The 264,776-nt window shown below is 39.9% G+C and overlaps 5 protein-coding genes across 9 annotated transcripts in view; 4 read left to right on the plus strand and 1 right to left on the minus strand.

Moving 5' to 3' along the window:
- Positions 1–76,499: 76,499 nt before the first annotated feature.
- Positions 76,500–201,227, plus strand: inpp4b (inositol polyphosphate-4-phosphatase type II B). 4 transcript variants are annotated; one of them, XM_044028724.1, is made up of 22 exons: positions 76,500–76,816; positions 83,629–83,673; positions 94,632–94,750; positions 101,953–102,069; positions 125,223–125,302; positions 147,277–147,382; positions 151,250–151,319; positions 154,104–154,251; positions 159,071–159,201; positions 166,965–167,069; positions 170,107–170,215; positions 178,767–178,950; positions 186,096–186,431; positions 187,205–187,346; positions 190,453–190,625; positions 191,363–191,486; positions 192,173–192,299; positions 195,193–195,333; positions 195,715–195,812; positions 195,910–196,022; positions 196,820–196,974; positions 199,072–199,272. In XM_044028724.1, exons 1-22 carry the CDS (start codon positions 76,732–76,734, stop codon positions 199,244–199,246), a joined length of 2,883 nt encoding a protein of 960 aa, XP_043884659.1. In that variant the 5' UTR covers positions 76,500–76,731; the 3' UTR covers positions 199,247–199,272. The 4 variants fall into 4 exon arrangements, with proteins under 4 accessions (XP_043884659.1, XP_043884660.1, XP_043884661.1 ...); XM_044028725.1 differs by lacking the exons at positions 76,500–76,816; positions 199,072–199,272 and adding an exon at positions 200,171–201,227; XM_044028726.1 differs by lacking the exons at positions 76,500–76,816; positions 94,632–94,750 and having other exon boundaries at positions 83,657–83,673.
- A 13,405-nt stretch (positions 201,228–214,632) lies between these two features.
- znf330 (zinc finger protein 330) lies at positions 214,633–219,768 on the minus strand. Its single transcript, XM_044027944.1, has 10 exons — positions 219,683–219,768; positions 219,156–219,300; positions 219,038–219,057; positions 218,391–218,461; positions 217,988–218,064; positions 217,404–217,530; positions 217,207–217,311; positions 216,998–217,044; positions 215,728–215,845; positions 214,633–215,040 (listed from the first exon to the last, which is right to left on the minus strand). Exons 2-10 carry the CDS (start codon positions 219,273–219,275, stop codon positions 214,772–214,774), a joined length of 954 nt encoding a protein of 317 aa, XP_043883879.1. The 5' UTR covers positions 219,276–219,300; positions 219,683–219,768; the 3' UTR covers positions 214,633–214,771.
- Positions 219,769–220,751: 983 nt separating this feature from the next.
- rnf150a (ring finger protein 150a) lies at positions 220,752–233,236 on the plus strand. 2 transcript variants are annotated; one of them, XM_044027941.1, is made up of 7 exons: positions 220,752–221,396; positions 225,753–226,003; positions 226,658–226,729; positions 226,885–226,967; positions 227,115–227,211; positions 227,971–228,181; positions 229,502–233,236. In XM_044027941.1, the coding sequence occupies exons 1-7, from the start codon at positions 220,940–220,942 to the stop codon at positions 229,618–229,620; spliced, it is 1,290 nt and encodes a 429-aa protein (XP_043883876.1). In that variant the 5' UTR covers positions 220,752–220,939; the 3' UTR covers positions 229,621–233,236. The 2 variants fall into 2 exon arrangements, with proteins under 2 accessions (XP_043883876.1, XP_043883877.1); XM_044027942.1 differs by lacking the exons at positions 226,885–226,967; positions 227,115–227,211.
- Positions 233,237–234,130: 894 nt separating this feature from the next.
- Positions 234,131–240,368, plus strand: LOC122770813 (aminoacyl tRNA synthase complex-interacting multifunctional protein 1-like). Its single transcript, XM_044027945.1, has 4 exons — positions 234,131–234,824; positions 235,919–236,124; positions 238,021–238,189; positions 238,776–240,368. Exons 1-4 carry the CDS (start codon positions 234,419–234,421, stop codon positions 238,928–238,930), a joined length of 936 nt encoding a protein of 311 aa, XP_043883880.1. The 5' UTR covers positions 234,131–234,418; the 3' UTR covers positions 238,931–240,368.
- Positions 240,369–242,253: 1,885 nt separating this feature from the next.
- The window catches only part of tbc1d9 (TBC1 domain family, member 9 (with GRAM domain)), a 27,837-nt gene continuing 5,314 nt past the window's right edge, over positions 242,254–264,776 (plus strand). Inside the window, exons 1-16 of the mRNA XM_044028339.1 lie at positions 242,254–242,990; positions 252,605–252,715; positions 254,997–255,115; positions 255,656–255,884; positions 256,545–256,806; positions 256,999–257,206; positions 257,534–257,740; positions 257,855–258,019; positions 258,199–258,349; positions 259,971–260,185; positions 260,268–260,385; positions 260,569–260,854; positions 261,562–261,691; positions 261,935–262,033; positions 262,275–262,343; positions 264,516–264,756. Of these exons, the coding sequence (XP_043884274.1) occupies positions 242,870–242,990; positions 252,605–252,715; positions 254,997–255,115; positions 255,656–255,884; positions 256,545–256,806; positions 256,999–257,206; positions 257,534–257,740; positions 257,855–258,019; positions 258,199–258,349; positions 259,971–260,185; positions 260,268–260,385; positions 260,569–260,854; positions 261,562–261,691; positions 261,935–262,033; positions 262,275–262,343; positions 264,516–264,756 (2,731 nt within the window). The 5' untranslated portion in view covers positions 242,254–242,869. The remainder of the gene's footprint in view (positions 242,991–252,604; positions 252,716–254,996; positions 255,116–255,655; positions 255,885–256,544; positions 256,807–256,998; positions 257,207–257,533; positions 257,741–257,854; positions 258,020–258,198; positions 258,350–259,970; positions 260,186–260,267; positions 260,386–260,568; positions 260,855–261,561; positions 261,692–261,934; positions 262,034–262,274; positions 262,344–264,515; positions 264,757–264,776) is intronic.

A 264,776-nucleotide genomic window follows, 5' to 3' on the forward strand; every position in this document is an offset into this window, starting at 1 on the left:
GTAGATTCTGTACAGGCTTCCAGTTACTTGAAAATCAACATGTGGGCTGACTGATCTCACATTGGCATCTAATCCAATAAATCTGTAGTACTTCACAACATGAGATATACTCCTTCCTACATAAGTCTGTCTTTCACTTCAGTGGCTGTATGTCACCTTTAATCACTGTGCAGATAACCTAATTAAACCAAATGTCATTGTCATTGGGATAGGATTATAATTGCTACTATGACATGCAGCAGATTGTAAAATGTTGCCATCGGGTGGCTTCATGCCTGGAATTGTTAAACTTTTCATGTCTCACAGATGTTGCTGATAAGCCGTTTCCAGTGTTCATATCAGTGACTGGGTTTTATGAGAATAATGAGTGCAGGGACTTTCACCAGTGCATAATGACAGACACTGACTGTTACAACCCTAACTCGTTGGGGAAGGGGAAATAACATAAATAACCAGATGGAATTGGTTTAGCAAAAAAACCAATAGGATCACAATCACAATAAACCAAGATATTCCCAAAATCAAAATACCAAAAACACATCAAAATCAAAACACCAAACTGGGAATAGCACCCCTAAGTCCGATGTAACAAGGACAGGATTTAGCACTAAACAAAACACAGGCTCAGGGCCGTCAACTTAGAGCACACACACTTAAAACCAAAAGGAATATTTTAACTCAAAATCTGGCGCGCAGGCCGAGCCAAAGTGGCTAACAAACAAACTAGTATTCACAATAGTCAAAACTCACAAATATCAACGCGAATACTCAAGAGCGGCTACAAAAACAGCGCGACAAAGGGGTCAACTGTTCACATGAAAGCACAGTGCCCACGAGGGACTCTCTGTTGCTGGTTCTTAACAGGTGTGATGGTAAACGAGCTGAGGCGAGTGACCCAATCACAGTGCAGGAGAACAGGCAGGCCGAGGCAGGCAGGTGAATTGGTGGAGGAAGACCAGGCAGAGCCACCAATCAGGAGCAAGGGCTGGCACACGTCTTCTGCATACTAACACATGACAAACACTGGTGGCAGGGCGTCACAGCCAAGGGCCGTGACACTGACACTGACTGGTTTAGTTTAAGGTTAGGATTTGTATAGTGGTTATTATTGGTTATTGTTCGGGAGCTCTTTGTCCTCAGAGTGTCTCCAGCTCTCCAGAACAAACAGACCTGATTGATAATTACTATATGGTACTCCTAAATGAAGAAAGAAATAGTAAGAAATAGTGACATCTGATGTAGGGCTGCAACGATTATTTGATTCACCAACTATTCTGATAATCGATTATTCTTTTTTTTAGAGTTTTTCACAAACATTCTTATTTTTCAGTTTCTTATTTGATTTGTTGACAAATCAGGATGTCTGAGAACATCAGAGATCATTTTGAGATTTGGGAAACACCAATCAACACTTTCTGACATTGTATGGACCAAACAAATACTTCATGAAGCGAGAAAATAATGATCAGATGAATCGAGTATGAAAATAATCGTTAGTTGCAGCTCTAATCTAGTGCTGAAACTCCAATATGACTCAAAATGTGGATGGTGGAAGACGGGTCTTTTTGATGAAAATGTTAGTGATCACAGAAGTTCAAATCCGTGAATATCTTTCTAACTTTACTTAAGTGATTCATTGCCATGCCAGGCTTTTGAGAATATCTTTGTAACTCATTTCCAACCTAAAGTAAAACTCAATTACACTATCTCTGTCCATTGTGCATCTTTAGCCCTCTTGCGTCCATTTTTGCTTATGCGGCTCTCACGTGTCATGTCTGGGGGTCTGTAGGATTGTCCTTTCAGGCTGCCTTAGAGACTTAGACAGCCTCTGTGAAACAAGGCTCTTGCCTAAAGTACATTTGAAGAGCTATGAAGAACGCTAAAAAACACACCGGTTTTCATTTTAAAGTGATTATACACTTATATACACATACTTGTGGGCATTATATTAAATTTCTGCCAATAAACCCTCCCATATGTTACACACTGAGCCTTTAAACGGTAAAAATCTGTTTTACTACTGCTCTTTGGCAGACACATGATGTTAGCTGAGCTGGTGCTGATGTTAAGGATGTTTTCAGTTTAGGATTCCCGCAGAATTCATCATTGAGGAGGTTTTTACCTCGAGGTCCAATACTTTCCAAAACAAACAGACCAGGTAATTAAAACCAATAAAACAACAGAATAAAAGAAGATTCACATTTTTCCTGATATTGGGTACTTTCTGATGACTAAAATCCTGCAGGTAGAGGCAATACAGTAGTTATATGCTTGTATAATAAGTGGCTTGATTTGAAATGTCTGTCACACAGTTGGTTCTTATAGAAAATTGTGTGGGAACTGGAATGATGATAATGTCATCATGCAAGACCCATGCCAGAGTTATTTTCAGCATTTCATGGGGACTTACACAACACCCTCCCATCTGTCGGCATGTTTTCAAGACTGCTGCAAACATGTAAACAGCTACTTATATAAAATGCTGCCGTTTCAATTGTTTCACTGCCATTTACAATGTAAGTGATGGAAAAGTAGATAATGGGAAGCACATCTGCCAAAATATAGTGAACTTTTTCACCTGCTAATGGCCATATTTCCTGTAAACAGTATACTGTGTGTAGTATAAGTGGACGCCATAAATTGAGCTCTTGTATTTTGATCTTGTTAAACAAATGCAAATGTATCACTCTTTCAGTCAAGTTTATTTTGTGTTTGTTTTTGAGGATAGCATCTTAGTCACAGTGAGGTAAAGTGTGACACTGAAATATGACTTGAGCCTGCTCTATTTGTTTACACATGAGCATCTACCTACACAGTCGTGTGAAGCTGCAGCCTCTGCAGTATCTTGGGCAGTGTGTGTGCGTGTGTGTGTGTGTGTGTGTGTGTGAGTAATGGGGCAGGCAGAGAGTCTCTGGCTTCTTAACAGGGCCAACAGAATAATTATGAGTTGAGCTGAGCGGCTGTTCCTCAGCAGCAGACGGCTTGTGAGCTTTATTGAGCCTAGTCTGTGTTTTTGGACTTCTGCCTGGACTGATGGGAGCAGTCTGCAACATGGCCTGAGGATTCTGTCTTGTTGGGCCAGTTTCAGAGTTATACCTGTCACGGGACAACTTTTAGGTCATAATGTGGTTGGGGACAGTGAAAGAGGGTATGGAGTGTGATATTTCCAAAAACTTTTATGAAAGAGCTGTGTACTAGATGATCTAAATATAGTAGGGATGGGGATTTGAATGAGAATTTGCAGTGGTGCTCATTTCAACAAAATCACACTAACAACATGTCTGGGTAATTAACACCATTAAATTAATTAACAACTCAGCTACATTGGCTTCAAATTATGGAGATGCGTGTTATGTTAATAAGGAAATCACTGCAAGTGTTGATCATAAACAGTCCTCAAGAGACATGCTTGCCCTAGTACGGCATATTTGCTCTTGATTGATGGGGTAGTTACAGCTGCATGTGCCTGAGCTTAATACATTAAATGATGGAGCATAACCCATAAAATATCAGTTTTGAGATGTTTAACAGTCATTGTTGCTAAGACCGCTTGTTTTGGGCTTGATTTTCTGTAAAGTTGCTTACAAATATTGGTAGTTGTGGGCTGCATGTTTTTTTTTTTTTGTTTCTTTGCTAAAGTGTAGTTGTGTATCTGGGTTTGTTTCCAGTTCCAGGAGTTGTCAAGCAGATATTTTCGATATGTTATTTAAACGCAGGACAGTTTGTCCGCTTGCTGGATCTGTCCACAACCCTGTTCCCTCCACCTTCCTTTCCCCATACACACAGGTGACAGCAGAGTGCTTCTGATTGGCTCTGATCCTGATGGCAACGAGTAGAATAGCCAATCAAAGGTAGAATAGGTTGTTTTTTTTTTTGGTTGGAAACTCGGGAAAACTGGAGTGATAGTCTGATGAATGAGAGTTTTTTTTGACAAACAATGTCCTGACTAAAGTCACTTGTTTTATACATACTCTATAACATACTGTTTTTCTTCATTGGTAAGAGAGATATTTAAAGGGAAAGAGGGAACATCTGAGTTTGGTTCTATTTTATGACATATGGTTTGAAGTCCTGGAACTAAGAGAAAAAAGGAAGATGAGCATATAAAAAGCAAGAATACATTTGTGGATTCAGGAAGATATTTACGTGTGTGTGCAAAGTTTAATTATCAGAGGTTTACTGTACTGAAGAGTCTAAAATTAATTTGCAAATGTTCACGTCCCATCTGTTATATAATGTTAAATAAATGTTAAGTCCCTCTTGTGGTCATGTTTTTTGTTTTTATTTTTCCAGTCGCTTGTTTTCATCGGCCCTGTTGCTGGTTTCTCTCGCAAGATCTGGCAACACTAATCACAGTCCAGGTAGTGAACCATCTCAAAGATGATTAATGTGAGCCACTGCAGCTGCATTTTAATATAACTTTTTTTTAAATCAATTTGCCAACCTACGTATTTTGTTTTTGCTTGTATTTATGGGAAATTGGTGAATGTTGATGAGTTGCTTATTTTTAGATTCTATCATAAGGCTGCAACATAAGAACATGGCAAGTGAGGGAGTATATTCTGAATACTTTTACTGAATTTTCCTGCATTTTATTTTTCCAGTATACTCCATATACACTATATTCCAGAGACCTCTTTTCCCAAATGAAGTTTTGGATGCATTTTTGATCCTGTGCATCTCATTACAGTCCTGTACTGAATCATCTGATTACTGAATCTGTCGCTCTCCTGGCAGCCTGTCTGTCATTCTCTTAACCCTCAACCAACACAGTCAACCTATCATCTCACCCATATGCCATCTATCTGTCAAGCTCTCTTTCTCCGACTGTCTGTCTAACTTTTCCTCTTTCCGCCCATTTCAAAACCTGTAATCATATTAGGACTGAACCAGACTGAATCTAAAATGACTCATAACATGCCATCTGTGAGTCCAAATACACTCTGCTTTCTTTTTCTGTCCTGACAAAATCAATATCTCCACCTCATTTAACTCAGTAGTCAGTCAGCCCTCTAGACAGTCTCTTCCCAGAGCATCTTTGTAGCACTGATAGAGGTAGATAGGCACCAAAAAGAAAAAAAAGAAACCTGCTACAGTGTAGGAAGCAAGATAAATTTATGTGCATGATTTTATACAAAGGTTATTTTTGGTTTACTGCTTAAATATTCAATATCAAATCTTCCATCACTTGTCAGTCTGGATCAGGGATGTTTTTTCTATATTTCTTGTTCAATTTAACCCTCCTCTCCCTTTTGAAATCCCTATCACTCAGCCACAGCCCGGCCTTAGTGGCCTGCTTATGTCCTCTCTTTGACATTATACTGTGGATCCAGGTTTCTGGCGATAGGTCAGAGAAGGAAAAATGTGATTCCACAAAGTCTCTCTCGTTCCCTCTGTTGCTTTACTCACCAATGATGTTCCATGGGCTAAGGTTTTTGTGTTTGCAATGTCATCAGTCGAGATTTGGACCAGTAAAACCTTTACTGTATTGTTAAGTGCGGTAACTGCATTTAGAAAGTAGGATTCAATGGGCAATTTAAATTCCGCTTATGATTTGTGTCATTTTCCACTCCATAGTTTCACTGCATTTATTGCACACTGGCACAGGTCCATTAACTACAGTGATGATTATTATATTACCAGGGATATAACTGCACATTTCTATCGCCGCAGACACTGGCTTTACACTTCATAACGAGGTACCATTAATTTTTAATGGCTTGAGGAATTTGCCTGAAGACAATGCTAAAGTTATCTCTCCTGATATTGCGCCATTCCATGCACAAAAAGAGAAAATGTTGCTCAACATTTCAGTGTTTTAATAATAGGGTTTGATAATTGTCAGCATTGTAAATTATCTGCTTCATAGATTAGAAGTTAATGTTGGTGTAGTATTAATTGCTGGGGAGGAGCAGATCCCATGTAAGATAACAATCTTTAATTATGCAGCAGCCTGAAGATGGCATTATACTTTCCGTTTCCTTAGCGCTCAGTGAAGAAATCCCTTGACTCCACTTTAGATTGGTTCCTTGAGTCTGGTTTCGGCTTTATCATGTTTCTGCCTCCACTTTGTTTTGTGGCTTGTCTGCTTTTCATTTGTTATGCAGGATGTTTTACTCAGTAGCTTAGAGTTGTCCAGTTTGACAAATGGCCTGCGGAGCTATTGCCACATTACTGTCAGGCAAAATTACGCTCGTTGACTTTAAACAAACGTGAAGAAAAAATGCTAAACCTTCAACTTTAATGTGACCCACTTGTCTCCTGGTAGCACAGTGACATTAATTATCATCGCAAACTCAGGGAAAATTCATTATATTGATAATCTAGATGCTATTTATGCAGCTTACAGAAAATATCAATTCCTGTGACTCATATAGTTACACCACTAATGTTCATGCAATGTAATACACATCATTAGTGCAGTGGATCCCTGTGGGAAAGCAGAGATTCAAATGGGATTAAAAATGATTGAAATGCTTGATCGTTTTGACTGATTTACTTTGATTAGATTTCAGCGGTACAAGATCAGTTCACCTGCTTTATTTGTTTTATTTGGCAGATAAATTATGTTTTAAAGCAGTGTTTCTCAAACCTTTTTCAGACCAAGGTCCATTTAACCCATAAAAACACTCACAGACCACCTATCTCAAAATAGCCCCAAAACGGTTGCGGTAAGCGGTGTCGCAAACTGGTCCACTGCACTGCTCAAGCCAGACAATGCCACAAGACAAATGTCTTTTGATTTTACATAGGCCACTAGTTTTTTTTTATTTTATTTATATGTTTATTTCGGTCATGACATTTAGATCACTCATGTTTTTTTTAATGACATTTGACAAAGCAAACATCAGGTAGCACTCAGATATATAGTCTAGCTCTTGACAGTCAAATCAGACTCCATGTGTTTCTGTACATGTGTCCATGATATTCCGTCGCACATCTCGACTAGTTGCCTGGCATATTCAACTTCCCAAAAGTCACAAAATGATCTAATCAATAGATGTCAATGCATCATTTTTAATGATTCATCTCATCTGTAGGATTTGCCTCGCTTTGCTTCTCCATTCTTTTCACGTGCCCAAGGGTTGTGGAGACGTCGGAGCGCAGCCCAACCATGACTCTCTTTGTTATTGCGCTTTCCACCTTCACATCTGTCATTGGTCATCTCACTGCCGATCTTTCTCAGTTCCCGGTATTGTAGGAACATTCCCCATCCCAGGGAGAGCAATCCGATCATCATGAATGTGAATATGTACACATCCTCGACATCCTCTACATCCATTGCGGCAAGGCACACGACTTTCCACTTATCCCATCCGTCCCGAATGTAGCCAGCCATGAAGGTCCCATCTGGGCGACTAGGTTCACCAGAACCTGCACTTCTTGTTGAGAACACTCTGTCGATCGCATTCAGTGACCAGCTTAGCAGTTCCATCTTGGATCAATTCATTCTCCGTAGTGACTTATTTCACAGTGGCAGCTAAATACTTCTCATGTGTTTACATTTGTCTCAGTGTCAGCTGTTGTTTGGTCACATTTGCTTCCATTGCCATTCCCCACAGTGTCTACAGATTTCTGTCCCTGACCTTTGTCATACTTTCCTCCTGGGTTATTCTGTATTGTTTAATAGTCATATCTACATACTTCTTTTTAAATACACGCTGATTTTTTCATCTCCTCATCCAGATTATTCCACTGTCTGACCCCCGTGATCGATACGGTAAAGGATTTTAATGTAGTTCTTACCCTTCTCTGCCTAAACCTCATGTTCCCTCTTAGATTGTGTCCCTCCCCTCTGTTCAGGAATAGTGTCTGTAGATTGTTAAGGAGGTTTAAAACTTGTTATGTTACTTGCTTGTCACCTCACGGACCACACAGGCTGTTCCAAAGAGAACAGAAATCTGGTTTTAAGTGGGACTTCTGTATCTTTCCAGGTGTGTTCATGGAATCACAGACTTTGACACAACACCAGGACGGAGTTATTTGGTCAAGTTAGATTATTATGAGTTATTCAAAAGTACTGCACAGCACTGAGCATCAAGCCCCATCGCTGACCCACCTACCTTTCTGTCTGAATGGTTTTTGTTCTTTAATCCGTGAGACACCTCATCATATATGAGTTGCCTGAAGTGTCTGTAACAGGGACTTGCCGGTGAGGTGAGGGACAGACACTTGAGAGGAAACATGGCTCAGTCTGGCTGGTCTGTGTTTTCCCAGTGAAAACAGCTATCCATCTGTGTAATAGGCCTTGTCAAGGGTTCACTGAGAATCAGTAATTCACTTTGAGACCAGGCTGCATTTGCCTTCAAAGGAGACTTCGATAAACTAAGAGCCAAGCAGTCAGTGATGCATAGTATCTTGACAGTTGCTGTCCCTTTTTTTCATTCTGGTTCCATTGTCAATACGGCTAAACTTTTTGATGTATTGTGTCTCCACACTTTTAACCTGCTGGATGCCTTATTGAATATTTACAAGTCAAAAAATGCGTGCAGATATAACGCAATCATGAACTTGCTGCCTCATCTCTTACGTTTTGTATACTCCAGCAGTGTCTGTTTATTATTTGTCTTTTTAAATTCAGTTAAGGATTACGTTATAAAACCTGGTTACAGTGTGGCTACAGTTTCTAGAAATAAACCAGACTGACTGAGATTCAACATCAAATTATTACTTATGTACTTTATGTACTCTGTTGTTTGTTTTATATTGTATGTACAATAAAGTCTCACATTTGAAAATCTTAATATTTGGCATTAACTACGAGTAAATTATCAGAACATTTGGTTCAAACTGTGTCTAGAAATAACTGCCTGGTGGCAGTTTAACAGATGTAATTATTAAGACAATTGTTTTTAGTATAAAATCATCTGCTAAATTGTTTTCCACACTGACACTGGTAAATGAAACCTCTTTTATTTTTATTTTTATTTTTTACAAACTTTGGCAGTTGTGTGGGATAAATAATTTGATATTAGTTACAGCAAATGGTCTGGTAACTGGTTTAATGGTCTATTTTTACTTTTTTCAATTATTGCAAACTTTAGTTGATGGCATACCATCATTTATTCTGCGCCATCTTTGTTAATGCTTATTTATATTGACACGCAGCTCCATTTACAGCAACATTTTACTCACACTCGTCTCTGCTGTAGTAACCAGCTTTTTTATCTAACGTGCCAATACATTTTGTGCCATATTGTAAATTCTTGTTATTGGTTCCCTTAACTAAAGCCGTTTTACACTTGGCCAATATGAATAGCAGTGAAGCAGCAAGACAGGGTTATGTTTAGGGAAACAGTTTATGTGTCTCTGGCTTGGCGTAGTGAAATGCCTTTTAACACTGGACTCTGTCCAGTTGCCAGTGACAATGATGCTGATTTATAGGAGCAGAGGAAAGAGCGGCAGGACAGAGGCTATGTTTCCCTCTTAAGCATTCCATTTGGTAAATGATGCTTAGGTGTTCACTTTTGTTTGTTGACATGGGCCTGAAGCCCAGCATCATCTGCACTAATGCTGAGTAGATATAATATCACACTAATAATATGACACCATTTGTGGTATTTAATGAATGATCATGCTCTAATGGTGTTTGTACTCAGCAGATGGATGGATAGAGATGAGCTGATATGACCCCCTGGTTAAAATGTTTTGGTTGCGGAATTTCAGCAGCGAAATGAAGGCATTAGCATTTAAAGGCATGTTTACTCATACAAATTATGTCTCAGTAAAAGTGCAATTGTAATCTTTTCCTAATTGTGTTTTATGAATTCATTTGCCATTATACTCATGTGTAAAATCCTCCATTGAGGAAAAATGTCACAGTCCTTTGTTTTAGTTCAGTGCTCTGTAGCAGTCACAAAATACAAAACTTTACAAGGCTAATTGCTTTTTCATCTGCACATTATTATAATATATAAAAAACTCCACTGCTTATCATAAGGATGTGTATCTTGTTTAAATCATTGTTCCTCATAGGTTGCAGTGAGGAGGGTAAATTCACACTACAACATGTGGCCATGACCACATTAAAAGAGAAATAAGCCTTCTCTTGAAATACAGGCTTCCTTTAAAACTGTAGGTAGAAATTGAAGATGGAAGAAGAAACACATGTGGAATTAAGATTGGAGGAAAGGAGATGTAAAGGTTAAAGGAAGCAGTAATGCAACATTACTGATGACAGCTGTCGTAAAACACCACCAACCAAACAATCTCCATATTTTCTGATGTTATTTGTGATATCACTTTGCTTTGACGCTGTTGGCGTCTGTTCAAAGCCATGTTTTCCTGTTGTCATGGACAATTAATCATAATTAAGACTTAAGTCACTGCAGTGGTGTGACGATAGTGATGGTTCAGGCACTCTGTGTGCTCAAATTTTCCCTTTAGAAAAACTCTGTCTTTCTCACCCACAGATTCATTGCACAGAATTATTTAGTATTATTATGTAGTCATTTGTTGTTTCTTTTTACGCAGTGGTGTACTTTAGGCAGCTTTTAATATTTTAAACCTAAGATTTCACATTAATCCATATCCACATCGGACACAAAATACACAATAATGGGATAATAAAAACACAGAATAACACCAGGATAGTTGGTATAATATGGAATATGGAATTAATTGTGAAATTAGAGTTTTACGTATACATGAGGCATTAGCATTTTACTCAAAGCTAGATCTCCCAATAGATAATAGCAAAACAATAAAATGTAAAACAAACATCTATATTCCCTCACACGCATGGTCTACTGCTTTATTCTCCACATAAGGGTTACAGGGGAGGTGGAGCCAATTCCAGCTGACATAGTGCAAAAGGCAGGGTACACTCTGGACACATCACCAGTCCATCACAGAGACGAACAATCAATCACTCTCACAGTCACACCTACGGTTTTGAGTGTCCAATTAACCTCTGGATGTTTTTGTACTGTGGGAGTTCTCCCATGCACATGGGGAGAACAGGCAAACTGGGATTAGAACTGGTGACCCTCTTGCTGTGAGGCTCTGTGTGGCCACAAGTATATTCTGTCATAGGGGTGTGCGATATTGATGAAAATCAGTATCTCGATATTTTTTGTGATTTTGCCGATAACAATAATTGGCGATATTTTGCAATCCTCAAAAATGTGTTTGTAAAAGCATGGAAGGCCTGTTGTACCAGCTTGCTCTTGTTAATAGTATATTAGATTTTAATGGGTGGAGTGGCTCAGTGGTTAAGACTGGTGCCCTGTGTGCAAAAGACATCATGGTCGGAAGTTCAACTCCACCCCTGGCTGATTGTACTTAAGTCGCTTTGGATGAAAGCGTCTGCTAAATGACATGTAAAAATGTAATGTAATGATAATATTGACAAAATACAATTTGTTCAAGAAAAACTGGTACGATTTATTAACTTAAACGTACTTTATAAAGTATTGCACAACGACCAACAAAAACTATCATGAGAGCATTTTGAACTGACACTGTCTTTGACGGCAACTGCTTTTCGATTCTGAAGCTGGTAGAGTTTGTGTTTTGTCTCCTGGTGCTTTTTGTTAACTCATGTTTAACTTCAGTCATACATGCAGCTACGTTAGCTTAGTTTGGTGTTGTGAAGTGTGGACACGGGCCGCGGTATTAAACATAAATCTGTTTTTTGATAGACTTAAGCCCATTCGGTTTAGTTTGTCACTGTTAGTAACCTTGAGAGTCCCTTTCCATCAGCCAGTCTTAGATAAAGAGAGCTGTCCAACACGACAACAGTGGAAACATTCAGTGTAAACAAGCACCCAAGTGCCCATTTCTTGATATTTTGGATTTAACTTGAATGCCCCCAAACTAACAGCGTGCCGTTTCTCAAAAACTAAATGCTGGGTTTAAATGGAATTTTCCTAGATTTAGTTTTACTAAAGCAGTGGATTATAAGATTTTATCTTCACAGCCAGCCTGCTCAACGCAAGATTTGACCCACAGATCAATCCATCTTGGCTTTATGTTTCAATGACAATAACACATAAAACACCAATATTACTTAACCTTGGCTGTTTGCCTGGTCTGGAAGAGACTTGTTGTGAAAATGAATCTCCGAGAAATAAAAAAAAACATATTTAGGCTTAATTAAGACAGGATAACTGGAAAATCTAGGCTACATCTGCTACCTAGGTTTTGCATGATACATCTGGAGGAAACAGTCATAATCCACACACCTGTAACCCCAGAGTGATACGATGCAAATCTAATGTCAAACATAGTCCTCCCTCACGATATTTAGTCAATGCATGTCTTTTTTTGGAAAACACTCTGCGTTACCTGGTGTCACAAGCCTTATCACCTGGTTGTAAAATGTTCCACACTGTGGCAGAGGAAAATACATGCTCATGTCAAGTTTGTTTACAAGGAAGTGAAATTCTAGTTTTTCTTGTTGTCCGGAGGTGGTAAGCATTTCAGAGCTTGTTATATTTCTTGTCATGTCAAGTTTGCTTCATAGCTACAACCCTAAACAACACAGTCCATGTTGCTTACTCTGTCATGAATGTTTTTTGTTTTTTTTAAATGCTGCAGCATTTGTCAGTGCTGTCTGGTCCTCACACTGGCCACTGGGACCAAGTGTTTTACAGCCTGCCGGGCCTGACCTGACCACTGAGTCCATTTAACATTGCCTCCTTTGCTGCCTCTTGCTGTCCAACCTTATTCCCTACCTTCACCCTTTTCTACACTGACCCTTTTTTTTTTTTTGGGAGTGTTTTTGTTCTCAAGATGCTGGGCAGGGAGGGTTGTTACGGCTGCTGCACTGTGGCTGCTGCAGTCATTCCCAGGTTCTTTTGATGAAACTCCAGCGAAGAAAACAGAGATGCGGGGAAGTTTTTTCTCAGCAGTTAGGGCTGTACTGTGGCACTGCTGTCTCCTCACATCTGTCGTCTTTTGTGCCTTATGTTTACATACAAAACAGAGGATGAATAAGCCTCCATAAGCTCCCTGTATGTAATTGCAGCTTTTGTCTGCACGTACTGTGAAAAAGTTGTATTATCCATAGATGCATACAAATGTAAGCTCATTATCATAATAATTTAAAGTGTTCGATGACAGCTATGGATATATTGATGAGAAGATTTTTCTGTTTTAAAAAATAATGCCACGAATACCACACTGTAAGAAATCAAACATGCATGCTCGTATATGCAAATGAAGTGTGTAATCCTTGTGTGTATTTAGCACACACTAGATAGGTTTATGAAGGGTGTCTTGGCTCATCCCATTGTCTGGTACACAAGGCAACGACACACAAGCATATGCAGTCTGTAAAGAATATTCACGCTTTCATACTGTACAGATGTACAAAATTAAGTTCCGTCATTTAAAGTAAATGGTGTCATGTGACTTTGAAGCAGTCCATGCAGCCGAGGTGAAGGTCAGCACCGGTGTGAGGTGAGCATTTGTACAGTTGCACAATTCCTATCTAGTTTATAGTCTCTGCTTTTCGAGTCTACTGCATGCAAACGGCTGTCTGGCGGAGATAAACTGCTCCTTCCAGATGAGATAAAGCACACTCGCTGTTTCCCAGTAAGATAGATGGGCACATTTGCATGCTGGGCTGTCAGTTTCACCACTGCCAGGCCTCCCTCTACTCTTATTTCTTCTTAGGCTGTCTTTCTCTCTGCATTTTCCAATGTCTGGCTCTCAAAAGGGAGTACTACATAAATTACTGGTAGTTAGGGTATGCCATGATGGCTAATGTATTATTCACAGTTGACTGACAGCGGTCCTTAAATTTTTCTGCTTTAAATGTGACTGTGGCGGGTCAAGGGGGCAAGTAGTCCATGCAAATAAAAATGGATTGTGGTTAATTAATAGACTGTGGTATTAGGATTTCCAGGCAGTTATGCTGGAAGTTACTCAGTATTTTAATGTGAGTACTGTATCTTCATCATGTTCCAGCCTAATTACTGAGTGTCAGACTAACGGAGGTTATATTAGGAATGTCTAATTTGTTGTGGGCCACATGGTTGGTGTAGTGGTATGTACTCTTGCGTTTGCAGCATGAATATTCTCCATCCAGTCAGAACAAGGGCCTTTCTGCATGGTGTTTGTATTTTCTCCCAGTGCGTCCCACATAATTTTTTTTTATTATGTTGTCACTTGAGGAATTTAAAGTTGTAGGTGCCAAATAACATATAGAGTATATTCACTCAGTACATCATGTTGTACAAAAGATGAATGAAGAAATGTTTAAAGCTCATTAACACAAAGGCCAGACAAGCAGCAGTGCCAGTGTCTTGTTAACTTGAGGAGCATAAACAAGGAACCACCAGGAGTTTTCCTAGAATTGCTCGACTGATCAAGTTGAGTAATGATCCTTGGTCAGTTAGATTGACCAAAAACATAATTGGGACACTAACAGAGCTTTAAAAGACCTCTGCAGTAATGGGAGACTATCAGAAGGATGACCGTCTCTGCAGCAGTCCATCAGCCAGGGCCTTATGGTGGAATGCTACATGGAGGCCACTTTGGGTAAAAGGCATATGACATCCTGCATGAAGAAATAACATTTAACTGACTGAGAGCATGAGGAAAAGGATTATCTGGTCTGATGAGACAAAAATGGATCCCTTTGACAAAAAAATAAATCAGTATGTGTACATCGTAACACTTTTATAGTGCACTGTTGCTGTTGCCTCCATCTGTTTAAACTTCTAAACACCACTCTACTGAAATATATGTATGTCTATATATATATATATATATATATATGTATAGAGAGAGAGAGAGAGAGTTGTATGGATCTGCTAGATTATGTCAGCATTTTGTGAACTCATTTGACAATTGTTTGAAAGTAACAGACATTTGTTAATGATTAACACTTTTAAACAAATATATAATAATATTTCATGCTCTTCACAGTATTTTATTTGTTGTTTTAATAATTTTAATGTTTCATTCATTCAGTGTGTCCAATAAATAGAGTTTGCAGTCACATATGAGTTTGTGAGCCAAAGGGAAATATTTATGATGGAATTAGATTCCTTTTTTTTCCCCCTTCAGAAACTTGAAGACTGAAGATACTGCATGAAATTGTTGGAGATGAAATGACAATTGACTTTCAGCATCTGTGACCACCATCTGTGGTATTCCAGAGGTAGTAGCCTTTTCTGTTTGTTCTCCATATGCTCTGGCTCATATGAGATATGAGATGAGTTGTTGGAGTCTGAAAGCAACGCGTGTCTCGTATCGGAAAGCTAACAATGTCCCCTGAGCTCTTGCTTACATTGACAATGACTGACAGGAGGATTCTGTTAATCACAGACTCAATCCCATTGGAGAATGTCGGCCTTCTCCTCCTTGTGAATACTTATTCTACTAATAATTTGCCTTTCTTTCTGTCTTTTTGTCTATTTATTTTCTCTCAAAAACTGCTCATTCAATCAACATCAAATTTGAGGACTCAGGGCAGTGAGACCTGACATGTTTTGGGCAATTAGTTAACCCAAACGGCTATCTCTTACCTCTCATTTAGAATAAGCAATGCACTGTTGGCTCAAAGCAACATCCTGTGCTGCCACCGCTGTCAACTCACCATCAAAGGGTTTCAAAATAAATGGAGGGTTCTTGGGAGAGATGGGGCATGTGAAAATGTTTGAGAGATTAGCCCTACGTTGAAAGAACCGCAAAAATGATCATTATTCATTCTTCCTCCTGTCAATGTGAAGTATTGCTGTCTCTTCCATTCTTGACACGCTCTTTCCAAATCCACAAGGGGCCTTTCGTTTAACTGCTGTTCCCTTCACAGCGCTGTTAAATGGCTCATTAGTAAGACTGAGGTGTCATGTGCTGAAGGACAAATGTATTGGCTCTGCAGCCTCACCTGCGCTGTCATATACATGAAGAATGGAGAGCAGAGATTAGTGGTGTCTGTCTGTGTAGCTCTAGAAGAGAACCAGCTCTGAAACCACTGTGATGCGAGGAGGATATTTTAATTATGTTTTGACATTAATTAAGTTGTTATATTTGAACAATATGTCAATGTTATCTTGCATGATGCCGTTGTGAAATAGCAGAGCTTTGATCAATGTGTGAAAATGTTAAACCATTACCATTTTAGGTTTATCGGGCTATTAAATGGCACCTAAAGGCAAGGTGTACCTTTAGATGACCTTCATTATGTGTGTGTGTATGTACGCATGTCCCTCATTTTTACATGTGACAATATGATGTTCAATGTATGAGCCTACAGCGTGAATACAACTTGAATAAAGAATTACATTACAGTATATCTAACACTATACAGACCCAACAGAAAACACAATTTGTGTCAGGAACATTCATCAGGATTAAACCATTTAAACCAACAAATTGAAATACTGTTAGACTTGGTGCTGATGCCAAGCCAAACAGGGAGTGCAAGGCAGGAAACCCTTGTACAAGAGAGAACCAAGCAGAGACATTGAAAAAACCCAAAAGCTTTTCAACCTTTGAGCCTGCTAAACTCTGCTCTGGTGGCAGCGGTGTGAGGCAGCGCTGGTGTAGCAATAAAATGATCCACCATTGGATTGGAACTTTGGAATGAAAGGCCTTAGTAACACTGCGTTCCAAATTGTAAATTGTTTTATCTGTTTAGATTAGATTAGTCTTTGGAGTGAATTCAATATTCCAGTCAATTTTTCGTGAAATCACTTGACAAAGAGATATTCTCTAGATTGCTGGAATCTTTTGAATTATGTTTGAGTATGATAACTTACTCCTGCCTTCTATTAATGTTTATGAGGTAGAATTATTTGTGTTTATTGAGATGTCTTGTAAATGCAATCATAACATTGTGGGTGGACCTGGCTTTTATTTGTGCTGTCATGTAAGCCAGTTGAGGATTATGTGTGACTTATGAAATAAACTCATTAAATAAACCTATAAATCTATAAAATGTCACTTCACTAACACTAAGGATAAGAATAAATGAAAAAAAGCCTTAGCCCTCTATATCTCTAAACACAGTTGTGTGTGCTTTGTATTCAGTGCTGCCAAAAGGGCAAGTTAATACAGTGTTCTCAAAGTAAAATAAAATAAATAGATGAAAAATAAGTGCGTAACAAGTGTACGCCATACCTGTAGAGCTTCAGTAGCTGACGTCACACAACCAAGGCAATGCCCTCTGGCAGGACACTACGCTGTTCACCTCTATAGACATGTATACTAGACAACTCATAAATCAGGAAATATGTCAGGCAACTTGTCTCTTTACCGGCTGTTTTCATCATAAAAGTGAAGAGGACAGATGTTGATGCCAAAAGACGAAGAGCTAATAGGAGAACATTTTACTGGATCTCCACAGACCCAGAGAGACGGCGTAGGTGAATCGCTGCGATGAAACTTGCTCACAGCGAGCAGAAGAAGACGGAGCGATTTCACATTCACATTCTGTTGTTCTCTGCTATCAGTATAGTGGAAGAAATAGATTGTTTCCTTGCACTCCCAATCAATTAATGTCACTTTGTCAGGCTTCTATCTGCGGGGAGAAGACTTGGTATTCCCAAAATGAAATAATGGGCCACCATAAATTCTGTAGAGAACTGCTGTCTGTTTCACTTATGAGGGCGATCTCCACTAGATAACTTTTGATAGCATTTGTGTGACCTCCCTTCTTTTGCACCTCCATTTCCAATCCATTTATGTCTCTGATGATGACAATAAACTCTGCACATTTTACTTTACATACAATACAGAGTTTCCCTAAGGCATTGGGGTTATTTAAAAAATATTCAATTACTATAATTACTATTAATCAATTACTAGCCGAGGTTCTGTGATATTCTGGCATTTTACCAGTGACCTACCTTTGATTAAACTGCCAACACAACTCCCTCAACGTCTTATGATATCCCTTTTTAAACAAACTACTACCCTATGCTATGATATCTTTGAGAAGTCTAAATAAAGTAGTTTTGCATTTTTCACTCTCAGGCAAAAGCAGTTAAACACATAGCTGTACATTCATTTATTCATTGAAATTCATGAGGAAAGGGATGAAAAACAAGGCTAATTTTTCAAGAGCAGGTTCACAAGCACCAGGCCATTTGTAAAACCTGTTCAGATGAATACACGTGAAATAAATGTTAACTCTGTTGACAGGCGATTAATGAAAGGCCTTGGTTTTTGATTTAGAGGCAAGGCTAAGGTACAGTATGTGCACGGGGATATAGTGTTTCTATAAATGGGCACAGTGAGGAGAGAAGTCTTATCTTGGTGGTAATGGGTGTCTCCTGGGCTTTTTGAGTCCCTCAGGTCAATCTGGACTTGTCTTAATCATGAGTGTTACACATCAGGAGGATTAGCCTGCCATCCCTGGATCAGTGAAACAACGGTTTATAGGTGACACGTGGATCGATTATCCTCTGATAACTTATTAAGATCTACCAGATCTGGCTGGTTGGAAACTAAATTAGATTTACTGTGAGCGTGAAGACGGTTTCCAGATGAGCTGAGGGAGTTGATCTTGTCCTCACAATCCTTGTGACGTGTGTTTGAAGTGGTGCATCTTTGGATGATTACATATCACAGAAGAACCACTCTGGTTATTTTAGGAAAAGCACTGATGTAACTAAATGAAGCTCTAACTGTGGTGCATTTCAATATTTTTTGAAATTCAACATTCAAATCTGGTGCGGTTTGAGAGATGTGAATAATCGAATTAGAATACAACAGCAGCACAGGGGTGGGTGGGGGCAAGAAGCATTTACCCCATCAGGTTTTTTGAGAATTAATTTCTGAAACTTTTTGTGGGTGATTCAGTCACTCTCCACATTATGTGCTGCCATTTCAATTTACTAGCTAATTGTCACTGTTGCCTTTGTCTTTCCTGACAAAAGATGTTCCACATTCTGTATGTATCTTGGGAATGTTGCCGGGCAACACAAGATCCAAACACCCCTTTACTGAGCAACACAAAGAGAGTCGTGTGGAGCTGATAGGCTCAATAAGCATTGTGTGAACTCAAATTGTTTGAATTTAATATATATTCTATTAAAAGTAATGCACTTTAGGCTCAATAAGCATTGTGTGAACTCAAATTGTTTGAATTTAATATATATTCTATTAAAATGCACTTTAGCTTTAATTTCATGCCTTAGTCATACTAATATGCCCTATTAAATACTAGTTTTTATTTCCAATGGTAGGTTTACATAGTCAGCACTTCTGAGGTCTGACAGCAAAACTAATCAAGGAGAATAAATATTATCCAACATAAAAAGAGCCTGTGGTGGCACCTGCAATAGAAGGTCTCAAACATTGGCACTGTTGATGCTTGGAGCTGTTAGTTTGCTAAGTGGGATAAAGACTGATGTTTTCCTCTTGCTGCCCATCCAACACTGATCTACGTAACCTGCTGTGCCTACTGTTTCCCCATTGACCTAAAATTGCAGTGTGCAGAATTACCCATCTGCTCATCTGCTGGGACAGTGTGTGAGATTAAGGAGATCAAGGGAGGGCATGTATTTCCTCACTTTCACCCCAAGCTGAGGTTATATGTGCATGCTGTGTGTGTGTTAGATCCACATGATAACAAGGGATTTTATACAGTTCTAGCACTTGTCTTGACTCTACTCGTTTTTTTTTTTGCTTTTCCATTAGGGATCGTACCTGGTACTTTTTAGTACCTGCTCTGGTGAGGTTCCAAGTGAGCTGAGCCAATACTAAAATGTGACGTCAACAGACTGCTGGCCACTGATTGGTCAGTGTCGTCACTGGAAGAGTCATGAGCGTGACGTCCGACACAAGAATCAAACAGAACAATGTCGAAATGCAGAACAGTTAAAAAGACTTGTGTGTTAGTCTCCAAAATGTTGCAAGTAAATGTCTAAAATGTCAATATTTAACAGAGGAGTCTGGCGTATTTAGCAACAGCACTGCCGAAAACTGGTGAACGTGAGCAGAATCACAACCCGTTCAAACATATTTCAGTTCAGTTGATGCTGGAATACTGATGTTAATTGACTCTAATTCTAATGATTCAGTACACTGAAAACAACTGCTTTGCTCGTCACTAGTTTGTGTGTTTGTGTTGCGTGAACACGTTCACCACAGTTTCGCACAGCCGTGCGATGGCGACCCCACCCGTGTTGAGGAGCTACTATGAAGTAATGGAAAATGACCTGCCTGAAACCAAACTGAGTAGAGTGGAGACAAGAAGAGTCAAGTAGTGCTAGTAATGTGTAATGGAAAAGCGCCATTAGACTTTATGGGAAGGGATAATGAAGATATGTTAAAAGCCGTGTACAATATGCATATCGATGCATTACACTGTAATGGTAGGAAAATAGATTTCAGGCCAATTGTCACCAGGGATATACACCAATTATTAGATAATGTTCAGAGCAAGCAGTTTTTTCAAGAACCAATAACTTTTGAACTTGCTGATCTCCTGAGTTCGGTGTACAAGAAGTGTGTTTTCATTTTAGAAGTACAACCAATACAATAACAGCCTGATTTTGAAATTGATGAGAATAAGTGCAGCATTAGTCTGGTAAATGTTGGTTTGTGATCTCTTTTATTTTAATTTCAGTTACTCATTAAGTCGTTCAGAAAGGATAAATGGCAAACAATAGCTGCTTCTCATCAGGGCTTGTTGCTTTTCTTTAAATTATTTCAGACATACTAAAATATCTTAAGGTTGTAAATGCATGATTCAGTTCAGCTTGGATTGAAGTGGTGCATTTTATTCCATTAACAATTATTTCTGATAATCAATTTGACAAGTTTTACTATAACTGAAACATTCTTTTGATCTGCACTCCATGCCGTTTAAAAATCACATGAATTTCAGTCAATAAGCAAGTGTAAAAGATATGTCATGAATAGAGAAAATCTGTAAATTTTACACGTAACACTTGTCTGTTTAAATATTGTATCACAGCTTTTTTTTTTATTTCCAAAGGGTTAAACCAAGCTCTTCATAATGCATTATTTGGATATTTTCATTAATATTATGTTCATACTGAAACCCTCTTAATGGATGGGCAGTGATATGAAAGGCTTCCCTTTTTTTTGTTTGCAGAAAAGCACAAAAAAGTGTACGAGGAAAAACAGCCGGCATTGTTTTGACCCGAAATCTCTTTTCCTGTGAAGTTCAAGGCCTCTTCTATTTTTTAAATGTTTCATCATCACCTCAAATAGGCAAACATCATCTGACACTTACATCAACACTTGATTTCATCATCTAAGACATTTGCTCATAGTTTTACTCTTTTGCTTTGGAAAAAATAACAATTTGTTATTGCAGTGAAAGGACACGCTCTGAAAATAACCTTCTGTGTGAGTTTGACTTTTTTCTTTTGGGTTATATTGGAAACAAAAGCAAGCTATTGTGAACTCCTGACCTGCAATTTCTCTGCACACTACAGTTCATCAATGGTGGTTGCTGGTCCTGTTGCTACGAGGTCTGTCCTTTCACCACAATATTGTCAGGCTCCCATAAAAATCCCATTCGACTAAATGAGATGCATTAGCCTTGTGGGGAACATACTCTTCATCAGCTCCCTTTAAACAGGAGTGATTAACACATCTCCTTTAATAGTGCTTAGAGGAGAAGCTGCTTTCAGTTTGGCCCGCAGTCAGTGAGTCTCTTGGAAACAATCCATCATTATCTTAAGTAGTAAACTGAGGCCTTAATGACAGTGATATTTCACAATTCTTAAAAATTTGATGGGGAATCAAAAGTGTGATATTATATTACATGCGTTCTAAAATGCTGTCATAACAAGAAATGATTGCCCTTTCACCATTTAACAAGACAGTCATCCTCTGTACTCGCGAATGTCTGTGCCAAATGTGAATCTATCCAATAATAGTCAAGACATTCACTAAAAAAAACAAATGTCAACCTCACTCTAGCGTTTCAGACAGGGGAGCAGGCTGGAGATCATTAATGTCCGTCAGAATTGTAACAGTCCAGTGCTTAGATAATTCAGTCAGGAGCAATGTGGTGGAAGTAGAAATTCTATACTAGAGCTTTAAAGGCACAGGCTACATGACTTTTTGGCACAAGCAACAATTCTGTAATAACATTTCAGCATCATCAATCATGTGATGTGAGGGAGAACAACACTTCTGGACCTCCTTTGGTGTCTCTTTACAAGCCTGCTACATCTGTAGCATGACAGGAGACTTTGACCAATCACAAGGCAGTTCAGAGAGAGTGGATGTTCCTATTGGTTGCTCCACTACCCTTATTCTGTGTATGGGTTTTTTTCTGTTGCATCAAATGAATTTATGTAATTTTCTGACTTCAAAAGACGTCTATTGTGTCCCATATTTTTATTATGATACACATTTTTTCTCTTGCTTACTTTGTGTGGTGTTATCTTGTTTTGATGGTTATTTTGCTTTTATTTATTTTGACATTTGGTGTTTTGTTTTTGTGATTTTTGCTGTCTTGTTAATACCACTGGGTATCCAGGCTTTCTCTGCTTTTTGGAAATTTGTCTTTTCAAAAGTGATCGTCTTTTCTCTACTGCTTTATCCTCCACATGGGGGTCGCGGGGGTTGCAGGTGCCAATCTCAGCTGACATAGGGCGATAGGCTAGGTACACCCTGGACAGTTCGCCAGTCCATCGCAGGGCCAGACAAACAACCACTCACTCTCACATTCACACCTCATGGTCAACATAGTATACAATTTCATGTTTTTGGACTGTGGGAGGAAGCCGGAGAAAACCCAACATGCAAACTCCATGCAGAAAGGCCCTTGTTCCGCGAAGGCAAGAGAGCGAACCACTACACCAACGGTGTTGTTTTTGAAAGTGCTGTATAAATGAAAAACCACTGTGTTTATTATTATATTGACTCACTAAATTTGTAATTTGTGTTTGTATTATAATATCCATTATTTCAAATTGACAGAAGTGTTATCTGTTATCAGTAACATTGAGGATGATATAAGCCAGGAGTTCAACTTACTTATCTTTAATAAAATGTGACACTGTAGTATTCATATTATTGTTGAACCAAGTGGACACTATAATCTCCACTACAATCTATTACTTATGTGATATTAAGATTTATAAAGCATACTGAAAGCATAATGACATTTTTATTTGTGGCTTTTAGTTGGTTTTTTTTCCCAGTTTTCTCAGTTTGTTTTGTTCATTTCCTGTTTTATTTTGTAGTTTTCCTGGTATGTACCTGTTTTATTTCCTGTCTATACAATTTGATTGTCTGACTCACCCTGATGTGTTTCACCTGTATCACTGCCTCCCTAATGTGTTTAGACTCTATGCTCCCATTTTATCTGCTCTCATCCATAATGTTTGGTTCCCTGATATGAAATAACTTTTTTTTTTTAAATAGGTTTACTTTGTCTTTGAAAATGGATTAAATTGTAAGCAGAATTTTTGATTCACCATTAGATGGCGGCGGTTTTGGACCAAAAGCTGGATATCAACCAACAAAAATACAAGGAGGAGGACGAGAAGGAGAAGTTTGGTTTCCTGTTCCTGCTCATCGTGGTTCCTCAGGTATTTGTGATTTGTTTGCTTTACACTCTGATCCTCACCTGTCTTCTTCTCCCTCTGCATTTTGTTGAACCATGACAAAAACTCTGAGCCCTGTTTTCTAGCAAAAATTAATATTAAGTCCCATGATTATATAATAAATGTTTTCTAGTGGGTTTCATGACCCAGATTGTTGCAGCCTAAGGCCTGGTTCTGGTCTTGCGGCCTGAGGGATGGGAACCTCTGATTTATTAACCTCTGAAGTATATAGGAGTGACTCATTGTGCATCAGCAGTGTACTGCGGAGGGGGATATGAGAAGTATGTTGACAGTGTTACTGAGTTTAATTATTATTTTAATTTAATAGGTAATCAAATAATCTGATATAAAGATTCTTGGTTTGCTTCCACCAGTTTCTTCACTATTTTTAATACTCAAAAAAAAACTCAGAAGTGTCAAAGTACATGGATATTGAGTTGATGGAAAAAAGAGAGTCCCATGCTGCAGAGAAGCCAGAGAAAAAAGGAGAGGGAATTGTCTGATTTGTGATTTGTTTGGTTGCACAGTTTCTCTGATATAGAAGACAGTTCACAGAGAAAAGCTGACACATTGACACATTGTCTTCTCTCTTCAAAATCAGTCAGGCAGCAGGAGTCGACCACTGCTACCTTGTAAAACTTCACCCAACTTGGTACAATACAGGCAATACTGTAGTGTTTCTGAAAGAACCTTGTGGTTTTGATCTTTTCAATCAATTGATTTGAAAGCAAAGTTCACAGACAAAGTCACCTCAGATGCAGTTACTTCCAGTCTTACAAAAACAAAGGACTTTTTATAACCTAACTCTGTTGAGCTCATATAACAGTTGCCTTGATTAAATGTGTTATAAAAATCACATTTATTATATATATATTTATATTATTTTTAAGATTATTTGCTAAACTGTTATTTTACTGTGTTGTGTACAAATCAGCATGTGCCTATATTATTATTATTATTATTATTATTGTTATTGTTATGAATTATGTGCTTGTCTTCATGTGCTATCATTAATACCTCTGCCCTGGTAAACATGGTCAGCGTGCCCTCATGTACACAGAGGAGTACACAAAGGGTTGGGAAAGGAAGTGACAGTACAATGTTAATGGATTTTTGACAGTCCGTAAAATGTTCCTAATGGAAACAGCAGTGTTTTCTTTTTAAGAGACTTATTGTTTGTAGCCTTTATGCAGAAGAGCTGCTTTTCCCATGTCCGTGTTGTGATGGAACAATCTCAAAATGACAAAGCAAATCCAAACAAACCACAGTTTCATAAATGAAGTGATTCATTTATTTAGTGTTTCATGCAATGTGTCAATATAATTAGAGAAACTAGTAATTAGGAATAAATGTGTGAATTGCAATTGGAAAAAGTGATAGAATTTAACATCATATTTGTTGAAACCCAATTTCAAACCCAGCCTGTTGCCTGTGCTCAGAACGTTGTACTCACATTTCTGTTGTCCATGATGTTCTCCCATGGGATGTTTGTTATGATTTAAAGTGACTTAGAGAGAACTACACCCACACACCAGTTTGACGCTGACAATAGGTTTATTTAAATAAGGAGTATCAGTAGAAAAAACAAATACTCAAGGGTGAGAATTTTTAGCATCAGTACCTTAATCCCCATATTGTCAGATGTGGTACTGTATTAGTGTGTGCACTGAGTCAGAGAAAAGAAATGAAATGAAGTACGGCAGCAGATTTAAAGAGAACAATAAGAGCGAGTGAAATACAAAGACTGCAATTAGTCACTGTCAAGGTCTTCATAGCACATTATTTAATCACAAAATATCTAAAAAAAATTATTTTCTGTTTGTGTGATCATGGTTGAGACTAGTACAGAGATCATTATTGGGACTGGATTTGAGCAATTCCTGACCTGCAGCTTGTTCAACGTCATACTCAAGCCAAGTAAGACCCCTTTATATTCTAGTGGATTACATGCAAGCACTTGCCAATTGAGTTCACATAGTGCTGGTTATGACTGTCAGACTCCAGGTAAATCTCTCTGTATTTTGCAGTCTGTGGTAACATTTCTTGTGCTGTCCTGTGGTAACAATGGTAACACTTTAGATTAGGGAACACATGTTCACCATTAATTATTTGCCATTATTATTAAGTACTTATTAATGCCTTATTCTGCAGGGCCTTATTATACATCCAGTAAGCCATTAACTAAGAGTTTTCCCTCAATAACCTTTAGAAGTATTGCTTATTTGTATTAAGTAAGGAAGTTGTTGTATATTAATTATGATCTCAATATGCTTTAGTATGGACTTTATAAGGTGGTAGTATTACGAGAATAGTTATTCTCCCTATATTATAACACATAATGAATATGGACTGTTTTCACATAACAAAACACAAAACTACAAGTGATAATAGTGTCCAAATAACTCTAAATAAAGTCTTTGTTACTTAGAATATTTTCCCTATACTAAAGTGGCATCTTGACTACATCTAGTTGTTGAACACTTATTAACCAACACATGTTCTCTAATCTAAAGCTGCCTCCTTTTCCTATTCTTGTGATACTACCACCTTATAAAGTCCATACTAAGGAAAGCATCACAATTCATATGCAACAACTTCCTTACTACTAATAAGCAATAATTCTGAAGTTATTGAAGGAAAACTCTTAATAATTACTTACTGGTTGTATTATCAGGCCATGTAGAATAAGGCATTAATAAGTACTTAATAATGACTAATTGGGAGCCAATATGTTACTAATTTGTGTGCTTATTAGCAACTAATTAATGGTGAATATGTGTTCTCTAATCTAAAGTGTTACCTTAACAATATTTTTTATGTCATCTGTTTTAGTTTAGGTCTTCCAGGGCAGTAATTGCCCCAGAAAAGGCTACAGCAGAGTAGAGTGGGAACATTTCTGACCCCCTAGTTGAAATATGTAATGACTGAATACCAAAGGCCCCCGGGCATTATGAGAGGACTGCAGTCAAAATAAAGAGACTGACATCAAGGAAAAAGTAAGATTAGCACTTGCTTTACCTTGTGGGTGAGTAGTTTGTGCAGTTACACCATGTCAAAGGGAGGGAGACCACACATGAAAGTAGTGAAATCCAATACTGGGTGTTAAAACTACAACAACAATCAAAAATGACTCGCAGTCGTCCAATCATCAGTCAATTTGACTTGACATCTAAAGTAACTTAAAATCGAGTTGTTACAACATGCAGTTAAAAGGGGACTGGGGGTGGTTTGGCAGACTGGCTTCCTCCGAGCGTATTAAAGAGATATTAACTCTAGTAATGAGACGTGAAGTAGTGGAAGTGGACTGAGCTCTTCTGTTGACTTAATACAGTCTGTTCCTTTGCAGGGAGCTAATGCTAACAGCTGGCGACCATAAACACTACAGATGACCGTGCAGAATCTTAGTTGCTACTGTCTGTGCTGAAATAACTGAAGTTGATCTCTGAACTTGATGAGGCATTTTAAAAGTCTGGCCAATAAAATGATTTATCACGTTATTTCTTGAATAGTGTTGTAACAAATGTTAAATAAGATAAGATATAACTCCTTTAATGTTTTTTGAGAGTGTGGCTGTGTTGCAGTGGTAGAGTGGGTTGTCTTCCAACTGTAAAGTTTAGATTTGATTCCCAGCTCCTTTTTTAGATTATGCATAAGCAGTGTATGAATGCATATAGCAGTGTGTGCATGGTGTATGAATGGGTGAATGGCAAAGCTGAAGTGTATATAGCACATTGAGTGGTCATTAAGACAAGACCAGTGCTTTGTACATTTTACTCTGTAACTAATATCATCTGGTTTAAAGGTTTTTATCACAGTAACCAAATACATCCTCGAGCTTCCTGGGTGAAAATGCTTGATTACAACTTAAGATACACTATGCTTTGCACATTTAGTTTTTTTATTTCAAGGAACAGTGTTGAATATTCCCGTAATAAATCTCAAGAGCCTCATGCAACAGCAGTGTTTTCCTGATGTGACTGAAACATCAAGAATCAAATTTAAATGAATTGATTCTTGACTGAGAGTAGACATTTAGAAAAATCAAATTAAGAGACCAGATCATGTATCCAGCGTAATGGGAAAGTATACTTAAATTATATTTCCACAAATGTGTGAAATTCTTTTAGATGAGACGTAATTTGTGCAGCTGTGGAGCGGTCTAATCCCTTTTCTTGTTACACTCTCAGTAATGGTACGCTTTTTGTGACACATTTTGGGATAATGTTTTCCAAGCAACAGCCGAACATCATAAGGATTTTATTTCTGCTCGATTATTTTACAAAAAAACCCGGCAGTATCAGTATTAGAAATCAAGCAGGACACTTTGTTTTGCATTGGTCTTTATTATTTTTATGTTTCTCCACATATTCCTTTTCTTTTATTTGCAGTAGCTAAAATGTGGGCTAGACAAGAAATGTGAGTCACTCTGTGTCATGTTGTCACTTCTCTGTCCTCTTTTTCCTCCCTCTTTCTCTCGCTTTGATGTCTCGGGCACATGAGCCTCAACACTGATCTGCCCCTCCATCACCATTTCAAACATGTTGCTTTTACACAGTTGGACTTTTCTTGCAAATATTAATGAATTTGATCCTTTTATACTGGTCCAGGCCTTCCCCCTTTTTAATGGCCACACCGAATCCTACAGTCTGCGTTTTTGTACATCAATCACTGGAAATAAAGGCCGGTTTCCAGCGTATGTGCGATGGTTTGTCACAGTTGCCTCACCACGCCTTCATGCATGGTACCCAATGGGTTTGTCCTCTGTCCTCTTCAACTCACCAGGTGGTCTGCAGCACTGACATGTCTAACTCAGTGGAAATGACTCTTCAAGGCCTGAAAAAGCCCTTTGAGATGATGCTGTTTTCTTTCAAGATATTTCCTCTTGTCAGTGTCACTGTTAGCTGTCGCCTTCAGAGGAGGGGTTCTTAAGGGTATCAACCACAACTATACCAACCACCTTGACATGCAGTGAATAAAACCCTGGGACCTAGGTTATGAATATTTCTACCGTGTCAGTGTTAACATTTTTTACATTTTTCCCCCAAGTGTGACAGTTTTGTATTATCTTGAAGTACAAAGAAATCTCATGGTTTTGTCTTTGAACGGAAAAGACAGTTAAAATAGAAGTTATTTTCTGTCTCTCTCTTTCACACTTTCTCTTGATCTGCGAAACACCTGTACTTTAACGTCTTGCATTTTAAGGCAGATTTAAGGTTCTCATTCTTTGGTTGGCTAATTTAATTTATGTGACAGTTCTTGGTACATTTTATGGTGCGTGACCATGTTCATCCTAAAGCCATGTAGTTCATTTAGGGCCCTGATGATGTATTTACTAGTGTTAGGAGGATATTACAGACAGTCAGTGCAGAGATGCGAATGGAAACACATTTTGTCACTCGTTGTGTGACTCAACTTCCTCAGAAATGACACTAGATTAAATGCACCATGACAATGCGTGCGTTTTGTGCCATTCTTATTAAAAGTACTTATTGTAAGTCGCTTTGGATAAAAGTGTCTGCTAAATGACATGTAATGTAATGTAACTACCGATTGATGCGGTCTATGAAAACCAGATCATGCATGCGAATAACATGTATTAAACATTTTGCCCAAGAAGTGCTGTGATATTAAGATTAATACAATAATAATGATGACACCTTCCCAATGCTGTAACAGTGACTTTCCTTTGAAAATAAACGTAATTGTACATAGACCACCTTCAGGTAATTTGTTCCAATGTGCTTCATAAACTAATTTGGACTCTTACAAACTTGCTTGATGTTTTTATTCAAAGCTCAAGATCTCTGTAAATCATCGTTGGATATTGAATTGTGGTATTACGATGGGGTGAGAAACCATTATCGAGCTAGTCAACAGTGAACATTAGTCAAATGTGAAGTAGAGCAATATTTGACTAAACGTCTGACTTTCCCGTTAAAGCTGCACTCTACAGTTCACACTGCAAATTTAAATGTAGCAGCTGGCGCCTTGCAACAAACAACAATAAGATGTGGCCAGTAAAGTGTGGCTCATTATTCTTAATACATAGCACAATAATCCTTTATTACCTTGCAGCATTCATATCCCCACTTCCCCAAGTGCTCTCGCAGTAATAGTTCTGTAAATGTTGTCGATATGGTTTCCTATCTGCTATCGACTGAGGTGTAATATAAGCAGATACAGCAGACATTTTGAAATATGCACAAATATTGGTATGGTATTTATTAGCATGCCGAGTATACTTTATGTAGTGGGGAAAGAATGTGTGGGTCAATTCCCAGTCCCGTCTGGTCTCTTTGTAATTATCAATTAGACTTTATTTCCCAGGAGACCAATAACTCACTCTCTCTGTGTGTGGTGGAAGAACCTTATGCAGCTGCTCTGTATGAGCAAAGCACAATCTCAGCACTATTGTTTGCAGTGTGACTCTCAATGAGCAGGAAAAATGAGCAACTTTTGTATGAAATGAAATACATGTAAAGTTTGCACTCGTATCAGTCCACATTCTACAGTGTGAAAGGTAATGGGTACCTAATGAAGTCCTCCGATAACGGCATGTGTACTGTACACTCTGCTTGTACAACTAGATTCAGACAGCTAAGGTTAATTAAATGACATTTGATCAATGGTTTTGCACAGACATCACTACAGTTTCTCATTCTTTGTCCCATTATTCATGTTTTTCATAGAACCTGAACCCCCATTAAGATGACCGACACCCCCTTCACTGCTTTGAAGGGCTCCCTCAGGCACCCTGAATACTGATGCATTATCTCTGAAACAGCAAAACCCATTGTCAACGGTTGACAGAGTGTAGTGGACAGGTATTTTTTTCCACAAATCAAAACTTCGGGGTTACTTAGGTTCAGGCACCTATGTGGAGAAATGTTAGGCTAACTAGAAATTAGGGGTAGGAGGCTTTGGCTGACTTTGGTCAGGTCAGTGAAGGTTAAGTATTGTGACTGGCCAGTGAATTCACATGCAGTGCACTGTTGTGGACAGTGATGGTTGCATTGAGAAACTGCACAACAGCTGTTGTGTTATGTTTCGACCGCCTCCTGAGGATGGTGCAAACTTTATGGAGGGAGGCTAAAAAACACAGGTGCATATTTCCAAATACCCGCTGGGATTATATACTGTAGTTGAGTAAGTGTTACTACCTCTTATTAAAAGGTACAGTCTATATTGGTGGTTTGAATTATTAACGCAAAAAAATTACAATTTAAAGGGACGCGTTTTTCTTTACACAGTCTACACGGTGAGCTGCAGCTTAGAAACAGAAATGTAAAATGTTGACAAAATTAAAAAGCCTTTAAAATGTCTCTACCAGAGAAGAAAAATGAGCGTCTTCAGTGGAGATGTGTTAAAAAAAAACCCACTGAAAGCAGAGAGGTAGTTGAAGACAGACTTTTCAGTGTGTGTACTTATTTTTCCCGGACAAGGAAGTAAAACAGAAATCTTCAGCCAAGGTTAGGTAAAGTTCTGTCTGTCCCACTCTCATACATTATTTTCACCTTGTTAACTCCTCATGTGATGGAGTTATTTGCTGCTGCAGTCACTTCCTCTTCCATTGTTCACCAGTTGCTGACTCACAAAATGTAATTTAATAGGTTCAATGTGTATTAAAATAAAACAGACGGTGATACGGTTAGGTATGTGCAGAAACAGTTTAAGTGCAGCTCTCTGTTCCGGAAACTTTGGTAACATCCACTCTGAATAGGGATTTTGAATGCTAAAGGTGGCTGTTGTGGCTCCCCTTCATTGCTCTTGTTTGGAGCACATGTGACATTAGCCTCCAGACGTCACTGATAAAGTGCGCAGTTACACTGACGTACGATTCGGTGGCAACAGATGTCCAAGCATGTCCAACATGTCATTTCTATCCTACCATCTTTCACACGTGAGGCCATGAGTTCTGTTTTGGTTTTGTTGTTGAGTGCTGGGATCACAGTGTCTGCGGATTAGCGCCGCTGTATCTCGGCTCCATGCTTCTTTGTTAAGTGTCCAGATAATGGCGCGCCACACTTTGATATTTTGAGAATCGATTCAGCCATGTCTTGATCACGAAGCATCTAAGAATCTATGTTTTTCCCCACCCCTAGTCCACATATTGACATAATAAAAGGCTGGCCAAACTTTTAACGTATTGTAATTGTTCATCAAACACATTTTTGTCATATGTAAGTTTGGTTTTCATGCACTCTTTAATCGTCTGCCTCTGTTCATGACCGACTGACTGATTGATTCACATGTCATGGCTGCAGGCTCTCTGCAGTAGGGCTGTAAAGTCCCGGTCGACTGGTCGATTAATCAGTTGATACATTCTGGTTCCACTTAAATTCTGATAAGTCGATTTTTTTGCCATGTTAATTTCATACAGTCTATGGTTAATTTGATTTCATCTGGAGGAATGTACCAAGTGCTAATGGGGGTGTTTTCAGAGCACCCCTGTTCCACAGATGACAGCGTGTCTTCAGAGAACAACCCCCCTTGTTTTCAGTATTTTGGATTAGCCCAACCCACAGGAGACAGAAAGACTACAGAACGTAGGTGGTTTTATTTAATGTTGAGCTACAGTCAGTCGTCCTCTAACATCCATGTCAAAGACATCGACAGTGTGGCAGCATTTTACAAAAATAGATGGCGATAAAAAAAGTCAAATGCAAAGTTTGCCAGCAACAGTTTGCATATCACAGCTGGACTACAAACATATCACATAAAAACGGTAAGCTAACTTAGCAGCTAACCGTTTTGAGTACATGATCATATCAGAATTGGCATATTTCAATGTTTTAGTCTAATAATCATTGATTTGATTTTATAACAGCAGGCGCACTCAGCCGCAACAACGACAGTGATCTATTTGTGTCTCAGCCACAAAGCTAAAAAAAAGAAGTAAACAGCCGGACTACTTGGGACTAAAGTTTTTAAAGTTAAAGTTAGTTTTTATTAATCCCCTTAGGGAAAGTATTCCTCTGCATTTTGACCCATCCTAGAATTAGGAGCAGTGCCACACTGAGTGGCGCCCGGGGAGCATTGGGGGTTGGGTACCTTGCTCAGGGGTACCCCAGCCCTTTTTTTGGCCGGGTGGGGATTTGAACCGGCGACCCTCCGGTTACAAGTCAAGTTCCCTTTCCCCTTGGCCACAGGCTGGCCAAGGGGAAAAGCATTGTGCCTTTACCCCCCAGAATGCATTGCGTGTTGGTCACGTGCTCTGGCGAACTCTATTTGTGTCTCAGCCGCGAAGCTGAGCTGCTATGTTTAGTGTTGCTCTGTGCGAGGACATGCACAGAGACAAATCATCTTAATATTCTTCAACAGTTGATATCGTGCTGATATCAACGTAGTATAGTATAGTATAGTATAGTATATATCCCCACGAGTCGTTTTTTTGAGTCGAAATTTTAGGGCTTCAGTTGACCATGAATTTCTTTGGTTGATTACAGCCCTACTCTGCAGAGATGTGCAGTGTTCAGAGTCCAGCAACAAACAAAAACCCTTGATTTCTGTTGTCAACCACTGCACCACTGTTAACCGTCAGTGGCTCAATCTCCTGCTGTCTCAGCTGGCGAACGTTACGGTCCAGTGATTGCTGTAGCAGACAGAGCCACTGCTTCATCTTGATGCCAGTGGCTCACTCAAAGCACACTTGGACAATGCAATTATGCCGAGACACTCTGCAATGTCGTTTGTTTGCTTTAAGCAAGTTAAAGTTTGATCATCAATACTAATATGACACCAAACTGCGTAGACAGTTGAGAATAAATGATCTTTGATTCCATCAGTGAGCCTCTATGTGGCTGATTGCTTTTACAACAAAATGTTAAACAAATGTGTGTGTGTGTGTGTTGTATCTCATATCTCGAATGGCTTGACTGCAGTGTGCATAACATAGTGGGATTATGTCTAAGAGGTAAATTTCATCAGACTTGATACTCTGACAACTCTGAGATGGTGTATATGTAAAAAATGAGTTTCTACCTAAACCTGAAGAAGTATCCCAGATTTATTGCATTCATTCATAAAATAACCACTTCTTTCATTCTTTCTCTACTGCTTAATCCTCCACCTGAGGGGGAAACCCGTTACATCTGACAGGATGAAAGGTGGGGTGCACTGTACGTTGGCCCAGTCCATCACAGAGCCAAAATACAGAGACGGATGAGCATTCACTCTCACACCTGCGGCCAATTTAGAGTGTTCCAATTAACCAATTAATTAATCACCAATTGGGAAAAAGCCAGAGAAACCACATGCACACAGGGAGAACAAGCAAACTCCTCACAGAAAGGCCCTAAATAAACAGAAGTGCAGGAATACATGGTTATTTCACAGTGTAGAAAAGCAGTGAATTTAAATCCAGTTATTTCCAGGTCTGCATGAGTTTGGTAAAAAAAGAATAGAGCATAGGAAACCATTTGTTTCCAGATGGTTGCCCCACTCTCTTTTTCAAAAACAAAATCAAATAAAATCAGAATTTAAAAACACAAATTGATCAGAATATTTTTCATGGTGTTTGGAGCAGACAGCCAGCAGCACAAACTTACTACCGTGTGAAAAAGCACAGTCCCCAGTGAGCTTGATGCATTTTGCAGAACCAATAAATATGAGATTGGAATTTAGTTCTCATTCCCAGTTTTCTCTTGATTAATACATGAACATCATTCGGTTACTGTATCGGCTGAAGGTGTAGCTTTTAGTGTGTTTTTTAATTCATACCATACTTTTTATTACATTTCTAAATTTCACAGTCCACTGGTTTAGCATTGCAGCTTGAATAAATATGATGCACTAAACTTGTCTCTTATTACATTATGTACAATTACAGTGGAAGCAAATTGGAGTTTGTGTATCAAACAATACTGAGAAGGAACTCTTTGGCAGTGGTGCACGCATCAGTTAACTATTTAATTGGTAAAATAATTTAAGGCGTGTGTATTTGCAGTATGTGGTTTCTAAATCATTTAAACTAACAGAGAGGAAATGAATAAAGCAAGCTTGTTACTGGTCTCCACTGGGAAAAGACCACCAACCATGCAACGTCCTTAAACAGATCTTTCAGGATTCAATAAATGCAACAATTGCCATTCTGTGTCCTGTTGCCTGACTGATGCTCATGGAGATTGCCTACACAGAGACAGTTTCTCACAAAGTGCAGGAACTAAAGAAGTATTGACAAAATGTTGGAGAGACTCGGATGGAAACACAAATGCTATTGAATAAGAAAGGCTTCCTTGGGGCAATCGTGATTCTCGATCAATGTTATAGTATAGGATGCAATGAATGGGACTGGAATGCAGCCTGAACCTTATCATGGTTAGTAAAGGGAGCGAGAAAAAGATAGGGAGAGTTAAAAAGTGTATAAAACATCCAATACAAGAAAAAGCATCTTTAACCTAGAGTATCTTTTAGATTCAATATCCAGATGCCCTCAAAGTGCCTGCACCATTTAGTTTTTTTGGAGCTCTTCCACTTGATGGAATAAAAACAACTCTATCCCACTGTCAGTCACACACCCTTTTAAAGGTGCTTCCTCTCCACTTCTCCCTTCTCATCTTTTCTCCTCTCAAGTCTGCCTTTGGTGAATTGGGTCATTTGGAAGTGACCAGATGCACTTTGGTGAGGTGGCCATACTGTCCCCTGCTGCCCTTCAGGCTGAGTCGGGTCTGCACAGTGCTGCTGAATTTGAGGTAAATAAGTAGTGCCAGGTATTGGTATGAAGGAAAAACATGTGAGTAACAGACAATTAGATTTGAGAAGTGCAAACGATTACGCTCTTGTCTTTTAATTTGATGAGAATGGTTTTCTCTGCATCAATTACATACCGCTACAGATAACCCTTACCTTTAATTCAAAAATAATTATCTCACTCTTTTTTTATCTGCGATGTCCTTCAGAGAAATTAAATTAAGTCTGCTTTTACTCTGATTACACAATTATGACAGCGATACTTTTTCAACATCCCGTTGAATCTAAGTTGTAATAGATATTGACTAACAATAAAATCAGGCTTTCTTTGTCTGAAATATTCAAACATTAGTGATATGTTCTACTCTCTGAAGCACTTTGGAAGAAGCTTTAAAATGCGTAATAGAATTGGGAGTAATGAGGAAATGTGGCCCACAGCCTCGGAGAGAAATTGTCAACCACACATACAGTAGCATGACTATCTGCCTCGGCGTCAGTGCCACTTGTCAGAGCAATCAGGCACCCAGCTGCACTATCATTTGGTGCCACAGAGGTGGCTTCAAAAGTAATAAGATTTTTTTTGCCCTGCAGAAATAGACTAGTCCTCCTGTGTGTATTTGACCAAGAAGAATCAGGAGCCATAAGGAAAGAAGGTCCGGGACAACGCTGTACTTTTCTTTCTGATTGAAAACAAACTCATTGTTTCCCCTCGGGTAGATCCTCCAAAACCATGTTTTATTGCCTTTTCCTTCTCTTGTATCGATATGAAGGGTTCGAAAAACCAGATCAATAGCAGAGCAGGTGTTACATTGTTGCAACTTGACCATTATAAAACATCAAAACATCAGTTCAGTGTACAGTATAATGTAAACATCCCGAGAGAAGATGTCGTGGTTAATATCACCTGCATGTGATACACAGTGGTGCAGTGTAGAGTCATATGTGAGCACACGACTCTTCCAATCTGAGAAATATGGTTTTAAATAATTTTTTAAAAGAAAATTGGAGTTTCCAGTGTTGCTACAGGAGACCATGATGGGATGGTGACAAAATATACTCTGTTTCTGTGTGATTTTGAATCCAGCTGATGATTTGGTTTCCAATTGATAAATGCTGTGTTGGTTCATCACATTTTTGTGTGATTTAGGTCAAAGATATATACACATCACCAGTGATGACTGCAGTCTTTTAACCACAGACTTGTCATCATTCTCTCTATGAACCTGGCAGTGTTGAACTTCACTGACCGAATGACAAACCTTTGGTGATTTCTACTCGACTCTCATTACAGTTTATTCATTTGGTTTTGTAAATTCTTCTCCTCCTTTAGTTCAGGATGGTGAGATAAAAAAATAAATAATCATCAATCGGAGCTTTTCACACCGTGCGAAAGGCTGCAAACGTGAGAGGAACCACATTTTCTCACCAACACTGAATGATCTCCACGATGCTGCCAATCCCTACCAACTGTTTCATGCCTCAGCAGGTTTATGATCCATTAGGAAAGACTGACCTGTAAACAACACAAGCACCTTTGTGCACCAGTCTTATTTTTATGAGTGTACTCTACTGCTCTCTTGGATTCATAGCCCACCTGTCTTTTGAAAACAATAATGAATAAGTGGATTGTGAAATTTGATGAGTGTTGCTCCTGTAATTCCACATGTCATACACTGAAATTAGGCTTCCTCTCCTACACCATATTTCCACTGGTGGTGTCAATTTACATTGAAAACAATAATGAATAAGTGGATTGTGAAATTTGATGAGTGTTGCTCCTGTAATTCCACATGTCATACACTGAAATTAGGCTTCCTCTCCTACACCATATTTCCACTGGTGGTGTCAATTTACATTCACTACTGTGAGTTCAGTCTCTAACCCGTTTCATTGCCATATTTATGAAGCAGGGGCTGAAGTAGAGCGAAAAGACATTGCTATCAAAAATTCAATGTCTGTTTTGTATGTTCCTTGCTGACACACAGATATTAGAATGGTAAAATTACCCACGAAATGCAGGTTTATTGGCAAAGTATTGTTGCACAATAAATTCCCCTAAGCAGTGTTGCTATTGATATCCTTGTATAATGAAACCTCAGTGGCTTCCTTCAGGTAAAAACAAAACAGCAGCAGGATTAAAATTATTATTAAAAACAATTAACATTAAACACAATTGATATAGTGTAAATTGTGCATGTTGTATGAGCATATTTATAGGTGTCTGTGTCAGTATTTCCTTCTTACTATTGTGTCTGGATAGGAAGAGGTGTGATGGAGTCCACATCTCAGACATTGAAGCTGTTTTTCAGTCTGTTGATGCTGGATCTGATTGACCCAAACCACTTCCCCAGCGGCAGCAGTTAAAACAGTAAATGATCGCAGTGTGTACAGATTTTTTCCTCGGCCGGCTGGCATGTACAATATCTAGGTTTTGGACCTCCGTCCCATTGATCCACTTGGCTGCCCTTAGTACCTGAAAAAGCTCTTTTGCTGTGGGACTTTTGGACTTTTGAAATTCAGACAAAATTCCAACAGATGGGCACATAATGTGCTTTGAGAGCCACTGTTTGTTTCATTCTGCCCTGCACTGTATATATGTGATATTGCAGAGATATTTTTCTTCATGTTTTAGGAAGCCAGTGTCTCCTGTCTTGGCACGGTGTTTGAAATAAATATAGCTGCTCTGCTTTCTGCAATCAATTCAGCAGCTCAGCAATGATTTCCTCTAGTAGAAGATGGACCTCTCTTCTTTCCTGTATTAATTCTGCAAATAGCCAGAGGCCCACTGCTTCAGAAATTGTAGTAACTCAAACTAATGTGGATGGTCTGGCTTCACCCTGTCCCCTCAGAGCCACTTTTACCCTCCTTTTGACTGCAGCTTGTGGAGATACACCTGGTCTTGTAGGTCGTCCAGTGCACATGTGTGCTGTGTGTGTGTGTGTGTGTGTGTTCACGGGACAGCTATAAAATGCATAAATAAATATTTTGGTGTCACATGCATGTCTTGCATGTGGGTTGCTCACACATCATTATGCTAATTTGTCTCAAACATAATAAAACACTGATCTACAGGAAGCTTTAAATTCCTGGGACTAAATTATGCTCCAGTGGCCTCCTCACGTCCTCCTTTAGTGGTAAATCACTCATCTCAACTGCACTAAACCAATAATTTAACTCTCCATCCATAATTCCATATAATCCAAACTAAAATCTAAAACTCTAACTCAGTAACCTGGGGTCTTAAATACTGGAGACTCTATCATTAGGTTTGTAAAAGTCCCTTTGTGTTTTCTGTTAATATTTATAGTACAGCTAATATCATTCAGGATTAAATTATGATCAACAATGTTTTGTTTTTTTGTTTTATTTAAGCCTGGGATTAACCTGACCACATCACTATGTTCATTTGTTTCAGGCTTTTAATGCAGTTCCATGAACACCAAGAGAAGTCGATATTTAATATGTTCTGCACAAATATTTTTAATTCTAGAACTCCTTTCATGCAAAAGGTCAAAATCCTCTTCTCATGTTAAATGGAGGGGAAAAAAAACCTCTAAAAAGACGATGCTGGAAGGCAGATTGAAAAAGGATGAAGGGTAAATGAACTGATTCTCTTGCTTCTTGTAACATCTTATATCAACTTTTCAAGGGACTTTTATTTCTCACAGTTGAATACTAAAACTGTGCCATAATCCCAGAATTCTCCTTATAATCATAAACTCTGATCGGTCACCCGCTCTGCCAGACTGTTAAATTCTCCACAAGGAGAAGTGATGCATATCTCTTTTTTTTTTAGTTCTGCAACAACAAATGGGAGATTTGGCACCACATTAACAGGGACTTCAGAGAGCGTTATGTTGACTCCTGCCCTACTTTAGCACCAACAAACCCAGGCAGACTCATGCCGTATGTGGTTCTTTCAAAATCATCCACTTTAGAAAGAGTGATAATAATTGTGTTTGTCCGAGTGAAGAAAAACACAGATCAATCACTGAGACAGGAAGTAAATGACTGTATGTCCTTCAATATGTCCAGTTCAATTTAAATGAAAAACTGAAAGAATAACTTTTTTTTTATTATTGTAGATATACAGTGTATACACATACAGTGGAATGAATGATTACCAGCCAACACAAAGCCATCAGTATTCAGTGCGCTGTGCAGAGCAAAAACTGTGGAAGCAGGTCGCATCTTTCATAGATGTCGAGGACTGGCTGCCAAATTGTCCCAGTGGTCCACTGCTCTGGTTGTGTGAAGCTCTTCACCTAATATCACGGAACCATTACTTACATAAGACAATAGTTCTCCCTGGCTCACAGTAACATTGTAAGAGTAGGTGTTCTCTCCAAAGTTCATTTAATCTGAGGTGTCATATATTCACTTGTGATTCTGCACCACCACCAAAAGGTCATTAGTTTTCTCTGGGGGAGAGGCTTTTGTGGTCGTTCAGCTCTGGACTGTTCCAATATCAAAACATTTGTCACCGCATCCTCCTTTTGAATGGACGCATAGGAGATGCATATAAAAAAAAACCCAACATACTGTGTTACACAGCTGTGCTTCAGTAGTCACTATAGTGACTGTAGTTGCAAATTTCATTGCTTTCTTTAATGGGGTTTTAAAAGGGTTAATAAGCAATAGTTGGTCAAAGGTCCGGCGTAACATTTAGTTACCATGTTTGTACAGTGGACCACAGAGACTGATCTGCTGCAGACAAAATAATATTCACTATCTTTATTTAGACCTATGCACTAAGAAACTTGCCGTTTCATATCTCCGAGGTGATCAACGGGAAAACCTGCCTTAGCATTTCAAAGTGCCTCCAGTCAGCGGCAAATTTAGATATGGTAAAATCATAAATATGTGCCTTTTTAAAACGTTTTAGATTTGCTCAGAGAGACGCATGCACCAACACTGGCTCGTGTAAACCCATACTGTCACACGGACTACACGTGTGTGCCGTCCCTCTGGCTGTACTCTCCATCAGTCAGGGTTATGGAAGCTATGCTGCAGCTACAGACTCATCCCCACGGACCTGTCGTACATGGTTCACTGCCTCATTTTCAATTGTTCTTTAGACTGTCATAAATCACCCTTGAATGTGGTGTGTGTGTGTGTGTGCGTGTGTGTGTGGGTCTGCGCACATGTTATGAGCTTTACCTGGCTGTCTAGCTCTTCACATATTAGCAGTGTGGACTTGGATAACTTGAACCCCAGGCATGCGCCTGTCGTGTTCCTCTCCATTTACACGTCTCAGCTCGACTGTTAAAGACTGACTTATGTGAACTTTTCGCACATTTTCCTCGCATGGTGAATTATGCAATATGTCTTTAACATATTATGTTTCCAGGCGCCTACATTTTTCACCCTCTGCCAAGTCTGCTTCCTCAATCTGTTGCCACATATGTTCATGTCAACATGTCTCACCTATCTGTCTGGTTCTGTCATTTGTTCTTTAATTATGTGTTTATTTGCCACTCAGCCTGAGAACAGGCAGTGGATCGTGAAATCTCCCTGAGAGCATCACCCATGGCACACTATTTTGAGTGTCAAATTAATCCTGTGCGTAGCTGCATCTCTCATTGCTAGATAAAATCCAGCTCATAGTCTGTATACATCGTAGTTCCAAGATTCCCCTCGTGGTTGGTTCCAGTGTTGCTGAGCTCTTCTTTTATTCCCCCTAAAATAATGTCTTAAATGGCATCTTTGCCCTCAGCAGAACTTGGAACACTTGGTGAGGATATATGCAGTGAATACTAACCCTGTTTCTCAAACAACTGTGCTGCGGGTCAGTCTCTGCATATTCCATGTCTTCGCCGTGAATCTGCTGCCAGTCTAAACTAAAATATTAAACCAACGGGTTAATAAATCTGCACATAGTTGTTGGTGGTATTTTTTTCATGAGCACTCTATTTTTAAAATAAAGTAACTGCGCTGGGTCTGGAACCGTCATTTGAAGCTGAACTGTTGTCTCTGTTGGCCTCCAACGACCCTTTGGCCTTTTTATACAAGCCAGGATTATCCACACTGTTCAGTCTCTCCTCGCTTCTCTTTATCTGCCCTCCACTTGTGTGGGAACCAAAGTAGATTCTCTCACATGTACTTTCATACCTTCGCTTGTGTCCTGCAATAGTGGGCTACTCACTTCTCCTATGGTGCTGTCACCATGGTAACAGCAGGTGCTGTTTAGCATTTAAAATAAAGGGTAGGATTTGTCGATTTTGTTGCTGCTACTTACTCTTAATTCAAAAAAGAAAAAAAACCTTGACACTGCACTTTGTTGGGTCCTCGGGCAACACACCTAAGTTTGAAGTGGATTAGATAAGCAGTTTAAGTGCAGACAGACAGCAAGAGATTCTCACTTTTGTTATCAGGACCTCAGAGTTGTAATAAAGGGGAGATGAGCACTTAGTTCTCCTAATCCTCCCTGATTTAGTCTGGGTTAGGTTAGGTCACTTTTCTTTAGTTCAGGATACCACTGCAAACAACAGAGAGAAGATCTGTCATAGTCCTATCTGATTTCAGCTAAGAAAATGTAATTTGGAAAGAGCATTTACAATTATGTTACGTGAAAGTCTTGCAGTATCAGTCGGTTCCACTGGGGAGTTGTGTAATCTGTATTCACCTTTTTATCCCCTTGAGGAGCAACAGTTGCCGAATCATCACACAGGATGAAATTAGATATTATAATATTATTATTTTATGTAAATTAGGGTTTTACCACTCCTGGATGATCACTGTTCTATTTGTAAATACTGTATTACAATTTCATCTCTTTCATTGCTGTAACTTGCCTGGGGTGCACCAGTAAATACAGTATAGTCGTTCAGTGTAACACGAATATGGAAGCACCTTTTACTCTGTGAAATGTGGTGGAACACTGATGTGCATTATCAGGTAATTGAAGTAGAGGAAGCTGTCAACGTGAACGTGTCTCTGCTGCAACTTCATGTGTTCTCTTAACACAGGCTAGTGTAAGCCGTAGCCAACGCCAAACGATAAAGAACTGCCTTATAGTTCACTCGCTTTCTCATCTCCTCACAACTGTTTACACCTCAAGAACACACACGCACAGACATTCAGTAGCACACCACACGCAAAACAGACTTTTAACAGTTTTAAATCGACATCATGTTTTTTGTTAAAGACTTATTTTCACCCATGTCACTTTAAAAGGCCACATTTAACTTTGATTGAGTTTGTATTTTTGATTCAGCATGAAAGGCTTGTCTGATTCTTTTATGTTTCTCCAAGTACATTTTGACAGAGAAATATGAAAAAAATACGGTAGATTTTTGAAGCCACAAATCCTCTGTTATGGATGTCAGAGCTGCACATAGCAATACTTGCTCTGGTTTAGTTGAATACCAACTACGCATGTACATTTCACTCATTAAAGGCCTAAGTGCGATGTTGCGTCTTTGATCTATAAATTGCTCTAATCTCTTCAACATTTAGTGCCCTATTTTGATTTAAGCAAACATATTTTAGGTTTTTGTGGAAATCGAGACGATGGCAGCCTACAGAGGTACACTGACTATCCAGGGATAATCCTTTTGCCTCCTTTAATATGGAGATGATTTGCAACAATTCCTGTCAGAGGAGAAAGAAAGGCAGTGAAAATGATGTATGGTCAGGTGATTTGGTTGCAGCTGCTTCTGTCTATCTTCCAGTTGTGGAGGGATAATAACAAGAGAGACTGCTGCCAGAAGGCAGAGCTCCTTGTAGGGAATCTGCTTACTTTGTGGCAGTGATGATATACGGTGTATGTTGTCTTCCTGCTGTGGCATGATGAGAAATAATGCACATGCTTTTGGCAATTGTTGTCACAGAATGCTGTGTTTTCAGTGAGCCCAGTAATTCAAGTCATGAAGGATTCTCCCACCCAGGAAGAGAGTATAGGTTTTCATGTGGAGCAGTGAAAGGCACAGTGGAGCAATATCAAACTGGTTGTGTTGACCAACTCTGCAGGAAAGGTCACAGACGGGGCAAGCTTAAGGCAGTGCTGCACCTAATTCCCTCAGACTCTGTTTTCCCAGGTCTTAGACAACAAAAAATATGGTGGCTTTACCTGGTTAAGACTGAGTGAGGTGGTTGGTTGTCAGGTTGTCCAACATTTATTATGTGGAACCTTTTATATTTTAAAGATGACACAGTTTACAATAAAAATAGTGACGAGAGTAGTGATTTTTTTTTACCGCTATTTTGTACGACCTAATACTTTATCAATAGCCATTTCCAAGTGACATGTTCGATAAATACATTGCAACTTCATCTTATGCATGTTGAGGGAATCTGTGGGAGTGGCTGCTGTAGACAATCACATGTATGACCACAAACACTCCCTCTTTTTCTGCCCTGAGCTATAACGTCCACTTCATACACACATGCATATGTCACATATGTGTAAGTCATCGTCGTTAGCACCTTCTGTCTTTGTGATTCTTTGCCATGTGCTTTTGCTTTTTGTTGCAATGTCTGAGTCTTCTTCTTCTTCTTCTTCTAGTAATTTCCATCTTGCTATACACTGATAGGTGTAACACTGCCCTCCACAGTTTGAAGTTCTTTATCAGAGTCTTCTTCTTCTTCTTCTTCTAGTAATTTCCATCTTGCTATACACTGATAGGTGTAACACTGCCCTCCACAGTTTGAAGTTCTTTATCAGACCTTCTCATCCTCTCATCACCTCAGTGTCATCCTCTTCCCATCCTTCTTCACTACAGTTCAAAGCTCTTAAACACAGTTCCTTCTTCACCCAACTGTCTCCTCAGTCTCTTCATCAGAGTTCAAAGTTGTCCTTCATTCTCGTCCTCACCCTCATTCCATATTACTTCTGGAGTCTTCGTCTCTCTAAAAGCGCCTTTCTTCTCTGGGGTGTTTTTTTTTTTTAGGCACTCAGCTGAACTTTCTTGGCTTTCATGTGGAGTCTCTGTACTGTTTGACATCATTCTTGCATGTTGGAAAAAGATGCTCGCGGTGTTTTGAATCTGTCTTAAGGACCAGTCCGTGGCGTGATTTCAAAAGTGCAGTTTTGTGGTCTTTTTTCAGACTATTTATATCCGAAACTAAGAAGAAGCTTCTCAATTTGACTTGGCTGGTTCCAGTCCTATTCAGAGTTACCCCCATTTATGATGTTTACTATACTCCATGTTTGTATACCTAGTCTTAAAGCACATTTCCGGCCTGCATTCATACCATATGAAAGAACTCAAAGCGTCATTCAAATTAGAAAATATTTTGCAGCAAAGAGAGTGATGTGAAATAACTGTTGAGTGCATAATAAGAAAAGCAAGACATTTTTTTTTCCTATCATCATAGCACTACATTTACACAACAGTTAGTTCCGACCAGTTGTGAACCAGTGATTTGATTAGACGAGAGACATTCAATGAGTGCTGATATTGAGTAGAACAGCACGTTTATCACTCTGCTTCACAGGTGTTCATTAAAATCATGATCACATCACTATCAATCTACGCTGGAAAGACATCTTTCCAAGAATAATATTTGAATTAAATTATAAATGTGATCAGGAGAGGACGAGGAGAAGGAAGGAAGATACTTCCGTGTAAAGCTCCTGGTGTGTTTGTCACATCATCAACTAATGACTACTAATGTGTAGTGAACCCAAAATTACATTACATTACATTACATGTCATTTAGCAGACGCTTTTAACCAAAGCGACTTACAATAAATGCATTTAAACATTTTGGTACAAATAAGAGCAAGAAGTAAGTAAAAGCTTCAAGTAAGCCAAACTATGAAGTGCTAGTCTTGCAAGTAGTGCAAGTTTTTTTTTTTTTTTGTCGTCTTAGTCGAGGTAGAGTCGGAAGAAATGTGTTTTTAGTTGGCGGCGGAAGATGTGGAGGCTTTCCACTGTCCGGATGTCGATGGGGAGTTTGTTTCACCACTTGGGAGCTAGGACAGTGAACAGTCTTGAGTTCTGCAATGCCTCTGCGATCCTCTCAGTGAGGGGGCAGCAAGCCGGTTTGCCGATGCAGAGTGGAGTGGGCGGGCTGGGGTGTAGGTTTTGATCATGTCCTGGATGTAGGCTGGACCGGATCCGTTTGTAGCATGGAACACAAGCACTAGAGTCTTGAAGCGGATGCGAGCAGTTACAGGAAGCCAATGAAGGGAGCGGAGGAGCGTTGTAGTATGGGAGAATTTGGGTAAGTTGAAGACCAATCGAGCTGCTGCATTCTGGATGAGTTGCAGAGGTCGTATGGCACACGCAGGGAGTTCAGACAGGAGGGAGTTGCAGTAATCCAAGCGTGAGATGACAAGAGCCTGGACCAGAACCTGTGCCGCCTTCCAGGTTACTCTGTATGTTCGGTTTTGAAGATAGGACGAGAGTAGTGTAAGTGCAGAGCCTGAGACAGTAAGGATCTGGTGGTTAACTGTGTCAAACGCTGCAGAAAGGTCCAAGAGGATGGGCACAGAGGAGAGAGAGGCAGCCCTGGCAGTGCGGAGTTGCTCAGTGACAGCAAGAAGTGCAGTTTCGGTTGAGTGACCAGCTTTAAAACCAGACTGAAGAGGATCGAGAAGGTTGTTCCGGTGAAGGTAGGAGGAGAGTTGATTAAAGACAGCATGCTCCAAAGTTTTGGAGAGAAAAGGAAGAAGAGAGACAGGTCTGTAGTTATTTATTTCAGACGGGTCAAGGGTGGGTTTTTTAAGGAGGGGGGGTCACTCTGGCCTCTTTAAGAGAGTCTGGAAGGCAACCAGATGATAGAGATGTGTTAATGAGATGGGTCAGGAAAGGAAGAAGTTCAGAAGCAATTGACTGAAGAAGGTGAGAAGGGATAGGGTCAAGGGGGCAGGAGGTGGGGCGGGCAGAGGTTATTAGGGAAAGAACTTGATCATGAGATAGAGGGGTGAAAGGGGATAGAGAAGGAACTGAATTTGTGGTTGGTAGAGTGGTGAGATCAGGAGGTGGGGTTGAGAAAGAGAGCGAATGTCATCTACTTTTTTTGAAGTTGACAAAGTGAATTGGTAGGAGGGAGGAGGGAGGAGGGGGAGCGGGGGGGTCAAGGAGGTTAGAGAAGATCGAGAAAAGTTTTTTTGGGGTTAGAGAAAGAGGATGGAATTTTAGTCTGATAGAAAGATTGTTTGGCTGCAGAGATAGAGGCAGTGAAAGTGGAGAGAAGAGAATGATAGGAAAGCAGGTCGTCAGGGTGTTTTGATGTCCTCCATTTCCTTTCTGCTGCCCGTATCGTGGCTCTCTCAGCACGCACTGAGTCCGACAACCACATGGCCGGGGAGGACTTACGAACCCGCCGTGAAGTAAGAGGGGTCAGAGAGAGTCAAGAGAGGAGGACAGAGTAGAGAGGAAGGTACCTGTGGCAGAGTTGGTTGATGCATGAGGGAGAAGGAGTCAGCTGAAGGAAGTGCTGATAGAACAGTTGAGGACAGAGAGGAGGGAGAGAGAGAGCGAATGTTGGTCAGAGGTGGAGCAGTTTCTGGTGAAGATGAGGTCAAGGTGGATGCCAGCTTTGTGAGTTGGTGGAGAAGGAGCAAGTGAGAGAGAAAGAGAGGAAAGTAGAAGAAGTAGATCGGATGACTTCTCTGACTGGATGTTGAAGTCACCAAGTAGAACAAGTGGTGGGCCATTTTCTGGGATGTTTGAAAGGAGGACATCTAGTTCCTCCAAGAAGTGTCCCAATGGGCCTGGTGAACGGCAGATGACAACAATGATTAGTTTTACTGGGTGAATTACAGTTACAGCATGAAATTCAAACTACTGTGAAGAGAAATGTGGCTGTGGTTAAAGAGTGAATGTCCAGTTGGGGTTGATGAGCAGACCTGTCCTGCCACCTCTTCCAGTGGATCTGGGTATGTGGGAGGAGTGGGCGGAGGAGAGAGCCACAGGGGTTGGTTGGATGGTGTTATTCAAGTCTCAGTGAGAGCAAGGAAGTCCAGGCATTGCTCAGTAGCAAAGCCAGAGATGAACTCAGTCTTGCGGGTAACTGACTGGCAGTTCCACAGGCCCCCTGCAACAAGGTGTTGGATGTGTGTGGAGTGGGTGGGATAGATAAGTGAGGACAGATTACGGTGATGCTGTGAGTGAATGTGAGGTTTGTAATATCTATGAGAAGAAACATGAACAGGAATCGAAAAAGTGCACCTATGTGAAAGATAGAAAACAATAGCAGACAGGTACTTAGCCTCATTAGCCTCCTTGTTAGACTCCGGTTTAGACTCCTTTGTCTTTGTCTTCCTGAGTCTCATTGAAGAGTCTTTGTTGCTGGAAGCTGCCGCCACTCCCTGTAGCCAAGAAACTTAAGTGAAGCTTTTTAAGACACCTGATTAGGGGCTTATTGGTTACAGCAGTGTTGGCCACTCCCCTGTAGCCAATGAAACTTCACACCTGGTGATGACTCAATAGAAACAGCAACAATAACCACTTTCTCTTTGACCTAGCAGACGAAATATCAACAACAAACTTTCACGTTAACTAAACAGACAAGTCAAAAGTCAAGCAACCCAGCTAGATACAATAGCAATTAATGAAATAGCAACCAAATAAGAAAGACCTACAGAAGTGATACTAAGTTTAATTCCAGTGGTCCTATGAGATACCCAGAAAGTCCAAATGCATTTATAAAAGATATAAATCAAATGCAGATTCTCGCAGATCTTCATTAGAGTTCATTAAAAAGTTATTGTAGACCATCTACTGAGAGCAGGAAATGATGATGATAATCAAACTGTTTGATCACCAGATTTTTACAAACCAGCAAAATCTCTGGTTACACAATTAATGGAAACAAACAAATAAATGTACATGAATCAAAGTAGTGAACATAACGTGTGTCGCATGCAGGAGATGCTCATTGTTTGTGTTGCTAGGCAACAGTTAAGTCATTCCAGTTGTAGCTTGTAAGTTTCAACTATCAAACAGTGTCTGTAGAACTGTTGTATACCACCAATATCACATTCAACATCAGGCATTCGACACGGCTGCGATATCTGTGGTCTCGTACCCACGACTACGTTACAGCCATGCTGATATTCAGTATAACGCCCTCTCGTGTGATATCTCTTATATAACACAGGCATGGCTGGGCGAGTACAACATTTTGATTCAACAGCTTCAGAGTCTCAGCAGATTCTCCAGCAGATTCACACACTTAAAAATTCAGTATATCTCGTGGCAGAAAACACTGAACACAGCAAATACAGAAATGATTTAGGGCCCTGTATGTGTGAGCACCCCCAGATTTTTTATTATGCCACTATAGTTCCTTATTGATTAAATAACATTTATTTGAGCTACGGTGTAATGTGCTCTAAATCCTTGTGAAATTATTCAGAGCGTTGCATCTACTGTTGACATTAAGTCAATTCTCAAACAGAGAAAAGAACTGCTGGAGTTAATCGTATAATTTTGTCTTTAATATAGGTGATAAATCCATTATGTACATTTACAACCTTTATTAGCATCCAACCTTTTTGGATAATGAAATAGATTGCTGTTTTATGCAACAGAAAATATATCAAGTTGTGTCTAAATCATGTTAAACACATTTCCATGCGTATCCCACATTGGAATCCTTCTTCAAAGACAAGGGGGATATTTCTGGAGCCCCTAGCTGTGTGTTGCTGACCGGCAACAGTGCATTTTTGTACTTCTGCAATTGTGTGTTTACAATATTTAAGCAGTCTTTTAAATAATTAAAACCAGTAAATGGGGAAACTAACAGCGTCTGCTGTTTATTATAATGAGGAGACAACAAACATTGATAGTATTCATCGTACTGCTCTCATGGCTGTTTGCTTTCATGGTGAGTGATGCAAATAATTCTGAATGCATGACATTTATTCAGAAAATGAGATTTGTACACCAGCCCCGATATTGTCCGAATCAAAAGAGTCCTCTTGCATTTTTGATGAAAGCAGCTTTCTTGCTAAACCTCATCTTCTCTACAACAACACTGGCCATAATCAGATTTCACCAGTTACATTCGGGTTTTCTTGGATCCAGTGGTTTCGCTCTCTGAGCTGGTCAGACTGAATTTGTTATTGGACCTCTGGCTACACATTTATAATCACTATCAGCTTTACACACATGTGCAATTGCATTATTGACTTGCCCTGAGCAATGATAACCATCTCCACTTAATCCACAGCCTCCTAGTCTGAGAGAAGGCTTTGGTGTATGAAGAGGAGATGCTGACACATTGTGTCCACCTCATATTATAGCTTTAATTTTTCTGGGCTACATTATTAGTCTCTAAACATGGTTGGTTTAGCTAAATTCAGAATCAGTTAAGATATTGGAAGCTACTATATGTCTACAGTGTGTCTTTGGAAGATTTGGTTTTGTAAAACTTTAACTTTAACTATTAACAGCTATATTTCTTTGATTCATAACCATGAATCAGCAAGAATATAATCCACAATTTTTACATTGTAATCCATTGAAATACATTATAGTATATTTAGACAGTTGGCTGATGCTTTTATCCAAAGTGACTTAGAAGTGATCAACATGGGTCATAGGAAACATTTGGTGTTAATATAAAACATACATTTAAACCACAATACAATCAGAGACATTCATTATAGGGAACCATCAGGAGGAAATAAATAAGTGCAAGTTAATATCAAGAACATGATAGTTAGTGGTGGTAAGGGATTTTGGAGAGAACATATTGAGAGAGATGAGTTTCTTGAAACTAAAGCGAGAGACTCCAGTGTTCTGATAGCATTAGAGAGCTTGTTCTACACAAATTAAAACAATCTGGACTGAGATTGCCTTCTGTGCAGGGAGGGCAGAGCCAAGACCGTGTTAATTTGAGGAATGCAGTAGTTGAGAATGAGCATAAGCCTGAATCGTAGTGTTAAGTACATGGGTGCAGACCCAGGAGTCATTCTGTCGGCAAAGGTCAGAGACTTGATTTTAATGGAGGTTGATGAGCAGCTAAGTGACATGTGCCTTTTAGGTTGGTTAAAGAGTAGTTGGGCAGCTGCATTTTACAGTGTTTTTTCTTTATAGAAAAGGTGGCCCACTGGAAGGGCGTAAAGGCAGGAAATAACCATGGCCTGTACAAAGAGTTGTATAGCATACTGAATCAAGTAAGGCCGGATTTTTCTGATGCTGTAGTGTGAATCAACATGAGTGGGGACAGACGCAGAGAACCATGCTTAGACTGTGCAATCGTCTGGCTTAAACAAGAGATAAAGTTAGCCATCATCAGCACAGTGGTGGTATTAGAAACCTTGCATGTGGATGATTGGACCCAAGGAGGTAGCAAAGAGAATAGGTCCCAGTACTGAACCTTGGGGGACTCCAGTGGGAAGGGGGGTGGTACAAGGAAGTATGCCCTTGTCATGCAAGGTTAAAGAAAGCAAATATATGGAGACATAAAAATGTTATCACTATAGATGCTTTTTGCTTTGGCTAAAAACAGCACACAATTCACATTTATTAATTTTGTTAGTAATTCTTTTTACATTATAGCGTAATTTGATGTCTTTAATATGAAACACATTCTCAACATGCTGTGGGATAATGTTGTAGTATACAGTAAGCATAATAATGTTATTATTGTTATTGCAGTGGATTGAATGTGAAATTGCTTTTTTGCTTTCAAAATAGATTTGTTTGTCAGAGTCAGTTTGTCAGAGTTGCTATGGCGTGCCGAACTGACAACACCAGCTTATTTGTGAAAGCAAATGCCACAATGAGCCCTGATGACTCCCACATTTATGTCTAATGCACATTGTAGTTGGGCTGTTTTGTGATATCTGTCCCAATATTGTGTCTCTACTCCATTTGAATATAAATCCAAGCAATTCACATTTTTCCAAGACAAGGATGAAAAACTCTGCTGTTGTTGGCTGCGCAACTAAACAGGACCTCTTTCACATGCCATTGTCTCTGGGAGTTTCATGAATAATTCAGAAAGCGTAAGATTGGTGGAGAGGTGGGGAGAGGATGCCAGTTTGAGCTTTAAACATAGAGTATTTGACATCAGAGTGGACATGGAGTGACTGTAGATCTTTGCTTTGACAAACACATCCCTCTCTTGACTCTGCTTGTCAGCCTGGCAGGGAGCCAGTAGACTTAATTTTTACCTGCCTGTGTGTTTATGTGTGTACTACTGTACTTTTGTTACATTTAATGACGGTTGTACGGTATTAACACTGGTGTTTTCAGGACCAGTAATTATTCATGGGGCCAAAGCCTGGTCTTAATGAGACAGAAATAAAATAATTTCTGGTTAAAGTTAGAGGTAAGGTGTGAATTGTGGTCAGGTTATGGTTATGGCTGTCTCTGAGTGATGTTTAGATTTAATGTTATACAATATCTGAGAGCTTTTTAATAACTTGCTAATTTAATCTTGCTAATTAAATCAACTTTTACCACCAGTGTGATCAACAGAGGGATCATGATCAGACCAAAATAATTGTGCCGCATGCAGTTTGAAAATTATAAAATGGGTGTAATGTGTAATGTTTCTAAACTATATGCCAACATTTTATTTTAATTATGTTGTTGTTGTGTCCTTTATGAAATTACAAATTAGTTTTTTCATTAGTGAAGTAATGAGGGTTTAATAAGCTGCCATTTAAATTCCGGTGACAAAGAATTTAGAGAGACCATAACTGTAGAACTACGTACAACAGCATGCTGTTCTATTCTTGCACAACTCAATTGCCTTTAATATGCTTACTGTATTTATATACATGGTATTTTTAATATTTTCATTTACATTTTGATACCAAGAATTGTGTCTGTTTTTTTAGGTTTTTTTGTGGTTGGGACATGTTAGCAAATAACCAGCCGGTCGATGGACAACTGTACTTGTACATAACGTACTTATTAAATAAAGATGGGACTAGGTTTGGGCCGTAGTTAGTAGTAGTTAGGGTCGCATTGTTAAAACCAATGTTCATAAATGTTGTGATGTTTGACTTGTTTAATACATTTGAGACAGCTTGCACCTCTAAAAGATCTATTTTGTTTTGATTGCATTTTTTTTATTTATCCATGAAACGTTTTACAACCTGTAACAGAGCAACTGTGAACACTATCATCTGTTAGAAAAGAGGGAACCTTAAAACAATATAGAGCGGTAATAGGTAAATAAACAAAGTTGGATCAGATTTTGTGTGTGTCATATAGCTCCAACAACCACAACATGTCTTCCACCCCATGCTTCAGTCTGAGGTTGGAAGGTGTCCAAAGTTGGATAGATGAGTTTGTATCTAAAAAGTATACAGCTTAGATCTACATCTACACAATCCAGAACTACTGTAAATTTCTGCACATATAAGTACATTCAATTGCTAACGCTAGAGCTGACACAATAGTTGCATTGCTCTGGAGAATATATCATTTTGCAGTCAACATGCACACAGCACATGTCTGTGGGACATACACACCAAGCACAAACTACTGCAGAGTGCTGCTTGTCTGCTGAGGAGAGTAAAAATTTAATGGATGTTTTTAATAGCCGACTGGTCCTTGGACAGAGCAGGATTTTCCCCAGTCCAGCCGATGAAGAGTTTGGCCATGACAGATGGGCCAGTGTGTGTGTGTGTGTCTGTGTGCGTGTGTGTGTGTGCCATTACAATGAAGCTTTATCAAAGATGCAAAATGTTGTTATGACAACAACAATACCGTATGTTGTGTGTTTTATTTAGTCAGATCGGCTTGGACTTTGGACCTGTTGGTGTTCTTTTTTTGTAAATAATGATGGTTCGTAACACATAAGGTAGCAGCTTTGTATACACAGACGGTATGTGAGGATCAACTTATTGTTTTTGCCTTTATATGGGATTTGTCGACAGCACGTAACATAAAATGTATCCCCATACTTATCCCTTCCATATGTCAGGGTAATAAAATGGTATTATGGGTCATTATATGAGTTGTAATTAGCGGTGTTTACGTTAGATGGATGGGCAAATTATCTGCTTTGCGATTTTTGAGAAGAGATATTAGTTCTTGGATTTAATTCCCCACATACTAAATTAAATGTGCATTGTACGTGTTAATTTTTCTTCAAAAGGCGGAGTCTGGGGAAATGAGGTATAAAAAAGTACCAGGCCCTTTATTGTACCAGTGGTTGTTATAACAATAATTGTATTCTTAAATTTGTTGTTAAACAAGTTTATCCCTCTCCTGCTGTGAGTTACTGTTAACATTACCTGCTTTCTAAAACGGCATTCTAAGAATTGTGATGCACAAAGGCATGTCATCCATGCGCCATTGTAGTTATGACTGTTTGAGTTGCTTGTTCTTCACATGATTTGATGCCTTCAGGCAGCTTTTTCCTCCTTCAAACTCTTTCATCTGCTTTTCTCTTCTGCGAGGTTGGCACGCAATAAAGATAGGACAGCTCCAAAAACCACTACAGCTCACAGCATGTATTGTATATGCTCTATAGTCACACAGATATCATCTCTATGTATTTAAATGATCACACACAGTCATTGCCTCCAGACATCATCAATAGAGTCTACCGCAGCAGGATTTGTGGGTTGGAAGATCAAGGAGAAGGAAACTAAGGCGATAGAGGTTTCACATTAAAGCTGTTTAAAAAAAAAGGACAGAAATGTCAACAGCCCTCTTGTGTACATGTTATAATACTGGTGGTCCATGTTACCATTCGTGTTCTGGTGTTGAAGAATCTTAGTTCACTCGTTAATCTTATAAACACAGATAGAAGCTGGTTCACATTGTTGTTTTAAAGCCTGGACACACTCACCAGCTGCTGTTGATCATCAGTATATTGATTTAGATGGAGGAAATCTCCACAGCACAAATAAAACTTGGAATGAACACGGCAATATCCTCGAGGAAAGGGTCCTCCCTCCCAAGTGCTTCATCAATTATGGAGGTAGCTGGTGTAGTTTGCAGTGCGGCATGCAGTGAAGCAGGAAGAGCTTCAGGAGACAGCTTTCCCACTGTCCCACAACCCACTGCTTCCATTATCAGAAACCACAAAGGTTAACAACACCACAACAACGACATGCGCTATTTTATTCAATAAATGCAGTCTACTGTCACCACTGTTCGCTGTAATGCTTGTTTAAAGCTGCTAAAGGAAATCACTGAAAATCGGTTAGGTGCGTTGTGAAGAGCAATGAGTAAGAGTAGATGCCTTTTCAATTTTCTTCCTGTCCGTCATTGTCTAGACACATTCATAGTCAGAAGGGAAAGTACGTTTATTAATTCAAGAACATATCCTTGTGATGTCAAAGTTATTGAGCCTCTAAATTTCAACTGCATATATATATATATATATACACAAAATATATATATATATATATATATATATATATATATATATACATATATAATTCTGGTATATTATTCAAGACAAAGTCTATTGGTTGTGATGTAGTGCTGAAAACTTTAGCCATTTAATTTAATTTCCTAAAATCCCCAGTTGTTGCTTAGAATTTTAGCTTTACATGAGCAGTAAACACACCATCACCTTATAATTTTGTATGTCAAACCAGCATTCATTTCATGTGTGACATGTCTTCCTCACAAGCTGTTGAATGCTCCACTTTGGCTGCATTCACATAACTAGCTATATTGTCCAAATCCAAATTACTGATCATATTTGACAGTTCACATTCATAACTATGAGAGTCTGCCCTCTTCAACTAGCATGAGACCACTCAGTTCGGACCTCAGACGTACCTTTACTGATTTCAAATGGGGGGATATTTAGAAATAGAAGCTGTCACAATAAATATGTTGGCGAGACTTAAAGGATGTCCTCCAATGTTGGCTGATTTTGCCATGAAGCATGCACAAAAAGGTAATTGTGTCCATGCATACTCAGTCCCATTCAGTTGAAAGACACTTGGGCTTTGTTAAGACTGTAGCCAAAATTGGACTTGTAAGCATATCCAATCAGAATCTCATCTTCCTGACCAACTTTTCACATTTTAAATTGCAAAGTGACCAGATCCAAGCTGCTTGTGTCCATATTGACATTGTCTAGTCTAAAAAAAAAAAAGAACACTGTGTGTCCTGTCGTGACAGAGATGCTACGCGACGCATACACATTCAGTAGAATGCTGGGGGAAGACACTTTGAAATCATATCTGAGCGACCAAACTGCCAAAAATAAAAAATCTAGCGAGGCCTTAAAATCTGATCCATAATCTAATCTGATTTGGATTTGAACATTGTGGCTGGTAATCTGAACATAGATTGCCTAAGAAGTGAATCAAAACTGGATTGGATTACAGACAGAAAAATCTAAGAAATGAGATGAAATACACTACTGGTCAAAAGTTTTAGAACACCCCAATTTTTCCAGTTTTTTATTGAAATTTAAGCCATTCAAGTCCAATGAATAGCTTGAAATGGTACAAAGGTAAGTAGGCACCCCTTGTGAACTGCTAGGTTTAAAAAAAAAAAAAAAGGTAAGGTTAACCAAAAAATGAAAAATAATATACATTTCAGAATGGCCTTTTTCAGGGAACAAGAAATGGGTTAACAACTTAAAGCTGTTCTGCAGCAATGGAGGTTGATCAAGCCTTGAAAGTTGGTTCTACCAATTCCTACAGATGTTTTTCTTTATGACTTACAACCCCCTCTGTCTGCATAAAAGTATTGCACTGCAGAAAGTAGTGTGTTACCATAACAATGGCAAGAAAAGGCAATTAACAATAGAAGAGATACAGACCATCATAACACTTAAAAATGTAGGGTTTTCCTACAGAGAAATTGCGAAGAAAGTCAAGGTGTCAGTCAGTACAGTTTCCTTCACCATCAAAACGCACTCAGAAACTGTGAGAAACTCTGACAGGAAGAGGTCTGGCAGACCCAAAGCCACAACAGAATCAAAAGACAAGTTTCTGTGAGTCAACAGCTTGCGTGATAGGCGGCTCACAGGACAACAGCTTCATTGTAAGCAAGTCTCAGTTTCAACTGTGAAGAGAAGACTTAGAGTTGCAGGTTTGAACGGTGGAGTTGCAGCAAGAAAGCTATTGCTAAGACGTCAGAGTACGAAGAAGAGGCTTGCCTGGGCCATGAAACACCGCCAATGAACTAGTGAAGACTGGAAGAAGGTGTTATGGACTGATGAATCAAAGTTTGAAATCCTCAGTACATCACACCGGAGTTTTGTACGCCGTCGAGTAGGAAAAAGGATGGTTCCTCAGTGTGTGACATCAACTGTCAAACATGGAGGAGGAAGCGTGATGGTCTGGGGCTGTTTTTCTGGATCCAGGGTTGGTAAATTGTACAGAGTGAGACGCACCCTGAACCAAAACGGCTACCACAGCATTCTGCATCGCCATGCAGTACCCTCTGATATGCACCTAGTTGGTCAGGGGTTCATCCTACAGCAAGATAATGACCCAAAACATACGTCCAAGCTATGCCAGAACTACCTCAGGAAAAAAGAACAAGATGGTAAGCTTGAAAACATGGAGTGGCCAGCACAGTCTCCAGACTTAAACCCCATTGAGCTGGTTTGGGATGAGCTGGACAGAAGAGTGAAAGCAAAGCAACCTACAAGTCCCACACATTTATGGGAACTTCTGCAACAGAGTTGGGAAGAACTTTCAGCAGAATATTTGATTTCCATTGTAGAAAGAATGCCAAGAATGTCAAAATATAGAATACATTTTGGTTTGTAAATTGATTCCATGATTTCTTTTTTTACCTCAATTGTTTATTTATTTTATTCATTTTATTCATTTATTCATATTCTTTCATTTCAGAGTACAATGAGACATTAAAATGCATCATTTTCAATGAAAAACTGGAAAAATTGCAGTGTTCTAAAACTTATGACCGGTAGTGTACATTCCAAACCTATGTAACAGAGGGAAATTACACAATTCAGTGATCATTCTCTGTGGCTTCATCATTAAAAGCATATACAATTATGTGCACTTTGTGATGTACTGCTTGATGAGGCGTTCATTGTTGTGATTGTGCAGCGAGCATACAATTTCATGCAGGTGTTGAGAAGAGAGAGAGGGGGTTACAAGCAGGAGGCACGGTGAGGCAAAGAAGTCTGTGCACAGCTTTTCAATGACACAATGGCACAAAACACTAAATTAGACACCTTTTTAATGTGATGAAAAAATTCATTATGAAGCTGTGGGGAAGACAAATTAGGCTATGGACAGGTTGCCACAATGTGGGGTTAATTTTAAAATGCTTATTATTGCCACTTGAGGTGTGCTCATTATATGACTTAATTTGCCTCAATATAGAACAACTGTGTTAAATGGCCATAACAGATATAAATATCAGGTTTGCTCTGTCAGACAACATTGGCTACACAAACATCCAGGGAGAGAGACACACAAGGTACTGCTGTTCTTCTTAAATTGCAGAGTTTTCTTGCCATGAAAAGTCCCTGCACCATTCCCCACCCACTGTGCGAGCACTGCAGCACTTCAGCACTTCCCCTGTTAGGTGGTATATTCTGTCGCCTGTGTGAAGCTCCTGATCAAAGCTTCAGCAGAATAAGGCTCAACACAGCAGTGCCAGATCCTCTCCCCACAGCTTAAACAAGGCCGAACATTTGAGGATGGTTATTCTCCAAAAACATGGTTAAATAAAACACACAGAGCTAACATTTACTGTTACACACAGTACATGTGCTTTCTGCAAGTGCTTGGTATTTGTGTCTTCAGTAATGCTTGATAACACTGTTGCAAGTCTAATCTATTTTGATGTCGGCACATCCTGCCCTTCTTGTTACTGGACATCAACGGTCTCAACAAACATACTGCCTAATATCACAGAGTTGACTGAACCCAGAGATTTGTAAATCTTTGATGATGGATTCTTTATCGGAAGCAGAATTACCTCTTGTGCATGTTGGTACTGTTTGAGCTTTGAGTCCCAAAGCTCAATGCTGAATTCAGTTGGATGCAGCAGATTCAATTTCACACAAATAAAGACAATAGACAGGGAAAGCTCATTAAAAAGGGTTCTTAATAGGTCTGATAAATGAGAATTGTTTGAACATCACAAACACTTGTGTTGTCTGACAGCTTCATAATTCAATGTAGCTAATTAAATCAGGCTTATAAGCGTTGTGCCGTTAGACCGAGTTGCAAAAACTCCCTTGAGAAATGGCTCTTATTTGTAAAACTGATTGCAGGATGGATGATTTTTTTTTCAATAGCATCAGCTGTTCTAGAAAGATAATTTCTACAGTTTACTGGTGATGGATTTGTTTCCATGAAGTAGAAGATTTCCCTCCACAGTTTGACCCTGAGAAAAATATAAAGCACATACCAAGTGATGGGTCTGTTTTAGAAAGAATGCTTTTACCCACAGTGATTAGCCACTGTCAGCTCCCTCTATAGTCTTTCTGTGACACCCTTTTTGGGTTGTTTTTTTAATCACCCATTTATAGCTTTTCATTCTGGATGCTGGGAGAATAATCATCACGAGCTCCCACCTTATCTACTCTTTTATTTTACCCCTGTGATGAGCCTTGTCACTGGGATTTGGCTGATAATGATTGGTGCAGCAGTGTAAGCCTAATGGCTTCTCTTTATCTTCGAAGGCTTTGATTCCTCATTGTTGTTGCTTAGCTGACAATTAAAGGGTGAAGGCCTTATTGGTGATGGGTTTCAGTTAGTGTGTTTTTTTTTAAGTACATTGCTGAGCTGAGTGCACTATATAGTGTGAGTGAACATACCTGGTTTATTCATCACAGTATGGTGCATGTTGACTTGTTTTCAATAGAGTTGTTCTGATTCCGATACCAGTATGCCTCCGATACTGCCGAAAATGTGGGCATCGGTATCGGCGAGTACTGGAGTCCATGCACCGATCCGATACCACGTAATTTATTAGAGCTCCGTCAGCTCTGACACGGTTCTTCTTCGCAGCTCTTGAAACAGTTGCGCTGTGCTGTTTTAGAGGTGTGAAGAAGAACTGATCACCCGACACCTGTAGACAAGGAGCTAACGTTAGCTCATCATGTTGGCGGTTTGGCAGTATTTACCAGTTAGCGTTGTTAGCTGCGCTAGCTCCGTTAGCGTGCCTACAGTCAAACTGGAGCGGCCCGTTTATTAAACGAAAAGAGCAGCACTACAACTAACCAGCGTACCTGTGTCCTGCGTATGTATGCCTCTGTTTTTAAAGTTTAGCGTTACTTCAGAGACTCATTTCAACAATCTGGAGTCATGTAAAAATGATGTCTTTCCCGGTCAGTCGTCATGGAAACATGTGTTTGGACCAGAGTCAAAACAAACGTACAAGCTGAAAAACAAAATAACATATCACTGGTAAAAATAAATGGTGTCCCTTTGCTGTATTTGTTCATGTTTTACCACCAATGATAATCGTATCACAGTCATGCAGGCATAGTATGATATATATTTATTTATAACACACTGGTATCGGTCTCGATACTCTGTATCGGCCGATACCCACAGCACAAGTATCGGAATCGGTATCGGGAGGGAAAAATGGTATCGGAACATCTCTAGTTTTCAAGTTGTCAGTTGACAACTTGTATGCTGTTTCTGCTCATCCATCATAACATGAACACAAGAAGACTTACAGCACTTTGCAAAAGTCTCCATTCTTGTTTTTATGGCTGTCAAATTCAGTGACATTTGGATTGGAATGATGTGACTGAGCGTTGGTCCTATATTAACAAATTGTCAGTGACACTGTGTTGGTTGTGGTTAAATAAATGCAGTAAAATGGAAATATTTGTGAAAGAGAGGCTGATATGTGTGTTTACTTGTGTGTTATTTAAAATGATACTTCAGTGTGTTAAAATAGCTTATGTCCCCAAACTAATTACAGACCTAATTAAGAGGAATAGGTATCTTAATTGTCTCCGGTACATGTCGTGCCTTAACAGATGCTGATTTACTTTGATATCTTGAGCAAACAACAGCTTGTGCTTGTAAAATGTGCGTAAATTATTCTTTTTCAGTTCACAGTTTAGTATGTTTTCAAGGACTTAATAGTTAATAGATGCCAAATTTAAAAAGAACAGTCACAATATGCTTCATTAGTTCCCAGCCACTCTAAATGTTCTGTGCAACAGTTTGGATGACACAGTCAGATCTGTGCACAATTATTTTATTATTTTAAATTCATAAATGATTCCAGCACCTTAGCTTTAAGAACTGGTTGGACAGAGCTGTGATAGTTCTGCAATATTTTCCAAATTTGTAAAAGATGGGTTTACCTTTGTTTTTGGCCAGCTGTGGAGCACCTGGGTCTATACTAAAATAAGATGATATCTTCATGTTTGCCAATAAATTGTCAGAACAGTTTAGACCTGTTCTTACATCTGAATAGCCCGACTGATTTTGCATCAGTGCATATGCCTACAGAGATTACCTGGTGCTGTAAACTGTAGTGTTTTAGTTTTACAAAGCATATACTGTATATACTGAATGTACCATGCCTTACAAAAGGTAATGGAAGGTAATGGTACATTGGAAGACTCAATTCACTTCCAACTGACTTATTTAACTCAAAAAGGCAATGTCACCAAAGAGAAGCAGCTCCGTCCATCACAATATAGTTGTTAGAGTAATGTGTGTTTTACAGTAATTAAATAAGCCGATGGCCCTAAAGGGATGTAAAAATCCTAATTTAGATTTAAATAAAGTGTCATTTGTAAACGATTCACTGTTTTACATTCACTCTACATGAAGCTCATTTTTGGCAGGTAAGAATAAAAAGCACATGAATATTTAAATATTATGTTTATTTATTTCTCGATCCCAGAGTTCCACAGTTGGAATATTCAAGCCCCAGTACACCAGGGCTTGAACTGTGGCTACAATATTTTTTCACTTTCTGTTATTGCATGGCACAAAATATGAACATTGTTTCCATGACTGAAATGGATTATATCTGAGTCAGATGTCTTGTAAAAATGAATCTAACTTGACAAAAACCCATATGGACTGGGTTCTTATTATTTGGGCTGACAGCAGTAGATTAAAACATATCAGAAAGTTTTGGCACTGCGCCTCTGAGAAGGAGCACACCAATTAAACAGCACACCCAGGCTGCTCCGTCTCTACAAATGTTCACTGTGCACATAACTGTCATAGCTGAAAACACTCACTGAGTGAAATTAAATCCTGCATGTAATCAAATACATAAAAAAAAGGCTGCAATGGAAATGATGAGCCCTGCAAGTGAACTAGAGTGAATACATTTGTCTGCATAAGTGTGATCTATGTTCTACATGGACAACTGATGGTGACTGTGATGATGGTGAAGCTGACGATGACGCATTAACGTGAATTACAGTGTTTGGTACACACAAACACGTGTTTGTGTCAAGGACACTTGCATGCATTGCTTCACTTCTGTGAGCCATGCAAATAATTGTGTCCCAGACCGATGTCACATGAAATTTTTATACCAGAGATGGTCTGAGTGAGAATGAGTGAGAACTTTTCCCCCACATTCGTCCAGTTCTCCTCCTCCTCACCACCATACTGTATGTTTCACCTCCTCACACCCTTTACCTCATGCTCAACCCTCCACATCACATTCCCAGCTTCTATCATTGAAATCAATGGAATTGATTCTCCTGGGGTTAATGGATTTTGCTGCCAAGGTGAGGAGGATGCACTTTAATCATGGCAGATCTTAAATATTTTATCAGGAAGAGCAAGAGGTTCAGAGCTGGGTCTGGCTATGTAGAGCAAGAAATGATGGGATACACTGTATCTCAGCATGCTGGTCTGTGGACCAAAAAGATGCTCTCTTTAGTAACAGCTGCCAAATTGTAAGAGGATAGCATCGTTCCTATATAATTCCTATATGAGATCAATTTAGGATAAATAAGTGAGAGCATTAAGAAGAAATCTGGGCAAAGTTCAAAGACTCAGAGAAGCAACATATCTAGTAACCCTCATTTTTGCTTAATCTTGACATATTTCGATTTAAATTTGTTTGCTGATATTTTTAACCGTATTGTGATAGTTTCACTCTTAGGCATCATCTCATCAGAGTTTTCTTTCGTGTCCAAAATTTCCACACTCTGCCCCCAATGTTGATGGAGATGCCACCGCAGTGAAATAGAATTAGAATTACCATTAGAGTAGTTGTATAGAATATTTTGTTACTGTTATTTTTCTGCTGCCTAGTTTTGTGGAATATTGATATATACAAATAATGGGATATATGAATATTCCCACTCTCCCACAAGTTTTTTTTAACCTTGATTCATTTTTTTTACACAAGATTATAAGAGATTCAAATAAGACGAATGGAACACACACTATGTTTGATCACACAGTTACACCTGCCTGACTGGACACAAGTCTCTATGGTCTCTCTGAATTCCACTGCAAAAGTTCACATATTTCAAACCAGAAATTTCACACACTGAAGATCACAGAGGTTGAACAAACACTTTTCATACAGACAGAGCTATGAGCCAGTGGAGTAACAGAAAACCTTCAACTAGTCTCTCACTTCTGGATATTGGATTGCATTTTATTCAATTTTAGCCCAAGGATTAGCACCACCAGTTTACAGGGTTGAGATTACTGTGGCTAGATTAAGGTGTTATAATCTTTTTTTTGCACACCCTTTATTATTGCGTAGGTGTTTTTTTTTTTTTCTCCTCTGGCAGCGATCCATGTGCTTTTGTGATACACTGAGCAGGTCACACTTTTCTAAAAGTTCACTCCTACTATCACATTGCAAACACTGCCTGTGGCTACTGCAGCATGTGTTCCACGTTAAGAACTTTTTCTGAGATGGCTGAACCAAAAAGTATAAATCATGACTGAGGCCTGGTTCGCACGGCTTGCTCGCACATGTGTGAGTACACATGGGAATATGCACACCAGAAATATGATTATGACTTCATCTTCTGATTTATCTCTGACAGAAAACATCACATGGTCTTTGGAGAGAGTGAGAGAGAGAGAGTAAAATATGTTTTTCATGTATTGAGATTGAGACTAGACTCTAACACTACAGTGACAGGTGTCAGTAATGTAATCTTGCTGGTAGAGTGTTAATATCATTATCACCACATCTTCTCTCTGTCTATATTTGCTAGGAGCTGTGGGCATCGCACGGGTTAAACGGGCAAAGACACCAAAACTCTAAAGTAGATGCACCTTAGAGTGTTTGTGGTTGATTATGTTTTTTTTTTTCATGGATTGCTTAATGAATTGGGAGAGATTTTATGTGTGTAAGGCCTTATAAGTGTTCTCTTAATCACTGCTTATTCCTTAACCATTTAAAGGTCATATCCTTGTTTCTTGAACCTGCATGAGCAAATTGCATTACTCTGGAACTAAGTTGGATGCTTGACATATAAGCGAACAATTTACTCCAGCACTGTTGGGTTAATCCCTCGTCTCATGCCTGTAACACACTCTACCTGCATCAGTGCCCTTCCGGGTCATTTCTTCAAACTTACTTAAAACATTTTCTTTTATTGAATTAGCAGTCTTCATGGAAATATAATAAACAAATAATAAACTGACACTGTGTTATTTATCACACACTTAACTGTTAAACCTTTTTTTTTTTTTACAATGATCTTCTTCTTCGCAATACAAATGTTTAATTTCAGTGAGTGCTGATGTGCTGATGCCTCAGCCAGGGCACCTTTCCTCGTGTGGTCCATGTTTATTTCTGTCCCAGTATCTTCAGTCACCTCTACAGTAACCTCAGAACATGGAGGTGTTTCAGTTGGTACTGTAAGTGCTCTCAACAGATGACATTGCTTTCTCGTGTACTCTCCACCTTGAGCTGTATCCAAGACGTAACATCTCGGAGTAGATGTAGCTCCACAAACTGCTGGTGTTGTCCTTTGTTTTTCATTGTCCAATTTCCTGAGAACACTGTCTCTTGGGTTCAGCTGAGGTAGACCCCCTTAACCCCTTCCTGAGGTTGTGGTGGTGAGCTTGCCTGGCTTAACTGCTGCCTCCACTTGTCTGATTCTGTCCTTATTAGGCCAGCTGGGGTTCTATACAGAGTGGGTTACATAGTCTGAATCCTCTGTAAACCATCAGCGCCAGGAGGGTTTTTTTAATCATACACAGGAAAAGTGTATTCTTTGCCACTGTAGATAGTTTTAGCTTTGAACCATTTGAGTTCACTGCCTGGCCCTACACATGGTGTCTCAGCAGGCTCAGTCTATAGCTTTTGGGAAGTGCCTGATATGTCTTTTCACTTATGACAGCTACATCTGCCCCCCTTATCTATTGTAAAGGTTAAGGGTTCATATCCAACATTAAGAGTAACAGTCCATTTAAGTGTGCTAGCTGCTTCACTAATCCTCCCAGAAAATGAGTCTGTTTTCTGACAGCATTCACTGTCTTTGTCCGACACACTCATGCCCGGGCTCCTCTCTTGTAGCATTTTTTACGGGTACTTTTTATACAAGCAGGACACTTCCTTTTATCTTGGTGGGGTAGCGGGTGCAGCACCGACTGCAGTTCTGCATCTTTGGGCTGTGCTTTTCCTTTGCTTCACACGCCGCCACTTGTTTATGTTGCCAGTAGCCACCTGTAGCTCCAGTGAGTTGTTCTGAAAGGTATGATGTTTAGCAACCCACTGTGGCAGACTTGGTGGTTTACTTGTGCTAGTGTCAAGTCTGAGCTGGAATTTCATAGACAAATCCTGATCAGGTGTGCAGTTGTGTTGGCTGGAGAATCAGCAGTCTGGGGGTCATGCTCAGCCAGGCACACACACACATTGTCAGGCTCAACATTTGAAATGAAACACAGTGAACACACATGAGCAGGCTTGGTATATATTAGAGCTGCAACTAACGATTATTTTCATAATCGATTAATCTGTTGACTATTTTCTCGATTCATCGATTAATCGTTTGGTGTTCAGAATATCAGAAAACCTTAAAAAATGTTGATCGGTGTTCGTCAAACCTGGAAATTATGATGTTCTCAAATGTCTTGTTTTGTCCACAAAACAAAATCATTGACTTTTCATGATTTCTTTGTTATCCAGAGCAAAGAAATTAAAGAAAGTAGAAGAAAATATTCACATTTAATCTTGTTTTAATCATGAAAAAAGCTTCAAACCGATTATCAGATTATCAAAATAGTTGTCGATTAACTTAATAATCGATTAATCGATAATTGTTTCAGCTCTAGTATATATATGTATTATGGATGTATATAAACTTCATCTTCAACATCACAAAAAGTAAGGACATTTGTGTTTGGTTGACTTTTTCTTTGTTGTTACAGTGTTTCTTGGCAATAAATCTTATACCGTTGGACAGCCTGTTTATTTCCCTTTTTAAATGGTGCCACATTTGTAAAGAATTATGCATTTGTGGGTTGGCACCTCCTCCGCATGCTGCTCACCGGCTTAGTCACACACTGCTGTGGGATGGCATCCCATTCTTCAACCAGCATTTGTCGCAAGTCAGCCAATGTGGTTGTGTTGGTCACTCTGGCACGAACAGCACGCCCGCGCTGATCCCACAAGTGTTCAGTGGGGTTGAGGTCAGGACTGCAGGCAGGCCAGTCCATCCTCTCCACTCCCAAATTCTGGAGGTACTAAGACAACACAATTGTCTTACTTTTTCTGCAAAGGTTTATATATAGTGTAATATAATATATACCAATCCAGAGCAAACATAGAAAGTATTTTACATCCACACAGCAGAGTTATTGTAGATTGTGCAGAGGACTGGCAGTCAAAGAAATAAAAACGGATGAGGTAGGTGGTGGTACAGTTACAGATATTTTGCATGCCCGACAGTAACTGTAATGCATTGGAATAACTGAGTTTATAAAGGCTATCTGTATATACATATATACATATATAATTATATCTTTAATATTGGCAAGGCCAGAGTAAGAATCAAACCTTATAATCATGTGCATATCATTGCTCATTGATTCATAGCCCTGCCATCCAACAAGATAATAAGAGGTCTAGTCTCCTATCTCTACTGGAGACCTCTTATATTGTTGTTGTTGTCTTTTGTGAGTATATTTATGAACCCACAATGACTGACTGTGAAGAGGGCGCTACACAGGCTTGCAAAAGCAATTTAAGATCCAGCATTCTTCCACTTTGTTTTTTTTAAGAAAAACAAAGGGAGCTTTAAGGAGTCGGCAGTTAATGAAACGCAAGGGACAATTTTCTTTGCATAAGATTCAAAAAATTGAGCAAGTAATTAGTTTGGTCAACTCCCTATGATTTGCATTTTAATATGAATTGTTTTAATGACAATTAAGCTGACCAAGCATGTCTACCACGGGCTAATGCAGACACACAGGAGTTAATTGCCATACTCCAGCCTTAGCACTGAAGGCATAAGGCACACTCCACAAACTTGGTGAGTCTTTGTTTACACTGAGGGTTCATGTGTGTCCTTTTTTTGTGAGCTCAGCTTAATAATTGTGGGGCAACCTGTTCAACACAACATTCGTCTTCATAAATTTCAAACTGTCTCTGTGTGGCTTTACATTATTCTTAATCAAGTCTGAGGGAAACGCAGAACCTCTGATACTAGGACTTGGCAAATTAGGTACTGTGGGTATATGTCCATCTTGGGACAGTCATATTTTTTCCTGCATTTAGTCCAGGTCCCAACACCAAAGATAGTTCTTCACCAAAGAGGAAACAGCTCTAAATTCTACAGACACCAGAAACCTAATAAATCACAGACATCTACACTGCAGACGTCCACGGTCTCTGCTGAATTTTGTACTGAACAAATTAAGATGCTTTTTTCAAGGTTTCTGTATTGTCATTTGCATGTCTGTGCATGTAAACAAGATTAACTGTGTGTGTGAGTGTGTGTGTATGTACATATATATCTATATGTACATATATATTTATATGAAAAAGGAAATTTGTTCTATATTTCTTTGTTGTAACAATGCTTCTTGGCAATAAATCTAATAGTGGAGAGACTGTTTATTTCCCTTTTAAGTGGTGCCACATTTGTAAAGAAATTGCATTTGCGGGATGAGTAGTAGAGTATGTGGGTTGCGCCCATGAAAAACTTCCAAATCTTTTCTGCCAATGCCAAAAACAGAGTCAAATTGCAGGTAATTCCTGTCTTTTAGTGGTTCTTAATGGATTTATTATGCAAAGAGGTGTTTTTATCATTGATTGCTTGTGAAGCATTTATTTTTAGCCTCTTGAGATGTAAGGCATTTAAGTGCTTTACCCTCAACAGGTCTCCAGTCGAGACACTCCACAATGTAGGTTCTCCATCAGATCAGAGGACTCTAACTGCTCTCTGTGTGCTCCCAACTTTATACAAGTCTGCAACAACTTAAAGCCTGGTTTACTGTATAATTGTTGCATTCTAGCCCAGCATGAGGCTGGGCATGCACCAGGAATCACTGTTGGCGCAATTGGCAATCTCATTTTTTGTGAGTTGTGAATGCATCCAAGGAAAAGCTGGCCAAGCAGATTTGTCTTTATAAGCAGCTCTAGAGACCGGAGAGAAGAGCACATGGTTCTGAAGTCTTGGAGATGAAGTTTTTAATGTAATAGTTAAAATAACAACACATGGAGGATGCTACATGTAAGCTGCATCAAACACAGTGTTCATGGCTTTAATGTAGTTTATTAGATGTGTGAGGTATGTAAAAAATAACCAGCGGATACAGTAATTGGAAAAAAGTGATTCACTGAAACTATTTTAATGTACTGTAAACACTATGTACGTCAGCAGCAATCGGCAGGTGTTATCTCGTTGACTCCTTGTTTATCCAGTTCATGGTACAGAGCATACTGACGTGCGTCCTGTACCAACCAGAAACACCTCTTTGTAGTAGTGTTGTGTCGTTCACGAATGTGTCGTTCGAACGAACGGATCTTTTGAGTGAACAAACTGAATGGAATCACTTCTGTGAATCTCACACTGGCGAACGACACAGCCAGCATGCGCCACACACAGAGAGGGGAGTCTGTCGGGGCAGGGGAGTGATTCACGACTGCCGTTCAGCGCTCTGTCACTCCCTCGCCTGCACACTGTCGTGATTCGCGAACCTACTGCACACAGATTTGACGCCGAGGACGTGATTCACGTTCACATACTGTGCTGAAAGTGGCGCTGTGTCACTCACTCGCGTACTGCACGAATGAACTGTGGCGGATTTGGCAGGGCACTGGGGCTACTGCTAAGCACGGAACGATTCATTTTAATGAATGTTTTCTAGGGATTCAGTACAGTCAAAAGAACTGCTGTTCCCATGCGCACTCTGCGCAAGTATATATTAAGCTTAAGACAAATGAAACCTGAAAAGGTTTCACAGAAACCTGTGCATCAGGGAGAAAAGGAGAGAAGAGGAAAAAGAGAAATAGAACACCCTGGAACATGACAAAGATCACACGCAGCACTGATAGAGTAAAGGTTCACCAGTCAGCATGAAACCATGCTAAATTTAGCCTGGTGCTTTTTTGACCACATGCATTTTGCACCAATATGGTATTAAGCACTGGCCAACACCAGCAACCCATCTGTAGTCATTCAGAACTTGCAATACCAAGGAATCCAGAAGTATGAATTTATAAATGCGTCCTCATGTAGCGTAGTGGGTGCGAACCTGTCTGTCTGCTGCCAACGTGTGAGATTAACCATCAGTGGCTTCACCAGACTAAGTTATATGTGTTATGCTTCTGTGAGCGATGGTTGCAGTGAGAGATGGCCCTACTCTTAAGAATGGGCCACACAAACAGGAGCACTTGGAGCCGCGTATGGCTGCTGTCAGAGAATGACAGCAGCCATACGCGGCTGACAGACTGCAGGATCAGGAGGCTACTCCTCTCAGCTGTCGCAGTGACCTAGCCTCAGCACCAGCCTGATATAAGCCAAGAATTCTCTCAACCCAAGTGAATCAGAACAAGCATGGAAATATAAATCATTTAAAACAAAATGTAAAGAAAAATGTCTGTGCTGACATGTGTGAATTTATACTGCATTTGTTTTGAAGGTTTGGAAAATATCCCACTGGCTTTGCATGAGGCTCTTACACTGCAGCATCACCACTGGGCCTCAGATGCTGAATGACAGCTCTGAACTGAAATAAATCCATGTATATCTGCATCCCCCTTCCTGTCCTGCAGGAGGCCTGACCTTTCCATATAAGACTCATCCCTCTGCCCGTCCCTTTCCATTAAGCTCTTTAATTCTCCTTCTTGTTTTGACACACAAAATCAAAGGCTGTTAACTTCTGTATTGGATACATCTTTTGTTGATGGATCAGTGTACTAATCTCATTCAAATCTAACCTAAAAACAGACGTTTGTTTAAACATGCAGTAGCGTCTTGTGTGTCTTGTCATGTGTAGAACAAGAAATAGTAGAAGACTTTAGGGAGTAGTGTGAGATTTATGGATTGTCACCAGAAAATGGGCTGTGCACATTTCCTGATGACAGCATGTTGTTCAACACATGACTTATGTTGCAGTGTCCAGAGGGAGATCTGATATTGAGTTACATTGCTCTTTTAGATTTAATTTGATCCTGCATCCTTTCCTTGACCACTTGAACTCCAGATAGTGAGTATGTATGAACAGCATATTTAGCTTTTAAAAGATGCAGCTTTGGGAGCAGAGAGAGCACATTAACAACTGAATGACTGAGAAATCCAGGCATATGCACTAGAAAATGGGTGTTCTTTGTATCTAAAGATAGTTCATAAAACTAAAGAAGGAAAAGCCTTTTCACACTTTGGGTGTGGTATAGAAGTGCTGGTTGGTTGTTATTTAAGTCCCATCTTCAATTTGTCAGTGAGCCTTAGTCTACAGTGAAATGATCCAATTATTGAATGCATTTGAATAGCCATACTTAACAATATACAGACATACAGACATTAATTAATCTTGTTCAAGCACAAAATTATCTAACATCTATAGAGAGAGAGAGGGGGAGAACTGCTACTTTATTGTCACTTATAGACTGCTGTCGTGCTGAATTTGTCATCAACTGTTGAACACAAAGCTACAGTATTCGTTAATACAGTAAGTGGTAAAGTATGACATGTTATATAGATATATAACAGGTTTGCAATGTTGCTGTATTCAGCTGAAAGTACTTCACAGTCCATCAGATCTAGACAAATTACAGTTTAGACAGATGATGATAGATCATGGGCCAAGGCCAGTCAAATCCTGATCTTGACATGCTCACTCACAACAAATTACCACTGTACATGACGATCATTCCTGAAGCATTAAAATAAAAATACTAGGCAAGGTTTCGTCTTGATACAGTATGTACGTGTTTTCCGAGAAAAGCACTGGAACACTGTTTTAGCTTGGTGTTTGACAGGAGATCAATTTATAATGTAGGTTACTGACATAACGTCAGTCAGGAGTTGCATGTTCTGGAACACAGGTTTTCCTCTTATATGACTGTGTATGGTAAATGTGATCCGTACACAGGTCGACAGAATACATTTAGTGTTGAATCCAACAGTCTACAAGATGTTGAACCGGGAAAAACTAATCTAACCATAGGAACAAATGTGTACATATTAGTTTTTCTAAAGATACACTTGGATCAACAATGACTAAGGTAGTGGGCATCACTGAGAACACTTCTGAGATAAATTCTAACTTCTTTGTCTTCATCTGACAAGGTAAAGGGAAATATTGCTTCCTTGCTGTCTTCAATGTTATCTTCTCTGACTGACCTGTGAAGTCATAAAAATGTCATCGTTATGTCTCTGTTATGGCTTGTCTTCAATCTAGGCTTGGCCTGGCATGTATGTGTCCCAACAATGATATTGAATATTTCCTCAAAGTTAAAGCTTTAGTGCGTAATGTTCACCTAATATTCGCACACTGCACACAGGATGTGATTTGTTTTTTCGGCAAGACTGACAAAGGAAAGGAACAGGTTGGTGTATGGCTGAAAACGCCAACCGAAAAGCTTCAGAGGTGGATTCTACAGCTGAAAAAAAACATATACGTCTAGCTATTTGACAAATGCAATTGTAGAAACACAGGCAGGCTCAGAAGTCCTCAGCCCAGTTTTAATAGAATTGTCTTTATGTTGGTTTGCCCATGTAACAAGGGATTTCAGGCCACGTTACTGTGCTGGTTATATTAAAGAAACAAGACATCAAACCACAATTTTTTTTTATGGATTCCTTTGTTCAAGAATATCAGTTTTTGATAAAGAAATACACAGAGGATCAACCTAAAGTAATGAAAATACTCCTCCAGTAAGAATGATACATAGATGTTGGCACAGTGGTGTGTGTCCCTGGCAGTATTTCAGAAATATAGGAGAATCAGCTAATCTATACCTTTCCTCTACTTTAAACATTGCTGGTCCTCTTGGGGAGATTGAGTGGCCAAAGTCATTCAGTGTTCACTGGTGTCGGTGCCACTGATAACTCTCGCTCTCCTTTTTTGTCACGGACACAGTTGTTACGAAGGAAAAGGGATTGCCGTACAAACCTCTACTGCAGCACGTCCGCGACATTTGGAGGAGCATATTTTGTCAAAGCACAACCAGTGATTAACACTTATTTTGATGCTCATTCTAAGACAAATGAATCACCTGTCTCTACGTCAATTTCCACATGCTTTCCATGGCGTGTTGAACGAGTGGTTGCAATTACAATTCCTCCCAGTAGATTTCACCATATTTTCAAAGCACAACTTCAATATCAAGGATGGGAAACAAGTCCACTAATGCTTTGAGGAAACACAGAAAGGGAAGTTTGTTTTCAGAGAACTGGATGATGTAGTATACCCACTCAAACTGAGAGATTCATCTGAAGTCTGCCCCCCTTCATTTGCTCTGGACTTGTAGGAATAGTTTCTTTCACAGCCAGTATAGACAAAAAGCATCTTTTATTATATTCTACATATTAACTATTTGTCCATTGACTTTGTGTGACTTGTCATATCCACACATACCAGCAGTGACGTAGTAAAAGAGATGCTGAAACCTGACATGACAACCCGCGATGAGAAATCAATAGCTTCATCTGCCCACATTCTTTGACAGGAAGAGTGAAAGGAAGGGTTTGGGAGAAGGGTGTTCATTTTTAATGTGAGGAGTGCTCATGTAGACCTTGACAGACCGATTGTTGTTGCATTTAGATCAGATGATGCAGAGGAATACAGATGAAGGGAAGTTTACAATCCTTGTTTTTATGAATTAGATCAAAAATGTATGCCATAATGTTAAGGCAAGTCTTTAAGTCTTTAGTACCAAAACCATAGGATTCTCTTGTAGTAGGCTTGTGCAGCCATCGCGACTCAACAGAAGACAGAAAATAGATGGATTGATTCTTTGTGGCCAGCATGAACAATTGCAGCAACAACAAAAAAACACCCATTCAATATACTGTACACATGGGATTTTCAGTGTTGTTTAAAGACCGACTTGAAAAAAAAATGCCAATTTCTTGTGAATCCATGTGAAAATTGGACCTGATCTCCAAGGGATGTTCAGTGTTTCCACTTATACTCATCATTAGTTGTGTTTGATGATTAAAGTGGATACCAAACTGACTGTTTCCAATAAAATGCAATATACACTGATCAGCCCTACCTGGTTTTATTGTTGTGGCACAGGAGTTTATTTTCTGCATAAGCCATGTTAAATAATAGCTTAAAAATCATATCACCAGACTTTTCAGACTAAACTCTTCAGGCCAAAGGTATCCACCAATGAGCCACAACATTAAAGCCATTTACCGGTTTTAATGTTGGAGCTGATGAAACTCACAGCACGCTGGAGCTGCATTTAAAAGCTATAACTACGAAGAACAACTGTAAACGCTTCTCTTTTTCATGCTGCCATCTTTACTCATTGATTTTAAACCAACATCTTTCATAATGTCATTCATTATTCAGCTCCTGCTGTTTGCGTTTGCCGTCAACAGATGCGTTCGTTGGCCTCTTTCTTTGCCGTTTCCTAAATCTGTGGCACAAACATTTAAAATCAAAGAAAGGGCACCCAGCAGGGGTAGCTGAAGATGAGTGCTTTGATGCTGTTGTTATTGTTCTTGTGTTTGACACATGCAACATTTGGATTTCTGAAACAACCAGTAAAGCATTAACACCCAGTATATTATCTCACACAAATGCAACAAAACATGCTGCAAGCGCATGCGGTAGTACATTTTTAAATCAATTAATGTGAAAGTTCTTGTGCAGGGAGAAAGACATTCATTGAGTTAAGGTTAGAGTGCGCTCTGAGCACTGATCTGCCTTGTTCATTCTGACCACAGTGTGTATTTACACCATGACAATAGGATGTCTCCTACTGTGGCCTTTACTGCTGTACAGCTGTGTAACCCTAGTGGAGGCTATGTGTGCACACGTAGACACTGCTCTGAATCAAGGCATTGGCTTTCCTCAGGTTAATACTGTGGAGGAGTGTATCACAAATTCTAATGAGCCTCAAGTGCTACTGGAATGGGTAAATGTGAGAATCTTTTATCCGGACTTTGTGGCTGAATAGCTAAAAAGGGCATGTTTATTTTCTTCTCCTCTCCTCGGTATACTTGTACTACTCTCCATCTCTAGTGCATTGTCTATTGATTTTCTCCATTCCCCTCCATCTGTCAGGCTTTAATAAGACAACACATGTCGCCTTTAAAAGAAATGTATTAGAATGTTAATGGATCTCACCACCGACCTGTTTGCCTCTTTGTGCGCACATGGGCTCATATGTGTGCGTGTGTGTGTGTGTGTACCACCACATTTTCATTAGTGCAGAAGAAGACAGCATTCATCTTGATGGTTGTAAGGAGTAAAGGGGGTGGAAAACAAGGAGAATGTGGCGATAGAGGGATGAAGGGATAAGGATGAAGGGAGTGGGGGGAAGTGAAGAAGAAACCTCCTTGTGCAGAGTGGATTCATCTTCTGTCTTATTGCTCCTGCAGGGACCAATTTATCTTCATTTAGGTTTTTGGCACCTACCCCAACCCAGACCAGTCGCCTCAAGAAAACACGTGAACTCAACATGGCTCTTTAGCCCATGTGGCCTGTGTCTAGGGTTTTACCAGTCAGCATTGTGAAAGCCTAATTACGTTGTTATGTTGGAGCAAAAAAAAAAAAGAAGAAATCTAAACACTTTCTCAAAATTAAATCACAAACAGAAGTGTTTGTTGGTCCCTAATTGTATTTCAAAACAAATGAAAGAAAGCCAATTTGGGGTTGTATTGAATTTGTGAAATTTTTGTAAAGGCTAATTGTGTTGCTTGAGCAGGAAAAATCACAAAGAACTTATTGGTCCCAAATGTGAATTGAAGGGCTTTACAAGTATTATAAAACCCTATATGTCCTACAATAATTTACAGTACCTATCCCTGGGTAAAAGCAGCAATTCAACCAATGTAATTCATTGTCTTGGTTATGTTTAAACAGTTTGGTAGTTAGGCAAAAAAATACTTTTGTTATTGGTATAGACTACAGTTAAAGTATCCATCAGTGCACACAGAACCAACATTTTTCTACCAGATAAACCAATTCAGCTGAACAACAATGAGTCATAATGAGTTGCTTCGTCAGAAGACCTCTTCAGTAGCTCAGTCAAGAGCATTCTCTGGCATTAGGTGGTGCCAGGTAATTGCTTCACACACGAGGGTCAGACACCACTGCTGAACATCCTTGATTGTGTTCATTGTCATTAGTTAGGTCATCCTGGCTAAACACGTGCTATTTAGTGCACATGTCAAACCAGAGTGTCGTCATGAAAGGCCATGCAACGTATTAAAATAAATCAAAATCAAAGATCATGGTCAGGTGATCTGCTGTGTTGACCCCAAATGGAGGCAGCCAAAAGAGAACAATAATACACACTCACTGTTTTAATGATAGTTTCAAGGTTGTGTTTCTAGACTATGAGTCCAGATATAAATGAAGAGACCTTTGGTTTACCTATGTTTCTTTGCGTATTTGTATTGAATCTAAGTGGGTATGAGTCAGTATAAAGTTTGGGGTTGTTAAACATAACCTTAACTGTTTTTTTTTCTCAGTATTTGAAAAAAAGAAAAAAAAGATGACAGTTGATGGTTACATCATTAATCTCTTTTTTAACTCATAAAGCAAAGGAATCCAAAGGCATAGTTTCAATATGATTTCTAACCTTAGCCGTGTCTCCTCTAGGAGTCTAAGGCTTCTGCCTTCTGTTTCTTCACTGAGCTCTAGCTCTGACCACAACTCCCCCTCCATTCAGCAGGGTATAAATTAACATTGATTTTAGATATGATCTCGCTGCATCATCATGGCCTTGGTGGCCAAATAACTAACAGTAACCTTCACATTATAAGTGGGTGGGCAGTGCAACAAATGAAGGCATGAGGGAAGAGAGATGCATTATTTTGTCACTGTCCCTGTTTATTACAAAGCCTTTGTTTCATCTTATTCTTAGTAGTTACACATGTGTAGTCTAAGTGAACACAATCAACCAGAGACAATGTAATTTGCCAACATTTAGAAAGTGGAGAAAAGGATTATAACAATGTCAATAGTCTGGATTACATTTGTAGCATCATGCCATGATCAAAAATGTTGGACTTCAGACATATTCCTGCAACAAAATGATAATGATTCAACTACTGTATGTGATTGTCACTCCAATTGTTATGAGTCAAGGTTTCAGATTTAACCACCGTCAGCTTTAAAACACACATTCCAGAATAAATTTGGCAGATAAAATAAAAGCAGAGAGATTACACCAATTATTTTTTTTTCATTCTGAAAGACATGCCACTAGTTTTTGATGCATACAGCTGTGTATCATCAGCAAAGTGATGTGATTTCCTTTGGTTTAAAAATGTATATTACTTATGTAACCATCTCATTTGAACTTGTTAATTAAATATTGGTGTATACTTGGCAATTATGGTACAGATGAAATGTTTTTATTTCCCCGTCCACCCCCGTTCTTGTGTCTTGCATTTGTAAGCACCAGAATAACAGGCTGTGTGGCGTTATATCTTCACCATATGGAGATGAGCAGTTGGATCGCTTGTTAATTGTTTTGCTGCTTGCAGAGGAAATGGGAATGGGTGGCAGAGTGGCAAAAGGGAGGCTGGTGAAGCAGTGGGAAACGGATGTCAGAAATCAGAGGGACCCCTGCTGCCATGTCTGGATGCAGCAGTGACTGCGCAGTGAGAAGAGAAAAGGAGGGAGAGAGTGGGCAGAGTTTTAGTCTCTCTGGCTGTGTTGCACTGTGCAGGCTGGTCTAGGTGCCCCACTGACAGCACAAGATTGATGGATAGAGCTGTGTATCGCACATAGCATCAATTCTGTCCTGCTTTCTCTTTCATTCCAAGTCTCACTCCCTCATCAGTCCTCCCTTTCCCCACTTCTCCTCAACTGCTCTCTCTCTCTCTCTCTCTCACACACTCTCCCCTTCCCTCCCTCCCTCTCTCTCTGCTCCAGGTCTCTCGTGGTCCCCCCCTCTCTCATATTAGTTTCCAAAAGGCATCTTTAATGCTGCAAGAGAGCGAGCCGTGAGGCAGCAAGAATCCAAGCTTGAGCGGATTGCTATCTCTGTGACAGCTTTTCTGCCTGGCAGACTGTGTGTGAGCCGTGGAACTGGACTGGACTGTGGCATTTCGAGGAGGAGGTGGGAGAGGAGGTGCAGGGGGGAGAAGTGTGAGGCAAATTGGACAGATGGAGGACGGCAACCAGCACCTGGGACACTGCATGGTTGACATGAAGGAACTGAGTGCCAACCCTGAAGGACTGACTGCTGCTGGTGAGCTGACTGTGCCGAGTCCTCTGTCTCTCAATCTGTATCATCTCTCCTTTATAACTCTAAAACTGAGTCTGTCAGGATGCCATTGTTTGTGATTATTCCAGTGATTAGTTCTTAGTTCATATTTTCCCTCAATTTGCTTTTGCAGAATCTCTCTCTCTCGCTCTGTTCCTCCCAACTCACTGTGTGCCTGCGTGTGTGTGTGTGTGTGTTAGAAGGGTGGACATACCTGCAAGCGTAAGAGAGGCAAATAAGTTGAAATGTATGACGATCAATGATCAATTGATTGAATTCACGGCAGTTGTATTGTTCTATGTGGAAACTAATGCCTCAGGCTCCTAATGTTGTAATTATTAGAAAAAGAACAATAATTATAACAGAGAATAAGAAAATGTACCCAAGTAAGGTTTAAAATTAGAATAAAAATACATCCTAACCAACTGACATTTGAGTCCTAATGTTCATATCTCAGGTGTCCCAAGGAAATGAATTGATTTAAAAAAAACGTCCTGACTTTTTCCAGGAGTCCAATTATGTGTAATTATGTAATAAAAGTTATAAATGGTGGGTCTCACAAGGTGGTGAATTATATCAGAAATTCCGCCTAATGAGGTGATTAGTGCTGAATTTGATTTAGAATCTCAGCACAGAACGTTTTGTAAAACAGTGTTAGTCAAAATATAATGTCTATGAAATTATCACTATTTGTGTCCCTGTCTGTGCTTTGCTTTTTTATTGCAGTTGTATTCCATATGGCCTGAATCTATTGTCACTAATGAGCACTGGTGGAGGCAAACTAGATGTCTCAGTGCCCATCACAACAGGAGAATGCTAAAGAGATTAGCCATATCAGTGATGCCTCAAAGCCTGTTCTTATACCTTTGCTTACCAAGAGCACTCACTATGCATGCACCACCACTCAGCATTTACATTGGCATGCAAGCTCAACACCATCATCTTCCCCATGGGGACAAATAAATGGAACCTTAGCAACAGGAATGAGAGTGTTTTCATTATGTCTTTTCCCCCAAAACTGTATAGATACATGCTGATCCAACGTATATGCAAACCTTATGTGTTACATAAGGTAACATGTACACACACATACATGCACACATTAGAATGCTCACCCGCTCCACAGTTATCACCTGATTGGGAACCATTAAAATCGTAGTCACATTTTAGATATTTCATCTGACAGGTGTGGGAGTGTAGCAGCAATGACAAACACCTCACTTTACCTCTGTTTTGTTTCCCTAAGCATCCTGGGAGACAAAAGGAAAGAGCAAAGCACATAATTACCATGTTTGGCACGAAAGACAAGTTGACAACCCCACATTATCAGTCGCAAGGTGAAATAGTTTGTCTCCTCCTCCGTGATGGGAGAGAAAAGTGGGAACCAACTGGTTGCTTCTCAGTACTTATTAAGGTGGGACTGAATTGGCATTTTACAAACATAAGGGGTAAAAATGTCTCCTTTTTTTTTAAACTGTTAATCATTCATTGCAGCATCTGCATAGACGTGTCACTTTTCAATAAGATTGCGTCATGTTCGATTTCTATTGCACGCTGCTTATCATCACAAAACTATTATGAAGCAAACTGTATGTACCCTTGTTAACTCTCCATCCCCCATGATGCAACAGTCAAAGATCTCCTCAGTTCATCCAACTGATTCACAACACTTCATTAAACGCCAGCAAGAGCACCATCTGCCCCCCCTCAATCTCCCAGGGCATTAATGTGACGATAACTCACTCTCCCATTCACCACCACTTGTCCTAATGGGATGCCTATGTTTTGTTTTTTTTCAAACATCCATCGAGTTAGAGGTAGTATGTTAGCCTGGCTGATGTCTGAACCTTCAGAGAGGATGTGCAGGTGTTAACTCCAGCAAAGAGAGGAAATGAGAAGAGTGAGATGTGACAAAAGGAGGTGTTGGAAGAAAGACGGCAATTAGTGTGTGGCTGTGCATCTGTGGAGAGGATGAACACAGTTGGTGGTCGTGTTTGTATTTGGGTTGTTTTCTCTGAGTTTTTTTTTTTAATTCCTTAGCCCGTCATGTATAAGTGAATTACTGATATTTCCAGAGTAAATAATATTCCAAATTATGAACAGGATTTGTTCTTTTGGCATAGGTGTTTGCATGTAATATCTATTCATGATGTGGATAAGCTGCCGTGATAGGAAATGTGTACTGTGTGCTTTGTGAGAGGGTTTATCAAAGCTGTCTTTGGAAACGGCTTGATTTTCTTAGTCAAGATGGAAAGCATATGATGGGACCGGAGCAGCGACAGGCTGTATTTGAGAGCCTTTACTCAATTATTTTGTGTGGAGTCAGGGATAAGCAGCAATCCCGTGTGAAATCTGTTTGCGTTATCCCCCCCCTCCCCACATTTCTTCATTACACAGTATCTACAAGAAGCTAGTGAGTGGTTATCACACTGTACTGTGGGTGAGAAAGCAGGGCTATGAGAAGAGGAAGAGGGTTAAATGATCATCTGCGAGATGGACAATTTAAGTCCCTGTACATTAATTAACTTTGTCATTCCAGAGAAATCACCCAGTCTGCCTACATCCTTACAAATTACCCTTTTGCTCCCTACAGCATGCCTTTTCCCCACTGATGCCACCCGCAGACAGGGAGGTGATAGATTGGAGGTACAGTGGGGCTCTGCTGTTATTTCTAGAGCCAGAAGAAACTGCAGCTTCCGCGGGCACACCTCATTTGCTTTGGGCCCCTCCGGGAGTTACATCTGCATGTGCCGCCCGCATCCCTGCATGCTGCCTGCCGCCATGCTGAGCATATTACCATATTCATAATGCCAGCAGATATTGATTATAAATACCACACCTGTGCCACTTTTCTCCACATACTTATCCACACACATTGGTGCTGGGGCACTGGTGAGCTTTTAGGAGATGGAATTCAAATGTTCAAGTACAGATGGTTGACCTCTCCCCGTGTAATGGGTAATGAGTGCAATTAGTATTTTTTTGTTTGTATTTGTTTTGGCCAGCTTGATTCTCACCAAGGGTTAATGACACAAATGTGTTCAGTGCTCAAATACAAAACTGGAGTCACTGTGTGACTAACAGGTGTTCTGTCCTCAGGTTCTGCATGCATAATTAGTACATGATTTTAATAAGCGGGGGAAAGTGTCTCACTGAACAACGGAGCAACCTTTCCACACCTGAACTGGAACACCGCTAAAATAATATCAAGCCAGTTTTCAGGCTCAAAGATGCATAATGTTCATCCGGTACATTTAGAAAAAAACCCTCAACCTGACCTCTGACCTGAAAATGAAAAAAAGCTGGTACACGGAAGATGAAGAAGAAAACAACAACACGAAGGAATGTGGGGAATGTGACGAGGAGACTTAATCTCTGTCAGCTTAAAGAATGAAACATTTTCTGAGTGTCTCTCCCCATCGTACTAACCAGAGGTGGCAAAAGTACTCATATTCTGTACTTAAGTAGAAGTACAGATACATGTGTAAAAAAATACTCTGGTTAAAGTAGAAGTACTGATTCAACTCCTTTACTCAAGTAAAAGTAATAAAGTGCAGGCTCTGAAATGTACTTTCAAAGTAAAAGTAAAAAGTAAAAATTTGTTTTTTGCCATTAATGAACCAAAATACATCCTAATTTTTTTGATAATTTTGTTAAACAAAAAGTTCAGACAGAATAATAAAGATTGAACTGACCAGAGGTACTGCATGAGCATCTGGGCATCCCCCCCCGTCTCCCTCTTTCCTTCTTTTACCCATGCTTTTACGTCATGTCGTCATCTGTGGATCATGTAAGGAGTAGAAAGTACATATTTTTGTGTATTAATGTAGGGAGTAATATTAAAAAGTCATCAGAAAAATAAATACTCAAGTAAACCTCTGGTACTAAGCCACCAGCTAAAGTTGTTTTGCTCTGTGACATAACAGACCAACCTAATATTGATCCCCCTGGTGCACGTTTATGTCATTCAATGTATTCCATTAAGTGTGCATGGAAACATACAGATTGTCAATGAAACTTCCATTAACACTTGACACTCTACTTAAAAAGTCACACTGTACATTTCTGTCATCTTTTAGCTTCAATCACCCTTTCATAGGTGATGTGTAGCACAGATGGAATCCTCTAGAACTAGACTCAAGTGACAGTCCCTTGTGATGATGTGGCATCAGGGATGGGACCCAACATCTGGCACTGTTTCAGGCCCACCTAGTTAAAGAGTCCTTTGTTGCCAACACATAACATGTCGTCCTAGCTTATTAAAGTTTCATCAGCACTCGCAAGGAAGCCTTGGTGGTGACAACATGACACATGACCCCTAAGGAATGAAATGAAAGGAATGTTAAAAAAAACCCCGATAGTGATGCAGACAGTTTATTTACATGTATAATTGGCCTATTTGTGTAACTGTATGTGTTTACTTGCCCGTGTTCTTCAGCTGTTTGTGCAACTGATTTATTAGATGAGATTTACTGTACTGTGTATGCACACCGCACACTGCACCACATTTGCATACGCTTATTTATTCAAATGTAGCCCATCTTGATTAAAGAAGAAAACTCTGGTGATTTGAAATTTTATTCAACACATTTACTGAATATCAAAAATGCACTATGTTTTTTTTATGTTGTTAATTAAGAGATAAGTGTATATGAAGAGGGCACACGCTTTCTATTATGTCTCGTTATTAATTACACCCATCGTTCAATTGATACAAATTTGAATGCTTTAAACAATACATTACAAAGAATAAAATAACAAATAATGTATTTAAATGTATGAAGTCATAGTCTTATACTGTCATAGACTCCATGGAGCTCCTGGCCTGTGCTTTTCTACCGATTCCATATTATGGAAACCAGAGATATATATAATATTCATGGGGCAGTCTCACATTTAGATCCAAACGTTAGAGAACTCGGAAAAAAAAAGTACATGTACTTGTGAGGCTGTAAAAAATAGAACAGAAACACCTTTTATATATTTGCTGACAGTTGAGGGAAACTACCATACTGTGACATTAGACAGTGGGAGACATCAGGTTTTATGCATGTATCAGAAAAAAGTATTAATGTGCAAAATATTCCTTTATCGATGGAAGAATCCAAGAAGCCCCTTTTACCCGTTAATTACAGGATTACTTTGATTAATTGTTTGTTTTTTCTTTCCTGCCTGAAGATTTCCTAAATACTTTGTTAATTGATGTTTTGTTGGCAGGTGTATCTCGTCTTCACAGATGGTTAGGACCTGGTGGTTAAAGCTTAGGATCAGTTGTGGGCTTTTAATGTATTTATCTATATGCACTTTTGCCTTTCCTTAATAGTGCATCATTTAGTTTTTTTTAGACTATTGCTTAGTCTGACTCGTCTCTGTGACATGTGTGAAAACATTTTATAATGAAAGGCTTTTCAGGTACTCCACGCTAACTTATTCCACATATACTAACCTTGACTGAGCATAAAAGCTGCTTCAAATCCGTGGAGATGGAAATAATTGTAAAACACAAGTAAATAATTCTAAGTCTCTGTGAAGTATTACCACAAAATGTGTGGTACACATCAGCAAGCATCGACTACCCATGGCCCATTAGCGAGGCTGATGAGCCTTAGAGAGGCCAATTGTGTCCAAGCACCCCAGCAAAAAGCCATTTAGTTGGTTAGAGACCTACATGTTGGACCTTCACGCAGGTGTTTCATCTGTTCGGTGTTTGAATGGTTGAGTGATGAATGACGGACAGTGCTGAAGCAGTCTATCCATTATTATGGCACAACCCCCCAAGGACAAAAGTTTCCATGCTTTTTTTTTTTTCTTTACAAACATTGCAGTCATGAGTTTGCATAATGCAAAATGAACAGTCACCGACGTGGCTTTTCTGGTTATAGCTGTTAACTCTTTAGACATAGTCAAGTTTTTTCTGATCCCATACATAACTAAACACACTGAAAAAAGTATTTTTTATTTTGATCCCTAACAATGAAGGTGTTTGTAAGTCTGTCTACATAATTAACTGATTTGATATGAACTCGAGTTAATTAACATATGTATTACTCTGTTAGTGTTCTGCGGAACTGGAGAAACGTTCAGTTCACCTGTGTTAAACAGTGATGTTGCATCACTTCTCTCACAAACACCGACAGGGGCACGCAGAGAGCACACAGAGCAACACAAACCGGCAACAGCCATCTTTAATTTAGACTTGTCATCCGGTTAATTTGTCACAGCTCAGCAGGCAACACTTGAACACATGATTTTATAGCAGCAGGATTTGTTATCCACTAAGGATAATTATGTGTGCAAATGATTATTGGGGTCAGGAGAACATTGCACCATGTTATCATACTTCAGGAAGTTTCACTGAAGACATCATCATATGCCAGATTGGTAAACGTTGCCCAACCCTAGTTCAGACTATATGATTGTCACCTGTTTTTGGCTAAAGTCATTTGTTGATCAAATTAAGGTGACAATTCTGGAGAAAAACGATCACTGCTGTTCAGAAGCTAGTGTTGAATATTAACAATTTCCTATGAAGATTTTCAGCCCTTTTATTTAGAGCATTCTCAACAAAGTATCCTTGTTTTTGCTCCATCGCTCACACCCCAGCAAACAACAATTGTAGATGTCATTCTGGGCTCTGGGAAATTGTTGTGGGATACAAGAGCTTAAGCTTTAGACTGTGGGTAATGTGTGTTATTTGCTTTGTCTCTTCCATTGTTATGATGTTTTCCTTTTCTTTCCTTTTATCTCCCTCTACTTTTATCTTACCTACCCTCTATTTTTCTTTCTCTGTCTCGCAGGTGCCATTCTAGCACCCAAGTTGTCTCAAGTGGAATTCAGCCTTGGTAAGTCCTGGGTTTATTTCTATGATTCCAAAGTATTCTTTACTTCAGAGGGAAGTACTATAAGTGCAGCCATCCCAGTCATTGTTAGCATCTTTGCAGGCACTTACACTGAAGTCCTATGGCCTTGATTGGACAATTGCACACTTTGAGTAATGTCAGTTCCTTCTTTCATTGGCCCAGAAACACAGTAAAGCTTTATGGCCTATGAATGGTTTGCATTTATGGCCTATGAGCCCTCATGGCTAACATTATTCCATAGGTACCACATGTTACTGCAGACTAAAGATACAGTAATGCAGAGATCACTCAGGATTAATGGCATATCTGTAGACATTCTTTATGCAACTAAGCTGTTTTATTTCTGGAAAATGTAATATTACTCAGGGCAATGCACTGAATGCTGAAATATTTCTTATCTCTGAGAGTCAAAACAGACAGGATATATATAAATATATATGTTGGACTTTTATCAAGCCCCCCCACTGTTTAGAGACTGAATCCGGGGACAGTAAAGTTTCTATCCATGAGTAGATTTGGTTTCTAAAGTTTCATTTCATGTTGTGAGGATCATTTTATAAAGGTATCCTCCTGAGAATCACTTGATGACCTGCTGGGTTTTCTCTGTGCCTGCTGTCAACAGCATCTTCTTTCATAATCGAGTGTTTCCATTCCAGTAAGATTTCAGTGTTGTTTTTACAAAGATGACTCCCACTGAACCCCACACACTCTCTATGACCTGTCTGATGCCCTTAGGGCTCATTGTAATTCTGACCTCAATGCAAAGACAATGGGACCACCAGGACTGTTAATTGTCAGGAATAAACATACATCTGTGGTTTAAACACTTTAAAAGCGATTTAGCTGGTCAGGTGGTACGCTGCTTCTTTACATTAACTGCCTTGGTTGAACATTTGCCCATTGTACAGTGCCTCTGTAAAACTATCACATTTGCTAAATCCACATAGAGGTGTTTTAGTTAGATTTCTTTTTCTTGTGAGAGGTGACATGATATATATGTATATATATATATGTATATGTATGTATATGTATATATATATGTATATGTATGTATATATATATGTATGTATATATATATGTATATATATATATATATATGTATATATATACATATATATACATATATATGTGTGTCTATATATATATATACATATATATGTATATATATATACATATATACATATATGTGTGTGTATATATGTATATGTAATGGATTATTTTTAAATTGTTTTAAACTCATTATTAACAATACAAAAAGAATTACCATTGACTCATAACGCAGCCTGTGACATGTTAAGAAGCCCCTTTAACTATCCTACTAACTCCTGGTTAAAAACAATAATATTTAGTGAAAAACAAGTGTTAAACTTTCCTGCTCGGCTCCCCGACCGCAGTTAGAGAGCGTAGGGGAGGACACACTGTTGTTCTCCAGCGATGAAGAAGTTTCACTTCTCTTCAGGTTCAGTTACCCAATTAACTCCACACGGCAGGTAAACACATGGACGACCACCTCTTGCCTTCTTCTTTTGAGTGTTTATTACAACAAGCATCCCAGAACTTCTTCCGGTACAGTTATAAGCTTTTGTCGGCTAATCTATCTCGTCTCTCTCACTGTAGCTCACACACACAAACACATCACACTGACATCATCACACATCACGCACCTCCTGCTCTCTTAAAGGAATACACTCTTAACTCTCAGCTGCTCCCACACAACACAAAGCTAGTTAAGCTCAAGGCCCTATCCACATGGAATCCAAACAAAAGGAAAGAGAACATTACATCATAATGATGACAATACTACTTCTACTTGTAATAACAATAGCCTCGCAACTGGATCTGGATCCTGTAGCCCAGGGGTCACCTGATAGATGAGGACAGAGAGAGAGGGACAGAGGACAGGGAGCAAAGGCACAAACTAGGGGAGAGAAGGAACAAGATTAATGTCATGTAATAATGTCATATTCATACCCTGAGTGTGAGTGAGTAAGTGAGTGCACCACTGCAGTCTCGGTCTACAGCAGCATAACTAAGGGATGGTTCAGGTTTGCCTCAGCCAGCTCTATACGTGCTCTATCAAAAAGGATGGTGTTACATCCAACTTTAGATACAGAGTCCTCTGACATGCCAGTGACATCCCAGGCCAGCTTGAGTCTGTCTTCATTCAGACTGAACATATACATGCAGTAGTGGCTTGACTTGAATTTGATATAGCACAATCAGTCTATTGTGTCTGATTTTCTAATGCCACGTGAATGGAGTGACTGAAGAGCCCCAGTGGTCCGCGTTAAAGTCTCCTGAGGTCACATGGCAAGCCTGTGGTCATGTGACATTTTTTGTTTAGTCTCCAGGGAAGAGATGACAGAACAGCATCGTAAACGGGAGATAGGTGGTTTTGTCGACCCCTTCCTCTGCTGAGAGATGGTTTCTCAATTTTGACATAGATGGCTTCTTTCACTCCCCTTTCAAACCATCTGTCCTCTGTCCAAAATGTGCACTTCTATATCCTCAGCGGGTCACAGTGAGCACCACTCAGACTTTCGCCCAGATATTTAATTTCTGTCTTTCACCACAAACTGCAGTAGCCTCTTCAGTCGCAACTTCAAGAAGTCCAGTTGCTACTGATTCAATGACTTTGGATGACTTGGACCTGGAATGAGAATCGACACAGAAGCCAGTGCAATTTGTGGTGTGACTGACTTCCTGTCAGTTTTGTGAATTGATTGCTGCTGCTCCACACTCCACAGGGTTGAAAAAAGTATACAAATATTTATGAGTAACTGTTGGTGTTTATTTGTGTGCACACACTCATAAGATAAGATAAGATAAGATAAGATAGTCCTTTATTTGTCCCATAGTGGGGAAATGTACATTGTTACAGAAGCAACATAGTAAAGATAAATATAATAAATAATAAACATGCATTACCAGAAAAGAAAATCACAATATAAGAAGATATTCACAATTAGACTATAAACAATTAGTTAATGTAGAATGTACATTATAGAGAGCAGAATATACACAGTATGGACTTGATATTTACAGCATAAATAGCATATTGCACTTGTGTACAGTATTGCATGTGTTTGTGTTTAAATTGTGACCACAAAGTGTCCAGCCTTTGCAAATAATGCTGCTGCTGCTAATTAGCATTTAATTATATAATTGAAGACACATTTGGCATTCAGGAGATTATGGTTGTCCTTAGATGGTAAAGATTAAAGGGGAGGTCTCTTTAACACATGAAGTTCTTTACTCATCACGACGAGTGCCACACAGCCGAGGTAAGACAGCTATTCACTGGTTTCTGAAGATCCTCAGGCAGCTCTTTGAATATTGACAAAATGACACTGGTGATGTTTTATCTTGGGTCATTATCTTGACCAACATGTAAAAACAAGCCTTTTTTTCTTCAAGAACTAAAATTAAACTTCAAAATACTAAATGTATAGCGTACTGCTGTCCACATAAAGCCCCATATATAAAGTCAGAAAAAACAAAGAGATAGGATTTACTCCTCAGTTTTGTGTAGACCCATGGTTCTCAAACTGTGGTACGTGTACCACCAGAGGTGAGTGAGCTTCCTCTGGTGGTAAATCACAAATACTGTTCCACTATATATGCAAGGGTATGTGTTCGGAGTAGAGCTGAGGAATATTGTGCATAGAAAATTAAACGAATAACAAAAAATTTACTAATAAATGAATAAATAATAAATAAAGTCACTTTTCAGTTTTGCTATACCAGTGTGTGGATTATATGTGAGGAAGAGGAGGATGATGAGAGAGCAAATGATCTTACTAGCAATAAATCTGCCTCCTGTCCATAGCTGACTATGCCCGGTCTATTTACACCACTGCATTTTAATGTAACGCTGTTTCTTCAAGAACTGAATATTTCCTCGGGTTTACTTGGTATAAAGCGTTTAAGAACCACTGGTGTAAACCCTGTAGAATACAATGCTCAGCTGTTTCTCGCGCTCATCCCTTTGTAAATTTGACACCTTCAAATTTATTTTTCAAACCCAACCATAAAGAGTTTTAGGATTATTTATGAGAACTTGTGTTTTTTCTGTCATGACACCAATTTCTGTCTTTAATGAGACAGTTCACAAGACAGTTATTATATACAGTATGTGTGACGGGGCGCTAATTGAATTGGATTTCTCGGTGGGAAGAAATATTGATAAATGTAATTGTTGTTATAATAATGACTACCACCCATCACCATTCTTCAAAAAAGTAAACAGGTCATTTTAAAATGCCGATAAGATGACACGTGGTTGTGAAATCAGCCATGTTGTCCTTTGTCTAATTAGTGCAATTAAGTACTTAGCATGCAAAGTAACAACAGTGGCATATTGGTGTTGATGTACATGTATAAAGAGGCATGGCTACACAGATAAGAACTATTTCTAGAAGGTTTGCCTTTAACAAACATCTCACGTGGTAGAAAGTTTCAAGTCATGCTGTTTTTCACTTGAACTGAAAACCAGCCATTATTATAAATGATTCAGTTCTGAATTATAGTTAATGGATGATATCCACTACCTACAGTAAGAGCGCTTTTGTCCAGGCGTAGAGCATATTTCTGTATATGCTGTGTTCCATTCCCGTTGTCCCAGCTGCCCAATCATCCATCTCCCTGGTGTCCCAAATAGTTTCATCTTCTGCAACCACACATGCTCACCTGGTTAGTCCTGACGCACATTAACACTCTACCAGTTCAACCTGAGGAGAGAGAAGAGAGAAGAAAAAGAAGTCGTCCAGTAAAAGAAGAGAAAAAAGCTTGAGGAAGGGTCACTGGGCCTCACCACTTCTCCATTGCTGCTGCATTTCAGTGTACCTTTAATCACCTCGACATTGCAGATGTGCCACAGGTTAAGTTCCACACAGAATGCGGCCAATTTTATCCCAAATTTGACCATCTGTCCCACTACATTTGTGGGCTGTAATCGTATATGATTGACCTGGTCGTGCATTGCTCAGGAAACAGCCAATCAGAACAGGGGGCATTTTGTATGTATACCATTTATTTGTGATAGTATCTTGAAAATGTTTTTTTTTTTAATTATATGCAATTAATACAAGCTTGAGGCTGCATTCACACATGAAACAGCAAAAACAGGAAGCGTTTTACTAGTTTGATGTAATATGTTTGTCAGTAGCTTATGAATTTACATGACTCATAAGCAGCACAACAGTTGAAGGGCGTATTTATCTCAACTCGACAGCCCTTATTTTCTTCCCTTTTTCCCCAGACCCACTGGCAAACAGGTGTGCCAAATGGCGGTACATGCAAATAATGTTGTCAAACTAATTGAAGCGTTGAAATAATTATCATGATGAATAATCGTCTTCTGGAGATGAGCATATATTTGTCTCCTGTGGCAACTCCCATGACTCCCCTCTCAATTAAATGGAATTTAGATTCATTGTGCGGTCACAGAGGCCCACTGCATTAAAACTAATTTCCAGAAAATTCATTGTGAAAGAGCTCGGCACATTCCAATCATACAAAGCAAATACAGCATTGTGATTGAAGTCTGCAGCGATGGTAGAAACATTATTACTCCAATTGCTCAATGGTTATGGCCCTTGAGGAATCTGCTTTAGTATGCTATGTCACTCAAGCCAGCCTTTGGTCATTGCAACAACGATTTCTCACATCTGCTTGGTTTGTACAAGTGTTAGTCTGTGGTTAACATTGTTGATTTCTGACTGCCTCTGCCAACCAGCTATGCCTTTAGTTACTAGCTCTTGTCGAAACTTGGATCGAACCACAAAACAGTGCTACATGGACTTTGCTGTCCACTAACTATAAATTAGTAGAGAGTGGGTCTCAGATTTTCTCACAGCTGCTTTGCCAAGAAACCCAGGCATCACAATATATTCCCTCTCAACCTTTCCCTTGGAAAAAAGTTGGCTTGAAACTATTGACCAGCTATCTCTCTCCAGTCATGTTGTGTCTGGGTAATGGCTGGGCCACTTTGCCTTATGCACAATGAGAACAGATGACTGCTTTTAGATCAACCCAAAAGGACACTCTGCTGCTCATTGAACTGACGACCCATGGCGGCAAAAATCATTACCTGAGGTTCCTGCATTAAATATCTCTCTATACATTGCCAGTGATACATTTAGAACACATTGATCACCCCATTGTGTTGTAGTGTAATTCAGCATGATTCAATGCCAAACAAAGCCACCCCCACCTCCCCTGGCTATCTGACACATTGAAATAACAATGCCGTTATTTTCACACACTGTATTATATTTGATTATTTTTCCAAATAATTCAAAAACATAAATTCTCTATCCTTAACCTATGGATATGACACAAACAACAACATACAGGTTTGATTTAGGCCTGTCATCAAGTAAACAACTTACAGCTAACAAACCACTGCCAAGTTTGTTACAATAATCAGTAAATATTACTTCTCTTGTTTGCAGCCATGTAGTCTTTTTTTTATATCGATTTAGTACATAAAGCTTCTGCTATAATTCATCTTGAGGGTTTTGCAATTTGCCAAATGAATACATGCTTAATAAGTTTCTTGTATTCAACACTAGGTAGATAATGCACAAATAAATACCCTGCAAATATATTGTTCTTTATTTTAAATTCCTCTGTTTCTCTTGTGTACGAGCCATTATGATAACCTCTCTCCCAGGCCACAGTTTCCTCCCTCCCTCCATGTCAGTCTATCATTATCCTCGCTCTCACTCTTCCTTCCTTAAACTCTAAATGTCTCTCTAAGGGTCCCTGTTGCCCTTTCGCACTCACCCTCTCTCTTTCCCTTTCCTGCCACCTTCTCCCATCATCATAATATCCGTGACCTTAGAGAGGGAGACTAAGTGTTGTATCCCCTATAAGGGATGTTGCATGAAAATCTGCTGCTGCGTGGTTCAGCACCCCGTCTGATTTCAGTGCTGTACAGGATGGCTGTAGTAGCGAGGTCATGAAGACACATAAAGCAACACACTGAAAGGGAAAACAAAGATACACTATGTGTCTATGGCAACCAATATGGCCTATAGCTGGCCTATGCAGCCTCTGCCTTTAATTGTATGTAGCACATACTTACATACGTCAGTGTGGGTCCATTTACAGTTAGAAAGCCTCGGCTTATGACCCACATATCACAGTCACATAGACTTTTATTTTATGAAAATCAGTGCATGTGACCATGCTATTGTTTTTCTTAAAAATTGATGTTTTTTGGCTGCACATTATTTATTATTATTCCCCTCTTTTAATCCTTCTCTCCAGACTCGCCCTCATCCATTCTTGACTCTCGTCCCTTGGCGTCGCCTGTAAGAAACATTAACATTTCAATGTCGCTGTGAGCATCAAGCTGGTACTAAGCAGCCACTGACAAGGAAAATAATTACAATTTATTTATAATCATTGATGATTCAGTGTTATTCATGGAAATGTTAATATTGATCAAATAAAAGTCAGAGTGTGAGCCAGCAGTGGATATCCACCAAGTCTAACCTGGATATCTATCCTAACCCTGTGTCAATGTGCCAACAGTGGGTTTACATTGGAGTCAATTGAAAGGCCAGTGTGTCTCTTTTGTCGGTAAGGCGACGCTGAGGGATGTCCAAGTAGCCTCACACTCAGATCTGACAGAAAGGGAATGTGAAATCAAAAAAATCACTCAACAAGACATGCTACAGACGCAGAGGCTCTTGATGTCCTTATTTACTCAAGTCAGTCAATCACGATGCACACACAGAATGGATTAAATCCCATTTTAACTGGAATGATTCACCCTAAAATTTCGGAAATGTGCAAAATCTTCAACAAATATGCTTTCAGTTGAGAGGGTCAGAATGCCCAATGGGACAATTGGCAGGATTTGATAATGGAATCTCCCACACGACCGCGGTCATAAAAAGTAAACACACTGCACTGAGCTGGATTGAATATTATTGGATGTTTTACATGATGTGGTTAACTAGACATTGTTAAGACTTTGCTTTTTTCTCTGTCCCTGTTTTCTATTCTAGTCAAGAAACATGCAGTTTGAGAATTAAACATTTTGTTCTGTACTGAAGAGATTTAAGAACTTGTAGTGAGATAATAGTCCACCCAGCGTTATGTCGTGTAAGAGTATGGGTTGCTTCCTTGTTCAGTGATGCATATGTGATGCACACACTCACACTCACACATTTTTTCTTTTATTTATTATCTCCTTTGGGAAACTATAGCCGGGAATAGATCAGTGGTCCATGAGCTCAGTGATTTCTGAGGGTCCAGATGGATTTTAGTTCTTCCAAATTAGTAGTCCAGAATAATGGCTGCTATTAAAATTTCTGAACCCCTTATGCACTTCACATGTCAGATCTATTCAGATTTAAATGTGCTGATGACATTCATTCACGTGAACTTCAATCAGCAGTGTGATTCACAAAAGGGTTTTCTTTCTTTCAAACAGTATTTGAGTCTTTTATGTATTACACGTCTCTCGGTTTGCTATGTAATGACCGTATTCACTGACTTTTTCATGATTTACTTAATGCTCCTCTGCTGTGGCTTTACCTCTACTCGCTCTGACGGTGGAAACCATATAAATACCAAAAGAATCAGAACGGGCTCTGTAAGAATTGGATTGTACGTATTGATTCAATGAAGTTATTTCAGTGCATATTAGATAATAATTCATTTCACTCTGAGCTGAACCTTTCATTCATTAAGTCATTAAAGGTTTAGAGTAAATGTTGAGAAGCAGTGTTACATTTGACATTTAAATTTTAAGTACATTGTAATTGAGCTTTGATGCAGTCCTTTTGAGTGTGTGAGAGTGAATGTACTTGGTTACCATTCGCCACTGCTACCAGACTCACACTAATCCTCCACCTCAGTCAGAATAATTGTGTCATATCAAGGATGTATAGAGACAGAATTGTTGATAATTTGGTAACTGATTGTCCATCCATCCATCCATCCATCTTCTACCACTTTATCCTCCACATGAGGGTCACAGGGCGGCATATCAATAGCGAGTCATATGACGTAGGATTGGAGGAATGAGCGAATGCAATCAAAGGTCTTTGTCAAAAAGTTTGCGACATCATTTAAATGTAACTGATGGAAAAAGAAATGTCTTCATTATTCACATCAGTATTCATTGATCTGTCTTTTAGGCCCCAATATCAAACTTACAGCATGGGTCATATACAATTGGGAATTTTGTACAAGAGATCAAAACAAAACAAAAGTCAAGTTCAGGTTTCCAATTTTGCAAATTTGTGGCGTGTAATTTATATTCCAAGCTTTACCTTTAAAACCATTCACTAGTAACTCACCTTAAATCAGCCTCTGGGATGTAGTAATAAGGCAGTTAGAGAGCTTTGCTAATTACTTAATGTAAAATGCAGCCCCTAATTTGTGTCCAAATGGTAATTTACATCGACTCTTAGGTCTTTTCAGCAGCCTCCACGGTGTTCTCAGTGCCTCGTCTGCACTGCAGTCCTTACTTTATGTAGTTTAAAGGTTTGCTGTAAGGAATGACTAGCAAAGCCGTGACAACTTTGAGTGGCTCACAATGAGCTCCCCAGTCATTTGTCTAGTACTCCCTAACGAGATCTGTGTATTCAGCCAGTCTCTCCAGCCGATATGTGTGGTCTCCAATGTTAACGGTATTTTCTGTATTTTGTTGAATGTGTACGGTTCTACTTTTAATAGGTCAAAAATTGAAATGACAAATAATAGAAACGTTTTGACATGCTCAAAGTGTTTATTCTTTTACTCATAAAAATACTAATTAAATCAGTGTTTTGTATTGAAAAAAGCCAACAACAGTCACCATGGCAGTGTTCCTGCATTGTTAGAAATGTTATTCCTCCCTGAACTCTTTTTTTTTCTTTATTTTTTTTCCCCTCAAGTAAATTTTTGATCGTCACGCTGCTAAAATTCTCTGGCATGATCGCATTTATCTCCACTTGCTGTTCAGTTACTTTAAAGAACATTAAAATCAAACGCAGTGCGATGGAACATGACAAGTCAAGTCAAGCCAATCAAGCCAATTTCACTCACAGAGCGACATTATCATTGTAAATTAAAACCCTAGTAATGTGTTAAATCGAATTTAAGAAATGCGCTGTGTTCCTTGATTCAATGCTGTAATTTTTATCAAGGTATGTGTTTTTAAATTTCTATCATATGAAAATGATGTCCACTGAACTTCCACTGTAACCACATAAATTAGCCTCTTCCTTTGATAAAGGTTGTACATGACAGTAACTTTATGTTTGTTTTTTTTATTATTCATGGTAAAAAAACAACAACAACATTTTCTTCAGTATGTCTAATGTACCCAGATAAAGAGGAAGTCTTAGCTAAGTGTCATAGATAGACTCATCAGCTTTCACGATGAATCAGCGAGTGTTATGAGTTTCGTGAAAGATTTCCTATAATGGAATTGTGGGATGTGTCATGCATACTCTCCTTGTCCTTTTGGAGTCAGCAAAGCCGGGTGATTCTGTCATCAGAAAGGAATAAAACTGATATCTCTCTCCCAGAGGGACTCCTGCTTGTCTGGCTGCCATTTTAATATAATGTTCAGACAATTCAGAGCAATTGCATCTGTCAGTGTGCTGTATATATATTTTATTTCCCCAATCTTTGTTTTCTCCGTGAGGAAAGGCAATAGTTTTAGCTCCTTAAAACACTTCTCTGGCTTGTGCTCTAATCTGACAGGAGATATTTTATAAATCCTCAGTTTATTTCCTGTTGCTCCCCTGCCATTGTGTTATTCATTTTAGTCACAGCTCTGTCTGATTTGTGTCACTTTGTGTCTCTTGTAAATATTCATTCTCCCTCTCATTTGTGATTTTCTCCCCTTGCCTTCTGTCCATCCACTCCGCTCTCTTCCTTCCACTCGGCTCTTCCTCTCTTCCTCTTTCCCTCTCTTTCCTTTGCTGTAGCCTGTAATGATCTGGTGGCCACAGGCAGAGACAGGAAACCCAATGCTTTGGTCCAGGTGGCTGTCATAGATCCTCACAAGCAGCACCTCGTCACTCAGGCCTGCACAGAGATAGTGGAGGTACGGCAACATACACCATCCCCTTTCTGTCTCTCTCTGATCTCTGATGTTTGTTTCTTGCTGTGTCTCTGGGTCACTGGGTCTAGGTTGATGTCCTCTCCATCTCTGTCTGCCGTTCTTTTCCCCTCGTCTTTTTTCCCCCCAGTCTGACTCACTGAACTGGAAAAGACAAAGAGCATTAACCTTCAATTTCCAGACATCTATGCGGGTGTGTGAGAGCCAGTATCATCTCTCAGTACGTATAGTTTGTGGGTTTAGGGGATTCTTACGGCGAGGACATTTCGCGTTTCTTGACCTCCTCAAGTTCTCATTTTATTCCCCCCACTGTCACACTGCTATTGCTACTAGCAACAGCTGCACAAGTGTTTAAACGGCAACAACTGGCCCTTGCTCCACTCTGGAACACCCACTTGCACACTGTTTTCTTTTTTTCTTTCCTTGTATGAGGGCAGAGTTTCCTGACACATAAAAATGAGACAGTTTTATTTTCCATCTAATGCAGTAAAGCTGAATTAGCATTACTTTTCCTTTCAAAGACTGCATTTCAACTGCTTTTCCCCCCTCAGTCTCATCAAGGGAATCACAGTGTGTGTGAGAGGGAGAGGGGAGAGGGGAGAGAGAGAGACGGGCAGAGAGAGTGAGAGTGGAAACACAGGATGTGGTAGGATACTGTATGCTGATCTCAGGCTGCTCAGAGTTCCGCTGAGTTTTGATTTCATGGCAGTAACGTTTAGGACATGGAGTAGAATCTGAAGACATGGACTGCTTTCGACTTCAGAAAAACAGGGTATGTGCACATTCTACATGATTACGTTTGTCTGTTTTGAATGAGAGGTTTGCAACTGTATGAGAGATGTTTATGTCTATGCCATTTATCATTGTCTGTCTGGACGGTGTTTGTCCTGTGTGCCCCATTGTATACACACTGCATTTCACACAGTGAAAGACAAATGATATCAGTAATGCCAATGTCATTCTCACTGAGAAGTAGCACAACGCTCAGTGTTACTTTCCTGCAATCCTGTGAAATCCTCTTTTGACGCATATGTTTGTGTGTTAAGAGTAACAGAAGCCACTTGTCAGGACAATAGGGTTTCCACTCATGTGTTTGTGTAATCGTGTGTGCTGCATGGGCAGCCCCACTGTGTGTCTGGTATGAATTTGAGGACGGCCCAACTGCCACTTGTGTTTAGCCGGTTTGTCACATTCCCGGGATGCCTCCTCCCAACAGCTGTAGCCAGATTTCCTGGACACTGACTGAAGACTTGGCTGCATGAATACATGGTTATTAGTCCCCCTCATGTCATAGACATATTATTAGGAATCAAACTGGAAAAAAAAATCCTAATTTTACAGTATATGACTATTTTTTTATAGTAGTTTTTCTGTTCTTTGCAAGTAGTGTATAAAACTTTAAAATTACAGACTATTATCTGCAAATCAACAACCTGCCTGTTATTTGAAGTATTATGACAGTAATGACAATTTACATTCATTTCTCGCAGAACTCTTAGCATTGTCACTTAATTAAAAGTGTGATTGTAATAATTTAGGAAAAATATAATCATTTCATTTAATGAAAATTTCAGTAAAAGTAATGTTTTTGGACTTTATTTGAATTAGGATATTTTACTTTACTTTACTTAATATTAGAGCTTTTGTTTGGCAGCCAGTAATTTATCGATTTTTTAAACAGTTTTTTTTTTTTTTTTACAGTGTATGATATAGGAGTTTCATTTAGAAGAAAAATGATGGAACGTTCCAGCTGCTACAGACTTCTAAAATCTTAAACATGAATCACAAGACAAAAGTTAGATTAAAAAAAGAGGCAGATGGCATTTAATGACGTTGGAGCTCGACTTTAGTACTCTTGAACAGTATTTTTATAGTAGTTTTGCAAATAGCACACTGTTAGAATGAGTACTTGGCCCACACACAGTAGTATTAATATACTATGTGCAATGGAACTGTGACACTGTGCCATATTTCCACCATAAACGGACCCCTTTTATCTCTAATAACTACATGTTTCAGTGTGAATACAGTGTTCACTGCATTTTTATCTGCTCATAAAAAGAACCAGTGGCAATTTAAATAGAAAATCTTAACCCCACTATAATTCTCTGTAAAATAGAACAGACAACATCTTGGAGAGATTGTACAAAAAAAATACCTGTCTGGTATTTTTTATTTAGTGCTGAATGAAAATAGGTTGTTTCTGTTTTCCTTATTTGGTGAAAATAGTTTTGTTTTGCACATGTACTTGCTTTTGCAGTGTGTTTAGCATGACACAAAAAAACAAGCAAATGCAATGGAAAGAGGGGCATTTCCTGCCAAAACTCTGCGTGTTGGGAAAATCCCAATCCTAAAACATGGGCAATGGGTCCGGGAGTGGGGGATAAAATGCTGTTTGATGTCATGCTCGTTGGGCAAAGAACCCCCTCCCTGGACCAAGTCCAAAAAGTCTAGTCTCTGTGTGTGTAATTATGAGTGGTCAAGGAAACAGTTATGTGTAGAGAAACTCTAGCTGGAATTATCCAACTCCCCCAGCTTAATCACACACACACACACACACGGGTTTGTGCAGCTATCCTTGTTAGGACTCTGCACTGATTTCCTATTCACTTGGATGGCCTTCACAAACCTTAACCATAACCAGTTAATGTCTAATCTTAACCTTTAACCTAATCACAATTCATATTGTATTGTTAAACTTTAATCAGTGAATCTAAAGTCTTTGGTGTCCACACAAGGAATGCAAGTCCTGAGATGGTCAGAGTTTGCTCCAGTGAAGCTCCTAGAGGTAGCAAAAACAAAAACAAATAAACACACACCCTCTCTAATGGCCTAAAATTGGCTATTCCATGGAGGTTTGGAACCCAAACAGACAAAAAGACAAGAGAGGGGAGGGGAGGGGCAGCTGTCTGGCATATGTTGACCACTTGTATGATGGATTTGCTCACTTCTCTCTGTAAATTGAGCCTGGCTTACGACTGTAGCACATCTCAGCCCATCAGTAGCAGTGCAAATATCCAGCCACAGCTGAGGCTGCCAAACATGCTGGTAAGTCTGAATGAGGCCTATTCAGTGTGCAAGAGAGGGAGGTGCAAGGGGTTATGTGTGTGTGTGTGTGTATGTACCTGTGTGTTCGAGTGTATAATGGCCCTGTCTGTCTTTTTGCCAGTATACACTCCTGATGTATTTCCAGATTTACACTGAGCTGAAAGTTGTGCACTGGTTCCGCTGTGTTTTAACCCGGTGCTCTGAATATGATGTTGGTGTACACACAAACCACAATGATTTATGGTGGGGCGGCAAAATAGCACTGGTATCAAGACGGGAATTACCATGTCTCCAAGGGCTGAGACAAAAAGCAAAAGACTTGTTTCATTTCTGCTCTGTCGATTTGTGAGGGCTCAGTGGGTTCGTGGTAGGGTTAGGAGGTGTGTGTGTGTGTGTGTGTGTGTGTGTAGTTTCTCCATATGTACTGTATGTGTGCGGTCAAACACAAAATTGTCTTTTTATGTGTGTGCAAGTACAACGCTGCTTTAAGGAGAGTCCCGTGCTTTTGGTGCTCGGTGCTCCAAACACCTGTTATCCTAGGATTAGTTTGTATTATTCTTTCATTTATTTATTAGTTATCCCTGTGAATGTCAATGTTTAGGCTTTTTAAGGCACTTATCAGTCATTGTCCTGGCTTGTTATCTTTAAAGACTGTGTAAAGCAAATACAGAGTTTCTCCTATTCACACATTGTGTACGTTAGAAAAAAGTGGCTGAAAATATTTGAAAAAAAAAACCAAAAAACTGTGAGTACAGAATTGTGGATTTCATAATTCCTTCTTAGCTAAGATGTCTTTGTCCTGAAAATGTGACTTACTTTGATGTAAAAACACACAGAAAAGCTGACACTTTATCTAAAATTCCTACAGATGAGGAAATGAAGTAGAGAAGAACAGAAAGAGGAGCAGACTCCTGCTGTGAGGCTGTAGGTGCTGCTGATAAAGAGGAAGAGGGAGAGAGAGAGAATGAGAAATGACCTCTGTTTATGTGCAATATGTCGTTAAACTACCACCAAAGGGGTGAAAATGATGTGTCTCTACATTTAATCCGCGTCATTTGTGGATTCAGTATATTGTGTGAAAGTGTACAGTGGCTGTAGCGGCCACGCCCCCCGCCGTCTCGCTGCAGAGAATGCATGAATTTTACATGATTTAAAACCTAATATTTAAACACTGCGCAACTTTTTTTAATCACTCAGATTTGGTAAGATGGTTTCTTTTTTGTATTAATTTCTTTATTGAGGATATTACAGGTATTAAGAACACACATAATATACTATATATAGTATATTATGTGTGTTCTTATATACATAGTATATTATGTGTATGTATATGTATATGTATATGTATATGTATACATATACATACATATACATACATAGACACACATAATAATACAGTACCTCTCCTTATTTTCTTGTTCTACCAGTAAGATGGTTTCTAACACATTTTCCGGCGATGAAGAGATATTTTTATCACTTTACAGGAACATAAAGGTCAGCGATCAGTCAAAAAGCATATCACCTCTACACTGACCGTAACCCACACATTAATGTAAATATAGTAGAGTCAGGAAGAGTTTTAACAAAGATCTGATTATTGGTCAAAATATTTATTTTATTATTCATTTATTTTGTATGCAGTTTCTCGCTGCAGTATGTCAGTATCAGAGACACTAGATATGTGAAAACAGAAACAATGTGTTGCTTCTTCGTGGTATTTTGCCTAAATTTGAAAGTCAAAGTCATTGTTACAACAAACAACAAAAGATAAAGCTATATTTCCATTTTGGAAACGTTCACCACAATATTTATCAAGATGCTGATGTCAACTACACATGCTTTTATAACTCAAGGGTGCGACCACATTCACACATGACTGCCAGTCTGTCTGTACCAGTCTCATTACCTCTTCCCAGACTGTCCCCACACAGTCCCAAAGGGTTGCATTCTAGAGACGCCCATCAGAGAGGAGCAGAGGAAGAGGAAGCTCCCAGTGTAATCACACAAGTGCCTTTAAGTGACACAACAAATGGCTAAAAAATGTCTTAGTCACTGATAGAATTCCCTGTGCACATAGTACAATAAAATTCAAATTTATCTACAGCGCACGTATTTTTTTTTTTTAAAGGAATGGATTCTGCAATGAACCAATCATTTATTTGAGGTTCATATCACCTATGAGTGAGTACACCTAATGGAAATAACGATAGTGAGGGAGATGTGTGTGTGTGTGTTTATGAGCTGCATATTTTACACACATTCACACTCACACATTCCATCAGTGTTATCATTTTTATTATATATTGATCATTGTATTTATAGTTTGTCAAATAGTTCTGTGTGTATTTGAAGGCGTTGTTTTTCTTCCCCTTTAAGCTGTGCACCTGAGCTAGCACAGCCTCAATAATGACCACAACATACTGTATGTGTGCTCAAAAGTGCAGCAATCTTGTCAGCTCTCCAAATGATCAAGTTGTTTTATTACTTTACAAAGAGTTTTATTACTTTACATGTCTTTAAACAGGTCTCTCAATCTATGTTTCTTGTGCCGGTATCTCAACAAGCCTGTTCTTCATGAAACAAGTGGCAATATCTAGTTACTGACAAAGAAAGTTTCCTTCTTTCACGATGCTCTCTCCCCTGAAGAAAATACCTCCAAATGGGTGAAAGTTTCCTCACCTTGCAGGCACTGCAGTGGTGTTAGAGAGGATTTTAAATGTGAAGTAAATGCACTCTTGTTACTGTGAACATTTAACTGTGCTACGAAATGGAGATTTCTTTGTGATAAAATCACTGGTTCAGTTCAAAAGGCATGAGAGTTAATGGTGGCAGCTGTAAGTTTGAGGAGTTTGAGAGTAATGGCACTTTTCCATTACACAGTAACACTGCTCTACTCTAACTTGGTTTGGTATCAGGCACGTTGTTTTCCATCACTATCGTACCTCCTCAGCATGGACAGGGTCGTCATAGTGCGGCTGCACGAAACTGCCACAACTTTGTTTCATACGCAACACACACAGACTTGTGATGAGCGATTCTGATGATTTCAGTTTACGGAATCATAAGAATCATCCATCCATCCATCCATCCATTTTCTGCCGCTTTATCCTCCACAGAAGGGGTGCCAATCTCAGCTGACATAGGGCAGTAGGCGGGGTACACCCTGGACAGTTCGCCAGTCCATCACAGGGCCACATATAGAGACAAAAAACCCTTCAACCATTTACTTTCACATTCACACCTACAGTCAATTTAGAGTGACCAGTTTTCCTAATCCCCACATTGCATGTTTTTGGACTGTCGGAGAAAACCGGAGAACCCGGAGACACACACACAGGGAGAACATGCAAACTCCATGCAGAAGGGCTCTTGTTCCAACCTGGGGCTCAAACCAAACTTCAAACTTCTAACCACTACCAGCCGTGTGGCCCACATTAGAGTTAACTAAAAATATTAGTTGAGTACTTCCTCCATGACTGCAGCGCAGACCCATAAGACGCAGTCACAGGACTGAAATGCAGCTGAACGGCTTGTGATTCGGCTCACGATCGCCAGCTTTCAGCAGTGCTGTCGCTAAATACACCAGATTTAAGGAGATTAACGGTTTTTAACTGAGTACCAGGTACTATCCCAAATGGAAAAGCAAAAAAAAGAGTCTAGTCGAGCCACGCCATGCTGGAATTGTGTGGTGAAAAAGCACCATAAATGTTATTTAATGCTATGCTGCCCTTTGGTGTTTGAAAACTCAACATTGGCTGCTGTAGCTGGTTTATCTTGTCAACATTTGTTGCTTGTGACCTGCAGTGACCTGAGACTGTAATTATGCCAGAGCTCCAGGTAGACCCACCGGGGAAACTCTTTCTTCTCCTTTTTTGTACCCAGGAGGAGCAGCAGGAAAGGCAAGGGGCATGGGGGGGGCAGGAGGAGGTGTTGGACAGTCTGAGCCCAGCTTTCGGCTCATTCACACACTGAAGCTCTCTCCCCTTCTTCTTCTTCTTCTTCTTCTCCCTTTGGCTTTCTGTATTTCATGAACATTTGTGTTGTAGAATCAATGTGTATGAAGATTTAGACACACACACACACACACACACACATGCAGTGTTTCACCTCTTTTTCTGTGTTGTCTCTCTTTCTGACAGGCGAACAAAGACCCACTATTTCTGACGGGGGTGACCTTCCCTTCAGAGTATCCTGCTAGCCCAGAGACACTAGTGAAGCTAACAGTGTATGATGCAAAGGACAAGAGCCAGGAATCGGTGAGGAAATCGTTGTTGTTTTGCTTTGTGTGTGTGTGTGTGTTTGTGTTGAACATCCAGCATGTTGGAGAGCAACAATGATGAGAGATGGTGTGAAGCAGTTATTTTGTGCAGCACCGAGCCTTAAACTTAACTTGGGATGAGCATTAAAAGCTGTGAGAAATCTGCTGTAAAATATCATTATGTTTACATTTATTCCACAGATTTGGAGGTGCAAAATGTTACATGCTGAATTACAGCAATCAGTGTATTCTCGCAGTGTCTTAGTAATCATTTGAATCCTTCTCAGACCTGCCTTTAGTTTTGAAGGAATTGGGTGTGTAGCCTTTGATGAGCATCTGTGCATGTCATTTGGCAACGATCCCGTGGGAAAACCAGCCGGCACATCAGTGAGAATGAGAAAGGGAGCCAGACAGAATCCTGAGTGGGCCGGGCCCTCTGATTCAGACATCTATAAACAGACTTTAGAAGGCTCTTCAGTGTGGAAAGTTGCATGATCTTAAAGGGAGAGTCATGTACAGGGTTAGTTTGTTACATCAAGTACATATTCAGTGTGCTGCCTGTTTGGAGAGGGAGACAGGAGAACCAGAACCTGATTCAAGCATCGTTTTGATGTGAACAGGAACAGAAGAAGAATTGTTTAGAAGTGGAAATATCACTTACAGTCTTTCCGTTTGATATGTTTGTATATTAGGCACTTCATTTTTATACTATACTCATATGGCCAACAGCATAGAAGCTGTGTTACGATGCAGCAGCTCAACTGTCTGGCTTATACATTTTAAAGGGCTGTCAGAGAGCATGGTGAACTATTAAAAGCAACAATGCCTAAACGCTGTATTGGTTTTTCCACCTCCCAATCCAAACAAGCAGAACATTGACTCTGCATATGCACCTTATACACCACACACTTGACACTGTTCCTTTAATTAAACACACCATTTAACCCCTTTTCTGGGGTGATTTTCTCTTAACAACTGTGGATTTTACTGTCTAAGCAATTACAAGCTTTACTGACACATAGATCAGCTTCTGTGTATTACCTGCTTATGGAGAGAATTCATGTGGGACACTGAGATTGTCCTCTTGATCTCCATCAAACTCGTTGGTACACTTGGAAATGAAATACTTAAATTTGTGACTGTGCAAGGGAGCAGTCGGTTCATGCAGTCACGTTGACGGCTTTTCAAATGCCCCTGTATTTACTTCTGCATCAAAATTCTCTCTGTTGTTGGATATAGGGAAACTATGGGCCACCACTTTATTAAGAGCATTTGGGTGATTTTGAAAAATAACCTGGCAAATCCACCAAGATCAGGAAAAAAAAACCACTTTGGGTGTGAGAGGAGACCTGTCGCAGTTATCAGGAGGAGCTGTGTGTATTTCAGTGTGCACACACACCTGCAGCGTCTCCCTCATCATGTTTTCCACTTTCCAGACAGGTGTTTAAGCTTCTGTTCCCCATCATGGTCCACAAATGTGTAGATGCTGAGACTTTGAAAGTACACTAAAAGGCATAATTTACACCCCATCCAGCTACCCAGCTCTGGTTGGCATAACAAAAGCGGCAGAAGACTCGAGTGATTGACAGCTGGAATGGGAAGACGTGTTTTTTTTGAAAGCTGAATCATAAACAATCCTGGTTTGATGATGATAAAAGAAGGAGAGTCCAGGATGTTATTTTCTTTGCCCCAGGCCTATTCTTGATGCGGTCAATGAAAACGCAGCCTCAGGTCACCTGCTGTCCACAGGTCTGAGGAGTGACAATTGCCACATTGCCCTCTATTGACTAGCCACCACTGCAATAGACTAAACATATATTATCCTCTAAAACATGCACTGTTATGCAATTTTTTTTTTTTTACTCCTGAGAGAATCCTCAGGTCTTGCATGCCGATTGATGTGTGCCATATTATAAGAAGTAGAAGAGTTTGTGTTTGTGCCACGAAACTCTGCAACTCCTGCAGACAGCGTCTGCCTCAGAGAAGGGAGCTTCAACCCAGTAAAATAAAGGCAGGGAGAGCTGATTTACAGACGCCACCTGCTTAGAGCTGCAACTAACGATTATTTTCATACTCCATTCATCTGTCGATTATTTTCTCGATTAATCGTTCGGTCCATAAAATATCAGAAAACCTAAAAAATGTTGCTCTGTGTTCATATTTAAGACGCTTAAACAATCGGAAATCTTGTTTTAATCATGAAAAAAAGCTCCAAACTGATTCATCGATTATCAAAATAGACTCTAAATTAATAATCGATTCATCGTTTCAGTTCTACACCTGCTAGTAATGTATTCTTCCTGCTCCAGCTTATTTCCATTTGTCAGTAAATGTTCACTTTCGTTGGTCCTGAGTATGGTCCCCAGGTCTGCTTTTATGCCTGTACCCAGTTTCAACAAATTACAGGCCTGAATGGTAAAATTGTTCACTAATAGTTTCAAATTGATGACATTTGAATCGTTACAGGTTGAGGTACAGTGTGTGCACTGTAATGACATTAAACTGTGTGTCTAAATTGCTTTTTTTAAATTTGGCCTATAATAACCCCAGGAGAAATTTGAATGACAACACAGTGCTTTATTCAGAGGTACAGTATGTACCGAGTACGTTACCCATGAAAGCTCATAAACTTCTTATCCGTATTTGTTAAATATTTTTTTTGTTCTGCGTTGTGTTCCAATCACTTCACAGAACTGAACATGAAGCCAGTCGAGTTGATAGCTGAATGTAATTTAATAATGTCAGGTAATGTCCTCTAAACTATCTAAATTTGAACGTGCAAGAACTACAGTATTCTTTGTTTGATTAAAGAAAACAGGACATTTTCCTGAGGTGCTTCTCTGTGCAGGTCAATTAGTGTCAATTAATTAAGAGTGCCATAGTGAAGAAAAGAAAAACACCAAGGACAACACATAGCAGCTGAGGCAACCAGGCAAGTGCCACAACATTACAACTAAATGGAAAGACCTCACCTTTCTCCTTCCAAGCTTGTACAGAGGAACCTACAGTGGCCTTCAAGTAACAAGCCAGTGATTGTTTTGTTACTGTAGAAAACCTACACAGATCCATGGCGGACCAGTGGAAGTGAAGCTGCTGCTGATGTTTCTAAAAGGCTCATTATAAGGTTACACAAGCACAGGGGTTGTTATTTTGAGGTGAACGTACACTATTGATAACACAGCTATGAAATGAACATTTAAATTCCTTGTCTGCTCATAGATCCACATAAATCCTACACACTCGACCTTCCATCTACATGCAGTTGACAATGTGTTTTATAATCTCCTATTTGAATGTGGGGTTTTAAATGTCTGTAGTAATGGACACAACTGACATCTTTCTACATTATGCCAACTGCTGTGGAAGAGCCAATAGGGTGTAATAATCAGATAAATACATACACACGTTTACATAATACAACTAACATTTGAATTCTCCACATTGCTTTTTCTGATATCCCAAAATCATAAAATGCTGTATATTTGTTTCAAACGGGTACATATGGAAATGCCGCTGTTCATGTAAACATGAATGTCACTGTCTGAGAGTTTGATGTCTCAGTCCGTCACCAATATCACCCAATTACGACACAATGTTTCACTCCAGCTCAGCTTTTATAGCCTAAGACTGAACTGAAAGACTTTTTTTAACAATTTTAATTTCCCTGAAAAAAATTCTCGCTTTGAGTGACCAATAGTGACCTAAGAATACTAACTTTTTACTTTCATCTTTTCATCCTGTGGCTTTTAAATGCTCTCAGTTAAGTGCTGTGCTGTTGTCTGTATCTCACTGGATTTAACATGACACATGCATGACCTTGGACATGAGCTGGCACAGTGTGTCAGTCTCCATCTGCTTAAGTGGCGGATGAGGAATCACTCATTCAAGAACTTGAACATAATTTTTTTTGTCCTGTGTGTCTTTTTGTTTTTAAGAGAGAGCAAATGTGAACAATTTGCTGTGTTTGACACAAACATATACACACTTAGTACTTTTGTCTTTACTTGCAGATCTGATTTACCACAATGGAAAGTGGATGCCACACATGATAACTGCTAAATATCCCAGGGGCGATTGCTCTGACAGCAAGGGAGGCTCACCTTCCAGTACATATGTGTTGTATTTCTATATACATTTCTATGTACATACATGCACCAGAGCCTGATAGGAACGCGTCAGTAATTCATTCAGAATCAGCTGTTTTCGTATTCCCGTAGCAGCCTCTGCATTAAAACCACTTGTAACTCAGCTTCAACTGTTGGGAAGACACAGAATAGGTTTTTATCACTGCGGTGAGCTCAGCGCTGATTGGACAATACATTGTCGTGTATGTGCCTCAGTCCTGTGTGGATGTTGCGAGTGAAGTCTGTGGACAAGTAGCTGCTCGTTGTGTGTTATTTGCTCTGTGATGTAGCCCATTTTCATACATAATAAATTCAATTATAGTGTTTCCTCTTCACATAATGATTGCGTTATCTTGTTCTAGTTGTTTGGGTGCAGAAGTTATGCAGGAATTCATGTATAAATGACCTGAAAGCCTGAAATGAGCTTCTCCTGTTTCAAAAACCAGCAAGCAGCCACTGAAACATGCATACAATCAATTTGCAAAAACTGATCAAATTTGGCATTTTATTTGATATACTGTCTATTCACCATAAAGGTTTTGGAGTGGAAATAAGAAGGGATGAAATTGAAACACTGTGGAGGAGGAAAGTGATGGAGCGAGGTTTAGAGCCGACTGCTTTAACATTCGTAGAGGACTGGGGAATTTCATAGTTGAATGATTTCTCTCTGCCGAGGGCTTCCCATTTAGATATTCTAAGATGACACTGGCTGCATGGTCATGAATATTTGAGAACATGTGCCGGGCTGAGCGATGCGATAAGTGAGGGAGTGGAGGTGTGAAAAGGAGTACGACTGGGTGAGATATCTCTCAGGTGTAAGTGACACCACCCTCCCCTGCTCCCCCAATCTCCAGTTGTCAAAGGAGCGACAGGCCAGCCTTACTTTGTCACTGATGTCTTACCTGTAACTGCACTTTGAATGGATCAGATGGGCAATAAATCTCTTTTTCATTCTGATCACTTAATCAAGACATACTCACCGTGGATGAACCGGGCTTTGTTTGAAACGGTACAGGCTAAACGTAGGAGGTTCACATTGTAACGTGCTGCTTAATGTCTTTCATGTTTTTCAAATCATAGAAGGAAGTAAACAATTTCTAAAACATATTTAGATTCTGAGTGCAGAAAAGAGTGGAGCACATTGATATGAGGGAGTCTCAAGTATAAAACGGCTTTTAGCAGCAGTGAAGATCAGAGGAGGTGGTCAGATAAATCATTTAAGGCTCATGGATTAAACCTTAGCTGCCGTTCATTATCTTCAAAGTTTATCCTGAATCAGAGCAAGGCTCGTCTTAAAGAGGTAAGATAAATAGACCTGGAGTTGAAAGCATGTGGACGAGGCACATGTGATTATTTTGTGTGTTTACTTACCTCTGTGAAGAGGTTTGAAGACACACGGCTAATGACAGACCTTTTGTTTGTTGTGTCAGTGCGGAGTGTTCTTGTGGTTCAAAGAAATAAGATAGCTGCCTCTGTAAGAAGTCTCTTCTCTAACCACAGCCTCATTTATCCAGCCTTCGCTTGGTGCAGTCTGAAATGAACGCGTTGTTCTCACTATGCGTTCCTATTACTATTAGCGGTGATGAATTTTCCGCGACATGCATGACAGTGTGACAAACAAAAGGCTTTGTGAGTAAAACAGGGAAGTGGAGCATCTCCAGTCATTTCTGTGTCGGTGCCATAAAATGTATTCAGTCAATTTGCACTCGGGGGGGATAGAGCAACATTTCTTTGATTCAGAAAGTGGCAGAGAAAGATGTGATCCAGCTTCCATCTCACATTGCCTGTATGAAACACATGCATTCACACACACAAAAAACACAGGGGCTGAGAAAACTGTATAGAAGCGATGAGAGAAGTCCCAAGCGTGGAACATATGTGGCATTGTTGCAAATATGGGAATTTTCACTGAAGTTCAAATTTGATTTTGAAAGATTTTCATGATGTTAAATGACATGCTGTTTTGTTGAAACCAAATTCCCACTTAATTTCCCTACACTGAGATCGAATTGTACATGGATAGGTATTTATTTCAGAAAATACCTATCTTTTTTATTTGTTTTACTTTTTGAGTTGTAAAGCTCTACATATTATATAAGTAATATAGATATACATAATATAGATGCATTATTTCATCATCCCATTTCCTTTACGTCTTACATGTGAACCTACAATGACATCGTAGCGTGTCATTATTTAAATAAATAGGTTTGTTTGTTTTTTTAAAGGATGAAATTGGCACTCATTAACTCCAGATGAAGTGAAAACTTATATGTACAACGTTTTGAAAAGGTTTGTTAAATGTATGCAAATCAGAAGCTGAAACCTTTGATTCAGTATTCTGTAGAAGTCCTACAAAACGTTTCAGAGGTTTCTACAAAATCTACACCACTAGAGTTGGACAGTTGATCCCATTCACTCTGGCCTCACGCGCCATCAAATTGGATGGGACAGTACCATCTTTAATTGCCATCGTCAGGTCTCCACAGGTTTCAGTCTTGTCCTTGGCTGGGGACATTCAGGGACAAGGACACTCATTTCGAAGTCACTCCAATTTTCTTTGGCTGCATGATTCAGGTTTGGTTTTTTTTTCAAGCTAAAAGGTGAAACTTCTCCCCAATCTTAGGCTGCGTGCACTGTAGAGCAGGTTTTCTTCAAGGACGTATTTATTTTCAAGGTCTTATTTCCATACATTTATAACCAGATGTATCATCACTGGTTTGAAGTACCAGATTGTAATCAAAGTCTAAATAAACAAAGTCTAGATGTAATACAAAAAACCCATTTGCTTTTCACAAAAATAGGTTACTATAAAATAAAATGATACAACTCTTATAGAATATGTCTAACGAAACAGGAGGCAGCCGGACCAGTGCAGCATCTGCTTACATGAGAGAAATATAGAAAACAATGTTCCATTACTGCTCATAACATTGTGTGGCTGTGATCTTATTCTATATGTTCCTGATTTGAGGAGTGTTTGGCTGATATTAGCCACCTCTCAGGAGGCAGTTTGAGCAGTCACTGTGCCGTGGTGAATTGTCACTCCAATTATGAACTGCTGAAGTATGGAGAATCCCGCCCTCAGTTAATCCTGCCCTGTCAATAATCATGATGTGTAAAAAGCGGTGACTTGACATATTTTTGGCATAGCCAGTTGCTTTTAGCTGGAAGAGTGTCAATGTGGTGGGAATTTTCTGTAAGTGCATGAGTTTACTGCCAAAAAAGAGAAAAGCGGAAGAGAAATGGAAGCAGACAGAGAGACAGAGAGATCTTAGTAGGACAAACACACCCCCCATACCCACACACACACATACACACATTTTTACAAGAACCAATCTTGGTGGAGATATCCAAGAAAGGGCTTGGTAGTGATTGGGCGGACAGCTGAACAGTGATAACCTACAAGAGTAACAGTCCTCAGATAAGGACTGTCTCTTGTCTCATGGCCACTTTGCTCCCATCACCATCATTTTGCCAATGTCAGCCAATGTCACAAGTGGTGAAGAGTACTCCTGTTCACATCAGCAATACCAAAATGACTCAAACTTGTGTCCACTCTTTCTCTCGTTCACTTTCTCACTCAGACAAATACTAATAGTCTAATAGTAATGTTATTTTGGCTATAAAACGGTATTATTTTATTTGTGTGTGCTATTTTGATGGATCTGTCATGATAATGGATGCTTGCCCTGCCTTATTAAATAAGGTATTCCTGTTTTACTGAGTCATGTGCCTCCTTCAGTATTATATCATTGTGTCGTGTTATCATGGAGAAATATTAATCCTTCTGACATAAATATTTGACACCATACTTGCATCATAACTGTGTTTCATGAAATAAAACATGCATTGTTTGTTTTTAACCATTATTCAGGGTTGGTAAGGGTGGTAATATGAAAACAGTTATTTTTTTTCCCAGTAATGTCCTCTGTTATCATTATAAACTACAGTAAATAGACTGAAGTTTTATAATGCTTTTCTAACCCAACTGTTCTGGATATGGAGCTAGTAAGCTGTCGTGTGTGAGGCAGGAACATGGGCGTTTGCCAGCCTGTGGCTCTGTCACAGAGACATCACCAAGCAGCTTGAAGTCTGAGTCTAAGAAAAGTTAGAGACCAGGAACATGTTTGCATATTGTTTTGACAATCATGCGCTCCCATCACTGACTTTGGCCTTCTGTAAATGGGCAGAAGACATTCAGAGCAGAATGTTTTAACACTGCTGCCACTGAGCCTTGTCTCTGGAGTTTTTTTCCAACCTGCCCTTCATATTCTTATTGCTAATAAGTGGTTTGCATCTTCTAGTGTAGCCTCTGTAATGTAGTAGCTGAAGTCTTCTGTGAATGGCTGATTGTGTTACCTTCACTCCTGTCCTCTGGAAGCTTTTGCTGATGTCACTGAGCGTTATTTTGGTGGTTTTCTTTACAGTTTTTGTCTGCAACTGCTGATGTTTTGCTTTGGTCTGGCAGTTTGACGTTTGGTGCTCAGTGCAACACTAATTTCATTCCTCTTCAGGACATTCCTAATAGTTGCAGTGGCTATGGTAAATGTTTGTGCAATGACTCTGATTGATTTTCCATCTTCTCTCCGCTTCAGACTTGCTTGTTTTTCTCCCATAGACAGCTCTCTGTTCTTCATGTTGAAATGGTGATCTCTTGTCTTATATTCATCTGTTGATGTCAAACCCAAATGTTTTCAGTATACAGAAACAATGAAGGATTGGTCTCACCATATTGATATATATATATATATATATATATATATATATATATATACAGTATATATACAGTATATGTAGTTGAGAAATTTTTAGTGTACAGCTACAATGTATTACCTAATTTGTACCAGCGGAAATTGCTGTATAGTTTCACTGATTATGATATGATATACTGTACACTGAAGTTCCACTTTAGCCAGTCCCAGATTCTGCCCATTCCAGCTGGCCATAAATTATGCCCATTTATGTGCATTTCATTTCACATTCAACCCAGGCAGACAACAAAGAGTGCATTTGATGGATTGCACAATTACATCCCTGTGAACTTCTTCTTGCCTCTCTAAATCCATGAAGTGCCTTTCTTTTATCTGCCCAATAGCCATCAAACATCACAGGCTTTTCTTCGGAAATAAATTCTCTATAATTTCAACTAGTTTCTCCATGTTAAAATGACACTACTCTGGCAGCCTTGCAAATTATTCACATGGTTATTAAGGCTCTGATTTGGGTTTAACACTGCTCCCACGACCGTTGCCAATGGCCTCGGCATTGCATGGTCCATTACAGGCAAAAGTGAGAAGATAAAACACCACACACGCCTTATATGAAAACTGGTAATACTTTCACTTTGGCAGAAGTAAACCACCTCTGTAAGAGTATTTTGCTTAATAATCTTGATCTACATTAAAGAAATTGGAAAGGCCACATGCATAGAAAATGAGTCATATTAGTGGGTTTTACCTGCAAATCAAGCTCATCATCTGTGGCAGCTTTTAATATCATGAATGCACTAAATATACTTTATGGCATGCCTCCAAATCCTGAATGGGATTTGCCTTTCATAAGTAATGGAATGAAGTGCTTTTTCACCATGTACTGTTCTGATAGTGTGAGATTGTCCTCAAAGCACTGTGTTCCCCGTCCGTTCTTATTAAAAAGCAAAAGCCAGTTAACTTTAGCGTAAGAGCTGGAGCCAGACAAATGATGATTGTGGAGGGATACATATTAGTCTGTGACTCCAGAGAATTGAAGGTTTAAACACTCCAAAGCATTTTTATTGACAATTAAGCACTCACTCTGCCATGTGGGGTTAACACTCCATATGTCTCACGTGGCATCTGAAAAGCCCAGTGGACTGGCAGAGGCACACGTCACACTGGAGTGATGTGTTTGTAAACATGTCATGCTCTTTCCAAATCCTGTCCGTCTGAAGTGTTTTCTCACTGTAATGATATCATTTTCATTGGCTGACAATACTTCAAACCACTGTTTACTGTGTTTAGGAAGGCACCAGATAATTACTTCATTTTCCCACATGGCTCACCCCCACTGTGTTGACATGTGCTTCAATAAAGTGCCTCACAGTGCCAATGAATATTTACAATTGTTTGAAATTAAGTGCACTCTAGGTTTTGTTCCGAGCATTCATTCATGAAAACAGTTGCTGGTTTCGTGCACACTCATTAAAAGCAACCATCCAAGTCTAAGCAGAGAAGCTAATTACTTATAAAAACTGCTGAGCAGATGTCTGATGCTGTTGCCACAAGGAGACGCCCTTTCCTCCCTGGGCAGAGCTGCAAATTAACACATCTGATCTGGTCTATTTATACACAAGTATTAAGAGGAAGCTTCACTGGAGATATTGACTTCAGAACCAACCCATTAAATGTGTTTTTTTATTTACAGATAGTGTTAAACAACAGATGGGAAAATAAGGGAATTCAACGTAAATGTGCAAACATGACACACCTGAATATATGAGGTCGGTATAAAAAAAGGTAAAAAAGGTATATACATACTTACAGTAGATGTGTCTGGAAAACAAAAACACCATATGATATATTAATATCCATATGCACAGTAGAGACAGTGGAGAGCAAAGAGTAAGACATCAATTTTTTTTTCTACAATATGTGGATATGTGCTCAGGTTATAGCTTTTTTGCTCGATTACTTTAGATAAGACGACTGATCCCAACGTCACAAGGTAAAAATGACCTCTTCTATCAAAAGCATAGATTGAGAATATCAGCAACTCTGAAGACATTTAGCATATTATGCTATGCATTTGCTGTGCCATATATATACACATTTATTTGACCACCTTAAAAAACTTTTTTAAAACTAAAAATATTACTGTATTTATTGGACAAATTACTGAAACTGAATTGCCTGTTTATTCCCAAATTTGAGCCTGCTCTCCACTTCTCTGTGAAATTATTCAAGCATTATATTCAGCCACTGAAATTAATGTCTCTGTTCAGGGATACAATTATAATATGACATATTAATGAAGAAATGTGCTTTACTATATGTTTCTCTTTTGCTTTGTAAAACATGAATATTCATGAATAACAATAATTGTTATATTTTAGCATTAAAAATATCATTTCGGTATAAAAAGCTTCTACATACTGGTGTATTTACCATTGCAGAAACAGGGTTTTGATCATTACCAATGTTGTTAATTTAGGGCAGCAGTGGCCTTGGTTGGTTTTATATAAATATACACTATACCAGTCAAACGTTTGGATGTTTCCATCTGTATGTGTATATATATATATATATATGTGTGTGTACATACACACATGCACACATTGTACCTGGAAGAAGAGAAAATCTTATGGACATATGCAACATCCTGTTGGGGTGATATCCAATATAATCTGATATGCATACAAGTCCCAGTATGTTCTGTTTGCATGCAGCTGACATGCATTTAAATGAAGTGTTCCAAATCGCCTGATCGAGCACCAGGTGACCACTTGATGTCGAGATGTACCTTCCCTGGAAGCCACGTCCTCCCCGTAACCTCTTGCAAACCCTCACATGTATCATCCCACTCCAATCTCCTCAATGTGGGATTTGTCTGGATCAATCTCATAATGCATTATTCATTTGAGAATTTAATCAAATATCTCTTTCACCAATCACCCCAACGTAAACCTCCCCTAACCCTCCCTCACCTTTTTACCAGTCATATTGTTGATTGTTTGTGTCACCTGCAACAGCAGATTATCACCCAAATGAATTACTGGGTCACAGGTGAATTAAACGCTCGGCTGGCTTTAATCTTTTTTCCCCCTGGGAAAAGTAGATTGATGTAAGTTACTTTTTTTTCTAATTTCTGAGTGGTGGGTTCTCTGGGGGGTGAGGGGGTGGCAGAAGACGGTGAGAGAGGAAGCACTTGAGAAAATCCCCTTTCTGTGCTTGGCTTCCTGTAGGTTTCTGCGGTGTAATGGCTTCCTTTGAGAGAGACACTGGTGGAAAGTGCTGATACTTGTTCTCTCTCTCTCTCTCTCTGAATGTGTCCGTAGATGCATGTGCTAGCAGGCATTGTCACGCAGTGTGGGTGCAATTAAACCCCTGTAGATGGTCAGTTGAGACAGCTGTAATACAGCATTTTATGACAGTGGATGCTTTTGTTTTGTTACACATTGTTTTAACGCTTGATGGGTAGGTCTGACCTTGGAGGTAGATATCAGGGGTTAACAATAGTAATAGTGATGTGACTTGTGCCTTTTCTACCATTGTTGGGTTTTGTTGCACTTTGTCCAACAAAAAAATATCTGGAACAAGGAAAATAACCAGAACAACCTTGACTGAGAACTCTGTTTGGGCTGTGTAATGTGCCAGCTAAACCCATAAAATAGATTTGATTGGCTGACGTTCGTGCTGATGCTTAGAAAGTTGGACATTTCTCAACATCTGATGCACGCAACGAAAAGCAACAGAACCACAACGGAGTTTGGCAATACTTGATGCCGCTCCATTCAAGGTGAATGAGAAGTATTTAAGTTGACACCTCCACTGTGTATATGTGTCAGTCATGTGGTTAGAGTTGCTTTCTAGACTCGCCCATGCAGACTAAGACAGCAATGCATCACGCAACAAAACAACAGTGGTCGTTCAAATTTGGACTAACATTGGTAAAAGACTTAGACTTGACTTCAGGCCTGTACATTGCAAGAATTATTTTCTTGCAACCCTCGTTTGGAAGTTCTTTTTTCTTGTGTGGTGTCAGACAACTATTGTGTGATTGGTTAGAAAATTTGAAGTGGGTGTGGTTAATGAAGACTTCGAAATGTCCTGGCTAGAATTAACTTTGTTCTTGTTCTTGCCACCTCGAGGACATGAACAAATTTCTTGTTCTCTTGAGTAAAATGATTCCAAATGACTTCACATATGTGCCTGCTTCTGCAGCCTTGCGTACAAACTTGGCAACCGAGCATCACCAACACCACTACGTGAAATTTTGATTACACATAAGCTCATGCTATATATATATATATATATATATATATATATATATATATATATACAGTGTTCCTGTTACTGATAAAAGTCCAGCAGTTCAAAATGACAGTTGTTTTTTAAGCATATTAAAATTTGGAATATCTGGGAAATCCTCTTCATCTCCTATATTCATACAGCTAAAGGGTTGAACATGACCATGCCAATTATATGCCCAAGCACAACTGTGCACAACATGCATTATTGCAGCAGTCTGTCTTCTGACTTAGCTGATGAAAATAATAACATGTCGCTTGTTTCCACCTCCCCTCACCCAGGAGGACTGAAAAGTAAAAGGTTTTTATGTTTTTGTTGCTGCTTTGTGGTTCTGTTAGCATAGATGGAATTATGTGATAATCGGCCAACCTTGTTTTCCCTTTGCACACCCAAAGAGGGAGGGAAGCCATTAACCATTTCAAAGAGCCATTTTCCCTCCCCGGGATATACAAACATATTGTTCTGATCTATTAGCTTTCATAAAATGTACATGTATGTGCTATTCATAAGTGTACACAACAACAACAACAACAACAACAACAACACGAAAATACAGTTTCTGAATCTTTTCAGCTGTTATTTCAAAGACACCAAGGACAAATCTAGTTTTAAATGGGCAAAACACTTACTTCAAAAGGCTTTTTATTGGCATTCCGCATCAACATTCAAATATGTCAGTTAGGCAACTAATATGGCTGTAGTGTGCCAAGGAACAAAAAGAGTTAGCAGCTGCTGAAAGTCTCCCACTCTTTCCTGCATCTATTTGTTTAATAAGTCAAGGTGGTGCAAAAAGACTGAAACTATAGCTTCTATAGAGATTAAGCTTTATGTTATCCCACGGAAAAATGAAAGGGCAGGAAAACTTGCTCTGGAACTCCTACACAGCAAGAACAAGTGTGCTGCCAAAGCTTTTAAGCTATAGTTGTAGCTCACCTCTTGCACCATGAGTTAGTGTGACACACAAACAAGTTGTACATTGTTCAAATGAAGTCAAAGATGAAAAAAGTAACATGCAACTAGAAATGTGCAGTCTTACATAAACCAGGTTTTATTATCCTTTAATTATTAAAGCTTACTTCTCCACTATGTTAAAATAATAACATTAACAATGACAATGTCACGTTGCTGTGTATGCTGTGTGCTTCAGCTGAAAATAGGATGTTGTCAAGCAATACTATCAGACCTGACTAAGGGAGTGTTTGACAGGCCGTGCAGGAACAGGTGGAGGCAACAAGCATTTATTCAGTCAAACTTTTTTAAGCACTAGAATTCACTTCTGAAACTTCTCATGTTTTTTGTTTGTTTTCTGTCATGTTCTACTCGACTAGCGATGTTGCCTCTGACTCGACATGAAACAAATCGCTTCCCCTTGTGCAGCGTGGGAATATCACGGGGTGACACATGGATCTAAACTCCACCATACGCAAAAATGCAGAGCGAGTGGTGTGGAGCTGATGAACTGAAATCAGCATTGTGTGAACTCGGTCATCAAGGGAGTACATGCGTGTAACAGACATGTGTTTGTTGTTCACTGTTTTCTTTTTTGACTGCACAATGAAGTCATTGAGGAGCAGCCTGTGTGGATCTTGCAGGACATCAATCCCTGTCTGTCTGGCTGTCTAGGCTGTTAACCTCCTCTGGGTTGCACCATTGATCCCCATAATTGTCTCTAACTTTTTCAAAGAGAGCTGAGAGTTGGTTTGATCCGAGCTGTTTACTTTCACGACCCCTGTAGCCCTGCTCTGTGAAGAAGAGAGCTATCAACCACTTCAGGCATGAGCTAGCATATTATCGTAATATTACTGTGCATCCGTGTCTGTCTGTGTGTGTGTGTGTGTGTGTGTATGTGTTGGTGTGTCTTTTCAACCAAAATAAAAAAAAAGAGGCAGAGAGAAAGTGAGAGCAACCCAGCATAGCCTGCAGGCTAACAGCCCTGAGGGTGAGCTAGCAGCTTCTTCCTGTCCACAAAGGCAGGGAATGGCAGCCTTCATTCAACTCATAATTCCATGGGTGTGTTAAGAGATGAAGACACAAAAAGTCTCTGTTACTCTCTACTGCTGTGCCCAAATTACAGGTTTATTCAGCATTTTGTCAGAACCAAGATAACAGGTGTTATGACAAACAGGATGTAGAGCTGAGCAACATGCGTGTGTCTTGAAATGATAAGAGTGTCATTTCTTCTCCCTGCTTGCATCTTCTTTCCATTGCCGCATTTGTTGGCCTCAACTTGAACCACTTAAGTCAGAGAGGATGAAAGCTGCTAACCACAGCCGTGATAGCAGCTCTCAGTAAGTAGCTGTTAATCACTTGCATATTATTTTTGTATGTTGATGTGGGATGGTCTCATCTGCTAACGACGACCAAAATAAGGGTCTGTTAAAATGCAACTCCATCAATATTGCGTACATTTGCTGTGGTGTCATTTAAATATAGTGCTTAAAGCATTGGAGGGGATTGGCACAGGGCTGTGGATTCTTTGGACCTGCTACCAAGTCATGTTTACAGACTGTGAGTGAAGGGAGCCTTGATTTTTATCACCTAGTCTGCAGCGGGGTTAGCTATTAAACTTTATGAACCAAAGCTGAGTGTGTGGGAGATAGAGGGTGGTAGTGTGTTTCCAGTATACCAAGGGCAGGCTCTGCTTGCAACAACTCGAGTCTCTTCTTCTCTTACGTAAACAAAGTTAGGCAAACGCACACATGATGATCTGATTTTCTGTTTATTGCTGGAGGCTTCTGTCAGGAAACCTAAGGTTGCTCGATGTTTACCAGGCACCAAAATGATTAAGTAAGCCCACACAACATATAGAAGAAGAGAAATGCAAAAAAAACTATAACATGGTGTTTGAAATGGCCTCTTGTTTGGGGGGCAAGCATCAACAAGCCGAAGAATGTGTGTGTGTGTGTGTGTGAGAGCAGGCGTTATGGCTCGCTTTTTTTCTTCTTCTCGTCTCATCTGTGAGAGAGAATCTCATATCCAATGGAACTTTAAAGTGTTTGAGACAAAGAGGGATAATAACACGTATGTCGCTCTGCAGCATTTATCATACATGACTCTATAGCTACAGTAACTGCTGAAGAAGGCATCTTTGTCAGGAGTTTCCCCCTGGAGGAAACCACAGTCTCTGCAGTCAGCTTGCAGTGAGTATTCACCTTTCAGACTGAAAAAGTCCAGCCTCCTGTGTGTTTATAGAGTCTGAGTCAGATGCAGAAAATATCCTCTTTGATCCTGTGGTTAAAGTGCAGAAAATGTGCTAAAACCAATGTCTATATGTGTTTTTGAGAAGCAGGAGGTCTGTTGCATCACAGGAATACAGAAGTATACTAACCACATAAACATCATAACTTTTGTATAACGTGGGTGATGGTGATGGCTCTCTTTGTTATCTCTAACTGCAAACTCAAATTGTGACATAGGAATGAAATGAGAATCTCACAGTTAATGCGATATCCTTGACTTTGTTTTTTTGTTATTGTTATTGTAGCCCAAATTTTAGCACAGCATGCAGCTGCAGTTTCCCTGAATAGCTGGCGAATTAAACTACCACATACATTTAACATTCCCACACTGGAGCTACAGTCCAAACATCCCTCGGACAACAATAATAATAATAATGATAATAATAATGATATATATGATACCTAATAATAATTACAGTAATGTAATGTAGCTGTTCTACATCGTGTATTTCATGATCTAGTTCCAATATGGATTTTCTTAAAAACCTCTTTGCTCTCATGGTAAGTGACAGTTGTCTGGCTCTAAAGTGAGATAAGAAACTAAATTATGTGAGCGCAGACATTAATAACTCAAAGAGTTATTGCCAATTACGAGGCCACTTTCATGATGTTACACTCAGTAATTTTACTACAGTTGAAAAGGATTAAAGATTTGGTTACTTTTTTTTTCTTTTTTTTTTAATCAAAACCAGCCCCACAGGGCATTTGCATGTTCTGTTTCAACTTCAGGTTTGCACACAGACACAGAGACTTTGCTTCACACTAGGTGCATTTTGTGCCTTTGATTAATTTCAAAAGTTATTCATAAAGCAGGCAAAAATAGTACAAGTGATTAATAAGGTGTGTCGTGAAAACAGAAAAAAAAAAACCTTGAGGAGAACACATCAAAGTGTTTTGTATCTATATACAAATCAGTGTATTAAGACAGTGTGTGTGTCTGAGTGTGTGTGTGTGTGTGTGCGCGCTACACTGCTGTAGATTAATAGATCAGGTTATACACAGCACCTTTATCCTGGTATAGATTTGCAGCGCAGGTAACACTGAACAAGCGATAACATCCTGATGATAACTGCATCAAACATCTAAAGCAAACATGCTGTATTGACTTTTAATACGAGACAACTTTTTATTATAAAATGAACCCATTTTTGTAAGGAAGGAGGTGGACTTATAACGGAGAAGAAACATTAAGCCCCCAATGACACTCCATTGATAATGTAACACTCTTTCTTTCTTTTAAACATAGTTACTAGATAAATATTTTGCTCCACTCAACTCAGTATCAATATGGCAATATTGTGGGGTTTTTTTACAAAATGGAGGGACATTGTTGCCGTTGTTTGGTTGTTGTGTTCCTGCAGAGTGTTGGTAATACAATGAGGAATCACTTAGGTCTGTCTGTCTGTCTGCAGACTTCTCTTTTTGTCCTTGTGAAGAGATCAAAGACAAGGGAATGAGGTCAAGGTCAGGAACCATGAAAAGAATAAGTCGGGGAGAATGTTGAAGGACTTGGAACTGTGATCGCACACTTCACACTGTAATTAAGAACTTTGACCTGTGGAGGGCAGCATTACACGTCTCAGTGTAAATCCTGCTCCAAATTATTAGAAGATGAAGCGGAATATGACACATAATTTAGTTTCTTATCTCACTTTAGAGCCAGACAACTGTCACTTACCATGAGAGCAAAGAGGTTTTTAAGAAAATCCATATCGGAACTAGATCATGAAATACACGATGTAGAATATGACAAGAGACAGCAAGGAATGAGAACATCAGCTCATCTGAGGAAACCATCTGCTTTTGTCTGCACTCGTCTGGGTTTGTGCTTGACTGAATTTGTCTAAAATTCCTTTGTTTCCACCCAAATAGAAAACGTAACACAACTCACAGCGGTATTTATTCTGTGATATTAGCATGGAGTAGCACTGCCTACTGATTCACATATAGACCATGAATAATGTGTGTGTGTGTGTGCATGTGAAGCTGTGATAGTGTTAAGCCAGGCGTTAGTGTTTGTTGTAACATGTCGAAGGCTTTTCCTTTTTGCAGCCACACATTTTCCCTGAGCTCCCCTGCTGACTGCAAGATCCAGTCAGTCTCAGCGTGCTGTTCAGTAGCTCAGTTTGAATGCTCTGTCTATACATATGTCAAACATTTTGATCTTCAAAGTGGAGGATAGAGGGGGAAAAAAAGCCTTTTTTCAGTTGCTTGATTCATGTTTCGAATAACCTTTGATCTAGAATTCTCCATGCAACTCATTATTCAACGTACAATTATCTTCCTGTAAGATTTAAAGGATCTATATGTAAGAAATGTAATATATTAAATCATAAAATCACTGTATGTCGTCAGCGATTAAGGAAACTTGAAAAAAAAAATACAACATTCTCCCATATTTGAATTAGGATTGCAAAAATAAAACCTTTTTACATGTATCCCCTTTAAATTAGGATGTTAATAAGACCACAAATGCTCTGGCCACATTGAGAATGCACATAAAAACTCTTGCTCCATTAGAGTAAGCAGTTTATTGGCAAAATATTTAGCCATCTGGGAAGAATCTTGATTTTTTTGTTTGCACGTAATGAGTTCAAAAACAATCATTGTGGCTGCTACTTGATACCCAGGTCAGAAATCCTCATAGTAAACCAGTGTTCACACCTAGGAAAGGTTAACACCTCATCACCATGCATGACCTCCATGTGCACTTACAACTCTAAGATGTCAGGATGAGTGTGGATGTCCATGTGTCTCATTGTGTTTGGTTGTGTACCTGCAGAGGGTGATAAGGCCCAGCGCAGAGTGTGTCCTTTGTTCTGCTGGAATTACTCATCCGCTGTTTCAGCATGGGTAAATTAAACCCTGCTAAATCCATGGTTCTAGCCCAGATAGTTAAAACCCAAGCGGAGCCACCCTTTTTTAACATGAAGGTTTGTTCATGATTGTCTGTTTGTTTGTTTGTTTGTTTCTATCCGTGCATGAACCTGCATGTGTTAAAAAAAAATGTTGGTGTTATTTAGAAATGAGTCGAGAGTGTGAGTGCACTGGAAAACCCCTTCTGCGATGCTCAAGCATATTCCTGTGAATTTTAAGTGTTTATCTGTGTTTGTTTTATGCAAAAACACACACTCCACCACACGCACTTTGCACAGTGTGATCATGATTCATGTTAATTCAAGCAGCCACAACAAGAGTTCCTTTTCCTGTTGGCCATCTGAGTCACAGGCTGCAACTGAAGTGTGTGTGACACACACTCTGTCTCTGCCTCTCTCTTTTTTCCCCTATATCCTTCTATATCTCCCTCTCTCTCCTCTTTTCTGTGCTGCTATCTTGGTTCTCTGAGCATTAATTGTCTTCCTTCCTTTCTGTCGCTTCCCCTTCTGTGTTTTTCTGCTGTCCTCTTTCTTTCCCCCTCTCTGCTTCAACTCCCGCCCATCTTGAGGCTTCCTCCCTCCCTCCCTCCCGCTCTCTCTCTCGCTCTCTCTCTCAAACACACACTGGTCTCACTTACTGTCAAACCAGCCACAGCAGCAGCAACATCGGTGCCAATAGCTCTCTCCAGCCAGTTCTCAGTCAAAGTGTAGGCTGCGGTGTGTGTGTGTGTGTGTGTACGTGTGTGTGTGTGTGTACATGTGTGTTTTAAGTGTTCACTTGATTACAGTGTGTCAGCCAGTGTTGCCTACAGCACTCGGAAGGAGCAAATGTACATGGAGTAACTCTAACTGAGGACTGAAAGGAAGATCTATAGGAGGAAGAAGACATAGCATCTCTTTTTTTCCTCTGTGTCACTACTTTAAGTCACTCGGTCTTTTCTCTCGGCCCCTTTCATGTTTCCGAAGCTCTTTTTCTCTCCGGGTTTAATCGTTTTCTGCTGCTTGGACTGTATGCAGCATAACTGTAAGTGGACTTCTCTGTGTGCGAGTGTGTGTTGTCATAAACTGTATGTGGTCTCACTCTTTGTCCCTTTTTAACCATCATTTGTATGCCAGAGTGCACACGTGTGTGTGTTTGTGTAAATGGCATGTCATGACATCTCTAATGACTTAATTAGGGCAATATGTAAAGCCCTATTTGTCAAGGAGAAGCAGTGTAGACACCACTGACCTCACGACTACACTGTACTGTCTATCTGGTCATATTCATAAACCTTTCCCAGGTACATATTATTCAGTGAGTGCAAGAGCTGTCACCAATGCTGTTTATATCAAATATGTCATTTGTTGGCACGGCATCAGAATGAATGTCCTCTCCTCCAGGTCCTCTCTGCAGTCAGTGTGTGTGAGAGTGAGAGATAGATAGGGAGAGAGGGAATGATGGAGGGAGAGTTAGTGTGTGTCTGTGTGTGTCACTCTGTCACCCAAGGCATTAGGAAAAAGAAAAATCAATAGATCTACAGCTCGAGTTGAACCGTTTACCTCTGCCAAGTGATGGGCAGCCACTGTGGCCTTCAGAGGTCCACAGACAAGCTGCCTGCAGACATTCCTTGTGCCAACTCTGCATGCCCCTGCAAAAGTGCCTTTCATTTTTGATTCATGCGTATTTGGCTCATGTAAAATCATCTTGCCAACAGAAAAGTGTCACTTTTTTTTTCTTTTTTTTTTTAAACTAGCGAGGGACATCATAGATCAAAAGTTTCCTGAAGCTTGCAATGGGCAATAGAACCAGTCAGACAAAAAAAAAAGGACAGCCGCAGCATGTGAGTAGGGAACAGAGCAAGACCGTCATAATCAATCCTCCATGATCCTGAAGGAACATCATTTATCTTCTTTTCTAACTCCGCTCCTCCTCTTGCTTCCATCTTTCTTTCATTTTCACTGCTACAGCCACTTTGATCTTCTGTAAGAAGTCGGTCTCTCGAGCTTCATTACTTTTAAAGCCTTCATTGTGAGGGGCCATAAAAAAGATGCTAAGGAATGGATTTTTAAAACCATTTACCAGTCATTCTGTAGCAGTTCACGAGTAATAGCTACATAGGTATAAAATGTTCCTCCACAGTGTGTAATGCCCTTCTGTGCCTTGTGCTCTGGGTTATCAGGGCAAACTGGGATTGGTCATAATATGTCAGTACCAAACAATAATATGACGTTCTACATCGTGGGGTATCCTGGCTCTGTTTACATAAGGTTTCTGAATGGGCTTCTTTTTTAAAACTTTTTTTAAACAATATTATTATACATTATATATATATTTTTTTTTTTACACCAAACGCTTGACTAACCTTGCGTTTTCGCCACTTCCTCTTTCTTTTACTGCGTCAGTGCGTACATGTGGGCCTCAGTGTTGGGGCAGCAGAACGAGTGTTATGCCCCAAGCATGTAGGGTTTTGTACGGGGTAGCAGGGAGAAAATTATTGAGAGAAAAGGTCAGTAGACAGGATGGCCTTTACTTGTCTACAGGAGATTGCAGAGAGCAAAAAAATAAATGGAGAGAAAATGGCAGTACAGCAGAAGGAAAAGGGAGGAAGTGAGATTAAAGATTGAAGTGAAGCCAAGTAGTCAAGCAGTGGAAAAAAGAAATGGTTATTATAACTGACTTAAAACGTTAATGTGCTCATATTTTCCACCAGCGACCAAATCTAATCTTATGAGAGTCATGTCTGTCAGTAACTCATAAGAAGTGCAACAGTTCTGTGGCCTGTATCGCGTCCACTTAACCTGTCACATGACCCCCAGTTCTGTGACTCTGTCTGTCTGTGCAGTTGTTATCATCTTTTGTTTAGCACCTTAGTGCATTACACTGTGGAACTGATATGAATAGCATTAAATCAGGGACTGAGATAAAAGGAGTTATTGAGCCTCTGTGTGGGAATAATAGTAAATAATGAGTTATTTTGTGTAGCTTTTTTATTTAGTGACTGTAGCTGGCTCAATTAGTTGACTAATAAATGAATAGTATAACAAATGAATTGTCATCTGTTTTGTGTGTGGTCTTATTAGTCATTTGATGATGCTCTTTTGTCTTTAAGGTGGAAAACTTTGCACATGGAAGCTTGACCTAAAAGATCATCTCACAGCTTGAGAGGGAAGGACAGACTGGCGATTGATAAAAAGTGTCATTGTATTGTCACTTAAAAAAAACATCAGTGGCACGGCTGTAACTAACAAAGTTGTTGAGCAATGATCTTGCAGAATCTCACTGTCTGAAGGGAGATTGTGTTCAGATAGTGTGTATCTGCAGATTCTTTAATTAAGATCCTTTTCCCCAGTGTGATGAAATACACGGGATCACCTTTGTGCCTGTAGTTAATTACCTGCATTTTGTTTTACCTTGTGAGTTGAGCGGCTCGTGTCCTTGGCATAGTCTCAGCCCTCCCCTCCTCCAGCAGGTAGCATGTTGATGATGTTACTTGCAGGTGCAGGTGTGTGCGTGTGTGTTGTATAAATGTGGATCGTCTCTCTTCTTCACTGATGGGCTCGCCCCCTACCTCGTTCTGTCTGTGACCCACTTCTGGCGCGCTGACACCCCCCGTTCACATCACGCCTGCAGCAAACATGTTGTCAGAGCAGAGGCAGAGAGTGAAAAGAGAAGGAAAGATGGAGTCGGTTGCACTGTGTGTCCGCGTCCCTCGTTGTCAACAAGATTTTTCCTTTTGAGATTACAGGAGCACAAACACACAGGAGTTAAAGGGACGCACAGTGCTTCTCTTTCCTGTAACACCTCTATGGTATAATCACAATAAGAAAATACTTGTCCAGTTGTCAACTTTCCTTTGTAACTGTTTACAAGGTGCTGTAATAACTCGACTCCTATCGGCTTTTGTCTTGTCTGTTCCTACAGAATAACTTCCTGGGCAGTGCCACATTTTCAATAGCCGATCTGCTGAGGGCTAAAGATGAACGACTGACCTTGCGCCTTAGGTAAGTATGTTGCTTCCATCACACTCTCTTCATTTCTCTTTGTGTTCCTTCAAGCTAAATACAAGTAAAGACCTTTGTGTCCAGAGATGAGTTTTCACATAAGAACTGACAGACATCAAACTGAGATGGACTGGGAAAAGAAACCCATCCACTGTAGTTGCAACAGCAGACTCAAGATTGTTGCACTACCTGCCAAGGTTGTTTGTATCAAGGATGCTGGGTTAGTTTGTGGGAATATAATTCTCTCATCTGGTTTTGGAGGAGTTTTCTGGTGTATTTGTTTGAGAGGAGATTAAATTAAAGGAACACCTGTCTTGTTCTGGGGGGAAAATAAAGGATTGGACTGATGATGTGCGAAATGTGAGAATTTAGAGGTGGGGTAAATGTGCACATCACAAACAACTGGTAAGTTGTTTTTTGCACATTATTGCTGTGAATTGTTTTAGTGTTTGACATAGTTGCTTAGAAGTATGATGCTGCTCAGACAGTGAAATGAAATTGTATTTTTTCTGGTAGGTTTAGTAGCAGAAGTAAACTTAAAAGCTCTTAGTGTGTCTGCCTCTCGGCTCAGTGCAGTGCACATCTTTAATTGACATTGATTTCTGATTCACTCTTCACTGTAAGTTCAGCTAAAGGTGAAAAGCTCTGGTTTAACCTCTCACATTGCTGCTGTGATGTTCAGGTTAACTTTACCTGAGTGTGGTTACAGGTGAATATTTTTGATGTCAGATGTGCTCGGGACGGGAAACTGTCTAACTAGAGAAACACTGTCTTTCAACAGTGTGTCAGTTTCATGTATATGTTTGTGCTATTACTACTCACAGTTACTGATTTTAAAATTCACGGAAACAGGTGCATTTTAAGCATTTAATGCAACGCTGATGGGAAAGTATCAGGCGAAATACACCACCTTTTCTAGATTTTCTTTTAACACAAATAATCCCACACTTTGTGAGTGAAACTGTGCAAAAAAAACAAACTAATCATTTTGTATCAACACCCCCTTTCTCAACTAATCCTCAATTATTTCACACCTTCCAATTTAATCTACGAAGCATGTGAAAGCATATTTTAAGTTTAAGAGTTATTTCAGGATCAGTACTCACATCACATGTTGACTGAAGAGCTGTGTTGCAGAGGCTTTACCACGGGGACCAGAGACTAGATTAGTGAATCTGCTGGATCGTAGACCATCTTGCACTCTGTGTGTGAGTGTGTGTACATACGTATTGTACCAAGACATGTCTTTGTTCTTGGATTGTTCTTTGTCTTCAAACCTCTCTCCAAGTCTGTGGATAAACCTTCTGAAATTGCCTCTGCAGTCAGACTAACATTAAATATCCATAAGGCGTTTTGGTTTTGCATTGTGTGTGTGTGTGTGTGTGTGTTATCCAATGGTCAGGATATTCTTCTTTCACCTCTGAACTGTTGAGATGAATTTTTTTTCGTGTGTCCCGATTGTACTGTCGGACTGAATTTCCTTTTCGCTTCCCACTCATAGTTGTGTCTGGAAACATGTTGCGTTGGCACTCCTCCCTCTCGTCTCCCCCCTCCTTTTTTGTTCTCTTTTGTTATGCTTTTCATTTCCTTCTGTTGATCCAAGGTCACTGGGTATAATTGTGTCTTGCACAATTGACTATATGAGCTGCAATGAGAATAGTTTACTCCCACCCCTGCCTGTGTGTTTGTAGTTTCTTGTACGTGCATGCGCAGGTGTTATGCAGGTGTTGAATTGCTCAGAATTGTATTGATATTTCCCTGAAGTCACATTGACTGCACTGTTGTGTTCATGATCGTTTGTGCTTTTTTGGGAAGGAATTTGTTATTCCTCAAGTTCTTGACTGATATTTAAAGTGTGCCCACATTGAGATTTAATAAGAGAAAGTGTCCATCTGTTGCCTTCATCAATATTACTATATTGTGTCTTTTTCCACCTTGACATAGATGTTCATCTCTGTTTTAGCAGCCAACCCTGGGTCCACAACTCTGTAAAGGAGTTGTTAAATTACTTATAAAGTAGGCTCCTTTCTGCAGAATCGTTGTTTGTCTTTCCTCTCCAGTCTCATAAATAATGTCCATATACAGTACATCAAGGACAAAAAGAATGTGTGGTTTAACTTTCTGTAAATTGTGTCGAGCTGTTGCGCGATGACATAGTTCAAATTTTGTATTGAATGAATGTATTGAAGGTCTTTGAGGTCTTTGAAGTGCAGCACATCATTTCTCAGCCCAATGACTTCATTTAATCTGTTTACAATAGTAGATTAAGCATAAAGAACCACAAATAATGACAGGATGGCTGATGAGCTGTTGCTTCTTGGATGTTTTACTCAGAATGTCAGTGATGCATGCATAACGCATATAGACGCACGGAGGAGACGCTGCTGCCTCGACATGTGCTGTTTGCTTGTTGGTTCAACCAGTGAGCAAACATTGCAAAGACGAGTATTTTTCGTGAGCATGTATGATTCATTCCGGACTGTTTGACCCGCGAATCAGCTTATTAGTCACAATTCAAATTAGTTCTGCAGACCAAGCAGCTCGGATGCTGCAGCACTAACACATTACAACTCATTCAGCCCCTCTTAGGAAAACATGCATATTTCAGTACAGTTTTCTCATCCCTGCACAGCCAGATCATTTGAGTGGACTTTGTCTCGTGGAGGGAACGTGGGACTACTTTGTCTCCATGAAGCATGGATTGATTCCCTTCAGTTAATCTCAAAGCCAATCTCACTTTGACTAAATTCTCATCATATGCTCCAGATTAGCTCCAGATTGGTGCTGAGCAAATGTAAAGAGGAAATTGGCGTTTGACCAGCACCTGTTTGTGTGTGTGTGTGTCTGTGTACGTGCATGTGTGTGTGTGACTTTTGCTTTCACTTTGGCCCCATTTGAAAACTTAATTCTGTCACACTACACCTCAAAGCTCATTCCTTATCCTCCCTAAATTCATGCTGCATTACAGCTCCCTGATCTTGTCTCTTGCCCACTTTCATGTGCTGCTGGTTAAGATGTTTGTCACAGATTGTTTTTGTTTCCTGTCAGGCACAGCGGGTTTGATTTCGATCACCTTTTCTTTTCTTTTCTTTTTTTTGAAAGGTTTCTGACAGTGTCATCCTGAATGAGTGGGAGTGGCAGATAATGCAGACTCAATTTCTTTGCTGATGCTGAGAAATTCTTTCTTGCGTGCAGCTCTAACACCAGACACTCTCTCCAGCATTAAGACACAAGTAACCCAGAATATAACACAGACACAAACTTATAACAGAAAAAAACATTCTTCTTAATCGAATGTTCTAAATAAAAGAAAAGTCACCTGAATGCATGTTTCATCAGTGCACAGTTCAGTAATCCACCTGTAAAACATAAAAACTCAATTTGAGTTCTCAGAATTCAATTGCTGGAAGCTGCATTGAAGGAATTTATCATTACTTGTGCTTTGACTGAGGCGGAAAACCCTGAAGGGAAATGCACTTAGAGCTGAAGTTATCTGTAAAGTATTTTAGTTGACAGCAAGGCAAATTTCCTGCCGTGATAGTGAGGCTGTGTGCAGATATATGTGCAGATATGTGAAGCAGCCTGCATGCATTTGTGTGCATTTGTGTTTTGAAGATAAGCATGTCAGTGCCGTAGCGTTCTTTTGTTTGAGATTACACCTCTGTGAGTGCGCTGCCCTTTTTTATGGGCACTGCAGAACAAGCTGTAAACACAATGTTGACATTTTAATCACCACATAGTTGGTTTCCTTTTTGTACGCATCCAGCATATGCAGCAGCAATGTCCCGTTGAATGGTCTTTACCCGATCCTGAGCAAAATAACAAAACAATAAGCTGACACAAACACTACAGTGCCCCACAGAGCTGTCACTATGAGTGAGCCACTGCCCCATTAATTATTGATCAAGGATTATTTGCAGCATTAACTTAATCCTATTTTGTTCCTTAAAATGAAAAATATGTTCCTGCAATCACTTTTACATCTCATCCATACTTTGTGCTGTCACAGCCAGTGAATGGTGACCTCCATGCTGCTTTGCCCTGGTACCTGCACAGAGTTTGTCGTAAATCTCCCCCTGGTTTTGTGTTGTATAGACTCCTTTTCCCCCCCGTGACCATCATTTACATGGAATGAAGGTGCTGCTGTATCTTTGCTGAGTAATGCATCACACACAGCTACACTAAGACAGACAAGTTTGTTAACCGGGAAATAAGTAATCACTATAACAACAGGGCTCTTAATTGTCTGCTGGTTGCATTGATCTATAAGCCTCATGATGCTGTTCAGGGTGTACCCCACCTTTCATCTTATATCAGCTGGGACCCTCATGTGGTGGATAAAGAATGAAGACTCTGATAGCCATGTAAATATGAATCATATAAAGAGCTGATTTTCTTTGGTTTATTAATTAAATGGCATTTTATTTCAAATTCAAGCGAGAAATTGTTCATCCCGTCGTCCTGTGACCTCTGGTGATTTATTAATAGTTTTCGAGGGGTAGTACCTGTTTCTGTCTGAAGTACAGATATGGATAGACTTGCTTAACACACACACCCATCCTAAATGTAGCATGTGATAAAGGAATGTTTTAAGGAAGGCCAAAATTAGCAACTTATCCGGTGTGCTGCAGAGATTGCTGCAGATGTTACGTGTACGCACGTGAGGAAGGAATGTTATCTTTAATAAGAAAAGTGACAAAGCTGCTGCCACTTACAAACATAGAATATATATGTGCATGTTTGTCAGATTGCTGCCATACTCGTAGTGTTTTCACTGTGTTATTCCAGGCCTGCTTTGTCCCCTGCACTCGTGCTTCTGCACTCTCAGGCGCTAACACTGTAGTTCCCCTTTCCTCTTCTTGTTATCTCTTAAACTTTATACACTCAGCGGGAGAGGCACTCTACGACTCACTTCTACGTCGCAGTCTGAGATTTCATTTTGATATGAATTCGTATGCTTGTGTTGATTTGAGTGTGGGACCGCATGTGCATGTATGTGCGTCAGACATTTGCCACATGTGGCTGTACAGCAAGGGCAAATGATCACAGGCTAGTGCCTCTGGTGCCTGGTTTCATGGTTTATTTATCCTTTCCTACGGGTTAGAGCCTCACTTTACTGTCCCACCTGTAAAGGTTTAGCTGGCCATCATCATAACACTGTTACGCCACCCCAGAGCCTGCACTATTGCTCCATGTCTCCTGGTTATCTGCTTAGAGACATTTCTCCTTTACACTGATTTTATGGGAGCCTGACCTGAAAGCTTTTAGATCAAAGGTGTGCGTGCGTGCGTGCGTGAGTGAGTGCATCCATGTTTGTGTGTGTGTGTGTGCCTTGGTCGGGGTTAGTTTTGATTAGGTCATCATTAGATTGATAATATGATAAGGGTGGTGGTTAATCAAGTGGTTTACATGACATTTAGCTTTATGGTGTCTATATAATGATTACAAAAACAGCATCGTTAGGAGTAGCTATCATCCATTTTTATTGAATGTTTAAACACTCAGTTTATCTTAACAGGTCCTCTCACTGTTTAATATTAAAGCTGAAATAGATATCTTGTTGGCTTAAACCCGTCATTATGATGTTCTAACTAATTGCACACATTCTTGGAGGTTACCAGCGCACGTCTTTTTCTTAGACGGAAGGATGAGTTGATTTACAGCACAGAGACACTGCATTTTTCCGTATCTAAAACAATGAAAGACAAAGACAGCGGCTTCCACTCTGTGCTTTTCATGTGAGTGTGCTTACTGTGAAACAACAGCTCTCAGTTACCTTTGTCCTCACTGGCCTCTCGCTACTGCTGTGCCCACATTGAGTCACAAGTGTGCACAGGAAAGTGGGTGCGGGCACACTCACACATAGTTATTATCTTCTCACATCATTATGTCACATTCATTCATTCATCCATCTTCTACCACTTCATCCTGCCAATCCTAGAGCAAAAGGCGGGTACATCCTGGACAGGTCGCCAGTCCATTGCAGCAACCATCCACTCTCACACTCACAGCTACAGTCCAATTTGCCTAATCCCCAAATCTGCATGTCTTTGGACTGTGGGAGGAAACACACGGGGGAGAAGATGCAAACTCCATGCAGAAAGGGCCCTTCATTATGTCACATTCATATTTATTTTCAAAGATTCAAGCCGTTACTAACAACAAGCTCGGTAGAGTCTGTAAATGCTAGAACCCTTCTGGCACATTTTGAAAGTCGATCAGCCCCAACCATGACATAGAAATATGCATTAATCAACCACCTGAGCTGATCAGACCCACAACCCTCTTCTGCTTTCACACGCGACAGAGTGCCACATCATGTGCATACATGCGCGCAGACTCACAGGCGAACTTTTAGAATATAGCTTTGTATAATCTTGACGGACACTTTTCAAGGCCACTGACACTGTCATCTTCTGGCTCTTGTTATTAACTAGGAAGCTGTTTTCTTTTTAAACCTGGCCTTGTCAGCTTTTCCAGTTTGTCTCCTTTTTCTTGCGTTAGTTGCCAGCATTGCAGCTCGACAACGAGCCAAATCCACCAGCGATCTGCAGCCAACAAAACGCAGTTTCTTTAACTGTGTTTATTGTTCATAACAAATTAAACATTCAAAATGAATCAATTGGTTCATTAACACATTAATTGAGACACCACTATGATGTCATGATTATTGTTTATTATGTTGTCTAATGATCATATATGTTTATTTATTGGCTCCTTATCTCACAGGGGAATTGTAAATTAATGTTAGCTGTATTGTGGATGACATAACACAAAAATGTCAGTAATAAATATAAATTGCATGCATGTGCTCCATATGTAAAGTAGTATCACTAATTACACTACTCAGAGGAATGATTCTTGTCTCCCTTGTGGCGGTCTCACACACACACTCACACACACACACACACTCACACATGTCACCATTTTTCACTGTGAAGTCATTAACTGCTAATTTTCTTGAGGAAAAAAAAGGGAAAATGAACTGAAAATAAGAAATAAGGGTCATAATTATTAAACATATGAATGCCTTTATTTATGGTGCCCTAATCTTTTATCAGTGTAGCAGTGAAAAGAGGGACATATGTACCGAGGCAGTGGTGGTGGGGAAAGTTAAATGGACACTTAAGGCCACAGCAGTTGAGCTCATGGTTGTTGGGCAATGTTTTATCTGTAGCTTGCACATGGAGGGCAATTTTGGAAGAGTGTGTGTGTGCGTGTGAATTTGTCAAATAATTGCATTCATTGCAAGTGGAACGACCTTACTTTTGCATTACCTTGCATGCGCTAAAGCACACACACAACATGCCTACGCCGTGCAGTAAACTGCACACTGTAATTCACATGCACAACCGCACATCTGCACTCTGTGTAAAAGAGTGAAGTTCCACTTACAGCTGAGCTGAAATAAATGTACATATGGCCTCCTCATTTTCATCCTTCAGTACTAAAAATGTTTCCTTTTTTTCCGCACACATCTCTTCTGCATAATCTGTAAGATCCCTTAGGCATAAAGGCTCATGGGCAGAATGTGAAAATAATGAATTTAGCAAATGCTGCACCATGGCATCAAAATGCAACTTAGACAGAAAAACTGGCGGGGAAAAGGAATATATGCCTCTGACAAGCTGTCACAATTACCAGCCATGAATATCTGCTATTACAATAGACTGAGCAGAAACATCAGGATAAGACAATCATGTGGAGCTAATAAATATAACATTGATATGGAGGAAGATGATTGTGCTCTGGTTAGTGCAGGTCAATCATTCATCAGACTCTGTCTGTCTATACATCATGTCTTTGCAACAAAACACATTTACGTCTGAAAGATGAGAAAATGGGATGTTGTGGTTGACGCCAAAGACGGAGGAGAGAGATTTAATAAATGTGGCCTGACATGATGCTGAGGCATGCTAGGGGCATAGCTCATCATACCAAATCCTTGTCCAAATAATGAGAGGATGGTAATGGGGACATAATCGAGCCAGGGAGAGACACACACACACACACACACACACAGAGCGAGAGAATGTGCATACAATCATATCTCACAGGTTTGTATTTGTTTTTTGTCGCCATTCTCATTTTTGGCTCTCAAATTGAATTGTGGTTTTCCATCACTGAAGCAGGGCCAATGTACCAGAGCAATGCAATCTCTCCTTTTGTACTTACTGTATGTGACATGTGCACCAGAGAAGGTGAGGGTCATGCAAAATATTCTCAACTGCAATGCAATGCAGTAGAAAGTTTTAATATTAAAACGTTTGTATTTCTTGTGCAGTGTGTTGTGCAAGATGTTATTATAATTAATTAATTAATGAATTGTAATTATGAATTATTAATTTTAAGTAACCTAATTCATTAGGAGCTGTAGATGGAGGTGTACATTTGTTTAAAAATAGAAGTTTCAGTAAAAGAACATTACATTTCACACACATACACATTCAGACACATCGATATATGCTTGTACTTCTGTGTGTGCGTGAGACCAGTAATGTATTTCTTCAGTGGTAGAGCGAGTTGTCTTTCAACTTGAAGGTTGTGGGTTTGATTCCCAGCTTTGCTAGTCTGCCGATGTGTCCTTGGGCAAGACACTTAACCCCACGTTGCTTCATGAAAGATGACGGATACAGCACATGGATGTGTGGAATGTGCCATATAAATACAAACCATGTAATTACCATTTGTAGTGACCTTGACGACCCAGTTCCCTGATCATTTTTGCTGCTTCAAGTATTAAATGTTTCACCAGGTGCAATTGTCTCCTGTGTGTGTGTGAGAGCGTTGCTGAAAAGGACCAGGTTTGTTTCAAGGACTTAAATACAGTTGTAGGAAGGAGAAGAAATGCATGTAATTAAGTTACGTTTCCAGATCTTTTAGGAACTTTGAGGATGATAATAATGTCTTTTCTCCCACAAAGTTTAAAGAGTGAGGGAGATGTCAGTGTGCAGTTTAATCAGCCAAACACATTCACATGTAAATGTAACAGCTGTACAAGGCCCACTAAGTTTCAGGGTTTGTAATAGCATGATTTTACAAGTAGCAGTTTTCCGTACAAGATTCAAATAACTTTTTATTGAATTTTTAAACTTCATCACCCGTCTTCTCACTGTTGTGAGAGCTTTATTGCCTTTAATATAAACGTATAACATTGTTGCCTAAACTTAATTCACTGCAGTTACATTACACCCAGTGCAATTCTATATTGATTATGAACCAAGCTGAGAGACTTGTGTTGGAAAGATGTATTTGCTGTTTTTGTTTTGATTCTGCCAAATCTCAAGAGTAACCAGCTCATTGTTGTTTTGGAGCATCTCAGCAAACAAGAACGACTATGTTTGTTTGTCCAATCATGCATGCTGCATATCCAATGTGACATGTATCTGTCATTAGCATAACAAGAAGCTGATATCGACTCAAAGTGTTGACACTGTTTGGAGTAAACTGTGAGTCAGGCTGCACTGAGAGGATGTACTGCTCTTTTCTCATTTCTCTTATTTTGTTCAACCAAATTTGCATAAATGGTCAGTTGGATCTGGTCCTTCAGTGTGTGTGTGTGTGTGTGTGTGTGTGTGTGGAGTTTGTGGATGTTTGTGGATGCGTTGCCAAATCCTCCATTAAATAGCTGTCTCATGTTTTAGTAATTAGGACTTACTGTGTCTGTGCAAAGTCCAAACCGAAACTGCTACCTTCATTTTAGGTCAAGGTCAAATATTTATCTTCCAGTATTGGCGTACTGCACCATGAACGTGTGTCTGGGCTGGACTTTGGAGAGGAAGTGAGAGGAGAAGTGGTATAACTACAGTAAAGGGAAATATAAAGGATATACCTTGCCTGAGGATTTGACTATTTCATTTCACCTAAAAGGAGGAGAGAAGGAAGCACAGAGTTTCTTTCATAAATCCACTATTCCTCTTCTTGCACAAAGGTCACATTCCTGTGCTGTCCCATGTTAGTCTTTTCCAGGGAGAAGTTTACATAATTCCAGTCCCTTTTAACACCCTGAGAGGGAGCGCATGCAGAATGATAACCAACTGCTTTGTCTATATCAATGACCTACATCAACACAGCCTTGAATCTTGAGCTGCCTCACATTACCTCATTTCAAAGGAGTGTTTTGATACCAGAGGTGGCGCTGACCGTTCTTACTCTTTCTGAAAGTGACTTTGGCTTTTTAAGGGAGATGCAGCCTTAGACCACACTAGAGCAAAATGACCCCCACAAATCAATGAGAAGCAGCATTATATGAACATAAGGTTGTGCTGCCACATGTGCTACTAATGGCACATATGGACATATGATGAGATCCATATTGGATCTGCAGCATGTAACCTATGGTGATTTTGTTGTTGTTGTTGTTAATGATGTATTTATTCTGCCTCTGTTTGGTTTTTCATTAACAGAAACAGTGTAATGTCACTTGTACATTGTGTATGTTTTTGCCTGGTGACACAGGTACACTGAGAAACACTGAGAGTGGACTTCATCACAGTGTTTCTCTGACTGACATTTGTTTATATTGAAAAGTTTTGATGAAACACAGCTTGGCTTTTATTTTAAAATGTAATGTCTCTGTGAGTTGCGACAAAAAAAAACTGTCCACCACTACTGCGTATTTTGCAGCACACATGGCTTTGTTTCATGGAGCTATTTTTACATCTCTTTGATGTATTGTCATAATTCACTGTGCGGCCCTTTGCTTCCTTCATCAATGAGCCTCTGGAGAAAAATGTTTTTGTAATGATCTCAATCTGCACAGTGTACGTGTTTTTATAAAAGATAATTCTACTGTTTTTAAACTTGACCCACATTTTTCCATCTTCCTGCATGTAAATAATTAATATGCACAAAGATGTTTTGAAAAGGTCAAATATTTAGTAAATTGTAATCCACCTGCATGGGCATTTTGTTTTTTTGTTATTATCTGAACCCATGCTTACAGAGACTTATGTCCAATACAAATATTATCATACGCTGCATTATATAGATTCTATAATGTTGTGGTTCAAGCCACCAGATAAAACTGTCATTTTAGCTCAGGAAACAGGAGTGATGCAGATCAGGTGGGAAATATTCTGTGAAATTAAATTAAATTTTAAATTAAAAATGAAGCTAAAAATTAATACATTGCATTGACTACAGTTAGGGTGGCCACACAGTACGCCCGGATTTAGGCCGGACAGTCTGATTGTCAGATTTTAAATACCCTGTCCAGCCGGACACTCCGTTGTCTTCCCTTTTGGAGTTGCACTAGAACGCAGCATAACATCCAATGCCCTAAGATCTATGGTCTAACAAGTAATTGTCTGAAAGCAGTGTTAATCAAATACGTCTGATATATCGTTGGTTAAAAACATAGACAGAAATGTGCACAGACTGTGGCTAACAAATGGTCAAAAGAGCATGCCGGTACCTCTCCCATAAATGTTTTTTCGAGAAGCTTGTACATGTACCAGGAGTTCATTAGCAACAAAAAAAACTCCTGGATGATGCCAGGAAAGAGCAGACATTCAAATAAGCATACTTTGATTGAAAAGATTCAAGAGAAGCATAGATTGTTGCCTCATTTTCAAGTCCTTGACATGTGTGCAAGTCAAGACTGCATTTTTCAAGGTGTTGTTCTCAGTTCTCAGATCTCAGTTTTTGAAACAGATGTCTTGTTGTGAATAAATACAAATCCTGTGAAGAAATACTTTTTTCCTCGTGATACAAATAGAGAATCATCGTTATCATGGACAAAATTGTGTAGTAGTGCGTCCTCCGTTTTGGTGATATGGAAATGGCCACCCTAACTTTAATGGACCCACAAACCAGCAGAGATAGTAGATTTTTCTGAACTCCTTCCTTGCCTACAAGAGCCTTACTCAGCCTAAAACATCTGTTCCATCAGCTGGATCCTGAGCTGAGCAACCCTTCTTGACAGTTGCTTCGTCCCAAGGAGCGTTGTGTCATTTGGGAGCTGCCAGTAGAATCTTCTCTAAACCACTTTGGATCCAACAAAGTGGAACCATGACCTGACACCTCCAAGTAGGCTAAATGTCACATCTGCTTACTATGATAGGAGCTTATGTTGGAAAGTGCTCTGGATTACTAATTTATTAGTTCCTCAAAAATTATTCATCCCCATAGTATTCCATTTTCTGGTAATCCCAATTCACAGTGACCACTTGTACTCATGAACTCGATTCTGTTATGTTAGGCATTGTGTAGTTGTTTGTGTTTTATTAAAACACACCTGAGAGATGAACTACTTCAGACAAGTATATCATTTTCTAATTAAATATAAGGCTGTCCAATGTAGCAATGCTTTTTAATTACCATAACTACGCAATTTAGTGTGTAGGGGGTGTAATTCGTGTTTGATATTTTTTAAATTAAAGCTGAAGTAAAAAAAAAGAGAGAGAGAGAAGAGAGTATAAATTCTGTGGCATGTTGATGTTGGATCATATATTAAAAGCTTGCCAAGAAGTGAAGAGGCAAATGCCAAGTAAAGGTTTCCCTTTGCATTCACTTCTTAATCATTCTCATGTATTGTCTGTTGGCCCTTTTCCACTATGGTCCCAGATCGCCTCGTCTCACCTCGGCACGGTTTAGGTTGTGTTTCCACTACAACTGTACTGTACCTACTCAACTTGGGTGGAGTCATCACTGCACGGCTGACTGAAACTGCGGTGACTTTGTTTTACACACGACACACAAACGAGTGACTAGTGACTTGTAGAAGAAGAAGTTGTTTTCAGTACTTTCTCCACGACCGGAGCACAGACTCCATCTGACACAGCCACTGAACTGAAATACAGCGGCAGGGTTTGTGATTGTAAAGTCTTTTTAACCGATCTATAGTTCGGCACGCACACTGATTCTTGTGGGACGTCTCTGCCTGTGACGGCACTCTGACCAATCAATGGCCGACAGTCTGGCGACGTCATGCATAGTTCCGACTCAGCACGCCTGGAACCTTGCTAGAGCAGATACTAAAAAAAGTACCCGGTACCATGTGCTCGTGGAAATGCAACTTTGAGCTGATACCTAGAAACTCCCCATGGATTATGGGTTGCTGCTAAGTGAGTTAACCAACGTCCGTGACTGATTCTCCATAGACATGCAGGCATTTCTTTTACACATCTTAGTCTCTTTTAGGTGCCCACAACATACTTCCACTCCTTTATTTTTTAAAATTATTACATTTTAAGGTTAAGACCTATTGTTTGGTTCGGATGAGTTTAGAGTTAGGCCAGTAGTAGTTATTTTTAAGGTTATAGTAAGTCTCCAGGAAAAAGATGTTTTTCAATTGAATGTCCTCTGAAGTCATGGAAACCAGACTGCGTGTGTGTGTGTGAGTGTGCTGTTATATTACCACCCAGCTCAGCTGGTCCATGGCCCTCCTCCCTTCCTACAATTCAATTCCTTACAGTAAGAGTTCACCTGTCATTTACTGCTTACCGATGTTAACAAACCCATCCCACCACAAACAAACTCTCCATCTACTTCCTCTCTCTCTCGCTCTCTCTCTTTTTGTCTCTCGCAGACACACACATACACACACACACACACTGCATTTTATTTTTTCTTCCTCCCTTACACAACTACTTGCCCATTGTGTCATGTGCATGCACCTGCTTCAATCAAAGCTGTATATGGACTCTGGTAAAGCTAGTGCTTCCTCCCCAGGTGTCATTCATGAAAGTGCTTTTCCTCATGGCTCACTTTCCAGGTAACACTTCAGTAATGATGCAGCATGAAACAATCACATGTCACTTAGACTAAGGAATTGCTCTCATGATTTCTCCCTGTGTGTCATTTTAATGAGGCAGGTCCGGCCTCTGGCTTCCTTTTTTTCGCACATAAAACACAAGTTTTGTAGGTTGTAAATTATATGTTGTTTTTTGTGAATCATCGCTGTTCACGTATGGTGAAGAGTAAATCTGGAGAGGGGCAGACCTGATGCCGCTGCATGTGTAACCCCCCGACACTTTGGGCATGTTAGTGTCATTTCTGGAGCCCTTTATGATTCTCAGCGTGAACTGGAGGTGGACATATATCCCACTCTGCATCTTGTGCTGCTATGGGCAGAACGAATCAGACATCACTGCCAGCAAAATGGGGTTGGGGTGCCGGTTTCGGGCCGGGTTCAGGCTTAAAGACCCAAGGGCCGGGTCGGGTTGTAATTTCCAGGCCCGTTGAGAACTCTAGATGGTAGTTATACTACTGAAGTTCTGGAGCATTTACATTAATATTCTGTACTTCGTTCGTGGACTCTGGCTCTGACTTGAGTGAGTAGTGGACCAGAATATGGTCCACCATCTCAGAATGAAGCTGATTTAAAACCTAATTTTCAAACACTAAGCCAGCCTTTTTCAAACTGTGGGGCAGGCCCCCCTGGGGGGGGGCGTGGAGACTTTCCAGGTGGGGCACGAGTTCTGTTTTTTTTTAAGTCCTAACTAAAGTTTAGCAGGTGGAACTTTTGGTCTCGCTGTAACCCGGACTAATTTAAGTGACGTACCACAACAAAATCTACACCGGAGACAAGGTTTGGTTAATGGAGAAGTTTCTGACAGAGGCGAAAAGAAACAAGCCAACGTCAGCCGAACGGAACAATGATTCACGACAAAATGCCACCAAAGTCTCAAAACGGGGACAACATTTGTATTGCTAATACAAAAAAATGTTATTTGCACAGCACATTATTGATATTGGTAAAGTATTCTTTGTTATCCAAATGTATTTATTGTTTAAAAAATGACACTATTATAGTTATAATTGCACATTTCATATTTTTGTTTGAAAATTGCTTTCTCACAAAGCAATATTGAGGTTATTTGTTTTACTAAAGCAAAAATGTTATTTGCACTACAAATTATTGAAAGAAAAGTGAAACATGTGTTCTAATATTGATTCAATAAATGTTATAATTGACACATTGTTATAATTTCGGGGGAGTCGGGGGGGGATTTCTTCTCCTTCTTCAAACAAAAACAAGTTTGAGAACCACTGCACTAAGCAACTCACATTTGGTAAGGTGGTTACTAACACTTTCTCCTGTGGGGAGACACGGGGACTTTAAATTTGTCTTCCAGGTCACACATGGTAAGACACATTGATCTGACCCAACATAATCTATTTATCAAGCCACAAGGTGTTGTTTGCAAGGGCTTTTTGGTTGCATGAGGACAACGTCTTGACAGATCCTTGTCTAGACAGTTACAAGACAAACGATATAGGAAAGAGTTTAGATGTATAATGTCAGGATATAGTCTAACTGTATTGCACCATTTGTTACTATGTAGGAGCAGGAAAGCAGCGTAATAAGTATGATCAAGTTTCTTGGTTGGATTAGACTTCAATAGACTCAATGGGAGGAACATCAAATGTGAGGTTTTGAGTAGTGACTACTCTGCCTTGAAAATAATTGTGCAATTTTTTTGAGGTTCAAACGGCAGCTGCACAAAATCTGACATCGAGGCTCTAATGGGTTGGAGCTGGGGACAGTAACAGTTTGGGGCTATGGATTTTTGGGGGGCATAAATAAATGTGCCTACATAAAAATTCTACTTGATATTTTGACATTTGAGAAGTGAAATCTGAGAAGATCAGTCAGATTTTTATTTGGAACTAGTGTAAATGTGAATTCATGGCTCGCAGCCCGGAACCAATCCTTCCCCAGTTTATACAAGCATGTTCAGGAATGGTCACGGGATATGAGGATGTTTTGTGCAAATATGGACCAAGACTACTTCAACATTTGTCTGCGTGGAGATAGTTTTTTAAAACTTTCCAGAATTATACTTTCTCATCAAGTTATTGTTCACAAAACGTACCTCGTATCCTCCTCATCCAGTCAAGTGCATGCTTGTCAGAAGTATGCTGGCGACTGCTGCTGTTGGCTGGCTTCTGTTTAAAGAACAGCACAAAAACCATCTGTTTGACAGAGATGAAGAGATTTATCCTTTCTTACAGATTGTTTAAAAATAATTATGATCCCTAATGGAGCCATTTGCTGCATCTGTCTGGTTCAGACTTAAGAAGAAGACTGTTTGACTTTCTTTTTTTCACAATCTGATGTGTGAGAATTATTTTTAGTTTTTGTTTGTTTAGTCTTTGCAGTGAGGTGTGCTCGAGTGCTTTGACCCCACTGAAGTATTGATGATGAAGTGTTTATTGAGTTAGCGATGATGAAAGTCGTCATCCGGGTGTACAGTACACTTCGTGTCACTGCACCACCTGCCCTCTCCCACTCAACCATTACTTCCGCCCACCCTTATTCAATTGTCATCGATCTGCATTCAGCCTTTCAAGCACTTTACACTGCTGTATGCCAGCAACTCTCATTGTCAGAAATCTTAAAAAAAGTACTGTGCATGTGTCCTCAATGTAAATGTGACGCTACACACACACGCACAGGGTAAGAAAGATTGAACTGAAACCTGCTGCAATTATAATTAGAGCTATTGTGTGAAGCATGTTTTGGTTAGATGAGGTGAGGAATGAGGGACTGTACAGTAAAAGTGTATTTATATTACAGTGACACGTCATCAAACATTAGCAATGCTAGTGGAAAGCATGTACTGTATATACAATATAGCTGCAATAAAAACATACACATTGCTACCTGTAAAGAGTAAAAACATAAATCAGTTTATTTATTCAAAAATACACATTTTGGATGAATATAAGGATGAAGAACAGCAGTGAAATCCAGGACGGTAATGGAAATGGCCGTGTTTAAAGCCAGGCGTATTCTTGTGTTGTACAGAGAACATCCATCCATCCATCCATCCATCCATCCATCCATCCATCCATCTCCCATATCCACTTAATACAACATATCCAAGTATTTTAGCACTGTCCTGCATATTTAAAAACGATGGACAGTCATTTTTAAGTTGATTTCTCACATGCCTTGCATGTATGCCACACCACGATTTAAGTGATGAGGACATGAGTTTTGCATATAAAGCAAATGTGAGTCAGTATGTCAGGCATCATTCGCCTCTGTTTCTTTGTGTGTCCATGGACGCACAAACAGAATATTATTAAAAATGTCCACGCTGTCTGTGTGTACGTATGATGTTTCACGAATGCTGTGAGTGAATTTCCTCTCAAATGACAAAAAAATATTTACTTGAATGCAAGGGCTAACGGAACTCGAGTTTGGTGCTCAAAGATCAAGGTCACTGAGGTGCCACATAATTCTAAAATTTGTACATCAATCATAACAAACCTTCACACAAATATCTCGTACAAACGTCACAAAGGAACACACTGTTGCTGGAAAGGGAAGGACCAACAAGAGCAAGCTCTGTTTCTGAAGGTCATCCTGCAACATTACATCTAATAAATAAAACACACATTCACACTGGCCCAGGACTGTTGAAAACGAGTTTGATTTGAGAGAATCTATCCATTTATTTCTGATTGTCTATGTTTCTGCCGTACATATTAAAAAAAGAAAAGAAAAAGTTTCCAAGTGTTTTCAAGTGTCAGATGACTTTGTGACCTGGTACAGTGTGAAATTGAATCTTTAGCTTCAGGGACATGAGAGATAGTCTAAAGAAGTGCTTTGTACATGAGTTGAATGCACTGAATACAATGTGTTTGTAAAGGGTTCAACCATGTGTCTTGAAATTGTCTCCGGTGATAAATCTACAGACAGAGTGATCAAAATGGAGACTGAGGAATGTAAAACTGATTACATCACCGTAGTCGTGACTGAACAATTTGTTTTCTGTTATTTGAAGGGAGTCATGTTTCGTTTTTGTTGGAGATAGATTTTGGTTCAAAGACTGCGTGACTTTATTGATATTGTTTTGAAAGCATAGCTTGTCATCAAGTCAAGTCAGAAACCAAGTTATTTATAAGACAATACAACTTCAATGTGTTTCCCATTGAGAATGTAACATAAAGAAGAACAGCCAGAGTTTATTGCATTACACAACTTTTGTAAAACTCTAATACTTCATACACAGGTTGATATGCATTCAGTTAAGGTTCTGAATGTATGTTTTTTCATTAAGAGAAAACCAGGGCAGATTTTTCAGTACTACAGACTAGTGTAGAGTGCTCCCCTGCTGATTCTATGAAAAATGCTACACACTGGAACTCTTATTGATTGAGTCAGTCCTCAAGTTGCAATATATGCACTTACTGCTGAGTCACCTGATGATGCCATCCATCCCCAATAAAAATCTGGACCAGCAGTTTCATTTCAGACAGCTGGCCTTCCCCATTATTACAGTCCCGTGTCCGAACATCTGTCCTCGGTGAATAGTAGCCAGCTCTATATTTAGCTCACCGGTCCAGCTTTATATATAGGTCAAGAATTCCATCTACACTTTCAGTGCTATACTTCAAGGCTGTCGCATTCTTGTTGTCTGAGTAGAAACATGGCAACTGTTTTCCCCTTACCACTCCGTTCCTCACACAGTGTAGAGAAGCCATGATAATATTATCAATCAACAGCCAAATATTATGTGGACAAAGGCAGAGACAAAACAAAATCGCTTTTCCAGGTCGTGCTGTGTATTTTTAGTTTGAAGAGGAAATTCCAGTGGCATTTTACATGTTTTCTGCAGCTGTCAAGTGTCCTCCTCTGTGAGTTTCCATGCAGAGAAAAGCACTTGATGGCCCCAGAAGTATTGTTGCTTTGAACATTTTTGATTTTGAACTTTCGCCACCCACAGGCTTTGGATTTGAGACCTCCTGGAAACATCTCAATTGTCGTATGTTTGGCATCACTCTGAAAAATGTTCCTTCCTGCCTTTGGCTGGCAGCAAAACAAATAATGTTGTTATTGTTATTATTATTCTACAACATAAGCATTATTATGTAAACGCACATTTGCTTTTCTTGCCCTGATAGCACGTCACTGATTTGCTTTACTCACGTCCTGTTTATCCAGCTCAGCTGTGAAGGATATGTTTACAAAAAAAATCTGTCAGGTTATGTTGCAGCCGCCATTGTGCTGATTTCAAATACAACACTTGTGCTAAAATTGCCATAATCCCTAGTGTCTTTCTTTTACGTTTTAAGACACACTGTGAAAATGTGTGACGTCCCAGTGGACATGTTTCCCTTTTAAGTACCACTGTAGATACATTCATCCTCATTGTAAGGGTTGTCATATTTCTTTGGATCACTAACTGCAACCTGACAGACTGTTAAATCCATAAGGTGCTGCTGAATGTCACTGCACTTAATGCTTCTAACAGTTAGTGCAGTCAACATTTTGTTGTACAAAGCATGTCTGTTTTCCCCAGAATTAACTTGTTTTACATTGAGTCATGAGTATAGAACAGCGTCTGCAGCAAAAACTAAGGCCAGTTAAAGAGCATGTGTGCGGCTGCCTCCACACAGAGTCTTTGAAAGTCATAAAATATACTTTTAAAGGCTCTAACTATTCCTCTGTTTTCAACTAAAACCCAGGTCACTACATTGTGGAGCTGCAAATATGTTTTCTTGTTTTTTTTTTTTGTTGTTTTTAAGCAAATTGAACTGCATGTCCAAATGTTGGGAAATGTGTTTATAAATAAGAAATTATCCAGATAAAGAAATGTCAAGGCGTTTTATAAATAATTATAAAATAATATGTAAATAGTTATTTATGCATTGCACCAAATTGCACAGCAGACATTTTAGCACATTATTTTTGTCACTTTAACAAAGCCACCCGATTAGGTGCTGTCATAAACGAGATGCCTGGCCAATTAAATTAAACAAAAAAAAAAGGGCTTGCAGGCAAAGAATAATCTGCAGGTTTGCTTCCTTGCCAACTCTCACAGACAGAGAGAGGGAGAAAGAGAGAAAGAAAGAGAGAGAGAGAGCAATGGAAGAGGAACACAAGCTTCATTTTTATCTACAGCTCCCGCAAAGTTTGTATGCAGCCTAAAATGCTCAAAACACACAAAGAATCCGTCCATCTTCTACGGCTTTATCCTCCACATGACGGTTGCGGTGATTTTAAAATATATGTATAAAGAAATAAACTGAATAGCCATCATGTGGTGACTCCATTAGAAGAAGAACTCCATTTGAGTGGAAGTCTTGGAGAAAATGAGTCCACTTGTCATTTGATTTTAAATGTCAGTAAACATTTTTTCTGAAGAGCGAATGGTCTCAATCATTAGTTTCAGCTCTTCCTCAATAGAACATGTAAATGATGTTCCTGTTTAAAAGAAAATAAGCGATAAAGTACAGCAAATATGAGTGGACCCTAGTGTGATTGATAGCTGGTGTCGTGGTTGTCACAAGCTGGCTCTTAGCCCATGACGACAATGACGGACACATGTAAGGCATGGGCCAAACTAATAGTATAACCAAATAAACAATGATCAAGAATGGGGTGTGAGTGTGTCAAAAGTGGAAATGTGTGCAGATCAGTGTATGATAACCTGTGTATGTGCAAATATGTGTGAATGCAGAGCAGAGAGAGCGAGGATAGTGTGTGACAGAATCATAATGATCCTCCCCTGACAGGCAAGGGAGGGGCCGTGACATGGTTGCAGGTGAAGCCTCTGAACTCCCTGTTTCGAAAACTTCCATTCTGGAGGCATTAAAACAGGAGTTCAACATTCTTATGGGTGACGTCACAACCGTTTGCCCCATGGTGGTAAACAAGGCTGCAGGGATAGTCATCCCTGCCTCTTGGAAGGAGCTTCAGAGAAGTTGTTTTCTTCGATTATTAAACAGGGTCTGAGTTTAGCTTTTGCCACAAATACAAAAAGAAAAGTATTTCTCAAAGGAATGAATCAATTATCGTGAAACTGTCTTTGAAAAAGCCTCTTTGGTGTGTTTACCTGGAGATGGGGCGGAACAGAGTCTACTGCAGAGTACACGGCCACTGTAACCCCTAACGTTTGCTGTGCGAGGACTTTCACTGAATGTGATGCATGTTTATCTCCATTCCCTCGATTATTTTTGGGACACACTCAGTACAAACTGATTTTTCAAAGTCAGGGTGACTTTCTTTCAGCGCGCTTCAATCCGGAGAAGGGCGGGGGGAGGGGATGGGGGAGTAAACACTCAGACAGGTGTCTGGCAAGGGACAATAATTAGATTTAAACACCAACTCGTGTTATTTTCTCTGCTTGGGGACTACTGTAAGACATTAAGCACTAACTGAAGCTCTCTGTGTCCCACTACAGACACTTTTCCTTCTCTCTAAATCTTTGCACTTTCATTCTCATTCATCTTCCCTCTCATTCTTCCCCTACCTCTCTGCAACACGTCTCCTTCTCTCTCCTCTTTTCCCTTGGGTAGAGTTTCTTCCTTATATCCGACCAAGATGGATTGGTCTTGAAAGCGTCCTTTCTGCTTCCTTCACCATCATTGCTTTTTTTTTTTTTTTCCTCCTCAGGCAGGGGTGTGTAATCTGTGCCCCACCCCCCGTCCTTACACCATTAGCTGGCACACACCATCCAATATTTTCTTCAACTGGAGTGGAACTGAGCACATTAGGGATGGGTCTGTTAAGGTGATCAGACTTGGTCGTGCGTTGCCCAGGAGCCATTTTTCTTCATTTGAGACTGTCTGTCTTGCTGCCAATACTATAGATTTTCTATCAGCTCCTTAATCATCTCTCCATGATTTGGAAAGTGATTGGTCTGGCCTCCTGATATGAAAACTCTAGTATACATTTTGTGTCTGCCAGGGAGACACAGTCTTGCTTATTAGATGGCCGTTTGGACGGTGAAATGAAACATTCCTTCCTTCACCATCAACTACTCACCGGAGTGTAGGCTTCTTTCATTTAGTCTGCATGCAGAACTCTTCTGTCAGAAAAAGAAAATCGCCATAGTGCAAGCATTTATATCCCAATTTCATTTGTTAAGTCAACCAAGTTTATTATTCCACAACCTGAAAATAGAGATATGAGGTTTAGGCAGTTGTGTGTGTATGGGGGGAGGGGGATATTATTCAATTTAACTGATGTTTAATTCAACAGATAAAAGAGTTAATTTTTTGTCTCCTTTCAGGTCATCTGATGGTGTGTGTGCAGCTGGAACTGTGGTGGTGAGTCGTCTGAAGATGGGGGAGATGGAGGAGGTTGACCACATCGCCACTGACGTTCCATCACACAAGGTAAAACAAACAGGGTGAAGCACAAGCCTCCATGCTTCAGATACCTTGTGCTAATGCTGGGATTAGACGAGCCCTGCTCAAGTCCACCAATCAGATTAAATAAACTTCAGGAAAGCCCAATGAGGATTTGTGTGTGTGTGTGCTTTGTACATTTGTGTTGTCTCTCTGTGGCATGTCAAAGGGATTAATTAAAGAGAGAAACTACCAAATTACCATTCTTATACACTTAACTGTGTTCAAGTTGGATTTCCGTTGCCAAACCTGATTTTTGCCGGATGCCTCTCTCGCAGCTGCTGCCTTACCCCTCCTCCTCTCTAATCTCATACAATACTACAGCTTAACTCGGCTCTTTAGCAACTCACATAATCAGGGGAGAGAAAGAGGCAGAAAGAATATTCCCTGTCAGAATTTAACAGTATCCTGAAGATTATTTCCTCCAAATGGGGTGCCACCAAACCAGAAATGAAGTTGTATGTACTCTTGATTTTCTATCCATTCCTAGCGGACGCAGATTTGTTTTGAGTGCGAGTGTGTGCTGTAGAGCCAGCAGTGGAGTATTAAAGACTACGACTGTTTTTGATCTGTTAAGAAGGAACATTTAGATGTATTGTTTTTTTCGTCAGGCAACATGGAGACTTGCAGTCCTTCTCGTCTCCTGTTGATTTGTGATGATGCGTGTGCGTGTGTGCGTGTGCGTGTGAGTGAATCACTCTCTTACATAATTGACCAACAGTTTCTACATGGCTGACTGGCTTTCATCTCTGGCATCTCTGGTGCAGGAAGGGTCCCTGCTAGGCTCCAGAGTGTCACTGACAATCTGCCCATGCGGCCATGATGAATATGTTGCCGTGTGTGCGTGTGCGTGTGTTGTCACAGCACATATCCCCTTGTGTTTCTTGGAATATGATAAAATCTAGGGAGGGTTGACTTGGGACACTAGACTCACTTATGGGGGAGTTCAGTTTACCACAGTCGTGTGTGTGTGTGTGTGTGTGTGTGAGTCTGAATCATGTACTGTATGTGTTTGTGTGGGCGTTGTTTCATCATTCCCTCTCATTGTTTGGGTGGATGCTGCTCATGAATATCCCACTGACCCCACAAAAACAGTGAGCCCAAACAATAAAGAGACTCCGGTCACCTTTGATCTAATCTCTTTACATATTTTAGTCATCAAAGAGTCATTGAACATATGCTGTCTACTGCCTACAATTAAAACAGGGCTCCTTTCACAGCTGTGGTCTTTGGCTCATTGTTAGTACTTTCTTTTATTATCATAGACTTGCCTTTTACTCTGACTGAATTTTCCAAATGCTCTTGGTTCCTCTCTGAGCTTTTGTGGGAGTTTGTCTGTTTTATTCAGCATCAGTGTCTGCATGAACAGATGCAAGGGATTGTTACTTTAGTTAGTTTAGGTCATTTCTGAGGACACGTACTTGACTAAGTACTGCACTATCAGACTAATGTCCAGCTGTTTATTTATGACTATAGGTCTTGTACATAGATAATCTATTTCTGAGAATGCTTCAGATTTTTCTTCATACAGTGTTAGCCCCAAAGTTTAAGCATAGTATCATATATGTAGCTATTAAGTGAATATTTAAGGCCCCTTTACATCAATGGCCTTTAAAAACGCCCACTTCATATATTAAAAAAGTCAAACTAGGGCTTATATTACCATTCTAAATTGACTGCTGCTGATAAAATCAGCTATTTAAAGTTACTTCAGATGGCAAAGTCAATGGATGCTGTTGTCGAAATAAGAATTCTGCTTTTCTTTACCTTTATCTTAAATCAAGGATCCATTTTTTTATTAATAATTATCAATTGTAAACTGCATGTGAACATTTAAATATAATTTTACAAGATTTAACACATACTTAATACAATCAGTTGAAGAGTGAACTCAAAATTAATGGCGTAACGAAGTTACAAAACAGCGAAAACAAGAAACGAGAGGTCAAGAAGGCAAAAAATGAAGAAATTATGAAAAACAACTATCCAACTCCAAGGCAAAGGACATTTATAATTTGGACACTTGATTAAGAAACATACTCATATATTGCTTAAACCTCAGACTCACCTCATTAACTTACGAATTAGAACAAATATTCGTAAAGCTGCGGTTTTATACCAGTTTATAAAGCAGAAGACCTGAAAAATAAATACCAGCTCATTTCTCTGTTTCTCGTCTTGTCAAAGGTGCTTGAGAAGGTGGTGGCACTGGCAACCCATCTGCTTTACTTAGAGGCAAATCAACTTCTTCATCAAAAAACTATTTGGCTTTACACCAAAATATAGTTCATTGAAAAAGCCGAGTCCTCTTTGTATGTGGTTATTGTCGTAGAGAGCTGAAAAAGGTATTTGACACACTGAATGCGACAAAAAAAAATCTCTTTGTGTTTCTCTAATAGAAAATGTCCCCATGCAAAAAAAGGAAATACAGGAGGTCTGTGATTTCAAAGTCCTACGATGGATTGTGGATAATCATCGCTAATTTGAGAAACGTTTAAAACAAACAGTACTAACTATTGTAATTGATGAGGCACTACATACGCCCTCAGGCTGCTCTGCTATTTATTCATTCTTTGATTTTCTCACATTTTTCCTATTGTATAACAGTTTGAGCTCAAACATCCCAAACCCCAAATCAGACATCTAGCCTCCCTATATAATTAACCACTAACAATAATGGACATTTTCATACATTGGAAAGATAACATGTTCTAGGGTTTGACAGCTGCTTTCTTAAATATGTCACTTATCTTGCCCCTGAATCCCTCTTCTTCAGTTTTATCAAAAGACCCAACAGTGAGAGAGCAACTAGTGAATCGTAGCGGCTGTCAATTATGGAATTCACTAGCAAATGAAATTCAAATCAATTTCAGGTGTGAAATAAAAGCTTTGACTTTAAAGGTTGAACTCATTGTTGTTATAATTGTTGTATATGTGCTTGTGTGATGTTTCATCAGCTCTCTTGGAACTATGTTAAAATTATTTGTCAATCAAAATTGATGATAACCATATTGTTAAAAATGTCTCCTCTCCTATTTTCCATTGTTGTTATCAATTATTACTTGGTAATAACACTAGAAATAAAATGGTACCACCATAATATCACTTCCCTATTACAGAAATATCACTATACTATTACATTTAATTACGTCATTTGTTTGATGTATTAGAATCATTCTGTCGTGTCTGTCAGTGCATAGTGATTTAACATTACCCATCAGGGGAGGAAGGTACAGCATGGTAAATTAATGAAGACTGAAATGCAGTTTAGATGGCAAATTACTAACCCACCACCCAATCAGTGCTGTCACAGCGGGTGTTTTCCTCCAGCTGTCACCTGCTGTGACATCAGTGATTGCTGTGAAATGAAACATGCGTCCACATCTGAAGAGAAAAGAAGGACATCACGACGACACATCTCTGCTGGTTTCCTGTGGGCCTCGTCTTTAATTGTGGCTACAGTTTGTATCCCTGTAACGGCAGTGGTGTTAAAATTAAATTACCTTATTGCAGCAAGTGCAAATCAAACAGCAATTAAAATATTGATTCAGGCTTTGTATCTGTGCTTAATTTGAAAAGCGTTGTGTTAAATAGCACTGGTGTGAACACGCTCAATATACGATGTTTCATTTAAGTTTAATTTGAATAGAATCATGGATTTTGTTTGAGAGCCACCTTGGATCAGTGCAGCTGAATGTCACACATTACTAAAGGAGCTACTGACTACAGTTTGGTCTTTGTCTATATTTCATCTGATAGACACTACTTTTATTTCAGCTTTGTCTGGCTGCACTTTTGTGCTCTTTAGCATTTCTGCTGTTAGTAACTCTCTCTCTCTGTTCTTATCCTTTCCAGTGTCCCTTGGTCTGTGAGTCTGCGTCACATGTCTGCTTTGACAGAGAAAATAACCCAGCAACAGGGCCAGGTATGATTCATTCCACCTGGAATGACACCTTTTGTTCGCTGAATAACACAACAATCAAAGGTTTAAGAGAGTGTTTCAACAATTTATGCCTGACTTCTGTCTTCTTTGTATTTTTTATCTAACATTTTTAACGAAGAAGAGTCAGGATCTCAGTTGCAGTGCAGAACAACTTCCCTTCATCCAAAAGAAACTTGATGTGGATTTGCATATCATAAACATTGAAATGTCCTTCAATAAACCGTCCCACTAACAGGTTTAACATATCCCTGATATATCCCTCTTGTAGAAATGATGTATTTTTTCCTCATTTGATTAAGTTTAAGTCCTTTCACGCTGTGAGAAGGAGCAGTGGGAGGTATTTCATGATGTGGTGAACTGAATCTTTTCTTTATGGACTAACCAAAGTAAAGCAAAGGTATAAAGCTGCATGAGACTAATTTACCGCAGCTCAGAATTGTAGCCCTTTCACTGGTAAGTGAGACGGAAAAACACTTAGAAGACCAGGAAAGGACATAACTCCGGCTGTGTGACCAGTCTGTGATCGGAGGTGACTTGGGGCTGGTTTCCTTATTTCATCCCATGCATTCATTTGTTCCACACATCCCGTTCCTCTTTTAGCCCCAAGTCCCCCCACGCCTGTTGTCATGGTGTCAGCGACGCTTACTGTTTCATCTGTGATCAGCTCATGAGCTGCATCCATGTTTGCAGGTGCACATCTGCAGCCCCGTCAAAACAATACCCTCCCTGCAGACCCCATCAGACTGAGTAATGTAATTTAGTCTTCCACTTTTATTAGCTTTCAAAATGAGCGCACGGAGAGCAGAGATGTAGCGGAGCCCACGCACGGCATATCTCGGGAAGTCATTTTCTTAAGAGGTGTCAAGAAGGCAAACAGAAGCGTCTGCTTGGTAGTCAGATCAGTTTGGTGGTGGAGAGTCAGAGGTTAATCCTCTGATGGGGATGGAAGTCAGCAAATGTTGTTCGTCCCGCCGAAGTTGGAGTCTTCACCTCCTCCTCTTCATCCTCATATTTGGAAAACAAATCAAGCTTTTTATGAAGATAAAGTACCCACAGAATATTTATGCTGCTTAAGTGCTAAACACATAGTATTCCTTATTGAATCAAATTGTGTGGATAGTTACCCGAAACACAAACACCATCATTCCATGTGTCAATTTTTTGATGTGTACTTTCAACAACCTGGGGTGACAAATGTATTATGTGTCTATGTTCAGCTACAATATGCTCCTAGCAGTCAAGTTAAAGCAAAAATACTGTTATTAAGTTCACGGTAATAAAGGACGTTTGCATTGTTCCCATCCCATAATGCTCTTGCATCAATGCATTTAGGATGAAACTGTCAGGCGTTGGATGTGCATGAAATCGTATTAGTTCATAGATATGGTCATTCACTCAGATTCTCTTGCAGACAGACATGTCATGATAAGAGCTGATGTTAGTGAAACGCCTCACGCTGTCTTAGATATGTTGTTTGAACACATCCAGGAAACATACATGCAGCTGAAAAACAGCTTCTACAGGTTAGTGTCAAATATTTAGCAACTTTAGCGTGTTAATGTCACAACATATTTGCTGTGAAAAAGGTCTATTATACCAGGTTTATTAAAGGGCATTACATACACACTGTTGTATGAGTTACTTATTGACAACTTGTTAATAACATTCAGTCACAGCATTGTAATCCAAATACCAATGATTACAGAATTAGACAGACATAAAAACAACAAAGCTGGTCCAGATGTACAGGATTAACATCCAAACATCAGTACATTCATTTCGACACCTGACTGTTTTGTTAACTGTTTGCACAATGTTATCATCTTACTACATAAGAACTTAACACTTAAGTGAGCCTCCTTAAACGCACTTATATTGGCAGCAATCATCTAACTTAAACACTCAAGGACAAATGTGTAAAGTTGCTGCTTAAGACAAGATGACTTGGAAATAATGCTGGAAAAGCTGGGGCCAGGAGACAGAAACAGTGCCAAGCAGTCACCAAAGTGAGCATTGTCTGTACTTTTGCTTTTGATTGCAACCAAAAATATTTTAATGGTGCCACGCTTGTTTGAATGCCTAAAGCGAGATTGTCAGCATTCTGCCCGGGTTGCTTCAGCTCTTACTTATTGAGTGACTTCTTTTCAGACTGTGGCAGAGAAAAGGAAGAACGAGTAATAAACACTGTTCAAGACCCACAGCTTTCTTGCCCTCTGCTGCCAGCATGCAGATAAGAGCATTAGAGCTGTTTTTCATTTCCAGACTGCGATTGCTGTTATTAGCCACTCTCTGCAAAAATGAAGAAGACTAGGCTGTATTTGAAATGAGACTAATAGAAGAGTTTGGTGGTAAGTTTTAGAATGATAAAACTTTCTGTGTCGCACTCTCATACAATAAACAAACAATTAAAATAAAAATAGGGAAATAATAAGACAAATAACAGGACAATGGTTGAGCATTTCTGGCTGCTTGGCTCCTGTGTTGCCGCTGATGTTGAAAGAGAGCGGGAAGGCGTCAAAAGATGACAAATACCTTATCTATGGCAGACACAGTTATTGATTATAGAATTTAATTTGTGTTTCATACCTTGTGTGGCTTTTGAAGAGTTGCTGTCTGTGGTGTCCTTGAGGCTGCCATTTGTCAAAGGTGTTCTGGATCAAAATGTTTTTCTCAGGCATAGAGTATTTTAGAGAACGTGACGTTTTTTTCAACTGTGTCAGATCATTCACTTTACCTTTCTTTCCTTCCCTTTCCTGCCTTTCTCAGTGTTCAAGAACCCAGTATGCAAGGTGTACAGATTTCAAACAGTGGACAACAAGTGGATGCTAGTACGGGAACAAATGGAAGAGTGCACATTGTCCTTTAGCGTCCCCAAACAGCTGCTCTCTCTCTACATTCAGGAGGACATGAATAGGTGAGCATCTGTGGAGTCACACTGTTAATCCTAATGTCATTGCCGCATTTCACATTACACCATCTCGCGTCTTTCCTTTGTGTGCAATGGAGGACTGTTGAAAATTCAAAGTAGCACCCCCATCCAAGATGGGACCTCATTTGTGTTCAGTTTGTACATCAGTGGCGGTTGCTGGTCTTTGAAACAGGGGACGCTCGTTTCAGGTCCAGTTATTTATACATAAATGGACATAAAAAACAACTAGAACAAGGAAACGATAATTATGTAAAACTGAAATGCTACAATGCTAGAGTTTTTATTTACAGTGTGTTCGTACAAACGAATATTGTCTATTTCGAGCAGCTATTTGTCTCAAATCCACACAGGACTGAGGCAGAAAAGGCTCCGCTGTTGCGTATGTTTCTGCAACGCTGTCAATCAAAAACTGGTCACGCCTTTTAGACAGTTCCTCCAATCATCAGAAGCCCAGTGTCTGCACCCACCCATTGATTCCAAGAGAAGCTAAGCTTCCGTGGAAGTGACATTTTTGACACATTCCCCGTCGATCTCACTGCAGCAAAAAAAAACGATTCGAGGCTGCTACAGGAATACGAAAATCACGTAGGACGATCCGTCATCCGCGATAAACAGCTGATTCTGAACAAACTAGTGACTCGTTCTAATCGTGTTCTAGTGCCCGTTTAGTATTGAAATGGAGATACAACACAATACTTTTTGTCTTCAAGCAATCCCCACTATTCTATTATAGTTAGCCATTACCTGCATAGCTTTCAAACCCATGTAAAGGATTGTTTCAAAGTTCTGCCTGTATTGAACACTTTAAAAGAAGCCTCTATGCCCATGGGTCCAGAAAACGACAAGCATTGCTACTCCTTCACACAAACACACACTCATAAACCCACATGTACATCAACTCCCAGTCCTCTCATGAATCCTTGAACATTAACGCACGTTAACTGGTAATAACTGCAACTAAGTGGGTCCCTGAGTTCTGGGGGGCAATAAACACTCCATAAGCAGCTCTTTTGTCCAAAATGCAGCAGAACAGTTGTCCTTCAGACAAACTCACTTTAGTCATTAGCTGAGCATTTTTGCCATCAATGCCACAAGTAACAATGTGCTTAGTTGGAATCCGTCCCCTGTCTGTATTGAATAAACTGTGACATTTAGAAGTTGAGAAGTTATTTAATGTTTCGAACATTACTTACAAAAACATAGAGCAACTGTGGGGAAAAGTAGAAAATTATAAAAAGCGTCCACATCACTGCAATTAAAGTCCAGTCTAATAAATACTGTTTGTGATAGGTTAAAGTCAGTGCAGGTCACACAAACTCCCTCAAAAAAAATGACTCATAACAAAACAACCGCATCAGTAAATATGAGCAGATTCATGTTGCGCTGCTGTTAAGAGACGAGCTCGAGAAACAAAGCAAAGTCAAAGCTTATGAAATGTTGGACTTTTAACGAGGAGACTTGACACGCCGCTGCAGAGACTGAGACTGGTCAGCTGAAATAAAACACTGAAGCACAACCAGGTACGCTCAGCGCTGCATTAATGACCATGTTTGGTTTGCTGCTTTAGGTTTTTAAAACTGGCAAATGAAATGAAATGCTGAAATGCTGCACGGTCCAGCCTAATGGTTCCTAACTACATGAAAGTGTTACCTCCCAAGCAGCCAGGGCCATTTTGGGGGACAAAAGAAGGCCTGGAATGTCTGTTTAGTTGGTCCTGTGCCTGGTACTAGTTCCTGCACCTTTTGATTTGTAATCACCATGTACCGTGAGTTTAAGGACACGCTCATGTGCACAAGACACACACCATTACCCCACCACACACATACACACAGGAACAATCACAGAATCATTACTGATGTCTCTAACCTTACCTTCTGTTTAAATAAAAGACGATCAGCTCTGCAAACTGAACATTTAAATCACAGCTAAATTTAGAAGACAATTATACAATGTTTATTAAAAGTCTTATCTGTATTATGCAGCTCATGAGCACTCAGCAGGCTCCAAACCATGACTACATTACACGTTTGTTTATTAACAGGCATGTGAACCATATATCCAGCTTGGTCGCTTAAGCACCTCTCCTATAATCCGCTTTAAATGTTGTCTTTCTCCACGGTGCCTCTCTATTTAGCGGATCCTGTCAGCCAGCTTCACACTGGTGCTAACTGTGTGTTTTTAATGATTCAGTTAGTGCAGCAAAGTTTTGAGCGCAGCGGTGGATGGTGGGTGGGTGGATGGGTGTACAGTAGGTGTGGGTGGCTTAGTTTGCTTTCGCGGTGATAAACCTCAGATGTTTCCTCCCTCTGTTTGTTCACATCAGCGTCCAAAGTCGTGTTCCATTGTGCACACAGAGGTGGTCCGTTCCTCCAGCGAATGTGTGTGTGTGTGTGTGTGTGTGTGTAATGATAACAAATGCATGTGTGACTTGTCGACGTGTGGTTTTGAATAAATTGCTCCCTTCATATTTCCTAAACGCGTGCTGTGACTGTGTGTCAAAATCCTGTGAGAGACGTTTTAACATCAGTCCTCACTGTTTCCATTTGTTCTGTACATTAGGGATCAAATTAATGACAGTGGTTGCTGGAAAGAGCTGCATCTATTGTGAAGGAGACATTTGCTCTTCAGTCATCTCACGCAGCTTTTATTGACACCTCACACAAAGCCCTCTGTGATTAAATTGAAGAGGCACTATAATGCACCGTGAAATAAAGGTGCCCACGAGACAGGTCTTTCCCCCTTTGTGTTCTCAGTCATCAGTCCAAATACATTTCAACACATTGGTTAGTGTCTCTCCTTGGTTTTCTTTTTCTAATAGCTGCCTTAAATGTTAGTAAGAAAACTGTGCTGTTGTGCAGCTGTATGTCTTGTATTCTTCTTCTCTTTGTCCTTTCATTCTTGATATATTTATAGTTTTCCATTTCACTTGTCTTCAATTTCCTCCGTGTTTCTGTCTCTTGTTCTTATCAACGGGAAGCAGCAAAAGTGTACCAAGCAGTTTATCACATCTAATAATCACCTATAAACACCCACATCAAAGTAAAAAGGGATAAACTCTTATTGCTACTGTACATCACTTGGATGGTTGGCCTTTCACTGTGCAGAATAGTAAACGTGGGGGGTTTGACATTCATCTGACGATATCTACATAAATCTGAGTCTTTATGTGCATACAAGCATAATCTTCGGGCGTCAAGTGACATCTTGTATACTCAGATTTGGGATTGTAAACATAAAGGTAATATGGACGGAGTAAGATCCAGAATTTCAGCATCTACACATACATAAAATCAGGTACTTTCAAGTTAATTAAACAATTTGATCATGTCTGTCTTCTGTTTGATGTCAAGCCAAAGACCTGGTTGACACTGTGACCCAAGCTGTAATCAAGCATATATGTACTTAATCAGCCTGTACTTAGTCTTATCCCATTTTACCAGATAATAGAACTCTGATGAAGCAGGTGATATTACATCTCTATATGTGCCGTCCCACTGCCTCATCACGCTCATTCAGCAAGCAGACGTCTTTTATCCGTTATTGTATCCAGTCTCGATGACTTACAAGAGGTTCACCCGCCCTGACGTCCGTCCAGACATTTGGACACTGTATGTGCACAAAATAGCAGTAGATTGTTGTGAATTGCTTCCCTTTTTAAGAGCACTACATCAACGCAGTAACATATAACATTTCTGATACAAATCTGAAAATCAGAGAACATAACCCCACGATTGGTTAAAATTGCCCATTTGCATTACCAGGGGCCACTTCATCCTAAGTGGTTAGCAACAATATGTTTGATTGAAACCAGGGAGAAATGTGCAGCAACTCTACTTATACTTCAAAAGCTGGATAATCTCCGTTAATGCCGTCATCTTCAGAAACAAGGGTCCTAACCATTAAATTATTCTGCTCAAGGCTTTTATTAGAATGCATCATTAAAAGTGTAGTGATTACAGTGTTTGTGTCTTAGTATTTTTTTTAGTCCTTTCGACACACTAAGGCTAGATTTTTTTTTTTTTTTTCTTGTAAATATTGAAGCTTTCTGGTGTTCATTTGCAAAAACGAGGTTGTCTAATTGCAGTGAACATTGCACCCAACATATTTTCCATAAATAAACAATGCTTTGTTGTATTTCAGTGACTAAAACAATCCATTTCATTTATATATATATATATATATATACACATGTGTGTATATATACATATATATAAAGATAGAAATAAATGTACATATGTGTAATGTATTGTTTTAGTAGTTAAACTACAACAAAGAAATAACTACTACATTATGTATTCAGACAATTATGCCCGATCTGAACAATAACCAACAAGCATTTGTACATGCAGCGTTTCATTTAAAGACGCATTGGCGCATACAAAATGCATGATGTGTAATCACCGAAAATTGGTCTCGTTATCATGAAACTAATGCAGGTGACCTCGTGTTTGTTGTCTTCAATACCACTGCCTGCTAAACCTCCTTCAACCATGAATTTCTAAATCATCGGCACAATTTTCTTTCTCTGCTTGAGGGCTGGTTACTGAATAATATCTGTCCATCTGATGTCGCCTTTCAGATGCAAATATTGAGCCACTGAATGAGGCTGTACTTCCTAGCAGAAAATCAGCCGCTACCCAAACAAACACTCTTGATTGGCCACTGGTATTGTCTAACGATCGTTAAGATCATTTGAAAGGAGTTCGGAAGCAGCCATGCAAGTTGCAGTAATCTATTGATTATCTAGTGAATAAAGTTTCATGGAAAACCACAAAGGTCCTCATTAATCCATGTTTATTTTTAGGTTGCGGGATCTGAGGGATTTGGGGGAGCTTTCTCCTCACTGGGACAACTTAAGGAAGGAGGTGATAACACGATATGGAGGAATCATCAGCTCCTACCAGGAGACTTTGGCTGAACTGGACAAGATTACCGGTATGACTGCACCCAGTTCTTAATTTTGTATTTTCTTCAACAGCGCTGCGTAAATTGGAATATTTGCACATGTGACATCAAAGTGTTGCTTCTTGCTTCAGTGCAAATGTGGTTACCATGGAAACAGCAAGCACACTTAAAAATAAAAGGAGGAACCCCTTTGTCAGTTTTCTTGAGTGCTGTTCATCCCCCACCTAGTTTGACACTGAGACAGACAGAAGTGTCCTCGGTTGTATTTGTTCATTAATCTCATATTATGAGCCTTGTGATTGGATCCAGTTTCTCTTACAGGAAAACTTTGTCTGTTTACCTCAGAAAGGGAACTGCACTGTGCATACAGCTGTATTTTATAAGAAAGCACAGCATGGAGCCGCAAACTGTGTATAAAAATTGACTTACCACGATATTAGCGGTTTTTGAAACCCGAACACAGGTTGATGTCACCCGTCCCACTGTGTCCACTCATATGTGTCATGACTCATCATCTAGTTTCCTCTAAATGTGAGGTTAATTTAAAAAAAATCGAAACGACGTAGCATTGAAGAAGAGCTGAAATTAGCGATTGAGACCGCTTAACTTTAGAGTTAGTTTTGTAATAAATGGAGTCACCCTTTATTGTGTGTGTGTGTTAAAACACACACTAACAAAGTCACCACAGTTTCACCCAGCTGTGCAGCGATGTCTCCGCCAACGTTAAGTAGGCACTTTTTTGTAGTGGAGATGCAACCTAAACCGTGCCGTGCCGAGGCGAGTAGAGCCAGTGGAAATACGCCATAAGTAGAACGACTGGCAGAGGTTGGCGTATGTCACTGTACAAATGTCTTCTTTACACTTTTATCCTCAGCGCTGGTGCCAATCCCAGCTGACATAGAGTGAAAGGCGGGGTTTACCCTGGACAGGTCGCCAGTCTACGTAGTGAAACATTATTTTTAATTAAAACATAAATGGTGGTAGAAGTGTCTCGCTTGTGGTTTCTAAGTATAAAGTCATTATTACATTGTGGGGGAAATTAAAGAAGTACAGTGTGTCATGTCTGCGAACTCGCCTGCAGCACAACCTGGGCCCATGTTGATTCTGTAATAATTTGATCATAGCTGAAAATAATTTTCTGCCCCAACCCTGTCAAGTTAATTCTAGACAGAGAGGACAGCTTTGACTTGAGGGGCAGATTCTGGGAGATGTGTGTCAAAGGAAAGCTAACTCAGGGGATCATCATTTGTCTACTTTGTGTCAGAGTTTCCATAGCAACGCAGGTTTGCAGCACATATACAAACTGGTTTAAAACCAAAACATGATGACTGCGTCTCATTTACAAATACTCGGTGTTCTACTTAATATTCAAATATCATGTAATTAATCTATGCAGCTTGAATGTGAACATAGAAAGTAATTGGGCTGTTTCATATTTTGCCACTGACGTTCAACAATAACACGTTGAACATGTGGCACGGATAGTTCATTTGATTGTATTTGTTCTGTTCATGATTGTAGATTAAAACGGTGGTGTGTAACTTTTAAATATATACATTTAAATCCTTATGAAAAGAGGCCGCATAATGCTGATGAAGCCGCTCAGCTCCATGTAGCTTCTGTACTTTTCAGTATAGCTGTGTTCAGCTCTCACAACATTCCCGCAGTGCGCACAGGAAGTGCTTTGTTCTAGGTCAAGACCGATGGAGCCAACAACAACATTCTGCTAATAAAGCCAAACGCCTGCAAACAGGATGGGATGCAAAAATGACAAAAATGAATTCTTGTCTGCACAGTCGCTATATGCAAACAATCGCTCCCTCGGTCAGGTCTGATAGTGTTGGTTGACAGAGCCCATTTTCAGGTGAAGGATGCGGCGTACAATAATATTACATTGTGCTCCTTTACAAAGACAGAGAGGCAGAATAATTAAAATCACCCAATAACACAGGATTTAAGTGTAATATGTACATTTATAATTATTGTACAGTTATAAAATAGCTGATAGGTGTTTGTAATACACAGGAAACGCAGAATGGTCATGGATGATATTTGTATTATCTCCTCCTACATTTGCCTGCTATGGATAAACAAACGTTATGGGAGTTGATTTTACTCTGATTTACTTTTATCCCCGTAATGAGACATTAATTATGTTTGTGTGCATTCTGCTTCACCCACTTGATAATAGATGACGGTGGTTAAGCCTGTGCACTGCCAGTGGGTCTCTGAGGGAGCGGACAGAGGGCAGCGGACAATAGATAATATTGTGTTGGTTATAATGGTTCCTTACAAGATCCTTGTGTGGCGTAGATGTTGCAGTAAATGGAGGAGCTCTCAGCCAACTCACCTCTTTAATCCACTCTTGCATTACCTCAGAAGGATGACGGAGGAAAAACAAGGCGGGTGCATAAGCTGGCGCGGATGAATTATTGATAGCTGGTATGATTACAAAAGGTGGAGAGCTGAGTGTGAAGATCAGGGGATAAGTGAAGACCGAGAAACAAGGATTTAAAAGATAATTACCGCAGCTAAACAAATGGCCAATATGAGGATTGGCTTCAGTGTTTCATTAGCTGTATGTACGTTCTGTGTGCACCGAAATGTTCACATAGCAAGAGTCTGGATGTCTTTTAATCTGCTGTAAGAGAGCCTGGAGCCTACATTTAAGAATCTGTGATCTGTACACACTTTATAGCTTTTGCATTTGTTTGATTTATTTACTTTCAATATGTAAAATGGGAAAACAAGTTCCAAGACACAGCAGGTAGGAAGAAGAGAGAAGCAGAGAATTGTCCTCATGTTCACGTTCCATATCCATTTTTAATGATGAGCTGACCTCAGCGAATACTTCAGATGCTCTAATAACGGTTCTCCATTCATGAATTAATCATCCTTTACAGCTATTGTTTACAAGACACCAAATTCAAGGCACACAAATAATCCTGTCAACATGGTCTTTGTTGGACCTGCAGTGTCTCCTGCACTTCTCTGCACACATCTGACACCTGTGGGAAAACTGCAGCTTAAGGCCCAGAGCTAAACATTGTAGATGAAGGCAGTGTACAGATAACAAGAACGATTGGACATGATAGCTCGTGTCTTACTCTGTGTGTAATTGTGTGTGTCAGTATTCTCTTCAGTCTGTTGCCTCCAGGTAAAGATGTTCTGCTGTGCACATGCTAAGGCCTATTCTTTAGGTGACAGCAGTTAAGATTAAAAACTTTAAACTTTTATTTGACATTCATTTTTTTTACAAGGAAGTCACATTAAACCCAAAATCTTGCTGACAAGGTGAGGTCAGTTAGCAGCGTTATACAATACGTGCAGCTGGACAACTACGTTAACAAGAAATAAACACGAAATACAAATATTACAGATGAGGAACAAAGCAAAAGACAGCAGGCATTCATTTATCAGTTCATAAAAGTAGCCGGCAGTAACTTCCTATTATAACATTTAAAAGGGAAAGTGTGAGTTTGGACTGAATTGATTTGTCTGTTTTTGTTCTAAAAGGGGACACTACAAAGTATTACACCAACTTTTAACAGGAATAAATTGGACATCTATATACATGACTGACGTGTCTAGTTCACACACTCTCACACTGATTCCACGGTTAGCGCAGCATGTGTCTACTTTGTGGATTGATTCAAAGAGGCTTTTGTGCTCTCAGCATCACAGGAACATGAAGATAAAATCCCTACGTTGATTTGACAGGCTTGACACTTACAGGACTATGTTTTTCCACTGGTGGTGGTTGCAGTCTGCGATTTAGTTGGGTTATTGTTTTTTTCTTCTTCTTTTCAGCGTGTTCGCAGGCACCCCAGGCAGATGCCTTTGAAAGCTAAGGATATTGGTTGTTTGTCGTGTGAAGAAATGAAAGGAGTACAGGGATGTGGCCAAGAGCAAAGAAATGACAGGAACGATAAAAAGAGGAGATACTGACCAGATGTTGGTCAGTTCTGCTGGCATCCAGCCCTTCTGTCACAAAGCCAGCCCACCTGGGCAGACAGATGGGGATCTGATATGGCTAATTCATCTAACCTACAACAGTCACTTGCTCGATTAGTCAGGTCCCCAGAGCTGCGCAGCCTTCAGTGAGACACTACTGAGCAGGAATGACAGCTGAGCCACTGACTGGAATATTAACCTTTAGAAATAGCTCGTCCTAGCACAGAAATATGATGAGGTGCACTAAAGAGACCAGTTTGACTCCAACTGCATGAACAAATCTGCACTAACATTATACGCTGAGAGTTTTCCTTTTTTTTTTCTGTCCCACTGAACATTAGCGTGGTAGCATTGAGCTTAATGTGTCAGCAGACTGATAATAGCATTGAACTCTATCTCCCTGTGCCTGAGTGCAGCCTCACAGAGCTGCTAACATGGCTGCTGACTCCTGTCCTTGCTGAGAACATGTTCACGTCACTTAACCAGCGGGACCTCTCACAGTTTGCATGTCTTGGCAATAAAGCTGTCAACATCTAGTGGACATCAGATATGCGAGTAACAGAAAGGCAAACTTAGTACGGTGTGAATTATTAAATGCCTCATGTTTGTCTGTACCAAACACACAGACACATGCTACCATGACAGTCATTAATGGTGTCAGTCCAATACTGGGCAAAATTACTGGAGGGAAAAAACATACAATCCAAAATATCACATAAATATCTTTATTAAGTACAGGCTAAAGAGAGGAGTGCACCACTAATGTCAATTTACAGTATACATATGCCACGCTGCAGTGATAGTGCATTTTTTACAGATTTCTTTGAAAAGAAAAAAATAGTTTGTAAAAAGACTATTTTATGTTTGAATGTACAATCCATACAAATAATATCATTACTCTCAAATGTTCAGTGCTCACCTGTAAGAGCAAGAACCTGTTTTCGCTCACGTATTTTCCATTGTTGTAACAGCTTCCTCAAAAAAATGGTATTCAATTGATTTCTCTCAGTTCATTCATCTCAACCTTATTAAATTGGTAACGGTGTTTACTATCCAGCTAGTCAAATGATTAGTTTGCTTCGGGCTTATATGCTTCATTATCTACCATGAACAGGTTGCCAGTCCATCACAGGGCCACAGGTCCAGTTTGCCTATCTGTATGTTTTTGGACTGTAGGAGGAAACTTGAGAACCTGGAGAAAACCCACACACACACGGGGAGAACATGCAAACTCCATGCAGAAAGGCCCTTGTTATGACCAGGTCGCAAAGGAAAGAGTTGCAACAAAGTTCATTTTGTAAAAATAACAAAACAAATAACAGTCCATTAATTGTCCAGAGACATTAGATTGCTAGTGGTTTTAAGTGGCATCTGTTTACATTTTGCAGCAAATCTGACGACATCACAGTGCGAACACATGATTGATTTCCAGTGCTTTAAAATAAAAAAAAAAGTCATGCGTGTTATCTGTTTCTGTTTCGTCACGTTATGGAGATGCTGTGGATTTATTTTATTATTTATTTCATGCAGATAACATTGTTTCCCTATCTATACTGAGTGTGAGTGGAGCCTCTGTAATACTGGGGTTCTGACCAGAATTGCCAAGTCCACTTATTATGTATAAGCGAGTTTGGGCTTGTTTTTCTGTAAAGTTGCTTACAAATACTGGTACTTGTGCGTTGAGGTTTTTTTGGACTTGTTGCTAAAATGTAGTTTTGTTATTTGGGCTTGTTTGTATAGCTCCACGAGTTGTTAAGCAGACTGCACAATACAAGGTACACACACACACAAATAAAGGAAAACGACATCATTAAAAACCAATACCATCCAATAGGAAATAAATAAGGGACTAAGAAAGAGCAGTCAACCTTAATGCAGTCTCTGTGTGATTTTCACAGCCTCTTTTAGCCTGAGTTGTGATGAAGATTGGGACAAATAAGCTCACATTGACAGTCAGAACCTGAGAGATCGGAATGATCTCTCTGACGAGGATTCATATTGCAGTTTGAACCCACTTCGTTAGATTGGATTTGGAAGATAAAGAAAGGATAGTCATAATACCAAGAAACATTTGCAGTTTAGTCTAAATTACAGATGGATGGTGCTGTAAATATCTATAAAACTAAAAGAAGAAAGAAATTCATGTTAGATTTAATAATGTGCTTTTATTTCTCTGGCCATGAATGTTTTCAAAATGGTGTATAAATAAAAGTTATTGAAATTGACACACACACTACATATTGAACCAAAAGGCTGTCATAATCTCTTTTTCTCTTTTTGTTATAGTTGTTCATTACAAAGAAGAAGCTCTTTTGCTGATTTTCGGCCGCATAGTACAGCCATTTGATAACAGATTTCCAATGCTTCTCCAAGAAGGATTGCTATGTAACAATAATAGAGGAGGTCTTTGCAAATCTTTTTTAATCACAGGCAGGTATCCAAACAAAGACGCCATCGTAGCATGGCAGGCTGAGCGTGACATTCAGAGAAGCAAGTAATAATGAGCGGAGATGAAAAGCAGTTATTAGCAAAATGACACAAGGAGAGGCAGAGTACTTAACTTCAAAGTCAGACAACAGAGAACCAGCCAAGTACAAACTAACAACACACACGAGAGAAGAGGTGAGAGGCAGGAAACAAAAGTATTATCCAACATGATGGCAAATAATTAATATACTGCACATACAATCAGTGTTTTCTATAACTCATCACCCATGAGCTGGAAAACAGGCACGAAAGCTGTTTTTATTGGTTATTGGCAGTTTTGTTGTGTCTTTGTCGTGATTCAATCAAAGGTTTTACATCGGATGAGATTTTGTAATATGATGGACCAGTTCTGAATATTCTCATTGTAAGTGAATTACAGATACAACAACATTCCTCTGTTGCTTGAGTGTTCTTAAAAGCTTAGCCTTGTCTCAAAGAGGCTCATCAACCCTTTTTACATATTTTAGGTTTGAGCAGTAAGCATGCATGCAGCGCCAGAGAGTGATTTTGAGCTTAACTCTAAGCCACAAATACCTATCATCTGGCAGGAAATTTCTAATTGGACATTTTGAGCATAGCAGTGGTTGATAGGGGCATACAATCCTGTGCTTAAAGGCCTATTAGTGGATGTTTCAAGCCACTGATTGAAAGCGAGCTACGTCTGAGATGCCTGTTAATCTCTAATTGACACATTCTCTACCTGATCTATGTAGATATGTTAAATGATTTAGCTTGATAAGTATATGAAGTATAACCATAACCTGAATAGTGGTTTGCAGTTTACCATTTCCAAAATGTTATTATTTTTTTGCTGCTACAGGTTTGGTTTCTTTGAGGGAGCTGGATAAAATTGTTCTTAATGATCTGAAACGTTGCACAGGTTCTCTTAAAGCATGTACTTATTACGCAGTCACTCGCTGAGTTTTTATATTGTTTTCAACCATTTTACTTTGAATATTGGAGCAATTAAGTTGTGAAAATGTCCACACCAGTACAATTGAATCTGCACTGCAGCTATACTTCTACAACCTCTAAGTTAAGTGGAACGTAATTAGCTGGTGTTTTATTTGATGGATTCCCACGTGTCGATGAATTGGTCATTAAAGCTCTCAAGTCATTCAGTTGCACAAAGATTATCTTTTCGTGGGAAAATCAAAGACCTACTGCTTGTGTCTCGTTCCTCTCTTCAAAAACACATGAACAGGACAATGAGGAGGAAGTCATGGAAAGGTGATGGTGAGGGCTTGCAGTAATACACGATGCTGTCACAGGGACGTGTCTCCCTTCAATTATTTCCCAACACATTTATGATTTATTGCAAAATGACAAACTCTGTTTCTCTGTTGTTCCAGGTCGGTCATTCAAGCCAAGCTGCTGCAAAGCCCAGAAATCTCTGGAGTTCATCCCAATAAACTTGCACACCCAGAGGATGCGGGTGACGTGCCCCAGGAAAACAGGTATTACACTAACTGCCATAAACCTGGTCTTAGACTTATTATTATTTCACATGTGCTACTGACAATAACACGTGAACTGAGGTGAATTGGTTGTCCACCAGAAACCTAAAATCCTCCACAACATACCAGACAAATGTGGTTATAATTCCATGCCTGACATCTCCATCTGTCAGGGGCGCTCGGCGGACTCCGACAGGTTGGTTCATCGTCACCTAGGCTGAAAGGTGAGATATCTCTTGGCCTAGGAAAGTCAGACAATACACTAATGAATCCCCTAGCGTTTCTTTCAACCGAGAGGAAGACTGGGCTGTCTCCTCCACTGCTGGCTGATCTCTGGCAGGCCGAGTCTGTTACTGCCCTGGACTCGTCCCAGTGTGTTAAAACAACTAACTGCGGTCTCAGAATATCTGTGATATCTGTTAGAGGAAAAGTGAACGACCATCGAACCTTGACAAAATCTATATAAATTTAGTGCTGTACAAAGGTCTTAGTACACCACCAGCTTTGTTGTTTTTATGTCATTGCCATTTGGATTAATGTGACTAAGACTGGAGCTGTCAGTGAGTTTAATTCATACAACATGCGATTGTAATGATCGCGCATGTATTGAATAAACTTGGCCTTTTTCACAGGAGATATTTTTCACCCAGAAATGTTGTTGTCAGGATGCATTAGAGACTGACGTCTCCTAACTCACTGTACTTTTACAGTCTTTTTTACATGCTGACATCCTCTGAGCCGCTTCAGTGACACAATGATCCAAACGTGTTTTTGTTTTCACAGATAGAAGTGACGACATGACTAGTATGTGTTAGTGTGCTGAGCAGGAAAGTGAGATGTGAGAGCGTGTGGTCACAGGAGGTGATTGAGTATTGACCTATACTGTAGATGTGAAATGAAGAAGTCTGAACAGGCCCTCTGTGAGTAAACTCCATACTGCAGAAGTAGCTGAAGTTACACACTGTTTGGTGACCCACAACCATGTACGCACAACATCCCCTTTGTTGTACGTCATTTACCCCTTTTTTTCTGCATATAATATACTGTCTACATCTCACCTGTTGTTCACTATATCCATAGAATAAAAATTAAATCTACTTCTTTTATTTGCCTTTATAAATGAATTAATAAAGGCAGGTTCTATTTTTGTTATGAATTGTCCAAAAATCGACCTGGGCAGTATTATCATGTCATGAAATGACATGAGGAACAGAAGCTTTTTACCCGTTTGCACAATAACACGTGCAGGTAGCAGTATATTGGGTACACCTTGCTTTTTCAATTTCAGATCGGTTGATTTTGGCTGCAGTCTGTGGTGCTTCATGATGAATTTTTTTTTATTATTTATTTTATGATTTTCCTCCAACCAACAAACATGTCATTGTGAATAATAAAGAGTAACAGAGTAGTTGCACCAAAGTGGCCATTCAGTCTGCATAACACATTGTGCGATTTGAAAAATGGAAAAACACATAAATGATTGCAATCAGTCGGGGAAAAAAACATGAACCAGCTCTTTAATAAAGCTGAATTTCACTTTCCAACTATTTGATTTTCTGAAGTGATGCATTTCCTTGAGTTTGGTAACCCACTCAACAACACTAAACCATTCATTTTCTTTTTTTCCCCATTGATCATACAGCAAATAATGGGAAAGTAGGGGGAGAAAACACTTAGAGCTCAAAAAGTATTAATTTATTTTGCTGGTAATGGCTTTATTGTCTCTCATCTCCAAATTATTTTCAGCCCAAAAAGCTCAGCTTGCCAGAGTTGAACTGAAAGCATCGTTTAGCACTCATCTGGGTCAAGTAAAAATATACATTGTCAGTGTAAGGCAGGATTATGAAATGGGTTAAATATGAATTATAGCTCAGTCTTGTTCTGGCTGCCACAATCAGTTTTTCCTTTAAGAGTGAACGTCCTTAAAAAGCTTGTTGAGTCGGTGATTTACCGAGAAAAAGATGGTGCCTGTGAGAGGAATAGCAGGCAAATCAAGCACAAATTGGTCATTGTGCTTGATGTCCTGAAACTCACCATTATATTTGCGGTGTACTTATGCTGTGGGTGAAGCAATTAGAAGGGCTTGGACTCCAGGGGCCAAACATGTGGTGGACAAGGAGCCTCATGACAAAACATAGGGATCATTAATGGAAACAGTGGGCACAAGCAAATGTCCAACTTTTAACCACCGTTGGTCTATCGTGGTGGTGTTCAGAGGTTTGGAGTTGCTGGTCACATCATTCACATCTCCGTGGTAACACACTGGAGCTGTGTTGTTTGAAAAGTGGTTGAGTGTTTTCTTACACTGTGCTTTGGTGTTCATTAACCGACCTGGCAATAAATCCCCCCCCGACATATGCACCCCCATATTCCCCTGTCCACCCACTTTACCTCTTCGCTGTCTTACTGATTCAGCTGTCAGCCTCATTCATTAGCCATTCAAAAACAAGGCCTGTTTTAGTCACCGCTGTGTTCACCTAGCCTTCTGCGAAATGTCTATTTACTTTTGGCGCCAGTGTGACATTGGCCGTCCTTCTGGTTTAAAATGCTTCCACTGCTATATTAAAACCAAGAGGTGGCTGGAGAAAGCAAATACACCAGTTCAGTGCAGAATAATGCAGTGCTGTTTTTCTGTGAGCATTCATATGGCATAGCTGCCATTTATGTATATATGAAATATATTGTATGAAATAGGAGCACCTCTTCACAACGTCCTGTGTCTGTGTGCATAACTTCCTTGTGTCATGCATAGCTCAGGGTACGTGAGCTTCTCGTCACAGTCCAAAGACATGTTGAGACTTTAAATTGCTTATTGTATAAATATCAGCGTGAACGGTGGTTTGTTTCTGTTTCTTGACTGGCAACGTGTCCACGGTTCACTCTCTGCCTCTTGTCCAATCTGAGCGCCTCACTTATCCTCAAAGGACAAGTAAAGAGACAGGGGGGGCTCATGGGAGTTGAAAAACTTTACTTTGATAGTATTTTTTCTTTAATTACATCTTTTTCTCTTTCTCTTTTTTTTTGTCTCATTATACAGATGCTTTCTATGACATCATCACTGTCGGTGCCCCCGCAGCCCATTTTCAGGGCTTCAAGTGTGGCGGTCTGCAGCGTCTCCTCAGCAGATACGAAGCCGAGAAAAAGAGGTAGGGAAGACAAACCTGTACAGCATGCAGACGTGTTGTGGAGCAGGAATGGGGGATTTAATACAAGACACATGCTGAGGTGGAAACAGGCTTATATTGACAAAAGAATTTAACTTGGGCATAATTGTAAGTGACAGACAAATTTGTCACTGGCCTGTGGACTTGATTTTCCAAGCCCCATGCAGTTACTTACAGCCAAGCCGTGCTGAATTTAGAAAGGAGCTCCACTTCATCTGACAGCTCAGTTTGACTGGAGGCAACGGGCAAGATGGAAAAGGTTTGATGAGTTCTCCTGCACTGTTTTTCTTTCCTCTGGCAAGCTGTTTCGAGTTGCGTTGTATGGTAACATTTTTCTAGCACTTCCCAGCTGCTTGCCGGAGCTCATACTTCAATGCAAGGTTTTAAGAATGACAAAAAAAACAGCACATTTTTGCTCACTTAATGGTTGGTGGTAACATTTTTAACACAAAGCATTCAAATGTATGAGCACCTGGATAACTATTATAATACAATAAGCATTGGGTGGGGTGGTCCTGAGCAATCCCCCCCATTCCTCCCCGGGCACAGATGTGTAATAAGGATGGGTTTAATGCAGGGGACAAATTCACTGTCACTAATTGGTGTATGTGTGTAAAAAAAAAGTCCTTGACCTGAAAAACAACAATTTTTTGACGGCAAATGTACTAGAAATTGAGGATTTATTAATACACACATGCAATGATTAAAGGTGCCCTCTATCCCTTCTTCAAATCTGAGATTTTCCTTTTTGCTTTAGAATGGAGGTACGCGTCCCTGGAATTCAGTATGTGGTCACTTGAGTGATGCCAGAAAAAATGAAGGGTGATTTTTCCCAAAGCTCCCCATGGAGTGCAAAGTCATTACAGACCATGCCAGATCCAATTAGTTACAGAGTTTGCAGTTCAGAAAAGAGGGGGAGATGGAGAGTAAGAGTAAGGTGAGAGTATAAAATGGATAACTTGATAGGAAAATAGTTGAAGTGCTGTGCTGATAGTGAGGAGCAAAGAAAGGACTTCTTTACGCTAAAGTGCACAAATGCATTTGCAGATGACGGTCAGTTAGAATATTTTTTGAAGAATCCACTGAAGTGAAATCATTTTCTTTGAATAAAAGATTAGACTTCAGAAAGAATTCACTGGGGAGACGGAGCTTTTTGTCTCATATTTGACTAAGCTAATCACTCACTGTAGCTTAAATTTTCCAATTTTCCGCCTCGCTAACTGACTACGGCCCGTGCTGAGCCTTATCCATGTTTGACCTGGAATGTAGTCATTTGTCAGTCATCGTCAGAAATGGAAATAAACTCTGTGAATTGTAATGAAGGTGTGCGTTTACTTTATATTAAGCACATTTGCGATTTAATGGTTTGATTTGATTTTGCATGCACCAAACGTCTGATCTAATATTTAGCCTGGAAGGTTTTGGTTCAGTGTGAATATACAGTAGTTCTGTGCTGTAGTCTGGGTTAAAAGCATTTAATTGCACTGCAAGTTGACACGCACACACTCACACACTCACACACAGTATTTGTGCATGCACGTCAGACGCAGCCTTTGTAATCACATCTGATTAAAAAGGGAACTATCGGCAAAATGTGAGACTGGGCTATTCAATGTGATATTAATTCATCAAAGAGAAGACGGAAAAGGATTGAGGAAAGGGGAGAAAACCTGAGCTCAGAGGTGTTACCAGGAGGGCAATAAAAGAACCATTTGTCTTTGTTCCCTGGACACTGGGAGAGGGTGAGGAGGGTTCTTTCCAGATCCATTAAAAACCTGCATTGGCCAAACTTGGCAATGACCAGAGTATGCAATGTAGTTTGTCTCTCAGGATGGGCCAGCAAAGAGTTTAATCAATAGCTACACTTAGTATTCCTTCAGAAACCCTGCACATGTACACACAGGGCAAGAGCATTTATCTTTCATTAATGTGTACAGTCCCACATAAATGGCTGTTTTAAAAGTCACTGGATTTTTATCCGTTTTTAATTGAACCCTATAGACATAGCTGTGGATTTGCTGAGGTGGTCTAATCTTTCATTAACAGCCTCTGTTGAATTATTCAGCTAATCTGCATAATGATGCAACACACTTTTTGGGAGAAAGATTTTATGGAACTTAAATGTTTGTGTGTGTGTGTGCATGTGTGTGTGTGTGCGTGCATGTGTGTGTAGTAGAATATAAAGCTATTAACTTTCTAGTTGTCTTTGTTTGTAAGGTGGGATGTACCTTAATGGTACGGGAGCCCATGCTTTCGACATGTGTCTCTGAATTCTGTAAATTTGCCTCGTGGTCAAGCAGAACTGCCCAGTGAAACAGGACTGCAATTCAACCCACACTGCACACATTTAATAGAGTCTCTTGGGGTCGGTGTTCAGATGCATTGTGACTAATAACATGTTTTACCACAAAATAATACCATTTGAGTGAACAAGGGACCAGACATTGGGACTGATTGAGACCCCATGCTAAAGACTGCAGCTTTTTTGTTTTTACCTGCTTCAGGTTCTTTAGATGATGCAGAGAGATGCTGGCAGTTGCCTTGAGGCTTATCTGGTCTCAGATCAGGGTTTCTAGCTTGTCTGTGAATTACAGGGAGACTAGCTATGGCTGTTTAACTGTGAAGCGACATTAGATCAGTGCCCAGAGGATTCCACAGCAGATGGGTGTTTATGGCAGTTGAAAAGAAAAAGAAGAAGCTGGCTTTAGATCAGATCTTCCAACATTTTTCCAAAGCAATGTGTATATTTTTGCTGTAGCCATGTGGCAGTGGCCTGGTGCGAAAACTATGATTACAGGGTGCTGCTGAAATGACGAAGGAGGCCTTGGCAGTCACCTGCAGTGTTGCAGAGCACTCTGCTGACTTAGCTGCATTTCACTCCTGCTGGCTGTCAGCAGCAGGCCACGAACTCTTCATTAATTTTCTCTGCTCCATTAATTAGCCATGCACTGGAGATGTTGGCTTAATTAGGCTTCTGGGCAGAGCAATTTTCCCCCCGTCATTACGTTATAACCAATTTCTATTGATGACAGAGGAAAGGCCAAGGATAAAGTTCATCCTGGACACACTGATAGTTGCAGTAATCTGTCAGTAAACTGGAGTCTCCTCCAATTCTGTTGAGTCCCACTACTGTCTGAGCATATGTGATGGAAAAAAGAGCATCTTTTAAGACCATGGCTGGAATTACTGGCCAAACGAGGAAAAGCATCAGTTGTCCTTTCACATTTGCATTTATTACAACAGAGATCTGTATACAGCACAGATTCCTGATGCAGCTCACATGCAGACAGACAGATCAAGACTCTCTCCTACAATAGAGTTTGAGTCGATGCCGTCGGGAAAGAAAAGATAACTCTGTCTATGTTAACATACATTATTTCTGGATGAGTGAAGACTCTCAATGTCCATCTTATCCCAAGCCAGTTCTAAGCATCTTATACTTGATGTACAGTGCTTAACACATTTATTAGACCTCCTGTCATAAACAAACAAGAACACATCAATATTTTATAAATCTTTCACAAACTGTTATTGTTATTTATTTGGCAAATAACAAACTGGATTCACATTTTTATACCCAAATTTGAAGCGGCAGAAGAGTCAGAAATTATTCAAGCATAACATTCAACCACTGACACAATTTTTTCTGTTCAGAAATACAACTACTATTTGACATCTTTATCAAGAAATAATATTGTGCTTTAGTGTTTTTTGTGAAACAGTACATTTGAAAATTCATGGATAACAATATAATTATATTTTAGCATTAAAAAGAGTGTCTAATAACTGGTGTATTAACTATTACAGAAACCATTACAATGCTGTTCATTTAGGGCAGTGGTGATCTGCGGTACATTTGTTAAGCACTGTATATGTAAATAGAAGCCTGTGGATCCCTTCTGCAGGAGATCCAGTGTCATTTGTCTGTGTGAATCTTGCATGATAAGAAAATGAGGGTGTGATACGTTCATGAATCAAAGAGCAGGTGCAAAGCACAGTCAGGTGCAGCACTCGTACAGTGCATGTATTGTGCAGAGGGAGCAGCAGCAAACCTCTGTTTTTATTGCCAGAGGCGCACAGAGCACTTGGGGCACAAATAGAAATGAGGTGGGATTAAGAAGAATCCATTATCATACATTATCAGCGGAGTCTGCCAGCAATTCTTTTTAAAAGCATTCCTCTCACTACAATGATGTACTGACATTGTGTAATGGAGTCTGGAGGAGCTTCACCTTAGAGGAAAATAATACTCCCTCACAAGAGTTGCATGTGAAAATATAGTAGCAGCCCAAATATGCCTCAAAGGCCAGATACATTTAAATATTACCCCTGAAGATGTGGAACATCTAGTGGCCTCCATTGTTTTCATTTTCAAATCCCAGTGAGGGGCTGCGTTCAATTGTACAAGCATCAGAAATGTCACAGCTGCCCACGTCCTCACTTAAAATCACGTTTGCACATGTGCACTTTGCATTACTGCAACTACGCAATCGGAAAAGTTGCAAGTTAAAGCCGTCGTGAGGTTATGACAGTAATTTCACTGGCGCTGTCGCAGGAAGCCGGCGAATCAGCGTCTTTGTCACAAGAGAGGAGAGAGTTGGAAAAACGCCTGTACATACATTTCAATTTTTTGGCCTGTTTTTGCACATTGAGACAATGTTTAAATATGTTTTATACTGTTCAAATTAAAAGACAATACATCTACAGTGCTTTTTTCTAAATAAAAAGTTTAGTTTTTCTTCATTTTAAATTGTTGATACAATATTTTAGCATGCAGTAAACTGTAAATAACTGATATATATTGAAAGTTTTACTGGAAAAATGGGTAAAAAGCTCTCCTCCGTGCCCTGCATGGCATGAACTGGGATTCTGTGAAGGTCTGGCTCACATAAACGACGTTTCACACAAATTGAAGACATTTCAGATGGAAAACAAACCCGACATCTTTCAAATTGTTTTATAAGGAGTTAATTAGCTGAAAGCGAAGACCTTTGAATGTGCAAGCAGTTCTGGATGATAGATGCTAATAAAAATCAAATATTAAACTTAACTCTGCATCCTAGAATCAGTGCCATAATTGGAGTATAACTTTTTATGTGCAGTTAGATGTATCAGCATATAATCTTTTTATTAAAAAACAAAACAAAACAGACAAGCAAAACCTGAACAACACTATTAGTGTGGTTTTAAAGAGGAGGCGATGAAAAGCACTGGAGGAGCCATGCATATCCTTCACCCACACTAAACACTGAAGTTTATGTTATAATAATGCCATTTCGTAATGTATCCATCACAATTCATCATCAACGAAATGATCGGTTGATGCAAATAAGCCGTAGATACCGTCTCTAATCCTATCAACTGCTAAAGTTAATGTGCTACTTCACTTTTGACTGATATTATCGTTTTTCCACCATATTTCTCCATCTAAATATGCTTGCTCATGTCATCCTCAAGGATGCAGAAGCATCTGAATCACTTATCATGTGATGGAAAATTATTTTCTGACTCTCTTCCCCTATTATTTGCTGCGAATTTTGGGGTATTTTTCTTTTTTTAGTAATTAGTTTTCAATGTTTGTTGAAAATCCATCCATCATTTGAGTTACACACACACACACACACACACACAGGCAGATGTGGCAAAAAAATTGTGTTTGTGCCTGATAACAATATCAACAAATGCCCTGTGCACAGTCCACTGTTGGCTCAGAGGTGGACGTGGTTAGATGCTGCTCACTATTAACCGAGATAATGACCCCTAATATATAATTAATGCATACTATGTAATGGAGTCTGTACAAATAAGCCTCTTTCATCTACTGTAGCTCATATTTGAGAGAGGAGACTTAAATGCAATTTGTAGCCACATTAGAGCGCATGTGTTACCGCAAGAAATCAGAGGCTTGTTGGTCTTTATTTTACTGTGGCACAGACAAATTTAGCTTGTGCGTCACTTGTATTTGTCGGAACTCTCAAAGGCAAACCTCACAGTCTGTTGTGATTAGGGTAAGTTTGTCCTTTTTTGGGGAAAACAACAAAATAGTTGAATAGAAATGCTCTTCCTTGGGACACAGGCGGGGCATCGATAAAAACAACATGCAGGCTTCACGTATAATGAATATCAGTAAACATTCATGTACTGTATACAATGGTGTAATAAAAGAGAATTCCCAGCACTGCTGTGTGTGCCTCTGCTTCAGGAAACTTATAGGCTGAGTTACAAAGAGCCACCAAACCTTTTATTGTCCTTTTAAAAGGAAAATCTCTTTGTGATTATTATAGGTAATAGAGCAAGTCACGGTGTATATATAATGTGTATGAAAAGCAGTGTTGTTTATTCATTAACTGTTGAGATTTGCTCAATTCAACCCATATTTATCCAAATATGTCTTTATTAGTTCCTTGTGCACTAAGCACTGTTTATTCCTACACTGTGTGCACCTCTTGTTTTTTGGCATAATGTTTTCAGAGTGTTGGCTCAGAGCGTTTCAGCATTTTCCATTTACATATTAAGCCAAGGTTGAAATGACAAACACATCCTTGTGTGCAACACCCCTTCTGGTTTTTCCATCAAGTTTGCAGTTACATATTTAGGCTGTTTTGAATTTGCATGGTTTGACATCTTAGTTGACCCTCTTTGGACTGACAGCATTGCTGATAATGCATAGAAAGTTCCCTGCTGTATTGAGCCTTAGTGACTGGGGATCAATTCTGTGCTCTAGCATCAGGTGGTAAGTTCCTACATTCATTATAGCCTGCAGAGTCCCATAGTCCCCCCCCCACCTAATGGGATTGGATTTGTACTTATGAGTCAACAGGACTGTTATTGAATTGTTAAGAAGTCGCACGCCTCTAACATATTCTCATTTGCCTTTTTTCTGGAGTATCTCCATTGTTGCATTCCGGTAGGATTTTATGTTCTTCAGTTCTGCATACCTCAGTGAAACAAATCACACGGAAGCTCACGGGGAATTAACGAGGTTTACAGACTTGGCTGAAATCTTGGGAAGTTGTTGGGTAGAAATGGGGTCGTTCTCTGCTGCCGAGTGTTTTATACTGTTCGCACTGTGTCTCTGTCTCACGTAGCGATTCCTTTGATTAGCTCCGAGCTTGTGGGTGGCAGTCCTCCAGAGGGCTCATTAGCTGTGATGACAAGGCCGAGGTTTTAAAGTTAACCAGTGAAAGACACGGTTGGTGGCTAGTACCTACAGATTTGACCACTTATTGATACATCAGGTAGTGGTGTTTCCCTTAGGGTGATATCGAAAAGAGCCTTTTCTGCTGCAATGTATTCAGAGAGTAGTGTGTAACGCCAGCCCTTTGTTGAATTCTTCTCACACACACACAAACACACACACCCTCTCTCACTCTTATGTCAATTATGCCATAGGCTCCGGCTCTGGGGTGTGTCCTACATAGATGCTTGCAGAGCTGACTCTATACTACCTGGGAGGGTTGCAAATGACTACCTCGGTCACACTTACATGCGACGGCAGGAAGTCAGTGGAAACGCGTTGAAAGTCACTGGAACTTTACCCGAGGAGAATGTTTGATTGTAATGATTTGCCCTGAATCTAAAAACTGACACGAGGTGTTTTTGTCCGAGATTAAAAAGCTCCCTAGAAATGAGGGAGGGATTAATTATTTATAAAGTGAAAATGGAGTGACATTGCACTACAGGTCCAATCTAACAGTTGAGATGAGCACCTGGAAAGTGTTGCTGCTGGACGTTTTAATGCAGCAGAAAATGACATAAGGTCAGAACCACAACGTCATTTTTATAGCCTGTAAATTCTTTGAATGCAGATTTTTGTCGCTCAAATTCAATCAGTATCCAAGTGAATCCCTCTCTGTAACTAATGGTTTTGGTGTAAAAAAAAAAAACTGATAAAGATGAGCTACAGTACATGTCTGGAGTCTGATTTGTTTGTATAATGCAAGTTAAACTGGAAAGGAAAGGTCAGCATCTATAGACGTGAGGGCTTGTCACAGTTTAGAGCGGCTGCAGTGCATCTAAGGGTGTTGCATCATTAAAATGCTGTTATGAAAACAGATGCTGTTCATGGTCTTATTGTACAACATATTGATTTAATATTTGACATCTTATACACTGGATTAGATGTGTAAGGTTTTGTTTAATATTAGATTGGTGCTATAAAAATAACATTTTATTCAATTTTGATTTGTTGGGGTTTAGGCTTGTTTTTCTGTTTGGTTTTGTTAAAGGCTCATCTGCACAATATCTAGGTATTATAGATATGTTTGATATCACACTGTCTCCTCATGTTGTTTTACTCGCCATATGCAATTGGACACGACGTAAACCAAAAGAACCTTGTGTTCACCTGGCTGCAGTCTCATTAGAAGGAACTGTGGCCCCGCTTTGAAATGACAGTCCATCCACTTTTCTGCGTTCCTCTTCATAAAAGTGATGTACAGCTCAGTATCCAGTCCATGACCGTGCAACTGTGACAAAGTCTGCCAACCATGAATTGATGTCGTTTTTTTTGTTTTTTTTCCCTCCATCACAGCTTCAGCACCGCATACCAGTGTATCTACTACTCACCAGAGCACACAGCCAAAGCTCAGGAGGTACTCAGCACCATGAGCCTTCTCCAGCCCCTCATTACAAGCTTAGCAGACCAGCTCCTCCAGGCTGCCCAGGAGCACTCTCCAACTGGACTAAAGGATGTACTCAAGAATCTTTCTGACAAGGTGAGAAGGTCCCCAGTCCTTTATCCACACTCCCTTCAGACTATGCCTTTACTCCTGTTTGCTGAAATATGTAACGCATTGAAAAACCTCTGCCTGGAAAGCTGTTTTCTTTCATCATTAACTCATTTCAACCCACATTCATCCAAATATATCTTAATTATTTACTTTGAGCTTCTGCTTCTAAGACAATGAGCAATAATGGTGGATCCTAAAACCTGAGGTTGTAAAGATGGAAGTATTGCTTTAAACTGACCATAACTGAATGAACCGACAACTTAATATTTATCATCTCAGAGGAGCAAGTTAATACCAGCTCAGGTAATATTATTCTTCTGTTATTTTACTAAAGAAAATAGAAGAACATCGAAAATATCTCAAAGTAACTTGAAAACTGTAAGAACCAGCAGGTTGTTTTGATACAGCTGCACGCACACACGAGCACACACGGAGCAGACAACCTCAGGAAAAATCCATAACTCATCATAAAAACACCAAACCAACAAAAGAGAATAGCAGCGTGGACGTTTATGGAGTTGAGGCATTTTTATCAGTATAATTAATGAATTACATCTGGTGCTGTCAGATTGCAATCTGCTGTGGGAGAGATTGTTTTTTGCCACAGTGGAATAGAGCCCAATCAGCCTGCATAATTGGTACATTTGCTCTGTCACCACTTCCTCTCATCCTTGATTAGACATGCACACATTGGCCAAGTAAACCCCTGGCCTGGTCAGCACAAGCAGGGCTCCGCTCTGATTAAAATCTTGTGCAGTGTGTGTGTGTGTGTGTGTGTGTGTGTGTAGGTGTGTGTTTTCAAAGTTGAGCTTTGAGTGGCACCACTATTTCAAAGACTTGAACAACATGCCATGATTTATATAAACATTCCCTCCTGCACATCTGTTCGTCCTTTTTTCACAGACACACAAATACCTGAGTGTTTATAGTAATATAATAATAATAATTAGTCGAGTGCATCAGAGTTGTACACAACACACACACACACTTGAGTTGGGGGCATGTGACTACCATTCCAGTGATGAAATGAAGTTTATTAAACTGACCAAAAGACCAACTCGTAGACATAATAGATTGTGTTTAAGATGGTTTTCTTGTTGCTACTTATTTTCCTCTCACATTATAAAACACTGCAGGCAGAGACTGAGGTCATAGGTCAGAAGACATGTCCAGATTTAATAAGATTGTAAATGTAAATGCATCACTGTCTAAGAAGCAGTCAAAAGAGCAAAAGAAATGAATGAAATGATTCGCTGTTTTTATCTTTAAACGTAAGCTGGCCATAGCTGCCAAAAGGTGATGAACTATGAACTATCAACTCACTGTGAATGTCTATAAACAAGAAAAGCCTTCTGTTCTCCAATCTGTTTTCAAGAGTTCTTCAGACAAACTCATTCGGATACAGAACTTTGGAAATGCAAATATTCTGTTACAGTATCCAGCTGAAAAAAAGAACTCGAAACTCGTCTGTATCCAGTGATAACAGAATGCTAAACATGTTGGTTTTTATGTGCCAGTCTCCTTTTTGGCCAGAAGCATTAAGTAATGATGAATGTTTTCTACACCTTGACATAATTGAAATAATATGTCTAAAAGTAAACTATTTTCTTGTTGTTTCCAGACTTATACGCTAACACACACACACGCTCCGTTTCTTATTTACTATGAGAGTTACATCACTCCTTTAATCTTGCTCTTCTGGACTGCGTACAGAACCACAGAACTCAATGAACCGCCATAAACGAGAAACAGCGGAACAGAAGACAAACATTCTTTCATTCATTCATTCTCTACTGCTTTATCCTCCACACGAGGGTCGGAGCTGGAGCCAATCCCAGCTGACACAAACTCCTCATCAAACTGGGATCTGAACTGGGGACTTTGCTGTGAGGCAACAGTGCTAGCCCCTGTACCACTGTGTATCCCAGAAGACAAACACACTAGAGAAAAAAAAAAACACACAATTTCACTTCTACTCAGGTCAAACAGACTTTGATAACCATCACGCAGATGTGAGTCTCTGCTGTGAGTGTGAAGTTTCTTCAACAAAGACAGTGAGTCACATCTTTAAAGAATCTCAGGGAGATGGGACACTGACAATGTTACAATGTGGAGAACATTTTCTTTCCACATAGTTGCTTCATCTGACTTGTTTCTTCTATATTTAGACAAGGACTATAATAATATTTCACTGCAGATGACTTTTCCTGAGCATATTCTGATTAGTCTTCTCTGTGTGATGATTAGAATTCTGTTGGTGGTCATACTTATTTCAGTCTATTAATGACAGTAAAAAGGCATTTGCCTTCACACTTCCCCCCACATCTATGTTCTATACAATTAAAAGTCTATAACAACAATGGTTACCTGTAAAGAGATTTGATTTTCTTCACAGTATAATTACGTTTAATTATATTGCAAATAGCGGTACAGTTGGATTCTAAACGACTCTACTCATGTGGCCTCCATTTCATTTGAGGTTATTTTGAAGTAGCTCAAATTCCAACTGGGCCAAAATGTGTTTTTTTTCTTCTCAAGATAAAACTCTTCGAAACAAATACATTTGTTCCGTTTTCTTCTTTCTTTTTTTATAGATCAATTGTAACTTGTTTTTTTTCTTCAAAGTCCACAGAGACATTTTCTACATCTGCAGATATGTTGAAGACAGACGAGCAACCAAATTTCTCTCACGAGCTTCAGAGCTATTCCGATCCCTAAAACAGTTAGTGTATGTGTGGAACGGCTACACTGAGGAGTAGTTTTTGCAACTTGGAGAAGCAAAATCGCTTTACTCTTTTGCCCAAAGGAGGGAACCCCTACAATTCCACTTTACAAACAATAACTAAATGCACTCTGCAGTGCAGTAGATCATGCGCATCCCTGTAAATTGTTTGGTGCAAACCCAACACTGACTGAACATTTGGGAATGTGTCTGAACCGAGAAACTCAATTGACGTGTGAACTTTGACCCCATATAAAAATACCAGAGTGGCATTGAGTCAAAAATCTGTTTTAAAGTTATCATAAAAGCACATGTATTGTGAAATATGTCAATTCTTTGACCCTGCTGTTAAGAAGTGCAAATATGACCCAGCTTGTTTTAAATAGTGTCTTTGTTCACTCATCTCAGCCACGATAATGAATAATGCATGCTCTCATAGATTGCAAATTAACACTGAGGTCAGATAAGCAGCGCTCAATTTGAATATAAATTCACATTTTCAGGTTTTTCAGCAGCTCATTTTTTAGTCATTTGGACATTTCTGTCTTTGTAATGATGTTTACTTCTGTATATACATGTGTGTAAATCACTGGGTAGCATAGAATAGCAGAAATAACGTTTGGCAATTTGACTTAAAGTAATGGAACAGCATTTGAACCCATGCAAGGCAATTAAAACCATATGAGTAACAACGACGGTGTTTTAAGTCGAGTCCTCGTCTGCTTTCTCTGCTCAAACATTCATCAAATCACCCATTCATTCATTCATTGTGGGTAACATTCGTTATAGCTTTTGATTCAAGATCAATTCAGTTAAAGGATCAGATGGACATATGATGGTGTTGCTCTTTTAATAATGGAATCTGTAGCGGCATCAGAAGATGAACACTGTGCACAATCGTCTCTTAACAAAGCAACAGACTGCGGTGTCTCTAGTGGTTTCTGTTTGGTTGTTATGAAGAGGAAGCAGTAGCAACACAGGTCTGTTTCTCTCTGTTGTGTCATACAAAGCATTCAACATAGATACTGAGTCATTACAGTTCTCGTTATTAGAGATGTTCTGTTTTCCCTCCCGATACCGATTCCGATACTCGTGCTGTCGGTATCGGCCGATACCGAGTGCCGATACTGATACCAGTGTGTTCAAAAAAAGAAAATCATACTATAAATAATAATAATAATAATAACAATAATAATAATAATACATCACATTTATATAGCGCTTTACTAGACACTCAAAGACACTATGCCTGCGTGTGATACTGTGATATGATTATCATTGTGGTAAGGCCTTGCTCAGGTTAAACCCTTTGTAAGACATGAATAAATACAGCAAATGGAAGCCATTTATTTTTATATTTGTTTTTAAATAGGACAGTATAAAAAACAGTAGCAACAGCAACTTAAATAAATATAGGAATAATTATAAAAAACAAATTAAAGTGCAGCCAGAATGTAGTAAAACAAAAAGGCATTTAATTCTTTAAATAGTGCAGTATTGTGGTATCGGATCGGTGCCTTGACTCCAGTACTCGCCGATACCAATACCAGAATTTTCGGCAGTATCGGAGGCTTTTCCGATACTGGTATCAGAATCGGAACAACTCTACTCATTATTACTTTGGATTTGGAATAACACAGTTTATTGATATTACAAACTGAGTCGTCATTTTTTTTCAGCAATAACCTTGTCCTGTCCTTTACATTTTCACTGTTGTAACATCATAATGGCAGGTTTAGGCCAACATTCTGTGTGAGATGAGTTTAAAAGTATAAAAGGGGATTTTTTTGTTGTTGTTGTTGACTCCAGTACCATTTATTATTTTTTTATTCAACCTTTATGTAACCAGATGAAAGACTCATTGAGATCGAGATCTCATTTACAAGGGTGACCTGGCCCAGAGGTCAGTAGCACACGTCTTATTAAATGTCACAAATACATGAAACATATTTCAAACAAGAAATGAAAATAAAACAGTGATTTTAAAAGTGCAAACAAGTTGACAGTTAGAGAACAGGGAGTTGTTAGTGCAGTAACAGTTTAATAAACACAGGCACTGATCAATAGATTTCCAGTGTCTGTCATTTAAGACGGAGCGAAGGGAATTCACATTGTTACTGTTTATTTCAGTAGCTCTTATTAATTAACTGTGTCATACTGTAGAGTCACAACATTCTAGTTGAGTACATTAGCCTAAACCTATGGTTCCCAATCTGGGGTCCAAGCAGAGATCACATGGGGGTGCAGAGCTTTGAGTTTGTAAGGTTAATATAATAATTTGTGCATCCCAATCAGACACTCTACTAGATAATTTGAAGTCAGTATCACCCAAATAAAAACAATCATATTTTTGGTCCACCTTTCAGTTTATTAAGATATTTATCGCCAACACATGATGTGTGAGAAACGTCAAAGTACCAAAGACTCACCGGGATCAAAAAAAGAAAACAAGGCAATACCTTGGTTTTGATTTAATGGAAGCACAGGACAGTTTTTGTCTTTATACACTGTGAGAATAGGAACAACAACCTACAGCTGCTGTTTCTTTTTGCATATGAACATCTGTTTTTGTTTACACTCTGCCAGTGTGAACCTGTCTTGAGTGCGATTGCTTTGAGTTAATGAAAGGTTTATTCAAAGCACATGATCATAACAGAATGTATATGATAGTTCTGTTATCTGCTATTAGGACCGAACACAAACCAACTGTGTGCTGACATACAATCAGACGTACAGTAGAGAATCACATAGAAATCGGGAATCTGAACATAAAGATTTGCTCACTCGGCTTAGAAACGAGATTAATCAAAATCTAAAAATTATTTGTTCATCTGTGCACAAGGGTGTGGGTTTGGTTACAAGATTGGTGGGGGCACTGCCCCGCAACACCCCAGTGCAGGCCAGAGACAATGGGGAAAGCACATGTCCCCACTGTCCATACACAAACCTACGCCTTTGTCTGTGCATTACTTTAGGAATTTGCACGAGGAAACTGGAAGCAAAAAGACGATTACTGTCCAGTTCAGCAGATTGGGACTTTTGAGATTACACATAACACGGCTCCTCCAGGTACTGTCTTAAAGACTTAAAGAATCTGTCACACTTTGCATAGGAAAAAACCTGCTGCTCTGCCTCTTTGCCACTCACTGAACAGAGCCAGGGGGCAAGACTGGCTTCTTTTAGATATTTATCAAAGTGTTCTTTTTTAAATGGATCAATAAAGCCGGTAACTCTAAAGCTGCTTTCAGACGTGCACTGAAATGTTGACATTATGTGGAGATTTTGCAGAATTAGCTTGAGAGATTTTCCCGCCAGCTCTTCAGTCTAATCTCTGAATAATGTCCGAGTGAGCTTACACGAGAACGCAGCAGGTGAAAGTTGTGCCTGCTGCATAATCAAACAGGGCTCCGCCCCCTCACTGCTGTTGTGAATGCGTCTCACATAGACGATCTCCCAGCTAATTCAGTCCTGACTCCGTTCTCCTCACATTATCCCGAGTTCGTGTCTGCAAATGGCACGGCACCGTTAAATGCCCCCCCGTGACACAGTGGAAACTTTTTAAAAGTAATTCTTGTCTGGAGAGCAACTCTTTGCCGCAACCCACCTGAGGGCAGAAATAAATATTTAATGTCTGAAGATGATTATATGAGAAGAGACACAGAAAGAAAATCTGCTGCATAAAATTATTCTTATAGCAACATTTTTCATCCCTTACTGCTCTCTTGGTAGTTGCACTAATGACTGAAGGGGAAATTAGAAAACGGTTCTGACAACAGAACTGACCTGGCTTCTTCTTTTTACCACGGTTATCTTCTTCTTTGCTAACACCACCATCTCCACAACTCCTGGCAATCTTAACAAATCCATTGACTCTTCTCTCCACATCAGGGAGGCGGGGCCAATGTGTGAAAAATGTGGGTTTCTTTTCGTGGAGGCTTGGCTCATGCATTTTTGTGAGGCCGTGTTTTGCTGTAGTAATAGAATTGCTTATTGCAGTGCTAACTCAATTACTCTCGAGAGCCCTTATCGTTTTTTTGCACAGTGGCAGCAGCGAGTGCAAAGGCTCCTTAGTTCCGGGATCATCGTCAACTTACAGTCGCTGGTGAATTTGAGATCAAAAGAGGTGTTCTCCTGCAGAAGCAGGCTGAAGGAGGAGTAATTGAATTGTTTGTTGCTCACTGGATGTGCTGCAGTAATGGAGAGCAGCTACTTCATGGAGAAGGAGTGTGTTCATTTTCCTTTCACTTGCTCTGTAAATAGTTACCCCGTCCAAACTCACTTCCACCTGTATTGTCTTACACCCACTCCCCCACAGTCACTTTCTGTTTCTCCTTTGCTTTTCTATGTGTTTTCTATCCAACAATAACTTTCATCGTCTTCCTTTCTTTCTGTTTCCTCTCTGCTACAGACAGAACAGTTTGTTCACACACTTAAGGATGAATTGGTCAAGAGTGCACTACTAGCGCTGCATGCGGCGCAGCCCGGCTACGTTTCCAAAAACCAGAAGCAGAGCCCGGTGCAGATGGGCCAGCATCAAGGTCACATCCACCCGTGCAGTGACCAGAATCAGAGTCCAGTTCAGGGACTTCCGGGCCACAGTCCAGCCACGTCAGTCACTGAGAATACGATGATGTGTAACAATGTGGAAGGATCCCAATCCACAACCATTACAGAAGGTGTTCACTTTGCTCTGAAGCACCAAGACTCTATCCCGCACCATAAAGAGTATGACGAGGAGGAATGGGTGAGTCTGAAGTTTATTTAAGTACAGTATGACAAACGGTTATTTTTACTGCTGGCCTTCACTGGGGACTACACGTGGGGAAATAAGCTTTATTACAGATAAACCATTTTTATGGCAAATAATCTCAATTACTTGCAAAATTAGATTGCAAGCCAAACATTACTTTTTCATTTTAATGAGAGCTTTTCTCAAAGGGGTTCAAACATTTCATCATGACAAACTGACTGCAGAATACTTGTCACCGTTTCTAAGCCAGGCTGCTTCCTCTCACTGAAGTGTTTACGACTGGTTTGTCTGCGTGTGAGGACAGTGTCTGCCACACTGACAGCAGGAGTTTATCATGATTTCTGCACACCACTGCTTAATTATGAGTATTTCTCATGTTTATAACCAGTTCAGATCCCACTTTTGGAAGCAACAGAGACCAAGTTACACACCAGCACCTTACAAAACAATCACACACGTTGTGTGGATTTCATCATCATCATTATTATTATTTGCACACACACAAGGTGAAATCATTATTCATCACTGAATAGCAGGAGCTCAGGAAAAGAGATAGAAAGCTGCAAACAATGCAAACACTTTCACAGTAATCACTGAACATCCAGACAGCAATTTCCTTTTGACCTTTAGGACATAAAGCCCGTTTAGACTGTAATGTTTGCTAACATAAAGGAGTCTTATACACAATACATTTATAGAATGTGTGACAAATTGATCTATTCAATGGAGCGGGGCTGATTGCTGATTGTGTATTTTGGCTCTTTTAGGACAGGGTGTGGGCCAATGTGGCTAAATGTCTCAACTGTGTCATTGCCATGGTGGACAAACTCCAGGAGGAGGACAACAGCAAACAGGAGCCAGTCGCTGAGCAGCAGTTGGCTGATGTCTTCACTTCACACAACAACCCCGGTAAATAACTGTTGTGATGCAACAGTGAAGCACAATCATCGATTTAATGGGATTACGTATCTGTCATAGAATACTTATACTACTACGTGGCACGGATCTGTGCCGCAGGTGCACCCATGGTAATTTGCCGTGGGAATGATACACAAATCCTTATAGGGACATCCTGGGGGCGAGTGGTTATAGGTCACATATTCACGCTTTAAAAAATGCAAGTCAAGTTTTGATTTTATATCACATTTTTAGTAGTGATATAAAGTAGCAATAATTGTTAAAGTTAAAGTTAGTTTTTATTAATCCCCTTAGGGAAAGTATTCCTCTGCATTTTGACCCATCCTAGAATTAGGAGCAGTGGGCTGCCACACTGAGTGGCGCCCACAAGTCAAGTTCCCTTTCCCCTTGGCCACAGGCTGCCCACTATTTAATTATGCGTTTTTCTCTTCTTTTTGTTCATGAAAACAAGTGAAATTTGAACTGTGACGTATTTCCAAATTCCCATTTTAAACTTTTTAAGTACTTATGGCTCAGGTGTGTTTATATAGTTGGTGACAATGAAATTCAGATTGTGCTGAAAAAAAGGATGTAAGACAAGACACTCTATATTGCACATTCTTATAGCCTCTGTAGATATTTATATAGTGTGTTTAAACGCTTGTAATGGAAAAAAGCAGCCACAATGCTCTCAGGGTTACAGATGTTTGTTGTTTGCCACTGGACAAAACCATTACAAAGGAACATGTCAAAGACCATGTGCTGTTATAGGGCACACCTTTTATGTATCTAAAATGTCTAACTACCTTCTTAGAATAGCCTTGCCCCTTCTGTACCCACAGAGACTGATAAAAAAAAAAAAAAACCTTTATGGAGCTCGGCCCAAAATCAGCATGATAAAATAATCTACAGCAGCACAAAAGGTGATTGCTGCTGCTGGTGATTTCTTTTCTACATGATTAAAGCCTTTGAATGAGTGTCTGCAGGCAGCCTGCTGTGTATAAGAAGGCTCAGATTCAACGGTGATTAAAAACGGTTCATGATTGAGTCTTGTTTGTCAAAAAAAGGTCTCCATCACAAAAAGCAACACATTTATCATCACAGGAGCTTTTTCATTAAAATAATATCAATTACCTATATCGAGTATATATTTTCAGTCACTGTGTTCACATTACCAGTGATTTCTTTTCAGGTCTATGAGAACATCTGTCACTTCAGGATGTCGTCCTACTATATCTAATATGTGGCTGTGTGATGTGAGGATTAATGGCCATATATGAGAATGAACGTGGCTTTTTTCCTTCACGTGTGCACCGACAGTGTGGTAAACTCAAACAACAGCGGAGGAGCGTGTGGACATGTGTGCATTCATGTGAAAGTCACTTTCAAAACGCTTGCAGTTAGGAATGAACTGTCAAATCTGATGGGACAGTATTGAATGATTAGAATTGAGCAATGCAGTGTGGCTGGCAATTTGAGAGACAGTACTTTAATGTATGTGCAGATTCGACGTTGTTTTAAACATGAGCAAAAGACAAACTTCACTTGTTTCCATTTAAGTGGATGAAAAGGCAGCGTTTAAAATGCAGGCTCGTTCGCTGTCGACCACTCGCTGCCTCGTGAAATCCTGCCTCAAGCTTGTGTCCAGACAAGTGCCCAGTCTGTTGCTGCTGCCAACTGGCACACGCTGCTGCAGCATTACTCCGACCGGGCGACAAGGCCACGTCTGTGTGCGTGTGTGAGTCTGTGTCACAGCCAAATGTGCTAGTGTTGGTTGGTGCATCCATTTTATTTGGTATCTGCATGTATTCAGCACTCAGCTGGTAGGTAAGATCAAAAGATCAAAACACCTTTATGAAGACGCTCATCAGCCTCAGAGCACGTGGTCACCTGCTTGTCTCCGTGCAAACATGGGCAGAATAATGAAATAGGCTTTATCTCCCGTTAAGAACAGTGAAGCCCAGACTTTTCTGACAAGACGTTGTGGGGGTTTAGATGTTTGGACAGGTGTGCTGCTGCAGAGATGACAGCTGGAGTTGTGTTTCCTCCTTCTCTGTGCAGAGGCGGAGTTTGAGAAAATGAGATAAGACATGATTTCTCTGACAGACGAGGGCAACCGTGATGTGCTGTGTGCGTGTGTGTCAGTATGTTACAGCAGCTCAAATACACATTACTTATCCAACACTGCCCCCTATTAGCCAGTGAGGGGATTGTAAGAAACCTGCTTCATTGAGCAAATGAATGTAGGACACAATGAAATGCTTTGTCCCAATTCCTGCAAACTATTTCTAAGCTTGTGTAGAGTATGTTGTTTTGGCTCTATGGCGCAATCACAACTCCAACACTAGTTTGGTGTATTTTGACAATTAGCAAATAGTCATTTGAGGCTCTTATTTCCAAGCAGGGGAACTAAAGAGAATTTGTGTCTGCAATTCAGACACATTACACTCTAACTAATAAGCTCAACTAATTACTGTCACTACCTCTAACTAACTTAACTACCTCTGATTTGTGTAAAATGGGAACATTTACAAATAGGTGTCTGGAATCAGTGTGATACAGATCTTTAACTTTTTACAGCAACCTGACTCATTTGTTAAATTTCATTGAAGCACAGCTGTAATTATCAGACTTCACGCTTGGCTGATGTAACTGGTTATTATTATTCATGTCCATCTATCTGTATTTACACTTATTCATTGCACTTGATATACATTTATATATCTAAAGTGTTCCCTCAGACCAAGCCCATGGACTTATTTGTCAGTTAGTTAACGATCTGTCCGTTTATTGTGTGTGTCCAAAAAGCTGATTCTGATTCCTGCACTAAAGGCTGGAAGCATACTGTGGACCATTTGATGCCTGTCACAAGAAAACAAAATCATGTGTTATTTTATATTTCTCCCCATTTCCAGTCAAACGTGAACAGCTAAACGATAAAAGCATCAAAATGAATAAAAGATCGACATTAAAATAATGTTAAAATGTAAATAGAGAATAAAATCGTAGGAGATAAAAGTGTGATTTGCCAATAAAAGTTCATTTAAAAGACAAACCTGTCACTCTAAATGTCCAATGTCTTCTGTTTTCCCCTCCGCCTCTCTCTCTGTCTTCGCAGGTGAGTGGAGGGAGCAGCTGTGTCCTCTGGTGACCAGGTTAAAGGAGTGTGTGATGGAAGTGGTGGGAAAGGCGAAGAAAGCCATGACGTTTGTGCTGCTGCAGGAGGCTGCCTGCAGCATACCACAGGGCCTCCTCCTCCAACAGAGGCGAGATGTGGTCTTCAGTCAGGCAGTAGGTGGCAACACTGTCAGAATAATGACTTATTTGAAGTGCTGAAGGGAAAGTGAAGATATCGTATGTAATCTATTTGTCTTGGTTCATCAGAAGTGTAGTTTTAGGTTCACATTACATTACATTACATGTCATTTAGCAGACGCTTTTATCCAAAGCGACTTACAAAAGTACAAAAGGTTCGTTGAATAATAACAATAACCCAAAACCATTATATGTTATTGAGTGTGTTATTGTTGCTATGAATGAGTGAAAATGACTGTAAATGGTAGACATTTAAATAGCAAGGTCAAAATCAACCAAAAAAAAGCCTGGTGCTGTATGAATGGAGAGCAAGCGCTAACAGTGGTAACGAACTTTGCCTCACGGGAACCTGCAAGGCAACACTAACACAGCCCTGCTAAAGAAGGAGGCCTTTCACAGGTCACACGGTTTTATGGAATTCATTTTAGCCAGTTGAGCTGTAATGAAGTTTATTATGTCGTTGTTGCTACACATTGCAAACCCAAACGTTTGCTCTGCCTGTCCAAAAATGATGACCACAGCTTCCGTTCTTCCGATCTTCCGATCTAACGTCAGAAAATATGCAGTGTTTGCAGAGTTGGACCTGCTTGGCTTTGCATGAGCTGGATTTAGCTGTTTAAGCCAAGATCAACTCGCGGGAAATGCGGCACACGTGTATGTTTTTGTGTGTGTGTGTGTGATGTTTATTTGTTTATTTATGTATTTATTTTTAGCTGGCAGCCTTAGCCTGTGGTTTCGCCATGAGGTTGTATGCTGGAATGGAGGACAAAGGATTCCTAAGGCAGCTCCACCTGGTTGGCCTTGTAGCCCAGTTTGAGAGCCTGCTCAGCACCTACAGTGAGTGAAGATGTTTAATCAAAACTGGAAGAAGAAATCATAAATAGTTGTTATGTTTAGATGAGCCAAGCTAGAATAATGATTAGACTTTAATAAATCACAGCATGTATCAAGATTAATTACATAATAACTTCATAAAACACAAAATTCAAGTGAAATTTAATCACTGTGTCTTGAAGATGGATGTTTATCAGATCAATGCAGAGACAGCAGAATGTACCAAATAAATATTCTCGCTACCTGCACCAGCATGATCAGAGTTCTCATTCATTACATTTTTGCCCAATTTTACCCACAATTCACAGTTGCGCTACACCAGTCAGTACTTGTTGGTTGGCACAGAAATCTGTTAGTGTGTGAGGGTAAGAGACCCGACCTCAGTCTCAGTCGATCCAATGAAAAAGTGAGTGTGTTCCCCAAGAGAAGGTGGGACACAGGACATGCCACCAGAAGACAAAGACAGGAAGTAGCAGGAAAATCAACGGCGATGGCGATGTTTCTTTACCCGCTTGAGAAATTGACTTCAGTGCCATGAAGTAAACTAAAAGCTACCTGAGTGTTCACACACATCAAGTTTCCTCTACTTTAGCTTAAAGTGTCAAAACATGAAAGACTAAAGTCAGCGGAATTTAAATAACTTGAGCCAAACTCATGTCAAGAATGAAATGGTGTCAAAATGTTTTCAGGTGAAGAGATCGGGATGCTGGAAGACCTCGAGGTTGGAATCTCAGACCTGCAGCGAGTTGTGTTCAGGATCACAGAGGCCAAGACGGATGACCTCAGTGACCTTCAGCCTTTAGTGTGTGGCCAACGGTGAGGCCTTGTCCCCTCTTCTGTACGCGTTTGTGCTTGATTCTAACGAGATGATTTCTTTCAAATCAACAAATGTAGCGTGACATGCATCACTCACCATAGCACGGGGGTGGCCAACCACTCAGAGACTAAGAGCCACATTTTTTTACGGTGTTACTGCAAAGAGCCACATCATACACAAGGGCACACGTGGACATCCCACCCATCCCTTCGTCTCACTCTCTCTCTCCCTCCCTCACACACAGACACAGACCTGTACTGTAAATGTAAGTGACAGAATGGTTCAACAATGAATATGGAAACTCTCCCACTCTGTTAAAAAACGTCTTGTGTTCGTCTTCGTATACTCAACAATGTGGTTTTCCCTCGTGCGTGTGCGCGTCTATGGCTGAACTATGGCTGAGCAGAACAAGGGACTCAAAGGCAGGAATCGAGTCACACGAATCAGTCAGTAACAGAGTTTAATTCCAGGCAGAGGTTTGGTACACGGGAGGTCAAAGAGCTACAAAAACGTTAGGCAAAAAGGCAAGGTTCAAAAACACGAGAAGACAAGACTATGGCTGTGAAAAAGAGTGCTGGAACGTGAGCTATGAACTGCAACGAACTGGCGACGAGACAAGACACAGAGGGGAATAAAAGCAGTGCTTGATGGGGAGTGACAGGATGCAGGTGTGGTAGACACAATCAGGGAACAGGTGCACGCCAACAAGGAAGGGGGCGGGGTAGACAGGAACCTGAAACAGAGACAAGGGTGCGTGAAAATATGGATGCAGTTTTTTGTTTGTTTAAAAAAAAAACACCTTAATTAATGTTACTGGTAGATCCTGTGTTTGTCCTACTATTTCATTTAAAGAAATATCTGCTGTAAAAAACCTCTATTACGCCCGGTTTATTCAAGACATGCTTGAGCATGACATACACATGTTGCACGCTGTACATGGAAAAAAACAAACACAAACACGTAGTTTGATATGAACAAAAGAGCCGCATGGGGATCGGGTTGGCCAGGCCTGCCATAGTACATACCAGACATGCCAGTGTGACAGCGTATTTAAACTACAACACTGCCTTGTTCCAGCGTCGCTGCCCGTACTCCAGCTCCACCACCGCTCCAACATCCACCTGTTGCCTCTGACAGGGTGTTTGAGATATTTACTCGTAACTCCTGATATCTTTTGTAATATAATCTAGCACAGGTCGACCTTACAAACATATCAGCTGATAATGGGTTGATATAGGCATTTTTATAACCTGTCGGCATCAGCGGACTCTGTCCCCGCTCACCCTGCTCACATCGTGGGGACGCAGATCACCACTGTGCATGGAGGATAGACAAACACGGTCACTGTTAGCTAGTAGCACGCCTCAAACTAATTATGGGTCACTTCATATTTGCTCGTGTGAAAGAGACACTTTTGCTGTTAGAGTTTCTCCAGGTGATTAATAACACAGACAACTTTTTAAAACACTCCATGAAACCAAATGATGCAGACTGCTGCAGGATCCATTAAGATCCAGCACATGATGAGAGCTAGTGTAAATAATGCCACAGTCCACAGCGATACATTCAAAGAACCTTGTGAATTTCATTACCTCCAGAGTCACACATGCACGACTGAGTCTGTGGTCGTTAGGTCAAAAGAGGAGTGTGGAAATACACTTTAAAATTGTAATGAATGTTGTTATTGCATTTATTCATCCACAGTCATGTTTTAAATTTTTTTCCTGGGTGGGTATGAGGCTATCAGCTGATTAATGGGCTATCAGCTTTTAAATGCTTCAGACTATTAATGTGCTATCGGCCTGTATAATTCATTACTGATCAGCCTCTTATCTGTGGGGAGAGAAAAGATGGGAGCATAGACACCAAACTCAAATATGGTTTCTTGTTATAATAAACCTTTTAAACATGAGTTAAAAAGGTCAAATGTAGGTCATATAGATTCTAGTATAACCTTGCACAAAGGTTGTGAAAGCCGCACCTTTAGTCGAGTTGCTGGAGAAGTATTTTCTGAGCTATAGGTGTCAATCAGGCATGGAGGTCATCAGTTGGAAGTACATGATTTTCATCTATATAAACAGACAGTGACACAGGCTGTAAGTCATTCATGAAAGCATCCGTCCTGTATCTTGCACACTTAAACGTATTTGTGCAAGTTGTGAAGAGCGCGGGTTTTCCATGTCCCGCTGTCTCTTTTTCTAAAACGTAAGATGCGTGGTTGAATTGCTGAGGGCGACGGGAAGGGTTCTTAATTCCCTGCTGTTGAAAAACTCAATGAAGGGAGGTTTGTGAATAGTCTAAAGCTGAATCAGCTGTAGACTATTCACAAACTAAATTGAAAAACAAAATGTAACACTTACCCTGTTGTTGGATTTGTAAGCAGTAGTGGTAAACATCTGTTTGTGTATGTAATCTCCTTCTCTCTCTCTTCATGTTAAAGCATCCAGGTTCATAAGACACTTGGACTGTTTGCATTTGTTTAAATAGTTGAGGAACTGCATTGGGCTTATGAAATACATACACCACTGGCTTATCAGGATGAAGAATGTCCAAGGTCACTTTCAGGTTGTATATCTGATAAGGCCAAATCATGTTTAAGATCGTTACTGGCAAACTTTAGTACGCCGCAGTCAATAAGATCTTATCCTCTGTGTAACTCTCTTTTTACCTCCCACTTGCATGTGGGATATCTAGTGGCTTGCCCAATCTTTCTCGCATGCAAACACACACACATCATCCCTCTCATTTTGCAGATTGTCCGGGCCTGTCTTTGGCGTCAAATGGTACACCTTCCAAAACGTCATCAACTTTGCACAGCAAACACATTTGTCTTTAACCCGTCGCTGTCTTTTATACATACTACTTCCATTTTGTGTTTCTTCTTGCATTCAGTGACCACTTCACTGTAGAAGTGCCATTACCAAGACTGGTTTTCCAGAACTTGCCTGAGGAGATCAAGGAGGGAAAGCCTCTGCAAGTATTCCCAGTGCTTTTTAATGTGGGCATCAATGAACAGCAAACTATAGCAGAGAGGTACGACACACACTGTTTGTTTACTCTTTAAGAACTTCATGAAAGTTACTGTCAACATGTTGACCAAAGCCATTGTTGTCTTCAACTAATCAATATCAGATAAGCACCCTGAGATAGTATCTCTAGGCTATGTTCATGTCATCCTTTATCTTTACCTCTGGAAAGAAAATATGTTTAAATTCAGAGCTTAATTCAATATCTTTAAAAAAAAAAAATGATTTCATATGTAACACAATCACATTTACATTTTTTAATGAATGATAAAAAAAAACCACTAAAACACAAACGTTATTCGTACTGTTGTGCAGTTTGTGTTTTACACTGAATCCTAATCTGTTTTTAAACACAAATGTTATTGCATTGCCTCTGTAATCCCATCAGGTTTGGAGATATCTCCCTACAAGAGAGAATAAACCAGAAGAACTTTGAGACATTAGAAGCCTATTACAAATCATTAAGTGAAAAGGTGCCACTAGAATGTAAGTACGAAGTCACTCGCACAAGTGGAAGTGATGCGATTAACGATTGTTAATGTAGTTTCAGATCACACATGTGTTTCATGTTCTCTTTGGACAGGTCTACCATGTTTTCAAACACAGACGGATATAAAAGAATTACTTGAAACCCTGGGCCAGAATGTAGTCACAAAGAAGAGAAAGAATGTGGAGATACTATGGATTGCTGGAGCAGTGAGTTTTGTTATTTTTGTACATTTCTGTTCTTGTCCATAAGATAAATCTCTCTGAACCGCAGTGTGTGAACACTTGGCCATGTTTATATATTGTTGGCTTAAATAGAAGCACTGGAAAATTCCTGAGTATGATGGATTGTCTATGATAACTGATACACAGTATCTAGTTTTCTTCATTTGGTTACACAATCTGAAGGAGTTCTGCATAAAGATAGTAAAACCAGCAGCAAGCCCAAACCAAGCTGCTACACTAAACACTCAAAACTCTGTATTTGTGATCCTATTTCTAATCTTTTCTAATTCTGCACTCAGCATCAGTTCCAATATTAGGATGGATTGTCCTCAGTCCATTCAGTTTGTCAATAGATCAGTTTTCCTAGATTGTATCTTAAAGCAACATAAACAACTCAAGTGTCGCTGAAAATGCATTTCACTGACAAAAATCTTCAATTTGAACAATGTTTGTTTTTGGGCTAAAACATTGACAATATCATGCTCTAAGCAACAGAAATGTTGTGTTTTTGCTCTTTATTGTAACTACTGAAGCCACTCCTACAAGTTTTTGCCACCTGATTGTTTGTTTGTTTGTTTGTTCGTGTCTTTTTTCTGTTTTTCTACTTGTACAGCGACCTTGGCTTTCAGGAAAGTTATTGTTATTTATTAAAGACCAGATCTCTTGATGTCTGTGGAATTTTACTTCCAAGATAGTTTAAAAAAAAAAAAGCAGTCTGTAATAGATCATGACTTCCACTGTTTGCACTAATTGCACATGATGTGCTCTACTCCTCCACCCAGATCTGCCGAAGATTAAATGGCATCAGGTTCACCAGCTGTAAAAGTGCCAAAGACCGAACTTCCATGTCTGTCACATTAGAGCAGTGTGCCCTGCTACGTGATGAACACCAGCTCAGTAAGGATTTCTTCATCCGCGCTCTGGATTGTATGCGGAGGTAAGATACAGTAGATTGAATGAAAGTGATCCAGGTGCAAGTTATTCTTTTAAATGCTTACAATTTAATTTGAATCAAATTTCAAAAAACACACACTGCACCTCCACCTTGGCACAAATCCAAGGAAAGTTGTCTTCATGTTGTCCACCCATCACCATGAATGCCAGTATTAACATCATCATCATCATCATCATCATGTGTTCCTGCAGGAACGCTGCCGTTGTCTGAAATATCTGTTTATACACAGAAGGGCGATTAAGAGCAAGGTGTGTTTGTCAAGGCCGTCGTCATTACGATACAAAAAAACTGAAATCTATTCTGATGTATGCTTATACCGGACAAAGCAATGTTCTTAAAAGAATTCTGTTCAATAGTTCAGAATCCTGAATCTAAAAATAATTAGTTGTGCATATAATCAAACACGGAAACAAAGAGAGGTTCTATAAGTACTAACATCAGTATCACTGGGCGCTCACTGAACTAAAGATATAACACAGCTTCTGAAGGGAGACAGTGGTGCACTGGGTTTACTGCAGATGCTTCATTCAAACGGTATTTCACTGAGATTTAGTGAAAACGTGTTTCTTCACCTGTTACGTAACAGTTTTAATGTGCAGAACCACGAATGAAGGCATTACTACTGCATCATTACTGCCCTTACCAGATCCTGACACTGCTCTGGGTCAGTCGTAGTCCACTACAGTCCTGTGCCTCCTCAGATCAGGTGTGATATCGTCAAGTTCAGCAGATTACAAACAAAACATCACATTTACAAATAGAGGAAAGAGAAGAACATAGAAGACCAGGAGCATTTTAAAAGTGAATAACATTAAAGTCATTTATCATCATCACTATTACCTTCATCGCCTCATCCAGGGTGTGACGTGCCCGCTTGTGCCAACTCCATCTGGGATTGGTTCCAATGTGACCCTCAAAAAAGGACACGCCACATTTGTTCCTTGATCTAATATAAAACATCTGGGGCCTCATGTATAAACCTCCGGTTACAAGCCAAGTTCCCTTTCCACTTGGCCACAGGACACCCCTGCCCCTGAACACGCCAAAATAAAGTTACGGAACCGAAAATTGGACGATCACAAAGTAACTGTAAAAAAAGTTACTCCGCCACAGCTGCGTCTTTCATCAGAAGAGACAGAGACGTTTATCACTAATTCCAAAAAAAACAAATGACCAAAATAAAAAAAATTCACATTTCAACGTCACAGATTAATGTGTTGATTGAGCAATTTTTATTTTGTTTTCCTCCTTCTTTGCTGCCACATTTGTCATTGTTCTTCAGGAAGAAGGCGTCAGAGGGCGTTTTAGAGTCATTTGTATATGAATTTGTGGGCGGAGCAAGGGCGGAGCAAGGGCGGGGGGGGTGTGCCACTCATTCACTTCCGCTCAGTTTCACGCTGGATTGGATGTACTGTATAAAGAGAAGGTGTGCAGGACTCTGCGTACGCACGGTTTTATGAATGTGAGAATTTACTTTTATGGCCAGTGTTTTCTACATGAGGCCCCAGACGTAGACAACTATAGCAGCATTTTCACAGCTGTGTACAGTGTTTGCGGTTATCATTTACATGACTTTCTTTCCTGGGCATGCAACAAAAAACGTGAAGTGCGTCAGACCTGTCAGTTCAGCCGTCAGGTATTCCATTCATGCCATTTCTCCGACTCGTCTCAAACCTCCAGGCATCCAAGAAGCTCCAAATGTTTTTACTGTTTGATAAAGGAGTTTGTCATTTAGCAATATCAATACAGGTAAAGAGACAAGAATCACGTGACAGTAAAAACCTGTTCAACCATGACCATAAACATGACTCATCCATTCATCCTCTCACAATCTCATTTCATGATGTTGTTTCCAGTGCAGCATTCTTTCCTTCTCTCTATCACTGCCTGTGTGTGTGTGTGTGTGTGTGTGTGTGTGTGGCACACTGTCCATGCTGATAGTTCAGTGCATCTGAACAAGTGGACGATCTGATTCCAGCATGAATGGGCTCTCGAGTGATCATCAAGCTTGTACTAACACCGCTATGTTCTGATCTATCCCTGGTGGTTGTGTTTGACTCTGATGGGCGCCCCCTGCAGTCGGCCCACCCAGGGTGACATTGGGCCGTATGAGGACCCTGAGGCCGGCGCCGTGACAGACAACAAACCAGCGTCACGACACTTTTACCCCATTGCCCTGCTGCTTGTTAGCTCCCACCTACTGGTCGTGTGGCTCATTTTAAGTCTTGTTTTTCTGCTTGCAAAATATCAATAAATTGCTGACAATGCCATCTTTACTTACTCCTTTTCCTCTGTGTTTGCTGGTGACTCTTTCATGAGTGGTGTTTAAATGCTATGGTAGGGGAAATGCAGGAAATGCATTTCAACCACAATTAAAAGTCTGGTCCTCGTGTTTGCTCGAGGACCAGCAGACACGATAATAAGTGATTACTAACTGACTAACACTGATACAGAGGTCACACTAACTGAAAAAGCGAATGACTCATCACATTCAATTTCACGTAGACATTAAACCTTTTGGTTATGATGTTCAAAGTGTTTGCACAGTGTAATATAACAGAAACACAACACCTTTGATATCCTGTGAGTGGAACTTTCTTTCACTATGCTTTTGTTGACCGTCTCTAAATCTAAATGTGTCATCATTACAACAAAACTCTGTGTGTGTCACGCAGTGTTAATGTTTTCACTCATTCAGCAGCCCATTGAAACCCACATGCGATATCCTTGCTATGGTGGAACTGTGTTTTTGTTTTAAAGGTTTGTCCCAGTTTGTTAATCAAGTGATATTTCCTTCATTCCCCAAACATGTCAGGGAAGTACGGTGGCCTCTGCGTGCCAGAAAAGATGTTTAAACTCTTGCTTCCTTCTTCTTCTGTGTCAGTTTATGGGTCAGGCTTATGAGCCGCCTTCTTCATTTGTGCGTTAAGCTTCAAAATGCAAAAAAGCAAACTCTGCTTAGTTTGTCCATTCAAACATGACGGATAACATTCATCACAATTTCCCCTTTTACATGATCATATACGTCAATGTATTTTATGTAGGTACATAAAGTCAAATATGTCATTGTGTTTTTTGTCATCACAAACATCACTCATGTGTCATTTCTTTCCTTCTTTTTTGTTTTCCCCTCACATTTTCCTCTCATTCCTCTTCACCCTCTTTGTTTGTGCATCAGAGAAGGATGTCGTATTGAGAATGTTCAAAAGAACATTAGATGCAGGAAATATGCCTTCAACATGCTGCAGCTGATGGCCTTTCCAAAGTGCTACCGACCGCCAGAGGGAACCTACGGCAAAGTGGACTCATGAAATGATCACATCAGCCGCCGACAGCAAGTCCATCAGTCACTGCGTCCTGTCCAAGTAGATATGAAAATGTAGAAAATGTCAACTTCATTGTTTGTGACCACAACAAACTGCAGGGGGTTTGATTTAGTTTTGTTTGGCCTTTGGTTGCTTGTGTATTTGATGTTTGTTTATTCTCTGGCGAGTTCAGTTCAATCACAGAATCAATGCACTTTTTTTTGCCTTGTTAACTGCAGTGACAGCTGTAGATGAGCTGTGTGAATCTGTGCAGCATGTTAATGATATTTTACAAGACCTCAGTCACTTCATAGGTTTGCCATAGGTTTAAGGATGAACTTCCACCATCCAGTGACTTCAGTGGTGTAAAAAGTGCTCTCCACAGTCGACTTAACTGTAAACAAACTCTCCATTTCTCATGTTAGGTTTGGATTAACTGATATTTACGTGATGTGTGTAAAAGTGGCCTTTGTTACTGCAGACATCGTTTCATGAGAATTTAATGACCATACCAGTGTTTCAGAACAAATGTTGCCTTTTGATCAATCACTGCATTTTCTACATGGTCCCACTTGAGCTTTTTTCCATATTTTTCTTTGTTTTGTCTCCAGGTACAGCTCAGTGCAACCACATAAGTAAAACCAGAGGTTAGGAAAATGGACCATTGTATGATACAAAGCAAATTCCATTATTTATTTTTGTATTTTACAATCATTTTTTATATTCTGAGGGTTGATACCTTGGACTGTAATGCACGTTTAAAAATGTATTAGTTTTGTTTAGACTTTAACATTTAAAAAGAAAAAAGCCTATTTATAAATAAAACAATGGTTTAAAGTTGTGTTATTGTATACAATGTATATTATGTATCATCATGTGTCATGCTGTGCATTTCATTTAACAGTTAAATAAAGTACCACATAATTAGAATTTTATAATACTTAAAATTGTTTATCCAACATATTTTGTCTTCATGGAGGACACTTGCTGTCTCAGTAGCAGTGATGTTTGATTGTGTTCACACAGTACAACTGTCTGAGCTTCACAGTGCAGGTGAGTGACTTGCATTAACTGTTCGTGTGCACTTTGATTCCACTGCTGTTTTCTGCATCAGCGAGAACAGAACTGAATTCATCACCTACATGTTGTGTTGCATGATGTTGTCTGCTCATTCACCAGATGACCACAGTGTGGAGAGGATTTATTTATGTCTTGTTCATTTCTAGAGCTACAGTGAACGAACTCATTTTCGTGAATCGATTAATCTGTCAATTATTTTCTCGATTAATCGTTTGGTCCATAAAATGTCAGAAACCGTTAAAAAAAAACACTGATCAGTGTTTGTCAAACCTGGAAATAATGATGTTCTTGAATGTCTTGTTTTGTCCACAAACCAAGATGAATTTGTTTGAATGATTTCTTTGTTATATGTTATGGAAGCGCATTGCATTCATTTAAAGAAAAAAAACACTGAGTTTTTCTGAGTAATTAACCTTTTTTTCTGAGTAAATTGTTTTCTGAATTATCGAGAACTCTCGCGAGAACCTGCAAGTGACTCCCATGTTGTCTCCTGATTATCTCTTGAGTCACCACACCCGCCTGAATGCATTTCAAATGCATCATCTTGCATCCATGGTGCATGCCGCATCTGTCCAACTGATCCTGTCATTGTCTAGTAGATCAACAAGTCCTCAGGTTCCTGCGTAAAAGTCGACAAACTAATGGTAATACCATCTATGTGACGACAGGACAGGACAGGACAGGACAGGACAGGACAGGACTATCTCCCCAGTGTCTTCAACCCAGATCAAAGTAAAACTTGATTAAAAGAAACGAGCCGTCCATGTTGTTATAAATCAAACTCTTAATAAAGGAATGAATGGGTTTATTGTTTCAAATGTGCTCTAAACTCGGAAAAAAAATTATTCAGTAAATCAGAAAAAAATTACTCCGAAAACCAACCATGAAAAAAAATGAATGCAATGTGAATGCAATGTGCTTCCGTAATATGGAGCAAATAAATTCAAAATAAATAAATAAATCAGAAATCTTGTTTTAATAATGAAAAAAGCTTCAAACTGATTAATCGATCATCAAAATTTAGTCATCGATTAATAATCGATTCATCGACTAATTGTTTCAGCTCTATTCATTTCACATGATTTTTAGGATCAAGTAGACCTGAGCGATTATTCAATCACATATAAATTGTGATATAATTTTACTCAATATCAGTCTATTTACAAAGAGTAGATATTAAATATCTACCGAACTGTGCAGCCGTCAACAATAACAACACGTTTGTCAGTTCAAATACATCATTCTCCCAAAAAATAAGAAATAAACATCCCAAACATGACTCGGCTAAAATGCTTTTGCTGGTTTTTATTTCCATTTTTAGTCTGTGCATAGTGAAGCATGTGATACACTGGATTTTTCTCTGTCCAGTATCTGATCCAGTGATTTTGACCAGTAACAGACTGATACTGAAACAATACTGACCGATACCGATTCCCATTACCAACAATGATAATAATGTTTATGCACTGTGCAAACACTCAATGAATGAATGAAAGTTTTGCCTCAGGTGTGCTTGTTTTATGTCCATAAAGAAATCTAAAACCACACTTCTTTAACTTTCATGATAATTATGGACTGATTTTACACCTTTTCATCATAACATTTTATAGTGTTATAATGTAACAAAGTACAAAATTCACATAGCTGTACTTTATTTACATTTCTAGCAACTTTTACTCCACTATCTTTGTTACTCGTCGTTACTATCAACTAGAATCAGAGGAAGAAGAGTTGGTTTGTATTTATATAGAGTGTTATATATAGAGAGAGTTATATATGAGTTGTTTTACACTAGTTTTCACCCATTCACCTGCTTCAACATGGAGTTAAGTGTCTTGCTCAAGGACACACATAGACTAGCTGAGCCAGGAATTGAACCCACAATATTCCAGTTGAAAGACAACGCGCCCTACCACTGCGCCACCATGGCTCAATCCTTGCTCCTCACTTTTTTAATACTTTTACTTCTCAACAAGTACAGTTTATATCAGAAAATGACTTTTGATACTTAAGTACAGTTAATGTCACAAACTTTAAGACTTTTACTGAATTAATATTATAAAAAGTGACTTCAACTTCAACAAGTATCTTAGCTTTTCTGGTAAGATACTTGTACTTTTACTCACGTATTCCTTTAAGGTACTTTATACAAGAGTGCATCAGGTCCAGCCGTGGAATCAAGTAGTGGCCTCTAACACGTCCTTCTATTCTGATTCTATTTTAAACCAATTTGTCACACTGGACTTCTGGTGTGCAGCCACTGAGCCCCCATTATATGCATGTTAATATCGTTTAATTAGGCAAATTGGACACACTCTGAATTGAATATAGGTGAGAGTGAATGGTTGTTTGTCCCTGTGATAGACTGTGATAGACTCGCCCTGTCAGCTGGGATTGGCACCAGCAACCCTCACGTGTAGAATAAAGCGGCAGAAGATGAGCGTTGTCAAACACAGAGCTTGAGAATGATGAAGACGGTAAAGAAATAAAATGACAGATTGTTTGTCGGATATCATTTACTGGAGTGAGCATCTATTATAACTGGGTGTGAATATTCTGTATTCTGTATTCTTCAGTAGTGTTTAGCAGTGAGCTATGCATTCCCTATATATACAGTACAGTATATGCTGCTGCGGTTCACTTCTTCAAAAGACCTTTCTCAAAAGGCAAAGGCATCTGTACAGTGACAACGTTCATTTACAACAGATTTTATGAACATATCAAATACACATTTCATTAAAAAAGGACGGCAAGGTTTGTCACAGGCCAACAAAGTCATTATGTGATATTTACAAAATATAAACAAATGCAATTATTTACAGAGATATAAAAATACATATTTGTAGTTTACAGATTGAGCATAACACTGCATATTCCCCTATGCAGCCATTTCTTTCAATAGGTCATATAATCTGTCAAGGAATGTTGTTGTGTTTTGAAGTGAGTATGCTTCACATGGTAGACATCCAAACTAGAAAAGGAAAGACACAATGAATCATTCGTTTAAAAACACACAGGAGGGAATGTGACACTGTGTCACAGCTTTACAGTGGGTATGAAAAACTCCAGAGAGGATTTTGTAGACTTACAGAGTTAAATTTGAGGTCATCATTGTACTCAAAGATGCAATTTGCTGTCGTATCCGTTATTTCTTCTTCATTGAGAACCATTATCAACTCCCACATGTAACATTTGAGCTTCATATCTTTACAGTTGTCCTAGAAGAGAGAGAAGTGCCTCAGTATCAAGACAAAAATGTGAATTCTGACTTCAGAGGACAATTCTGTGCCCTATGTCTTTAAATGTGCGTGAATAATACTTTCATAATTGGTCCAGTCGACATTGGCCATGACGCTAGGCGACGGCTGCGGTGTAATCTCACGGGGCAATCGCGTCATTTTCCAGCTTCTTCTCCCTGAGTTGTTGCAGGAAGATGAAGCTGGACACGGGAGTCCTGTCCTGAATACTTTCAGCGACACTACTGCTCCACTAATGTTGCCAAAGACAATTCAAATAATAATCGGAGCCATTTCATGGTGAAAATAATGACGCAGCTGCAAAGATTACACAGCAGCCACTGTCGCCGGTCACGGCAGGACAGATTATGAAACTTTTTCTAAATAAACACAGGGCCCAGTTGGAAGAATACCAGGATTTAAGCCTTTAAGTTGAGTTTTAAGCTTTTTGTGCTTCGATTGGGAAAACAAAGTAATAACGTTTCTATAATCAACAGTTTTATGGCTCAAATGACTTTGTACGAGGGTTTGTTTTGGTTTTCCAGCTGGCTAACTTTCACTTTCACTGCTCTCACTGGGTTATTTTCAGCATCAGCAGGCAGCTGTTTCCTGTGGAAAAGCTCTAAAACCACTGTGGTCTTCTTGACCAGCGTGGGACATTAACTTCGGGTTTCAGGTCTCGCATGTTTTAGATGTTTCCCTGCTCCAGCACACCTGATCCAAACGCTGCAGAACCCTGGTAACGACTCATTTATTTCAATCAAACTTCTAAAACATGCAGATGACTATTTTTTACAACTTACATTCATGACATCAACTGACGGAGCATACAGCATAGCATCAGATTTCTGAAATGGTAAAAAAATAATAATAATAATACAGACATGTCAACAAGGTATCGCCAAACAGTAAATATGACGACGGTATGAAAAGCATATGATACCTTCTCTCACCTCAATGGTTTGATTAAGCTTGGTTAAACACGACTGTAAATTAGCTGCATCCGTTTTAGAAACAGCACATGTAGGATGACCTAAGAAGCTTGAAGAGAAAGAAGAGACGATGATCAGCAAATACGTCTGTGTAGAACGTAACAGTCGCTCGCTTCACTTCACGAGATATACGTGTATGTTTAAGTGATAAAATCTTTTTAAGTTATGCTGACTTACAACAATCAGCACTGACACCATCAGTGCACTCAAACGCTGCTCACTGAAAACAGAGCTGCCACCGGGGACTCAAGGAGAAACACATTTAAGCCACTTCTCATTCTGATTAGAAATGACAACATTTTTAGTCCTACGACATCAAATATAATGCCAAAGAGAGTAATGTCATGATTGTCAGAAGCAGGGAGGACAGGGAACTAGTTTTCCCCTGTGTTTCATTAGTGCGGCACTCACAAGGAAATAAAACAGCTTGGACATTGTCTTACTGATGACTGGAGATAACTAACTCAGAAAGCTTATGTGTGTATTTTGTCTATATTGATTGCTTTGGTTGTGGGTTTTATTATTGATTTGTTTTATTCTATGGAACTCCTGAGCAATCTGCAATAAAGACTGAAATTAAATAATCCACTAATGCATAACTAATGTATAACTAATCCATATAGACATGGGCGGAGTTGTCCAACTGTCTGAAATGAGAAGGAAGCTTCACTTCCTTCTGTATTATAAACAAACTTTGTTTATCTTGTTCTCCATAATGAAGCTACAGGCTCAGTGGGAGTGGGAAGTAGGACACTGACATAAATCCAAGCACATTTATTTTACTGGAGTTCTTTGACATTTTCCAAGTGGCAAACAATGTCCACTCTTTTGCTCACACTCCGGCTGTATTTCTGTTCCCAGCAAGAGTGGAAATTCACGTAAGCATGAGAACTCCATCCAGGAAGTTCTGATTATAACATGAACACAGACTAGAATCATGATAAATGGACCATTTCAGAGTAAATGGACTTTTTATTCCAACCAGGCTTTTATTGTGATTATTTGTGTCCATTTATACAAAGCAATTGATATCCCAAGAATCATTTCCTGCTTTATCTCACCGCTGCCTCGTTTGTCACATTCATAAATCCGGGGGAAGGATTTTAAATGCTGAAGTCACAAAATAACACATTTGAAGTTGTGCTGGTGAAGGCAGCTCTTCAAACGTCTTCATGTTCTCCATGATCGTGGTTACAGAGAGTAAGAGTAAGTAATTATGACGTGGTATGAATTACCAGTAGGACAAGCTCTCTTATCATAGCATAGTACCATAGCTTCAAGCAGACATAACTTTTATGTGAGCCTTTTATTAATTGATTGACAGCTCTTTTTTCCCCTCACATCCACCAGATGACCACACTTTCTTGGTATTTTGGCCTCTAGGTTTTTATACTACAAGTTGCAACTGGCAAAGAGACGCTTCCCTACAATTCATATTGTACTAAAAAAATACAGTTGTGTAATTTGTAGAAACCTGTCTTTGTGAAGTCCTTCATGAATGAACTGATTAGTAACATGCAGGTCTGTGGCAGCGATGTGGGTTGTTTTGTTCAAACCCTTGAATACGACCCTTAAGTACATTTTTAACGCATGTTTCATGTTTTTTAATTCAACTACGCACAAGTGTTCGTGAGGTTAGGGCTGACAGGATTAGTTTTACATGAGGAGGTGGGGTAAAGGAATTATTACTAGAGCTTCTCAGTGATTTTAGTCCCGTCTAAATGTCATGTCAGTAAAGATTACGACGACTTTTACCTGAGTTTACTGGAGGTCCCGGAACAATTACCGTAGGTAATACTAATCCCATGCCAATAGATAGATTTTCAAGCATGAATCGGGTTGCTACGTAGGGGTGGAGTGGCTCAGTGGTTAAGACCGGTACCCTGTGTGCGAAAGACATCATGGTCGCAAGTTCGATTCCACCCCTAGCTGATTGTACTCGATTCCATTGTAAGTCGCTTTGGATAAAAGCGTCTGCTAAATGATATGTAATGTAATGTGTGTCTTCACGTCAAGAATCAGCGTAGTACACGCGTGGCGACTGGAGGTGACGCTGTTGCATAAATTGAGCGCCACTCAAAGTGGCAGTTCCACGACTGGGCGCAATGAAGGTGTCCTGGGACAGACGGAGCATGGAATCCCTCCCAATTGTCGTAGTCTTACTGAGATTTCGTATCCAGTGCGAACTGGCCCTTAATATTACAGATGTCCTGTGGTAAAATTAATCAAAGCTACTCGATGACGACACACCCAAGGTACCAGATTGCTGTTATCTACTGTATATTACCACTAGAGGGCACCTACAGTATGTTAAAAATGAACCTATGGGTCGTAATCCTTGCATAGTTCCGTTTCGTTTCCTGGATGCGGATTTAAGATCTTACTGATCTGACTGACTGCTTTTCAAATATGACTAACTATTATGACCCACGTTTACTGCCATTTCTTTATTATTATAATTAGGTTGACGTGTTCAGTAAATGAATAACAGCTTCGTTTACTGCATGTTATGTAGGTCGTCTTTATCCCTGCTGTAGAAACACGCAGGTGCAAAATGGTGGCCTCCAGAAAGCACAGCCCTTTGCTAACGTACACACAAAAGGCTTATTCTAAGGCTCTGAATAAAGCTAAACCATTTTTATTTTTAAGCAGTTATACACTTATACAAACATACGTTCCATTTCAGCCGATAAACTCTTCTAAATGTTTTCTTCAAATGAGAGGGAGAATATCACACTTAAATGTGTGTGTGTGTGTGTGTGTGTGTGTGTGTGTGTTATACCTGTATCTATGCCTACCTGATAATTAAGAAACAAAGCCACACCTGAGTATTGTAGGACTGGAACTGGATGCCTTTCTAGAAGTGATAAAAGGTAATAACAATTAATTACAAGTAATTCATATCTTTGAACATGTATTAAATCATAGACCTGGCTTACACTGTCAGTTTTACATTGATGCTGCTTTATTGGAAGAATTCCTGTTGTTGTTTTTCAAGTTTGAACTTCATTTAAAACTTCAACAGACACACAGTTAACTGCTGTCACTGATATGCACATGCCTCCTTCTTGAAGATGTCCACAGCCTCCAAACAGAATGAGGCGCTGACAGTTTTTCTCTGTCATTTTCTTACATTTCTCAAATCATCCCTAATAGTTGTGAGTGAATGTCAAAACAAGCAGTCCAAATGTATATGTTATATACTGTAATGTACTGTAATATGAAACATACAGTCAGTACTACAGCACAACGCATGTTGTTAAATAGATACCTGCTCTCTCTGAGATGCACCTCTGAGTAATAATAAAAAAAAAAAAAAATTTAAAGTGAAAGTTAAGAGAAATATATCACCTCAGGGAACATTTATGAAAAGGTCTAATTAATGTACAAAATAATACGCTTAATGTTGAATTATGACAACAGGTTCAACCATTTTGCATGCAAATATGGGTTAGCAGGGTTCTAGCTAGCGCATTTAGCATAACGGCCCGTTGCGTTATAATTTGCAAGCGTTATGTTAAATAGAGGGCGTCACGTTTAAAAAGAAGAATTGTGTAACACCCTCAATTTTGCACGTCAGCGTCAATGCCGATTTACTTGCTGTGACATGTTCACAGTGTCACAGTTCAGGGGGTCGCCTGAACTGTTCACAAAATCAATAACCAAACATCAATAAACGGGACGAGACACAAGATAGCCGGGAGAACAAGAACAGCAGAAATCCGCCGACCACGACGCAATTACGAGAGATGAGACATAGTCTGCGTTATTCGGGAGTCATTGATGAGGTTATACGATCAGCATGTTAGATCCACAGAGCGCAGTACAGAGCACACACGTGTTCTTACGTTGCTCACGTAACTAGATGATCTCATGTCACTCCACCTAGGGCGGTAATCTAGTTCCATTTAACATATCACAACTGTCTGTTACACCAGCATCGAAGCGTGGAAATAACAGCAAACACACAGGTAGTATCGTATCATATTTCACGCCACGCATGACATTTCTCGCGCTGAGAAGTGATTAAACTTACTGCACCGTCCACAAAGGCACAGGAACGTGCATGAATGCTCGGTCAGGTAATCACTTCAATTATATCACTTAATATGATAATAGCTGCTTATTAAAGTAACTTTGAATTGTAAAGAGTATGCACTTAACGCGTGTGTGTTTTTACACACACAATGTGTGTGAATAGCTGTGAATTACGCTAAAATAAAATCCTGCCTAGAAACCTGGTAGGTGCCCTTTTAATTTTCCGCCCCTGCGTCTGCCACTCTCCCCATAACTTTTATCGCATGATAGACATTAGTGTCTGGGTGTTGGGGCACCTCGCCAGCTCCGCTGTCTGTCATACAGTGGGATGTCCATGCTACATCTTCCCTCTCCATTTTAACTGCACACTAGATACCAACATACGTACCTATGTACCCCATATCACACATCACACACACACACACCACCAAATCATTCCCTGGTGGGCTGGGGCTGGGGGGTTGGTGTGAGTGCTCTCCCGGGTGCCCGACTCCTGCTCTCTCCTCCGCTGTATTGGGGCTGGGTGGGGACGGTTATGGTGGCCTGGGGGCATTGCTGGATGCGGGGGGGATCTGGTCCCATTTGCTCAGTCTGGGGGGTACCCAGGTGGCATAGCTGCGGCCCATCATGACACGCCTCCCTGAAGGTGCAGCAGCGGGCGGCAGACTGCTTGCCCGGTGGGGGTCAACGCTGGGCACCAGCGCTCCAGCATGTTTGGTGGGGCCCTGTGCACAGCAGGGTCAAACATGGACCTCTGGACCCTACCTATGCTTGGGGGACCTGCCCTGGACTGGCTCGACGGTCTGCCAGCTCCCTCCTTAGGATGGGGGCCATGCAGTCTGTCCCTGGTGGGGGTTGCTGTGGAGGGTTCTGGCCTGCCTCCTCGGTGGGCGGTCTGGGGGGGATTCCGCTTTCGCCAGTGGTGGGCTGGCCCCGCCACGGGGCCTTAGCAGGCTCTAGGTGCAGGGGACCTGGGCCTCTGCGATCTGCCTTGGTGTGGGGTGACTCGGCCTCTGTCCATGGCTTTATCGACGCCTGCACCCTTGGGATGAACCTGGGTGGGGGGGCTTCTGCCTCACTCCCCTCCGACTGGTCTTCTGCAGAGTGGATGCGTGGCTATCCCTGGGAGTGGTGGCTGCAGGTCTCTCCTGCCCTGTGTGACTGCTGGGCGCCCTGGGCAGCTGGATCCTTATTGGGCCGCTGCTGGGAGGTGGCCGGGCATTGGCTCAGTCCTCCACTCAGATTCCAACCACATCTAATAATAAACCCTGCACATATACACACACGCGCACACACACACACACATCCTACTACATTATAAGATAAAGTTAAACTGATACAGCTGTTGTAAGCATGGATACCCTCTTCTCATGTGGTTGATTACTATATGAACTCAGTCAGTATAATGTTGTCCCCCGTCTTTCCCTTCCCTTGTCTGTCCACTCCCCGTCCCCTTGTCCGGTCCGGTTGCCTACACCACATAATAAGAATAAAATAAAATAATAATAACTACACGCCGAGTATCACAGACACAGCAAATCTGCCCGACACCACAAGGCATGCAGTCAATCATATTACATGTCCTAGTTACTGGGCAGGACAGGTCAAGAATAAAAAATAAAAAATGCTGCCCTTTCCTGCGCTTTTAAATGTCAGCGAACGCCACTGATTTGACAAATGAACAAGAGCGACTGAGAAAAACTGCACAATAAGAGTAAGAATAAGAGACTTGTTGCACTTTCAACTTCATCACATAAACAGATAAACACAGGAGGAGGCTGAAGCAGAGTGACGTCATCAGCTAAAGCGAAAGCGAAACTTCACCAGTGAGAGTCCGTGACTTGTTTGGTTTTAACCAAACGACCAGAACGATTCACTTTACAACTAAACCGCTTAAAGTGGAGCCATGTGGATCACGCGCGGACACGCCTCCTACGACCTCCACGCGCACTATGTAGTTCTCGGTGCGTCTGAACCTCAGGGAAATGATTACACACACACACACACACACACACACACACACGGGGAGAGGTAGCTTACCGCTCGCTGGTCTCCGGGGTTTAAGAGCTGGACGAAGATCAGTGCCGTCATGAGGTCTGTCATCTGCGCAGCGGTTGCCCTCTAACCCAGCAGAGCCACAAGCCAAGGTCACATTTTTGCATTTCCCTTGCGTTGATAAAGTGTCCAGCCTCATTGACCTGAGTCTAGTGTCACTGACATGGGTTTAAAGTCAGCGGTGGAGATTTCATGTGATCTGTGCCGCACACACACACACACACACACACACACGCCCCAAAGGCAACTGCTTCTCCGCACAGTTTACTCCTCCTTTAATTCGTTACGTGGTTCCTCCGAAGTGTGCACTCATTCACTCACAGTCACACAAACAACCAAAAGCAGCCTGTCACCTCGTATTACCCTGGATTTCACCCTGGATCAGTGGCACCAGGATCAAGGCAATCGTTGTCACTGAAAATGAAATGATATAACAACAGAGAAGCTGAATCACTTTAGACTCGTGTTTCAAAGGCGCTTCATGTAAAACAATAAATCAATATTGTATTAAAAAACCCGTAAAGCGTAACTGTTAAAGATAAACAAACGTCTGCTCTGGGAAATCATTGTCAAACGAGCAGCTCCACGTGACTCTCTCCGTGTTTCTTCGCGTGCAGATCCAGCGTCACCTGGCAGCGCCTCTGCACTGCGCACAGGAAGTGCTTTGTTTTATGTCAGGACGGATACAAACACGTTGGAGTGTGACTGATAATAAAAAATAAACAACAAAAAAAGTACTACTTCAGTCAGGTCTGATAGTCTTGCTTGTGAGAGCCTCTTTTCTGTGTGTTTCTGTTCACCAAGACCATAATAATAATATCAACAACCACAAACGACAAAGGTTATGCACGACAGCTTTCAGTCATAAAATGACCATACGATGTCATCACAGATTAAACAGCTGAACTGGCTTCCCTGATAATGGTACAGCCAGTGTATTCTCAGTTTAGAATTGAATTGAATTTTAACTTTACAAACTGTTCATGTTTTGAGATTATTATGACTGAACCCCCATGAGGGTCACGGGGGTTGAAAAAGGGATTACATACGTATTATATATATATATATGTATATATATATATATATATATATATATATATATATATATATATATATATATTACTGTGTTATGCATTTAAACATTGGTAAACATGAATGTGATCTGCAATGTTAATATATGAGCATTTTATATTATTCTGGAACTTAGTATATAATGTAAAAATTCCCAAACTCAAAAATGTATTTTTAACACTTGACTTGTGATGGAATAGTTAACGTTCACATAAAGCAATACAAAATGTGTTGTCCTTTACTAGACACGCAGGTGTGTGAATTGAACACATCCTTTTTAAGAGCGGCTTTATTATAAATTACACACGTCTCAACAGCTATATTTACAGAGACCAGGACAAAGTTTAGTGTTGCACCACACCAGGGTGAACACATGACCACAATAAAGTGTAGAGCGATTACTGGGAACGACATAATCACACAGATATCTTACCATGTAGAGCCTGACTTATTAAATCACACCACACTTTATTGTGTCAACTTAATAAATGGACATGAAAGTGATGGCTGAAAGTCATGATTTCCATGTACATACGTTTCCATCATATTCTTCAAGTTGTTTTCTTGATTGTTTCAAATAAAACACAGACCAACTTTGTTTGTTGTGCTCCTTAATTCTATCAAGAGCTACATTAAATTAATCTAAAATGAGGGAAATATAACACAGATATGGATTAAATAAAACATACCAGAGGTGGAAAGAGTACTGGACTATTCTACTCAGATAAAAGTACCACTATTTTCATAACGTTTTACTTAAGTACAAGTAAAGCACTGGTCTAAAGATGTACTTAAGTTAAAGTAGAAAAAAAAAAAAAAGGGAGCTAAAATTTAATCAGAGTAAAAGTTACTTAGTTACTTTTTTGGGGTTCTTTCTTGTATCTTGCAAAAGGACAAAGGGACTCAAATCTCACATGAATTGTTTTTAATTAAAGGCAAACCGTTACAAATGAAAGTGTTGACAAAATAAAATATGTAAACACATAATGTATCGGTCACAAACGCTTTTAACTTTTTCACTCACACGGATCTTAATTATCCCCAAATCACCTGTCCTCTTCATTCCCTGCCAAAGTTTCCAGTATGGGATTTTTATTCATTTCTTTTACTCAGTAACAGATGTGATTTGAAATGTAGAGAAGTACAGTACTTCCAACAAAAGCAAAAGTAAAATTAGTACATAGTACTACAGTCATTCATTACTTTCCACCTCTGGTCAATACCATTTACTGGGGTGTGCGGTTACACTGAATCAGGAGAGGACTGAAACCTTTCACCAGAGCAGAGATTGAAAACATCACAAACTTTAAAAGCTGCTTTCAGAACTCTGCACTGCATGCACTGAAGTCTAACGATTGTCCTGAGGGATCGTTTGTGCAAACATAAATGTCCTTAAATGTCACTCTGGAGATCCTCAAACCAGCTCCCAAAATAATCTCCACTTAATGTACGAATGATCACGTGAGAATGAAGCACAAGAAACTCCACCCTCTCGCTTAGACCCTCCTCCTGATCACTCAGTGGCTCAGGTTTCAGGTCTGGCAGTAACTCTAGGAAAAACCTCTGCTGTACATGGATCAGAAATGTATAAATAGAAAACACTCCACAAAGGTTATGTGGAGGGCTCAACATTTACAGAGTGCATACTCTCAAATCAAACCAGAGAAAGGAGTCAAAATTATTGAACTGCTAATTGGGGCCCCTGAGGACTCCCAGTGTATTAATCCAGCCCTGACTGCAGAGGAGAAAAGAAAAGAAGCTGTCTTCACGTAAAAGGCACGGACATCATCTGTTTGTGGTATATAGTTTACAAAAGTATGTTTTGGGAGAATTTGGAAAACAATTTCAGTAAAGTACAAACACGAGTTTTGAGATTTTATTTTTTAACATGGATGTTGTATGACTCTAAATATATTGTAACACCTGTGAACATCAACAGAGAATCACTTGGATCTATGGGAGAGTGCTCTTCACTAATAAGATCTCCGGTCTCTGTCTTAGCTCAGGTAGCAGTCGCGTCCAATTTAAGACCAGCAAGAGAATCAGCAGCCACTTCCTCTTCCTCCTCCTCTTCTTCGTCTTCCTCTTCATCATCCTCCTCATCATCGTCATCATCGTCATCATCGTCATCATAGGAGTCGTCCTCTCCGTCGTCATCACGTTGACCTGTACCTCCAGATGCCAGGTTCTTCCAGTAGGAGTCGTACCCCGACGCTCCGTCGCAATCGTAATCGTCGACACCAGACTGGCGGCCAAATTTCACCGTGCGAGCTTAAGGAAAACACAGTCATGGATTAGGACAGGGATACAAAAGTCTTGTGAGTCTGTTGCTGCCGGTTTTTGTTAACCTGATATTATATAGCTCAACTGTATTTTATAGTTTTTCATGACTTATAAAAATACTACAGGACATTTCCAGCTTGAGCCTCCTCACTATAGCGTACTGCCTCACTTTCTTTCATATCATTTATCTTTCGATTGAATTAGGAAAGTGTTCTTGAGTCATTTCTCTGCTGCATGAGAGAAAGATTTTCTTCTCCTTGCCTTTGGTTTTATTCATCAAAAGCTGACCTCAGTGTTTCAGTGTAATGGAAGTGCATTCAAAAGTGGCACTACCTTCAGGAATATGTAGTTATCAGTTATTGACAATCAGTGATGGTGATCAGTATCATGTTCTATGAATTGATGAATGGAAAACTGCTATTTCTAAGTTTGAAAGTTCAAACTAAAGTAATCACATCACTTAAACTAGAGTAATCGTACAAGGTGCCCATCTTTTTCTTCATAAAAAGAAACAAATATCTTGCTAAATCATTTTGTTAAGGAAATTAGCTCCTTTCTTTTTCTTTTATCATGATTCAGCAGCAGGGGGACTTGAGCAACTGCAACTTCCCCCCCAACGGCAGCTTTCCTGGAAACAAGAAACACTTTCTGTTTACACGTTTGTGTGAAACTCACTGGACATGCTGAGATCTTTGGTCTCCTGTGTCTCATGGCCACACTTTGGACATGGTGGAGCTTTGCCCTTCTCCTGTTTAAAGACTTTGCTCTTGGCATGGTCATCACAGTAACAGGCCTGAGAGGACAGAGTTCAGCAAACATTAGAATCATGACACAAAACATTCCAAACTTGAGAGAATTCTGAGCCCTATACTTTCTTATTGATGTAAAGTGTAAGCAGATAAAACTGACACCCTTTCATCGTCTGTGGGATGTGTCTAGAACTCCCTCTGTGGCAAACCCACACAACATTACAGCACAAACTGTGAATTCCAATAAACTCCAATAAAGCTGCAGAGAGGTAGAGATCAGAGCAATGTCAGGAATGTGTTTCTGAAGCTATGTGTCCTCGCTGGAGTCCAGTGTCCTTGCTGGACAGACATAAGTGGACACAAGTGGCCTTGGTCAGGGAGACGGCAAACAACCTAACAGTGACAATCAGAGCTTCAGAACAATTGAGAAGTCTTCTGCTAAGATAGGAGAATTTGACAGAAGGACAGCCGTCTCAGCAGCAGTGCATTAGCCAGGAGTTATTGTTAGGAGGGAAATATTCTCTGATTCTCTGATCAGACTGAAAGTGAATGTTTTGGGAAGAACCTCAAGCCACTGCTCATCGCCTACAATGCCATCTCTGCAGTAAAGCACGGTGGTGGCAGCATCATGTTACCAGGGCTCCTCAGCAACAGAGACAAGGAGAAATGAGGGATGGATGAAATGAAAGAAACATTGTGCCTCAAAAAAAGTCTAAAGTAAATTCCAAATTTAAGCCCCAACTGTGGAAACTGTGGAAAGGCATGAACATAGGACTTCAGGCGCCTCCCATATACAGTATTTAAAGGAGTTTGAGGGTGCACTGGTGTCCACGCTTGTTGAAACCAGGACCCAGGTGCTGAACTACAGTATGTAGCTGGTTAATTGTGTGGGTAAGAGACTTCAGTGGTTGGTTTTAGTAAATTCTTACTAAAATTCCTTTTTGTTGTTTTAATTCTGGTAAATAAGCGTCCACTCGTCACTCTAACCTTTTTGAAAAGTGGGCAAAGAGAAAAACAAACATGTTTCTGGAAATAAAAAGAGGAGAGACCGCTACGTACAGTAAAAGACAAATGATGCTTATTTTAAACATTACAACATGTTGACTCATTCTAATAAACCCAAAACTAAAATTGTGAACCTGTAAATGACCACAATATGGGCATTTTAATATATTTTTTACTGATAAACACATCACCTTGCAGCGCAGGCAGGAGTGTTGACCCAATCTATTACAGGAAATACCTGAAATGCAAAACCAGAGAAAACAAAAAAAACAAACTGTAATCAACTTCTCTTTTCCTCACACAACCATTCCACACATTCTCTGAATTACATGAATTCATTTTCTATTAAATCACAAGGAAGGCCAATGAATGACAATGTGAAAGTAAATCAATATCTCACACTTGAAAGTTTCTGCCTGAAGGACTTGGCAGCTTGCCTGGTGCTCAAACTGATCATCCTCACACAAGAAGTTTTGGCAGAAAGAACAACGGAAAATCCGCCCTCCTGTTCAGAAAGTCAGCACAGCCACTGGTGATTTTAAGTGTAACGGTAAAGTGGTCATGTGATTTTCTGTCAACTGGGGGTGTGTGTCTTACCATGATCCCAGACACCACGTTCACACTCAATGCAGTCCGCTTCAGTCAGGGGACAGATGCAGGCGTGAGTGCTCAGACACTTCCTACCGTGGCACACCCAAGCTTCACAGAAGTCACATACTGCCCCCTTGTGGTCAACAGAGAAAAAGTCATTTTTCAAGACCCATGTGACTTGCGTAAAAGAAGAAGAAAATAGGTCTGGTAAAACTCTTAAACTTTTCAGAAAGATTTGTCAGCAAAAAATAGAAAAAGACATTGAGCTGTCATTCATCAACTTCATCGTGACTGATTTTTTCATCATTCTGCTTCATGTTTGTACATATTTGTACAACAGCAGTCATGGGATGTCTGCTTATTGTTTCCTATATCATGATGATACTGTAGGGCAATGATTCAAGCCCAGTTCAACAGCCTTTCATAAGAACATTTTGTTTTAGAGTTAAAAATAAATGGTGTAACTAATACATATTTGACATAGGAAAACCTGCATAACTGCATAACAAAGCTAGTGCGGACTAGTCACCACACTAAGAGGCTTTCCAGAAATATGATGCGAGAATATCATTTCAGAAATGCTCTCTTACCACCATGGCCATCCCAGTGCTGTGGATCCCAGGATGTTTGATGACACAGTCTGATGACTTCATGCACTTAGTTTTACCTGAAATTTCAGTTTAGAAGTTTCATATGGGTGTCACAAAAAGAAGATGATTGCACTACAAGCTGGAGGCAAGGATACTGAAATACAGCTTTCAATCAATTAATTAATTAATGATCAATCAATCGAATAATTGTTGCAGCCCTAGATGGATGGTTAATGTCCTTGAAAATAATGGTAGGCTGAGGCCAAATCCAAATAATATCACTTTTACACAAAAAGGCAACACATTAAACACTTTAAGAGTATATTTGTGGAGTTGTTTGTATTTTTGAATATTCATTAGTACATTGACTATAAACATAATGAAACTTAATGCTGTTACTCACCACACTGTGCACAGACTGGAAGCTTCTGCACTGAGTTGCAGAAGTAGCAGAACGCTCTGTTTTTCTGTTTTCTACCAGAGAGAAAGGTTTGTTAACTCAGTGACCTATTATATTGTACATGTTCTTGTTTTTATTGTGTGTGTTGTTACTAGGGATGGGCATTTCAAGAAAAAAAGGCTCTCTGAATGTGTCTTATTTATCCAATATTTGAATATTCTAAACTCCAGTGCATGGGACCAAATGAAACACAGATTTAGAGCGTGTTGAGCTAAGAGGAGTAGCTTCAAGATATATTTAAATCATGCAGGAGTTTTTTTCCAATGCAATGAGTCAAATTTGTGTGTATGTACACTACCAGTTAAAGGTTTCAAACTTTTGACTGGTAGTGTATACAGTATGACATTGCACTCCATTATGCCACTCCTTTATTATTGCACTATTTTTTCCCACTGTTGCACATTTTACATTTTATGTTTATAACATTGCTTGTATTGCTGCTATGTTGAAATAATTTCCCCTTGGGCATGAATAAAGTATTTCTATTCTATTCTATTCTATTCTATGTATATATATAATACATATAATATAATATATAATAGTAATATTCATGCCCAGCCCCAGTTGTTACTAGAGGACAACTCACTTACCTCTGGCATTTGTCACATTCCTACAAAACAGATCACAACAAAATAATAAGAAATAAACAAAACCAGTCCTTTGCATGTGACATGTCAATACTAATGTAATAACGTGTTGTGTACTTACCATGTTGGAGTTGCAGGGGTGTTTGGCCACCTCTACATGTTCCCGGTTGGCTCGGCTCTGTTTCTCTCTCTCTTTCCGGCTCTCGGCCTTTTTCCGTGCCCCGGTTTTCTTTTTCGGCATTTCTCTACCACGGTGATAGTGTTCACTATAAGATCACAACAGGTTTAATTTCAGCTTTATGTTAGCCAACACAAGAACAGACCAATAACACGAAGCTAATCATTCAGCACTTTAGCGAACAGAGAATAACTATGGGTTAATTCGAAATTTCTTTCTGATTTCTGTCTTAAAACACACAACTTGGCTTGTAACGTAAACGTCTCAACAACATATGTGGAGCTGTTTGAGGCGTTGGAACGTTTCTGTCGTTGTTCACACATTTTCATAACACGTACACGGTGAGTAAAATTAACAGTCTCTAATAGTGGATGTTTCATATTTGGGATGACTAATAGTAACGTTCAAGGTCCAGATTGTTACACACGTGTCACAACAAGTTCACGATTATGATTTTAACATTTTCTTACCCGAGAAGTGAGCACGACGATAGCTACTGGGTCCGATCGGGAAAGGCGAACGGACTGAAACACTCACCGCCAAGAAATTCGTTCCTAGGTTTGAGTTGAGATGAAGCTTCACTTGATTCGTACTGAAGCCCATTTCCGCCAATTGAAAATGTATATAAACATATGTATATATATATATGTATATATATGTGTATATATATATATACATATATATATTTGTAAGTCATAATGAGATCCTAAGTCATAATTATGAGACACTAAGTCATTATTATGAGATACTTAGTATTTCATAATTATGACTTAACATCTCATTATTATGACTAAGTCGTACTTATGATACACTAAGTCGTAATTACGAAATAGAAAGTCATAGTAATTAGATACTAAGTCATAATAATGAGATGTTAAGTCATCATTATGAGATACTTAGACATACTTATGATACACTAAGACGTAATTATGAAGCATAATAATGAGATACATAATTATGAGATCATAATTATGACTTAGTATATATGAGTCTTAGTATCTATGAGTCATAATTTTGAGATTCTAGGTCATAATAAGGAGATACAATCTCAAAACTATGTCAAGCAAAGTCATAAATATGAGCTGTTAAGTCGTACGATATACTAAGTTGTAATTATGTGAGATACTATCATATATATGTTTATTTTTAAAGTGGTGAAAACGGGCTTCCATATCCATAAGTAACACACCGTGCGTTTTCCCGGTGAGGCGATGCATCACATTTTCAGTGATTTACATCCTAATCCAATTGTATGAACCATCATAATGTTTAAGGGGTCAACAATTGCATTTACATATTATTTAACTCGGTGTACATTAAAAATGAAAGATAAACTTATCTCTTGTATTTTTCAACACTTATCCAAAATACACAGGATCTGCCAAAAGATCTGTATGTAGTCATTTATAGCGGTTTACGTCGTCATACGTATTCCCTCCGCCCCCCGTGTCTCCGCCCAGGTCACGTGTCGGTGAGCGCGCAGCCAATCCTGTCATAGAATTGGAAAGAGCTGACGTAGACAACAACAACACATGCAAGTGTTAGTCTGTCTGTATGTGTGTGTGTGTGTGTGGTGGACTCTTGCAGGCAGCTCTGGGTTTCCCTTTAATGAGGGCCGCCGTCTGGCCCTGACTTCACGTGAATGCATCTGCAACCTGTGGCTCGTTTTAAAAGAGCGGCGGGCTGCACATTTTTCCACTGAGGAAGAGGAGGAGGAGGAGGGCGCAATGGCACTGTCGCTCATCCCAGCGTGCCGCAGTCTGGCTCTCTCGACGTGGTTGCTGTCGTTTTGCTTCGTCCACCTGCTCTGTCTGGACTTCACTGTGGCAGAGAAAGAGGAATGGTACACCGCCTTTGTCAACATCAGCTACCTGGACCCCGCCACCTCGGAGGTCAGGACAGAGAAAACCGAATGCGGACGCTACGGAGAGCACTCGCCCAAGAAAGAAGCCAAAGGTCTGGCTTTGGTGCCGACCCTCCCTCAGGACAGGCAGGCGTGCGAGCCACACGTCCGCTTCCCTCCCGTATCCCACACCTCCGCCTCCTGGGTGGCTCTGGTGGCTGCGGGAAACTGTACCTACAGAGAGAAGATCCGTAACATAGCGACGCTCAACGCCTCCGCTGTTGTCATATACAACACTGGCTCCAGCAGCCCCAACGAAACCATAACAATGCCTCATCCAGGTAAGAGACTGTGCGTCAGGAAGCGTCCAAGCCAAGTCCAGCTCTCACTCCCTGTGCTCACCTCTCAGGGTCTGTGTGAGTAGTCATCACACCACATGCTTGTGTCTTTATCTAGTGCAGTGTCTCCCAAACTTTTTTCCACACCTTAAGTAGAATTAAAAATTAATTAAAACTTTTAAAAACATGTACTAAAAAATCACCCCAAACATGTAGTGAATGTACTAAATGAGTTCACACATTGTGGATTAAACCCTATCATCTTCACGTTAATGTCAAGATAGACTGTGGCAACAGCAACATTGTTTTAGTCAAGCAAGAAAACCACAAACACACTGGAGAATGACTGAAAACACAATCAATTGCCCACTGAAAGTTTTACTTGTGAATTCTACTGCTCAGAAAGGCCAGTCCTTCAGCAGGCTAACAAGATAAATGTCCTCCTGTCTCCTGTAACCACTGCATACAAACAAACTCTCCCTCAGTCAGGTCTGATAGTATTGCTTGACAGAGCCTGTTTTCATATTTTCTTTGCTGTCAGAGGCCAAACACAGGCATTACTATAACATCAACAACAACACATATGTGTCACATATCATAAGTCGTATGTGTGTGTTGTCACTAAAATGTATTTCATGACCCTGTCTGTGTGGATGACTAATATAGGCCAATTGTTTGCCAATTAAGAACACTCTGCCTTTTGTGTTGAAACACAAAAGGCACTTGTGTTGTGTTGTCTCTGAAACTGTTTTTAAAAAGCAAACTTTCTACCAGGACTGTAATACTCAGTATCTACACTACCAGTCAAACGTTTTGGACACTTTTGACTGGTAGTGTATATCGGTCTGATACTTGCCATGTATGTGCATGTACTATGCATGACCTTAAATGTGACACAAATGCTCCACTAACACAGGCAACATGCTTTAGAGATGGATGTCCTCCATCACTGCATGTGACAGGGATATGAGAGATGAAATTGTCTGCCATGTAATTGGAGCATTATGCTTGGTTAAAGCCGGTTAAAGTAACACAATGTAGGGTTTGCTCTTGGGTTTCCCCCACATTTGGTTAACGGTATTTATTGTTACAACTGTCATAAATTAGACACTATACGGACAAAAGGATTTGGCTTGGTTAAGTGTTGAATTCAGGTGTTTCAAGCCGGCTTTCAGACTGGCTCCTTATCTCAGATTAAGGGCAATTTTAACGCTTTCAGCATACCAAGACCTTTTGGACAATAAGTATGCTTCCAACTTTGTGGCAAAAGTTTGAGGAAGGCCCAGTGCACAAAGCAGAGATTATAAAGACATGGTTCGATGAGTTTGGTGTGGAAGAACTTGAACAGAGAGCACTGGCTTCAACCCCTCGAGCACCTTTGTGATGAACTGGAGCAGAGATTGTGAGCCAGTGCTTCTCGTCCAACATCAGTGCCTCATAAATGAAACCAACTCCTCTGTATGTGTCCCTGTTGATGTAATGATCAGGTGCCAGAATACTTTTGTCCATATAATATATGTTGCAGTAACATGTGCATTTGTTGACAATCCAACACTGAAGCTGGACTTCTAATGTACAAATAACCATGTCTTCAGAGCAGATACAGTAGCCTACACTATAGTACACTCTCACACTCACACCTATGGTCAATTTACAGTGTCCCATTTGCCTAATCCCCAAATCTGCATGTCCTTGGAGAACCTGGAGAAAACTAAACCAGAAACGGTGTGGTCAAAAAAGTCATACAATATTGGTAACGTCACATTCAGTGACCAGGTTGAATATTTATCCTTTCAGAGACTGAAGATCCTCAATCACTTTGTTGTTCTTGATGAAGTTGTAAACGACAAAGTCCATTTTCCAGCAAACCCAATCAAAGATTAATACTTTATCTGATTTAATCCTCTCTCCATGAGCTGTGATAAGAGTCACTTAAAACCATAGATGTCCCTCTCATATCAGTGCTGCAGCCTCTGAGCTTAGCTTAGCATACAGACGTGAAACGTGACTTTATCTAAGGATTAGAAAAATATCCCATGCATCTGTTTAATCCACAGTCAAATATAACAAGTTAATTAAAGAGAATTTAAGGAGCTTTACTCTTTGACAGAGCCATGCTAGCTGCTTGCCCCCGTTTCCATACTTGAGGTTTTAAATTTGCTGGTACACATTTAAAGTGGTGTCATTTTCTCATGCCAAAGCCAAAAATGTCAAAGAATTTGCAGTTAAATAATCTGAGTCATTTGGTATTTACTGGTTGTAAAGTGGTTGACCGGTGAATTCTGTGGTGAGACACATCAAACTGACGTAGACTTGAGGCTGAGCAGGATGTTGTCAACTAAATTGCCCCATTAGGCATTTGTTCTTTGTTTCTTTCTTCCACATGCTGGCCTATAATGGGTCTAAAGACACAAATCTGTCCACAAGATCAGCCTCAGTCTCAGCCGTTGCCCTCCTGTTTTAGAAACAGCTATTTTTGTCTGCTCTGGCTGCGTCACGGTGAACAGAAGGAGATAAGAGTAAAGGCTTAGAGAAATCTTACATGCCTGATTATGCCGTCTGTTACAGTGTTTCTGTTGCTATGAAGCCGAGGTTCAGTCATACATGAGCTGTATTTTAACGTCTATATAATCATTCTGGATGCAACAGTTTTGCTTTCCACATGAGGTGGTGTGTTTATAAAGGCCGTAGTTACATCACGGCGATTCACCATCTACACACCATATGGTCCCACCCAATAAAACCATAAATCCACATGTCAGGACTGTGTGTTCGAGGCTATATACAAAATAAATGAAATACAAAGGTTCCCATGGTTGTTATGCAGTCACATAGCGAGGGAGTCCTGACAGTTAGTTTGTTTGTCTATGAAAATCAGGTAATATATCTCTGTAAACACATGTTGACTTAAATAATGACAGGAAACAGCCAGTTGTCCAAGGCCCATAGATGTTATAGCATGCACAGCAGTTAGCTGTCCAAACAAGCTTTTGTTTCTCTGTTTCTGTTGTTAGCAGGGTTTGTTTTAGAGGCTCTAACATAAACAATAAAAAGTCGTTCTGCAGGAGCAGCTCTTGTAATACACAGAGATGCTTTGTTAGCTTAATTTACAGGCTGCTGTTTTTATTCATGTGTTATCAAAAACTGTAAAGTAAAACAGTTTTGTTTTACTGCTCATTCTTGCATATGCATTAAAATAAAATAGCTTAAAAAGACAATTATTCTCCCTCTGCTAGATATATGTCACATGAAATGCAGATTTTAACAGATCTGTTACGGTAAGGGATTTATATGTATGACACTATTTTATGGAAGTACCTGTACATGTTAGAATCAAAGTGAAACTGTTCCTGGTTGCCACTGGTGTAACCAGGCTAAACAGTAAAGTAGCCACTGTGGTTCCATGAAGCCACAGGCCACAGATCACATATAATATAACTGTTGATGTAATTCTGATAATCTTTTTGTTTACAGCCTCTTGACATGTTTAGGCATGATGACTCTTCTATTACTCCTTTATCCTAGATAGTATTTGCACAATGGGCACTGAATAGCTCACTATGTAGCACTGACTTTTTTTGCTTCTCTGTCCAGGACAAAATGATCCGACTTCTTCTTCGCTTTTAGCCGTCTGCATTTTAATGCATCTCCACTACTTGCTTTAGTCGAACTTGAGACGTGTTGAAGTGCACCGAGCTGCATTATTGGTACCACTTAACACAAGAAATGTCATAAAAATATGATACATGATACTTTCATTGAGCTGTTTTTTTTACCTCAGTCCTATCAGTCCTAATTATTGATATACAATATATATATACAATACAATATTGAAATACATTGATTTTAAAAATTAAGATTTTAACCCGGATTAAAACAGAAAATATGAATCATTTTCAATGTACTACATGCAAAGTAATTTTATTGTGTTTGTTTTGTGGAAATAGCGTGTTTTTTTCTTTATATGCCGGGAAAAAAAGCCATCTGGTGGAGAGTAGTAAATGTTTTATGCTTTAATGGAATATAACATGTCTCTGTGAGATCAAAATTTGCAGATTGAATTTGCCGATTGAATTGGTTTCAATGGCACATTTTTTGCACTTAATGTTATGAGTGTAACACTTGTTTGTATTTTGGTCTTACTGTTGGAGCTGAGCTGGAAATAAGATCAAATAATAATGCACAATACTGCCAACATTCATGCCTGTAGTGTGTAAAAATGCACCCTTAAATGAAAATTGAAGTCATGAATATTCTGGTTGCTACATTGTCATCAGTGAAGTCAGTATTTCAAAGGTTTCCTGCAGCTCTGATTCATCTCCTACATCACTAACCTGGTGTTTTCTTGTGTCTGTGCAGATACAGGTGACGTTGTTGTCATCATGATCCCAGAGCCTAAAGGTCGTGAGATTGTGGCCTTGCTGGAGCAGAATATTGCGGTCACGGTACACATCACTATAGGGACCCGCAACCTGCAGAAGTACGTGAGCAGAACATCGGTAGTGTTTGTCTCCATTTCCTTCATCGTGCTCATGATAATCTCTCTCGCATGGCTCGTCTTCTACTACATCCAGAGGTTCCGCTACGCGAATGCACGAGATCGCAACCAGGTACCGGACTGTGCTTATTTCAAACTGTAAACTATATCAATGATTTATATCTGTCTTACAGAGGCACAGAGAGTGCTGAGGTCTCACTTTTGACATTGGCCTGTGCAGTTAAGCATGTTGTGTAGTGTTGCCTCTATAGATCTATAGAGAGAAACCAGCTCATCCTTCCAGCCCTTTGAACTGACTGAGCAAATGCTTGCTTTTGCCATCTCTGTATTAGAAATGGCCGCCACTGACGTCTGTAATGACAGGAGCCATTGCCATGGCAACCATTGTTTGCTTGTTCAAATTATGTTGATTTATGTCACATAAGGAATTCACAATTTTAAAAAAAGGCTTTCAATTTATTTGAGAGGCAGCCAAGTATAGTAAAACACTTGGAAGGTGTCCGCTTCTTGACTCCAGACCCATCTTCAACATTCTCCTAAAATGTGTTTCATATGAAACCCTGTCATTTTCTTCTTTTAGTTATATATGCTCAGCATTATAAACTATATTAGGTGTTTGTTCACTTTATTGACTTTCATAATACTAAGCAGATTGATTGTGATATTGTGTATTAACTGAGTATTAAGATACTGCTTTCCTCTGTTAAAAACCCCTCGATGTAGTCAGTAACGAGTCATTTCTTAACATATTGTTGTTGTCTTACAGAGACGTCTTGGAGATGCCGCCAAAAAAGCCATCAGCAAGCTTCAAGTGCGAACCATTAAGAAAGGGGACAAGGTATATGATGCTTTGTGCACTGAAAACAGTAAATTATAAATGACTTTGACAAAATGGAAACTTTTATTTAGAATTATACTGTACTTATTTTACATTAGGAGGCTTATAGATATATAGGAGACTTCCCACGTCTGTACCTTTACTCTGTGTTTTAGGAGACTGATTCAGACTTCGACAACTGTGCAGTTTGCATTGAAGGTTACAAGCCTAATGATGTCATAAGGATATTACCATGCCGGTAACGTTTGTTTGATCACTGTTTAAAATAAGCACTGTCCTCGGGGCATAGAGGAAGTACATGTTCCATAATTCACTGTACTCTCTGTTTTAGCTGTTGTTTGTGGTTGATATTAATCAAATGTGCACTGCCGTGTTGTTTTGTCAGACATGTCTTTCATAAACACTGTGTAGACCCATGGCTACAAGATCACCGGACGTGTCCCATGTGTAAAATGAACATACTCAAAGCCTTAGGAGTCCCAGTAAGTTCCTCTTTAATTTATGTGCACATTATATTACATTATATTACATTATGTTAGTTATATTACATGATATGCACACATGCAACTGCTTTACATTCTCACATTTAGGGTAATCTAACCTTAAAGTCCCTGTAAAGCAAATACAAAGTTTCTCCTCTGTCGCGTCTCTATGTGTTTCAAGATAGGAAACTGAAGTGTTTTAATATAGGAGCGTTTATGTTAATATTTGTTCCAAACAGGTGAGAGTCACTTCACTGTTAGTTCAGTTAAATAACTAACAGTGTGACAGTGACGTTTGTGACAAAGCCAGAGGAGATGTCTTTGATCACTTAAGAGGGACTTTAAAGTTACTAAATGTGTGTTTGTTTTTTGAGAAGTGTACTTGGGATGACCATGAAAACTTTGATTTTAAGGAGCGCTGGAACAGCATACACACATCACTGTCTTATGACTCCTCTGTGTATTACACAGTGCTCGATGCATGACCTCCAGTTACCTCCGTGTCCACAATAAAGCACAGAGCAAATGCACAACCACATTTGTATACTATGACGTGACAGCCATAATTTCCAGCACAAACCCCCAACGAAACATCAGCGTGAGGAAGGAAATGTTTGGAATGGCTGGTTAGCCAATGTGTTGCCTTATGTCTCTGCATTTCATGCACGTCATCAAACTAGGTCTTTGGTGGAAATGACATACTGTGCGTTGAAAAGTCTAAAATATCAAACTGATGAAGATGCATATTGTGCTTTCCAGCTCAACGCGGACTGCTCGGATGAGATTCCTCCAGATTACGATACGTCTGTCGGAGGTCCACCCACCAACCCCATCAGCGGGGCAAGTGAAATGACTGTTAACGAGAGCTCGGTGGTTCTGGATCCTGTAGGCAGAGGGATCGGCCTGCACCAGCTCCAGGCTGATGCAGAGACAGCACGTCAGGCAGGGGAGAGCCACATCTTTGCCAGCAGTAAGTACACATGTTGTGTAAAGCTCTGTCACGGCATGCTGGCACAATTACTCTACAGTCTCAGATTTCCACTTTTTTTTCCACCTCATGGTTTTACTCTACATATGTAAATGATATTTACATATGTTATTTACATATATTTACATACTATGTATATATAAATAAGTACTTATACCATTACTGGCCTGTGATGAGATTAAAACTGCAAATGTATTCAAACATAATAGTGATCATTGTTCTAGCACTGTCCTACCACTGTAATCAGTCTGTTCAACAGCCACCTGTCCCCTGTGCAAATCCTGACCCACATGCAACGCCCTGTTTGTTAAAAGTATAAAGTGCTAATGCTTTAAAGCTGTTGCTTTACCCTGTTTACCATCTGCTAGCTACAGTATGTGTGTAAGTACATGCAGTTGCTCAGACGTCATAGTCCCAGAGCACAGATGTGGCCACAGTGAGTCATGCATTTGTAACATAATCATAACAGGAGAAATCTTTTTTTTTTGTACCTTCATACAGTTTGTTCGCAAACATTTTTTTTTTTCTGTAAAGTTTACAATCCTGCAGATTCCCCTAACATGTTCAATTCAGTATTCAATTTTTATTCAAACTATTTCAGAGATTTGTTGATTCAGTGCCTGGATGATCATGAAAGTCTTGTTTGTGTTTTCTAAAATGCTAATGAATGCATGTTTCTATCCAATAGCACTATGCAAATATAACATTTCTTTAAATGAAATGAAATGAAATTTGGCCAAAGTTGAGTGCTCACAAATGGTTTCAAAAGTAGACTGAGTAAATGAGAAACTAATTAAAGCAGTAGTGCATAACTTTTCAGTGAGTTCACACAATGCTGATTAAGTCCATCAGCTCTCTCTCTCTCTCTGTGCGTCACCAGCAACATTCCCGCTCTGCACACAGGAAGTGTGTTTTATGTTGCTGCACACGGAGGCTACAGAAACATTGACATTTTTAGGATTGTTAAGTCGTTTTAACTTAGCTACAGTTCGGCATTGCTTGGCTTGATTCTTGTGTCAGACGTCATGCTCATGCCTCTTCCTGTGACGGCACTCTGACCAATCAGTGGCCGGCAGTCTGACGACGTCACGCATAATGTCAGCTCGGCTCGCTTGGAAATACCAGGTACTGTCGCTAACACAAAATAACCACGTCGTGCCGAGGTGAGGCGTGCCACGCTAGTGTAAGGAGCTTGAAAGTTATGCACTTCAGCCTTAAAGGAGAACTAACTAAAGCCCACGTCTCACAGGACTCGATTGTCCCTGTTCAGAGTGACCTGTCATACTGTCCCCTCCTCCACAGGTGAGCACCAGCCTCCGCTCAGCACTGATTCAGACACTTCTCTCATCGAGGGCATGGAGATAGGTTTGTCTGAAATGGACCTGTCCACAGAGCAGGAATGTGACGAGGCCAAATCCTGAGCCAGTCAGAGCTGAGAGAACGATCACGAGAGCAGGGCAAAGTGATCGGCGATCGGTGGCTCTTTAGAGATTCGCCCGGGAGGAAGTGACATGGAGTGACAGACGATGGGTAAATGAGCAATACAACCCATAGCAGCACAAAAAAAACCCTAGTTCTGTCTGTGTGAAGTACTCCGATTTAAAACAGATTTGCTTCTGTGTCGTGCGGACATGTTGCTTGCTCGTTTTCTTGATGTCTTGTTGGTGAACACAGCGCTCATGTTGTGGTGGTCTCGTTGCTCTCCACAGTAGAATATAGTGAGACGTCACTGGCCTTAATGAGGAGTCAAAAAGCTGCTTCTGGACACAAAATGAGCAGTAGGGTCTTTTTAACACCCACTGTAGCTTTAATATTAGGTGCATATTATTGGTGTAAGATCACTGCCAATGTATTCCACATGGACACGTAGCACATATGAAGCCGACTGTATATTAGCTTTTTCTTAGGAGTCCCAAACAGCAGCTGGCAAAGCAGCATTTTTTGTCAGCATCAGACTTGGGTAACATGTTTTACCCTCTGTAAACTTGAAGCACAGATCTGTTGAGTTCATGTGTCCATGTTGCATTAAGGAGTTGAAACACACGATGCTGTACTTTCTAAGTCGTAAGTGTTTGTGTCACTACTGTGCAGAGTTCTTCACTTTTAAACTCCTAAAACCAGCTGAATTCTCCTGTTGTTGAGAGGGAAAAACAAAACAAACACTAAGTAGATTTGTGTGTCCTCACATTTGACAATCATAGCTTGCCACAAGCAGTTTGAAGTGATGTCACCCACTGCCCTACTGAAACTGCTGCTGGTCTACGAGTTACCACAACACAACTGTCATACATACAGGACACGGAGACACGCTTCTTACTGGTGTCAACTTTCTACTTGTGTCAAGCCAGCCAGTATAAATAACTATGTCAACAAGTCTGTGCCAAGTGAATCAGTCGTATTTGAAACGCTGCTGTTGTCCGTGTATGTTAATCCCTCTGACTGCCAATAAAGGTAATAACAGGAAATCACTGCATGAAGTAAAACTGAAAAATCTACAGGATTAGATAAAAAGAAAGAAGACTCAGTGGAAAAAGGGGGAACTCTTTCATTTGATAAGTAATTCAATTAAGTATTTAATGGCATGAAATCCTTACAGCATGTTACACACAACTAAGTTATTTTTTTGGGACGACATCTACAGTAACACAGACCCTGTGCAATGTTAGTCAAAACACTCCCTTTGTATTTTTGAATATAAAAAGGGATTTCTTCTTGGCGTTGACTCACTCTTAAACTAAAGTATGTCCCAATATTTGAATGTAATTACATCTGCCAAACAGGTTACGTTATTGAGCACTTTCTTAAAACAAAAACTGAAAAATCTGACTTATTTGTGGTGTTGAAGACTTCGAATTTGTTAATAATTCATGTGGGATTGTTTGGCTTTGGCAGAGAGGCATGTGCCTCACTGAGCGCCATTGTTCACGTAAGCATGTTTTAGTTTGTATCGTGGTCATTTTAATGGCAGTCGGATCAGAATTGAATCTGGTTTACTGCTTGTTAAACCCCAAAATACACCTTTGAATAACAAAGATACTAACCAGGCCTGTTAAAACAGCCATTTTTAAGTCCAAACATAAATGCACTTTAAAAAAAAATACATACAAATATCTATATGTATATATATATATATATATATTCCTTTTAACTATATATAAAAAAGTTAAAAGGAAGTAATTAAAGAATAGTACAGAAGAGAGACATATTAAAGTAAAGTGCAGAAGATCACTACCATAGATTTACACCAGTGTTGTTAAACTACTAGTCTCCTTTTAATGACACTAAAGAAGTGACACATGAATTGCACGCTGTCCTTGTTACAAACCATGTATGCTGTAATAGTAAATATGGAGTAGGGACACAGTTTCAGACTCCTGAGAGTGATGCTGACTGTTAACATTTGTAGTCTGCAATGAGTTCTCACCTCTCATCCTTCTGTCACAGTCCTGTGTTTCCTCTCACAAATCCTGTTGACCTGCACTGACTGACGAGACACAATATTATTTAACTTGTGGTTTCCTTTTCTCTCTCCTGTCAATGTTTCCATTCATTTTTAATACTTTATTAATCCCCTTAGGGAAATTATTCTCTGCATTTTGACCCATCCTAGAATTAGGAGCAGTGGGCTGCCACACTGAGTAGCGCCCGGGGAGCAATGGGGGTTGGATACCTTGCTCAGGGGTACCCCAGCCTTTTCAACCTGGTGGGGACTTGAACCGGCAACCTTCCGATTACAAGCCAAGTTCCCTTTCCACTTGGCCACAGGCTGCCCTAAATTATGCCCTGTTACATAGCAGACACACACATACATAAGTGCATGCTCTCCTGTTCACTGCACCATCACTGGATGCATGAGCAAATGTTTTGCAGTCTAGTGAAAGCTTGGCGTCCATAGACACTACTTTTTAGTCACTATTAGTATCTGTAAATTTGAAGGTTCAAATAGTTGTGTCCTGGCAGCAGTGTTTCACTGGGAGACTTAACATCTGCATTTCATTTTCATTACCTCACTTTATAATGAGTTGCTAGCACATGCTGTACAGTTCGACATGTAACCTGTACTTTCCATGTTAAGTGTGAACGCCTTCTGGAAGAATCAATATTTATACAGCATGTGCTGTGTGTCTAGACATTTCAACGGTGCACTTTTCAGTATGTTTTATCCTTATACACCGCTTTTTATTGACATGCAGGAGAAAAGACCGTGATTCATGTCAGATAAGCACAGATACAGATGCCAGTGAGATTACACAGAACACTCTCTCATTGACTTTCTTGTTCTCTTAATCCCACCTTCTTCTGTCTCATTGACGTCTTCACATTTGCACACAAGCAAGCATAAACACTTTCTGTCAGACTGTTGGTCTGAAGAGCCAAGCAACAGGATAAAGGAAAGCATACTGTGTTTCAGTAACAAATTAAGGAATTATGAGACACCCAAGACCTGAGGTGTAATCCATGTCAATACTTGACCTGAAACAATTCAAAATTCATTTACTGATCATTTCCAACAGGTTTTCTCAAACAAAGTTTGTATTTTGCTACCAATTGTGGGGAAAATAGAAATGCCCTTGAAAGAAGAGAAATTATTTTTTAATATTCATGTGTTAGTGAAGAGCGTATTGGAATGTATGTACATAATTGGTGTCACAGACAGGATTTGAGTTGAAGATTTATGTTGGTTTAGACAGTGTTCATTCATCAGGAGAAGGAATACTCATTACAATGAAGGAACTAATTTAATGAACACTGTCACTGTCTCTATTGTAGGTATTATTGTTGTCGTCCTTCTTTCTTCTTCTTGTGTAAACCTTCCGATATTGCACTGTTGTTCCTCCAGTGAATAATGAGTGGTTATACTGAAGCCAGCGGGCACATTTGTTGCTTCTTATATAATGTTGTGATATGTTATCTGTACTATAATCCATACGATGGGGGCATACAGGGTGACAGGGTACCAATATACTGTACACTATAATCAGCAGAAATGACTTGCTTGTTATTTTGTATTAAAATATAAATATATGTATTATTTAAGGAGTCTTTGTCCATTTCTTGTACGATGAGGCATGTCTCAAGAGTTTCACTGATAATAAATGTGAATCAAGTTTCTCCAGTTTTTAGTAAACCTGCTTGTTTCATATTAACTCACTCACACACTTTAGAACATTATTGAAAAACCATAATAACATCACCCAGTATACAGTCTGGGTAAATAACACCGTTTCCCACATAATGAAGTTAAATTTAAAATCATGTTATACACTTCAGTGAACAGTAGGTGGCAGTATACAACCTTCACATACAGGGTATGGGTGGTAGCTGAAGTTATGAAAATCAGGTTTTATACTGCAGTTAATGTATTTTTTGACCATGATTATACTCTCATGAAAAGTAGTTCATTAATAAATATATGTATTGCTTTGTTTTACAACCAGTGATTGAAAAATTAGAGATGTTTACCTGAGTTTGTATTACTTTATAGGTTATATGATGTGGTTATTTACCTGAGTTTGTATTACTTTATAGGTTATATGATGTGGTTATTTACCTGAGGTAGAATGAACATGTGCAGTGTCTGTATAGCGTATAATATATTACTGTATTATATATTGTGAGTATTTGAAATATGTAAGGGCTGCCACTGCTATTTAATAGTTTGTTTATTCATGTTGCTTTATAAAATTCAGAATCTAGTAAAATGTACAGTAGAGGAAAAAACATTCAAATATTCAGTATTAAAGTAGTCAACAGCAGGGGTCTCAAACTCAAATGACCTGGGGGCCACTGAGCATCAGGGGCCAGTCAAGTGAAAAAAAGGTCCAACTGTTCAGGAGAGGTGGTTTTTCCGCAAATCTTTCAAAATAAAGGTGTCTGTGTTGATATGGACCTATACACTGCATTGTTCACAATAAAAACACAATTCATTTTAAGTAACTCATTCTAACTGAGAGACCTACAGTCTTCTTCTTATTATTGTTATTTATCAAAATATCCGTTTAGTCTGTTTTATTTAGAAATGTAAAAACCCACAATTGATTCTATGATGCAGGTGAATCCAGTGAGCTCAAATCAATGGATTGTTATTGTTGTAATAATGTATTTCCTGAGGAGGGCAGTAATATGCTCAGTGACACTAAATCGGCCAAAAACCAAAGAAGAAAAGGAGAACGGAGAGGATGAGGAGGAGGAGGAGGAGGAGGAGGAGAACGTTGCTGGATGCGGTCTCTCGTCTCTCTCCAAAGCAAACACATCATGGGTCGCAGTGAGGAGCTCAGTGACTTTCAGCGGGGCACTGTCGTGGGATGTCACCTGAGTAAGAAGTCCGTGCGTGAGATCTCCGCCCTGTTGGACCTGCCTCGCTCCACGGTGAGCTCCGTGATCCTGAAGTGGAAACGTGGAGGAATAACGACGGCCCTGCCCCGCAGCGGCCGGCCGCACAAGCTCAAAGAGCAGCACCGTCAAGTGCTGGAGAAGGTGGCGCTGGAGAAGTGTCTGCCCTCGGTGGAAGCTCTCACCTCCGAGTTCCAAAGCGCCTCCGGGACCTGCGTGAGTTCCAGGACTGTCCGCCGGGAACTCCGTGAGATGGGCTTCCGTGGCCGAGTGTCAACGTACAAGTCCAAAGGTGCGTTCAGGTGCTGTGGGACACTGGGACTCAGAAGTTTACAAGTTTAGACGTTGAACAGTATTGGCGCTTTTCCACTATGTCGTTCTAGCACGGCTCGGCTCGACTCTACTCTGTTTATTTTGCTTTTTCCATTAGGGATCGTACCTGGTTCTTTTTGTTACCTACTCTGGCGAGCTGAAAAGTCACTGGAAGAGTCATGAGCACGAAACCGAGCTTTGCCGAACTGTAGATCAGTTGAAAAGACTAATAGTCTGCTTTACTCTACTCGCAACTTGGTTCAGTTGGGGACTCAGCTGGTCTGAGTTTGCTTTCACACTGCAATTGATTAAAGCCAACCAAACCTTTTGAATAACGTATTCCCCTCCTCGCCTGAGGCGGCGCTGCAGCAAGAATTACTGAAAAGAAAACTCGCTCATCTATCAGTTAATGAAGGACAACTTCAAAACATGGAGCTGTATCAAGTCCTATCTTGGGTCTTAGCTTTAATATTTAGTTATATGTGAACATACGATGGGCTCAACCATTTCTCCCGGCTATCGTTCCACACGTGCGTATGTTTTGGTTGTGTTTACCCACAATGCCATGCGTTGTAGGCCGCTTCCTGCGTTTGCTTCACTTGAAGTTCGGTTGCACATTCACAAACAAACAAATGATCTAGGATTCGATTAAGAAGGGCTGGTGTGATTGCACACGCCTTAATCTCCAAATTAATCTCTGTTAAAGTCGCGTTAATCTCCAAAATCTAACAGTAGAGAGGGTTCTGTTGAGGTTGTAACAATAAAACAATTTACGAGACACACACACACACACCCAGCAAACACACATGATTTAAAACAATGCAAATCAAAGTTCAGGTATATAATGTAAAAAATGCATGGTCACAACTGGACAGGAGAGATCTAGCCTTCTGCAAAACTGGTCTGTCATAGAGTTGTTTAAGTGAGAGCTGCTGTACACTAATTATTTATTTGATTGAATATTGGACAATCACGTGATTATTTATAAAAAAAAAAATACAGTTGTCCATTTGTTTGTACTGAAAAGTGACAGCTTTGATCTGTCCTAATAATTTTGTCTTTCTTTGATGCCAGTTGGGGAAAAGGTGGAAAAGAGCCAGGAGGAGGAGGAGGAGGACGCTGCAGTGGACGCGTCTCGTCTTGACATGCGTGTTGGACATATCATCACGGCTCTGCGGCCTCCACAAAGTGACGGTGTGTATGTGGCGCAGGTCGATGTGGGAGAGACGACTCACAGGACAGTAGTCAGCAGACTGGCGAACCACATACCAGTGGCTCAGGTACATCATGGTGCCATAATGTTACTTTTCCCGTGTGGTTTTTACCCATTTCTGTCATATTTTGTGATATTTTTCAGATACAGTCTCAAGTCCTAACCCTAACCCTCAAGTCAACTCAAACTTATTTATAGAGGACATTTAGTGCAATACAGAATGATATAAATAAGAAATCAATAAAAATGGAAAGCATAAAAAACATAAAACACTTAAAAGCAAACAAACAAAAGATGGTCAAACACCATGGAGTAAAGTAATCAGGGCTTCAACTAATAATAACTGTGATAGGGTCTGTGCAAATATTTTTGTTTTAAATTCTGAACATTAACATCCTCAGATTTAACAGGATGTCAGTGTTTATTATTTGAATGCAAAGATCAGGTGACCTGAGGTGACAGGAGGTGAATCCAGGATTTTAATGTCAGGTGTGAACAACACGTCAGGAACTGAAAGTGGTCCACTGTCAGTGTTCTGTGCCATCCCACATCTGATGCAAACATGTGACTGAGGGCAGGTCTGTGTGTTGACAGGCTCTACGTGCACATGGGACCTGTCATGTTCAAAAAAGGGCAGGTCTTCCCGTACCTGATGCCTTAAAGTTGAAAACACTGTTGTTGTTTCATTTGAACGGAAGGCCTGGCTGAAACACATTCTACATATTTTGTATAACTTAAATAGAAACATGTGTTTGCCAACGTCCTCCATGAAAACCATGTAACTTTTCATCTTAAACTGAAACTGGTTATAGAAGTGTGATGGTGATTTCTTAAAAACTTTGCCGTCACTATATTACTTCTTTTTTCATTGCAGCTGTTTTAATGTGTTATTCTGACTGTAAGTGGTGAGCCACTCTTTCTGCCAGGGCTTTCTTGTAAAAGAGATTTATATCTCAAGAGACCTCCTGGTTAAAGATAAAGGCTTATATCAAACCTGCTGGTCCTGAATTAGGCAGTTTCTCTTACTATTCTTTACTAAACTAAAGTTAAACAATTGCCAAAAGTTCCTCCGTGCTCCGTGATTATATAGGACTGGTGATGGAATTCTATAGCGCGACTCTGCAGCTGTTGCCTTTTTGACTTGTGTCCACTGTCCACATGTCACTCTGCGTATGCCTCAGACTTTGCAGTAACAGTCTCTGTTTCCTGCAGTTTCCTCTTTCAAAATGGATTCAGAATTATAGAAAGATGTGTTTATAGGGATGGAATGATTATTTTTTTTAACCTTTTTGAAAAGGCACACACACCATCAATCATCAGACTCAAAATAATTGTATATATTAAGAGATGTTTGTATTCCATTGGCTAAAGCTGTTAATTGTGCATACTATTTCTTATTTATTAGGATCCCTGGCACAGTCCACATTAAAAACATGCATTTAGACATGAAGTCAATTTGAAAGATACATAAAAAACAAAGAGACAAAAATCATGCAGTTATGATGCACCAAAAAGTATTACAATATTATGTTATAATACCAAGAAATGCAATGATGATACATGAAAAATGAGAATTAGACACAAAACCAGTACAAAGACCATCACTGTAAAACTGAATTACACAGTTTCCCTTTTAGTGCCTCTGTGAATGAGACTGTATCTTTGTTGGCATCATACAATCAGCACTGTTATGTTGTTATGTTTGTTATATATTCATTTTTCAGAAAATAATCCTTCATGTAACAGCTTTCATAACAGGAGACTTTAGTATATCATCCACACAGTTAGCCAGTGTAGTTGTTTATGAATCTGACAGAATGAACAGTGGAGAACTAATCTGGTTAGTCTTTAAGATACCTTTTCAGCTGCACCTGTCCAGTTTCTGTGGGTCAGGGTCAGGGTCAGGGTCAGGGTCAGGCACATAAGCTGTTGCAAGCTATTTAATTGTCTCTCCATCATGCAGATGCAGAACCGCATGGCAGTCCTGCTGTGTAACCTGAAGCCGACCAGTCTGGGTGGAGTGGAGTCCCAGGCTGTGGTCATGTGTGCCAGCTCACCAGACAAGGTTGAAATCCTTGATCCTCCAAGTGGAGCAGTACCAGGGGACAGAGTTACTCTCCAGGGCTTCCCAGGTACTACAGCCTGATAACTGTGATAACGTTCATAGTAGTCAATCAAAGATGTTTCACCAAGCGTTTAGAATAATATCTTTATTGTCATTGTACAAAACAATGAAGCTGGAATGTGTTATTAAAATGATTAGCCTTCTAATCTAATTTAATAATTTAATTTTGGCTCCTGAGTGAAAGTTGAAGTTAGAATAAATGGTTTGAAACAAATCACTCTTGGTAAACAGAGAAACATTTGACAAATCTGAGGTAAAGCATACACATTAACACGTATGTGATACATCATCGTGTGTTTGCACCATGTAATAATATTATATATGTATTTATTCACACCTTTAGTCCACATAGAGCTAGAGCTTATTTAACTCACATTTGGAACACATTCTGTAAAAGTAGGCCTCATTCCTAAACACTCCTGCTGTTTTCTCTCTCTTGTGGACAAATGGGAATAGATCTCTGCTCCAATTTCCATAATTTGGTGTTATAGCAATACATACCACCAAAAAAATCATAAATCCTGCATGGATCACTGTGTAGACAAGAGCAGAAGATTTTCTTCTCATGCAGCAAACCATCGTCTTGATTTCAGGTGAACCAGATAAAGAGCTGACTCTTTGGAAGAAGATTCAGCCAGACCTTCGCACCGATGGCCAGTGTGTCGCAACTTACAAGGGCGCTGCTTTTGAAGTCGTCGGAAAGGGAGTTTGCAAATCCCAAACCATGAGCAACTGTGAAATCAAATGAGCCAACTGTGCTGCAAGGAAGCGCTCGTCGCAAATCTCTGCAGCCCAAATGTCGTGGAGGGCCTTTCTGAGAGAGCTGTGGATATTGAAGCATGTGGGTGTGAAATGAGATGTCCAACAATGAACTTCTGAGTGTTTAGGAAAATCACAGTGAAACTTATGTCGCCCTCTGTGGACAGATAGGAGCATTACTGCACTATTTCATTTCTTTCTGATTATGAAAGTCAGTGACGTTAAGCACTGCTGTCCCCACGATGATGCACAGTATGTGTGTGGGAAGTCAGACATGAGAACTGTGCATACAGTCATACAGACTATAGTGAAAAGAAAAGGGAAATTCTTTAAAATAGAAATAAATAGAAAACAATTTCCCATGCGATCAGAGTGGCCATTCCCTTTGACCTGTGGATGAAACTCAACAGTGCAGAATCCCCATTGATGAGGGACATTCTGACATTCTGACAGTCTAAACTGAACCCTGCAGGACGTCATTTGGTTATGATGCTCTTCAGTGTTTCATCTTTGTGCGTCTGACACTCACAAATGATGCACATGAGTCAGTGTGTTGTGTACCAGTATACCTAACCTGTGGAAAGTCTACTTCTCTACATTGATTGTGCTTTTGTTTAACTGCAGTCTCGAAGCAGTCACGGGGGAAACGAATACTGACAGCCCTAAAAACATTTGGCTGTAAAAGTAGATGTTTATTGACTGTTTCTGCACCACTTACGCTTCCATCCTGCTGTGTCAAACTGTCACTCTGCTCTGCAGGATAAGAGTTAGGTTTAACTTTAACTTTTATATGTCCTTCTTTATGGAATGAGCTCCCGTTACAAAGAGTTGGACGACAAACAATAAACCACCATATTTCGTTTTGAAAAGAAGTTCTTTCTGTCTCTGTCGTTGGGATGAACAAGTCCATAAACCACACAGGCAAGTTTGTCTTCCCTTTTTAAAGGAAGAACTGAAAAACATGTGTATTAAATGGGGACGTGATACAGGAACTAAGAAGGGGAACAGACTTTTCCAAGAAATGATCATGCTGGTGATAGTTTGACAAGACTGTAAAGCTGTAAATCACTTTGATAAACATCCTAGAACCCGTAGAATGAGCTACCTCACAACTTTCTCATGTAACAGGAGGAGGCAGTGTCACTGACCTTCTAACTTTTATCCCACTGATATTCCACTGTTCACATCAACAGCTGGTTTTTTGTCTGTTGTTTTGCAACAGTCATAAGATGTGATCTGATCTAAATGACCTGAAATGTAATGTGCTTTAATGACGAGCACATCATTACAATATATCCTGCTCTCTTTTAACTTTTATCAGGAAAAAAGGAAGTTCCTCACTATGTTTAGGATGATGTGTTGCTTTTACCTTCTCTTGTTGTCAATGTTTGGTTTGATGGATTCAATACAAGAAGAGTTGAATTATGTATTACTTTTAAAATACTGTCTTCCTAATTCTACTGACTTTATAACTTTTTTCCTGCAACTGTGTTTTTTTTGTATTTATTTATTTAGAAAGCACAAAATCACACAGTCATCCTACCTTAAAGGTCCAGTGTGTAAGAATTAGTGACATCTGGCCTTTGCATACCAAAAATAATGTTATTTTCAGTCAGCTTCCATGGCAAAACACAAAACAGAGGTCTTAAACTCGCGGTCCATGGACAACATGGGAACCTCCCCTTGATTTCACGTGGCCGGCCACTTAATATCAAGTTATGAGTGATTTCAGTCTTTTTAATGAATGGATTCATTTTGCAACTACTGTGTATTACATCACTCCATATCAAAAAAGCTTTTATTTTGAAATTCTGTGACATATCCTCACAAATATTCAATATGATGAAGGAATATCCTGTTATAATTTTGAACTCATGTCACCCACCCCTACTGAACACTTTGTTTTCCACTGTTTTCCCCAAGACGTTGGACTTTTCACTCAAAGCTAAATTTAAATTTATACAAAGGTATTTATGGGTAGTATATTCAATTTCTGCCAATGAACCCTCCTAAATCTAAATATCCCATACCGAACCTTGAAGTGGAATTCCTTCACATAGGAAGGAGACGATACTAAAGAGAAACCCAAAGGTTGCCGCAATGAGCAAACACCCGGCGGTGACAGCGTGATCACATACAACCCTGATACTTGTGTACGAACCCACAGAGGAAACCAAACTGGAGAGAGTGGAGGTATTTCATCATGTCATCACATTTCTGTCCCCGCAGTAACGCACGGTGGATTTATCGGCAGGGAAAGTTTGTAAATAACCACCCGAGTCAACCCAAGAACACACACACACACACATGATATTTCACATCCTGTTTTGTTTTGTTTTTTAAGACGAAAGAAGAAAGAGCAGGAAACCCAACATACATTTTCTGCATATGACTCACAATCTCCTTATGTCTGTGTGCCATTTAGTTGTGTTAGATAGATAGATAGATAGATAGATAGATAGATAAACAGACAGATAGATAGATAGATAGATACAACTTAATCCCACCACCAACCATCTTCAACCCTACGTATATGTATTTTGTATATTCTTTTTGAACTTATTTATGTTTTTACTCTGCTTTAATTCATATTGTCCTGGCACACAAAACAATTTTCTTTATTTCATTTGGACATGTTTTTTCTTGCTATTTCTATTGTTTGTGTTGTTTTAAAGTGAATCAGATCTGGACATTTTACAGCTTGTATTTTTAAAGAAGGGCTCATTTGTGTTTGTCTCCATTTATTAATTTTTTCATTTATTAATCTGATGGCTCTTTTCTGCGTTGCATATATTGGTTGAATGTTGTTTGTTCTTGTGTGAGAAGATCAAGGTGACAGTTTGTGGAACCTCAACCTGTGACCTTTCAGGGTCACATTAAGAAAGTGAACAGACTTGAATCACGTGAATTGTTTTGTTTATTTGCTTTTTGGAGCGGCTGCACCACATATCATCTTTATGTCTGTATATATATCTATATTCATCATGGCATTGTCTTCATCACTTATTGTCATGGAGAGCTCAAGGTGCATTCATTCATCCATACACACATTTAAATTAAGATAAGTGATACAATAAGTAATGAAAATAAGATTAAAACAATGTTATTTACATGAGTATATTACAATAAATAGGGGGAAACATGAGGAAATATTAATGTTACCATCTGCGCTTCCTTATATAAACATGAAAGTTAGATACAGAACATGGAGACATATGTGGACTCCACAGGTTTGTTCTGGCTTTGTTGTCTCTGTTCTCTCGTGCGCGTGCGCCTCCTGCTCGGCGACGTCTCGCGATGGCCAGCCCGTGACGCGCTGCCTTTATTTCGTGAGCAGCAGCGGAGTGAGGAGGAGAAGAAGGAGAAGGAGACGGAGGAGAAGGACGAGTGAACCGTGGCGTCATTGTCGTTACTGCGTAAACACCGCAGCTTCGCGACACTTGTGGACGCCTCCGCGGGGAGACTGTTGACGGCTCGTCCTCCGCGTTGTTTTCATCTACACGAGTATAAACAAACGAGTGTGGTCACACCTGCCGATCCGTCCAATCGACGACAAAGACCGCAGCAAACCCCGAGCTGCCTCACAGCGAAGAAACCTGGGAGAAATTCATTTATATAAAATCCTGGAAGAAGAAAATCTACTGTCTGCGCTTCCATGTTGGAAGTCGATCCCGGCCGATCCGTGCCGACCCGTGCCGACGCTGCTGCTGCTGCTGCTGCCAGGTTTAATTATAGCAACTCTTTTTCATCAACGTTCACGAGCAGAACTGTGTCTTTAAAGGCTCGTCTGCGTTTTATTGAGTGATTCTATCCCTAAACCTGACCGCACAGACCAGCTTCATGGTCGCCGTCGGCGAAAGCGTGTGTTCAATGTTTTCTTAAAAAAACAAAAACAAGAGGGAGGAGGGGAAAAAAAGACTGGAGAAAAATGTGGGTCACTCCTGAAGACGTGTTACTGGCGGGAGCGTTGTGGATCACCGAGAGAGCAAACCCCTATTTCATCCTCCAGAAACGGAAGGGCCACGGGGAAGGAGGCGGAGGACTGGCTGGTGAGTCTGTCTGTCTGTCCGTCCGTCCGTCTGTCTGTCTGTCTGTGTGTTTGTGTAATGATGATGATGATGATGATGACGATGATCACTATAGACGCAGTGAAGAAACGGCCCAGGTGAAAGGTGAGAAAACCACGTGGTCACAGTCAGCTGTCACAGGTGATCTTTCACCTGAATGTGTGGAAATGTTGTTCTTCCCCATGTTCGAGCCTTTTATTGCATTAAAAAAAAGAAAGATTCCATTTATCAAAATAAACCAAACATGTATATAAGAGATAAGATAAGATTAGATAATCCTATATTCGTGCGACACAGTGTTACAGCAGGCAACAACAACACAGCAAGGTAGAAAAGTAGAAATACAGCAAGGAATAAAGATTGATCAATACTATTAAATATGTGCACGACAACAAATGCAAACAAGATAAATAACAAAAGCTTCACTATATATATACAGTATGTACAAAATCATGCACTCAGGGAAGACGGTGTTATCATTTGTAGTATTGCACAGGGAATGAGACAGTTTTGGTGCAAATATATCCTTAAAGGTCCAGTGTGTAAAGGCCCTGGTATACTTCCACGCACAGTGCGCACGATGCAAATTGCGCCATCAGTGCTGTGCGTGGAGTGTAAGCCCCGCCCACCAAGCAGAAAAAAACATTTTGACAATAAAAGAAGGAGAAGGATAGTCATCTGACCCTCGAACTGGCTGACACCCAGACTCCCCTGCCCGACGAGGAAGCTGTAGCGTTGTTCTCTTCTTGTGTCCTATTCTCCACGTTCTGGGATAGTGGGATACTACTACAGGACCCTGACGCGCAGTTAAACCACGGGTTTAAGAAGTAGTGACAACTAATGGTTTCACTGCAGGTGTCCGTGATAAATGGCAATGAAGGAAAGCATCTTTATTGTCATTATACAACAGTGAAGGAGGTGAAGTTTAAAGTGTATGTGTTATGTATGATCGGAATTTCATGATCACTCACTTTGTAGCTCCGTGAACTTTGACCTCAGATCACTCACTGGAAAAGGATTACGTTCCACTGCACAGTTAAAGTCAGTGGTCAGCAAGTGCATGGTGGCCAAAACTTTCCCACCTGCAGTAATATTTGGCCTGGTAGATGAATTGTGGATTCAGGACCTTGTTTTTACTTTCAAATGAAATCAGATTAAAACAAAAACAACAGATCCATGCAGAATTTGTTGTCTTTTATTCTGAAAAAATGATGAACTGAGTCAAAGAGCAGACACCAGTAACTAGCATTTCTAGCGATTACATTTTTTGTACAAGGTTGAATTGTTAAGATTTGATGAAAAAAAGGTCCGTAGAAGAAAAGATTTGATGTTTTGACTCGCACACTGTTTACAAACTTACACTTGTGGGTATTTTCACAGCAAGATCCCACTACACACCTTTAGCCTAAGCTGACTTCCACACCAACGCTTGATTTGGGTTTTCTGTTACAAATGGAGAAGACAGCAGATAAAATACAAAACCAAAGAAATATAAATAGAAGAAAAACCGAAGGGCACCTACCATTTATTTGTGTCTGTTATCAGCTCATGTGCCGGGGGGATTAGATAAAGAAAAAACCAAAACCAAAATGAAGAATCAGCTGATGGGCTGCTGATGCTCTGCAGGACAAATAAGTCTGAAAACACTTTATTTAACACTTACTAAAGTGGGTCATAACATTTAGTTATGTGATTTCAAAGAGAGAAATCACATAACTAAATGTTGAAATACCTGATGTGCAGATTTACTTTCCTACAGACTGTCAGCCGCCTTCAACCCAGCAGCAATTCACGTCTGAGATGTATAAAAACACACACTAAAACCCAACACATAAAACATTAAACAGGTGCAAAAGCTCCTCACTCCTTCATCGTCTACCGCTTTACCCTCAACATGAGGGTCACAGGGGCTGGAGCTGATCCCAGCTGACATAAGGCCAAAGGCGGGGGGACAACCTGGACATGTCACCAGTCCATCACAGGGAAAACACTCTTGTGGCCAGAAAACCACCTAATCCTCCCTCCATCCATTTCCTACCGCTTTATCCTCCACATGCGGGTCGCGTGGGGATGCTGGGCCAAAGTGATAGGTAGGGTACACCCTGAACAGTTCACCAGTCCATCACAGGGCCACATTGCATGTTTTTGGACTGTGGGAGGAAGCCGGAGAACCCAGAGAAAACCCACGCACACACGGGTAGAAAATGCAAACTCCATGCAGAAAGGCCCTCGTTCCGACAAGGTCGCACACCGCGGTCTTCTTGCTGCAAAGGCAAGTGTGCCACCTAATTCTACCAATTATCTTTACACACTATCCTGCTGGCCGGTGCAAGCTTTGCAAACCTGTAGGTAGCGTTATATTTACTTGGTGCCACGCGTAAAGAAGCACTCCTTCAGTCATTCTGACCTTTACCAAAGTGTGGAAAACAAGTGTTTTTCATGTGTGTAGTAAGCTTCCGCTTCAGAACGTAAAAGTCACACATTTAAGCTGCTGTAGAAACATTTCGAGGGTCCTCAAAGTTTGAGAACCTACTTAACTTTAACCAAGTATTTGCATCAAATGAAAGCACTCTACTGTCTGGTCTGGTCATACAGAGATGAGGTCATGATGATTGACCGTAAGGACTGTGCAGACTCATGTGTGAGTCTGCACGAGTGCGCACAATAAGTGAATTGTGTTTAATTTTCATTATCAGAATAATCGTTATCAGAAAAAAGGAGATATTAATCAATATTTCACACGAGGGTTTGTGACACTAGTGACATATGATTGTAATATTACATTTTGTAACATGTTTTTGTTACATTTGTGTACATCTGTGTGTTTGTCTATTTTCCATGTATATTTTTGTGCAGCTGCTCGTGGGCCTCAGTGAAACTAAAGACGGTGTCTGTTTGCACGATCTTGCTGAATCATTCTCCTTCTCTCACTCCTCCTCCCTCTTGCTTATTCCATCCAAAATGGGTCAAACAGCAGCAGCAGCAGCAGCAGAGAGAGGGAAGCGGGACAGGTCATAGAAGTGACTGGTCAGCGGTCGCAGCTTAATAGTCTGATACCTACTGTCAGTTGTGTTCATTACTCTGCTTGGTTGTGTCTGGCTCTGGCTATAACCTTTATTTCTCTCCATTTCTCTGCAATTGTAGTAAATATGGACAAATAACAGATAGCCGCGACTTTTCTCTGGCACATGCTTTTATATATAACAACAATATATTAAACAAATATACAGGCGGGGACGTTATCTCATGTACCGGGTTGTTTAGAGGAAGTTGCTCTCTTTGATGACGTAGAAATCCAGCCTGTAGACATTTAGGTCAGGAGATATTATAGTGAATGAATTTGACAGAATAATGTGCTGATGCTCTTCAAAGGGTGTTGAATGCATATGTTTAGTGTGTGTGTGTGTGTGTTACCTCTTTTGGATGTGAACACTTTGGGCCATTGGACTCTCTCTCTCTCTCTGCTTTTACTAGAGGAAGAAAACATTGTAATATTTACAATGAGAATCTTCCTTTATAATAGACTATTTGGGGGAAACAACTCTCACCCCTGTATTGGGATGTGTATCATTCATATCGCCAGATTTAAGCCAATTCCCATCCCTAATGCCTCAGAAACTCGCCTGTGTGCAGGGATTTGTTGTGCTGCAGAGTGATTTTTCATCCCTTTTAACTCCATGATAGATTAAAGCCACAAGATGAAGCAAAAATTAATTGGAGAAAAAACAAACAAAGACAAATCCCCTATAGCCTAATTATCTTGCATTCACCGAAGCAAATCTTTCTCCCCCTTGTGGAAAACCCAGCCTCAAGGTTGGAAACAAACGTTTTACAAAATAAATCCAGTGAACTATCTGACAAAAAAGAATGTACCTCGTCAAATTCATGTAAAACCCGAATATAGTCAGAGTTGTGAATGGGATATCTACATATTCTCTGAGAAGACGAGTCATCTTAATCTTAATCTTAATGCAAAACTGTATCACAGATTTTTATAAACTCTTTGAAAACATGAAGACTGCAAACTTTTTTTTTTTTTTTCTAAAATAATGATGTCATTGTTATGTTAATGCTGAGCTCGCTGACTTGTGCCAATCTGTGCTGACCTCTCCGTGACACTGGCACTGTTCTCAAGAGCAGAAGCCACTGGCAGCACCAGGACACGGACAGTTTTACAGTTAGCTACACGCAATAATCATCAGTGTCATGATCTGAAAATGTATCAGAATCAGATTCTGTTTATTTTTCCTACATTTTCTTTTTATATTTGACTATTTTTTCATATTCATACCTGTAAAATTCAATTCATCCAAGTTGGTGCCACATGTTGTGTCCAGGGCCACAGCGAATGTACATTGTCCACGTAATGTAGAAAACTGTGTTTCCCACACCTCAAAATGTTCTTCAAAGGGTCAAATTAGGGATAGGAAATGGTATCGGCCTGTATCTGTATCGGTCCGATACTGGTGAAAACATAAACGGATAGAAAATAAAATCAGATTAAATCTAAAAATCTTATATGTATCACATGCTTTACTAAGCACAGACTGTAAAAATGTCATGTTTGGGCTGTTTATTTCTTCTTTTTTGGGAGAACGATATTTGTTGCACAGTTGGAGAATTATGTGTTTGACATGTCTCAGCACTAATGTGTTGTTAACAGCTTCAAAAATGACTGTATCGGACTAATATTAGTATCGGTAGATACTCGAGTTTGTGAAATCGGTATCCGACACAAACATGTTATTATGTTATTTCTTTGTCCATAAATAAAAAATGTAGAATTCAATGAGCTAAGTAGCCAGAACATAATATTGTAATATTGACCCTTAAAAAATGAAACATTTATTCAAATCGATTGTGATTACTCTATTGACTGGTTAATAATCGGTTCATCAATAAAATGATAAAACATTAGATCTTTTTGCCTGTAGGGAGAACTCGGAGATCTTTTCCTAAATATGTCCTTTCAAATTCTGTGTATTGTGGAGGAAGTAAAGTGTGTCCACACAATAGTGACAGCAAATGAACTCACCGGTGCCGCCTTGATACTAAAGTTCCACAATTATTATAGTCAGAGTACAAGACAATGTCTCATAGTCTCTACTATCTGTTTGTCTGCACTCGGACAAATAATGAGCCTGTTCTTTGTAGGCCACGTAATTCCCTTGCAATTGATAACCCATGCTTTATATCAGTATATGTAGCATGGAACAAAAGCAGCAAAATACACTTAATAAGTGGATCAAATTAAAGTTGCATGTGACGCTGAGTATCCACGCTTATGTTATCTATACACCATGGATTATTTGGTCTGAGGGAGATAGTTTGCTTCTGTGTAATCAATGGAAAGGTCCTGCACCAACAACCCTCCCCCAAGCTTTTTTTTTCTTCCTCTTTTACACAGAGACGATATAAACAAAAACAGCCAAGTAGTGTTTTTTTCCCCCCTCTCACGCGGTTGGTTTGGTTTCCCATTCAATGTGTGAAAAATGATCAGAGGAAGTTGTTTGTCAGTTGTGAGAAGAAGTGCAAAAAGCATCACATGCTTTTATGGCCTGTTCTGTGCAGAAGCAGACGGTGCATTTTGAGGAATGTTCCAGCCAACCAGAAATAATAAGCACAACATGTGCCACTGCAGCGGCACGATGCCTTTGTTTTGCGGTTGTGCGCCCACTCATCCAGTTCATGGAAGGAACTGATCTCTGTATAAGCGGAGTTGTGAAAGAGGATGTGGGCTTCTAATGTTCCATGTGATGTTTGCGTTAAATTACTCCCCCTCTTGTATTCAAACAAAGGCGTCTGTCACTTTTTGATCTCACTTGTGTTGGATTGAGAAGAGGAGGGAACAGGTGACGGTGCTCTCCTTTCTAATGTGTTAAATGTGGGATTTACCTGCGTTAAAACCTCAGCTCAGAATCATTCATGACAACAAAGCTCCACGTGTGTTGCTTATTGTGACTTTTTTGTGTGTGTGTGTCAGTTTGTTCCTCACAGCTACTTTAATACATACATGGTTTGTAAGAGGAAGTCCACTCACACAACTGATGATTGTTTGTCACAAACTCATAAAATCAAACTGTCAAGCTGCATCATCGCATTAGTTTCAGTGGGAATGTGGACAATTTTTTACCAGCTATGCAGCGTCTGTCTGTCTGTCTGTCACCCTTGATGATGATGATGATGCAGGGGATTTCATAGGTGTTTTCACAGGCATTTAAGATTGATATCCTTTTATGTTACAGCAGCACATGGGATATGAAATCTGTGTCACTCCATTAATGAGACACAATATACACAGGACTGTATACAAGTGGAATTCATAATAATGCACAGAAAATGGTTGTTGCACAGTTATGGTTTTGTGCATGTAATAGTGTAGCACCAAGTACTTGTATCATGTGGTAATGAGTGGGTAAATAAGTGGGTAGAATGTCAACATGTGGTTGCTCTCTGCATGACTGACATACGCCGCTGTTGAAAAGGAGTTCTCGTAAAATACATCCGGTCAGCAGTCGACGACACCTGACATATCTGCATCCATGTGCTGGTCACCTTTTTACAGAACTGCCAGTTATTTGTTGAGGCCTCAATCCTTTTAAAGATTCGATGACACATCACTGAAGGCAGGGAGATTGAGATGTGGGAAGAGAGCAAAAGGTTTGACAGTTAATTCGGTCCGGTTCGAATGATGAGCTGTTTGTCACAGTACTTGAATGTGTTTTATGGATGAAAATGAGACGGCAGATGAACTTCCCTTACACGTCTCCCCTCCTCTTCTCTCTGGGTGACTCATCATGTGTTTGCGCTGAATAAAAATAACCTCACGTCTCAGTTGAACATATACTGCATGTTCTCCTCTGAACCACAGTAATCACACACTTTGAGGAAAAGCATCACACTTGCAATGTTGTCGCACGTTTTTCGGAGGTGACGAATGAAATTCCCGTATAGGTGTTTCAGTGTGACTGAGGAGACATGCAGTCAACAAGCCAACAGCAAAGGCTTGTCACACAAATGCTAATCGTTCATTAATAATACATTCTTACTGTAATCTATAAAGTCTGCAGGTTTAAAGGTTAATAAGCTTTCAGATGTGCGCTATGAAAGGTTCCTGCACTGAATGGTGTGCAGCCTTCAGCTCAACAAACATGTTAAAAATGTAAAGATTAATCAACTGTGCGCATGATGAGATGCATGTAGGTAAAATGGCCTGTACATTATACAACGTTTAGTGCCTTTAAAACCGTGTTTAAAAATGCTGATGTATGCTCCCCCTTCTCTTTGAAAGGCCTTAAGTTAACTTTCAATCCAAGGTGGCGGCTTTCCTGTTAGTTTTAAAGCTTAGGTCTTCACTAGATTTTTTGACCGTCCTGACCTAAGGAACGCATGTACCAAGTTTCGTGCATGTACATTAAACTTGCTCCTCAGGCACACAAGTTTTAGAGGGTGGAGCAGTTATTTGCCCCGCCCACTTTAATTTTTTGACGCACATTCCCCGATCCACTAATAGACGTAATTTTACACCAGGTCTGATGCGGTTGCAAAACGTTTTAAGACAAACGCTCTAAGACAAAACGCATTGTCTTAGAGCGTACAGTGAGACAGCGTGAGCAGGGCACCCGTCCACCCAGCCTATCATCATCGCATTTGCAACGGTGTCGTCCACCCCTGCTCTCTCCCGGCAGCTGGTGTGTGGCTGTCAGATAGCCCGACACCGCAGCGCTTCATTCAACCGAATTGTAACCCAAGTAACGCGCCACTTTACATTCTCAGTTACGGTAACGGCGTTGCAACGATAGGAAAAGTAATTAATTAGATTACTCCGTTTCTGAAAAAATAACGCCGTTAGTAACGCCGTTATACTTAAATGCTGTTACTCCCAACACTGGGTGTCACATATAAGGTTTCATGCAGATCGGACAACGTATGGCAAAGTTAGAGGGCACTTCCTGTTTAAAATGGCCGACTTCCTGTTCGTCAACGGCGTCTCCATATAAGTATACAGGGAAGATCCCTTAACTCACATATAAAGTTTTGTGCAGATCGGATAAAGTTAGAGGGCACTTCCTGTTTAAATTGTCTAAATCAGTCTTTGTCTTTTAACCCTTTTCTTTTCTTTCTTTTCTTTTCTTTTTATGTCTTTTGTATTCAGCACTTAAGCACTTTCTGTGAAGCACTTTGGTTGCTGCTCAGCCGTTTGTATATGTGCTATATAAATAAAATTTGACTTGACTTGACTTGACTGTTTAAAATGGCCGACTTCCTGTTGGGTGAAAGGCGTGTCCGTAAACGTTTTCAGGAAATGTCCCGTAACCCACATATCTAGTCAATCGGACAATTTTAGGCTTTACTTCCTGTTTTGGGTGTTCCACTTCCTGTACGGAGGTGATCTTTTGCAGACATGTTCAGGACAGGTCCCTGGTGTCACATATAAGGTCAACGTACGGCAAAGTTAGAGGGCACTTCCTGTTTAAAATGGCCGAAAGTTAACCCTAACCCAAACAGGAGGCGGAAACATACCAATGACATTTCATCTTCAAACCGCACAAACCAAATGGATTCGTAGGTCATAATGACCTTTGAACTCATCATTATAATGCCAGTTAGTCACTACACTTAACACTTAACACTCAATAAGAACTATAGTCTTATTGAAACAGAAAGTATGTATACAATATGTTGACTACGTTCACCTACCAATGACTTACTACCTTTATCTGATCTAGTATTTTAGAGAACCTTTAAGAGAACCTTTAAGGGACATTTCCCATATTGTTTTCTTTTTTTCATATAAACTGTGAGTGTGAAACACAAAGCTTCAGTGTGTCCGGTGTCAATTTCAAAAGCCACATGTTTGACAAACAGGTTTTTTCTAAATATGACCTCGTTGATCGCTAATAATGTTAGCAGCAGATATTTTCACTGATGTCTGTGAAAGCTTTAGATGCACCAGTATAAAGAAATATTCTCTGGTGCAGACCATCATTTCCTCTACATTAGATTACCTTTTTTTTATTTAAGTTACATTTTGGTATGTTTCTATAACACTGCGATCTCTAACCCATATGCAGTAAAAAAAAGAACAGGAATCCTTCATCTTGTCCTTGAAGTTTGCAGATTTAAAAAGGTTTTGAAAGAAAACTAGGTTACGTAAATAAGGCGAGATTGAGTCTGAGACACACTTTTATCTGCATTGTCATTATTGTGTTGAACTGAAAATGCCTATAATGAATGAAACTGTAAATATGCCGGAACAGAATTAACTTTAATGTCTGATGTTATTAGTAGTTTATGTTCTTCTCTGGTGTGTTGGTCTTGCCAGCTTGTGTGGGCTTGACATGTTATTATAAATATTATTAAAAAGGTCATGGAACATGTCAAACAAACCCACACCTCGAGCACCGTGACAGACATGCTGCAGCTGTTTCATACTCTCTAATCTTTAACCACAGAGGTCTCATGGGTTTCCCCTGTAAGTTCAGCACAGCAAACTGACCTGAACGTTAATGCTCTTAGTTTGTCACGTTGTCATTTTGACTTGTTCTTTGCTATTTTGCTTGTCAGTCTTTAATGATACTTTTCTTGTTTTGTAGGTTTGCTGGTTGGGACCCTTGATGTCGTCCTGGACTCGAGTGCTCGGATGGCACCGTACAGGATCCTCTACCAGACTCCTGACTCTTTAATTTACTCAATCATTGCTCATGGTATGCACACTTTAACCCATTTATCCAAACATTTGTGCAATTGATCTGTTTGAGTGATGGAGGTTATTTGAGTCAGACAGTATAGAGCCCTCTATACTCACTTAACTTGCTGCACCAGCCTACAACATGGTAGCTGCATGCCAACCATTACATCATGCCCCGGTGGTTTCAAAGGGCAGGATTACAGGAACGTTTTCAAAAATCAATATCTTAATATGATTGGATGTTGGGTTTTTTTCATTATTCATGATCTCTTGTCATCTGCTGGTGTTGATGGTGGTTAAATCTGCATCCATTCATGAGTGTTTCTCATGTCCAACTAACCATTCTTTTCCTCATCCATTAATCTGTCGATAATTTTCTCGAGTAGTCGTTTGGTCCATGAAACGTTAAATAATATTGGATCAGTGTTTGTTTCAAACCTGGAAATGATGATGTTCTCAAACGTCGTGTCAGAATGATTCAGTTTTTAATGATTTCTTTGTTATGTGGAGCAAAGAAACCAGAGAATATTCACATTTAAGAAGCTAAAACAATCAGAAATCTTGTTTTAATCATGTTAAAAGCTTCAAAACTGATTCATTGGTTATCAAAATTGTTGACGATTAACTGGATTTGAGGCATTTCCCTTTAAAAAGAACAACCCATTTGATATTAACAAGTTGTGAAAATCAGTTTTCTGTTTTTTAGACATGAAAATACATTAGCTATTATAGATCTACTTAGACTTTACAGCCTTAAAGAGAATAATCTTGGACATACTACAGCAGGGGTCACCAACCTTTTTGAGACCGAGAGCTACCTGAAGGTTAGAGAATAATATGGAGGGCTACCATATTAACATTTTATGCAGTTTACCATTTAAATGATAAATATTATGCATTCAATTGCATACACGTTAATTCCAGTGCTTACTCCGAATGATTATCACAGTTTTTATAAACAATATCAAGGACATTTTACTCAGTGATCATATGGATACATACAAGGGAGGTGAAGTGAAATGAGCCCGCGGGCACCTCGTTGGCTGCTCGCGGGCCACCAGGTGCCCGCGGGCACCACGTTGGTGACCACTGTACTACAGTATAAAGCCGTCATTTACTAAGACTGCGATGATGGAGATTATTTGGTTTTGTTGGTTAAATGCTATTAGGTGTTACAGATAACATCTATAATGTTATTAGTAGAACTGATACTGGGATTTGAGTCATGGTAGTTTGCCGTCTGTGAAAAGTGTCTCCCTGTCTAAAGCATTTGCTGTTCAGTATATGGAGACACATTAAAAAGCCATTAGAAGAATAATCTCCTCTGTGTTGCTGTTTACATTCAAATAAGGACATGTGCTGTTGTAAACTAGATCCAATAAATTCAGTCATTCAGTATGAGGCGTGATTACATGACGATACTGTCATTTCATTTATGGAGATGTTGAAATATGATGACGATGGTGTTGACATGCATTTAATTCAGCAGTCACCCAGTAAATCCATGTGTAGGAAAATTATTTGCGTTGCCTGTCTGAAATGGTGGCCGACTAAAGACTGGCCCCTCTCTTCGACTCTCCCCCGCACGCCCCACCCTTCCATGTTCTTAATTCTGCAGCCCAGAGAAAGCAGAGTGGAGCAGTCTGGCAGACGTGGCTAATGCAGTATACGTGCACTCACTCAAGTGCTGTTTGCAGCAGTGTGGAGGCATAATGGCCCACAATGGCAGCCATTATGGCCAATGTAATTCTCCTTTGGCCGTGAAAAATCACTTCTACTTCCCTGATTACTGACCGAAACAAAATGGCCACCCTGGTGTTTTTGTTCAAATATAAAACAGTGCAGTTTAGTCTTGGGGGGTCAACCTTGGGTTTATAACCTGCTGCTAAAGCGGATGTTTGTCCCTGATTAACTTATTCATAATTTGTCTGATCTTTACATGTTGAAACTTGTGAGAAATCCCTGTTATAACGCAAGTTCATATTACTTTCTTTTATTACTACTACTTATTTTCTTTGATCTACAGTTTTAAATCTCAGTAATCTCCAATTCACCGTCACATGGATGACACTATGAAATGGGAACCAGTGACTTTTGGATCATTACCCTATAAAATTACATTTTATTTTATAATACTTGAATATTTCTGTAAGAAAAACTAATTGTGATGAATAAGCGGTTAAAAGAATTTGTGGTACAATAGTCTGATCATCACAATATGAAACATTACACCTCGTTGCTTCTCCTGTGCCCTGACCTGCCCTCCTCCCTCCCCCTCCCTCCTCCCTCCTCTGCAGGAACCTCCCGTAAAGAGATCACAGAGCACTGGGAGTGGCTGGAACATAACCTGCTGCAGACGCTCTCCATCTTTGAGAATGAGAATGATATTACTAACTTTGTGAAAGGAAAGGTCCAGGTAACTACAGCTTTCTCTTGACTGTTTGAAATACGAGTTCCTACATTTCTGTGTGCAATAACCAAATTATTGACCTTCATTTTTGATGGAAATTAGGGGTTAATAATAACTAGTCACATCCACATACACCCTTTTTTCAAGTAGTGGGTGAAAAACATGTTGAATCTGATATATTGTGCTTTAGCTGATTGAAATATCTCCCACAGCATCCTTTAGCCAGCATTTATAAAACAGTGATATAATCTCGTTTAGATTGAAGAGAATCGGTTAATCCTGCTCCACAGTGGAGGATAATTGGCCAGATTTTGTTCCCAATCTCATCATCTCACCAATCTCGTTCCGATGCTGTGGCTGATCACTGTGTTTTTGACTGAATCCATGGAGAATAATTGAAGCTCAAAATGAGTGATGGCATCACAGATGGTTAAGATGTCCATGCTACAACATGAAAACAAGCTTTATGGTCGTGGCTGATCCGGTGTATGTTAAGTGTACGAGATCATACATTTTCTCATTCCTCTGCTTTGCATCTCGCCGCAGGGCATCATTGCAGAGTACAATAAGAACCACGACGTCAAAGAGGATGACGACACGGACAAGTTCAAAGAGGCCAGCGCCAAGTTTCGTAAGATATTTGGGATGCCCGATGAAGAGAAGCTGGTCAACTATTACTCCTGCAGTTACTGGAAAGGCAAGGTGCCTCGGCAGGGATGGCTCTACCTCAGCATCAACCACCTCTGCTTCTACTCCTACTTACTGGGAAAAGAAGGTTGGACATAGGTTATTTCTTGTTTTAAATTAGTTTTTGTAGATTATTTTAACTTCTAAATTGCTCATGTGAGCACCAAAGGGTGCAAAGTAAGCTCCAAAGACCAAAATGATTATGAGGCCTTCTGTCTGTCCAATGAGTCGCTTGACAGGTGAAATGTTAAGGGCACCAGTGTGTGCAGTGCCAACTTTGACTTTGTTTGGATAAGAATTGCAAGCGATATTGGATATATGAAGACTGTTTATTCAGTTTTGTAAAGGCAACATCTGCTTGAGAGTATTATTAGGGAGCCTTCACGCTGTCACAGTGCTCATCCATTGTGACGTGCCTGTATGTCTGTGTGCGTCCGCATCACACCGAGGTGGAAATATCTCACATTTTTGATTCTTTGGCCAAAGAAGGAGGTCAAACAGTTTTTTTTTTGTCGACTCCGAAAATAAACTCTGAACCTCCCTGTTGGTGAGGCAGCGGATGCACCAAGACACGGCACTACACACACATATCAAGCACTGCAGAAGTGCAACGCCACTGGTTAAAGTGTCGTGGTGAAAATAAGCTCTGGCTTGTTCCACACACGTGTTTCAGATGTTGCATGTGATTTGTATTATCTTAATGGTGTACTACTAATGCACCACTCATAATTGTCTTTCTTACTACAAGTCAAACTGGTGGTGCGTTGGGCTGACATGACCCAGCTGGAGAAGAGTGCCACCCTCCTGCTGCCTGACGCGATCAAGGTGAGCACCCGCAGCAACGAGCACGTCTTCTCCGTCTTCCTCAACATCAACGAGACGTTCAAGCTGGCAGAGCAGCTGGCCAACATCGCCATGCGTCAGCTCCTGGACAACAAAGGCTTCGAGCAGGACCGCTCGCTGCCCAAGCTCAAGAAGAAGTCTCCCAAGAAGGTGTCGGCACTCAAGAGGTGAGGAAGAACACTTTAAGTTTAATGTGTTGTATGCTTGGCAAAGTGGTTGCCAAACTCTGTAACATTAGAAAATTAAACTATCCAATGGACCAACGGACGTAAGGTTTTGAATAATCACATGTTTTGTTTCTCTGAACAAAATACCAGCCTTAAACCAAACCTCTACATAACATTTTACACATGTTTTAGGGACCTCGATGCCCGAGCTAAGAGCGAGCGTTACCGCGCTCTGTTCCGTCTGCCCAAAGATGAAAAACTGGATGGACACACAGACTGCACCCTGTGGACTCCCTTTAATAAGATGCACATCCTGGGACAGATGTTCGTTTCCACCAACTACATCTGCTTCACGAGCAAGGAGGAGACACTGTGCAGCCTCATCATCCCTCTGCGCGAGGTCAGTCTGTCTTGTTGTTTTATTATAATTTTACATAACTGAGACATTGACACGTTTATGAAGGCTTTATACCCCATTGTTAAAGAGTAACTAAATCCCTAAACCACTTTTTTAAAGGTGAAAACCAGCGTTTTATGGGTATCTACTAATGTTGATTACAGGTGCAAATCTTCACAGTTTAATTATACATATTGTGATAAAAATCAGTGTATCCTCTGCCTCTCTCTGGACAAACACCAGCTACTGAATTCAGATAAATTCGGTTACAGTATGTCATCATTTATTATTTCATGGTGACTAAGAATGTGAATATATTCCTTCTTCCAGGTGACCATCGTGGAGAAAGCAGACAGCTCCAACGTGCTGCCCAGTCCAGTCTCTATCAGTACCAAGAACCGCATGACCTTTCTCTTTGCAAACCTCAAGGACCGAGACTTCCTTGTGCAGAGAATCTCAGACTTTCTGCAGCAGACCACCTCCAAGATCTGCCTGGAGAGGGAACTCACTGGCAGCCTGAACAGCTCTGATGACGAGGTAGGAAAGACCCGGAGATGAAATGGTAATTATCGGGCGTCTTTGCTCGTTCTTTGTGTTGTTGCGTTGTGAGTTTGTTCTGAAAAACAACACAATGGCACGTGTCTGCCGCAGGTGTACTCGCAGCACGGGTCCCTGCTCTCCAGCAGTCCGCAGCACAGTTCGGGTTCAGAGGGCGAGCGAACGTTCAACCTCAACGACAGCAGCGTCCCCACGGCCTCACAGGCTCTCATGACCATGTACCGCCGCCGCTCGCCTGAGGAGTTCAACCCCAAGCTGGTGAGCGCAGTCACACTTTGTCTGTTACAAACAAAAGCGTTACAGTACATACCCTCGAGTTGAATAGAAATGATACACTTTTTTCATTTAATCCATCAAGGAAAATAAAGTCAGAGTGATTTTACCCGAGCTACAGCATGTCATGAAAGTGGTTCCCCCCCCTTTTTTTTAATCCTCAGGCGAAAGAGTTCATGAAGGAGCAGGCGTGGAAGAGCCACTTCTTTGAGTATGGGCAGGGAGTGTGTATGTACCGCACTGAGAAAACCAAGGAGCTGGTCCTCAAGGGGATTCCTGAGAACATGAGAGGGGAACTCTGGCTGCTTTTCTCCGGTGAGGAATTAAACAAGCGCTCAGCACACTGGGAGCAAACTCTACTGCAACTGACTCGCGTATCAGCCGGACCCGATGAGACCACACCTTGCAGACTACATTCTTACGTTTGAGCGCAGCATAAATTATTTATTTTATGTGACGTCATTTATTGACCATTATTAACCTAGAGTTACCTTGTATTTTATAGGTTAGGCCATATTTACTGCTGTATAAATATTTAGGTGGAGTTCTAGGCAGAAATTGAGTGTAGCTTCAGTATGTTGTTTTTTTGTTGTTGTTGTTTCTTGTTTTTTTAATTAAATTTAATTAATTTAATTAATTTTATTTTATTTGTAGATTTAGTAGATAGTAGATGTACTTTAGAGCTTTGCTTCACAGAGGCCACCATGTTTCTACAGCATCCCAAATGAATAAACCTTGCATTTCGCAATTGACGCTGAAGCTTTCTTTGCGAGCAAAGAAAAACAACACATTTTGGCTTGCAAGGGCCACCATAGTCATCTGCCTTACTTTAGATTATTTAGATTTTTAGATTATTTAACAATGAATTTGTCAAGTTTTATACTCCTGATATATAGTACTACTACTATATATCATTGTTAAAAAGGATGAGTTATGTCATTTTGGGAACAAGTTTCAATAGTTTACAACAATGTCACTGCTCATTTTACTTAACACTAACAGAAATTCAGCTACGGTTGTGCTGATGGGATTTGGGGATTTGTTAAAAGCAAAAGATGAACAGTGCTACTGTCCTCAGAGCATCTCTAACACGTGTCCCAGACCTCCCTGAAATGTGGTGTGATTGCCTAAATCTCTAATGTCTCCTTTTGCATCCGACACTAAGAGCTGTTTTTCTTGAGACAGACGTTAATACCAAGTCTGAAGGAGGCCTCTGTAGCACATACTTAATATTCAGGTGTGCACATGAGTGTTGACAGGACTGGTCATGTTAAACAGCAGCAGCAGCAGCTTTGCTCTCTCTGCTTATTGTCATAGCTGCAGTATTATAGACTTAGTCGCCTCAACACGTGCTCTCAGCAATGATTTTCTTGTCACGCTAATCTCCAATAATGTACAGTACATATTTACAAAGCTGACTTGAAACATTCAGTTGTTGCCTAATCAGTGTCTAATTTTAGATCCAAGGTTGTTGGAGCGAGTTTGGTGAGAGTTCTGTCCTGGGGCTTGTTCCAGTAATCGTCTGCACAACAGAGCTCAGCAAAGCCTGAAATGTGTTTCAAATCTGGAACATACACTCATTTTGCTGTGCTCAGTTTGTTGTGCTGTGCCGATGACTTGCTAATAAACCTGTAAACAGACCTCGAGCACTTTCAGCACATTAACACTAAATGCCGGTTTAATTGATGAAATGGCCTATTTACTACGGCCTATTATATATTTACAGAACATGTGACATAAAGAAATAGGGTGGTGACTGCTGAATGTTGACATGAGTAGAGTAGATGAAATGGAAATAGAATCTGTGAAACTTACAGATGTGCAGTAACTGATGAGCTACAGAAGCTTCTTTATCATCTTAATCAATGAAAGTGATCAGAAGAGTTCATCTTACCACATTCAAACATACATTTGTTTTGTTTTTTTGTTTTTATAGGAGCAATCAACGAGATGGCCACTCACCCTGGATACTATGAAGACCTGGTGGAGAAGTCAATGGGCAAATACAACCTGGCAACAGAGGAGATTGAGAGAGACCTGCACCGCTCTCTGCCTGAACACCCGGCCTTTCAGAACGAGATGGGCATCGCTGCCCTCCGCAGAGTCCTCACTGCCTACGCTTTCAGAAACCCCAATATTGGATACTGTCAGGTGCGCACACACTTTCTTCCTTGTGTTTTTCATGTGGAGTGGCAGAAAACTGACGCACACTTTTTTTCCCTCAAAACCACAGGCCATGAATATTGTGACGTCCGTGCTGCTGCTCTACGCCAAAGAGGAGGAGGCGTTTTGGCTGCTGGTGGCGCTCTGCGAGAGGATGCTGCCCGACTACTACAACACTAGGGTTGTAGGTCAGTATGTTGTGTGTTCTTGGCTTGTTTTGAATTGTATAGTATGTGTTTTTAAAACGCTGCCTTCATGATTTGTGTTGTGGAAATAGATATTTTAGCCATGCTGAGATTTATAGCCGATTTAATTCATGAGAACAAAGACAAATCTCCTCGTTTTAGCATCTTGTGCGTTTTTTTTCTCAGGAGCTCTAGTTGATCAGGGCGTGTTTGAGGAACTGGCCCGGGAGTACGTTCCACAGCTGTACGACTGCATGCAGGACCTCGGCGTCATCTCCACAATTTCTCTCTCCTGGTTTCTCACTCTCTTCCTGTCGGTCATGCCGTTTGAGAGCGCCGTGGTGGTGGTGGACTGCTTTTTCTACGACGGCATTAAGGTCATCTTTCAGCTGGCGCTCTCTGTGCTGCACGCCAACATCGATCAGCTGCTGTGCTGCAAGGATGACGGCGAGGCCATGACTGTACTAGGCAGGCAAGTACTGGCAAAACACACCAGTGTCCATTCACTCTGTACTTTATCTATTCACACTCGGTCATTACTAATCAGAGCACAAATCAAACTCAAAAAAACAACAAGCAAGTAAACAAGAGACAATAAAGCGTAAAACATTCACAAACAAAGATATGCCTGAATGAAAATGTCTTGAGCTGTTTTTTAAAAGATTACACACTGTCTTAAAATCCTAAAGTTACTGTCGATGTTTTTTTTATGTTGTTATCCTGCTTCTGCTCGGTCTTCATGAACAGAAATGATCGAACTAATCAGTGCATTTACATGCATGTTAAAAGTCTGATTTTAGTCAGACCAAGACAATAATTTGGTTTTCATGTCATGTTAACCGCTTAGTCGGACTAACATACCTGGATTATCCCATTCATAGTCCGATTACTTGCTTCGTATGCACTTAGTCGGACTGGAGTTGGCGTTCTGAGCACGTACCAAAACCTCCTCCCTGGTCTTTGACCTGGAAGTAGAAGGAGACTGCATGTATACTCAGACTCTGCAGGTTGTCTGATAGTCCGTCTTAGTCAGACTACGGCCTTAGCTCCATTAAACTGTGCATGTAAATGTGAAGTGTTAGTGTGTCTACAGCAGCAGTGCAGGGTCAGACAGGGGCAAGAAGCTTCCATTTTAAATGACTGCTTAATAATGTAATCTCCTCTGTTTGTGTGTTGTAGGTACTTGGACAGTGTGACCAATAAGGACAGTACTTTACCTCCCATCCCCCACCTGCACTCTTTACTAACAGACAACGGAGAACCACATCCCGACGTGGACATCTTTAAGCTGGTCCGCAGCTCCTACGAGGTATTTGACATCAGGACATTTGTGTTTGGTTTGAGACACTTTGAGGAAAACTAAAGACATAAATATTATAAAGTGAGGCCCAAGTCCTGGTTTATGTTTTTGTCCTCAGTGAAGTTGTAAAGTAACAACCTTTGAATTGCAGTGTGTTTTCAGTTTATATGGTTTAACCTCTCAGTAATGTGGAAGTCTTTCATTTACAGTTAGTTTGACCTTTGCTTCTCTCTGTTTCTCCTCTTCTATCAGAAGTTTGGTTCGATCCGTGCAGATGTGATTGAACAGATGCGTTTCAAACAGAGGCTGAAGGTCATTCAAACCATAGAGGACACGACAAAGCGCAACGTGGTAAAGGCATATACATGTTGGAATGAAGTAAATGTGGAAGAAACTCTGTCCGTATACAGTGAGTTTTCCAACCCTGTGGACTTCAATACTTGTGCGGAACCCTGTCGTGTCTCTGCAGCTCAAATTAGATTTTGAATTTCGAAGAAAGAACCACATTCAGGTCATCATCAGATACTCGGCTTGTCTTTAACTTTAAACCTCACTCTCTCTTCTATTTTTACTTCATCTGATTATGTTACAGGTCAGAACTATTGTAACAGAGACTGCTTTCAGTATTGATGAGTTGGAGGAACTTTACGTGCTATTTAAGGTAAGTACTAGCGCACACTTTCATGATATATGCAGGTCGTGTCCTGCTCTCACTATGTTAAAGGGGACATGTTATGCAAAATCAACTTTTTAACCATTTTAATACTGATATTTGAGACTCTGGGGGCCCTACCAGTCGCCAAAGTGTGGAAAAACAATACTCAGTCATGTTTTCGTGGTTCCGCTTAGTGTAAGTATAGGCGATAAAACGCTCAATGTTGAATTCCCTGCGCTTATGACGTCAGCATGCGCATTTCACCGCGAATGTTACCGCCCCACCAGTACGTTTACTTCGCAAGCTCCACCTTAGCTCCACCTTGTCCCATGAGAGTGCAGGCGAGGGAGGAAGAGCGGTATTATGTCAACGCCGCGGGACAAGTGTGCTGTTGGTGGCTGCACAGTGGAGCACAGTGTTTTACAGAGGATTTTATATATGAAGCTAATGTGCCGGATAAAGTCAGCAATGGTGTGTTCGTGTGTTCGCACCACTTCACATCAGACTGCGAGATATTTCACCGACGTACAAACACACAAATTGTTAAGAAAAGATCACATAGAGCTCATAACTGACCATTCTGACACGTCCTAATTAAACATATTTGTTCAGTACGTCCTCCATGACCGGAGCACAGACTCAGTCTGATACAATCACATAAAGCAGCTGTTTATGCAGCTCGCCACTGACGATCAGCGGTGCTGCACTCTCTGTGCAGCGGTGCTACACTCTCTGTGTCACCGATAGCCTAAACAGCCTAAACCGCTGAATAAACTGTATGTTGCTGTATCAGATCGGAGACTGTGCTCCGGAGACCTCACCACCGCACCACCTCCGGTGCTCCGGCGAGCTGGCGATCAGCGGTGCTGCACTCTCTGTGTCACCGCTGATCGCCAGCTCGCCGGAGCACCGGAGCTGGTCAGTGGTGGTGAGGTCTCCGGAGCACAGTCTCCGGTCTGATACAGAAACATACAGTTTATTCAGCGCGCCGCTGGCGATCAGCGGTGGCGATCAGCTGATCGCCAGCGGCAGTTTAGGCTATCGGTGACACAGAGAGTGTAGCACCGCTGCACAGAGAGTGCAGCACCGCTGATCGTCAGTGGCGAGCTGCATAAACAGCTGCTTTATGTGATTGTATCAGACTGAGTCTGTGCTCCGGTCATGGAGGACGTACTGAACAAATATGTTTAATTAGGACGTGTCAGAATGGTCAGTTATGAGCTCTATGTGATCTTTTCTTAACAATTTGTGTGTTTGTACGTCGGTGAAATACGTCCCCTGACTAAATACGGCGACCGCTGGTCGCAGTCTGATGTGAAGTGGTGCGAACACACGAACACACGATCTGATACAGCAACATACAGTTTATTCAGCTTACACGGTGATCGCCACCGCTGATCGCCAGCTCGCCGGAGCACCGGAGCTGGTCAGCGGTGGTGAGGTCTCCGGAGCACAGTCTCTGGTCTGATACAGCAACATACAGTTTATTCAGCGCGCCGCTGATCTTCTGTTCCTAAGTGTTTTTAACTGATTTACAGTTGGACAGTGTTCGGCTCGATCCTTATGTAGGACGTCTCTTCCTGTGACGGCACTCTCGCTGACATGTTGATATTGTCAGAGAGCTAGTGGAGGGAGGGGGAGACGAATAGAGCTGTAAAGCGCTGTAAAGAGGACAAATCAGAAACCCCCTGGAAGAAGTGGGTGTGTGTTTGCCTGTGTCTCATTTGCATATAAAGGGACCATGCACGAAAACCGAGCGTTCTGAAAGGGGCGGGTTTAGCAGGGTTATTGAACTACTATGATTCTTCATCCTTATGGTATTTTGACCAAAGCATGTCACTGACATGTTTATTAGGACACCAGGGAACTATTTTAATGGGGGAAATAGGGTATAATATGTCCACTTTAAGGCTGAAGACCAGCTGTCACACTTGTCTACGGATGAAAAACCTCAGGATTGACATTAATCTGGAGCTATTTCTTTCGCTGACATTCTGTGTAAACACACTTTGAGGAGTCATTTTCCCAAATGTTTATTTATGGTATGGTTTTCACAAACATGACACAATGACAACTATGCTGATGGTTGTTTTTCTACTCAATCCCTGTCCATTATTTTGATCCGAATGATTCACATGGTCTCCGTTGTCAGTTCTCACCCTCTGTTCCTCTGTACAGGCCGAACACTTGACCAGCTGTTACTGGGGCGGCAGCAGCAACCCCACAGAGCGCCACGACCCCAGCCTGCCCTACCTGGAGCAGTACCGCATAGACGTGGAGCAGTTCAAGGGCCTGTTCAACCTGCTGTTTCCCTGGGCCAACGGCGCCCACTCGGACCCCCTGGCCGCGCACTTCTTCCGTCTCCTCGACGAGAATGGAGATGCGCTCATCAATTTCAGGGAGTTCATCAATGGCTTGGGTGAGAAGATGAGGTTCTGT

The sequence above is a fragment of the Solea senegalensis genome, linkage group LG6 (assembly GCF_019176455.1).
Source record: "Solea senegalensis isolate Sse05_10M linkage group LG6, IFAPA_SoseM_1, whole genome shotgun sequence".
NCBI lineage: Eukaryota > Metazoa > Chordata > Actinopteri > Pleuronectiformes > Soleidae > Solea > Solea senegalensis.

Bases quoted from the DNA above. Each gene is read 5' to 3' on its own strand.
- inpp4b (XM_044028724.1), top strand. From the start codon at position 76,732: ATGGAGGACGGCAACCAGCACCTGGGACACTGCATGGTTGACATGAAG. The intron at 151,320-154,103 runs GTATGATTCATT...TGCCTTTCTCAG, and splicing joins TAACCCAGCAACAGGGCCAG to TGTTCAAGAACCCAGTATGC. The intron at 186,432-187,204 runs GTGAGTCTGAAG...TGGCTCTTTTAG, and splicing joins AGTATGACGAGGAGGAATGG to GACAGGGTGTGGGCCAATGT.
- rnf150a (XM_044027941.1), top strand. From the start codon at position 220,940: ATGGCACTGTCGCTCATCCCAGCGTGCCGCAGTCTGGCTCTCTCGACG. The intron at 221,397-225,752 runs GTAAGAGACTGT...GTGTCTGTGCAG, and splicing joins CATAACAATGCCTCATCCAG to ATACAGGTGACGTTGTTGTC. The intron at 227,212-227,970 runs GTAAGTTCCTCT...TGTGCTTTCCAG, and splicing joins TCAAAGCCTTAGGAGTCCCA to CTCAACGCGGACTGCTCGGA.
- LOC122770813 (XM_044027945.1), top strand. From the start codon at position 234,419: ATGCGGTCTCTCGTCTCTCTCCAAAGCAAACACATCATGGGTCGCAGT. The intron at 234,825-235,918 runs GTGCGTTCAGGT...CTTTGATGCCAG, and splicing joins GTCAACGTACAAGTCCAAAG to TTGGGGAAAAGGTGGAAAAG. The intron at 236,125-238,020 runs GTACATCATGGT...TCCATCATGCAG, and splicing joins ACCACATACCAGTGGCTCAG to ATGCAGAACCGCATGGCAGT.
- znf330 (XM_044027944.1), bottom strand. From the start codon at position 219,275: ATGCCGAAAAAGAAAACCGGGGCACGGAAAAAGGCCGAGAGCCGGAAA. The intron at 219,058-219,155 runs GTAAGTACACAA...TCTGTTTTGTAG, and splicing joins ACCCCTGCAACTCCAACATG to GAATGTGACAAATGCCAGAG. The intron at 215,846-216,997 runs GTGATGTGTTTA...CTGTCCTCTCAG, and splicing joins ACTCCTGCCTGCGCTGCAAG to GCCTGTTACTGTGATGACCA.